The sequence below is a fragment of the Dasypus novemcinctus genome, chromosome 19, assembly GCF_030445035.2.
Source record: "Dasypus novemcinctus isolate mDasNov1 chromosome 19, mDasNov1.1.hap2, whole genome shotgun sequence".
Lineage (NCBI taxonomy): Eukaryota > Metazoa > Chordata > Mammalia > Cingulata > Dasypodidae > Dasypus > Dasypus novemcinctus.
In genome coordinates, this window is record NC_080691.1 from 82,881,867 (window position 1) to 83,156,139 (window position 274,273).

Consider the following 274,273-nt stretch of genomic DNA (forward strand, 5'->3'; position numbering starts at 1 on the left):
GACAGTTCCATTGGCTGGAGCAGTGGACGGGAGCCCAGAGGTGGAAAGCTCCGCAGATGTCCCCCGTGGACCCGGCTTGGTGGAGGTGAGCAGGGAGCGGGGCTGCAAAGGCAGAGTGGAGTCTTGAGGCTAAGGCTTCAAAATCAATCCTGCGGAATGCAGGGATGGCTGGTCTTGCCGTGGGGACAGCTGATGGTGACGTGATGGCCCAGCCAGCTCAGCCCGACTGAGGGGACCAGAGCCTTTCAGCCCGAGACAGGAGGGATTGGAAGCAAAGGGCAGAAAACCCTCCTGCCAACACCGACCAGCGCACCAGGCTACTCTCCACTCACCGGCGGTTCCTGGAGCTGAAGAAGGAATTTCAAGATAAAAGGAAGCCAGCATCCTAAACCTACGTGCTCCTAAGAACAGAGCTTCAGAACGCACAGAACACACTGGTAAATTGGATATATTAGGATTGTATCTTAGTGCAAGGAACAAGGCAGAATATACTTTTCTCCATTTAGTAAAACTCATGGTTTCCTCCACTGTGATGAAATCATTTAGGATTTTAAGTCAGGCAATTGATTTCTCTATGAATATTTATTTCTGGGAAATGGATGTGACTTAACCAATCGGGCTCCCGTCTGCCGTACAGGAGGTCCAGGGTTCATGCCAGGGTTCAGCCGGATCGTGGGTGTGAAGTGGTGTCTGACTGTAGTTTTGATTTGCATTTCTCTAATGGCAAATGGGGTTAAGCATCTTCTCATGTACTTACTGGCACTGGAGTATCTTCTTTGGAGCAATAGTTACTCAAATCCTTGGCCCATTTTTAAATTGGATTGTTTGCCTTTTTGTTGTTGAATTCTTTATATATCTGGATAAACCCTTACCAGATAAGTGGTTTCCAAATATTTTCTCCCAGTCTGTAGGTTGTCTTTTCACTTTTTGATAATGTCCTTTGATTGACATGTTTTTAATTTTGATGCATTCTGTTTTATCTACTGTTGTTGCTCATGATTTTGATGTGAATTTTAAAAATCCATTGCCTATTACAAGTGCCTGAAGGTATTTGTCTATGTTTTCTTTTAAGCATTTTATACTATTAACTCCAATATTTAGGCCTTTGATCCATTTTGAATTAATTTTTGTAAATGGTGAGAGGTAGGGGTCCACAGCCATTCTTTTGCCCCAGCACCATGTGTTGAAGACACTATTTTTCCCCCATTGAAGGGACTTGGCACCCTTTTAATTTTTTATTTTTTTAAAGATTTATTTTATTTCTCTCCCCTTCCCCCCCATTATCTGCTCTCTGTGTCCATTTGCATTATCCTGCAGCACTGGGAATCTGTCTCTTTTTGTTGCGTCATCTTGCTGCGTCAGCTCTCCCTGTGTGTGGCGCCATTCCTGGGCAGGCTGAGCTTTCTTTCGTGCTGGGCAGCTCTCCCTATGGGGTGCACTCCTTGCGTGTGGGGCTCCCCTACGCGGGGGACACCCCTGCGTGTCATGGCAATCCTTGCACGCATCAGCACTGCGCGTCGGCCAGCTCACCACGTGGGGCAGGAGGCCCTGGGTTTGAACCCTGTACCTCCCATGTGGTAGGCGGACGCTCTATCAGATGAGCCACATCCACTTCCTGTAGTAAGTTTTGAAATCAGGATGTGTGAATCCTCCAGTTTTGTTCTTATTTTTCAAAGTTATTTTATCTATTCAAGGCCTGTGTTAGCCAAAGGGGTGCTGATGTAAAATACCAGAAATCTGTTTGCTTTTATAAAGGGTATTTATTTGGGGTAGGAGCTTATAGTTACCAGGCCCTAAAGCAGAAGTTACATCCCTCACCAAAGTCTGTTTCCACGCGTTGGAGCAGGACGGCTGCCAGGGCTCAGGCTTCCTCTTCCTCTCCAGGCTCCGTGGTCCCAGCGTCTTCTAATCTCAGCTGTGGGCTGGGGCAAGTCTTGTCTCTCTGGGCGCGGCTGCTCTGCTCTCTCCACAGGGTCAGCCGTAGGCTCCCTCTCTCCCCAGGGCCTCTGCTGTGTCTACAGAGCCGCCTCTATTCCTCTGTGTTCTTCTTCTGTTTACTTCCTGGGGCTCCAGCATCAAAAACTCCAACTAACTCCTTTGCTGTGTCGTTTTCTCTGTGCGTCCCTGCCCACCAAGGGGGCGGGGACTCAACATCCTGCTGACATGGCCCAAAGTCATAACCATAATGTAATCAAGTAAAAGTGAAACCTCTAGGGAAACGGACTTTGGCCCAGTGGTTAGGGCATCCGTCTACCATATGGGAGGTCCACGGTTCAAACCCCGGGCCTCCTTGACCCGTGTGGAGCTGCCCATGCACAGTGCTGATGCGCGCAAGGAGTGCCGTGCCACGCAGGGTGTCCCCCGCGTGGGGGAGCCCCACGCGCAAGGAGTGCGCCCGTGAGGAAAGCCGCCCAGCGTGAAAAGAAAGTGCAGCCTGCCCAGGAATGGCGCCGCCCACACTTCCCGTGCCGCTGACGACAACAGAAGCGGACAAAGAAACAAGACGCAGCAAAATAGACACCAAGAACAGACAACCAGGGGAGGGGGGGAAATTAAATAAATAAAAATAAATCTTAAAAAAAAAAAAAAAAAAGTGAAACCTCTGAATCCAATACAGTCTAATATGCCCAGAGGGACAGAGGAATTCCCAAACATAATCCAGCCTCTATTTTTGGAATTCATAAAAATATCAAACTGCTACAGGCCCCCTTGCAATTCCATATGAATGTGATGAGCTTTTCCATTTGTGTAAAAAAAAAAAAAGGCTGCTGGAGTTTTGACAGGGATTGCACTGACTTTCTATTTAGGCAGTATTGGCATCTTAACAATAGTCTCCCAATCCATGAACACAGCATGTCTTTCCGTTTATAAAGTCTCTAATTTCTTTCAGCGATGTCTTGTAGTTTTCAGTGGACAAGTCTTTCACCTCCTTGGGTAAATTTATTCCTAGGTATTATATTCTTTCACATGCTATGATAAATGGAATTGCTTTTGGGATTTCCTTTTAAGATTGCGGGTTCCTGGTGTATAGAAACCCATCTGACTTCTGCATGTTTATCTTGTACCCTGCAATTTTGCTGACTTCGTTTATTAGTTCTAGGAGCTTCTTGTGGATTCTTCAGGATTCTCTATGTGAAGGTCACGTCATCTGTGAACAGGGACCATGTGACTTCTTCCTTTCCAGTCTGGATGCCTTTTCTTTCTCTCCCTTGCCTGATGGCTCTGCTAGAACTTCTACTCCGTCACATTTCCCTTGTGCTTGGTTCTTTGAATAATTGTTTAATAGTGATGTTTATTTCTACATATATTTGTAAACTTAGTTTTCTTCTGTTACTGATTTCTAGTTGTATTCCATTGTGGTCTGAGATGTGTTGTGATTGGATTTGTGGCCGAACATAAAGTCTACCCTGGAAAATGTTCCATGTGCACCTGAGAATGTACATTCTGCGTTTGTTGGGTGGGCCCCATTAGGTCTGAATGGTCACAGTGTTGCTCACGTCCTCTGTTTCCTGACTGCTCTTCTGTTTAGATGTTGCCAATTACTCAAAGTGGTGTGTCGAAGTCCCTGTTGTTGTAGATCTATTTTCCCCTTCATTTCTGTCAATTTTTGTTTCATATATTTTGGGGCTCTGTTGTAAGGTGCATATATGTTTATAATCACTATTTTCTTACTATATGTTTATAATTGTTATAACTTCTTGCTGGTGTGGACCTTTTATCAATATATAATATCCCTCTTAGTATCCTGTAATCATTTTTTACTTGATCTATTTTGCTACACAACAATATAGCCACTCTGGCTGATTACTGTTTGCATGGAATATCTTTTTACACCCTTTTATTTTCAACCTCTTGATGTCTTTGTTCCTGTAGTAGTTTGACTTTGTTAATGAATTCCAAAAATAGATATTGGATTATGTTTGTAAACTGGCCTGCTTCTCTGGGCATATTAGATTGTATTAGATTCAGAGATTTCACTTTTACTCAGTTAAATTATGATTAAAGCTTTGATTCAGCTACATCACTAGGACATTGGGGGCGGGGACACAGAGAAAATGACATGGCAGAGGAGAGAGTTTGAGTTTTGATGCTGGAGCCCTGGGACGTAAATATAAAGAGAAGCAGAAAGATGAAGAGAGACAATGCAGAAGCCTGGAAGGAAAACGACTCTGATAGGCTGCAGCTGACACTGTAAAGAGCAGAGCAACAGCAAAAACCCCCAAGTGCAACGGCAAAGACCAAAAAGAATGAAGGTCCAACAATGAGCCCTTGATACTAATGACTATGCTTGTGAGCCTGTGCACCTGAAGTAAGAACAAGGCCTAGAGCTGCAGGGTGCCTAAGAGTTACCTCCTGAGAGCCTCCGTGTTGCTCAAATGTGGCCAGTCTCGAAGCCAAACTCAGCATGTAAATGCGTTGCCTTCCCCCCAGTGTGGGACATGACTCCCGGGGATGAGCCTCCCTGGCGCCGAGGGATTACTACCAAGTACCAGCTGATGATGTAACTAGAAAATGACCTTGAATAAAAGGGTCAACTTGGATCAGCAGAATATCTCAGTCTACATATAATACCAGGAGTTAAAAATGCTTTTTGACCTGAATCAAGGGGGAAATGGAAAGGACAAATGAGTTTATATGGCTATGAGTCTCCAAAAAGAGCCGGGAGGTTATCAGAGGGGTTGCCCTTATGCATACCTCAGTAGAGTCCCAGAGACGGATAAAGTAGATACAACCCAGGGTATTGGTTCTTCTGAGGGCTACAGAGACCCACAGGTTCTATGGTCATGGCAGATGGAGTTCAGTGCCATGTCAGTTGGCCCTTCTTTGGCGTTTGTGTTTCTGTGTGATGGAGCTGGACTCAGATGTGATCTTTTTTCACAAGCCTCTCCTGTTACTTTTACCAGAACTATAGTTAGTGCTGGGGTTTAATATATACCCAGGGGATCTCAATCTCTGGACTGACCATATGATATAGCCAGGCCCTGAGCCTCAACAATCTTCAGCTCCTACACTGATTTATTGGACTTACCCACTCAGCTAACATGGAGTTGAAGGTCAACCACCACACCAGGGAGCCAAGAGTGCCTACAACTGAAAGCAGGAGAATTGCATCCAGCATCCATGTGGAATCGAAGCCCCCTCTTAATATAGATGTGGAGTGAACACAACCATTCCAAGGTCCACAGGATGGAGGAACAGAATATGGATTAGAGTGGACTTACTGATATTCTATTCATGAACTATAATGATTAGTAATCGAAGAAAATGTGGCATTGGTGTGGAGAAAGTGGCCATGGTGGCTTCTGGGTGTGGGGAATGGGAGGAAGAGATGAGATGTGGAGGTGTTTTCGGGACTTGGAGTTGTCCTGGGTGATGCTGCAGGGACAGTTACCAGACATTGTATGTACTCCCATGGCCCACTGAGTGGAACATGGGAGAGTGTGGGCTATGATGTGGACCACTGACCATGAGGTGCAGCGGTGCTCAGAGATGTATTCACCAAATGCAATGAATGTCTCGTGATGATAGACAAGATTGTTGCTATGGGGGGAGGAGTGGGGTAAGGGAGGTGGGGGGTATATGGGGACCTCATATTTTTTTAATGTTAATATTAAAAAAAAAAAAAAAGAAAAGAAAAAAAAAAGAGCAGAGCAGCTGAGCCTGGAAAGAAACGAGCCCTGGGGAGAGAGAGAAGCCTTCTGCTAACCTACAGCTGAGAACAGGAGCTGGGACCACGGAGCCTTAGGAGGAAGAGGAAGGCTGAGCCCTCGCAGATGTTGGCAGCTGCCTTGCTCCAACATGTGGCAACAGACTTAGGCGAGGGAAGTAATTTATGCTTTATGGCCTTGTGACTGTAAGCTTCTACCCCAAATAAAATACCCTTTATAAATGCTGTAGTAGTTTGATGTTTGTGAATTCTAACAACAGATATTGGATTATGTTTGTGTACTAGTCTGGGCATATTAGATTATATTGGATTCAGAGGTTCCACTTTTACTTGATTAAATAATGATTAGGGCTTTAATGGGGCCACATCAGTAGGATGTTATATCCCTGCCCCCTTGGTGGGCAGCGACTCACAGAGAAACTGCACCGCCAAGAAGGGAGGTTGGAGTTTTGAGCTGAAGCCTGGGAATTAAACACACAGGAGAGAGCAGAGCAGCTGAGCCTGGAGAGAAACAAGCCCTGGGGAGAGAGGAGCCCAGGAAGCCTGAACCCTGGCAGGCGTCAGCAGCCATCTTGCTCCAACAGACTTTGGTGAGGGAATTAATTTATACTTTATGGCCTGGTGTCTGTAAGCTCCTACCCCAAATAAATAGCCTTTATAAAAGCCAAGAGATTTCTGGTATTTTGCATCAACACCACTTTGGCTAATACAGTACCTAAATCAAGTCTCTTACAGAAGGCACAAAGATGCATTATTCTTTTTCATTCAATCTTCCGAGTCTCTGCTTTTTAGTAGGGAAGTTTAACCCACAGACATGTAAGGTAGTAACTGAGAAGGACTTCTTCCATTTAGCTATTTGTTTTCTGTCTGAATAGTATGTTTTCTGTTCCTCAGTTATTCCACTTACTGCTTTTTATGGCTTTGAGTTACTGTCTAGTATCCTTTCATTTCAGCCTGAAGGGTTCCTTTAAACATTAATTGTAGGGAAGGTCTTCTGATAATAAACTTTCAGCTCCTCTATAAATGTCGTAATTTTTCCTTCATTGAAAGATCATTTTGCTGGATAGAGAATTCTTGGCTGAGTTTTTTCTTGAAGGACTTTAAATACATCATCCCACTGTTCCTGGCCACCATGGTTCTGATGAGAAATCCACTTTTCATCTTACTGGGGGACCCTGGTACGGGACAAGTCATACTTTCATGTTTCTTCATGTCTTGTAATTTTTGTTGAGAACTCGACATTGTATTGTTATAACTCTGGAAATCGAGTGCTCCAGCCTCTCTGCGATTGCCAGTTGTTTTTTGTTGCCACTGCTGTTATGTGCTGGAGCCATCAACCTTTGACTTTTCCAAACTCTTTTTCTCCCAAATGAGGAAAGGAAAAAAAAAGTCCTGCCTCTTAAAAGAGTCCTCTGGGGCGACGGACTTGGCCCAGTGGTTAGGGCGTCCGCCTATCATATGGGAGGTCTGGGGTTCAAACCCTGGGCCTCCTGACCCGTGTGCAGCTGGCCCATGCGCAGTGCTGATGTGCACAAAGAGTGCCGTGCCACGCAGGGGTGTCCCCACGTAGGGGAGCCCCACGCGCAAGGAGTGCACCCTGTAAGGAGAGCCGCCCAGCACGAAAGAAAGTGCAGCCTGCCCAGGAATGGCGCCGCACACATGGAGAGATGACACAAGATGACACAACAAAAAGAAACACAGATTCCCATGCCACTGACAACAACAGAAGCAGACAAAAATGATGCAGCAAATAGACACACAGAACAGACAACCGTGGAGAGGGAGGGGGAGATAAATAAATAAATAAAAATAAAATATTTTTTTTTAAAAAAGAAGAATTTGGTTAAAAAAAAAAGAGCCCTCTGCCAGTCCTCCCTGAGTCGGGGCTGGACGAGTGGCCACCTTCAGAGCCAGCCTCAGTGGACTGAAGTAGCTGATCAAAAGCGGCAATCAGCCATCAGATGACACACCCCTGGACTTCGGAGGCCTAGGCCCTCGGGGTGCACCCTGGCCCCACCAAGCTGCACACGAGCCGGGGCTGCAGGCCCCACTGCTGCGGGCCCCACTCCGGGGAACAGGCATGGTAGCTGCTGCATGGGTGAGATTCGCTGATATTTGCCCTAATTTACCACCTCTTCCTCCAGCTCCTCCCTGGATGCTGCACTATGTTCCACAAGATGACAAAGTTGCAGAACAGTCGATTCAGACAGTCCCCAGCTCAACAGCCTTTTGGTGGGAGCAGTTCCTGGCACATCCTGCTCTGCCACCTTCCCACACTCTCCCATCATGGTTCACTTTACCATGATTCCAGGATACGCCCCTTTCCCAGTCCCTACCCCTGTCATTCCCACCTCAGACACACCACCCACAGGGAGAGTCTCGTTAGAGTCGGGTTTATTCTTCCTGTATTTTTAAAAAGATTTTATTACCTCCCCACTTGCTGTTGTTTGCCCTTGCTGTGTCTGTTTGCCTTGTTTCTTTAGGAGGCACTGGGAACTGAACCTGGGACCTCTGATGTCAGAGGGAGGTGCCTAATTGCATAAGGCACCTCCATTTTGCTTTGCTGTGTCTCTCATTATATTTTTCTCCTTGTGTCTCTTGTTGAGTCACCTTGTTGTGTTGGCTTGCCATGCCTGCCTGTTGCACCAGCTTGCTGTCTTCTTCTTTAGGAGGCACTGGGAACTGAATCACAGACTTCCCATGTGGTAAGCTGAAGCCCAATTACTTGAGCCACATCCACTTCACTGCTGCATTTCTTTTGCACAAATGAACAGAGGTGTCTTTTGCCTTACAACTCCTTACATGAAGGGTGCCGTTTTATATATATATATATACACACACATATATATACACACACACACATATATATTTTGCTTCATACAATTAATTTTTATGCATAATTTTTTATTTTACACAATTGTACATAGACTTAGTTCTTTTCACAATTGAAATTTCCATGCAGAACTTAGCTTTCAGGAAACGTGAATATAAAATGCATTTTGCTCTTCTACCTAGAGTATTCCAGGAATTTCTCAAGTATTTATAGTTCATCACAAGAAAACTGCAGATTTCTTAAATTGTTACATAAGTTTTATTTCCTATGAAATTATCTCCTTTGAAGATAGTAAATAAGTTTATTCCAGAAATATTGCATCACAAAATGTCACTCCTTAAAGAAATTTTGTTTTTGCGTGAGTGAGAGGTTTCCAGCAATCCACTTGGACTTGCAATATGTTATACAGGCAGACTTTTGCACTTTGCTTTTCTCACAGCTTTATGACGGCGCCCTTGAGAGGCGTGTAGCTCAGGGTGCAGTGGTGCTTAAGCTACCAGCCACTCTCCCCTGAACAGGCACGGACTATTGGTGTCCTGGAACTCAGACCTGGCAGTGTGCGTAAGACACCCACAGACGCGTGATCTCTTCCACTCTCTCCCGTCTTCCTTTTATGACGTCATTTCTGCATGGTCACAACATGGAACATGGGTACAGCAGACCCCCGCCCCCGTGCGCGCCTTTCTTCCAGGGGTACATGTCGGCTGCTTTGTCAGTGCTCTCCATCTAGTGGTTGGACAAAGCCCGTGCTCAGGTAGGTTCCTCAGAAGGGACTGTGTGTGCAAGAAGAATCCTATGAAGCCTTGATATTTGAAGGACACCTTGGCTGAATGTGGAATCATTAGTTCATACTTACTTTTCTGAGTGTTTAAAATGGCTGCTTCCATTTTTGCCTGGCTTCGTATGTCACATTTGAGAAGTTTGGTGCCAGGTTCTTTTGTCTTCATAAACTGTCTTTTGTTTGGTGGATTTTAGCATCATTTTTAATATCGATTTTATTAAAATGTATTCATAAACCATACAAATCCAGGGAAGTGGCCTTGGCCCAGTGGTTAGGGCGTCCGTCTACCACATGGGAGGTCCGCGGTTCAAGCCCCGGGCCTCCTGACCCGTGTGGAGCTGGCCCATGCGCAGTGCTAATGCGCGCAAGGAGTGCCCTGCCATGCAGGTGTGTCCCCGCGTAGGGGAGCCCCATGCACAAGGAGTGCGCCCTGTAAGGAGAGCCGCCCAGCGCAAAAGAAAGTTCAGCCTGCCCAGGAATGGTGCTGCACACACAGAGAGCTGACACAACATGATGACACAACAAAAAAGAAAATCAGATTCCCATGCTGCTGGCAACAACAGAAGTGGACAAAGAACACACAGCAACTAGACACAGAGAACAGACAACTGGGGTGGGGGGAAGGGGAGAGAAATAAATAAATAAACCATACAATCCATCTTAAGTATACAATCAATGGCGGGGAAGGGGAGATAAATAAATAAATAAATAAAATAAAAAATAAACCATACAATCCATCTTAAGTATACAATCAATGGCATTTAGTATAATCACAAAGATGTGCTGTCATCATTTCAACAAATGTTAGAGCATTTCCATTACACCACAAAAAAAACCCTACCCCTTAGTCACCTCTCAATCTTTCTATCTTCTCCTGCATAACTGCTAATCTCTTTGATCTCTATAATTTATTTGTATTTACATTTTGTATAGATGGAGTCAAACAATGTGTGGTAGTTTTTGTCTAGTTTCTTCCACTTAGCATATTTCTTTTTTTTTTTTTTTTTTTTACCATTGATAGAAGGTTAATAATGTATTACTATAGTCTACTGTCCATGGTTTGCTTTGGCTGTATTTTTGCCCAAAATTTATCACCCTGATATTTACATCATGTAACATTTACATTTGTTCAATTAAGAGGAAAAATTCTTACATATGCACTACTAGCCACACTCCTTTTTCACAGAAGTTCACTATGCTATCCAGTTTCATTTTTTAACTTTTCTTCTAGTAATACACATGACCTTGGACTTATCCTTTCTTCCACTATCATAACCATATATTAGCACTGCTAGGTACAAATACTATGATTATGATATGCTTCCACTGTTTGTATTCATTTCCAAACAACATTTTTACCAATTCTGCACAGATTAAACCTTTTTTTTTTTAAAGATTTATTTTTAATTTTATTTCTCCTCACCATGCCCAGTTGTCTGTGTCCACTTGTATTCTTGTCAGCGGCACCGGGAATCTATGTCTCTCTTTGTTGTGGCATCTTGCTGCGTCAGCTTTCCATGTGGGCGGCACCATTCCTGGGCAGGCTGCACTTTCTTTCGTGCTGGGCGGCTCTCCTTACGGGGCGCACTCCTTACGCATGGGGCTCCCCTACACAGGGGACACCCCTGCGTGGCAGAGCACTCCTTGCGCGCATCAGCACTGCACATGGGCCAGCTGCACACGTGTCAAGGAGGCCCGGGGTTTGAACCGCGGGTCTCCCATGTGGTAGGCAGACGCTCTATCAGTTGAGTGAAATCTGCATCCCGTGCAAAGATTAAACCTTAGCTATCCATTCTCTAACTTCACTCCATTTTCTGGTGATTTATATTCTAGCTATTAACTCCATGGGTTTGCTCAATTTGCTCAGCTCATTCTAGTAAAATCATATAATATTTGTCTTTTGTGTCTGGCTTGCTTCACTCAACATAATGTCCTTCATGTATATCCCAGTTGTCATATGCTTCACAACATCATTTCTCCTCACAGCTGAATAATATTCCATCATGAGTGTATACCACTATTTGTTTATCCATTCATCAGTTGATGGACACCTGGGCTGTCTCCATCGTCTGTAATTGTGAATGACGCCGCTGTGAACATGGGTGTGCAGGTGTCTGTTCATGCCCCTGCCTCAGTTCTTCTGGGTTTATGCCTAGAATATCTGCATCTAACTTCCTCAGCAACTGCCAAACAGACTTCCACAGAAGCTCTACCATTCTACGTTCCCAACACTGAAGAAGCACTCCTCTCTCTCCACATCCTCTCGAAAATTTGTAGTTTTCCACTTAAAAAAAATAGTGGCCATTCTATACAGTGTGAATGGTATCTCATTATGATTTGCATTTCCCTTATAGCTAGTGATATTGAATATATATATTTTTTAAGATTTATTTATTCCTCTCCCCTTTCCCCCTGTTGTCTGCTGTGTTCTTTTGCTGTGTGTTTCTTCTGCATCAGCTTGCATTACCCTGCACCACTGGGAAACTGCATCTCTTTTTTGTTGTGTCATCTTGCTGTGTTAGTTCTGTGTGTGCAGCATCACTCCTGGGTGGGCTGTGCTTTTCTCACGTGGGGCTGCTCTTCTTGCGGGGTGCACTCCTTGTGCGTGGGGGACCCCTATGTGGGGACACCCGTGTGGCGCAGCACTCCTTGTGTGCGGCAGCAGCACTGCGCGTGGCCCAGCTCCACACGGGTCAGGAGGCCCTGGGGATGGAACCCTGGACGACCCATGTGGTAGAACGGACACTCTATCAGTTGAGCCACATCCGCTTCCCTGTTGAACCTCTTTTCACGTTTCTTTCCACAATTTGTATTTCTTTACAAAAACGTCTCTGCAAGGCTTTTGCACATTTTAAAATTGGGTTGTTAGTCTTTTTATTGTTGAGTTGTAACAACTTTTTATATATCCTGGATATTAAACTTTTATCAGACATTTCCAAATATTTTCTCCCATTGAGTTGGCTGCCTTATCACCCTTTTGACGAAGTCCTGTGAGATGCAAAAGTGTTTAATTTTGAGGAGGTCTCATTTATCTTTCCCTTTTGTTGTGTGTGCTTTGGGTGTAAGGTCCAAGAGACCACCACCTCCCACAAGACCTTGAAGATGTTTCTTCCTGGCTTTTATATTTAGTTCTTTGATCCATTTTGAGTTGATTCTTGTATATGGAGTGAGATAGGGGTCCTCTTTTGGTTATCGATATCTAGTTCTTTCAGCACCATTTTTTGAAGAGACTATTTTGACCCATTAACATGGACTTCGTAGTTTTGTAAAAAGCCAGTTGACTGTATAGGTGAGGGTTTACTTCTGGACTCTCAATTGTATTCCACTGATCGGTGTGTCCATCTCTATGCCTGTACCGTGCTGTTTCGACCACGGTAGCTTTCTAATGTTTCAAGGTCAGGCAGTGAAGTTCCTCCCAGGTCGTTCTTCTTTTTCAGAACTCTTTCAGCTATTCGGGTGCACTTTCCCTTCCAAATGAATTTTGTAATTGCTTTTCTAATTCTGTAGACTCTTAGAAATTTAATTGGTATTCCATTGAATCTATAAATCACTTTCAGTAAGATTGACATCTTTACGATATTTATTCTTCCAATCCATGAACACGGAATGTCTTCCCGTGTTTATGTCTATTTATTTTAGCATTGTTTTGTAGTTTTCTGCATTTAGATCCTGTACTTCGTTTAAATTAATTCCTAGGTATTGGAGTCTTTTTGTTGCTATTGTAAATGGAATTTTCCTGATTTCCTCCTCAGCTTGTTCAGTACTAGTGTACAAAAACATTACTGATTTCTGCATGTTGATCTTGTATCCTGCCACTTTGCTGAACTCAGCAAAGCTCAGGTAGCTTTCTTGTAGACCTTTCAAAATTTTCTAAATATAGGATCATGTCATCTGCAAATAGATTTACTTCTTTTCCTATTTAGATGCTGTATTAGTCAGTCAAAGGGGTGCTTATGCAAAGTACCACAAGTCTGTTGGCTTTTATAAAGGGTATTTATTTGGGGTAGGAGCTTACAGAGACCAGGCCATGAAGCATGAGTTACTTCCCTCACCAAAGTCTATTTCCACGTATTGGAGCGAGATGGCTGCCAGCGTCTGCGAGGGTTCGGGCTTCGTGGGTTCCTCTGGGCTCAGCTTCTCTGCTTTCTCCACAAGGGCAGCTGTAGACTATGAAGCTCTCTAGACTTTGCCTCTTTTCACAAGGTCACTGTAGACTATCAGGTGAATGGCTCTGTCTCTCTCGCTGGGGTTTCTGCCATGGGGATCCTCCCTTCCTCAGGCTTCTTTTTCCTGGGCTCAGGGTTCCTCTCTTCCCAGGGCTGGCTTCTCTTTCCGATGTGGGCTGACTTCCTGGGGCTCCAGCTTAAGGCTTGAGCATCAAATTGCAACATCAAAATGTTTCCAACATCAAAAACCCTCACCTCTGTCCTTTGCCATGCCCTTTTTTTTTTTTTTTTAATTATTGATTCTGTAAAAATATTACATTAAAAAAAATATATGAGGACCCATTCAACCCCACCACCACCACCCCACCACTCCCCCCGCCCCCCCAGCAACACTCATTCTCATCATCATGACACATCCATTGCATTTGGTAAGTACATCTCTGGGCACCTCTGCACCTCATGGTCAATGATCCACATCATGGCCCATACTCTCCCCCATTCCATCCAGTGGGCCCTGGGAGGATTTACAATGTCCGGTGATTGCCCCTGAAGCACCATCCAGGGCAGCTCCAAGTCCCAAAGACGCCTCCACATCTCGTCTCTTCCTGCCATTCCCCATACCCATTAGCCACCATGTCCACTTTTCCCACTCCAATGCCACCTTTTCTCTGTGGACATTGGATTGGTTGTGTCCATTGCACCTCTATGTCAAGAGGAGGCTCAGATTCCACATGGATACTAGATACAATCCTCCTGCTTTCAGTTGTAGGCACTCTAGGCTCTATGGTGTGGTGGTTGTCCTTCTTCAACTCCATCTTAGCTGAGTGAGATGAGTCCAATAAATCAGATTGTAGGTGCTGGAGTCTGTTGAGGCTCAGGGCCTGGCTATCACATTGTCAGTCCAGAGATTCAGATCCCCTAAATATATCTTAAACCCCAACACCAACTACAACTTCAGTACAGTAGCATGAAAGTCTTATGAAGAGAGATCCCATCTGAGTCCAGATTCATCACACATAAACATCAGCTCCAAAGAAGGGCCATCTGATATGGCAGTGAACCCCATCTGCCATGACCATAGCACGCATGGGTCTCTTTAGCCCTCAAAGGAACCAATACCTGGGGTTGTATCTACTTTATCTGTCTCTCTGACTCTGCTCAGTTGTGCATAAGGGCATTCCTTCTGACAGCCTCCAGACTCTTTTTTAGAGACTCATAGCCATATAAACTCATTTCTCCTTTCCATTTCCCCCTTACATTAGGTCAAACAGCATTTTAAAGTCATGTTATTTTATGTAGACAGGGATATCCTGCTGATCCGCATTGAACCTTCCTTTCCAGGTCCTTTTCCCGTTGCATCATCAGTTGGTAGTTGATGGTGGTCCCTCGGTGCCAGGGAGGTGCCATGCCTTTTATCTGTGAGTCCCACCCACCAAGGGGTGGGGACTCAACGCCCTAATGACATGGCCCAGTCAAAGCCCTAATCATACCTCAATCACACCCAGGTACAGACCAGATCACAAACATAATCCAAAATCTATTTTTGGAATTCATAACCATATCAAACTGCTATAGATACCTTTACTTTTTCTTGTCTAATTGCTCTAGATAGAACTTCTAGTACAATACTGAATAACAAAGGTGACAGTGGGCATCCTTGTCTTGTTCCCAATCTCAGAAGGAAAGCTTTCAACCTTTCCCCATTGAGTACAATGTTGGCTGCAGGTTTTTCATATATGCCTTTTCATCATATTGAGGAATTTTCCTTCTAATCCTATATCTTAAAAGTGTTCATGCTGGATTTTTCTTTCTTTTTTTTTTATTGGGGGGGGGGGGCTTGAGGAGCGCAGCGGCAGTGCCAGCGCCTGGGCCAATGAGCTCCCGCCCCACTGATGCTGGATTTTGTCAAATGCCTTTTCTGTGTCAACTGGGTGGTCGTGTGGTTTCCTTCAATTTGCTAATGTGGTTTATTAGGTTGATTTGTTTTCCTGTGTTGAACCAGGCTTACATACCAGGAATAAATCCCGCTCAGTCCTGATGCAGAAGTCTTTTGACATACTGTTGGATTCAATTTGCAAGTATCTTGCTGAAGTTTTGCATCTATGTTCATTAGAGCGATTGGTCTGTCATCTTCTTATCTTTATCTGGCTTTGGTATTAATGTGATATTGGCTTCATAAAATGTGTTGGGTAATTTTTCCTCTTCAATTTTTTGCAAGAGTTTAAACAGATTGGTACTAATTCTTCTTGAAATGCTTGACAGCATTCACCTCTGAAGCCATCTGGCCCTGGACTTTTCTTTGTTGGAATATTTCTGAAAATTGATTAAATCTCTTTACTTGTGACTGGTTTTTTGAGTTCTTGTATTTCTTGTATAATCAATGTAGGTTGTGCGTTTCTAGAAATTTGTCTATTTCATCTACATTGTCTAATTTGTTAGCATGCAGTTTTTCATGTCCTCTTATGATCCTTTTTATTTCTGTGGCATCATTAGTGGCCCCCTATGCATTCCTGACTTTATTTGCATCTTCTCTGCTTTTTCGTTAGTCTAGCTAAATTGTCAATTTTATTGATCTTCTCAAAGAACCAACTTTTGGTTTTGTTGATTTTCTCTAGTTCTCAATTTTATTTGTTTCTGTTCTACTTTCTTCATGCATTGAGATTTGCTTGTTCTTTTTTTATTAAGTTCCTCCAGGTGTGCTGTTAGGTCTTTATCTCTTTTTGCTTTTCTCATGCAGGCACTTAGTGCTATCCATTTCCATCTCAGCACTATTTTTAGCTGTAGCCCAGAAGTTTTGATAAGTTGTGTTTTCATTTTCGTTCATCTTGACATAATTTCTCTTGCCCTTTCTTCTTTGACCCGCTCGTTGTTTATAAGTGTGCTGTTTAGCCTCCAAATAGTTGTGAATTCCCCCCTTTCCCACCTGTTATTGACTTTCAGCTTCATTCCGTGATGATTAGAGAAGTTACTTTGCTTAACGTCAATCTTCTTATATTTATTGAGATGTTTTGTGACCCAACACGTGGTCTATCTGGAGAAAAGTCCATGAGCACTTGGGAAGAATATATAACCTGACTGTGGGTGCAATGTTCTGTAAATGTCAGGTCTGACTCATTGATGAGGTTTCAGTTCTGTTTCTTTGTTCATCTTCTGTCTGGTTCTATCTATTGATGTGAGTGGCGTGTTGAAGTCTCCAACTATTATTGCAGAGATGTCTATTTCTCCTGTCAGTTTTGCCAGAGGTTGTCTCATGTATTTTGGGGCACCATGGTTAGATGCATAGGTACTGATGACTGTTACTCCTTCCTGGTGGATTGTCCCTTTTATTAGTATATAATAGCCTTGCATCTCATCACTTTGTTGCATTTAAAGTCTGTTTTGTCCAATATCAGTACAACTATGTTACTTTTTGTTGGTTACCCTTTGTGTGAATTATCTTTTTCCAACCTTTCATGTTCAGCCTATTTTCTTGGTTGTAAGGTGAATCAGTTGCAGTCAGCAAATAGAAAGCTCATTTTTTTTTCCTAATCCATTCTATCAGTTTGTATCTTTTGATTGGGGGGTTTAGTCCATTAATAGTCAATGTTATTCTGGTGAAGGCATTACTTCAACCATTTCATCCTTTGGCTTTCATGCCATATCTTGTTTTTGTCGTCTTTTTACCCTTGTGGTTACTCTTTCAGATAGTCTTCACTTCTACACTCATCTCTAAGCCTCTCTCCTGTCTTTTCTGGCTGCAGAATTCCCTTTAGTGCTTCCTGCAGAGCTGGATTGTTTATAAACTCTCTTCGTTTCTGTTGATCTGTGAATGTCTTAAACTCACGTTCCTATCTGAAGGACAGTTTTGCTAGATAAAGAATTCTTGGCTGGCAGGTTTTCTCTTCCAGTATCTTAGTTATAACATTCCACTGCCTTCTTACCTCCATGTTTTTGGATGAGAAAGCCACACAGTCTTACCAGGTGTCCCTTATATGTGATGTTTTGCTTCTCCCTTGCTGCTTTCAGAATTTCCTTTTTTTCCCTCTCTCTCTCCTCTTCCTGCCCCCCCCCCAGTTGTCTGTTTTCTTTGTCCATTCACTGTGTGTTCTTCTGTGTCCGCTTGTATTCTTGTCAGGGGCACCCGGAATCTGTGTCTCTTTTTGTTGCGTCATTGTGTTGTGTCAGCTCTCCGTGTGTGTGGCACCATTCCTGGGCAGACTGCACGTTCTTTCGCGCTGGGCGGCTCTCCTTACGGGGCGCACTCCTTGCACGTGGGGCTCCCCTACACGGGGGACACCCGTGTGGCACGGCACTCCTTGCGTGCATCAGCACTGCACGTGGGCCAGCTCCACACGGGTCAAGGAGGCCGAGGGTTTGAACCGCGGACCTCCCATGTGGTAGACAGACACCCTATCCGTTGGGCCAAATCCGCTTCCCCAGAATTTCCTTTTTATCACTGGGATTTCACGTTCTGAATCGTGTGTGTTTTGGAGGTCTATGCAGATTTATTGGACTACGTTGTGTTACCTGTATATTCATGTCTTTTGTGAGAATTGGGAAATTTTAGGCCATTTTTCGCTCAAATACCCTTTCTGCCCCTTTTCCCTTCTCCTTTCTGGAATTCACATATGATATGGTGCTTTGTGCTATCACTCAACTCCATGGGGCCCTGCCGAATTTTTCCCCTTTTCTCGGTTCTTCTCTTAAATTTCAGTTGTTCTGTCTTCTGGTTTCCGGATTCTTTCTTCTGTGATTTCAGATCTGAGGCTGTATGCCTCTATTGTATTTTTTTTTTTAAGATTTTTTTTTCTCTCCCCTTCCCTGCCCTCCCCCCGAGTTGTCTGCTCTCTGTGTCCATTTGCTGTGTGTTCTTCTCTGTCCACTTGTATTCTTGTCAGTGGCACCAGGAATCTGTCTTTTTGTTGCATCATCTTGCTGTGTCAGCTCTGTGTGTGTGGTACCACTCCTGGGCGGGCTGCACTTTACACGCTGGCAGCTCTCCTTACGGGGCGCACACCTTGTGCATGGGGCTCCCCTACACGGGGGACACCCCTGCATGGCATGCCACTCCTTGCGTGGCACGGCACTCCTTGCATGCATCAGCACTGCACACGGGCCAGCTCACCACATGGTTCAGGAGGCCCTGGGTTTGAATGCCTTATCAGTTGAGCCAAATCCGCTTCCCCCTCTACTATATGTTTTTGTTTTTCTACTGTATTTTCAATCTCACCTACTGTGTCTTTCATTTCCCTAAGCTGTTATTTTTCTGTACAGACTCTCACATTCTCGTGTTCACCCAGGCCTTCTTAACGTCTTTTCTCTCTTTAGCCGTGTTGTTCCTCAACTCAGTGATCTAAGAGGATTGCATGAACCTCACTGATTAGCTGTTTCAAGTGCTGGGTCTATCGGAAGCTTTGCTTTGTTCCTTAGCCTCAGCCACAGCTTCCTTTTTCTTAGCTTGGCTTGTAGTTTTTGCTGTCTAGGCATCTGCTTCTGATGGTGTTTACGCCGGGGTGGTTTCTCTCTCACCTAGGGATTTACTGCTAAGCAGCTGTGTGCTGCGCACTGCTCCCTGACTCTGTTCAGCTTGTCCTAGATATTTAGGATTGTCCATTTAAATGCTCCAACCATGGCTATGGACCAGGTAATGGGGCGCACGCCGGTCTCAGGGGCCTTGGAGAGGTGGGGCAGCAAAGGGATACAAAAGCCTCTTATTTTTTCCTTTCTGCAGGTACTTTTCTGCTCTGCCAGCAGGTGGCACTCTGGCATTTTTTTCCTTTATTTTTTATTAAAGATTTATTTATTTAATTACCCCCCCCCTTTGTCTGTTTTCTGTGTCTATTTGCTGCGTCTTGTTTCTTTGTCCGCTTCTGTTGTCGTCACTGGCACGGGAAGAGTGGGCGGCGCCATTCCTGGGCAGGCTGCTCTTTCTTTTGCACTGGGCAGCTCTCCTTACGGGGTGCACTCCTTGCGCGTGGGGCTCCCCTACGCGGGGGACACCCCTGTGTGGCACAGCACTCCTTGCGCGCATCAGCACTGCGCATGGCCAGCTCCACACGGGTCAAGGAGGCCTGGGGTTTGAAACGCGCACCTCCCATATGGTAGACGGACGCCCTAACCACTGGGCCAAGTCCGCTTCCCTCCTTTATTTTAAATATAGTAAATTTTACTAGGATATATCTTGCAGCTTATTGTTGTGTAATTTTCATGGGTGCTCAGAGGGTACTTAACAATGTACAGATTTAGTTTTCTTTTTTTTGTAAAGTTTTCTAGGATGATGGTTTTAAATACGTTTTCTTTCTTCAAAGACTCATACATGACTATTATCCCTTCTTTGCCTGTTTCCCATTGTATTAGTCAGCCAAAGGGGTGCTGATGCAAATACCAGAAGTGGGTTGGTTTTTATAAAGGGTATTTATTTCGGGTAGGAGCTTAGAGACACCAGGCCATAAAGCATAAGTTACTTCCCTCATCAAAGTCTACCTCCATGTGTTGGAGCAAGACGGCTGCCGAGGTCTGCCAGGGTTCAGGCTTCCTGGGTTCCTTTCCTCTGGTCTTTCTTCTCTCTGGGTTCAGGGTTCCTTTCTTCCTGGGCTGGCTTCTCTTTCTTCTGTGAGCTTACTCCCCAGAGCTCCAGCTTAAGTCTTTAGCATCAATCTCCAACTTCAAAACTCCAACATTAGAAACCCTTGCATCAGAAGCTCCAACTCTGTCCTTTGCCTTTTATCTGTGAGTCTCCACGCCCTAACGACATGGCCCAATCAAAGCCCTAATCATAATCATGGCCAGGTACAGACCAGATCACAAGCATAATCCAATATTTCTTTTTGGAATTCATTAATTACATCAAACTGCTACACCCATTTTCTCTACAATCTTCCTGACCCATTTTACTCTTTTATTTTAGTTCTTGGTTGTTTCTCTGCCTTTGACGTCTGTTTTTAAACGTTCAAGAGTCTTGCGCACGTTGCAGTTTAGTCTTCATTTCTAAAATAATCTCACCTTTGTCTTCATTTCCTTCCTGAATTCAACCATTTTCAGTTCTGTTTTTTGTCCATTTCTGTTGTCAGTTTCTGGTTTTCAGAATCAGGGTGATTTCCCCATCTGCAAATGCCTGTTGCACTGCACCTAACTCTGCATTTACTTTTACTAATTTTATTTACAAACACCCCACACCCAGCCCTCTCCCCTCGGCTCCTCCCCACCACCCTGAGTGCCAGTCCTGCTTTCCATCCGCTCCCTCGAGTCCATGCTGTGGGCATCTGGACCCTGGAGGACTCTGCAGACGTGGGTGGCCCTGACGCGCCCTCGCCTCTCTGGAAAGCTGGGCCCTGTGTGTGGACCGCCCTCGCCTTCTACTCGTCCTGTTGTCTGGGAGGAAGCTCCGGGAGGGGGCAGGCGTGCCGGTGCCCTGGCCTGCAGCCACCGCAGAGCCCACTAACCTGGGGGAACTGGTTCCTTGTACCCAGTGCCTCGCCGGCACCACGGAGCCAACCCTTCCCCTCTTCTGCCTCGTGTAACCTGTGCGCCTTCCTGAGCCCGTGTCGCCGGGCGTGACGCGCTGGTAGCCTGGCGTCTCGTCACCCCCGGAGGTCCAGCTTTTACCAGGTCAAGATGTCTCTGTGTAGAACCAGGCCGACTTTTGGGGTGCACCTGTGACTTGTCCTGCTCTCCCCCGCCCCCAGAAGCCCCCTCCATTTCTTCTGGCTTGTCCGCTACGCTGTCCTGGCTGGCCTGGGCCTCCCGTTGCCGCCCCTTCAGCCTGGGGTCTGCCCCCCACAAGGTGGCCTTGTCCCCGACAGGACCACACGTCACGCTTGGGGTTGGTTTCATTTTCCTTTTATTTTTTTTTAAAAAAGCCCCTAAATTCTATGGCTTCAGGAAGCATCAAAGAAACATAAATGCCGTTCTGTACACTTTGTAAAGCAAGAATCAGACTCACGCAACCGCCACCCGGGGACGGCCCCCGGCCGCTCCCGCCCGCCCAGCAGTCAAGGCTCCCGACTCCCAGCGGGGGCGGCACGCTGAGGTCCGCGGCCCGCGCGCACCCGGGCGGGCTGGGCCGGGGCTTTAAGGCGTTTTGTCCCCTGCTGCTTCGGCCTGGCGGGGCCGAGCCTGGAGACCAGAACCACGTGCCCACGGGCCCGGGCGCAGCAGCACCAGACAGCCCGCGGCACGCTTACCGCGCAGGGCCCGCTGGAAGCAGCGCCGAGGGCCCGGGCTGGCGGCGGCGGGGCAGGCTGTGGGCAGGCCGCCCGCACTTTGGTGCAGCACTTTGGTTGGGGACTGGCTCCCACTGCACCACCCCACCCCTCCCCCGGCGTGGCGGGGGGCCCTCCCGGCCGGGGCCCAGCCCTGCCACCCCTCGAGAAACGGCCTTTGGATCGAGGGAGACAAGCTGGACTTTATGACATGAAGGGGCCTCGGCCACGGGCGGGGCCGGGCGCGGGGGGCCACCGGGCACACTACTCACGTCAGCGGGGGGAGGCGGCCTCTTTTCTTTCCTGTTTCCTTGTTTTAAATAGTTAACGCTCTTGGGGGAGGACTAGACACAGGTGTAGAGATTCCGGCCAAAGTCTTACGTGAAGGAAGGGGCCCCATTGCAGGGCTGGGTCGGCGGCTCTCAGGCCCCAGCGGGCCCCCCAGTCTGCGTCCCAGCATCCAGCCGGGGTCTGGCCCGGGTGGCGGCGGCTGGGCCACGCGTGCCCCTGGACAAGCTCACGCCCCAACGGGCTGCAGCGCTCAGAAGGCTCGGCCTGGCCCAGCATCACTTGTGCCGCTGCAGCGATTTTCTCTTCCTCCTCTTGAAGAAACAGCAGCACCTGGGGAGGCGGTCAGGGACAAGCTCAGGCCCGCGCTCCACCCTCCTCGGCCGCGCCACCTGCCACCCCCACCCCCTGCCGCCCCCGCCTTACTTGGTGTCATCAGCCACCTCCACATCGGCGGGTGCCGTGATGGGGGCGTTGGAATGGCCGGCCGTGGGGTCATCTGCATTCAGCTCCCCGTTGGTCGAGTTCAGTGCCTGGGGGGGGACGGCAGGGCGTCGTCGGGGCCGCCCGCGCCCTCCCGGGGGCTCAGGGCCCGGCCCAGCCCTCACCTGGTTCTTGCCGTGCGGCTGGGGCTTGTCGCGAAGCTGCGGCTGCGAGGGCAGGTCGGAGTGGGCCGTGCCGATGGGTGTCGGCTGCGGGGAAGGCGGGCGTCAGCGCAGTGGAGACCAGGATGCAGCCCCATAGCCCCCGCCAGGACTCTCCGCGGAGGCCCCGCCCAGGCCCCCCGCCCGCCTGCCGGGCGCCCGCGCCCCCGCCCCCGCGCCTACCAGGGGCTTCCCGGCCCAGTCGTACTCGTAGTCGAACACGAAGCCACTGCGCTCAAAGAGGTCGGAGAAGAGCTTGCGCAGGTAGTCGTAGTCGGGCTTCTCGAAGAAGTCCAGCCTCCGGACGTAGCGCAGGTAGGTGGCCATCTCCTCTGCCGAGAGAGCCCGGCAGTGCCTCGCGGGGCCCGGCGCCCGGCCCCCCCCGGGCGGCCCTTACCTGGGAAGTTCTCGCACAGCACCTCGATGGGCGTGGCCCGCTTGGTGTCACCGATCTTCTGGTACCGCTCCTTGAGCGTGTCTGCCTGCGGGGACCGGGCACGCCGCGCTCAGGCCAGCCGTGGGACCCCCGCCCCAGGCCCGCCCGGCCCTGGACCCACCTTCAGCCCCTGCCAGGGGAGGCTGCCGCGCAGGAAGTACATGAACATGTGGCCCAGCGCCTCCAGGTCGTCCCGGCGGCTCTGCTCTGGGGGAGGAGGGCAGAGGGCGCTGATCCCCGCCCCGGGCCGGCCCCCCGCCCGCGCCCGCGCCCACTCACCCTTGCCCAGGTGCGTGTTGATGCTCATGTAGCGGGCAGTGCCCGTCAGGCTCTTGTGCTCGCGGTAGGGGATGTGCTTCCGGGTCTCGGGGTCGATGTACTCCTTGGCCAGCCCAAAGTCGATGATGTGCACCGTGTGCTGCCGCCGGCCGCCCGGCCGCCCCACCAGGAAGTTCTCGGGCTTGACGTCGCGGTAGATGAGGCTCCTGGTGTGCACGTGCTCCATGCGCGTGATGAGCTGGATGGCGATCATCAGCACCGTCTTGAGCGTGAAGGTGCGGTCGCACAGGTCGAACAGGTCCTCCAGGCTGGGCCCCAACAGCTCCAGCACCATGGCGTTGTACTTGCCGCACGGCCCGAAGTAGAAGACCTGCGGCACGCCCTCTGCGGAGACAGCCGCCGCTGCGCGCTGCCCCTGCCCGCCCCGCCCGCGCCCCGCCCCTGCTGCCGCCGCCCCGCCCCTGCCCACCACCCCTCCTGCACCGTCCCTGCCTGCACCCGCCCATGCCACCCCTGCCTACCAGCACCCACACCACCTCACCCCTGCCCACACCCGCCTGCGCCCCCTGTCCACGCCGCCCCCTGCCCACACTGCCCCACCCGCGCCATCCCAGCCCGCCCGCACCCACACCACACTGCCTGGCGGTACCTGCCGTGTTGAGCTGCTTGTAGAAGCGGTACTCCAGGTGCAGCTGAGGAGCCCGGGACTTAATCGGCTCCTGGGGACAAAGGGACAGGAGGAACGAGGGGGGACGCAGGGCGAGGGGGGCCGGCACGTTGCCCCCAGCAGCAGAACCCCGGCAGCGCGGGGCAGGCGGCGGGCGGGCGGAAGGGCAACTCACCAGTTTGATAGCTACGTATTCGTTGGTGTAGAGGTTCTTTCCTGGGGGACAGAGAAGCGCGTCAGGGGCCTCAGGGACCTCAGGGACCCCCAGCCTGCAGGGGCCGAGCCAAGGCCCTGCGGGAGCTGCCCCCGAGGGGCGTCTCCTTGGTCCAGGCAGGTGGGCTGGGGGCTAGGGAGGGACAGCCTTTTGGCCGGGGACACGTCCACCATGCCGACACCCGGGGCCCCGGGGCGCCCTGGTCAGGGACTAAGTCCTGGGCAGGACAAGCTGCTGCTGCCAAGGCGAGAGGCTGCGGGGCCGCCCACAGGGGCAGGTCAGAGGCCCTTGCCGTGACCGTCCTGCTGCACAGTTCTGCCTTCAGGAGCCTTGGGCTCCAGCAGAGGCCGAGGGGGTGGGCACCAGGGAGAGACCAGGGCGAGGCCAGCGCTCACCTGCCAGCCCCTCGCACTCGTCCACACAGGCGCACCCGCGCAGGCTCCCCAACACAAGCACCATGCTGGTCGTCTGCCCCCACGCCTGCCCCTCCCACCCCAACGCCCCCAGGGCCGGGACCTGGGGCTTCTGGGGACGCGGCCCGGCTCGTGGTGCGCTCGCCCCGTCTCAGCAGAGGTTCATCCGCCAGGCCTGGCGGGGAGAGGGTGGGCACCCTGGCCGCGGCCCTCCAGGGCCCTGCAGCTCTCGGCCGGCTCTGCCCGAGGCAGCCGTGGCAGGGGCCACACCCGGGTGCAGGGACCAGGCCGGCGCCCGACACGCATGTGCACAACAGCCTCCGCGTCAGGGCCCGACGCCTCAGGGCCTGGAGCAGACGGACGGGTGGACCTGCGCAGGATGGGCACGTGTCCAAGCTGCCCCCTGCGCCAACCGCGCGCCAGGCATTGCCGCAGCCTGCACAGGACAGCGGGAGGTGGACAGGACGAGGCCGCGGCTTTGCGAGCTGCTCGTGTCCTCCGAGGCCAGCGGGAGGGGCGCCACGCCTCACCACGCCACGCTGGGGGCAGCAGTCGAGCTGCCACGCGGGGGCCTGGGGCTTGCCCCGCAAGCCCGCCTGCTCCCCGCGTGGCTTTAGCCGCGCACGAGGAAGCAGAGCGCAGCCGGACAGAGCGAGCCCGAGGGCTGCAGGCGCAGCGCCCTGGATGGGGGAGGACGGCTTCCAGCCCCTGGGTCCCGGCTCCAGGCCCGTCCTTGCGCCGTCGGACCACGACCCCAGCACCTGGCGCCGCTGTACTGACCTTGGCACTGAGTGGGGAGGTGCTTCGGCAATTACCAGGATGGTAGAAGCGCTTATGAACGGGGAAGGGTACTGTTTGGAGGAATTGTGAGATGCTTAAAGGAAAAGGCCTAGATGGCTTTGAAGAGACTGTTGATGGCAACGTGGATGCTAGAGAGGCTTTCCACGATGCCTGAGAAATGAATGATGGAACTATCATTGTAAACTGGGGGAAAGGTGATCCGGGTTTTAAAGTTGCAGAGAATTTAGCAAGAATAACTCCTGCTTTTGCACAGAAGGCAGAATTTGAAAATGGTGAGCCTGGGCATTTAGCAGTAGAACTTTCTAAAGTCAACCCAGAGAATACGGCTTGGCTTCTGCTTGTAGTTTATAGAAAATGCTAGACAAGAGAGAGATGCTGAATACTGAACTGTTTGGTAAAAGGAAAACAGAGCCTGATTCTGGAATTCCAAGCCTTTGGAAACCAAGCTCCCAGATGAAAGTGCACCACTGGGGGACTTAACTAAACTTGGAACTTATAAATCAGGATAGAAGATGCAGTTATGAAGGAAAGACTTGTGGAAAATCTTACTGTCTGACGGCCTGGACCCCTGCTTCCTGCATGCTAAACCAGCAAGGTTTTTGAGAGAGCTGTGTGAACTAAACTAGTCAGCCTGGAATAAGGAGGACATGGAAAGGAGATTGAAGGAGAAACGGCTTTAAGAGGAAAGCCACGGGAGCTGAGATCTGGAATTAGGCATCACCTTGGGCAAGAGAGGAGCACCCCCGTGTGCACAGAGGGTGCGTTTGCCCAGCACTTGAAGAGGGCGCACGTTCCCACCCGATGTTCTGGGAGAGGTTTGCCGCCCGGAGTACAGAGAGGCTGGAGCACATACCCCAAGGATGAGGGCGGTTAAGGCCAGCACCCCACAGGTCTGAGAGGGGTGGACCTGTCCCCCAAAGCTTAGGGAAGGCCGGGTGGTCAACTAGCTGCTCTGAGAGGGCTGAGCCTTTATGCCAAAGGTTAGGGGGCATGTTGTCTCACGTCACTGTCTAGGGGGGCTAAGACCAAAGCTTGGGTGAGGGGTGGCAGTCACCCCAACACTCTTGGAGGGAGAGGTCTGGAGCTTGGTCGACACCCAGATGCTTGATGAGGGTGGAACCAAGAAAATGGCCATTGGGCAAGCCCGTGGAAAGGGGGGTCCCCATACGGCCCCAAGGAGAAGAAACCAGCACCTTAAGAATGACTCTCAGACGGAAATTGAATGGAGGATGCCCTGCAGGTCTATGAACTGTGGAAGACCTGTGACTCAGTTTCCCTCCCAATTTCTCCTTATTGTAATGAAAAAGTTTATCCTTTGTCTATCCATTTGTATTGGAAGCAGATGAATCGTTTTGTAAGTTTCAGAGGTCTATAGCAGACAGGACTTTGCCCCAAGACAAACTATTTTTCTTTAAATTGTGATATAATTTAGTCTTTGTATTGTTACTGATTTAAGGCTTTTTAAAATATTGTAATAATGACTATTTGGAATTCAGAGGGTGGACTGCAGCAGTTGGATATAATTGATGAATTCCAGAAAGAAACGCTGGATTATGTTTGTAATCTCATCTGCACCTGGCCCCGACTGAGTTATGATTAGGGCGTATTAAAGGCATGGTGAAGAGCAGAGTTGGGGTTTCTGATGTTGGAATTTTGATGTTGGTGTTTGCTGCTGAAGCCTTAAGCTGGAGCCCTGGGAAGTCAGCTCCCAGAAGAAAGAGGAGCCAGCCCCAGGAAGAGAGGAGCCCTGAGCCCAGGAAGAAGCAAGACCCTGGAAGGGAGGAGCCCAGGAAGCCTGAGCCCTCGCAGGCGTCGGCAGCCGTCCTGCTCCAGGTAGACTTTGGTGAGGGAGGGCACTTCTGCTTATGCCTGGTCTCTGTAAGCTCCTGCCCCAAGTAAACACCCTGTATAATGGCAGCCAGTTGCTGGTGTTCTGCACCAGCGCCCCTGCGGCTCACTAACAGCCGCGCTCAGTGCCGAGCCGCCGCGCCCCTCCCCAGCTGCCGGGGCCAGGAGAGCCCGGGAGGCGGCAGCAGAAGGCGAGGCCTCTCCCGGGGCCGGGCCCTCTGGGGTGCTGCCAGCCGCCCTGGGCCCTGGGCCCTCCCGCTGCGTGGCGGTCTCTGCGGGCGTCTCCAGCTGCTCCCCTGCAGCCCCCCCGCTGAAGCCCACCCTTCTTGGGCCTCCACTCACCCCAGTGGCGCCGTGGAGGACTAGACATGCCGGGCGGGGGCAGGCGACCCCAGCCACCTGCACCACGCCCTCCCCCCGGGTGACGGCGCCCACGCCGGCCAAGCCGCACCGCACAAGGAAACCACCCGAGAGGGAAGACGCGGGGCACCGCGGGCACGCTCCAGGGTCTCAAGGGGATGCCTGTGGGGTGCAGAGCTGTGCGTCCCGGGGAACGCGCGCCATCCCCGGGGCGTGCCCCGTGAGCAAGACCGCCGATGAGGCCAAGCCAGCGCATAATGCCGCAAGCCAGCGCCCCGCCCCGCGTGGAGGCCGGGAGGGAACGGAGCTGGACGTCGACAGAACCGGGAAAGAGGGAGACAGGCTGCCAGGTGCACTGTCCCATGACAGGGACGCCGAGGCCCCCAAGACCGCCGCCAGCCGGGAGACACGGACCCGGGGGGAACGAGCCTCCGCCGGCCCGGAGCCAACACGCCCCTGCGAAGCCAGGGCTCCGAGGCTTCGGTCTCAGCAGCTGGGCAAGCAGGCCCCCAAGTGAACGAGCAGGGCGGAAGCGCGGGGAGAAACCGGGCCCGGGGAGCCCAGGTGCCACCTCAGGTAACGAGCTCCATGGCACTGACCGCACTGGACGCTGCGGCAAGAAGGGGGCGCTGAGCTCAGGGCAGGAGGGCAGACCCCCAGAGCGAGGCGGGGCGGGGACGGCGGCGCCTGAGGGCCGTGGGCAGCAAAGCGCTCGACTGTGCACACCCGGGGTCTGGGGACGAGCGTGGGAACACGCAGGGAGGACCCCCGGGGGACAGCAGCCAAGAACTTGAGCCAGACTCGGGGGAAACACCGACTCACGGGCCTGGGGGTCTGGGAGCCCGGGGCAGCCCAAGCACCTCGCCCCACGCCGGTGTGCCCCGTGGAGACCGGAAGCAGGGAAGCCTGGAAATAGCGCGCCACCTCAGGGGACTGCAAGCATCCCCCGGGGACGCCCCCGCGGCCACGCGCTCGAGGCTGGGGGGCCAGGGGCCACGCGGTGCCTCCGACCTGCCCCCCGCGAAGATGCACGCGCAGGGTCTGGCCCGAGAAGGCTCCGGGTGGCCTGGGTCCAGACCAGTGGAGACCGACGGCGGCTGCCGCGCAATGAGGCCACGAGCCACGGACGCCCACGGCGCCAAGGGCAGGAGCCCGCGGACAGGCAGGGCCTGAGGGTCGGGCAAGGCCGCCCTCCCACCCAGGGCAGGTGCGGGGGCACCAGGGTGCACGTGTGCACAAGCGGGCGTGAGCACGGGGGTGTGCGAGCACGAGTGGGGGCGTTGGCACAGGAGGTGAGTGTGCACAAGCGCAGGTTAGCGCAAGAGGGGACGCGGGAGCGCCCATGAGCGTGGGGGGTGTGTGGGGGCCGCAGAGCCCCCACCCAGAGTGCTGCGGGGACAGACGCCCCATGGGCCGCACTCTCCACCCCCCACCGGCTCCCCACAGAGGCAGGGTCGGGGTCCCCCCCATGGTCCCCCGCAGGCAGGGTCAGGGTCCCCCCCACGGCCCCCCACAGAGGTAGGGTCGGGGTCCCCCGTCGGCTCCCCACAGAGGCACGGTCGGGGTCCCCCCCATGGTCCCCCACAGGCAGGGTCAGGGTCCCCCCCACGGCCCCCCACGGAGGTAGGGTCGGGGCTCCCCCCACGGCCCCCCCACAGAGGAGGATCGGGGTCCCCCCCGCCCCCCGCGCCCCGCAGGGCCTCACCGAGGCGGAGCTCCCCGAAGTTCCCGCAGCCGATCTTCTTGCCGACGCGGAAGTTGGGGCCCACCATGAGCACCCCCGAGCTGGGGCCCGCACCGCGGAGGCCGTGGTTGCTGCGCGCCGCGCCGGCCTTGGACATCCTCCGGCCGTCGTCCGCCTCCCCCTTCCCGCCTCTCCTGTCAAAGTCCATCAGTTTGTGGTACCCCGGCCTCTCCACGGTGGCCCTGCTGCCGAGCCGGGCCCGACGCTGCGCGAGGCCGAGGTCGCGGGCGCTCCTGCGCTCAGCACGCCATGCAGCCCGCGGGCCGGGGGCCGCGGCTCCGCCTAGTGCGACGCGGGGGCCGGCCGGGGCCGGGCGGCGCTCCTGCGGGCCTCGGGGCCGTGCGCGGGTGAAGGCATCCTGCTGGCGTCCCGTCCTCAGATCCCGAGGCTGCCTGCTGCGGAGAGAGGCGGGGGTTAGTGGGGCGCGGGGGCTGCGCTGAGCGGGTGGGGGGCCTTGCGGGGCAAGGGGACAAGTTCCAGCTGGGGGACCTGGGCCAGCGGCGAGGGGCAGGCAGGGCCGCAGACCCCAGTGCCGGCCGACACGGGCGTGCACCCCAGCAGGGGCGGGCGGCTGGCTCTCGGCCCGGGGCACCGCCCTCCACCCCCCCCCGTCCCCCACTTCCCCGGAGCACCGTCCACAGGCGCAGACGAGAAGCCCGCCTGCCCCAGCCCCACACCCAGCGTGCCCCAAGCCCACCACTACACGGGGGCCAGGGCTGGGGGCACGCCAGGCAGCCGGGGACCCTGGGAACAGCACCAGCCCACCAGCAGACGGGCCCCTCCGCACTGCCCCCTCAGTGCTGCCCCTCAGTGCTGCCCCCCGTGTTGCCCCTCCACGCTGCCCCTCTGCTGTCCGCCCGTGCTGCTCCTCCATGCTGGCCGCCTGGCGCTGCTGCCCCTGCAATGCCCCCTGGCGCTGCCCCCGTGTTGCTCCTCCACACTACCCACGCCTTGCCCAGGCTGCCCCTCCCACCAGCCAGTCCTCCCAAAGGACCAGCGGAGGGGGTCCTGGAGACCACCCCACGGATGCCCGCCCGCCCCAGCCCAGGGCGCGGGCCCCAGGAGCTGCAGCCAGCATGGCAGGGGAGCAGCCAGGGGTCAAGGGCAAGGGTCAGCCCCAGTCAGCACCCGGGCAGCAGCGCCAGCCCCTGCAAGCCGAGGGCGCCCACCCGCCTCCGCAGCACACACACACTCCACGCTCGCCGCGGGCTGGGGGCGGTCGGCGACGGGGACCCTGAGGGTCGAGCTCCCGTGTGCACCTGCAAGGACGCGGGGCGTGTGGGGCACAGGGCCGAGGGGGCAGCCACACCTGGGAGGACGCGGGGGTCTGGAGGCACAGCAGAGGCCGCACCGGGCAGAGCCGCCTGCCAGGGCCTCGACCAGGTCCCCGCCGCCAGCTCCTGGCTCCAGAGCCTTCCGCCCGCCTGCTCGCCACTCCCTGGGGCCAGGAGCCTGCGTCCCGCCTGGGGCTTCGCTGCTTCCGGAAGTTGCACGTCAAGGGATCACTGAATGCGGGGCGCTGGGGGACACCCCCATGGGGATGCCAGGCCCCGCAGGGCTTGAGGGACGCCATCCTCCAAGGGCCGCAGCTGCTCGCGCTCCTCCCGTCACAGCTCCCAGGGGAGGCCACTGCCGGCCCAGCCTGCACCCGAGGGCCGGTGGACCCAGGGAGCCCAGGAGGCTCGGCTGGCGCCATCACCCGCCACATGCCTGTGTAAGACCACACACTCCTGCCCCGCGGAGCCCGCGCCCCGAGGATCCGCGATGTGCTGACGGCTGTGCCCAGCGCACCCCAGGACAGCGTGTGGGGGGGAGGGGACAGCGTGACGGCGCCGTGGCCGGGGGGCTGAGGGACGAGCAGGGCTGCCCCGCCCCCCGAGCACGGCTCAGGCCCCTGAGGGCCCGGGGGAAGAAGCACCCCAACGCCGGGCCGGAGACACCACAGGGACGGAGGCAGCCCAGCGCTGGCGACGGGGACCACCGGGAGGGCCCTGCTCCAGCACCGGGGCCCGGGGAGTTGCACCCCGGCCGGCAGGGCGGCCTGCGGACTCTGGGGGACCCCAGGGCCACCTGTCCATGCCAGTCTGGTCTGCGGGCGCCCCTGGGTGGGAACTGGCCCCGTGTCTGCCAGGCCAGCTACCTGCCGTGTGCTTTCGGGGCTCCCCCATCTTGGCAGGCCCAGCAGCTCCCCTGGCGGGGCCCAGAACCCCCTTCTCCCTGCCCCCTCCATTGAGTGATGTCACAGTTCCTGCGCCGACATCACTGCAGCAGCCCCAGGGCAGGGCTGGGCATGGGTGGGTGGGCGGAGCCTCCGGAGGCTGCGCTGGGGCTCAGGGTTCCCATGAGGAGCCCTCCCCAGTTACACCACCCCATCAGGGTCTCTATACCCCCAGGAGGCCGCAGCCCCCACGAAGCAGGCAGGCAGGGCACCCCAAGGAGCCTGAGACAGGAGACCCCGCAGTGCTGAAAACAAGCGGCTGTGGCTTGACTGATAGGGTGCCTGCCCACCACATGGGAGGTCCGCGGTTCAAACCCCAGGCCTCCTGACCCGTGTGGAGCTGGCCCATGCGCAGTGCTGATGCGCACAAGGAGTGCCCTGCCATACAGGGGTGTCCCCCGCGTAGGGGAGCCCCACGGGCAAGGGGTGCGCCCCGTAAGGAGAGCCGCCCAGCGCGAAAGAAAGTGCAGCCTGCCCAGGAATGGTGCCGCCCACACAGAGAGCTGACACAGCAAGATGACGCAACAAAAAGAGACAGATTCCTGGTGCCGCTGATAAGGACAGAAGCAGTCACAGGAAAACACACAGCGAATGGACACAGAGAACAGACAACAAGGAAGAAAAGAAAAAAATAATAATAAAGGAAAATTTGAAAATTTGAAAACTTGAAAATCTTTAAAAAATTTTTTAAGAAAAGAAAACAAGGCCGAGGCCCCCGTATCTCGGGGACCAGGAGCAGGGCTGCTGCGGGGCCGTGGCCTCCCCCACCCAGGCAGGGGGTGCGGCCTCCAGAAGCCCCCTTTGGGGCCCCGCACGCTGATGGGTGCCCAGGGTGTCCCCGAACCTCGTCAGGAGGGCGCAGGTTCCAAGGAGGGGCCATGTGGCCGAGGGGTCGCCACAGGAGGGCACGGCAGGCGGACACGGGACGGCGCGGACCGAGGTGTGCACGGCACCGACCACGGGGTCCTGGCGTGGGCCTGCCGCGCGCCGACCCACGGCTGCTCGGCTCCCGGGGCGCGGGCGCTGCATCCACACTCAGAGGGCGTGTGCCAGGACTGTCCTCGGGAGCCAGGGTGACCGCCAGGCGGAAGGGGACACAGGGCCTGGGCCCCCGAGAACCACCACCAGAAAGGGGCGTTTGACTGAGACGACGGGAAAGGGGGACGACGCGGGTGGCGGGGGAGCAGGCGATCGTGACACTGCGGCCGGCCGCGGGGGGTGGGGGTGCGGCAATGGAAGGGGCCATGAGACGGCGGGTGGGACGGCCGCCACCGACCCGGGCACTGGAGGGCTGGGCTGCGGCGCTGCGCCGCGCGGTCCCGGCCGAGCTTGGGCGGCACGGCGCACCCTCGGGTGGGACCCTGAGTGCTGCTGCTCAGGAGGACGCGCCGGCACGGATTTGCTGTGAAATGTGGCCTCAGGACTCCCTGGACAACGGCGGCGGCCGCGGCACCTCAGGGTGGGCTTGCTGCACCTTCTCCCTCCACGCTGCACGCCGGGAGGCTTTGGCAACAAGAGGCCGGAGAGGAAGCAGAAGGCGCCAGAGACCGAGAGGGAGGGACGGAGGGACAGAGGGACAAGGGCCAAGACGGAGGGACACGGGCTGAGGGTCAAGGGAGGGACATGGGGACGGCGAGAGGGAAGGACAGAGGAACGAGGGCCGAGACGGAGGGACACGGGCTGGGGGCGAGAGGGCGTGCGAGCCGCTGCTGACTGCTGCTGCATCGGGCTGAAGGCTCGAGGGCCCAGGACCCTGTGCGAGGACGGCGGGCGCGGGGCCTCCTGGAGGGGCTGGGCAGGCGGAGGGAGGGACGGCCCTGCCATGCTGCCTGGCTGCCGGCGCCTCGGGACGCAGTTCTGCTCAAGCGGGCCACGCCTGGGGACTGCTGTGCTGCACGACGGGGGGGGGGCTGCTCCAGGCGTTGAGGCTGCCAACACCCCGCAGTGCCGGGGCAGCCCCCCCGGGGGGCCCGGCCGCGTGTCCGCTATACTGAAGGGGACCCTGCGTTACGGCATGTTCCCAGACGCCTCCGCGCAGACACGTGGTCCACGGACCACAGCAGGGTGGTTTCCACTTTCTTCTCTGCGCTCCCCTATTTCTAAAATGTGCCCGCGCCAGAGCCCCCGAGGCAGGGACGTACCACATGGTAGGACCATCCCATGCACACGCCTGAGTCCCCAAGGCAGGGACGTACCACAGGACCTCCCCATTCCTGAACCGCCGAGGCAGGGATGTACCACAGGGCGGGGCCACCCCTCACCAGAGCCCCCAGGCAGGGACGTACCACATGGTAGGACCTTCCCATGCACACGTCTGAGCCCCCAAGGCAGGGACGTACCACGGGGTGGGGCCACCCCACGCCCGAGTCCCGAGGCAGACGAGGCGAGCTGAAGAACAGCGGGCCACTGGCCTGCGGGGTCACTGCCGACCCCTGCGCCCTGCACAGAGGGTGCCCGGCTGCAGATGGCCGCTGGGGGCGGAGGGCCCAGTGGGGCTGGCAGGGACCACCACAGCACAGCTCCGCCCACGAGAGCCGCGGCCTTCCCTCCAGGGGGGGCTCACAGGCTGCGCAGTCCTGGGAATCCCCATCGGACAAGCCCCCCGGGGCTGCAGGGCCACAGCTCGTAGTGCCCCCTCCTGCGGGCCGGCTGTCTGTGTTGGCGCTCAGGAACAGCAAGCTGAGAACAGGGAGAGCTCAAGTCCGCCAGGAAAAGCGCAAGCACCAGAATTACCTCGAAAGCGTGTTCTGAGGACTTGGCCCCAGGCGCGGAGAAGCACCAGGCCACGGGGCGGGCTCAGGACGGACCTGGGGCACCTGTGAGGGAAACAGCGGGCTGCCCGGTGCCCGTATGCAGCCACCGCGGGGGCAGGGTGGTCGCCTGTCACCAAGGGCCTCCCACAGCCCGAGGGGACACAGGGGCTCTGGGAACCTCCGCTGACACCTCCAATGTGCCCGGGGGCTCCGAGTCCCCAACGCCGCCTACGGTCTGCCTGGGGGGCTGCCGGACAAGGGGCCGCTCTGGGCAGCACCGCGGCGGGAAGACGGGCAGGTGGGCACGGAGCCACGAGGGCGGGTGCAGAGCGTGGCCGTGCCAGGGCTGGTGGTCGGAGCAGCGCCCGCCGCCCTGCAGCACAGCACCCGGTTGCCGGGGGTGCTGCGGCCTGGGGCCCAGGGGTGCCCGGTCCACAGGGCGGCTGTGCATCCATGGCCCGCGCACTCAGCCAAAGCCACACGGCCCAGAGCTGACCACTGCTGCCGCGAGGGGTCCCAGGAGCACCACACGGCTGGCAGTCCTCAAAGTCAAGTCAGGGGACCAGAGCAAGACGGCCTGAAGAGGTGAGCGGTCAACCAGGGGCTCCTGGCCTCCTGTCCCACGGGCCCCTTCCCAGGACGTCGTGGAGGAGTGTGCGATGCTCAACCAGCGCCGGGCCTAACACCACTGTGCCTCCCAAGTACGGATGACACGGGCGATACCCTGGGGTATGCAATGGCGTTCCTGGAACGCGACAGGAAGACGAACCTACTACAATTTGCTGCGGACACTCATACGTGAAGGGAATGCCAGGTACCAGTCAGAGGTCAGAGAAAATAAAGTTCATCTTTTTCAACTCAAGCTCAGACTTGCTGGAACTTTTGAAACCTATGGACCTGTTAAGAACCCGTTTCAAAAGGAGACACGCTAGCAAAGGAAATCCTGCATGCCAGAGTGGGGATGGCATAATCGTGATGGGAAAGCTAGAAGCCACAAAAAAAACCTGAACGCCTCAACCACGAGAAGAATGAGGCTTAAACGCACGACTAATGGTTCCAATTACAACGAAAAAGTACACTGTTTTTATTTCTTAAAGTTTGAAAATCCCCAAATGGAGAAACGCCACAAACCCCAGGACTGACCAGGCCGGGAGGAGCTTGGTGGGGCCCGCGGGCGCCCGCTGCGCTGCCCTGCAGGGGGCCCCTCCTGCCCGCCCGCCCTCCACGGGTGTTCGCTGCACCTGGCAAGGAAGGCCCCCGCCGCGGCCCAGGACGCGAGGGCGGGCCGCCTCCACCGTGTCCCCTCGGCCGTGGGGGGCCCTGCTGCTCTGGCCACACGACGTGGGCCCATCTGGAGGACAGGCCGAGAGGACCTGGCGGGCCATGCCCTCGGCTGGGAAGGAGGCTCCCGGGCCTCGGCTGGCAGCGGGGCGGGCGTGCTCCGGGTGACGTCGGCTGCGGGACTCGAGCAGGGGCACGCGCAGGCGGGGTCGCTCGGCGCCAGCAAGTTGCCGCTCCCCGACCGAGGCTTCCTACGTGACTTTCCCCTGAACAAGAAGCAGCGGGACAAAACGCAAGGGGGGACAGCACGACCCTCCCCGCCCCGTGACGGGCCAGTGAGGCCCCCGCGGCCCTACCGTGAGCCGCCGTTTTAAAGGCGCTGAGAGTGGAACGGGGCGTTCGACCCCCAGCCACATCGGACTACGTGGCAGCCCCACGGATCTGGAACGTTCCGGCTGGGAGTGCCCCCTGGAGCCCGCCTGGTCCAGCCCTGTCGACACCCCCAGGGGAGCAGGGACGCCCCAGCGCCCCCTTCACTCACGGCGGGCCCCCACTCCAGGGCTCCCCCAGCTCCCCCTGAAGGGGAGGAGAATGTTCCGGAATTAGAGATGACAGTTGTACAGCTGAGTACACGTACGACAGTGAAACTTTACATGGTGTAGTTTACTTTAAAAGTCTTAATGTTTTTTTCAAAGAACTGGGGCAAGGACTGAACCCGGTTCCTTGTATGGCAGAGGCCGGCGTGCACCCAAGCCATGCCAGCTCCCCCGAGGAGATTCACGTGTTGTTTGTTGCTGTTTTCAAGAGGGACCAGAAATCGAACCTGGAGCCTGGTGTGAGAAGCAGGTGCTCAACCACGGAGCGGGGTCCGCGCCTGGAACGCTCGCACGCCCGACACAGGAACCCCAGCCCACCGCCACCCTCCTTGCCATGACACTTGTCACCGATGACGAGGGCGCCGTGCAGTGCTACGCACCCGCAGCCCGTGGCTTGCAGGTGGGGCGCTCTTCCCACAATGCCCCTGCAAGCACCGGGTGCCAGCAGCAGGTGCTGCGCGCGGCTCTCAAGGCCGTTCTCCCGTTTGTACTGCCGCCCCGGGCCACCCTCTCCGTTTCTAAGAAAGTGCACGGGGGTGCAGTTCCTTCTCAAAACAGCTGCTCCTGGAGGACGAGGAGGGGCCCAGCCTCCCAGGACAGCCGCCCCTCGGGGAGCTGGGGGTGCAGGGGAGCCAGGAAAGAGCAGGGAGGAGGGGCCGGGCAGGCGGGGGCGGGGCTTGGGACCCGAGGGCGTGGTTGAGGGGCAGGGGCGGGGCTGGCGGGGGGCGGGGCTTGGGGCCCGAGGGCGTGGTTGAGGGGCAGGGGCGGAGCTGGCGGGGGGGCGGGGGCAGGTGGGGGCGGGGCTTTGGGGCCCGAGGGCGTGGTCGAGGGGCGGGGGCGGGGCTGGCGGGGGCGGGGGCAGGGCTTTGGGGCCCGAGGGCGTGGTCGAGGGGCAGGGGCCGGGCAGGCGGGGGCGGGGCTTGGGGCCCGAGGGCGTGGTCGAGGGGCAGGGGCCGGGCAGGTGGGGGCGGGGCTTGGGGCCCGAGGGCGTGGTTGAGGGGCGGGGGCGGGGCTGGCGGGGGCGGGGCTTGGCGGGGGAGGCTGGAGCCCGGGGGCACCCGCCGGCTGGGAAGGGGGCGCCTCTGTCCCCAGGGCCCAGCAGCCAGGCGGGGGCAGGGCCTCAAGCCTCAGAGGACGGGCTCACCTTGGTGCCGGGGCCCAACGTGGGGCGCCTGGAGCCAGGCGGGGGCTGTGGGGGCGGCAGGCCCGCCGAGGCACTGGGCACAGCCACCCTGGCCCCCGGGCCCTGCAGGGCTGCCCCCTCCCCCGCGGCCACCCCAAAAGCCAGAGGGAGGTGACGAGACCCCGAGGGGCTCCTCCAGCCCTGCCCCTGCCGCGGGGGCACCCTGCAGTGAGGCCTCCTTCCTGAGAGGCCCCTGCCCCAGCGCTCAGACAGGCGGCCTGGGTCCCCGCTCCCCGTCACCTGCCCCAAGCCCCCCTCCAGCCTGGCCGCAGCACCCTGCGAATCACGAGCCTCCGACAACCAGAGTGCCTTAGCACGCGGCGTCCTGTGGAAGCAGCCAGTGCCCGAGGCTCATGTCCCACCACCCTGCATCACCCAGACGTGGGCACCCTCCCTGACCACCGGGCAGCCCCCTGGCCTGCCCTGGCACCTTCCCAGCCTGCACACCCCCTCAACCACAGAGAAGCGCACCCTGCGCACGCCCAGGACCCGGAGACCCACGGCAGCGCCAACCTTCGTGAGGGTATGCGGGGGCTCCGGGCCAGGGAGCACGTGCGGGTCGGGAGCACGCGTGGGTCGGGAGCACGCGTGGGTCGGGAGCACGCGTGGGTCGGGAGCACGCGGGTCGGGAGCATAGGGCCAGGAGCACGCGTGGGTCGGGAGCACGCGGGTCGGGAGCACAGGGCCAGGAGCACGCGTGGGTCGGGAGCACGCGTGGGTCGGGAGCACGCGGGTCGGGAGCACAGGGCCAGGAGCACGCGTGGGTCGGGAGCACGCGGGTCGGGAGCACAGGGCCAGGAGCACGCGTGGGTCGGGAGCACGCGGGTCGGGAGCACAGGGCCAGGAGCACGCGTGGGTCGGGAGCACGCGGGTCGGGAGCACAGGGCCAGGAGCACGCGTGGGTCGGGAGCACGCGTGGGTCGGGAGCACGCGTGGGTCGGGAGCACGCGGGTCGGGAGCATAGGGCCAGGAGCACGCGTGGGTCGGGAGCACGCGGGTCGGGAGCACAGGGCCAGGAGCACGCGTGGGTCGGGAGCACGCGGGTCGGGAGCATAGGGCCAGGAGCACGCGTGGGTCGGGAGCACGCGGGTCGGGAGCACAGGGCCAGGAGCACGCGTGGGTCGGGAGCACGCGGGTCGGGAGCACAGGGCCAGGAGCACGCGTGGGTCGGGAGCACGCGGGTCGGGAGCATAGGGCCAGGAGCACGCGTGGGTCGAGAGCACGCGGGTCGGGAGCACAGGGCCAGGAGCACGCGTGGGTTGGGAGCACACGTGGGTCGGGAGCCCGCGTGGGTCGGGGGCAGGTGGGTCAGGAGCACAGGGCTGGGAGAGCAGTCAGCATCTTGTGAGCAGCGGCGCAGGGCCGGCACCCCTGCGCACGAGCAGACCCCCAGCCGCGTCCAGCCAGCTCGGGGCAGGCCTGGGTGAAGGGCCTCTCCCCGGCTGGCCCCTCCGCCCCAGCGTGACTGCGCTCGAGGGCGGCCTGAGGCCAGGGACCCAGCCCGCGAGGCCTGCAGAGGCGGAGGGCCCACAGCGCGGGCTCTGGCCGGCCTTCTGCCCCCAGCAGCGCTGGGCGACCTCTGGGCGCTCCTGGCCGTCACCACTGGGGGTGCTGGGGCTTAATGAAGCAGAAAGCACTGCTTGCTGCCGGCGGGAGAGCAGCGAGGCCACTGGGCTCCCGGCGTCCTGCTCGACCCACACCTCCTCAGGACAGAACAAGGCTGCGGGGGCGCCGGCCGTTGCCCACCTGCGGAGCTGCACTGCAGTCTGCTCGCACTTCCGGTGCTGCAGTGAGGCCAGTCCCCACTGGCCCTGTCAGGGGAGCCCACCCTGAGCCTCGGGCCGCCTTCAGAAGAGACCACGCCCCAACAGGCCCCTCACTGCACACCCACGCCCACGGCCCTGGCCCGCTCAGGGGGCGCACACCAGGTGCCGCTTCTACTTCCTGTGCCTGCAGAGCTGCCCCCTCAGGTTTAGGAAGAGGATACTGAGGGTCAGAGGTACTCAGGAGCGCCCGTCTCACCGTGCTCAACAGATGCCGCGTACCTGGCAACTCCACTTGTGGACACCTGCCTGCGAGAAAGGGAGGCCCGCAGCCCCCGAGAACACGTCCACACGTCTGCGCAGAATGACTCGGGACAGCTGAAGGGTGGAGACCCCGGTGGCCGCGTGCCCGGGAATGGACAGAGGCGGGGCCGCCCACACGGCGGGAACCATCCCACTGCAAGGAGGACCGACGCCGACACACACTGCGGCGTGGGCGGACCTCACGCGAGAGGCCCGTCACGCGATGCCACTGACACGAAACTCAGAGGACAGGCGGCGGCAGGGCAGGGCAGCGGGGGGTCAGGGGGACCCGGGGAGAGGGGCGGGGGGCGGCTCTGGTGGGTGATGAAGCCATTCTGGGGTCAGGAGGCGGGTGTGTGCGCCACCTCGCCAACGGAGTGGCAACGCCAGGTTGCGTGCCTCGAGAGTAACCGTGGGTACAAGCCGTGGCCTGGTCGACGCTGTCTCCTGAGGCACCAGGACGGGGTGGGAAGCCGGCGCTCACCCGCTGAGCCACACGGCTGAGCCACTCGGCGCCTCGCGGCTGGCTTTCTCGTTTGTTTGCTTGCTCGGTTTGCTTTTTTCGGAGGCACCGGGAACCCAACCCGGGGCCTCCCTCGCGGGGCTGAGCCATGCCCGCGCCAGATCGGGCCCTTCTGAAAAGCGGCAGTCGGCTCGCGTGGGCAGGGCCACACCTCGCATCCTGCTCCACTGACCCCGGGAACAGAGCAGGCCCCCACTGCGTCCAGCGCCACACCCCGCCAGCCAGGCGCCCGGCAGGCCGCGCAGGGCTCCCAGCCCCTGGGCCTCAGCACGGAGCGGCCGGCCTCGGGGTGGATGGCGAGGGCTCTGGTGGAGCACTGGGTGCTTGGTGCTCTGGTGTTGGACGCAGTGCCCCGGCCTGCCGCACGCAGCCGCACTGTTCCACAGCAGTCGGGGCTCACAGCATGCCCTGCACCCCGGGGGTGCCAGGGCCCAGGCGGGCCAGCCCACAGAGGGACGCTCCGGGGTGCGGCCCCATCAGGCCCCCTCGTGCACGTGGGTCCCAGCAGTGCCCAGGGACGATCCCCCCAGGAGCTGCCGATGGGGGCGGGAGCCGGGCCGGGCCGGGACAGGCTGGACTGCGCAGGCAGCGAAGCTCTCGCGCCACAGCCTGGCAGCACAGGCCCCAGAGGACTGGGCCCGGGCAGGGGGCAGGGAGGTGCGGGGATGGGAAGGGCAAGGCCCGCTGCCAGGGCGCCCGCACTGCGGGGCCCAAGCCACCGCTGGAAATGCTCCTGCACGACCTGTGCGACCGAAAGGCGCCCAGGGGCCAGGAGGAGGCAGGCGGGGGCTCCGGACCCTTCAGTGGCACCAGTGGGAAATGGCTGCTAGGGGTGGGGAGGCGGCAGGGGTGGGGGCTGCGCGGGCACCGACAGCCCCGGCTGAGGGGCCCGCACTGACCTTCCCCGACGGGGCTGGGCGACGGCGTTTCCTAAGGGCCGCAGTTCAGTCCCTCGGCTGCGCCACAGGGCGACGTTCACCCCCAGGGTGGGGGGCCAGCCCCACGCGAGGGCCAAAGTCCTCACAGGCGCCGGGGCAGGGCCAGCCAGCAGCCAACAGGAGCGGCGGGGGCAGGGCAGGCAGCCGGGACACAGGGGACGGGGATACAGGGAGACGGGGATACAGGGGGACAGGGACCGGGCGACAGGGACGCGGGAGGACAAGGACACAGAACGGCACAGGGACTGGGGACAGGGACGTGGGGGACAGGCTGGATAATGGGGACATGGGGCAACAGGGACACAGGGCAGGAACTGCGGGAAACAGGGACACGGGGGGACAGGAACATAAGGGGACGGACATGGGGACAGGGACATGACAGGGACACGGGGGACAGGGACACGGGAGGCAGGGCGATGGGGACTGGGGCAGGGACATGAGAGGATGGGGATGTGGGGTGACGGGGTAGGGGAGACGGATGCAGGGGGACAGGGCTGGGGGACAGGGACGCAGTGGAAGCGACACGGGCAGAGACGCGGGGGCTCTGGGGGGTGCGAGGCCTGACGCCCACCCTCTCGGGCGCAGGTGGGGGCAGGAAGCCGCTTGCTGAGGTGAGGCAAGCAGGGGGCTGGCCTGACAGCGGGGACTGGAACAGAGGAGAGGTCAGAGCTGGACACACGCAGCGTCCTGGAGGCAAGCCCAGGGTGACAGGGACAGCTGACCGCAAGGTCCCAGAGAGCCAGGCCTTTCGGACGGTGCCCTCAAGCCAGACCCCTTTCAGCCCACAGACGGCGCCTGGCAGGGGTGGGGGCCCTGGGTCCACGCACACACCCCGCACCCGTGGGCCCACACCCGCCAGTCACAGCACCCCACGGCCCCAGGTGCTTTCTGTGGCCAATGAGAAAGAGCCTCCTGGCCTGCCTGTGGCGCCCCGGGGACTCCCCAGACTCCCACCTCCTGCTCGCTGCCCGAGGAACCCGGCCAGCTCCCGGCACAGGCCGGCAGGGCCGCTTGCTCCCTGGGGAGGCCCGGGGACCCCTGGCCCTGCGCCGCCGGCCGGCTCAGGCCAAGGGCCCAGGAGCTCTGTCCCATGGCCCGGGAGGCCCGCCATGGCTGCAGACCAGACCACCATCCACGGCCAAGGACTTGACTGAGCCAAGCTCCTTACATCACCAGCCCCATGGTCTCAGGTGCCCACCACACGGGGGACGCCACCCAGGCAGAGCCCGGCGGTCAGCACGGGAAGCACCTGCGGGGAGCGGCCCACCAACGAGGGGTGGAGGGGTCAAGGCAGGTCCCCGTCGGTGGGGGCAGCAGATTCCCAGGGGCCTGGGAACCATCTGGAAGCGGCCCACAGCCCCTGCGCCCAGCGCCCCACAACCCGCCTTGCCTGGTCTCGCGCCTGTGGCACGTCCACTCCGGGCGCCACGTCCTCCCCAAGGGATCCTAGCGAGTAGAGGCCGGCCAGTCAGAACAGATCAGAGGATCCCACAGGAGCCCGGTGGGCGAGACCCCATGAGCACGGGTGCCCCAGCAGCCCTCGGCAGGACGTGCTGCCCGCCCTCTGTGCCCAGGGTGGGGGCTGTGGGCAGCAAGGGGCGGAGAAGAGCTGGGCGGGCACAGGTGGCCGAGGCGCAGGGTCCCGCTCCTGGGGCGAGGGCTGCCTCGCGGCACCCGTGTCCTCGCAGCGCGGCTGGCGCTCTCTGAAGGCCCCGCCCCGCACCCGTCCCGCCCGCTCCGTGGTACTGGGCGCCTCGCACACCCGCTCAGCCGCAAGGCGCGGGGGCGGGGCGCAGCGGGCGACAGCGGAAGGGGCGGAGCCGCGGGGCCCGCGGTATACAGGAACAGCGTCGACCCCGCCCAGGTGACAGGCCTTGGCGAGACCGGCGCTTGCGCGTCGGTGCGCCACCCCCTCAGGCTAAGAAGGGGCAGCAACCCGCCCACCCGGGCCTCCCAGGCGCCCGCGAGCCAGCCAGCGAGATGAGCCTGCCAGCGAGATGCGGCTCCAGCAGCCCTGCCCACACCCCAGCCCCGCTGTGCTCACCGGCCCCGCCCACCCACCACCCTGCCTCCTGGAGCTCCCAGGGGAGAGGGAGGCTCGCCAGGCCCTTTGGGGGCTTTAACAGCTCAGGGTAGGCCACCAAGGCTGCCCCCACCCACCGGTTGCCTGACGGGGCCGGGGCCAGGGCCAGGCCATGGAGCCCGGGCAGGGGACAGGACTGCCTGGAACCAACACCGCGGGCAGGCTCACAGCGACTTCCCCGAGGCTCGTGTGCCCCTCCCTGGCGTGAGGGCCCAGCGACACAGGGAGCCCTGTCTGTCTACAACCCCCAAGGGGGGCTGGCTTCCTTAATTAGCGGCCCCCCCAGCCTCCCCAAGCCTGGCACGAGCAGAGACTGTCGACTAAAAAGCCTCACCTACTTGCTCCGACAGTTCAGAAATAATACCTACATAATCAAGGAGTACCGCAAAACCTGAGTTGGCAATTCAAAGGAATCTCTGTGACAGACCTCTGCGGAAGCAGGACTCCCCCAACCCCGTGTGCACCATACCGGGGTAGGAGCCTCTTCTTCCCTGACATGCTCAGGGAGGAGAGGGAAATGGCAGGGAGCCCGCTTCCCATGGGCGAGGCAGGCCCCGGGCAGCACCTGCCACAGGGGCGGGGAACATGGCCAGGTCCAGCTCCCACCCATGCCCCTACCCGCCTGGCCCAGAGCAACCTTTCCAGCTCTGAACCACAGCCACGGGCTCCCAGGGAGTTCTGGAAGCTCAGTCCTGGCCCCAGAGGTGTGCCCCGGGCTGGCCCTCACACCTCCACTCTGTGGAGCCCCAGGCGCCCTGCGGCACCCCCTTTTGGACCTGTGGGCCCTGCTGCCCATTCCCTCTCCCAGCGGCCGGGAGCCTGGGGACAGCCGCTCCAGCCCCCGCACCTCCAGCGCCCAGGTGCGGAGCCAGCTTGGCGGCCCCGCGCAGGCGGAAGCCTTTGTACTCGCCCCTTCGCGCACGCCCAAGGCCCAGGGCCCACAGCCGGCCTGCGGGGTGCCGCCAGCAAAGGGCGCACAGGCCGCCCAGGCGTGCCCCGCGGCAGGGGGCCAGTGGAAACAGAGAGCCCGCCTACCCCACCCCACACCGAGCCCCCTGGGGGCCTCCTGCCTGAGGCCCCGGGAGGGCAGCCACGCGTGCCCCCGGCCTCCAGGCACGAGGCCTCCCCAAGGGAAAGCTGGGGCACGGGTGAGCCGGGAAGGAAACAGCGAGGACGGGCAAGCGCGGCGGGGCCCGCAGACGCGCAGCCCTCCTCCCAGACCGCGCGTTTCCGGCAAACAAAGCCGGTGGCCAGGGCGGAAGGGGGAGGGCGCGGGGAGGGCGTCGGAGTTCCTGAGCGCGCTGCAACAGGTCCGCCCCGCACCGAAGCCCCTCACAGGGCGCCCCCTCCCCACCCAAAGGGAGCAGCGTGTGCGGGCAAGAACCGCGAGGCAGAAGAGGAGGCGCTGGGCCACAGTGCAGGGCAGAGTCTAGACAGGACAGTGGGGGGCAGGAGCTGGGCCTAGAATAATGCGGGTCGGTTGGAGCCAGTGGGGATCAGGGGGATGGGCCTGGAATGGCGGGGTTCCGCTGGGGACAGGGGCCCGGTCTGGAGTGGGGGACCCGCGGGGGCAGGGAAAGGTCTGAAGTAGGGTGCCCGCGGGGTCAGGGACGGGCCTGCAGTGGGGATCCCCTGCGGGGGCAGGGGTCGGATCTGGAGTGGGGGGTCTGCAGGGATCCCATGGGAACAGGGGTCGGGTCTGGGGGGTTCCTGCGGGGGCAGGGACCCGGTCTGGGGGGCGCCCGCGGGGCAGGGACCAAGTCTGGGGGTTCCCGCGGGGGCAGGGACCAGGTCTGGGGGTTCCCGCGGAGCGGGGACCGGGTCTGGGGTTCCCGCGCGGGCAGGGGCCGAGTCTGGGAGTTTCTCGCGGGGCAGGGACCGGGTCTGGGGGGTTCCCGCGGGGGCAGAAGCCGAGTCTGAGCCTCACGCGGGGGCAGGTACCGGGTCTGGGGGGGATCCCACGCGGGCAGGAGCCGGGTCTCGGGGCTCCCGCGGGGGCAGGTCCCGGGTTTGGGGTCCGCGCGGGGGCCCGCGGGCGGGGGCGCGCTCACCTCTCGCTCCGCCGCGGCCGTGGCCCGGCGGCCCTCGGGCTCAGCGGCCCGGGCTCGCCTCAGCAGCGCGGCCCCCGCCGCGGGCCCCGCTCGCGCTCCGGCTCCGGCTCCGGCCTCGGCGCTCGCTCGGCCCCCGCTCTCGCGCCGCCGCCGCCCCGGCGGGCCTCCGCATGTTCGGGGCGCGGGCCGCCGTCTCCCGGCGCCGCCCGGGCTCCCGCAGCGCGTCCCGCAGCGCCGCCGCCGCCACAGGGGCCCGCGCCTTACGCCAGCGTCGGCCAGCGGGGGGCGGTGGCCGTGCGCGGCCCAGTGCGCAGGCGCCGTGCGCGGGGCCGCGGCCGCGACGTCACAGCGCGGGGCGGGGCGCCGGCCGCTTTGCGGCCTCGGGCGGCCCCGCGCGACAGGCGTCGCGTTTTGCGGCCGCGTCTAGGCCGCCGGGGCCCCGGCCGCGGGGTCCCCCGAGGCGCCCGACCGCGGGGGCGCGCGCGGGCGGGGCAGGAGCCGAGCGCGGGCCCTTCCCGTGGGCGGGGCTTGCGCCCACCCCGCCCCCGTTGTTATGGCGACGCGTGGCCGCTCTCCCCGGCGCCACAGGGCCGCCGCTTCTGTGGCGTCACGGTCTCGCCACCTGACGTCAGCGCCGGGCGGCACCGCGGGGCGTGGTCTCGCGTGGGGTGGTCCGTGGGCGCGCGGTGCCGGAAGCGGGGGCCGCCTCGCAGGCCTCCCCGGGATAGGCTCGCGGGCCGGACGATTTGGGCATCTAGGTGTCACGGCCCGAGGGGAGGGCAGGAACGGGGTGTCCCTGGGCCAAGCGGGGTGGGCGGGCTGCTCGGCAGGAGCTCGTGATCGTGGCCGAGGAGGGGGTCCCGGCACAGGCAGTGGCAAAGGTAGCCGGGGGTCCCCACGAGATTCCTGCCGAGTGCACTGCTGGATCTCCCAGCCAAGCGCGGGGCACACAGCTGGCGCTCAATAAATGTCACTTGCAAAGTACGGGCTCACGCACCTTCAGACGGTCCCCATGGCTGGGGTGCGGGCCTGGCGGGGACTGGGAGGGGACGGCGGCTGGAGAAATGCTCCCCGCCTGCCCCCAGCCCGGTGACCTGGGGCCTTTTGAAGTTGGAGGGGACACACCAGCCCAATTAGTATGAGGCTGCCCGGGAGGGGGCATGGCTCAGTCCAGGGGAAGGAGGCGCAGCCCATAAAGGGATGGGTGGACAGAGTGACCTAGGGGCGGACACCCCCTGGGCTGGATGATCCCAGACCCCCCGGCCTAGAAGTGAGATGCAAGAGTACTGCAGAAAGGGAAGGAAAGATAGGATGCCAGCTGTGATTTTGTGTACATGAATGTCGTCGTTTCTTGGAACAGATTATTCCCAAGATATTTGTGTTTTTCAAAACAGGAGTGGCTGCATGTACCGTAATATACAGGATATACTGAATGTACAATAGGAATGTACTTTCAACACACCACTGCTGCTTTCAGAGCTGAGCCGCTACGGATGTGGCAGAACAAGCGATGAGGCATTGTGTACTAGAACTCAGAGACCAGCTCTGAGCTCTTCCTCGTGGTATGAAGCTTGAGATTGTTCTTGATAATTACACTTCAATCTGATTTTACAGGGCATTGGACAGAACTGACGCTGAACAACTCTGTGGAAAGCTGAAAAAAAAATATTTTATATGAATGTGTGTGTCTATATGGGTATTGTGTGTACAAATCAATATATGAACAAATAAATATATGTGTGTATATTTGCATAAATATGAGTGTAATTATATACGCTTATGTATTTTGAAATAAAAAGGAGTGAATAAATAAAAATTAAGAAGTACTGCGAGGAAGATGGCGCATTTCCCGGCACGGCCCAGCACCAAGGCCAGTGGGGCTGCAGGAACCAAGTGCTCAGTTATTGGGAGGCTGAGTGGGAACACGGGCCAAAGCGAGTCCTTGGCCACGTGGGACCTCGGACGTGTTCCGCAGCCAGGTGGCAGAGGCAGGCAGTGCTCCCCAACCCTCCTCCCTCAGGTTCCACTCGGATGTCGCCCAAGCCCGAGCCGCATCCCCCGTTTCTCTTCCTCGCAGCAGCATGCGCCTCTCCTGCCCCCACGGACGCCGGTCAGTTTAATACGCCCTCTTCCCCGGCAGCGTCGGGGCAGGGCCCAGGCATGCCAGCCGGAGGCCGCGTGGCTGTGTGGCTTTCGTAGGGCAGGGTTTTCGTTTTCCCGGGTGGCTCAGGCAAGTGCCATGCAATCGGTCGGCTGGGACAATGGGAATGGTTGTTTTGAGAAGAGAAAGCCCGAATCACGGTGTCATCCAGGTGGCGGTGTCTCCCCGAAACCGGGCATTCTGGAGCCGGGTGCCGGTGCCCCTGGGCCCTGGGCTTCTCTGTCCCATGGCGCCCTCTTCTGGCCTCTCCATGCGCTCCCTGCCCTTTCTTGCCTCCCGTCGCTTTCTCTCAACGTGCCTGAATTCCCTGATGCCTGTAAAGACTCGGGGGATAGGAGGAGACCCCTCCTGACTGCACTGCGCCACACATCATCACCTCGTCCAAGGTCCTCCTTCCAGGGGGGCCACAGCCGCAGGGACGGAGTGGACTTCAGAACATGTTTTCTCTGGGGTCCGTCCAGCCCCAAACCACCACAGCCATCTCCCTCTCCGGTCCGTCCCCCTTCCTCTGTAAATTGGGGGTAACGGTAGCACCCCCTGGCCCGGGATATTGTGGGAGTCCATGAATTAGTGAATGGAAGATTTCCAGCAGAGAACCTTCTGTCTCAAACAAATGTATCTCCCTCGAATCACGGGGGACTTCCAAAAAAGCAGCTGATCTTCCGTGCTTCCTCGCTTCTAGCCCACCTCGAACGCGACTCACGAGGTCCTGGCTGCGCTGGGTCTTAAACACGGGGCCACAGTCTGGGAAAGCTGGGGGCGGGAACAGCCCCTTTGGGGGTCTCAATATAATATAAACAGGGAAGCAGATGTGGCTCAAGCAATTGGGCTCCCGTCTACCATCTAGGAGGTCCAGGGTTTGATGCCCAGGGCCTCCTGGTGAGGGCAAACTGGCCCGTGTGGCGAGCTGGCGCAGCAAGATGACCCAACAAGGAGAGACACAGAGGAGAGACAATAAGAGACACAGCAGATCAGGGAGCTGAGGAGGCACAAGAGAATGATCTCCTCTCTCCCACTCCGGAAGGTCCCAGGAACGGTTCCGGAGCCGCCTAATGAGAAGACAAGTGGACACAGAAGAACACACAGCGAATGGACACAGCAGACAATGGGTGGGGGGAGAAATAAATACAAATAATAAAATCCTTAAAAAACAACGATAATATAAACATTGTAAAGACAATGAGCTGCTCTCCCCCCTTGCCTGGCACCCCAGAAAGGAAAACAATATCCCAACTTCCCAACAAACCTCTGGGACAAGGAGAGGGGCAGGAAGCCCCCCTTTCTGCATTCTCCCTCATGGAGAGACCCCAAGGATCCTGGTTTAAATTAAACTGGCCCCCCCTGCAGCCAGGCTTCTCCCCCGCAGCCAGGTTTCTCCCCCACAGCCAGGCTTCTCCCCCGCAGCCAGGCTTCTCCCCCGCAGCCAGGTTTCTCCCCCACAGCCAGGCTTCTCCCCCACAGCCAGGCTTCTCCCCCGCAGCCAGGCTTCTCCCCCGCAGCCAGGTTTCTTCCCCGCAGCCAGGCTTCTCCCCCGCAGCCAGGCTTCTCCCCCACAGCCAGGCTTCTCCCCCCAGCCATGCTTCTCCCCGAAGCCAGGCTTCTCCCCCACGGGAGGGGACTTTGACTCGTCTATGGAGAACCCGAGGTCGAGAGAGGCCAAGGGTGTCACCCACCCTCTCCGGGATCCGAACTTCCCATGACGTGCGTTCAATGTGGGGGGTGGCGGCAGCACCCCACCCCATCCCACACGCTCCTGATCCACTGTGACCAGCCAGGAGCTGTGAGCCCCGAGGGGAAACTGAGACCAAAAAACACGTTAGGAAGGCCGCGAGGGACCTGGGCAGGTGGCAGCCGCAGAGAAACCGAGCTCCTGGGGGCGCGAGAGCCGCTGGGGCGGATTGTCCACCCGCGTGTCTCCCCCGCGCTCGGACCAGGGCGACGCCCACTGCCACCTCTGAACGGCCCAGTGTGACCAACTGGGAACGGCGCGGCCGCCTGGCTTACGCTGAACTGGTCCCGTGTGGGGTGAGGGGGGGGGGTATGTGGGGAGCTCATATTTTTTAGTGTAACATTAAAAAGAAAAAGACAAAGAAATTTAAAAATAAAATAAATAAATAGAAAGAAAGAAAAGGAAGGGAGGGAGGGAGGGAGGGAGGGAGGGAGGGAGGGAGGGAGAGAAAGAGAGAAAGAGAGAAAGAGAGAGAAAAAAAAAAACTGACCCCGGCGATGAACTTGGGCCATTTTCTTTGTTACTGGAATTTGTCTAGGTTCTTGGCTGTGCTGCAGAAATGAATTTCAAGAGCACGTCAGGTGAGTTAGGCCAGTAATTTATTCAGGGAGGCAGGGACGAGAAATGGGAGAAAATAACAGAGCAGGGGGCCCAGGTAGAGAGGCAGAGGGTGAGAAGGGATAAGGCAGCTGATTTAGACAACAGTTTCCTGCTGTAGGTTATAGGTTATATATTACAAGTTATATACTATAGGTTAGAAATGCCCAGGTTTACTTGCGTGGCCACGTGGCCGAGGAAAAACGGCAAGAGGGCGTGCAGAGGGCAGGACTGGTCCGAGGGCGAGAGGGCGCTCGCGCGCGCCTGCCCGTGGCTTTGTGCACTGTTCCTTATTCTGCGCCTTTGCTAATGGCAGGGGGGCTCCAGCTGTTTGACTGATCACCCCCCACCAATCCCCCAGGAGGGCCCGACAATAAAGTCCTTGGGGGACGTCCGGGGCTTCTCCGACTTCCGGGGGAAGTCTTTGTTTTGGACGGCAGCATCCTGGGGGTGGGGGTCCCCCAGCAGCCCTCTCGGGGTGACTGATGGCCACGTGGACTCTGCCAGGTTCCAGCCCCGTCGATTGATTCCCTATCTCACAAGAGGCTTCAGTTTGCTCAAATATTGCGTAGCGTGACCCACCGTGTAGGTCTGCCAATGCAAACGGGCTGCTTTTTTTTTTTTAAGATTTATTTCTTTCTACCCTCCCCCCCGCCCCCCCCCCCCGTTGTCTGCTCTCTGTGTCCCTTCGCTGTGTGTTCTTCTGTGTCCGCTTGCATTCTCATCAGGCAGCACTGGGGATCTGTGTCTCTTTTTGTTGCGTCATCTTGGTGTGTCGGCTCTCCGTGTGCGTGGCGCCACTCCTGGGTGGGCTGCAGTTTTGTGCGGGGCAGCACTCCTTGCGCGGGGGGCTCCCCTATGCAGGAGACACCCCTGCATGGCACGGCACTCCTTGCGCGCATCAGCACTGCGCACGGCCCAGCTCCACATGGGTCAAGGAGGCCCGGGGTTTGAACCCTGGATCTTCTACATGGTAGGTGGATGCTCTATCCGTTGAGCCACGTCCACTTCCTGGGGCGGCTTTTATAAGGGGATTTGTCAGGGTAAAAGCTTCCCCTTCCAAGGCTGGGAAAATGCCCACATCGAGGCATCATCAGAGACGACTGAACAGGAGGCCGGCGGCGGGCGGTCCTGGGCCGCTGCCCCGTGGCAAGGCGCAACAGTGGCTCTGCCGGCCTGCGCCGTCTCCGGGGTCGCTTTGCCCCTGAGCTCAGCGCTGGGCGATCAGGCGCGGCCGGACTCCTCTCCTCGGCCTGGCCTGGCCCGTGGGCCCAGCCTCTCGGGGCCTCTGTGCCCCGCTGAGCCCGGCCTCCAGCTCTTGGGGCTTCTCTGCCTGCGACTGCGGGCGACCCTCTCGCGTGGCGGCTGACGTTCCCATTCCAGCTTCCAGGTCTCCGTCTACATGAGACCCCGCGCTGGGTCCCGCCTCACCGCCGCGGCCTAATCAGAGGCCCCGAGGGGCCTGAGCACGAGGGACCGAGTCGTGGGCTCCTCACCGGATCTAACACAACCACAGGGTCCCCCCCAGGGGAAAGGGATTCTTTCAGTTATTTCAAAGAGAGCCGCAAAACTTCCCACTGGCCCACCCGCCTTCCCAGGGATGTCCCCCGACGTGGGGATCTCAGGGCTCAAGCCAGGAGCACCCCCGGCAAACCGGGATGGGGGGCGGGGGCTTGCAAGACCGTGGCGCGGAGCCCCTCGTGCACCCCACCCCCTGGGGGCCTGGACAGGATCCTGGGGTGACAGCGCCCCTCGTTGTCTACCCGGGACCTCAGAATGTGGCCTTAGCAGGAAATAGCGTTTCTTTTCTTTTTTTTTCTCCGTCCCCCTCCCCTTGTGGCTTGCTTGCTGTCTGCTCTCTGTGTCCATTCGCTGCGCGCTCTTCTGCGTTTTTGCTTGTCTCTCTTTTTTTGTTGTTGTTGTCGCGTCACCTTGCTGAATCGGCTCTCCTCGGCACTTTGCAGGCCGGGCGGCGCTCTGTGGCGCTTGTGGGCCAGCTGCGTTCTGCAGTGTGCGGGGGAGCCCGCCTTCACAAGGAGGCCCCGGGACGCGAACCCAGGGTCTCCCATATGGTAGACGGCAGTTCAGCTGAGCGAGCCACAGCCGCTTCCCTGAAATAGCGTTTTTGTACATGGGATTCATTCTGGAGCGAGTGGAGATTGTCGTGGGGTAGTGTGGGGGTCTCTAAAGAAGAGAAGAGATGTGGAGTCAGCGTGTGAAGTGGAGGCTTGGGCGGGGGGCTGCCAGCGAGGCAGGGGCTGGGAGAGGCGGCGAGCTCCAGTTAGGGTACATTCCACCACAGGAAGGAAACCGAGGCAGAGCAGCTGCAGCGGACGCAGCTTTGTGTCCACCAGACCCATTTCTTCTTCCTGGCATGTGGCCACATCACGTCTCCAGTGGCCAAGTCACCTCCACCCCAGGTTTCCCGGCCCCCCGGGCTGCCAGGTTTAGCCCGAGGAGAGAAAGCAAAAGCAGCCCGGGCCGTAGCCAGGCTCCCCCTCCCCCCTCCTCTGCCCGCTGGAGGCAGAGGACCTGGACGAGGTCCTCCAGGCTGGAGGGGCCAAGGAAGGAAGTCTCCTCGATCCCCGAGTCACCACGTGGATCACCCACCTTTTTTCCTTTTAAGATGTATTTTGTTATTTATTTCTCCCCCCTCCTTCATTGTTTGTGCTCCCTATCTGCTCTGTGTCTGTTCCTTGTGTGTTTGTCTTCTTTGTTTTTTTAAGGAGCCAAACCCGGGACCTCCCATGTGGGAGGGAGGCACCCAATCGCTTGAGCCACCTCCGCTCCCTGCTTGTTGTGTCTCTCATTGCATTTCCTCGTTGTGTCTCTTCATTGCATCATCTTCTTGCGTCAGCTCGGCATGCCAGCCCATCGCATCAACTCATTGCTCGTCTTCTTTTAGGAGGCACCGGGAACCAAACCCAGGACGTCCAATGTGGTAGGCGGGCACCCAGCAGCTTGAGCCACATCCGCTTCCCAGATGACCCACCCTGAGCAAGAAATAACCTTCTGTCGTGTTTGAGCCATTAAGCTCTTGTGGGTCTCTTTGTTACAGCAGCGGAGCCGATCCTAATGAATACATGGGCTTAATCATTGATTCGTCAGGCATGGCTGCAACCAGCAATGATTCAAACATTGCCTATAATTTGGACTGGCGTTCGCTCTCTCTGTCTGCCTCGGCCTCATTCTTCTACCAAAAACGGCTTCTTTCTTCAGTGGGGGAGAGCGGGGAGTGACGCCTTCATTTAGCAACCCTGAAGAAACACTTCTAACAGCTCAGGAAAGACCTGCATTGCTAGACTTGGGGGACATGGCCCGCTTCTGAGCCAGTGAATGCAGCCGAGGGGTGACTGCCCACGTCTGGTCCCGGGGCGGCCCTGGTGGGCAGGGGGCTGGATTCCCTGAGGCACAACCACAGAAGAACCACAGGGGAAGGGGTTCTTGTCAGCAGAAGAGGTGGAAGACACCGAGCCAATGGAAGCAACAGCTGCCCTTGAACTGAGCCAAACGGCCATGCCCAAGAGGCCACGGCATTCCGTCCGGCTCACAATTACAAAGCGCTTTCCCGCCTGGTGTGGCCCGGCACCCAGGCTTGGCCTGCTGGCCCCAGCACCTAGCCCTCGGAGAGCGCAATGGCCATGGTCAAACAGGAACCCGCCGCTGACAGCACAGGGTGGACTGACTCGTGTCCAGGGCTGCAAATGTGCACGGCCCTGCTATTGCCTGAACATACTCCAGGAACAAGATCGTGGATTTAATCCCCAGGAAATGAAGTTCCCAGGAGTGGTGGCGGCGGGCGGGGGATTTGCCCCTGAGTGGGTCCCTGGATCTCAGCCTCATCTGTGAAATGATGGAATAAGACGCTGCCTGAGCTACCAAATCGGTTTCCTCCTGTGTCATGTGATTGACTGGTGAGGTCTGCCCCTGACACAGGTGGGAGGGAGCAGCAGAACATCACCTACTTATTGATTGGTGATGTCTGTCCTGGGCATAGGAGGGAGGGATTGATTACTTCACTTGATTGGTGATGTCTGCCCCGGGCACGGGTGTCCCTGGTGTCCAGCTCAGCCTGGAGCCAGTGGGGCCCCAGGAGGAGGTGGATGGTACAGGAACCATTTCCCTGTGTCCCATCCTGAGTGAAACTGGGCTGGGATGGTTCCATGGGGTGCAGGGAGGCATGGTGACCCTGCTCGAGGGTCACAGTGAGTGGGAAATCCTGCCAGAGGACAGCACTCCTGAGCAGGCCGCTCTCCAAGAGGCTCCGGCTCTGCTGTCCATGAGGAGGAAGGCGGGTCCTCTGGGGACGTGAGTGTGTGCACTTGTGCACATGCGTCTGCGTGTGATGTGACGTGTGAGTACGTGTAGGAGCTGAGAGGGCCTGGTCTGTTTCTGCATGTGTGCGTGGGTGTCGGTTGTGTGTTGGTGTGTCTGGGTGAGAAGGCATGTTGGTGAATGTGGTGGGTTTGTGCCCATGTGTCTGTGTGCCTGGCACGTGCGTGTATGTGGGTGTAATTTTGTGAGCCCTTGTATGTGAGTGTGTTTGTGTGTTTCTGTGTGTAGCTGTGTCTGTGTCCAATGGGAAGTGTCGAGTGTGGCAAGTGTGACCCTGCAGGTACGTGTACTCATATCTTGGCTGGTGTACCATGAGTGTGTGCGTACGAGTGGGGGGTGTGCGTGTTGGTGAGTGCATGCATGTGTGTCTATGTGTGGCACGTGTTGTGTGACTCCGTGTGGCTGTGTGTTGTGTGTCCGTGTTTGGCTGTGCCTGTGTGTGAACGTCCACGTACTTACCTGCATGGGTGCATGGTGCATCTGTGTCAGGCGTGCCCGGGTCCCACGGGCCGGGTGTGCATCTGTGCTCCTGCGTGTGGTCTGCTCAAGGGGACAGCTGAGACCTGCTGCTCTGCGCGGATCTGGCGCTCGGGGACCGGCCTGCTCCGGGAGGCGGACTGTCTTGAGGGGTGTGTCCGAGGTCAGCGTCCCCAGTGGGCAAACCCAGAGGCACTGCCTCTCCAATCCTCCAGCAGGGCCTGGGGCTGCGAAGGCCAGTTGGGTGGACTAAAGGGGACCAGACCTTCTTCGCCATTCTTCCCATCAAAAGAGCGTCCTCTCCGGAAGCGGACGTGGCTCAAGTGATGGGGCTCCCGCCTACCATATGGGAGGACCCGGGTTTGATCCCTGGGGCCTCCTGGTGAAAAAGGAGAGAAAGCGGGCCTGTGCGGCGAGCCAGCGCTCGTGTGGTGAGCCAGTGCCTGCACAGTGAGCCGAGTGCCCCCACGGCGAGCCGAGCGCCCCCACGAGTGCCCATGTGGTGAGCCAGTGCCCGTGTGGTGAGCTGAGTGCCTGTGTGGTGAGCTGAGTGCCCGCGCAGCAAGCTGAGTGCCCGCGCAGCAAGCCGAGTGCCCGCACAGGGAGCCAGTGCCCGCACAAGCGAGTCTCGCAGCAAGATGATGACGCAACAAAAGAGAAATGAAGGACAGAGTCAAGGTGAAGCACAGCAGAGACCGGGAACTGAGGTGGCACAACTGACAGGGACCCTCTCTCCACATCAGATGTTCCCAGGATCGAATCCCCAAGAATCCTAGAGGAGAAACAAGAGAAGAGAAGACAAAAAGAGAAATAGATACAGAAGATCACGCAGCAAATGAGCAAGCAAAAACAGCAGGAGGGAGGGGAGGGGGGAGGGGAAGAAAAATAAATCTTAAAAAAAAAGCGCATCCCCTCCCGTCCCCTCGCATGGGACCTGTCTCGACAGAGGAGGTGCGGCCGGGCCGCCGTGTGGCTTCTGAGGGGGGCCTGGACAGCTCTGCAGACTGGAGCCCTCCTGCATGGCGCCGAGCCGCCATCTTGTGAGGAAGCACAAGGCTTTCCCTTTCCTGGGCTGCACGAGCAAATCCCGTGAAGTGGGTTGGGTTAAACAATGGGAATTTATTCGCTCACGGTTTTGAGGCCAGGAAAACGTCCAAATCAAGGCGACGCTTTCCTCCCCCAAGACCGTGGTGCTCTGGGGCGGGCTGCCGGCGATCCTTGGCTCCTCTGCCACGTGGCAAGGCACAGCAGCATCTCCCGGCCCCTCCCTGCTCCTCCAGCATCTTGCTTCCCATGGCCTTTTCTCTCTCTTTGTTTGAATTTTATCCTGCTTCTAAACGACTCCAGGAAGAGATCCAATCAAGATGACTCTTAATTCTCTTACTGGAGTCCTTCACAACTATGAGCCAAATAAATTGTGTAATATATCATATGATTCAAAAAAATTTTTTATATGTATGCAGTAAATAAAAAAATAAAATAAGGTGAATTTTTAAAATGCGATGAGGGACGTGGACTTGGCCCAGTGGTTAGGGAGTCCACCTACCACATGGGAGGTCCGCAGTTCAAACCCCGGGCCTCCGACCCGTGTGGAGCTGGCCCATGCGCAGTGCTGATGTGCACAGGGGGTGCTGTGCCACACAGAGGTGTCCCCATGTAGGGGAGCCCCACGTGCAAGGAGTGTGCCCCATAAGGAGAGCCATCCAGCATGAAAGAAAGTACACCCTGCCCAAGAATGGCAATGCACACACAGAGAGCTGACACAACAAGATGACACAACAAAAAGAAACACAGATTCCCATGCCACCGACAACAGAAGCGGACAAAGAAGATGACACAGCAAATAGACACAGAGAACAGACAACCAGGGTTGGGAGCGCTAGGAGAGATAAATAAATCAATCAATAAATCTTTAAAAAAAAAAAAGAAACACAGATTCCCATGTTTTTGACAACAACAGAAGTGGACACAGAAGAACACACAGCAAATAGACACAGAGAACAGACAACTGGGGCAGGAGGGGGCTGGAGAAGGGGAGAGAAATTTTAAAAATAAAAATAAAAAAATAATAAAATGTAATGAAATTCAGGACAGAGAAAAAAGCCATGGAATCTGGAAGAGATAGGAGAGGCCACCACAGTCATTGCCACATGACAGAGGAGCCAAGGATCACCAGCAGCCAGCCCGAACTCCACAGACTTCAGAGAGAAAACATTTCCTTGATGATGCCTCGATTCGGATTTTTTTTCTAACCTCAGAACCGTGAGCCAGTAAATTCCCATTGCTTAAGCCCAAAACAAACAAAAAAAGACCTGCCGTGGTCGAGGAGGGCCACAGCTTAACTGAAGTCACCCATCTAAGGGTCTCCTTGCAGGGGACTCACACCCACGGGGATGGCTGAGGTGTCAGAACCTGTCTCTGGGGTCCATCCAGCTCCAAACCACTGCACCACCGCAAGGAGAGGCCAGCCTGCGAGAAGGAGACCCGGAGCCTGAGGTGGCACCACTATGCCGGCTGCCCCATCCGTCCCACCAGCCTTTCAGCTCCTTAGGGGGAGGGACTGGCCACCTTTAAAAGGCCAGCACTTGGGGAGGGCACATAGCTCAGTGGTTGAGCACCTGCTTCCCACGTGCAAGGCCCTGGGTTCGATCTCTGGTACCTCCTAAAAACAAGCAAACAAATGAAAACCCAACTCTCATTGGGAAGTGGCTGTAGCTTGGTGGTTGAGGGCCTGCTTCCCATGAACGAGGTCCTGGGTTCAATCCCCGGTACCACCGCAAAAAAAAAAAAAAGCCAGCACCCACTCTCAGCTGTATGAGGGGCCATCTCAGACACTCTTGCCTGGTCACAACAACGCTGGCCCCACGGGGAGAAGCAGCCTCCCCAACCCTGAGAGCGCAGGAGAGAGAAGTACATCTCCCAAAGCCGGGCGGGGTCCTCGGGCGATGGTCCCCCTGTCCCCCTCTCCCCCACGCTCGTACCTGGGGACTGACAGGTGGCAGCGGGCGAGGCCTCCAGGACCCGGGGAAGTGGTCTCTGCTGAGCTCCACGTGCCCCCACAAAGCTCCCCCTGCACCCCCATCTGCCCTCCCCTCTCCCTAGAAATCTAAGTTTGGCCCTTGCCCCGCCTGCTTTGGGAGGGTGATGGGTGGCCTTTGAGCCTTTCGATGGCTCGCCCACCCCTGAGCCTCTTCTTCAAGACACCCTCTCCCTCTCCAGCTCCACCCGCTCTCCCCTTCCCAGCCCAGCCTTTCCACTCCACCCATGCTTTTGTCTGGCTTCTCTGGACCGAACTTACTCACCCGTCGAAGCTCAGGCTGAAGGCCACTTCTTCCGGGAGGCCTCCCTGATACGTCGGGCATCTATCTTATGTCTTCTGGGAGGTGTGGCCACAACGCGTGTCTATGGTGCCTGCCCCACCAGCCTTTCAGCTCCTTGATGCCAGGGACCGAGTCCCTTCTAAATGCCATCTAAAGCCCTGCCACCTTTCTAGAAGATAATCTACCCATAGCTATTGTACTAGTCAGCTACCGCTGTGTAACAAATCACCCTGGGTGCAGCAGCTTCAAACAGCGTGTGTTTGTCATCTCACCGTTTCTGCAGTTCAGGAGTCTGGACACGGCTGAGCCGGGCTGTCTGCTCAGGGCCCCACAAGACAGCAATCAAGGAGTCGACTGCTGCGTTCTCATCCGGAGGCTCGGCCGGGGAAGAGCCCCTAAGCTCACTTGGCTCGTTGGTCAAGGGCACATTCTCTTGTGGCTGTACACCTCATGGCTGCTGGCCTCTTCAAGGTCAGCAGGACAGGGAGTTAGTAGCTAGGGGAAACGTGTGTGTACAACATATAGCATATATATATATATTTTTTTACATACGCAGCATATACAGAAAGTCTATTTCTATGCGCATAATTGGAGGAGTGATGCCCCGTCACCTTTGCAATATGACGCCCTCTGTTTGGAGCACAACGCTCTAGTGACATCATCCCCTTGGCCATGTTCGACTGACCAGAAGCAAGTCAGAGTTCTCGCTCACATCCCGGGGAGGGGAGCATCCCGAGGCACGGCCACCAGGGAGCCGCAGGGCTCTTGACCCTGAAACGTGCCTTGGGATGCACCAGTGTGAGAAAGGGTTAAGTTTAATTCACCAGGGGAAGCCAGCCGGCTTGGAGGAGGGAGGGTGCGGGAGCCAGCCGCTGTGGCAAGCCAGGAATTTGAAAAGTGACACCGAAATGAGGGGGACCAAGGGTGAGTGCTGGGGGCGGGGCTAGAGTGGGGGAGAGCCAATGGTGAGTGCTGGGGGCGGGGCTAGAGCTGGGAGAGCCATTGGTGAGTGCTGGGGGCGGGGCTAGAGTGGGGGAGAGCCAATGGTGAGTGCTGGGGGCGGGGCTAGAGTGGGGGAGAGCCAATGGTGAGTGCTGGGGGCGGGGCTAGAGTGGGGGAGAGCCAATGGTGAGTGCTGGGGGCGGGGCTAGAGTGGGGGAGAGCCAATGGTGAGTGCTGGGGGCGGGGCTAGAGTGGGGGAGAGCCGGTGGCGAGTGCCGGGGGGTGGGCCAGGAGTGAAAGCGGTGCCAAATTAGAAAAGTGCGCTGGGAAGTAGGAAACTCGGGAGCAGGGACTCAGAGCAGGAACCGGGAGAGTCAGCTAGATCTCTGGATAGGCTGTCACCCCTGAAGGACCCAATCAGGGGGGCACAGGGGAGGGACCCGCTGTCAGGTTTAGGGTATAAATGTCAGTGTTCCTTGCTGTTTGGCGCCCTGGCCATTTCATCCAGGTCCAGCGCCCGTTCCTGCAGGACGGTTAATAAAATGCTTTTCTCCTCTACAATGGGGTGAGCTATTGTTTTGTGACAGGTGCAGCGTTCTTTCTAACACGGGCGAAACTTTGTGGAGACCTTCACGCAGGAATCGTCACTGCGGCCTGGTCCGTGGCGGCAAAGAGACTGGAAACAGGCCGACGGCGGGCGGCAGCTCGTCCAGCACGCCAGGGGAGCCTTCTAGAAAGCCACCCGGTGGGGCAAGAGAGCTGGGCACGGCGGAGTCCAGCCGGCCCGGATGAGCCGCTGGCCCGGCGCACCGCGTGGGGCACGGTCCCCTCGGCCAGGTGGTTAGGAGTGCAGGAGCCAGGCTCTCCTGGGTGGCCAGCCCCCGCCAGGCGACTTCTTTCGGGGGGAAGGCCGGGGGTGGCGTGGGAGGGGAGGGGCAACTCACCACGCCTCGGTTTCCTCGCCTGTCGCCGGGGCTGGGGGGGCCAGGCGAGGTTTGGGGGCTCCGTCACCCCTAACGCCCCACGTTGGGAAACTCATCTGGGAATCCCACTTGGCAAAGTTCTTGGAATTGGGACATCACGCCTGCTGGGCGCTCCACCCCCAAAACGCAGGGGTGCGTGGGGGGAGCCGTTTCCAGGGGGCCACGGAGGCGGACCTTCTGTGGGAGCCGCAGCTGCTCCCCCCCGGGGTGCCCTGGAAAGCACGGGCTTCCCTTGCAAGGGTAAACGGGGTCGGGGGTACCACGGGGATTAGTGAGGGGGGCCAATGCAGCAGAGTGGGGTGCTGCCACCCCAGCGAGGTTGCGGCGGGGACAGGACACCCGGCGGGGGGGGTCTCAGCAGGGAGAGGACCAGGGACCCAATGGCCCAAGCGCCCTCCCCTCACCCCACCCCCTCTCCTGGAGAACCCCGTGGGCAGAACCTGCTGGAAGCCGGGGAGCTGGGGAGTCAGAAGCAGCCCGGCTGCCAGGACACACCTCGGTGGAGAGGGATGGAGAGAGGACCTGGGGGCCAAAGAGACGAAACCAGGGGGCCTGGGAGCCTGGTACCTCCTGCCTCGATTTTCTGTAAACCTCCAACTGCTCTTTAAAAAACCATCTATGAAGACGTTGAAATAAATGAATAAAAATTCTCCGTCTATCAAGACGTTGAAGTAAAAGAATAAAGACGACCCAGCGGGGAAGCAGACGCGGCTCAGTGGGTAGAGCGTCCGCCTACCATATGGAGGGCCCAGGGTTCAAACCCAGGGCCTCCTGACCCGTGTGGAGCTGGCCCATGCGCAGTGCTGATGCGCACAAGGAGTGCCCTGCCACGCAGGGGTGTCCCCCGCATAGGGGAGCCCCATGCACAAGGAGTGCGCCCCGCAAGGAGTGCACCCCGTAAGGAGAGCCACCCTGCGCAAAAAAAACGCAGCCTGCCCAGGAGTGGCGCCGCACACACAGAGAGCTGCCACAGCAAGATGACGCAGCAAAAAGAAACACAGATTCCTGGTACTGCTGATAAGGATAGAAGCGGTCACAGAAGAACACACAGTGAATGGACAGAGAGAGCAAACAATGGGAAGGGGAGAGAAATAAATAAAAATAAATGAATGTTTTAGAAAGGAAGATCCAGCGTAGACCTGCCCTAATAGGCAGCCCCTCGTCCTGGCCTGGGGTGAACAGCGTCCGCCCAGCCCCAGGTCCGCTGGCCCGCAGGAGGGGGCCTCCTGGGAAATGGGGCCTCCGTGGACGGCGGCAGCCAGGTTCAGAGGTGGTCGTGCTGGAAGGACCCTGAGTCCAGTTGCCGAATCCTTTCCAGAAGGCCGGGGATGACCGAGGCAGGGGGACGATCGCCCACCAGCGGCGGGGGACCACCGACGCTGGCCGAGGCAGGGCGCCTTCCCGGGGCTGGGCCCCCCGGGAGAAAGCGCTGCCCTCAGGGCGCCTCGTGTGGATTTTCTGCCTCAAAACCGTGAGCAAATGAACTCCTGGTGTTTAAGCCGAACCGCCGGGTGCATTGGCTGGCGCGGCCCGGGGAACGAGAGCGCCCCCTTCCGTGCACGGTCCCCGGGGCGCCCACGGGCTGCGGCCCCTCGGCGAGGCGCCCGGCCTGCTGGTCAGTGGAGGACACAGCCCAGTGGCCAGCAGAGGGACACGGCCCCAGGCCCGGTGGCCGACAGAGGGACGCGGCCTGGTGGCCAGTGGAGGACATGGCCCAAGGGTCAGCGGAGGGACACGACCCGGTGGCCAGCAGAGGGACAAACACAGGATGCTCAGGCCCAAGCACGGTGGCCGTGGGTGAGCTGCTGGGGCAAGGCCGGGCCCGGTCAGGGTTTGGGGTGGGCTCCCGGAGATGGGGAGGTCTGGAAAATCGCCAGAGCTGCCCTTGAGGCAGGACTGCCCAGTGGTTAGGGGCTTAGCTCCATGGTCAGCTCAGCCCCTCTATGTTTAGCCTCCCTGCCTTGGTTTCCCCATCTGTACAAAGGGGTGCTGTCGTGGTGTCCACCATAATCCGCTCATTCCATGAGCTTAAATAGAGGGCTTCTGCGACGATGAGGCTCAGGAGTCATCTTGTCCATGTAATGGTGCCCAGGTGTCTGGTCAAGCAAGCACTGGCCTCATTGTTACTGTGGGGGCACTTCATGGACTTAAATCGTGTGTCAGTTGATTGCATCTACGGCTAACGCATCTACAGTCAACAGTGGAGACCGCCTTCAGCAACCAGAGACGTCTCATCCAATCGGCGGAAGGCCTGGAAAGGGGAAGTGACGTACCGCCTAAAAAGAAAAAAGAAGTTCAAATATAACTCTTGCAGAGTGCGTGTAGCTCAGTGGTTGAGCGCCTGCTTCTCACGTACGAGGTCCTGAGTTCGATTCCCAGTGCTTCTCAAAAAGAAGGAGAAGGGACGGTTTCGGCCCCGGAAGAGAGAATTTCCGTCCCCACCTCAGTCAGCTTCTCGGAACCCTTCGTCGGACCCCAGCTGGCAGCCCGCCCCACGGCCGGTGGGCTGGGGCATCCCCCGTCGCATGACGGTTTATGAAATCTTATTGTATTTGCAGACACCGCCTGCCGGCTGTCCCCCAGGGAGCCTTGGCTGATTCAGCTGCCGCTGCGCTGAGCCCTTTCCCGGGTGCCCGGAGGGCCTCGGGTGACTGGGGGGGACCGAGGAGCCGCCACCGGGGCCGAGAGGAGGCCTTGGGCTGGGCTGGGGGTGTGGGGCGGGTGGAGGCGCTCAGCGCCGAGCTGGAGGCACAGGGAGCCACAGCGGGCTTTGCAGGGCAGGGCCCGCGCGCTGGGTGGAGCCGAGCGCACCCCCAGGTGGCCGAGCAGAGACCGGAATCGGAAGCGGGGAGGATGGAGGGACCCAGAGGGCCACGGGGAGGGAACGCTGGGGCCTCAGCCGGGGCGGGGAGGGCAGGGGGCGGATTTCCTGGGGACTTGTAAGCCTGCAGGAAGGGTCTTTTCAAAAAAATATTTATTTTATTTATTTCTCCCCTGTCCCCCGTTGTCTCTCTCTGTGTTCATTTGCTGTGTGTTCTTCTGTATCCGCTTGTATTCTTGAATCTGTATCTTTTTGTCGCGTCATCTTGCTGTGTCAGCTCTCCGTGTGTGCGGCGCCATTCCTGGGCAGGCTGCACTTGCTTTCGCGCTGGGTGGCTCTCCTTACGGGGCGCACTCCTTGCACGTGGGGCTCCCCTACACGGGGGACACCCCTGCGTGGCAGGGCACTCCTTGCGCGCATCAGCACTGCGCGTGGGCCAGCTGCACACGGGTCAAGGAGGCCTGCGGTTTGAACCCTGGACCCTCCATATGGTAGGTGGACGCTCTATCAGTTGAGCCACATCCGCTTCCCCCGCAAAGGGTCTTAAACCTTCCCCGTCCCTGCGGTGTGGGCCCACTGTAAGGACCTTTGACGGGCAACTTCAGTTATGTGCAGTCCAACCCACTCAGGATGGGTCTCAGTCCCCTTACTGGAGCCCTTTATAAGAGAATGAAATGCAGGGGAGCGAGTGAAGCTCAGCGGTCGAGCACTGCACCTCATGCCCAAGGTTAGGGTTCAATCCCCAGTGCCTCATAAATACAAAAAAAAATTTTTTTTAAAAGATGGGAAGCAGATGTGGCTCAAGTGATTGAGCTCCCGCCTACCACACGGGAGGTCCCAGGTTCGGTTCCTGATGCCTCCGAAAGAAGACGAGCAAGACAGCGAGCTGATGCGACAGGCTGGCACGGTGAGCTGACACAAGAGACACAAGAAGTAAAACATAGTGAGAGACACAACAAAGCAGGGAGCAGAGGTTTCCAGTGCCTCCTGAAGAAGATGAGGACAGTGAGCTGGCGTGATGGGCAAGTGCAGTAAGCTGATGTGACAAGATGACGCAACAAGAGACACAAGAAGAAAAACATAATGAGAGAACAACAAAGCAGGGAACAGAGGTGGCTCAAGCATTAGGTGCCTCCCTTCCATGACAGAAGTCTGGGGTTTGGTGTCTGGAGCCTCCTAAGGAAACAAGGAAGACAAACAGACACAGCAAGTCCAAACAACGAGGGGGTGGGGAGGAATAAGTAAAATCAATATTAAAAAAAAAAAAAGAAATGCAGAGAGAGAGAGAGACAGAGGGAGCAGCCAGAAGCCAGCAGAGCCCAGGGGAGAAGCAAGAGGCTGGGAGAGGGTGCCACGTGGCAGAAAAGCCCAGAACCAGGGAGTGCCGGCAGCCGACCCCGGAATGCCGCCGTCCTCAGGGAGAAAGCACCGCCTCGATGACGCCCAGGTCTTGGAACCCTTCTCACCTCCAGACGGTGAGCCAGTGCCTCCCACGGCTTCAGCCAGCCCTCTGCGTGGCATTTGCTTGGGCAGCCAAGGAAACGAAAACAGTAAAAGCAAAAATGCCGTTGAAGTTATTTGGCCGTGCGTCCTTGCTGCCTTAACCAGGTCGTGCAGACTCCGGGGCTTAAAGCGACAGGACTTGAATCGCTCGGGCTCTGGAGACTGGAAGTCCGCACTCGGAGTGCAGGCAGGCCACGCGCCCTCGAGCTCGAGGGAAGGCGCTTTCCCTGGTGTTTGCCAGCCGTCCTCGGCGTCCCTCGGCTTGTGGACGCGTCCCTCCAGTCTGCGCCTCCGACATCGTCACATGGCGGTCGCCGCCTGTCCCTCTTCTCCTCTTTTATGAGGACACCAGTCCCACCGGTTTGGCCTCATCCGTTTGTTTCATTTTGTTCTTTTCCGGACCATAACCTCGATGTATTCACTTTTGGGAACAATAAGAGAGAAAAGTCCCATCTAACAGGTATAAAAAGATCGACCAGACTATTTACACCATAAATGTTGAAGAAAACTGACAACGGAACGTGCCCGTGGTCAAGCAGCCAACACGATCGGTTGACATTGACGTCTTGGGGCATTTTCGTTTAGAACATAAAAGCAGAGGGACACAGATGTGGCTCCAGTGATTGGGCTTCCGTCCACCCTGTGGGAGGACCCAGGTTTGGTCCCTGGGGCCTCCCGGTAAAGGAGTGCCCGTGCAGCGAGCCAGTGCCCGCATGGCGAGCCAGTGCCCGTGGTGAGCCAGTGCCCGCGTGGCGAGCCAGAGCCCGTGGTGAGCCAGTGCTCGTGAGGCGAGCCAGAGCCCGTGGTGAGCCAGTGCTCGTGAGGCGAGCCAGAGCCCGTGGTGAGCCAGTGCCCGTGGCGAGCCAGTGCCCGTGGCGAGCCAGTGCCCGCGGGGCGAGCCAGTGCCCGTGCGGCGAGCCAGTGCCTGTGGTGAGCCAGTGCCCGTGCGGCGAGCCAGTGCCCGTGCGGCGAGCCAGTGCCCGCAGCGAGCCAGTGCCCGCGGGGCGAGCCAGTGCCCGTGCGGCGAGCCAGTGCCTGTGGTGAGCCAGTGCCCCCGTGCAGCGAGCCAGTGCCTGTGCGGCGAGCCAGTGCCCGTGCGGCGAGCCAGTGCCTGTGCGGCGAGCCAGTGCCCGTGCGGCGAGCCACGCAGCAAGATGAGGATGCAACAAAAGAGAAACAAAGGGGAGAGTCAAAGCAAGACGCAACAGAAACCAGAAACTGAGGAGGCACAGGTGACAGGGAACCTCTCTCCCCATCAGAGGTCCCCAGGATCGAATCTTGGTGAATCCTAGAGGAGAAAGATGAGAAGAAAAGACAAAAAGAGAAATAGACACAGAAGATCACACAACAAATGGACATGGACAGAAAAGAGCAGAGCAAGGGGGAGGGGGAGGAAAAAAAGGAGCAGATTGACAAGTAAGCCCAATGAAGTGTCTATTTGTTTTGAAATTAAGAATTTGAATGGAACCTACATTTATAGCTCACGCAGCACTAGTTCTCTGTTGACATTTTGAAATCAGATTGAGGCAAACGTTAGAAGGGGCTGCACTGGGCAATGTCTAATCACTCACTGATGACGGGTCGTTTGCAAAAATGAACTATAGGTACAATCAAAAGGCCACACGTAGAAAAAGTTTCTATTTTTACTTTATTTTTTTAAAAAGATTTTAAATTTATTTCTCTCCCCATCCCCCCCCCCTTGTCTGCTCTGTGTCCATTCACTGTGTGTTCTTCTGTGTCTGCTTGTATTCTTGTCAGCGGCACCCAGAATCCGTGTCTCTCTTCTTGTGGTGTCATCTCGTTGTGCCAGCTCTCCGTGTGTGCGGCGCCACTCCTGGGCAGGCTGCACTTTCTTTCGCGCTGGGCGGCTCTCCTTACGGGGCGCACTCCTTGCGCGTGGGGCTCCCCTACGTGGGGGACACCCCTGCGTGGCATGGCACTCCTTGCGCGCATCAGCACTGCGCATGGGCCAGCTCCACACGGGTCAGGAGGCCCGGGGTTTGAACCCTGGACCCTCCATATGGTAGGTGGACGCCCTATCAGTTGAGCCACGTCCGCGTCCCTCATTCAACTTCTAGGAGAACCAGGCCCAGGCCTGGCTTTACCAATGAAGACGAAGAAGATGCCATGGGGTCATTTCGTACGAGGATGACGGGCAGGCTCAGTTCACAGCAGTATCTCCGACCCCATGTCACTCTTGGAGGGTCGTTTCCCACGACCTGGGAGGTGGGGGAATACAACCTGAGAAATTTAAACTTGAAGTGCTAATTTAACGTCACTGCTCCTCAGGGGGCTTGAGGCAGCGCTCCCGAGTCAGCCTCCACTGCGCCTCGGCTCCTCGGCTAAGGGAGAAGTGTTTCACCCGAGAGGCCCCGAGAGAAGGCTCCGCCTGTCGCGCCTCCAAACGTGAGCCCCCGCGTCGCTGTCGTGGGGGCCAGCCCACCGTGTGACGCTGGTCACAGCAGCCCCCGCAGGCTGCGACAGTCCTAAGGAAAATGTAAGAATGTCAGGGGGTCCCGGGACCCAAATGCGGTGTCCTCTGACGCTGTCTTACCGGAAAACAAAAATACAACGAGCAGTCCTTACCGGACCCAGCTCGGCCTCTAGAGCCGGCTTGCAAGTGAGAGAAGACACAGGGACAGGAGTGGCGGCTCGCGACATCCCGGGGGCAGCCACGGCCAGGCTGTGGGGAGCTCTGGGAGGGACTGGGTGTCTTCAACGAAATAACCGCCAGGAGGAGAGCGGCAGAGGAGGCCAGAGATGGAGACGAAGCAGCGCCAGGCAGTCGGCCGAGCCGGAGCACGAAGAGACCGACTCGGAAAACACTCTCATCGCCGGGGTGTGGATGTATCTCAATAAAACTACTTAGGAAATACACAGCTGTGCCACGAGAGCCGCGAACGGCAGCTCCGGGCAGCAGGGGACGAGGCCGAGAGGTGAAGCGCTCTCTCGTTGGTCTGGTTTTTATTATTATTGAAATAGTGAATGTGCTCGAATGATGATTGAAGCGGTGAATGCACAACTACGTGGCCATACCAAATGCCGATCGTACGCTGTGGAGGAATTGTATGCTTTATTAACATGTATCAATAAAGTTTGATTTGTTTAAAAAACAAGAAAGGGAAGCAGACTTGGCCCAGTGGTTAGGGCGTCCGCCTACCACATGGGAGGTCCGCGGTTCAGACCCCGGGCCTTCTTGACCCGCGTGGAGCTGGCCCATGCGCAGTGCTGATGCGCGCAAGGAGTGCCCTGCCATGCAGGGGTGTCCCCGCGTAGGGGAGCCCCACACGCAAGGAGTGCGCCCCGTAAGGAGAGCCGCCCAGCGCGAAAGAAAGCGCAGCCTGCCCAGGAATGGCGCCGCCCACACGGAGAGCTGATGCAGCAAGATGATGCAACAAAAAAAACAGATTCCCGGTGCCACTGATAAGGATAGAAGCAGTCACAGAAGAACACAGAGCAGACAACTGGGGGGGAGGAGGAGAGAAATAAATAAAAATAAATCTTAAAAAAATAATAATGAAATTTAGGAGCGAGCTGGGAAAACGTGTGCGCTGGGCATGAACTATAGATATTTGGTGCTGTTGAATTACTGCTTCGAGGGGTGACGGTGAGGGTGGCTTTTCGTAACATCTGTGGTGGGTGAAGTGATGACTGACCCCCCAAAGATATGTCCACCTGGAACCTGAGATAGGAATCTGATCTTTTTTTTTTAAGATTTATTTCTCCCCACCCCGTTGTTTTGTGCTTGTTGTGTGCTCGTCTTCTTTTTTAGGAGGCACCGGAAACCAAATCTGGGACCTCCCATGTGGGAAGTAGCTGGCCAGTCACTCGGGCCACCTCCGCTCTCTGCTTGTTATGTCTCACATTGTGCTTCCTCGTTGCGTCATCGTCATCACATCACCTTGTGTCAGCTTGCCACACCAGCTCGTCTTCTTTAGGAGGCACCGGAAACTGAACCTGGGACCTCCTGTGTGGGAGGTGGGTGCCCAGTGCCTTGAGCCACATCTGCTTCCAAGAAATACGGTCTTAAGACGAGGTCGTGCTGGGGGCGCCTGGGGGGGACGCCGCATCCAACAACAAGTGGCCTTGGAAGAGACAGAAGAGGGACAGGACGGCAGGAGGCTGACCGGAGGACGCGGCCAGGAAGGTGCCTCTGCTGCTCGCCTGGTGGGCCAGGCTTTGGGCCCCCAGGGCGGGGGGGAGACGTTGCTCGAAGCCCCACCCACCGCCCCCATGGGAACTCATTTGTCACCGAAGCCCAGATGGTGACTTCTCTTTCAGAGGTACCCGTGGAGCCGACCCCAAATGCTGGATCTCCTTCCGGGTCACCAGGAGAGGAGGGACAGGTGAGCTGGGTGGGGGGCGGATGGGCGGGGGTCCCCTGCCTCCCCCTGGCCACTGGCTGCCTGAGCGTCTCCGTTCAGAAGGAAAAGGTATCTCTGGCTGCCGGGTGGAGCAGGAATGATGTCAGGGCGCCGGGGGCACTGAGAGGCTGAGGTGCTGAGTGTGGGGGGGCGCTGGGGGGGGGCGCCTCGAGGTGGCCGGGTGCGGGCGGGGACCCGCTGGACGGCGGGTAGCTCCCTTCTGCCCCGGCCCCCGCCAGGGGAAGGGCGAGGGCTGGCCTCCGGGAGGGGCAGGTGGATGGAGAGCGGGTGCCGGGCTCAAGCCCCCCGCCCCGCCCCAGCACCCCGGGGGACTCTGGCTCAGGGTGGCGGCGGCAGCGCCCGCGCTCAGCTCCCTGGCGCAGGAATGCGGGTGCGGGGCCACCCCTGCTGGCCCCATGCAGTCCTGAGCGGGAAGGGGTTTTCTTGCCGCAGGGCCCCGGGGCGCCCTGTGCCCGGTCCCCCTCGTCCTCGGGGGTTTCTCTTGTCACCAGGGTCGGTGCTTTCCTTCCTCAGCCCTGCCCGTGCTGGCCTTGGATATTTTTCTAATTCTCATTTGGATATTTTTCTAATTCTCATTGAAGCTCTTGGTTTCCACCCAGAAAATTTTTCCAGGTCAAAATTTGTGGTCGTCCATATCCGGGGCCATCCCCCCAGGGAGACGCTGGGTGGAGTCTGGGGACGGTGGTGGTCGTCACGACGGGGAGGGGGTGCCCTGGCCTCGAGGGGTGGAGCCCAGGGGCGCTTCTCAGCCCCCGGTACCCAGGCCGCCCGCGCCCCACGTGGCTGCGCCCACCGGGTGACGCCCGAGCCGCAGCCTCCCAGGCAGCGGGGGTCCTCGGCCGCGCCCCGCCCCCACAGGGCGCCTGCCGTGGCACGCCTTCCGGATGGTTCCACGGGCGAGGGGCTCCCGTCCCTCCTGGGTGCTCTCCCCATCCCCCACCCCTCGCCCCAGCTCACACCGTGCCCCGCAGACCCTCCAGGGTGGCTCCAGGGCCCCCACCCCGAGCCCTCCCCTCTCCGGCCTCCCCCAACCTCCTGCACCTGGGGCCCCAGCAGGGGGACCCCAGAAGGTGGCCCGCGGGCACAGACCTGGCGAGGCGGCGGCGCGTGGAAATGGGGGCACCACCGGCGGTCTCCCTGGAGAAGGCGTCCTGGGGGCACGCAGACACCCGCGGGGGCAGGGGACCACATGACTTGGGGGGCAGCCCCAGGAGCGCGCGCCTGGACCTCGGGCTCGGCCTCTGGAGCCGGGGCAGCCGGTCCCGGTGCCTCCAGACCCTCGTGGGCTTGCTCGTCACCGCAGCTCAGGACGGCGCGACCCCCCAGCCTCACGGGGGGGAGGGCGCGGGTGTGTCATGCGGGACGGGGGAGTCCGGCGCACTGCCGTTAGGGCCACGCGGCCGGCGCCTGAGGGGGTCACAACCGGGACCGCGACTTCGGGGGCCACAGTCCCCAAGTGGAGGGAGAAAGCGCGGCCGTGAGGTCGCGGCTGCTGCGCGCGCATTGCCAGGGCGGCGGCGACCCAGCGCCAGGGGCGCAGCGCTGAGTCCTCGCGGGGCCGCCCGGGGCGCTCACCTGCAGACACATGCACTCACCTAGGCACGCAGCCGTGCGCACACCCAGGTGTAGACACAGCAAATAAGCGCACACCCACCCACACGTACGAACTCACACACACCTGCACACTCCCCTGCACTTGCACTCGCCACACACCTGCGGGCCCACCGCTCAGGCTGACATGCACACAGCCCTCGCACATGGACACCTCCACCGCACGCTCACGCACCTGCGCAGACGTGCACACGCCCCCAGCGAGCCACCGCGTGCTCTGGTGCAGAAACGGGGTGTTTATTAATATTGCGGGGCATGTCATGTAGGAATCCGGCTGGGCGGCGTCCTGCTCTGGCCGGTCCCCGTCCCCAGCCTTCCCGAGGACAGCAGGACGCGGCCGCCCAGTGCGGGGAGCGTGGGCCTCCCCGGGCAGGGCCAGGGCCGGGGATCAGCGTCAAGGACGTCCAGAAGACCCGCGCCGCTGCCCCGGGCCAGGGCCCCTCGGGCACCAGGACGCCGCCAGAGCCCGCCAGAGCCCACCGGGAGCAGGATTCCAGGCAGGGCTAACGTCGCCACGACTCGCTGCCGGGATGGGAGGCCTTGGCGTGGTGTTAGGGGCTGCGGGCGGCAGGAAGGCCCTGGCCACGCGCTCGGGGCCTCGGCCCAGCTGGGGAGGAAGCGGAGCCTGCCACCCGCGCCCAGTGGGCTGCGCGCATCCCTAAGGCACAGACGTGGCACCCCACGCCCCCCACCACCACCGGCCCCCAACGCTGCCTCCCCCTCCCGCAGCGGGGTGGTCACAAGCACCGCGTTTAAGCTGCAGGCCCAGAGGCGCCACACTCCCTCCTGCCGCCCGGGGGTCCTGGGGAGGGACCACTGCCCCCCGGTCCAAGCCGGCGCCCCCCAGAACCTCGGCCTGGGCGGGGAGGATAATCCAGCACCCACCCTGCCCGCCTCATTCTCGACTTCCCGGGGGACAGGGGGTGGGGGGCTGTCGTGAGGTGAAGGGGCAGGAGACACGGGCCCTGCCTCTCGCTGGCCCAGGGCCGCGCACAGCCACTCCTGGGTGCGGGCGCGGGGCAGGCTGTGGAAGGGCCCACGGGGGCCAGGTCCTTTAGCCGCAGGGACCCCTGCGAGGGGTGGGTGTCTGCGGGGAGGGGCCGGGCAGGGAAGGCGCGGGCTGGCACAGGGAGGCCCGGCCATGCGGGCATGAGGGTCCCCTGCGGGGAGCGGGGCTGGAGGCTCCGGGGCCACTTGAGTGTGAGATGAGTACAGCCGCCGGCCCCCACCCCGAGCCCCTCCGCCATCCCAGCGGGGGAGAGCAGCGCCGCCAGCAGGGCCCGCCACAGAGGCTGCGGGCCTCAGGGACGGAGGGCGGCGCCTCCCTCTATGGCCACTGGCCGCCGCCTGCAGGGTAGTGGGGCACCGTGGGGTACTCAGGTAGGCTGTTCCCCGAGAAGTTGTTGTACTGCGCCTCCCGCGACGGCGGGTTCCGCCACGCGCCCGTGGTCCACTCCGTCTGTGCCTTCTGGAAGCTTCCGCCGCCCCCCCGGTAGATCCTGTGCACCTGCAGCCAGAGAGGGGGCAAAGGCCGTGGACGGAGAGGTCAGCATGTGTGGGAGGACGGGCGCGCTTCTAAGGGGACGCTCGCTGTTCTTGAGCTAACCACGGAGGCAGTCAGGAGCCGGCAGGACGTTCTGGAAACGGAGCGCGCCGAGCCAGGGAGCCCCGGCCGCGACACCGCCGCCCAGGGCGTGCGCAGTGCCCGTATCTGCGCATCCACACTCAGCCAAGGGTCTCTCTCTCGTGTAAAGGGGGCTGTGGGGCGGGGCCGCGGGGAATGCTGGGCCGTCCCAGCGGCTCCTCTGACCCTGGCACCGCTCTAAGCGCAGTTTATTGCCTGCCCCCAAGAGAGAAGGGGCCGCGCTGCCCGCACACAGGCCGGGCCCGGCTTGGGACTGCGCGCGTGAGTCTTCTCCCCCGACCGGCCCGGCCCGCAAGGACGGGGCGGCCCCCCTGCACGCGACCACCGCAGCCCGAGCGCGCCGTGAGACACATGGTGTGATGACCCTGAGGCCGGCGCAGCGCAGAGCCCGCGGCCACAGAGCCTGCCGGACGTCAGGGGCCGAGGGTGTCTCCAGGCGTCCCCTCAGCAGGCGGAGCCTGTCCCGCCGCCCCACACCTCCGCCCTCACCCCGGGAAGGCCGGCCCATCCCGCTTCTAGGCGCCGCGCAAGGCTGGCGGACGGGAGAACGGGGCTCGGTTTAAACCCAGGTTCTGGTCACGCGGGGAGCGCTCCACCCGCGGCTGGCACGGTCTTCCTGCGCCTCGGGTCGCGCGCCTCCTGCTCTTGGGGGGCGGGGGGGTCTCTCGCTCCCTCTGCCTTGGTGCTGGGGGAACGCGCTCCGTTCGGAGGCTTTTCGTCCTGTCCTTTCAGCCTGTCCCCTGCCTCGTCCCTCGAGGCCACTGGCCGCCGTGCAGAGGCTCCTGACACCGCCGCATCAGCCACGTACGGTTCCCTCCAGGGGCTGCTCTGGACCCCGCCGGGGTCGCCCACGGCGCCTAGGAGGTCCGCGGTCTCTTCATCGTCCCCTCCCTTCCTCAAGTGGTGCGCGCAGCCACGCGGGCGGGGCCTGGACTCGGCGCCCACTTCTCTCCCCAGGTGCTGAGGGGACGTGGGAAGCCAGCGCAGACACAGGTGCGCCCTAAAAACCAGAGCTTGCGCAGGCGGCTGGGAGCGCAGCAAGCCGCACTCGTCTTGGAGGTACCGGGGCTGGGGGTCGAACCCGGGACCTCGTGTGGGAAGCAGGCGCTCAACCCTGAGCCACGTCGGCTCCCAGGTTGGTTTTCCATTTGCTTGTTGTTTTTGGGGGGCACCGGGAACTGGACTGGGGACCTCCGGTGGGGGAAGCCGGCACTCAACCGCTTGGCCCAAGTCTGCTCCCCAAGCTTGGCTTCACTGCTGGTGACGGCATGACCCCGTCCCTAGGAGGCCCACAGGGGCCCAAGAACGGGGCAGATGAACCCAGAGGCAGCCCCAGAGCCCCCCCGGACCCCTGAAGCCGAGAGGCGCCCCGCCTGGCCCTGAGTGACCCTCCCGTGGTTCTTGTGGGGAGGCCGTGAAAACGCGGGTCACTGTCGCAGCTTCAGGACTCAAGCACCCGAGGACCTGCCCCAGCCGGCTCTGGCCTGCGGGGCTCCCCGTAAAGCCCCCACTGTGTGTGTGGAGGGCCGAGACGGCCGTTTCCTGGAGGACCAGTGTCAACGCTGCGCCAGAGCCGGCGGCTCGCGAGACTCGGTGTCTTCCCGCCAGGCTGGCCATGGTCGCCGACGGGCGCCGCGTCTGCAGCTGGGAAGGCTGCAAGTCCGGTCCTCATTATCCACCGGATCCGCATCTGCCACTTGCCGATGTACTAATGCTTGTTCGTAGCCCTCCTGCGGCGCCGTCTCGGCAGTCCACAGGGCGGCGGAGAATCAGAGGCACCGACGTTGGGTTCCCAGCTGAGGTCGGGCCGGCCGACGCTCCGCTGTCTTGCCTCAGCTCTCACACCGTCTGCTATGCCCTTTCCGTGGTTTACGCAGCGCCACGGTTTTTCGCATTTTGTGCTTTCTTCAGGCGCAGCACTGAAGGGCCGCGGAGCGTTCCTAAGTGCAGGAAGACTGCCGGGGGCCGAGCTGTGCCCGGGCCTCGTGACTGACAGTACACGCGGAAGAGAGTGTCTTTAGACGGGAACGCGAGAACGTTGTTTCCACGCGCTGTTCGGTGAGGAGAACCTGGGGCCAGAGGCCGGCAGGAGCCCAGCCCTGAACCTGCCCTGGGCCAGCGGCCCAGCCTTCGCCACGGCACTGCTGGAGGAGACGTGGCGATGCAGCCACCACGGCAAACGGGAACCCCTGCACGTGGGGCAGCACGGCCTGCGGGAACTTCCACAACGGTGCTGTCCAACGCGGGAGCCTCCAGCCACGAATGGCAGCTGAGCCCAGGGGGGAGGCCGGAGGAGGAGGGGGCTGGAGGAGGGGGAGGAGGGGGCTAGAGGGGGGGGAGGAGGGGGGGAGAGGGGAGGGGGCTGGAGGAGGGGAGGGAAATGGAGGAGGAGGGGGAGGGGGAGGGAAATGGAGGAGGAGGGGGAGGGGAGGGGAGGGAAATGGAGGAGGAGGGGGAGGGGAGGGGAGGGAAATGGAGGAGGAGGGGGAGGGGAGGGGAGGGAAATGGAGGAGGAGGGGAGGGGAGGGGAGGGAAATGGAGGAGGAGGGGAGGCTGCTGGATGCAGGGGCGGCTGAGTGTGAGGGACCCCAAGTCCCTCGCTGTACTACTCTCTTCCCGGCATCAGTGTGGACGCGGGCAGCGGCTGGCACGGCGTGCTGGATGGCACACACCTAAGCACACGCCCAGGTCCTCCAGGCCGGCACGCTCGTGGCCCCTCAAGGTCCGCCACCTCCCCAGGCCCTCCCGGGGGCTGTGCAGCTCACCTGGCGCCACCGAAGCACGAGGGCCACCAGCGGCTCCTCCCCAGCAGGACCCCCCTCCCCTCCCGGGCACTTGTCCTCCTATTCCTGGGCCGAGAGAACCAGGGAAGGGGCACACCGCAGATAGACCCTGTGGAGGGGGCTGGGGGACGGGGAGAGGACCCCACCTGCGTGGCTCCTGAGGCCATAACGACCTGGGGGGGCCACGGAAGCAACCTGGGCTTTCCAGGAGCCGGAGGACTCACCTTCATGATCACGATGGCCATCATGGCGGCTGACATGGAGAACATGATGGCCGGGAGCAGCATGATCACAGCGGCCCCCACACTAGTCTGGAAGAATCCGATCGCTGCCAGCCAGCCACTGCAAGGGGGCGGGGGAGAGCACAGGCGTCATCCTTCACACAGAAAGACCACCAACAAACCAACAAGAAGCCTTCACACGTAAAGAGTGCCAACAAACCAACAAGAAAAAGAAACCTTCCTATGTAAAGAGTTCCAATAACCCAACAAGAAAAAGAAACCTTCACACGTAAAGCACTGCAACAAACCAACAAGAAAAACAAGACTTCATGTGTAAAGAGCTCTAACAAACCAAGAGAAAAAGTCAAACAGCTAACAGAAAAACAATTTGTACAAGGGCTACCAAAAGGTAAATGACCGTGCTAACTTCATTCTCCAACTCCCCAACGAAGATGTGTAAGTTAGAACAAGGTTTTTTTTTCCTACCATCGTACCAGCAACCTGCAAGTGGGTGAGGGGATGGAGAAGTGAGTACTACACTGTTGGGGGGAGCCTTTCTGGAGGGCAACAGGGCATTCTCTATAAAAGAAAACAATTTCATGTTTAAGCCTTTTACCTTGCACTTCTAAGATTTTATTTTATGACAACGGTCAGATAGGATAAGGAAATTAAAATAAAGTTAAATTAGCCTAAATACCCACTGGTTGGTAATAACACAAATATAAATTATGCTGCATCATTAAAGAGAATTAGAGGAAAGAAGGGAAGTTGCACGTTGCTAGGTACAGCAGCCTCCTGCGAAACCTGCTACGTCGTTAGCCCACGTGTTAGAGTGCGCCCATCCTGGTAGCCGCACGCGCTTGGCTCTGGAGGCAGGAAACAAGTCAATTTAAATGCTCTTCATGAATGGGTAACGAAACCACAAGGCTTAAGGCTGAGAAACCGTGAAGGCGGCAGTGTGAACTGTCTCCCTGCCGAGGCAGCTCCCCGGCCTGCGGCCTCCCTGGGAGACATCGTGAGAACGTGGGCACACCCGTGCCATCCTCCTGCCAGGGATCCCGGCCTCGCGGGAGGAGTGAAGCGTCCCCTCTGCTTCCAATTCCTGGGAGAGGATAGAGTCGTCGGGACCGCATCTTCTTCCCGTTGGCGCCTCCACAGGGAAGGCCCCAGGGCCCGGGGCTGCCTGCCACGGGCGGCGCTGCGCTGACTCAGCTGGTGGATGGCCAGAGGCCCGCGAGGACGGGGGCTCTGGGAGCTGGGGTACGGCACGGACGGTCCGCTTTGTCCGGGTTATCAGACCTGTGGGCACAGGGCGGCCCTTGCCTCCCGCTCAGCCTTTCCAGGGCGGCAGCTCAGCTGCCGTCCGCATCCCCTCTCCTCTCCTTGGTTGCCGGGTTGGTCAAGTGGGTGTACGCACGGAAGCTACACACCTGGTCGCCGAGCTGGCACCCCTGTGCTCACGTGTAGACCACGCGCTTGTTCCTGGGCTGGCGCCGTGTTCACGTGTAGACTGCCTGCTCATTCCCGGCTGGCGCCCGTGCATTCCCATGTAGACCGTGCGCTCGTTCCCAGCTGGCGCTGTGTTCACTGTAGACCGTGCGCTCGTTCCCGGCTGGCACCCACGTGCTCACGTGTAGACCGCGTGCTCGTTCCCGGCTGGCACCCACGTGCTCACGTGTAGACCGCATGCTCGTTCCCGGCTGGCACCCGCGTGCTCCCGTCTAGACTGCGTGCTCGTTCCCGGCTGGCACCCGCGTGCTCCCGTCTAGACCGTGTGCTCATTCCCGGCTGGCACCCACGTGCTCCCGTCTAGACCGTGTGCTCGTTCCCGGCTGGCACCCACGTGCTCCCGTCTAGACCGTGCACTCGTTCCCGGCTGGCACCCGCGTGCTCACGTGTAGACCACGTGCTCGTTCCCGGCTGGCACCCGCGTGCTCCCGTCTAGACCGTGTGCTCGTTCCCGGCTGGCACCCACGTGCTCCCGTCTAGACCGTGTGCTCGTTCCCGGCTGGCACCCGCGTGCTCACGTGTAGACCGCGTGCTCGTTCCCGGCTGGCACCCGCGTGCTCCCGTCTAGACCGCGTGCTCGTTCCCGGCTGGCACCCGCGTGCTCCCGTCTAGACCGTGTGCTCGTTCCTGGCTGGCACCCGCGTGCTTCCGTCTAGACCGTGTGCTCGTTCCCGGCTGGCACCTGCGTGCTCACGTGTAGACCGCATGCTCGTTCCCGGCTGGCACCCGCGTGCTCCCGTCTAGACCGCGTGCTCGTTCCCGGCTGGCACCCGCGTGCTCCCGTCTAGACCGCGTGCTTGTTCCCGGCTGGCACCCGTGTGCTCCTGTCTAGACCGCGTGCTTGTTCCCGGCTGGCACCCGTGTGCTCCCGTCTAGACCGCGTGCTCGTTCCTGGCTGGTGCCCATGCGCTCCCGTCTAGACTGTGTGCTCATTCCCAGCTGGCACCGGCACGCTCCTGTAGACTGCATGTTCGTTCCCGGCTGGCGCCCGCGTGCTCCCGTATAGACCATGCTCTTGGCTGTGTGCCCTCCCCTCTCCCCCTCCCCTCTCCTAACAAGCGGGAGTCTTCTTCACACGCTGCTCAGCAGTCCGCCCAGGTCATGGGGTCTCACCAGGGGCCCCCATCACGTCGTGCTGTGCCGGCGGCCTCCCCAGGACTCCCTGCCGTTCCGTTCATCTGTTCCTCTTCCTTTTAAATGTTTCACTTGCCGTCATTTCAGATTCACAGGAGACAGAGAGAGTACACTAGGGTCCCCACGTGCCTCTCACCCAGCTCCCGTCCGGGGTCGCAGGCGCCCGGGCTCCACTCTGTCACCCGGCCTGCTGGGGGCCTCCCCGGGTAGTTTCCGTCTTCCATGGTGGAAAGCGCTGCTGGCGCTCGGGGCCCTGACGGCGGCCCTGGCTGTGCCTATTCCACAGTTGAGAGGCAGGAGCGTTGGGTCAGAACTTGGGCCATCCCAGGGCGCCGCCCACCGGCTCCGCCCACGCTCGCTCTCGCGTTCCCCGAGCCACGGCCACTCACAGCTCTGGTGAACAAGGGACCCGTGGTCTCCCCACTTGCCCACAGGATGTGACGGCCAAGCGGCCCTCCTTCTGCACAAAGGCCATCAGCGTGTCCCTCCAGGAGCCGCCCGCTCACGCCCTCAGGCCTGCACCACCCGGGGGCTCTGACAATGGTCCAGGTTCCTCCAAGGGCGGCACCGCGAAGCCGCACCAGGAGGGGACCATGACGTCCGCGAGGGGGCTCTGGATTCCCGGCTTGCAACAGGCGGGCCCCTGGGAGCTGGCCAGCAGCCCCAGCCCCTCGCCGCACGTGGCGGCATCTCCCCTCCCCTGCAACTCCCGTGGTGTCCCTCCCTGAGGGGGCCCAGGGACGTGGACCAGAGCCATACAGGTGGCGTCTTAGAGACGGTGTCCACGAGGAGCCACATCTGCCCGAGCACAGACAGGAACAAGCGCACGACCCAGCAGGCGCCACGCCCTGCCTCCCTCCATGGGGCACAGGGGAATACAGGGGGGTCCAGGGGACATGGAGGGGTGCAGAAAGGCGCAGAGGGGCACAGGGGGACACGGGGGCACAGAAGGGCCGCACACTGCCCCAAACCTTTTCCCGGCTGCGGCTGGGACAGGGAGGCCACCGAGGAGGGGCCCTGGGCAGAGCTGGCTGCCTGGGAGAGCAGCGGCTCTTGGAAAAAGGTCTGAAGGTCCGGGCAGGTCTGAGGCCGGGCTGGCACCGCGGGGCAGACCTCCCCAGGGCCTAGAACTGAGCGCTCTGGGAGGCCTGCACCAGGGGCCGCCACCTGGAAGCCTGACATGCACTGCGGCCTCCCCGGCGACCCCGAGGGCACCAGTGGCCACGTCGTCCAGGGCCCTCCTCACACCCTGCTGGCCGCCATGAGGCTCGGGCTTGGGTCCAAGCCGGGGCCACACGCTGGTGGGCGGGACCTCGGGTGGACGAGCCAGCCGCCTCCTGACTGCACCGAGGCCAGCACGGGGCGTACATGGGGAAGGCCCAGGAGGGGCGGCCGAGGTGCCCAGGGACCCCGCAGGGTGCACGCAGCACAGCACAGCACAGCCGCGGACATATCCCACCTGGAACCTGCCTGAGGGAGTGAATGCCCCCGAGCACTGGACGTGCTCTCGGCAGGACGAGCGGGAAGGGCCTCGGCCGGGGGCGGCGCAGCGGCCACAGATGAACGAGTGAGAAGGACCTCGGGGACGGTGCAGTGGAGCAGGTGAACGAGCAGGAGGGGCCTCGGCTGGGGGCGGCGCTGCAGCCGCAGGTGAATGAACGAAAAGAGCCATCCAGGCATGGACCACACCCAGCGCGGGAAGGACGGCGCTCTGGCCCCGCTGCCACCGGGCTGAGCCTAGACGACTGAACGCAGAGGGATGGCTGCTTCAGGGCCCCACGTGGGGCAGAGCCATGGGCAAGGGCAGGGAATGACGGCCACGGGCATGGGGCTTCTTTCCTGGGGGAGAACATTCCGGCACTCAGTGTGGTGATGGCCTCACGACTGAGGACATGGTAAAAGCCTCTGAGCCACGCCGGTAGACCCGCGGTATGAGAGTCGTAGCTCGGCAAAGTTGTGGCTTTAAAAGCCCAGCGGCAAACCCAGCCTGTGGCCTGCTTCTTCAGCGAGTAGACCAGAAGGACCAGGGGCTGCAGAGACATGGCTGCGCATTGCAGGGGCTCTGCAGTCCTGCCACAAAGGGTGCAGGTGCAGGTGCCGGCATGGCAGAGGTGCAGGAGCACGGGCTCAGCTGCGACGTCCACATGGCGGGGGGCACCCTACAGGGCGCTGGCGCAGGCAGGCGGACATGCTGCACGACCTCTGTCCCTCGTCTGTTGGCCTCAGGTTGCTCTCCTGTAGAAACGCTCCTGCAGCTTCTGAAAAGGAGGGAACTGGAGACACATGGGCAGTGCCGGCACCTGGGGACTCGGTACCACCGAGGCATCGTCACCGCCTTTCAGGTGCAGCGAGCACGTTCCTTGAAGGTTCTTCTTATCCATACAGAAACGTCTGCAGATGAGCACGGGGTGCTGGGGCGCGTAGACATGCAGCATGGGGAGGCGGCGTGAGCTGCCTTGCGGTGGGCGCTTGTGGTCGTGTCTGCACTCCATCCAGGTAAAAGCCTGAAGTTTCCCACCGTGAAAAGCTCTACAACCCTGACTGTGACGCCTTTGGTGGCTCCCTCCTTCCCACTTGTGGGACCCAGGTGCCCAGGGCCCGGGCGGCACCCCCTGGGGGCTTGCTGCAGGACTGCTGGCCGGTGCAGTCAGGGAGGGGGAGCCCTGGCGCCTGCCGAGCCCGAGGACACCATGGGGGTGTGGGGTCTCCTCCGCAGGACGCAGAGGCCCCAGCCAGAAGGGGCTGCTGCCCCTGACCGGGAGCGACATGCTGGGGCGTCCCTGGTGCCAAATCCCCCGCTGGGGGGTCTGCTCAGCCTTGGCCCGAAGCTGTGCCGCGGGAAATGGCTGGGGGCCCACAAGCGGAGATGCCGTGACCTGTGCAGTCAGCTCCACCACCAGCACCGTCACCACCGTCCCTTAATCCTAGGAGATAGGCCAGCAGCCCTCTCTGTGCTGCCCTGCTCTGCACCCCACAGAGGAGGCAGGGGGCCCCAGAAGGCCCCTGGCTGCTTGTCGGGGCCTAGGGGGGTACCCGGCTAAGGTGGGAGTGGGCGGAAGCGCTCCAGGCTGAGAAGGCCTCACGCCTCCCCCCACCCCACTGTGCGGACGATGGTTCGTGCCGACTCTTCACCCGCCGTCTCCCAGTCCTGTGGTTTTGGTCTAAGCAGGCCGGAGCTGCCGCAGCGGGGAGGGGTCAGGGAGCGGCTGCCAAACGGGTCTGGGTCTCCTTCTGGGTCAGGCAAACGCCTTGGAACTAGATGGCTGTGACGGCCGCAAGCGCTGGAATGTGCCAAACGCAGGCACATCAGGCATTCTGTGCTCGGCCTGGGGGTGGGCCAAGAGGCGCTTTGCCCCCGTGGCCCAGGATACTGACCCGCTCGCTTAAAATAAAAAGTCCCACCTTGTGGGACGAGTTTCACCTCCACAAACAGCCAACCACGCAGCAGCCCTTCCGGGGGCCCCTCTGGAAGGTGGGTGCGGGCAGCTTCCCTCGTGGCAGGCCAGTGAACAATCCCCAGACTCTTCCCGCAGGGCACGGAGCGGGGCCTCATCTTCCACCTCCTCGGCAGCCCGGCCCCGACCCCAGCCCACCCCGGCCGAGTGGCTCCACTCCAGCTCCTGCAGCCAGCACCAGCAGAGGGGCCCCGGGTACCTAAAACCTGCATGGGGATGCCCCACCCCATGGCCTGGAACCTGCTCGGGCTGGCGACAGCCAGAAGCAAACTTCCGTCCTCTGTGACCTTTATGCACCAGGGGTCACTTGTCACGGCACCTGGCCTGCTAGCTAACTGATGCATGTCTTTCACTCCGATGGGATGTTACAATCACGAGCCACTTGTTATGGCACCTGGCCTACTAGCTCACTAATGTGTATCTTTCATTCTGACAATGTTACGCATTGGGGGCCACTTGTCACAGCACCAGGCCTGTTGGCTAACTCACGTCTTTGACTGTGACTCTAAAGTTAGGGCATTATACATCGGGGGCCACTTGTCACAGCACCGGCCTGCTAGCTGACTAACACATCTCTTCCATTCCAACTCTACATTTAGAGCATTATATATCAGGGGCCCCTCGTCACGGCACCTGGCCCGCTAACTAACACACATCTTTCACTCCAGCTATATTTAGGGCTTTACACACTGGGGGCCACTTGTCATAGCACCTGGCCAGCGGATGACTAACATGTCTTTCCAATTCTGTATTTAGGGAGTTACGCACCATGGGCCACTTGTCACGGCACCGGCCCACAAGCTGACTAATGCACATCTTTCACTCTGACTCTATGGTTAGGCGTTACGTTTGTGACGTTTACCCACAAAGGGCCCCAGTGGGCCTTGGCTTACCACGCGCCCCATCCCGAGAAGCCGATTGCCTGGATGACGGTCAAGACGAACTGAGCACCAAAGATGAAGAAAAACGCCATGAAGTTAAAGGAGCTGTCGGCCCTGAAAGAGGAGAGAAGGTTGTTACTGCCGCCCCGTTCTCCCGCAGTGGCCCCAGGGGAGGCCGCGAGGCCCAGGGACGGGCTGCCACTGCGGGTGCGCCCCTGTGGGAAGTGCTGCACACGGGCTCCAAAAGGCTGACTGCAAAGGGCCCAACAGGCGCTCCTTTAACCTGACACCATCACCTAGCAGTCGACAGCGGGAAGGAACCTAAGAGACGCCCGCCGTCCAGCTGGGCAATCTGCGTTCACGGGCAGCTACGGGTTAAAACGGGAAATGGGCACAGCGTGGACTTCAAGGTGGACCCCATCCTCCACGCGGCCCTCAGGACGGGGACAGCTGCAGGGACTGCCCGCCAGGGGCGAGGAGGGGCGGGAGGAGCTGGAGGTTTCCGGGGCTGCGGGGGCACGACCGGCTCTTCCCAAAGCCTGGCCACGTTCCTGCTCCCAGACAAGCTGACAAACGTCGGTCGCCTCTGGGCCCTGCAAATAGGAGGGGGTTTCGGGGTCTTCCCCCCGAAGAGAGCCTGGGGGCCCTTCCCACCTCTCCTGAGAGTCTGGGATTCGGGGACCACCCAGGAGTGAACCCGGCCCACGAGCAGGGGTGGGGGGCGAGGTGGGCCTCTGGGCCCCTCACAGCAGGCTGGGGAGCTCCGCGCAGCCCCCGCCCAAAGCCAGGAAAGCAGCCAGAACGATGGGCCCTCAGCCGGCCTCTGAGACGCCAGCCCACCTGCGCCTGCTCAGGTGCCCACGCCCTGCTCTCTAAGGCGATGCCTGGCTAAGCGCGCGGGTGGTCCAGGTAACAGAGGCCTTGGCGTCTGCCTGGAAGGGTCCGTCCAGCAGGACCCCCCCGGGCCCCCAAATGAACCAAACTTCCTGTGCAAGGAGAGGGGTCCCCATGTCACGGGTGAGAACAGGCCGCACATGCAGGGCAGTGTAGGTGGGCTTTTCCTGGGAAGGGCGGGGGAGGGGTGCTGTCAGCTTGGGGGCCAGACGGGGGCCACCGTGACTGTGCGGCTCTGCCTGTGTGCCGATAAAACTTTATTTACAAACACGATGGCAGGTGGATGTGAAACGCTGCTGCCCCCGCAGGAACACCCTGGAGGCTCCTCAATCGAAACTGCCAAGGGCCCGGCAACCCCAGCCCAGAGAAGGATGCCCGGCCCGGCAGGAGCGCGTGGAGCGTGCCCGTGGCGGCAGGCAGGGCGACCCTGAGCCCGGCCCGGCGGGAGCGCGTGGAGCGTGCCCGTGGCGGCAGGCAGGGCGACCCTGAGTGTGCAGCCACACGGTGGAACATTACTCGGCCGTGAGGACGGGCGCCAGCGTGCACTGCCGCAGCACAGCGGGCCCCGAAACACACTGCCGGGTGAAGGCACGAGGCACAGGCTGCCTCCTCAGTGCGACGCCTGGAGGGGCGCGTCCCGAGCCCGTAAGTGGATGTGGGGACGCCGAGGGTGGGGTGGGAGATGGGGCGACTGCCAGGGCGTGGGGCTTCTCTCTGGGGTGCTGGAAGGTTCCGGAATTTGATAGTGGTGACGGCTGCCCGACTCGGAATACAGTGAAAACCGCTGATAGGCTTTCGACAGGTACATCGTGAACTAGATCTCGACAAAGCCGCGGCTGAGAGACAAAACAAAGCAGGTGACAGTGGGGTTCGACCCGTGGGGCCACAGTCTCCTGAGGCCCGGCGTGAACTGTCGTCCACACTGGACAAGAGGAGGGCACGGCCACTGACTGTCAGGCGAGGCCACAGCGCCGGTCGGGGCGAGCGAGGGGCGGTGATGGAAATCCCGCATGCTGGGACGCAGTTTGCTGTCCTCGAATTTGGGTGGACTCAGCTCTGGCCCCCAGGGGAGCACAGGTCTGGCACACGCGGCCACAGCTCAACCTCGGGGTTCTGCCCCCATGGGGGGTCTGCAGCCGCCCGTACCCCAGAAAGACACATCCTCAGGCCTCAGCCCCTCCTGGGTGTGCGCCCGCGGGAGGAGGACCACCAGACGGCGAGCGCAGCTAAGGTGGGCCCGGCCCTATCAGGGGGGGCTCGAGCCCATGCTGGCCCTTCCCAGGAGGAGGAGCTTCAGAGAGGGAGGGGGGAAGGCACACCAGCGAGACCCCGGAGGGGCCTGCAGCACCGCCGCGTGCCTGGCTGTGCGCAGAGGAGCCCGGGTGCCGGGACCCTGCCATCGCCTGGCGAGGCCTCTCGAGCTGGACGTGTCCAGCCTCCAAACCGCGCGCAACGAATCCCTGACGTTTGACCCTGGCTGCTTTGCCGTACTTGGTTTGCGCAGCCTAGGAAATGATCCCCTACTGGAAGGCCCTGTGCCCCTCACTGGAAGGCCCTACGGGGGGCGGTACCCCTCACCAGAAGGCCCTGTGCACCACGCCCCCTTGCCCGAAGGCCCCGTGCCCCGCCCCTCACCGGAAGGCCTTGTACGCTGGCCGGAACCAGCACACGTAGCTGCAGGGCGAGAAGAGCAGCAGCCAGACGAAGGCCAGGCCGAAGTTGGCTCCGGAGCCGCCGCCGATCCACCAGGCCAGGCAGGCGATGAGGTTCACCCCGAGGGTGGCGCAGTAAACTGGGGGGAGGCGGGGGGAGGCGGCGGGCTGGGCGGGGCTGGCAGGAACCGCCCTGCTGTCACCCCGCTTCCTCCCAGGGGAGCCCCACGCCCGCGCTCGTCCCGGGACGCTGGGCGTGCCTCCCGGGCCGGGCCGGGCGCTTACACATCCAGAGCCGGTAGATCCTCTTCACCAGGACCTGGTGCTCGATGGGGATCTCGTCGGAGAAGTTCTGGTAGAAGCAGGGCTTGAGGGGGATGAAGCGCGGCAGCGGGGGGAAGTTGTTCTCCTTCTCTGCGGGGACAGAAAGCCCGGCTGTGACGCCGGCCCTGTCCCGGGCCTGCCTCGGTGGGCGCAGAAGGCCGCGGGGCGGGAGGTGGGCCAGGCCTCCGGGGCTGCGGGGCGACTTCAGGACGTGGCGTGGTGAGGGCGGAGCGGGCTGGCGCCTGGGCACGGCTGGGGAGTGGAAAACAGTGCAGCCGGCCCTGGAATCGCCACCCCGCCTGGCGACGCCACCCCCGGGGCAGGTGCCTGCACCCGGGCCGATGGCAGCGCCGTCCACCAGCAGATGGAAGAGAAGCGGGACGGGCTCCCTGGGGATGGAGGAGCGCTAGCGGCTCTGTGAAGGAACAGCCTGTGACGCACCAGGACGCGGGCAGCCCGGCGGAGTCGCCGCGAGCACGTCGGGCACAGAACTGGAATCCATCCTGGCTGACGGGGAACCAGAACCAGCGAACTCGGAGCTGGGGCGCGCCCTTCAGGGGACGGGCCCACGCTCCAGGGGCACGGAAGGGCCGTGATGGGCGGGGCGATGCCACAGTACATAGGTGTCAGCACGCCACTGGATCCCGCACTCGAAAGGCATCAAAATACGAAATGCTCCGTGGTACGTACGTTACCCCAATAAACACTTCACAACTTTTAAAGAGTGTTTTAAACTTTCATAAACACCCCGAGTCGCAGGTTCCGCAGCTCCGACGAGCTCCCGGCTGCCCCAAGGCCGCGCTTTGAGAGTGGAGGCTCGAAGGCCCGGCTTTTTCTCACCAAAGGGGTGGGCTGCGCCGGGCTGGCCGCAGGCTTTGAACCCAGAGCCCCTCCCGGCGGCACCCTCCAAACCTCAGGCCCCCAGCTCCCCCGGGCCCCTCACCAGCCTCCTGAGGAACCTTCTAGACACGCACAGAACCACGCCTCTTCCCTGCGCAGTCGGGCGCCCTCCCTCGCCGGCTTGTTGGCCTCCGAGCTGCGGCGTGGTTCGGGCTGCCCTGGGGTCCCAGCCCACTCCCACAGCCCGTCCCGAGACCCTGCCCGCCCCGCGGCCCTGGACGGCAAGTACAGACCCCAGCTGCCCACTTGCTGCTGTGGGCACCAGGAGAGTTCTCCTTGCTGTGTCTCAGTCTCCCTGCTGAGTCTCAATCTCTACTGGGGGGGCCTGGGGAGAAGTGGGACCGAGGGTGGAGGCACCGCCTCGCCCGCAGTGCACACAGCAGGCCCCGTAGTGATCGGCCCCGGCCCCCCGCCTCTCGCCACCAAGTCACATCTCTGCGCCAGCCCACGGGGCAAATGAGCCAGGGGACTTCACACTGTATCTCGGGCCCAAAACCGTGCCAACAAAAACCAAAAACAGCAGCCAAAAATGAGTACACGGAGGCAGTAACAGAGAGAGCACCGAACCAAGGGAAAGGTGGCTTAGAAGCAATAGGACCTCGTGTTGCGGCCACTCCCCCCACCCCCAGCTCGGCGCGGAGCAGAGCAGCCCGTGTCCCCAGGGCCCCGGGACCCTGTTCCAGAGGGGACAGCGAGACCCTGGCGTGCGTCCTGGCAGCGGGAGCCCGGCGCCCCCGCCTGTGGTGGCCGAGGGGCTCGATCAGAACTCGCCTGCGTGGGGAAGGCGCTCGCCGAGCCGCCTCGGGACGCTGGGGGGAGCAGGCGGGGCTGCCGGGTCCTGCCTGGGACGCGATGAGACTGTTTTCCAGGGAGGAGGGGCCTGGGCCCTGGGACTCCCACTCCACAGGCGCCTGCCCGAGGAGAGCCATGCGCAGGCAGGACGGGGCGGCCTTCGCTCCGCCCGGAGCCGTCCTCTAAGGTCGCCGTGCCGAGAAGCCCACGCAGGGCCCGGCGCGGGCCGCCCCGCGGGCTGGAAAGGGCTGTCGTCAGACCAAGAAAGAGGAGGCCGTGGGCAGGCGAAGGAGAGAAAGCTCCAGAAGCCGCCCCCAGGGGCCTCAGAACCAAGAGCATGCGAGAGGAGGGACGCGAGAAGGACCCAGCTGAGACCAGCGGGGGGGCCGGCCCCGGGAGCCGGCAGAGGAACCAGAGAACACCGGGACGGCACCGCGGGCACCACGCGGCCTGCGGAGGAAGAAGGACGAAGACGAGCGAACGAGCCTGAGGGCCCAGGGCCGCCACCCGGCGCATCGAGGACGCGGGGGAGACCGGGGGGCAGAGAGAATACTAGAGAAGCAGCGGCTGGAAACCCCCAGATGACAAAAGACACGAGCACAACATGCCCGACGCTCAGCGGCTCCCAACAGGATAAACCCGGGTGGAGCCGCACCGCCCCGGGTTAGGAGCGAGCTGTCGGAGGTAGAGAGGGAATTCTGAGAGCCGCGAGAAGCCGCGCGGCCCCGCAAGGGGCCTCGGTAAGACGAGCCGCGCTTCCTGCTTCCTGCGGGAAAGCCCGGGGGCAGGAAAGCAGGGGGAGGCATCTTTAAGGTGCCGGCGCCCCAAACTGCCCCCGAATCCTGTATCAGGCGACGCAGGCTTCTGTGTCCGGGAAAACGCTTCCAAAGGCGAGGGGGGGCGGAGGTGGTCCCGGCAGAACAGAGCCGGGGCTCGGCGCCGGCCCAGCCCCACGGAGCGCTCGGGGCAGTGCGGCGGGTCTTAAGGAAAGGAGGCCGGACGGCAGAGCGAGGGCGAAGAGGAAGCAGGGCCGGCGGCGAGGCCGGGGCGCGGGCACCGCAGAGGCCGGCGCGCTGCGCTTTTGCTGTGAAAGCCCACTTTTCACTTCCTACGGCTCTAAAAGGCAGGTGCACAGAAAGACGAACCAGGGGGGTGGGGCCGTGGCGTGTGAACACGTGACCTGTGACAAGAGCTCCGTGAAGGCGACGGAGGCCAGAGGGACCCTGAGTGCACGAGGTGCAGTCGGGTCAGAGCAGCGGGGACTGTGACAGCTCCAGGAGCTTAACCTTAGGCACGTGGTGACGAGGACAGCACCGCGGGACGTGCGCTCAGGCCCGGCAAGCAGCGCAGAGCTGGTGGGCGGGCGGGGGCTGCTGCGGGGCGGGTGGAGGGGCTCGGGGAGACAGGGTGGTGAGGGCGCCGTGGCAGTGACGAGTCCCCCGAACGGAGCCCGCGGAGGGGCCGAGATGGGAAAGTCCCACTGCCCGTTGGTCCCACACTGACAGTGTACGAGGAAGAGCAGCTGAAGGATGAGCTAAGGCACACGGCCCCGACGGGATCTAAGGGGGATCTAAGGGGGACAGGCTCAAAGGGACGCGGGAGAAGCTGGAAGAGGAGCGTGGCTCGCGTCGGGGCTACAGGGACGCTGCTGGGACACGGAAGAGGCTGAGGAGCGAAGTGGCTCGAGTCGGGGCTAGAGCGCTTGCACCTGACGATTGCACCTCAGGCACCTGCAGAAGAGAACGTCCTTGTGGTGAAAAGCGCAGGGAAGTGGGGCGTGTGCCAGGAGGAGGTACACAACCCGCACGCGAGGGTGCAGGGAAAGGACTGAAAGGAATAGATAACAGACAAGCGAATGGAGAGAACGAATACGATCATGTAGCAAAACGCTAAAGCCCGTGGACCTGGGTATCAGGGTGGGAGGAGCTCCCTGGGGGCTTGTGTTACTTCGTTATCTGCCCCGTGGGTCTTGAAAGCAGACGTGTAGTGTGTGTTCCTCCTGAACCGGACAACGAGAGTGGGACTAAATCCACCCGAGTGGGAAGATGCAGGCAGAGAGGTCTGCCTGCGCTGGGGTGGGGGGACCGTGGAGGGGCTCTAGGGTCCTTTGTGGGGCGGTGAGAACATCCTGGAACCGGGTGGAGGCGGTGGTCACGCAATGGGGTGAAGGCACAAAGTGCCCCTGCGCTGTGCACTTGAAGGCGACCACAAATCCACTGCCCGGGAGATCAACGTGGCAGCAGCCGTGGACGCTGCCGCTCCCCGAGCCCCGAGGGGCGTCCCCAACACTCACCGGACATCGCTGCAGACGACCAGCGCAGGGCGGGGTGCGCAGCCCTCCTGGAAAAGAAGACACGGCCGTCAGGTGCCTGCCGCCCCCAAAGCCCGCCTGGCGCCTGCGAGCCGCCACCTCCCCTCCAGCTCGGCTGGGGCTGCCCTGTCGGGAGGGGGGTCAGGCTGCGCCGCCAGCCCCACATCCCACGCCAGGCTGTGAAACGTGAGGAGAGATGAGAAGCAGGGGTGCAGACGGAGCTCCCCATCGTCGCCCTATCGCCTCACCGCATGGGCCCTAACCCGCATGGAGGCGCCCCTCACCTCCCCCCACCACACAAACCCTTCTCGCATGGAGCCCCGCCCCCTGCCTCCCCGCACCCGCCCCAGCCCACACGGAGACCCCCCACCTCCGCCCCGCCCCCTGCCTCCCCGCACCCGCCCAGGCCCCGCACGGAGGCCCCCCACCTCCCCGCACCCGCCCAGCACGGAGCCCCCCCACCTCCGCCCCGCCCCCGCCCCGCATGGAGCCCCCCCACCTCCCCGCACCCACCCAGCACGGACCACACCCCCCCCGGCCCGCACGGAGGACCCCCACCTCCTTGCACCCACCCAGCACAGAGCCCTGCCCCCCTGCCTCCACGCACCTGCCCCGGCCTGCACGGAGGCCCCCCCACCTCCCCGCACCCGCCCAGCACGGAAACCCGACCCCTGCCTCCCTGCACCCGCCCCAGCCCGCACGGAGACCCCCCCACCTCCGCCCCGCCCCCGCCCCGCATGGAGCCCCCCCACCTCCCCGCCCCCTGCCTCACCCTGCCCGCCACGGCCCGCACGGAGGCCCCCCCACTTCCCAGCACCTGCCCTGGCCCGCACGGAGGCCCCCTCTTCCCCACTCCCCCCTGCCCCCTACCTCCCCGCACGCGCCCTGGCCCGCCTGGAGCCCGCAGGGCTGAACGCACCACCTCGTGGACCACGTTGAGGAGCCGGCAGCACACCGGCCCCCAGGCCCGCCATGGGAGCTGCTTCTAGAAGGAGCCCCACAGCCCACCACAGCCCCCTCTCACGCTGAGCGGGTCAGCCATGTCCCAGGGACGCGGCGGCGGCAGGCCTGCTCCTGGTGGCCCAGCGCAGACGCCCCGCCCCTGCCTGACCCCGGCCCCTGCCCAGCCTGCAGGGCGCTGCCTCTGGGCGAGCCCCCGACCACCGCCTCAGAAGGACCACCGCCTCAGAAGGACCACCGCCTCAGAAGGGCCACTGCCTCAGAAGGACCACCGCCTCAGAAGGACCACCGCCTCAGAAGGACCACCACCTCAGAAGGGCCGCGCCTGCACACACAGCGAGGGGACCCTGGGCCATGCACACCGCCGGCTCCACCACCAGGCCCACCTCAGCCGGGTCCCCGGGCCGCCCCCCGCCCCACGGGTTCTCAGCCTGATGCCTCCTGTCCCTGCCGCGCCCGCACGCCGGTCCACGGACGTCTGCTGGACCAACGGCCCACCCGGCCCTCACAGTGCTCATGGCTCTGGTCCTCACTGCTCCCGGGGACCCCAGGATGGCCCGAGGTGCTGTCGGACCCACAGCCTCCAGGTTGACCCCAAGGCGTCGGGCCACGCCCAGGCCACGCCCACCCGGAGCCCAGGCCTGCCGAGCCCAGGCCTGCGAAGCCCAGCTCAGGGCTCCCCACCGGAGCCTCGACGCCACGGCGACGCGCTGCTAACAGACACCACGAGGTTTGCCCATCATGTTTATTCCCTGCGTCAGGGCCGCGTCCTGATACCAACACGTGGCCGGCACGTCCCGCTACAGCCCAGTCCAGGTAGACGCAGCCTCGGGGAGGGTTCACGGCCCCACTGGCGGCCAGGCCAGGAGGCAGCGGGCACTACATGTTGCGGTCCAGCGAGCACTACATATCGGGGTCCAGTGGGCGGCCAGGCCCAGGCGTGGGTGGTGTGGGCGCTACGTGTCAGGGTCCAGCGGGTGGCCAGGCCCAGGCATGGGTGGTGTGGGCGCTACATGTCAGGGTCCAGCAGGCGGCCAGGCCAGGCGGCAGTAGGTGCTACGTGTCGGGGTCCAGCGGGCGGCCAGGCCCGGGCGTGGGTGGTGTGGGCGCTATGCGTCAGGGTCCAGCGGGCGGCCAGGCCCGGGCGTGGGTGGTGTGGGCGCTACGTGTCGGGGTCCAGCGGGCGGCCAGGCCCGGGCGTGGGTGGTGTGGGCGCTATGCATCAAGGTCCAGGGGGCGGCCAGGCCCGGGCGGTGTGGGCACTACGTGTCGGGGTCCAGCGGGCGGCCAGGCCCAGGCATGGGTGGTGTGGGCGCTACGCGTCAGGGTCCAGCAGGCGGCCAGGCCAGGCGGCAGTAGGTGCTACGTGTCAGGGTCCAGCAGGCGGCACTGCGCCTCCAGCACGCCGCGGAACACCTGGAAGCGGTGGTTGAGGTCAGGCCGGGCATGCAGGCGCAGGCGGGAGCCCAGGGCGCCATCAGGCGAGGGTGCGCCGTAGAAGACCCTGCGGATGCGGGCGTGCACGAGGGCCATGGCGCACATGGCGCAGGGCTCGCGGGTGACATATAGGTCATAGCCAGTGCAGACGTAGGGGGCATCGTCGTCCTCGCTGGCCTCTGGCCTCCGTGCGGTGCCGGGGCGGGCGGCGGCTGGGGTGGCGGTGCAGGCGGGGTGGGGCTGCAGGTCGTGGGCGCCACGGCCCTGCCCACGGGCCACCAGGTCGATGCACACCATGGTGGCGTGCAGCAGGGGGCTGGCCGGCCCGCGGCAGTCGTGGCCCGTGGCCAGCACGCAGTCCGTGGTCGGGTCCACCACCACGGCACCCACGGCCCGCAGCCCCTGCGCGGCCGCCTGCTGTGCCACCCGCACAGCCCGCGCCATGTGGCCCTGCATGGCGGCCCGCTCCTGCGGCGAGAAGAGCCGGCCCTCGAGGGCCCGTGCCACCAGTGGGTCCTCGTGGAAGGACGTGGGCCAGTGGGCGCGCGCCGCCTCGAACTGGGCCCTGGTCAGTGGGGGCCGGGCAGGCACAGGCACCAGGAAGGGCGGGCCCAGGCCGCGGGAGTCCACGGCGGGTGGCGGGAGCAGCTCGGTGAGCGGGCGCGGGCGCGGCGCGGGGCCCGCCAGGCACAGCAGCAGCTCAAGGGCGTGCGGGCGGCCGGCGGGGCTCGGGCGCACCCTCTTGAGGTGCGGCTGGGCGCGCAACGGGTGCGCGGCCGCCACCTCCCTGAGCAGGCGCGAGGCCTGGCCTTTGTCGAGGACAGGCGCGGCGTAGGCCAGCACCAGCTCCACGTCCCGGCTCTGCTGCTCCGACAGGACGGGCGTGGCTTGCCACGGCGGCTCGCGCTCGGGGCTCTGGGCCTTCTCGTCCCTGCGTGGCTCCGCAGCACCCAGGGCGGGGTCCATCCTCAGCCGGACTGTGGGAGACAGAGACGGGGCGTCACTGTCGGCACGGGAGTCCATCCCACGAGGCCCAGGGACTTCGGAGGCTGTGAGGGCTGAGCCAGGGCGCGTCCGAGGCCTCCGTCCCGCTCCGCTCAGGCCATGACCTGTTGTCCCACAGACGCGAGGCGGCCACTCGAGTCCTGTATCAGGCATGATCACTGCCTCCAGCCTGCAGCTCAGCAGCTTCTAGCACGTCACAGGCTCGGGCGACCCTGACGGTTCCAAGTGCCAGAAGGTTCTCTGGCTCCCTTCCCCTCCCCGGCCCCTCTTTCCTGTCTAGGAGCTCCTCATCTGGCCGTCTCGTGTGGGCGAGTGCTTCTGCGTCTGGGCGCAGCGCGTCTTCCAGGCCCCCCGCGTAGGACTGCGTATCCGTTCCTTGTTACGGAAAACGGCTACTCCACGGACGGACAGACAGCCGGGCCGGCAGGGGCCCGGGGCCCGCACCCGGAAGGGCCAGAGGACGGGCACCCGACCCACAGCCCTGGTCAACCTCAGGGAAGAAACGAGACTTCAGACAGGAAAAGTTCAACAAGACACGGCAGGAGCCCGCCGGCCACCAGCCTGGGCTGCGGAGCCTGCGCGGCCCCGGGCCGAGAGCACACGGAGTGCGGGGCCTCAGGCCGCGCTGCGGCGCCCTCGCTGTCCCCAAGGCCTCTGCTCAAGACAGCGAGGGTCACCTTCAAACCCACAGGGACGTGGAAGGCGGAGGACGCAGCTCCGGAACGTTCCTTTCCACTTACAGGTAGGATGAGCCGGTCCCCGCTCCCAAGCGGGGGACGGTGCCGGCGCGTGGGGCCCGGCTGGGGGGACTCCAGCCAGTGGCCGGGGCCCCGCGCCCTGCCCCGCATAGCGGGGCGGCAGCCCACGGCCCTCCGAGTGGACGACGCAGACCTGGGGGGGGAGATGTGTGAGGCCGGCAGGGGGACAGGCAGGGTGGGGCAGTGGGGGCCGCAGTGCTGCAGCCGGCGCCTGAGGGAGCGCGGGGCCCTGCCTGGTCCAGCCCCCGACGTGGACACGGCCCCGCTGAGCACCCCCACACCAGGTCCCGGCGGACGGGCCACGTGGCTGCTGCCAGCCACAGGCGGGTCCCAGCGGGGCCGCCCCGCAGAGGCCACCTGAGGGGGAGCGCTGGCTGGGGGGCAGGAGGCGGGCGGCGCTGTGCGGGAACGCATCCTGACGCCCACCGCGCCTGGGGCTGCGGGCTGAGTCCCGCCCGGACAGGCAGAGGCACCTCGAGGGGCAGGCAGCCGGGACCCTGGAGTCCAGGCGGGCGCCATCGACGCCCAGCACCACAGGGCCTCTGCCTCTCCACGCCCCTGGGGCCGCATCGCCCTCTCTGCCAAGTCCTCCTGCACCCCCAGCCCAGCACCAGGCCAGCGGAGGCCACGGGGCGGCGAGGCCAGGTGAGGGATCAGGTGGGGGTCAGGTAAAGTGTCAGGTGGGGGGTCAGGCAAAGGGCCAGGTGGGGGTCAGGTGAGGGGTCAGCTGGGGGGTCAGGTGAGGGGTCAGCTGGGGGGTCAGGTGAGGGGTCAGCTGGGGGGTCAGGTGAGGAGTCACGTAAGGTGCCAAGTGGGGGGTCAGGCAGGGACCAGGGGCAACCAGGTGGAGGTCAGGTGGGGGTCAGGTGGGGGTCAGGTGTGAGGTGGAGGTAAGGTAAGCGCCAGGTGGGGCCAGGTGGAGGCCAGGGGGGCCAGGGGGGCCCAGGAGGGGCTGGGAGAACAGTCTCCTCGCCGAGTCACCTGCCCCCGCCACAGGGCCCTTGCTGGAGAGACCTAAGGGCCCTGCCTCTGGTTCCAGGGTTGTCACCAGAGACCCTGGAGGACATGGGCCTCCAGAGCGGGGCCGGGCCTTGGTGGCGGGTGGGCTACCTGCAAGGGCCCCCCCCGAGGCCGCCCCCTCACAGCGCGCAGGCATGATGGGATGGCCAGGGCTGGGTACTCGGCCTTGGCCCTGCTGCCCGCTGCCCTGGGGAGCAGGACGCCAGCCAGGCTTGGAGGGTGCCCCGGGGAGGGGCCGCGCCAGCCTGCAGGCAGCCGGCTCTAGAGAAGGAGACCCCTGGCCCTGCTCCCCGCCGCCCCCCACCCTCGCTGGCCGCCCCGCTGCCCCTCAGGGCTCTGGACGTGGGGCTGCCCCGAGATGCCGGGTCCAGGTCTCCACCAGCTGCCTCGTTCTCACTCGCTGCGGGGGGGCTCCGCGGGGAGAGGCCTCCAGAAGCTTCCGCCCACCTCCCTGCACTTGGCCCACGCGCCCGTGCCCTCTGCTGACCGTGCTCGGGCCCCTGCTGTGGTGGACACGGCCACGAGGGCGACTGCGTGCCGAGCCCCGGAAGCCGCCAGTGAATGCCCGAGCCGGGGGCGGCCTGGGGATCCCAGGCCTAGAGAGGTCATGACCCCTGCCCACAGCCAGGCCTGGACCAGGGGGGAGGGGGCTTGGCTGAAGCCCCTGCGGACGGTGCAGCGCCACTGCCGCCAGGGAGAGGCAGAGGGCCTGGCTCAGCACAGGCCCTGCGCGCCCCTGAGCTGCCTGCAGGAACGACGCTGCCCTCCACCACGCCACACTGCCCAGCCGGCCTCGGCCCCGCAGGACTTCGGGCTGACCCCGCCTCAGCCAGGCCCACTAACCTCAGCAGCGGAGAGTAGAGCAGAAGAAGGAAACAAGGACCCAGGCCACGGCAGCCCTAGCGGCCGAGGGCCAGCAGCTGCCCATGTCCCCAGGAAATGCCTGCTGGCCTGGCGTCCCGCCCAGCCTGACCCCGGGGGGACTCGCCAGAGCCCGAGGGGCCAGGACGGGCCTCTGAGAAGAGGTCTGGCGGCAGCCCCGTTTTGCCCACTCCCCTCACGGCTTCCAGGCAAGAAACAGGAAAGCTTTACGGTGGACACCCGGGACCCCAGAGGCGTGGCGGGGCGCCGCACGGGGCAGGCGCCACAGCCTATCGGCATGCGCAGGGTCCCCACCCGTCAGGGGCCCAAGGCTTGCGACAGTCTAGGAGCTGAGCATCACCTGAAAGCCTCCCCGAGGCCAAAAGCAGGGGCCGACGGCACCGGGGAGGCTGGGCCACCCGCTCGTGTAACCAGGCTGCCCTGGAGGCAGGCGCGCCCGTGCGTAGGCAGAGACGCGGGGTCCACGGCCTCGGCGAGCCCCGCCTGGGCCTCCGCGCCAGCATGCGCGGACCCTGCTGAAGAGCAGCTCAGACGCGAGCCAGCCGCCCTGCAGCCAGGCGCGTCCGCTCCCGAAGCCGCTTCTGTGCTCGGGGAGGATGGCGTGAGGTCACGGCACCGTGGAAGCAGGGTGTAGGGGACCCCAGGCTCCCCACAGCCCCGTCGGACAGCGGCCTGCAGAGGGCCCCGTGCTGGTGAGAGAACAGGCGGCCTGGGCTGCAGGCCACAGTCCCGCCAGGAGCTGCCCGTCCGGGGCGGCAGTCGAGGGCCGGCTCGCGCCCACCCTGCTGCACCCAGCCCTCCCGTTACCGAGACCCCCGGAGCTCGGGCAGTGCTGAGCGCGGCAAGCCCGGAGCCGTTTCTGAAGCCACCTGCTGAGGAGAGCGCATGGGTGAGGCGCGGCACGGGCAGGCTCGCGCTCAGCGGCTCCTCAGACACTGTGGTACCCAAGGACGTGGGTCACCCGCCGAGAGTCCCCCCGAGCCCGGGCAGACAGAGGCCGGCTCCTGGTTTCCCTCTGCCCAGTCCACATCGGGGACCCACGGGGGCAGAGGGCAGGTGCGGCAGATGGGCCGAGGTGGCCCAGGGCGCTGCCGGGGGGACGGGCCGGGGTGGCCCGGGACCCTGCTGGACGCTCTAGCCGCCAGCTCCTGCACTCACCCCCTTTCCCCGCCCACAGGACTGCTGTGTCCACAGCAGTCTGTTGCGCTGACGCCATGACGCTCAGGCCCTGTCCGGGCGCTGCAGGGTGGGCCAACGCCCTCATCCCCTGGCCCGGTTCCCTGGCGCCCTTGTGCCCGTGAAGCCCGGGGCGTGCGGGCACTTCCTTGGGCCACAGCCGGGCACGTCCTCGCCCTCGGCCTCCTGAGGCCGTGGAGAGCACGGTCACTGCGCTGCCCACCACCCTGGCGACGCGCAGCCAGACAGCCCCGCCCTCAGGTTGTCCAGCCACCTCAGTCACCATGCTCCTCCTCACCGCGCAGGTTCTGAGCTCCGACCTTGGCCGTCGCCGCGCAGGCCGCCCCCACCGCCGCTGCTCGAAGGCGGTGACTGGCTTGTGACCAGCGGAATTCGGCAAGGCCGACGGGGTGCGGCCTCCAGTGCCGTCACGCTGGACGACAATCCCGTCGCCCCAGCAGACTCCCCGCCGGCTTGAGGAGGCAGACGGCGCCGCGGCGAGCTGACCGTGGGGGCCGCGGCCGGGCGCTGAGGGCGGCCTCCACCCAGGAAGCCAGGGGCCCTCGTCCACACACCTGTGCGACCCGGAAGGCGCCGCGGGCCCCAGGTGAGCCTCGGCGGGAGCCAGCCCCGGCCAGCGCGTCCCGCAGCCCGGGCGCCCTCGACGCAGACCGCCCGGCTGGTCCAGCCCGAGCCCTGAGCACACCACGGGGGCCGCATGACGCCAGGTGTGCAGCGATCTGTCACACGACTCGTGTCACACGCCACTGATACGGCGGGGGGGGCGGGCCGAGTCGGAATGGGTGGGGGATGGGGGGGTGAGGGGGGGGGCTACGCCTAGGCCGGAGGGTCCGCGTGGGGCCAGGGCGCACATGGCCGCGGGGGCTGGAGCCCACCCAGGGCTTGACCCCAGCCAACAGACCTCATGCCACATTCCAGAGCCCCACACCTGCCCCAGCCACTGCGAGCCCCGAGACGCCGCGGCGGCAGAGGCTGGATGGAGACGGACCCCGGGCTTCTGGCCCATTCCCTCGCAACAGGGTCCGGGCCCACGGGGTCTCCACGAGCCAGGTCGCGTCCCGGGCCCGGGGGGCTGGCGGAGGAGAAGGCGGGCCCCGCGCTCTCGTCCAGCAGGGGGCTGGGTGGTACGCACAAGAGGACAGCTGAGGGCAGAGGTGGAGGGGGGCGCATCTCCCCTGGAAGCTGCGCGCACTCTGCCCGTTTCTGCGCCAGCCGGGTGCTCCCTCCTGGCACGGGTGGTACGTGGGCAGCATAGCAAAGCCGCAGGGGAGGGGAGGCGGGAGGAGCGAGCCTGCCGCGGCCCTGGCTGCGGACCTCTCGTTCTAAGCAAAAAAACCCTACACCACAAAAATTACACCCTTCTGCTCCGTCGGGAACGGCCCACGGCCTCGCGGCTTGGCTGCAGGCCACACCAACGGCGCACACACACTGACCCTGGAGACTGCGCACACGCACAGGAAACGGGAACGGGCATTAGCAGGCGTCTAGGATCAGCCACGTGTTGAAATAATACTCTGGATATTTTCGTTAAACAAAACAGGTTACCTTCACCTCTTTCTCTGAACTGTTTTCTTATTCTTAACATGACCTCCAAGACACTTTCCGGCAACGTACGTGACTCCTGTCCTGTGTCGATGGCACAGCGCTGCCTTAAGCGGGAAAGAGGGAAACGCCGGGTAACGGCAGGGTGAAGCCGGGCGGTCTCCGCTGCCGCCCCCCCACTGGTGCCTCGAATGCACGGTCCATGCCGACCGCCGGTCACGTCACGGCCACGGGCCCTGGCTCTCCTGACGTGCCAGCTCACCCCTCGGCGGCCAGGGCGCACCGACGCACAGCACTCGGCCGTGTGCCCCCCACGGACACACATCCTAAGCTAGTGACGCAAGCCTGGCAGATGGACGGCAGCTGTGAGAAGAGGCTGCACGTGGAGGCAGCGCCCTGCGCCCCCGAAGGCGCTCAGTGCCTCTGCGGAGGGGCCGTGGTGGCTGCACCCCCGGCTCCTCCTCTCGCTCACACCACACCAGGGTCCGTACTGGCCGCGTGGCCTGCCCCGGCCACAAAAGCACCCACTGTGCCCAGGGCCAGAGACGGACACAGGCTCGCTTGTCCCTTGAGAGCACGACCTCTGATCAAAATCAAAACAAGGGACAAAAGCAGCAGGCTCCGCTCAGACCCTGCTGGCCGGGGCGGCTGGCTCCTTCGGAGGACGGTGAAAAACTCGGGGGTCGGCGCCCCCCGGCCAGCCGTCCACCCCAGGCTCCTGCCGCGAGGACCGAGCGCACATCTGTGCAGGATCTCGCCCGCAGCACGACTCAGAGCCGCCCCGACCGGGAGGCGGCCTGGGTGGCCTGGGCAGACGAACGGAGAGACCAGGTGGCCCACCACAGAGAAGGGTCTTCGGCCACAGCACAGGAGGCCCTGGTCCGCCCACCAGTGGATGGTCACGCTGCGCGAGACGCCAGAGGCCCCGGGGTGTGCGGCTCCACGTGCGTGAGGCATCCAGCAAGCAGAGCCAGAGGCCAGGGAGAGGGAAACCCGCCGGGGAGAGGCCCGGGGCGTCTTGGGGAGACAAGAACGTTCTGGAATTAGCGGTCATGCGTGCGCACCTCTGCACATGCTAAAAGCCGCTGGGATGTATGCTTTCAACAGGTGGCTCTGCAGGAGGGAACTGTGTCTCAGTAGAGCGGTTATAAAAACCACCGCCGCGGGGGCGGGGGAAGGCGCGGTGGCACCAGATGGGCCGCCGACGCCATCCTCAGCACTTCCAGGAACCAGCCTGCTTCCTCCCCCAGTGACCCGGGCTGGGGGAGCGGCTGGTCCCGTCCCCATCCCCCCAAGCCTCCAAGGGCTTGCCCACGGCCACTGCAGGCCTGGGTCGGCAACCCAAGAGGCCCTCGCCTCTCTCCAAGATACTGACAAACAAAAAGATTCTCTGGGGAAACGGACTTTGGCCCAGTGGTTAGGGCGTCCGTCTACCATATGGGAGGTCCGCGGTTCAAACCCCGGGCCTCCTTGACCCGTGTGGAGCTGGCCATGCGCCAGTGCTGATGCGAGCAAGGAGTGCCGTGCCACGCAAGGGTGTCCCCCGCGTGAGAGCCCCACGCGCAAGGAGTGCGCCCGTGAGAAAAGCCCCCAGCTTGAAAAGAAAGAGCAGCCTGCCGAGGAATGGCACTGCTCACACTTCCCGTGCCGCTGACGACAACAGAAGCGGACAAAGAAACAAGACGCAGCAAATAGACACCAAGAACAGACAACCAGGGGAGGGGGGGAAATTAAATAAATAAATAAATCTTTAAAAAAAAAAAAAAAAAAGATTCTCTGCAAGACAGTGGCCCCACAGAGTCCTGGGGGCAGACGCTGAGTGGGCCACCCAGCCCCCTGGGACAGCGCCTGTGGCACCACGTGGGGCCACCCGCGGCCAGAGTGAGGGCTGGCAGGTGGCATCTGCTCCAGGGGCTGCTGGGGGTAGGAGGGAGCCTCCACCCGGGCCAAGGCCTCTGGGCTGCGCCTGAGGGCTCTCCTCGCCCTCAAAGCCCCACGTGGACTCCCAGTCGTCCTCACGCCCTCCGCAGGCCTCGGTACCGCCCTGACCCGCTGCTGGGCCTGCCCTGAGTGCGGGCCCCGGGCCGAGGGGTGGCCAATGCCTCCCCGGCAATGGCAGGCTTGCCAGGCAGGGAAGGCCCACGGGGGCGGCAGCTTGCCCCACCACCGCAGCCCCAGGGGCTCTGGTGACCGAGGGGCAGGTCCCCTGACGCCCCTCTCCTCGGCGTGCCTTGGCCCCTGGCCCTCCAGCGCCTGTCCAGGAGACAAGCACAGGCTGCAGCCCCTTGGGGTGAATGCCGCAGTGAGTCCAGAGGATGCTGGGAAGTGTCTACTCGGCCAGCTGGGGCCCAGGCAGTGGGAAACAGCCTCGGCAAACCCTGGGCCCTGGAGCCTTATCTTATCCCACAGATAGGAACTCGGGCCAAAGGAGTCAGAGAGGGAATCTGGGCGTGCCGGCGGAACTCACGCCATCTCCACCCCACCCTCGAGTTCTTACCCAGCTGGCACTTCCTGGCCCCTGAGCCCCGGTCATGGGAATTCAGACCCTGCCCCTCACAGCTGGCAGGAGCAGAGGAGAAAAGGAGCGAGGGGCCCTGCGATGGCTTGCACCGCAGCGCCGCTCATAAGCCACCCGAGAGCTCCACGGGTAGCATGGGGCATGACCGTGCAGGGCCAAGTCCATCCAGGAGGGCTCCTCGGAGGCAGTGACCCACAAAGGGCCTGAAGGTAGGCAGGGCAGCGAAGGGAACCCCTGGCAGAAGGAAAACCACAGCAGATGGGGGCAAGGCGCGAGACTCAGCGCCCGACCACAGTCTGGGCAGACGCTTGTTCCGAATACAGCTTCCCGAAACAAAACAAACACACGACAACAAAAACAAGCAAGGCAGAAAACAATAAAGAGAAGCAGATTTGGCACAACTGGTAGAGTGTCTGCCTACCATATGGGAGGGGCCAGGGTTCAAACCCAGGGGCCTCCTGACCCATCTGATGAGCTGGCCCACGAGCAGTGCTGATGCGCGCAAGGAGTGCCGTGCCACGCAGGGGTGTCCCCCGTGTAGGGGAGCCCCACGTGGGTGGAGTGCGCCCCGTAAGGAGAGCCGGCCAGCGTGAAAGTGCAGCCTGCCCAGGAATGGCGCTGCACACACGGAGAGCTGACACAGCAAGATGACGCAACAAAGAGAGACACAGACGCCCAGTGCCGCTGACAAGAATACAAGCGGGCACAGAAGAATACACAGCGAATGGACAGAAAGAGCAGACAGCGGGGGAGAAGGAGAGAGAAAAAAAAAAAGGAAACAACAGGAAACAAAATTAAAAATAATTTTTAAAAAGTGACAGTTCCCAGAAACGAAACTGGAATTTTTACTTTCCTGAGCTCCCCAAGCGGGCAGGGTGGCCAAAATAAACCATAAGACGGGGTGTTCAATACGCATTTCAGATCCACAAACGACTTCCTAGGATAAGTATATCCCACGCAGAATTTGGGATATACTTATACCGGAAAATTTTTTTAAAATCCGTGGTTTATCCAAAACGCAGATGGCTTTGGGGGTCCTGCGGGTTTATTTGCTGCATCGGGCCACCCTGCAGGCCTTACTTCAGTGCGTGGAGGTTTGAGACCGTCGGACACTTGGAGAGAGCGAAAACCCGGGCCGGTCGATGTACACTTTTGGAAAACTCCCCGCTCCCCGCAGACGTTAGGGGTTCCCAGCGTTCGTTACTACCAGCACGTGCGACACGGCTGGGCACCTTCGCCCAGAGACAGACTCGAGGGACGTGGAGGACGCGGAGGCCAGAGGCCCCGAGGCAGGGGACTGGCTGCGAAGACCCGAGAGGGGGCGCACCGGAAGCAGCTGCGGAGCACGGGGCCTCACGCCCCGGACCGAGGGGCGCGCGCACGCGCAGAAAGGTGTCGGGCGCAGGGAGCGGGGTCCCGCGGTTCGCCCCGCCCGGCGCGCACGCGCGCCACCGCCCCGCGCCCCCCGCACGCGCCCGCCGGAGACGCTCGTTCCTCCGGCCCGGTCGCCCCCTCGCTCCCCGCCCGGCCGCCGGCCGCTCCTCCCACAGCAGCCTGGGCCCGAAGACCCCCGAGACCCCGGGGCCGCGCGCTCACCTGAGGGAGACAGGAGCGAGAGCTGCGCTTCGCCAAGTCCTAGCAACCGGCCCGCCCGCCTCGCCTCCGTCGCCGCCGGGCGCCGCGGCGCATGACGGGAGCGTAGTTCCAGCGTCGGGGGCGGTGCGAGGCGAAGGCGCGTCCGGGACTACAATCCCCAGGAGGCCACGCGCGAGGCCGCCTCGCCCCGCCCCTCTCCGGGGCGTGCTTTACGTGACCGGCCGCAGCGCGGCGCTGGGCGAGCGCGGAGTCGCGGGTTCGAGACCCAGCGCGTAGCCGCGGCACCGGAGGCGGAGAGGAGGGACACGACGCCCGCCTGCAGCCACTCCACGGGCCGTCTCTGAGCCCCAGTTTCCCCACCTGTTCAGCAGGGGGAATGGGACCTCTTGATTGTCCTGGACAATGAGCATGATGATTTCACAAGCAAGCCAGTTAGTGAAGCCCAGAGAAGCGGGTTGAATCCAGAGGTTCTCGCGTGGGGCGACTGTGCCGCGCCCTCCGGGACGCTGGGCGAGGTCTGGGGACATTTGCGGTTGTCACGACTGGGGAGGGGGAGCTGTCGGCCTCGAGGCAGTGGCGCCCAGGAGGCTGCTCGCACCCCACGATGCCCAGGACAGCTGGCTCTAGACCCGGAGTCGCAGCACAAAGCTTCAGCCACGTGGCTCTTTCCGGGGAAATCCGAAGAGGCGCCCGCGACCGAGGCCCTGCGCTCTCAGGTCCCCGAGTGAGCGTTAGCTCATCTGATCCTCGCGGGAGCCGCGGGGGTGGGTGCTGATTCCATTGGAAACAGGATCGTGGAGATTGAACACCCTACCTAAGAGCGACTCTGCCCCCGGCGGGCACTGGGCCATGTCTGGGGACGTGGGTGGTTGTCACGATGGGGAAGGGTGCACTGGCATTGGGTGGGGGCACCCAGGGAGGCTGCTCGACACCCCACAGTGCCCAGGACGCCCCCACCGCAGAGAAGAACGGGGGCCTGAATGTCAGCAGCTCGAGGTGCTCAGAATGCCTTCCCTAGGGTGGGAGAGTGGAGGGGAGCCCCCTCCCCCTGATCCCCAACCCGGCCCCCTGCACCCCAAGAGCCAATTTCCCCTCTCTTACTCTCAGAAGCATCCCCTGGTCTCCCAATTTTTTTTTTTTTTGGAGTGAAGCGCTCTCCAGGAAACATTTTGCTTTCCCTTTGCCACTACCTTTTTTTCTTTACTAAATAAAATCTCAGGCTGACATTCGCTTACGTTTTCCTACTTACCTTAACTACCCGTTTCTCCACTGCTGATGTCCCGCTGGAGCTAGCCAAGAACCCGTTTTGCTGATTATTTTTTAAAAAAACAACAACCCAACACTACCTTCAGTTGGCAAGCCTTTAAAAAAAAACACACAAAAAACTCCTTTTCTTGCATCTAAAAAGGAATGAATCTCTTCAACGTATTTTCCTGCATATTTTAAGTGTTCTCAAAATACAAAAAGACACACGGGTGGGCATGTCAATGACTCATCCGCCGTGGAAAGCAGTTTGGTGGCGCCTCAAGAAGTTAAACATAGAAAGGACTACCATGTGACCCGGCAATTCCACTGCTGGGTCCATACCCGAGAGAATTGAAAGGAGGAACTGCACGCGCGTGTTCACCGCGGCATCACTCGCAGCTGCCAAGGGCTGGAGACGATCCAGATGTCCACGAGCAGATGAAGGGCTAACAAAATGTCGTCCGTCCGTGCGATGGAATGAGTACTGAGCCACGAAAAGCACTGCAGTGCGGACGTGTGAATTTCGAAGACACGCTAAGTGAAAGAAGCCAGTCACAAAAGCCAAAGAGTATATGGTTCCATTTATAGGAAAATTCCAGGATAGGCTAAGCCGCAGAGAAAGACGGGAGCTCAGCAGTTGCCCAGGCACCAGGGGCTTTAGGAGGGTTAACTGAGAATGGGTTTTCTTTGGGAGCGACAAAAACATTTTGTAACTGGACAGAGGTCGTGATTATGAATACCACTGCAGGGTAGGAAGAAAAAAAAACTACCCTTGTGTCCCTGCATCCTGCTGCAGGGAAGGGTCTTCCAAAATGGTCCCTCAGCAGCCCGGGGCTCCCCCACCCGTGTGTCGCAGGAGACGCCTTGCCCAGGTGACCTGGTTGTCAGGCTGTCCGTGCAGACAGCCTCCTAGCAGATGCATCCCCGCGTCCACACACAGAACTCCGCTTTGGGGAGGCAAATCAAAGGTGACTCACAGAATCTTTCTAACAGAAGTCACCCAGGGGGTCCAGGAGGGGGGAGACCGTGGTGCCGTGAGCAGAGTCCAGGAGTCGGCCCACTTACCTGCCCTCCCTGTGGCCCTGGGGGAGGGTGGAGCCTCTGTGGGCCTCAGTTTCCTCATTTGGATCGGGGGTCACATCCCCAGCTCACCAAGATGCTGAGAGGGGGAGAAATGGCCGGCCCGGAACGGCCCAGGAATTTGCTTGGTGGCTGGGAGAGAGGAGGGGACAAGACTGGAGGTGGGGGGCCTGCTGGGGGCTGGGCGGTGGTCCTGGGGCAGCAGAAGGTGGGCGAGCCACCTGTTCTGAGGTCTCCAGGACTCCGGCTAGGGTTGACGTTCCCTTAGCGAAGCCCCGCTAGAGCAGGAACCCTGCGGTGCTCCCGGCCCCTGTTCTTCTGGATGTGGCACCCCAACTTTTCTCAGGAAAACTCCCCTCCCCCACTCTTAGGCGTGTGGTTCCAGGGATCCCATTGCCACCGCAGCTCCACCAATCAGAACACTCCCCAGCCCCTCGGCCACAGTGATTGGTTCAGGGATAGACATGTGACCCAAGCCAGGCCAATCAGAGTCTGCCCTGGAACTTTGGCTGAATTGTCAAAAAGAGTCCTTATGAGGTAAAAGTCTGAGTTCCCAGGAGTCATCTTTGCTACCCGAGGGTGCAGCTTGTCTGAGAAGGAAGCCAAAACAGAGGAGAGCAAAAGAAAAAATAAAAATAATAAACAATAATTTTTTTTTTAAAAAGGAGAGCAGAGCACAGAGAGAGGGACTGCACCTGGACAACACTGAGCCCGTGAATCCAGCCTGGCTGGAACCAGGTGACCCCATGACTTCTCTGTTATTTTTCCAGCCTAAGCCAATTCAAGTCGTGATTTCCATCCCTCATAAACCCCAGGGCCTTGTCTTCTCGAGCTGACACGGCTCCCCGTCGAGCACCTCGCATCTGCAGCGAGAACCACCACGCGTAGAACAGATGATTAGCTCCAGCACCCAGAGGCTGCAGAGACCACCTGTGGAGTCCCCGCCCCTTCCCCTCCTAAGTTCACGGGCAGCGGAAAGCCCCCCGGAGTCAGGCAGAAGGCAGCTCAGACACCGAGAGGCACGGGGGCCCCCTGTCAGGCGCAGCCACCGCCGTGGGCCCGCCGGTCACCCCACCGCCCTCCCTCCGTCTCCACGGGGCCAACTTCGGAGACTTTTTTCGTTTTTTTTCCAGCTCACCATCCTGTTGACTTTCCGAGGCTGCCGCAGGCACTGTACGGGCCCCAGGTATTTCCCACATCAGCAGGGAGCCAGACCCGGCTCTTCCTGGAAGTTGTGCAGAGGGACTTCCTTCAGCAGTCCAGGGGGGCGAGTCAAGTCCCCGAGACTCGCAAGGAGGGGAAAGCGCCGGTCTCCCATCAGTCCCACCCCCTAACGAAGCTCAAAGGAAAAATCTGGGCGTCGAAGCTAGGAGGAACTGCTCCCCGAATTGTTTTATTTTTTTGGAGATACTGGGGACTGAACCCAGGATCTCGTGCCTGGGAAGCAGGCGTTCAACCACTGAGCTACCCCCGCTCCACTTTTTTTTCTCTCTCTACATTCTCGATGAATCAAAATGACCAAATACAAGACAACACGGAGGATAAGGCAAAACAGAGTGTCATAACTTCACAGCAAAAGCGGCGGAAGGCGAGGTGGAAGGGAGCCTCTGGGAATTCGTTCAGAACCAGCCTCCTGACGGACTCTTCGTGGCGCTGCAGACCTATCCTCACGGAGTTCCAAGAACCTGGAAACCAGGATGCACCGGTGAGCTACCATGTCTCTGTGACAGAAGCCACGTCCACTAATACGAACTTTCAGAATTGGATACAAAGGACCACGGTGGCCAGTGAAAGACATAAGTAAAACTGAAAAAGTTTTGGAAAAATTTGTCTTTACAAGAAAAGAAGGGAAGCAGATGTGACTCAAGGGATAGAGCTTCCTCCTACCATATGGGAGGACCCGGTTCGATTCCTGGGGTCTCCTGGTGAAAAAGAAGAAAAGAAAACATGCCTGCACGGCGGGCCGGTGCCCGTGTGGTGAGCTAGTGTGCCCACCGGTGATCCAGTGCCCGTACAGGTGAGTCACGCATAAGATGATGACCCATCAAGAGACGAAGGGGAGAGTCAAGGTGAAGCGCAGCAGAGACCAGGAACTGAGGCGGAGCAATTGACAGGAGCCTCTCTCCCCATCAGAGGTCCCCAGGATCGAATCCTGGTGAATCCTAGAGGAGAAAGATGAGACGAGAAGACAAAAAGAGAAACAGATACAGAAGATCACACAGTGAATGGACACAGACAGCAAAAATAGCAGGGCAGGGGAGGGGACGGGGGAGGGAGGGGGGAAGGGGGGAATAAAATAAATATTTTTTTTAAAAAAGAAAAGAAAAATGGGGAGGAGGGGAGGGACCCACCGTCCCCCAGTAGTTCTTGGTGCTTTGATACAGTTCTCTGACTGCTCGACATGCCAACACACTCACTGTCAAACAGCCACCAGCTCTCCGTCCCTTCCCCCAGCAAGGAGGGAAAAAACAAACTCAGGAGTCCCAAAGCCCTAAAACCCAACCTCTTTGCTCAGAGCCCTTTACCTCTTGGTTTGCAAACTGTCGTAACAGACAAGGTATTCAGTTGACCCAGGTGGCACAGGCTGAGCCTCCTGGTGACAAGTAACCCTGGTTAGTGGTGACAGCCCGCTCCAGTGGGCCCAGGCCCTGCTCTGCATGCTTTGTACCATCTCATTTAATCGCCACAACAACCTCCCAGGGCAGTCGTACTCTTATCCACTTAAAGACGTGGGAACCTTCTCCTGACCGCCCTCCGCTTTTTCATAGTGCCCCCCACTGCTGCGATGGAACATTTCTTCTGGGGGGTTATGGGCCCCAGGGCTGGGTCCGGTCGGTCCGGGTCTCCCGTGGAGTCCCCCCAAGGCCAAGAGCAGGACCCCGCCCCATCAGGGAGCATCCCACGCACGTCTGGGAAAATTTCCAAGTCACTAGAAATGCACCCCAGCGTGGGAGAGGGGACCCTCTGATTCTGTCCAAAGCCCAGGCCACGGGGGGGCTGGGGTGCGGGTGGGGGCGCCGAGCTGGGGCAGCCCCTCCGGGCGCGCCCCTTTATTTCGGGGTCTGCAGAGCGCGTGCTGTTTCCCGGAGCTTCCTTTGGGCTCTGGCAAGTCCACTCTGCGCCGTGTCCCCCTCGCCTAACCCAGAGCGGGCCGCTGTCGCCACCTACCGGCCGAAGGCGGCGTGGTCCGGCTAACCGCGGCAGCTGCGGTGCCTTGACACCCCCCCCCCAAGCCCCGCACCCCTGGACACCCACGCCCCTTCCCCCTGGGGCCTCCGGGTCGGAGAGAGGCAGCACCCCAAAGTCACCCTGCAAAGGAGGGACGGGGGGCTCGGCACTGGGTCTCCAAGAGTTTTGCCCCAAAGCACCAGCATCAGGGGGAAATCTGGAAAAAAATTTCAGATTCCTGGGCCGCACCCCAGGCCTCCGGAGTGAGAAGCTCGGGGTGCGCTGCGCCATCTGTGCTTCAGCGACCTGCAGGGGCCTCCGCCCAGACCCCCTTCCCACACGCAGACGCCAAGGGCTTTCCCTGCCAGCCGCATTTTGCGCTGGTGCAGCTCATTTGTTACGCGCCATGGGAGGCTGTTACAGGGACCTGCCCTGGACCTCGTGGGAACACTGGGCCTTCTGCACGAGCTTCCTGTAGACGTACAACCACTGTGCTAAATAAAAACGTAAACTACGACATAAACTGTAATCCATGCAGTGCAGCAGCGCTCCAAAGTGTGCTCCTCAAATGCAATGACTGCCACAGTGATGAAAGAAGCAATGTGGGAGGAGTGTGGGGGGGTGGGGTCTATGAGAACCTCTTATCCATAAACATATATATTTTTTGTTTTTTGGGTTTTTAAAATATATTTATTTATTTATTTATTTCTCTCCCCTCCACCCCGATTATCTGTTCTCTGGTCCATTTGCTGCATCTTCTTTGTCCGCTTCTATTGTTGTCAGCAGCACGGGAATCTGTTTCTTTTTGTTGCGTCATCTTGTTGTGTCAGCTCTCCCTGTGTGTGGCGCCATTCCTGGGCAGGCTGCGCTTTCTTTCACACTGGGCGGCTCTCCTTATGGGGCGCACTCTTGCGCGTGGGGCTCCCCTACGCGGGGGACACCCCTGCGTGGCAGGGTACTCCTTGTGCGCATCAGCACTGCACATGGGCCAGCTCCACACGGGTTCAGGAGGCCCGGGGTTTGAACCGTGGACCTCCCATGTGGTAGAGGGACACCCTAACCCTGGGCCAAGCCCGCTTCCTATATATGTATTTTTTTAAAGATTTATTTTTTTTAATTTCTCTCCCCCTTCCCCCTCCCCCCCCCAGTTGTCTGCTCTCTGTGTCCGCTGTGCGTTCTTCTGTGTCTGCTTGTATTCTTGTCAGCGGCACCAGGAATCTCTTTTTGTTCCGTCATCTTGCTGCATAGCTCTCTGTGTGTGTGGTGCCACTCCTGGGCGGGCTGTGCTTTTCTCGCGTGGGGCAGCTCTCCTTATAGGGTGCACTCTTTGTATGTGGGGCTCCCCTATGCAGGGGACAGCCCTGTGTGGCAGGGCACTCCTTGTGCATGGTAGCACTGCGCATGGGCCAGCTCACCACCTGGGTCAGGAGGCCCTGGGGTTTGAACCCTGGACCTCCCAAACGGTAGGCCGACGCTGTATTTGTTGAGCCACATTCACTTCCCTGTTATATATTTTAATATAACATTGTGTGCGATCTATGTATCTTTAAAAAAAAAGACAATAAATTAAAAAAATAATAAAAAAGAGTCCTTTAAAAAAAAAGTCATAGAAAGAAATCACCAGCTGGGGGTGGGCGTTTGCAGAAGCAGTGGTTTTTCCCCCCAGGGGACATTTGGCCTCGTGTGTTTGTCACAGCTGGGGCTGGGGAGGGGGGGCTCCTGGCTGCAGGGGAGGGGGGAAAGCCCAGGGAGGCGGTTCCACACCCTACAGCGCCCAGGGCGCCCCCACCCCAGAGAACGACCCCCCAGAGTGCTGAAGTGGAGCGACCCTGTGTCATTTAGGAAGAATTGTGTTTGGTCCCAGCGACTCCGCAGCTTCTGGGGGCCCCCTCCTCTCGCCCCACCTCCGTTTGGGTGCTCGGATGTGTGCAGCCTCCAGGGACGTCAGCAGGTCCGAGGATCACGGGATTTGCGTCTCTTGGGGGGCGGGCAGTGGACTCCCCTAACTCAGAGGGGCTCAATTGAGGCGATTCTGCCCGAAGAGGACAACACACGATGTCTCACGACTGGGGAGGGGGCTGCTGCTGGCGTTGAATGGGCGGGGCCCGGGGCTCCGCACCGCGCAGTGCCCAGGAGCCTCAGTTTCCCCACCCGAGAGTGATGCCAACACCAACTCGCCTGGAGTGGTTGCAAAGGCAGGGTCGAGCCGTGGCCGAGGACGGGCCCGTTCCTTGGCCTGTAGCCGCAGACCCCTCCCCTTAAACCGGGGGCCCCTGCCCGGCTGGGGGCGCTCCACTCAGGGAAACGGGGGGCCTTCTACGGGGAAAGGCCGTGCCCCCGCGACAGGGGCTGGGGTGGCTCTTCGGCCCCCCCTGCCCCCTCTCGGGTCCTCCAGGTCCCCCCAACCCCCTCGGGTCTCCCCGTTCCACACCTCCCGGGGCTGCGGGCGCCACATCCCGCCCCTGCCCTGGAGGAGCGCTTTCTATTGGCCCTGGGGCAGCGGAGCCGAGGCCCGATTGGCCGCCTGCGAGAGTGATTGACAAGTTGGGAGCCGGGCGGGGAGGGGGAGAAGGCGGGAGCCCACGCGGCGGCCCCGGACTCTGCGGGACCCGGCCCGCCCCCCAGGGACTCCCCCTGCCTACAATTTGGGGTGAAGTGTAGGGGGCGTGGCGCTGAGCTTCCCACCCCTCCCTTCCTTAGACGGGGAAACTGAGTCTCAGTTTCCCATCTTTATTTTAAATGTTGATATTTCATCCACCGTCGATTTTATGCAATCACTTTGACCTTTGGTATATTGCAATAAAGTAGCATTTACCTCGATGACTTTTTTGGCCACTCCTTTAAACTTTGCCCCAAAGGGAATGCCTCACTTTCCTCACCCTAGAGAGGGACAGGGCAAGAGAGCTCAGTGGGTACCTGGCAGCTCCTTTGGGCCTCGGGCTCCTGGCATCTCCGTTACCCCAACTCTGATTCTCAGGGGCTGGAGCCCTGCTGCTTTGGCCCCTCTTTTTTTTTTTAGGGAATTGAACCCCGGACCTTGTATATGCAAAGCAGGCGCTCAACCGCTGAGCTACATCCACCCCCCTAGTCCTTCACGTTTTCACCAACAGGTTAGTTAAGTCGGCCCACCGGTATTGTGGTAAGGGCTTTGTTGAAAGCTAATCCACGCACCACACGACTCGCCCTCCTGACGTGTCCGTGACAATGATTTTGGTACTACCACAGGTTTGAGCACCCACCACCACTCTCTAATTCTGGAACATTTCCATTACTATTGCCCTGTCCCACAGTCCTTGGCAATCACTCATCTCCTCTGTCTCGTGAATTTGCTTCTTCTGGAAACCACACACTCCGTGGCCTTTTCTGTGCCTGGCTTCTTCCACTGAGCACAATGTTCTCAAGGCTGACCCATGTTGTGGCACATATCAGAACCCCATTCCTTCTTCCGGCATTCAGTGAATGACTTGGGCTGATGCTGACAGCAGCTTTATTCAGAATAGCCCCAAACTGGAAAAACCCCAGGTAGCCACCGACAGGAGAATGCATCCTGAAAATGAGGTGCATTTATGCGATGGAATACTACACAGCCATGAGAAGGGATGGAGGATTGCACGTGAGGCAACATGGCTGAATCTCACGGGTGCAAGAATAAACCAGCACGAAAGAAAACGCCCAGAACGGCTCCATTTATGTAAAGTACAAAAACAGGCGAAATGAATCAACGGTGGTAGATAGCAAACAGGGCTCACCTCGGGGTGGGTGGGACTGGCGCAGGGCAGGAGAGGCATATGGGGCGCTGGAAATGGGTGAAGGTTCCCGGGCTTGTGTATACGTATTTATGTGTGTGTAATTACAGAATTACGCAAGGAAGATCTGTGCACATTACAGTGCAAGTTACCCCTTAAATAAAAAAAAAAAGAGCTCCAAGAGTGGACCCCCCATTCCTCTCTTTACCACTAAGCCCTATTCTTGGGGGGTGGCGGGGTACAGTGGTCCCTGGTCCAGCTGTGCCAAGGCAAGGGGAGGCGCTGGGTCCTGGAGACAGAGGGTCCTCGGGCAAGTCCCCCCGTCCCTCTCCCTCCCTGCCCCCCGCTCTCCTCAGCTGGGGGAGGGGCGCTATTCTAAAACACCCCACTTCCTTCCTCCTCTTCTCAGGAACCCACTTCCTGACTGGGTCCCGCTCTCTCTCCCCTTGGGGTGTGGCGTAAGACAGATTTGCCCTTTGGGGCGGCCCTCCCCAGGGTCCTGAGACCCTCGACCTACCCTTCCCCCACCCAGGCAGGCCCACGTAGTTAGCGGGACCCAGGGCAGACTGGAAACCTGAACCCCTCGTGGAAAATGACGGGGGTCTCAGGACGGCCACGCAAGAGCAGCCGGTCCAGCATCCCGCAGAGCCAGCCTGCCCCAAGCGTGCGGCGCGCTCCCCCAGCGCTGGGGGCTTCGTACACAGTTACTTTTAATAGCAAGTCCTTTTTCTTTCTTTTTTTTTGTCAATGGACTTTTTCTTAGAGCAGTTTTAGGTTTACAGAAAAATGGACCCGAAAGCACACGGAGTTGCCATATGCCACCCCCCTCCCCAGCCAGTTTCCCTATTATTAGCATCTCGCAGTAGCCTGGAGCGCTTGCTGCGACTGAGGAGCCAAATGCTGACACGTTATTATTCCCTGAAATCCATACATTCTCTTAAGGCTCACTCCTTCCTTGCTGTGGGGTTTTATGGATTTTGACAGTTTCACTGCCCTAAAAATCCCCTGGGCTCCGTCTGTTCATCTTTCCCCTCTCCCAACCCCTGGCAACCCCAGATCTTTTTTTTGGAGGGGGGGGTGTGTGTCTTTTATTTATTTATTTATTTATTTATTTTTAGGCTATACCGGGGATTGAATGTGAGACCTCCTCTGTGGGAGGCAGGCGATCTACCACTGAGCCACACCCCTTCCCAGTGTTATTTTTATTTATTTATTTATTTTTAAAGATACTTAGATTATACAAATATCAACTAATAAATACAGAGGATTCCCACATGCCCCGCTCCCCACACCTCCCACATTTTCCCACATTAACAACATCCTTCATTAGGGTGATACATTCATTGCAATTGATGGACACGTTTTGAGGCATGGCCACTAAGTGTGGATTAAAGGTTACATTGTAGTTTACACTCTCTCCCACCCAATTCTGTAGGTTATGGCAAGATTTATAATGGTCTGTATCTGTTGTTGCAATGGCACCTCCAGTGGCCACTGCCTCCACATCAGTGATATAATTTCTTCCATTGCTGGAGTCACAGTAAGTCTATAGTAGAATACCAGTGAGTCTACTTTAGTTCATAGTTCATTCCCCAATCCTGAGGGTTCTGGGATGGTGATGCCCACTCCACATCTAATTGAGAGGGGAGTGTGATCCATTAGGGCCGATGGATGAGATTCTCTTGCTTGCAGTTGTGGATTCTGTCGGTAGCTTGTTATGGTGGTTGTCCATCATCACCTCCTTGTTAATTGTTCTGAGTGAGACCAATGAACTGGCGAGTAGGTGTTGCAATTCCATTGAGAGTCAGGGCCCAGCTGGCACATGGGCAGTCCAAAGATTTAAGTCTCTTGGATGTACAAGTACCAACTTCAGTACTAATTACAGGTTCAAATAGAAGGACAGAAGAGCCATGTGTAGGAAAACCACAACTGATTCCAACTCTGTCACTCTGGGGAGCATAATTTCCAAAGTAGGTGGCAGGGTGCCAAACTCCTGAGCCACCTGCCCTGTCTGCAGTGTCTGGATGTCTCCAGAGCCCTCAGGAGCTGTAGTATTTACTTTGGCAGTCAATGAGATCCTGCTGAGACATGCATCAGGGATGACCTCCTGACTCACTCTAAAGTCTCTTAGCCATATAAACTTATTTTTCTCTACCTTTTCCCCCTTTTGGCCAATGTCTTTTTTCCAGTTGCATTGGTAGCTGATGCTTGGTAGTTATCCCTCAGTGCCAGGGAGGCTCATCCCTGGGAGTCATGTCCCATGCTGAGGGCAAGTTATGGCATTTATATGCTGAGTTTGGTTTAGAGAGAGGCCACATTGAGCAGCAAGGGCGGTCCCAGGAGGCAGCATTTAGGCACACTGCAACATTAGGCTAAGTTTCAATTTCAAGAGGAATGGTTCAAAAGCATAGTCATCAATATCATGGACCATCCACCTTCACTATTTCCTGCCCCTGTACATCCATTAGAGAATGTGGCAGAGCACCCCTGGATGGGAATTTGGTATTCCTTTGGTTTTTGTGTGAATCTCCTCCCACCATGACAATGCCCCGTGAACATTTGAACAGATTTGTGTGCCTTATAGGTATGCCCAGGTGAGCTTCCTCCCATTTCCCATGTTTTATTTTTATAATTGATTTATTTCTTTTTAAATGTGGTAAAATATCACAGACTGTAAAGCCGATTTAACCTTATAAGTGGATGATTCTTTGACCTTCAGCCTATTGACAAGACTGTGGAACTTTCACTTCCGTCTATTTCACCCTCCCAAAGCACACCTGCTGCCCATTTAGCAGCAACCCACCCTCCCGCCATGGCCTGGTAACCACTATCCTGCTTTCTGTCGTGATGAATTTCCTTATTCTAAGGATTTCATGTAAGAGTAATCACGCAATGTTTTCCTTTTCGTGTCTGACTTCTTTCACTTGGTGGCTTCAAGGGCTATCCATGTTGTCGTGGGTTTCAGAACTTCATTCCTTTTCACGGCTCAATAATATTCCATGGCACAGATGGACCCCATTCTGTCTCTCCACTTATCTGTTGATGTACGAAAGGGTGGCTTCCCCCTTTTGGCTACTGTGAAGAATTCCTTGGTGAACATTGGTGTTAGGTGTCTGTTCAAGCCCCTGCTTTAAATTCTTTTGGGTATCGAACTAGGAGTGGAATTGTCAGGTTCTATGGTAATTCTATGTTTAACTTCCTTTTTTTTTCAAAGATTTATTTGATTTATTTATTTCTCCCCCCCTTCATTGTTTGCACTCACTTCTTGCTCTCTGTGTCCGTTCATTGCATGCTCTCTGTGTCTGCTCGTCTTCTTTTTTTAGGAGGCACCAGGAACCAAACCTGGGATGTTCCATGTAGGAGTGAGGTGCCGAATAGCTTGAGCCACCTGCATTCCCTGCTTGTTGTGTCTCTCATTGTGTCTCCTCGTTGCATCATCTTGCTGCATCAGTTCGCTGCACCAGCCCATCATGTCAAGTCACTTTCTTGCTCGTCTTCTTTAGGAGGCACCCGGAACCGAACCCAGGACCTCCTGTGTGGTAGGCGGGTGCCCAACTGCTTGAGCTACTCCTTTCTGGTTGTGGCGTCATCTGCTGGTTGCAGCATCTGCTCATGGCAGTGCCTGGCCCATTTTTAAAATTGGGTTGTTTGTCTTTTTGTTGTTGAGTTGTGGAGTTCTTCATACATACTGGATATTAAATCTTTATCAAATATGTGGTGTTAAACTAATTACAGCCTTGCCTGGCTAGTTTCAGTAATACACAGATTCTTGAATGCTTTCTCTTTCCCTCCCCCTTTATACTGTTACTGGCTCAGATGACGTCTTTATAAGTTGTAGGCCCAATAGCATAGATTTTGTTTTGTTTCATTTTGTTTTTTTATTGTCTTTTTTCAAAGATAACTAGATCGCATAAACTGTTACACTGAAAAACATAAGAGGTTATAGTATAGATTTAAAATGTCATTTTAGGGAAGTGGATGTGGCTCAATGGATAGAGCATCCACCTACCACATGGGAGGTCCAGGGTTCAAACCCAGGGCCTCCTGACCCATGTGCTGACCTGGCCCATGTGCAGTGCTGAGGCACACAAGGAGTGCCGTGCCACGCGGGGGAGCCCCACATGCAAGGATTGTGCCCCGTAAGGAGAGCTGCCCCATGTGAAAAAGCGCAGCCTGCCCAGGAGTGGCGCCGCACACATGGAGAGCTGACGCAGCAAGAGGATGCAACAAAAAGAGACACAGATTCCTGGTGCCCCTGACAAGAATGCAAGCAGACACAGAAGAACACACAACAAATGGACACAGAGAGCAGACAACTGGGGGGGTGGAGAGAGAAAAAAAATCTTAAAAAAAATAAGAACATAAAATGTCATTTTACACGTTTGCCTGTTAAGTCGTATTTGAGGGAGGGGAAGCAGTTACAAACCTCCTCCCCTGCCCACTGCTCTCCTCTCGCCACATGAACCCCAAAACAGAAACCACCTACAGGGGGGCCCGGGCCGGCGGGCTGTGGGCCAGCCTCGAGAGACGCTCTCTGGGTGAGAGAGGGAGGGCTCCCCTGCCAGGCCGAGGCAGAAAAAAGGAAGCCCGTGCAGCGTTTGGGAAAAGACACTACTTATATTAAAAAGAAAAAAGACCAGGCGGCGCCGCTCCGTCTCCCCCTGCCCGCCGGCAGAAGCCGTTGGCACCATCCCAGGGGCCCGGGGCTGCCCACGGGGATGGCACCCCGGCAGGGGGAAGTCGACAGAAACGTGTCGTCTCTCCGTTCTGGCGGCCGGGAACCCCAACTCCAGGCGTGGCCGGGCCCCCTGCCCCGGGGGCTGCTCTGAGGAGCCCCCTCCAGCCTCCCCCGGCTTCTGCGGGGCCGGCCTTGGCCGTGGGCAGCCGTGGGCCTCTGCCGTGCCGGGGCCGCCTGCCCTTTGACTGCGTGTTTCTACAAGGACACCCCGTCCTACGGGAGCAGGCACCCACCCCGCTCCAGCAAGACCTCTTCTCACCCAATCCCATCGCAAGGCCCTGGCTCCAGCGTCACGTCTGCGGGGCGGGAACCCGAGTCAGACCCCCGGCGCCAGGCTGGGCCTGCCTGCTTCCCGGGAAAGGATTGGGAGAGAAACTGTTGGTGCGCAGCCTTCAGAGTCTCTAACCGCAGGAATGTATTTCCTAGTTTAAAAAAAATAAAGTAGAACTATTTTAAAAAGCCAAACGAGGGGCGCCAACGTGGCTCAATGGATAGAGCGTCCGCCTACCACATGGGAGGTCCAGGGTTCAAACCCCGGGCCTCCTTGACCCGTGTGGAGCTGGCCCATGTGCAGTGTTGATGCGCGCAAGGAGTGCCCTGCCACGCAGGGGTGTCCCCCGCATAGGGGAGCCCCACGCGGAATGAGTGCACCCCGTAAGGAGAGCCACCTGGTGTGAAAGAAGCACAGCCCGCCCAGGAGCGGCCCTGTGCACACGAAAGCTGATGCAGCAAGATGACACAACAAAAAAGAAGAAGATTCCTAGTGCTGCCTGATAATGCAAGCGGACACAGAAGAACACACAGCAAACTGACACAGAGAGCAGACAACGGGGGGGACGGGGAGAGAAATAAATAAAATAAAATAAATCTTTACAAGAAAAAAAAAGCCGAACGAACCAGCCCTTGCCCTGGGTCCCGTTGCTGAGGCTGTGTCGTAGTTTATCGAGGGGTGGACGTAATCTCCTACTGCCAGACTTTGGGGATGTTTTTCTGGTTTCCACTCTTATAAATAACACGAAAATGGACATCTGTGGGCAGACTTGCTGCCTGTAGTTGGGATTATTTACTTAGATTCTTAGAAGGAGAATTTGTTCCATTCTTCCTTTCCCCCCCTCCTTCCTTCCACCAACATTGATTGAGCACCTACTGAGTGCCAAGCCCTGAGGTGGGCCCTGAGAGCACAGCAGGGTCAGGAACAGACACAGATCCCTGCCCTCTGAACCTTAAGTCGAGACCAGCTCGTCCAGAACTTTCCACAACAATGGAAAGGTTGTACTCTGTGCCACCCAATGTGGGGTCTCCCGGCCCCATGTGGCTCTTGAACACTTGAAACGGGGCCATGGTGATGCAAAGACCGAATTCTTAATTTTATTTTACGTTTAGCTAATTTGCATTTAAGTAGTCACTCGGGGCTAGTGGCTACTGTATTGGAAAGCAGAGGTCTGACATTCAAGGCTCAAGAGCGGGATCAGGGAAGCAGGTGCTCAAGCGATTGGGCTCCTGCCTACCACAGGGGAAATCCATGGTTCGGTTCGCGGTGCCTCCTAAAGAAGACAGCGAGCTGACGTGATGGGCAGGTGTGGCGAGAAGACACAACAAGATAACGCAACAAGAGACACAAGAAGAGAAACCTAATGAGAGACATGAGAAAGCAGGGGGCAAGGGTTCCTGGTGCCCCCGAAAGAGGACGAAAAGGACAATGAGCTGGCGTCACAAGATGATGCAACAAGAGACACAAGAAGAAACACATGCATCTGACAGCCCTGGAGCAGTTACGTCTGCTGCTAAGGTTTCCACGATAGACGCAAGAAAAAGAAGTCCTCGGGCTTTCTGTCTGATTGTGGCAGCCAAGACTGAATGGGGGAAGACAGGAAATCCTAAACACGGGAGAGGGGAAATAATCTTTGCTGCTCAGAAATGAACTTAAGAACCCATGTAGCCTCTTACTCCACGAGGAGTCTGAGGTTTGGATTCACGTGAGAAGTGAAGGACAACGATATTGCCCACATGCCTTCCGGTGAAGCTGTAACAACTTTGAAAGTTTGGAAAAAGGAAACGGGATTAAAAGCAAGCCGGTGGCTCTTCCTTTGAAAAAACAAAAACAAAGACTCAGTATTTAGTAATCAGAACTTGAAGGGCTCTAAATCTGAAAATTCAACCCTCAACCTCCTGGGATCTTTGACGATCACAGCAAATGATTTACTGGCAGTGGGATTCCTTCTCCACCTATATAAAACAGTGTTCAGTTGCTCACCCTGTGGTCATTGTTTTACGTATTTGGTAAACATTTTGGTATTTAATGGTTTTTTTTTAAGATTTATTTTTTATTTATTTCTCTCCCCTTCCCCCCCACTGTCTGCTCTCATGTCCATTCACTGTGTTCTTCTGTGTCTGCTTGGATTCTTGTCAGCAGCACCAGGAATCTGTGTTTCTTTTTTGTTGCGTCATCTTGCTGCGTCAGCTCTCCGTGTGTGTGGTGCCATTCCTGGGCAGGCTGCACTTTCTCTCACGCTGGGCGGCTCTCCTTACGGGGCACACTCCTTGCGCGTGGGGCTCCCCTACGCGAGGACACCCCTGCGTGGCAGGGCACTCCTTGAGCGCATCAGCACTGCACGTGGGCCAGCTGCACACGGGTCAAGGAGGCCCGGGGTTTGAACCCTGGACCTCCCATGTGGTAGGTGGACGCCCTAACCACTGGGCCAAGTCTGCTTCCCTGTGTTTAATGTTTTGATGCCACTTTCCAAGTGAGGACAATTCATTGATTTGCCAAAGGCTTAAAGCATTAGAAAATGATAGAGCTTGTAGTGTGATTTCAAACCTGAGATTGAAATCAAAACATCAGAGATTGCGAATGATGCATGTGGATTTTCTTTTTGGGGGGATGGGGTGAGGGGGTGGGTGATACTTTAAAAAACACGCAAATCGAATAGTTGCTGTCACTTAAAATTTCTCAGGTTTCACCTACCTTTGGTTTTGGAGCTTCTCTTGGAAAAGCAGATCTTGAAGTAGAAGGCCCTTGTTTCCAGCACTTGCTGGACTGGCAATGGGGCGTCAGCTGCCTTCCTTTGATGGAGAGTGGGCTTCGTATTCCACAGGTCCTACCTTAGCTGCTCTGAAGTGTTTATTTTACTGTCTCTTCTCGGGGACCTAGCCTACTTCACTCACTTTAGTTAACAGGGCTGTGTATTTGATTGCATTTGATCCTTGCTTTATATTAAATTATTTGGAAGCTTTTAAAAAAAGAAGAAAAATACAATGAGAGACACAACAAAGCAGGGAAGGGAGGTGGCTCGTGCAATTAGGCGCCTCCCTCCCACATCAGGGGCCCCGGGTTCAGTTCCCGGTGCCTCCTAAAGACACAAGGAAGACGAACAGTCACAGCAAGTGCAAACAATGATGGGGTGGGGAGGAATAAATGAATAAAAGAATCTTTTTTTAAAAAGGAGTGGAATTGTTTTGCTCTTTAAACTTTTTTTTCAGATTTTAAAAATTTTTTATTTATTTCTCTCCCCTTCCCCCCACCCCCCCCGTTGTCTGCTCTCTCTGTCCATTCGATGTGTGTTCTTCTGTGATTGCTTCTATTCTTATCAGCAGCACCAGGAATCTGTGTTTCTTTTTGTTGTGTCATCTCTTTTTTTATTTCTCTCCCCTTCCCCACCCCAGTTGTCTGCTCTCTGTGTCCATTTGCTTCAGGTTCTTCTTTGTCCGCCTCTGTTGTTGTCAGCGGCACGGGAATCTGTGTTTCTTTTTGTTGCGTCATCTTGCTGTGTCAGCTTTCCGTGTGTGCGGCGCCGTTCCTGGGCAGGCTGCACTTTCTTTCGCGCTGGGTGGCTTTCCTTACTGGGCGCACTCCTTGCGCGTGGGGCTCCCCTATGCGGGGGACACCCCTGCGTGGCAGGGCACTCCTTGCGCGCATCAGCACTGCACATGGCCAGCTCCACACGGGTCAAGGAGGCCTGGGATTTCAACCGCGGACCTCCCATGTGGTAGGTGGACACCCTAACCACTGGGCCAAGTCCGCTTCCCTTCAAACTTTTTATTTTGAAATAATTTCACTTACAGGACAGTTGCAAAAATAATACAAACCCCATATAGAGAACTCCGACACCCCCCCATCTGCCCAGATACCCAGGTCTACCAATTTTAACATTTTGCCCCATTTGCCATATCATTCTATCTGTCTGTCTGTCTCTCTGTCTATCCATCCATCCATCCATCTGTCCATCCATCTGTCCATTTCTCTATTTATCATTCCATCTACCTACCTTTGCATCACCTGTCTATTCTATCCATATATCTTTTGAACACTGGGCAGCAGGTTGCACACATCATGCTCCGTGTACACAGAATACTTCCCTGTGCATTTCCCAAGAACAAAATACTCATTTCTGTAACCACCTTCAGTGCAGTTATCAGGCTCGAGGACTGTAGCACTGATATGAAGCTCAGTCTATGTCCCAGTGTTTTCCTATGGCCCAATAGTGCTGCTCTGGACCTTTTCTCCTCCATGCTTACATCTTGTCCAGGACCGTGTACTGCATTCTTTGTCTCTTTAGTTGCTCAAGAGAAGTGCATTTGCAAGACTGGGAATCCCTGTGACCTGTTTACCTTCTAGGCAGGTTGAGAGTCTCACGGTAACAGAGAAGGGAAAACATGGTGTCCAGTGGCCTGAGGTTCCTGCTATGTTACTTCGAAAGCTTGTGAAGCTTCCTCCACCCTCACAAAAGTCACCCCTGTGGTGGGGAATTACCTCCATCCGGGCTTTCATTCATTTGTTCATCAAAGAGTAGGGGGTGTTGTGATACGGTGGGGTCAAGAGAGACTCAGCAAGCCCTGGAGAGATGCAATAAATGAGAACAAAAACCCAATAAAGGAAAGCGGGTGTGGCTCAACCAGTTAGGCACCCGCCTACCACATGGTGGTCCCGGGTTCAGGGCCGGGGCCTCCTAAAAGAGATGAGCAGATGCCTCCCCTGCCGCAACAAGCAGGTTCCACAAGCCAGCAGATGCCGCAGCCCGCGGGGAGCGGGTGTGGCTCGGGCCACTGGGCCCTTGCCTCTCATGGGGGGGTCCTGGGTTCGGTTCCTGGTGCCTCCTGGGGAAGGCGAGCAGACAATGAGCAGACAGACAAGAGAACCATCTGGGAGAGGGGGGCATAAATAAAGAAAAAGTAAAGTAAAATAAATAGGTTTAAAAAAATCCAATGAAAGATGAGAGCATGGTAAGTGATATAGTAGCAATAGGATGATGGGACCGATGGTGGGTTGTGGGCTTGTAGGGCGACCAGTCTGGGGGCTCCTTTGAAGAGGTGATCTTCCAACAGGGGCCTGAGGACCAGGAGGAGCCTGCGGGATGGGCGTGCCGGGAAAAAGACACAGCCGTGCAAAGGCCCTGGGTTGGGGGGCACCCTCACAAGGCCAGCGTGTCTGGGGTGGAGTGAGTGGGCCGGGGAGGAGGGGTGGGCAGGGGGGGAGGGGAAGCGCTGGGACTGGGGAGTCCAATCACACAGGGCCTTGGGGTAGCAGAAAGACGCGCCTGTCATTCTGAGACATTCCAAAGTTGACAGCAGGGCCTTTCTCTTTTCTGAGGCCCGTGGGTGGGATTCGCGAGGGGACAGGGCGGAGCGCACGTGTGCGGGAGCTCAGCGTCCCCCCCACCTCCTGGGCGTGCTGGTGCAGGGTGGAGCTGGGCTTCCCTGCTGGGGGGAAGCTGGGACGGGCCTCTTCCCAGAGAAGAGGCACAAGGAAACCGGAAGGAGTCCCCCTGGCTTTGACCGCTGCCCCTCAGTTTTGACCTTCAGCGGGCCCTCAAGAGAACTGCAGCCGGGGCGTGGGGGGACGGTGTCCCCTGGCAGCTCCCGCCCACCCAGCCGGTTGTGACTGAGGCTGGGGCAGGGAGGCCAGAGCTGGAGCTTCGCAGACACCCTGCGAAACCGGAAAACGGGCAGGAAACCGCCCTCTTGGTGGCAGCCCCGAGCCGGTTGCTCTGTCCTGACCTCAAGAGCTGGGGCCCCGGGGGAGAGGCTGCCAGGCAGGTGAGCCTCGGGTTGATCTCCAAAGAGCGAGGAGAGCGGGCTGGGGCTGCGGAGGGGAGGGAGGGGAATTCGAGCGGGCCGTCCAGACCTGGACGAGACACGCGGGCGAGGACGGCCTCGACCTAACACTGCAGCCGTCCCCTCCTCAGGGCCAGCGCTAGCCACCCCCTCAAAGGGGTCCCCCAGCCGCGGCTCGCCATACCCCATTTCCTTCCCCATCCTCAGCCTTATCCCATCTCACATCTCTTTCCCCTTCTTGGGTAACGACCTGGGCAGGTCTAGTGTGAGGCGAGTGAGGCACCGGTGTCGGGGACAAAGAGTTGAGGGATGCCAAAAACACTCAGACTCCGAGGGAGAGTGATTTAATGAAATGGCTTTAAAAAAGGAAAACTAATTGAAAAGAACCCATGAAGAACAACGTGGCAACGCTTTCAAAGAAGGCACTCGCACGGCCCTGCGTCACTCACCCTAGCCTAGGCCCTGGTTCCAATAAAACTTTATTTACAAAAGCAGGGGGCCAGCGCGCAGGCCTCCCTTTGCCAATTTAGTTTTGAATAGGGCATTAAAATATCCTTTTCCCTGCTGACGTTGTGAGTTTTGCCCACTCGCCTCGACCCGGACCTAGTAAAAGTGAGAAAAAGAAAGAATGAATGAATCTTCCACTGCAGAAAGAGGCCCGAACCCTGGCGCTCGGGCCCCGCCCCTTCGCCGCTCGGCCCCGCCCCTCGGCGCGCCGGCCCCGCCCCCCGCCGCTCGGCCCCGCCCCCGCGCTGCCGCCCGTCGCCTCCGGCCCACGCTCGCGCCTGCGCGTCATTTCCGGGGCGGCGGCGGGAGCGACGCTCACTTCCGCCCGCGGGGGAGCGGCGGCGCAGGAGGTCGGGCAGGGGCGCGGAGGGACCGACGGACGCACGGGCGGGCGGCCGGGCGCCATGGAGCGCGGCCCCGGGGCCGAGGGGCGCGGGCCGGGGCGGTGAGTGCCGGGCGGGGGCGGGCGCGGCGGCGCGCGGCGGCCTCGGAGCTGCCCGCGGCCGTTTGGGGAGCCGGGCAGGCCCGCGAGGCCCGGGCAGCCCCTCGGGTTCCCCGCCGGGTCCGGGGCTGGGACCCGGGCAAGCTCCTGTCCCCCACCCAGCCGGACGCTCTGTGGGGGGCGAGCGCCCACTCTCCCGAGACGCAGAGGCCGCACTGCCCGAGCTGCGGGCTCCGCTCCCCGCGCCAACCTGCCTCCAGGCCGGACATCGGCCGCCGCCGTCCTGTCCCCCGCCGCCGAGCCTGCTCCCCGAACGTCCCCGGCGCCTCTGCCTCTTCTAGGCCCGGCTCGGCCCCCTGGGCGAGCTCCTCTCCGGGGCGCAGGCAGGGAACCGGCCCCAGCCCCTCACCCACGGCGGCGTCCCGGCTCAGGCCTCCTCTGTGCCTTCTGGTTTACCCCGGGATGGAGTCCAAAGTCTGCAGCAGGGCTCATAGGGCACGGCCCGGCCTGGCTTCCTGCGGGACCTTTCCGCTCACCACTTCTTCCTCCCAGGCCCGGCTCGCGCCACCCGCGGCTCCTGGGACGCTCTGTCACCTCTGGGGTTTTGCACATGCCCTTCCTGCCTTCCCATCCCCTGCCAGCTGGCTGCTTCCTCTGCACCCTTCAGAGTGCACCTGCTTCCGGGCCGCTCTCCCCACGTTGGCCCCGGCCTTGGGGCATCTCAGAGTATTGAAATTGCCTGGTTACTTGTCGGTCCTCCACATCACACCACCGGCCCTGCCCAGAAGGGTGCCCCGTATGTGCTTGTGAGCCTCTGCATGCCAGACTGTGTGCCTGTCTCACTGATGCCCCATAAATGATGCTTCGGGGGTGCCCGAGGAGATGCCCTTCTACGGGAGAAGTCCCCCTTTTCCCTGGTGATCCCAGCAGACCCTGGATGTTCTTCCCCTGTGGCTCTGCTTTCCCCCCCTTACCACGCGTCACGCGTCCACTCACTCAGTAAACACTTATTAAGCAAAAACAGATATGGGCCCTGCCCTTGTGGAGTTTGTAGTTGGTGGTGGGAGTATGGCTAAACGTGTCAACGTAAGCTGTGGCGAGGGCTGTGAAGACGGGGGTCCTGGAACCACAAGAGGAGGGGGTGGGGGGGGGTCCTAGCCCAGCGGCGTAGTGTGGAGGGCCAAAGACGACGCCCCCGAGGTCTGGGCCTGGGAAGGAAGGTCTGATGGGTGGGTTGGACAGGGCCAGGGACCAGCTGGCAAGAGGGGACACCGGGGTCCCGCCCAGAGGAGCAGCGTGGGCTCAGGCTCCGGCTCCGAGGAGGGTCAGTGTGGCCGGACTGCAGAGGGAGGGAGAGTGTGGGCCAAAACGAGCGAGGCCCGGGCGCGTGTCCCAAGTGGGAGGCCAGCTCTCGGCAGCGGTGCAGGCGAAGATGATGGCGCCTGCAGGGGAGAGCGGGGCCGTGGGGACCGGACCTGGGTGGAAGGAGGTGTCGGTCTCCGCCTGGGCACCTGGCTTGGGTTTTGTCTGCCTGAGGAGCCCCTTCGTTCCCGTCCTCCCAGGGGCCTCCACCTGCCCCCTGCGCTCTCGGCCAGGCCTCGTTCTCAAAACCAGCCCCCGTTTGTGCCACCCGGCCCCAGCGCGGCTCCACCTCGGATGCTGGCGCCCGTAGGAACATGTCAGAGGCTGGAGGCCAGGGTTCCCCCAGCTAGGCGGTGCTTTCTCTTGGCGCGTCCCGCACACTGCGGGACACTGAGCACCATCCCTGGCCGCCCCTCTCGATGCCAGGAGCACCCCCTCCCGTCGTGACAACCCAAGATGTGCGCAGACATGGCCTGGTATCCCCCGGAGCCAGACTTGCCTCTGTTGGAGATCCCTGGCTAAGCGGGTAGCCCCTCTGGAAGAACCCTTGGACCTCAGATCAGCCTCTCTGGGATCTGGGGACTTAGTGATGCTGTCCAGGTCCCCACCGTGGCGTTCCCAGCTCTCCCACCGCCTCCCGGGCCGCGGCCGGGTCACAGGTGTGGAGGGAGTCTCTGGGACTGCGCTGTGGCGGGCCATGGCCCGGGTGTGCGGCCCGCGGGCAGGTGTGTGTCCCTGTGGCCGGTGCCTGGCTCTGCGCTCCCCTCCAGCCCGGCGGTTTCCACCCCGTGGCCCACAGCCAAGGCTGCCCCAGCGTGCCTGCCTGCCACTGCTGCAGCTGAGCTGCGTGGCTCCCTGCGGCGTTCTGGGCTGCAGGGAAAGGCGTGGGAAGGGCAGTGCATCCCCCTCCCCCGGCTCCTCCCGCCTTCCGTCACCGCGGGCTCACCGCTGGCTCTGCACGCTCGCAGTTGCGTTAGCGCGGCTGGTTCCGACTCCCCACGACAGGGTGGGAGAACGTTTGGGTTTCCATCCGGAGTGGCCCCTTACCCTCCCCCGCCAGCCCATCATCTCACTCCCCTGTGAGTGTCCATCTGGGGAAACAGGCCCAGAGTGGAGCACCCTGCCTGGGCCCCAGAACCCCCAAGCGGCATTGCTGGAGAAGGAGCCCTGGCCGGCCAGGCCCTCCTGGCCCCAGCACGCGGCAGTCGCGGGCGCCACGGGGGCCCGAGCCCTGGGACGTATCCTGCCTTTGTTTCCAGCCCTTTGTTTGCTGGTTTCCTCTGCGGGACCCGCTCGGGCGTCCTCAGCAGCAGCCAGTCCCCTCGGGCACACCCAGCCGCCTGGGGGGCTGAGCGCGGCCCCTTCTGCCTGCTTTTGGGTCCTTTCAGTCAGCCATCTGCCTTTGGCACAGCCGCCTCCGTGTCACCCAGAGGTGGCAGGCGAGGCCTGGAAGGCCTGCGTGGGGTGGGGGTTCGGGAGAGGTCGCCGCCCGTGGGCCGACGTGCGAAGGCTGGAGCCTGCGTGCTCGGGCAGGAGTCCCCTCTGAGTTCCACAAAGACCGCCGTGGCGCTGCTTCCTCTCCCGGGAGGTGGATGAGCACGGAGAGCCTGTCCAGGCCGGGGTGGTGTCCTGGAAAGGGTGCCATGCCTCGGTTTCCCTGCAGGGCCCCCCGCTGCACGACATGGAGATGCGAGGCTGTGAGGCTCCCAAGGGCTCGGCTTGGACCGCGGTGGGGCCGGGCCGCGGCCTCCTAACGGGGCTCCCGTCTGCGGAGGTGGCCGGGTCGCATCCCGGAGCACCCACACCTCCCTTGCTGAGTGAGGCCCGGCCTGGGGCCCACCGCCCGCCATGAACGGCCTGTCGGTGAGCGAGCTGTGCTGCCTCTTCTGCTGCCCGCCCTGCCCCGGCCGCATCGCCGCCAAGCTGGCCTTCCTGCCGCCTGAGCCCACCTACTCGCTGGTGCCTGAGCCCGAGCCGGGGCCCGGTGGGGCTGGGGCCGCCCCCTCGGGGCCCCTGCGCGCCTCGGCGGGTGGCCCCGGGCGCTGGAAGCTGCACCTGACGGAGCGCGCCGACTTCCAGTACAGCCAGCGGGAGCTCGACGCCATCGAGGCCTTCCTGACCAAGAGCAGCCGTGGCAACCGCGTCGCCTGCATGTACGTGCGCTGCGTGCCCGGCGCCAGGTGAGTCTTGTGGCGCTGCCCGGAGGGGGCCCCAGGGATGGAAACTGAGGCCAGGGAGGTGGCCGTTCGGGAGACCCTTTGCCCAGGAAAGCTCCCCCCAGAACTGGGGCCCAACGGCGCCTCGGCACTGCCTGGTGGGCTGGCTGAGCCCTGTTCCCCGGGGGCCCCGCGCAGTGCCCACGCCTGCCCCTCCCAGGCTCTTGGGGCGGGGGGCAGAGGGGGCCGCCTTGGCCCCTGTGGGGGGGGGCAAGCTCTGACTCGGCAGTGGGGCTTGGGAAGGACGGGTGTCAGCGGGACCAGCATCGGCCCCTGCCCAGCCGGGCGTGCAGGCCCGCCCCCGGGCTCGCCCATGTTGGCAGGAGCCGGTGCGGGCCGGACACTGCACACCGGGCGGGCAGCGGGGTTGTTCTTCAACGGGGACCAACTGCCCAGCCCATGGGATGGTTGTGCCACTCTGGGGGGCCATCGAAGCTGCTCGCCCCCAGGAACGGTCCGGAGCGCTGGTGGGTGAGCCCACGGCGGGGGGCTAAGAACGAGACCGACAGGCCCAGTGGCCCCTGGCACAGCTGGCCGCCTCGGCCCCCTGGCCCGCCCCCGCCCCCAGGTACACGGTCCTCTTCTCGCACGGCAACGCGGTGGACCTGGGCCAGATGAGCAGCTTCTACGTCGGCCTGGGCACCCGCATCAGCTGCAACATCTTCTCCTACGACTACTCGGGCTACGGCGTGAGCTCGGGCCGGCCCTCGGAGAAGAACCTCTATGCCGACATCGACGCCGCCTGGCAGGCGCTGCGCACCAGGTGGGCCCCGCCTCGGGCCTGGGGGTGGGAGGGCAGGGGGTCTGTCCACAGCTCGGCGCCCCGGGCGGGAGCGCAGCCCCACGGACTCGAGCCCCCAGCCGTGCCCGACCTTGCCCTCTGCCGTCACCCTGGTCCTGGCCGCCCCCGCCCCATGCCCAGGCACCGGCTCCTTGCGTGTGCACCCTTCACCTTGTAGCGCCCAGGCCTGTGCCCAGCACGGCTCACGCCAGCCGGACCTGCCCACCCGCTGCGCCCCCGGCTGCCCACCCCAGGCCCAGCCGACCAGTTCGAGCTGCTCTGGCCGGGGCCAGGGGTACTGGCGGAGTCCGCGGGCCAGGGGGGTGGCCCGCGGCTGTAGTGACCACCAGGGAACACGCCCTGTGCCTCCTGGCGCCCGTCTGCTTCCTGTAGCCCCTCCTCCAGCCCCAGGTGCAGGGGGACGTTGGCCACCCCGCTGCAGGGCGAGGGCTCCAGCCTCCATCCGCCAGTCCTGCCACCCCTGCTGTCCTTCAGGAAAGGGGCTGCGTTTGGGACACGTCTTGTTGGCCCTTGTGGAGGCATCCGGTGGCAGTGGGGGGCTCCTGCCTGGGCTGGGCTGGGACCACATGGAGAGCCGGCGGGGGGTGGGCACTCGGAGTGGCATCCAGGGAGGTTTTGGCAGGGCTGCTGAGAGCTCCAGTCAGTCCAGAGACGGACCCTGTGCAGGAGGCCCCCGGGGGGTGAGCCCAGAGCGGCCGGGCCCTGTCCCCCTGGGAGGTGGGCTGCCCCCTGGGGGACAGCTTGGTGGAGCAGCGGGGTGTCAGGAGCCAGAACAGCTGATCCCCAGGGGCCAAGGTCCGTGGTTACTGCTCCTGGCCTTGTCCCCAGCTCCTGAGAGGGGCAGCCCAGAGGAGACAGGCCGCCTCGCCCTGTGCAGGCAGGAAGGGGAGCCCTGCGGGGCTGCAGGACCCCCAGGGGACCTGGACGGACCTTCTAACCATGAGGCCGGCAGCCTTGAGGCCGGTGCTAGGCGTGGGCGCGGGCTCACACTTCCTGGCGCCCCACCCCGGGACTGGCCTCCCCGTCCTTGCGGGCCTGGCCAGGTGCACGCCCCTGAGATACCTTTGGTCTCACCTGGAAAGGGAGGGTCAAGCCTGGTGAGCCGCCCCGGGCCTGGGGGTCGGGCCGCAGGTGACCCCGCCCCGCCCCGCCCCCAGGTACGGCATCAGCCCGGACAGCATCATCCTGTACGGGCAGAGCATCGGCACGGTGCCCACCGTGGACCTGGCCGCGCGCTACGAATGCGCCGCCGTGGTGCTGCACTCCCCGCTGACCTCGGGCATGCGCGTGGCCTTCCCCGACACCAAGAAGACCTACTGCTTTGACGCGTTCCCCAAGTGAGCGGGGCCGGGGGGCGGGGGCGGGGGGCGGGGGCGGGGCGGGGCCCCGGGTGGATGGCACCCTCACCCGCCGCCCGGCCCACAGCATCGAGAAGGTGTCCCGGATCACGTCGCCCGTGCTCATCATCCACGGCACGGAGGACGAGGTGATCGACTTCTCGCACGGGCTGGCGCTCTACGAGCGCTGCCCCAAGGCGGTGGAGCCGCTGTGGGTGGAGGGCGCGGGCCACAACGACATCGAGCTGTACAGCCAGTACCTGGAGCGCCTGCGCCGCTTCATCTCCCAGGAGCTGCCGAGCCAGCGCGCCTAGCCCGCGCCACGCGCACCCAGCAATAAGGACTCACCCCGGGCCTGGGGCCGCGGACGATGTGCCCAAGGCGGAGACCGCAGAGCCCTGCTCTCCTTTCCTTTTGGAAACAAAAAGAAGAGACAACGGGAAACCAATTAAAGATTTAAAATTTGGGGGTGGTGCTCCGTTTCCTGGCGCAAGCGCGCTGTCCCCGGGGCTCTGCGAGCTGGAAGAGGGGGCCCGGGCTCCCAGGGCTTTGCCCCTGAAGCCCCGGGAAAGGTCAGGCCTCCTCTGGTTTTTTCAATTGGAAAGGCTGAGTAACTCTCCCCGGGGAATGGGGCGCGTGGGCCCTGGCTGTTGACTGAGTGGGCGGGGTGTGTGGGGGGGTGGTGGTGGAATTCGAACCCAGGACCTGCTGTCTGCTTTGTGGCCCGCGCGGCCCAGCTCGTCTCCAAGGCAACCCCGGGTCACCTGACCTCGTTCCTGGCCCCGACCGTCTCGGTGGGGCTAGAGAGGGCGCCCCAGGCGGGGTGTAGCCACTTCCTGTGCGAACGGCGAAGCTGAGGCCAGGGGGCGCAGGGGTAGGTGCGTGGGCCCCTTGGAGTCCCCCCGGGAAAGCGTGGGACGGCCCCCGCAGCGCGCCGGGCCCTCCTTCCACTCCTGGGGGCATGTCCCCGCACAGATGGCGACGGCGAGTCCGAGCCACGAGCAGCTGCTCGCCCGTGCCGCGCCGCCCCGCATGTGGGGCCAAGGCCGCCCTCGCCATACCCCCATCCCGGCCGCTCGGGGTCTGTGGCTCCCTTAAGAGGGGGCGTGGCCGCGCGGATCACGCGCCCGGGGTCGTGGGGCGGAAGCGGAAGTGACGTGTGCGTGCTCGTGGAGGCCGTGGCGGGGTGAGCGAGGAGGGGCCCGAGGCCGCGGGTAAGTGGCGGCGGCTGGGCCGCGGGGCCCGCGCGTGTCCGCCTGGCCCCGGGCGGCTCTGCGCCTCCGCTCGCGGGCCTCGGTCTCCCGTCTGACGTGCGGGGGCGCGGGGGGCGCGCGGGGTGGGGCCGCGCCTGGCTCCGCGCAGCTCCGGGTGGCTTGCGGCCGGGGCGGAGGGCCTGGGCGGGCCGGGCGCACGGGGCGGCGGCCCTCCTGTTTCCCATCGCCGGGGCCAGCCCGGGCGACCACCGGCCAGAGACGTCCCCGCGGCCGGCCCTTCATGCCGGCGAGGGGCCTGGCCCCGGGCCCGCCGCCCCTCCGCCGCACCCCAGTCCTCGCGCTGGGAGCCTGGGGTCGCTCTGGATGACGCGGGCCACTTAGCACGTCGTCCCAGCGGGAGATGCTGGCCGTGTCGCCACCAGAGGGGCCCGCCGTGGGCCTGCTCTCCTCTGCTTTCTCCTGGTGGCTGCTCCTAGCACTCTCCGTGGCCCCGGGCCCCCTGCGCCCCTCTGGTGCCCCCTGCTCTGTGCCCCCACCGACCCCTGGCACTCGGTTTGTCGTAGAGCGCGTTGTCACCTCTGGAGCTCGGCGCAATGTAAGTTCCCTGAAGCTGTCCTCCGCAGCAAGCTCAAAGGAACGCTTCAGTGTGGAACAGAAACCTTTCCAGACACGCAGAGAGAAGTTCCCAGAGAGGGCACTGGGTGAAACCTCGGTGTCCTTCCCACTTCTGACCTCCGAGGCCCGCTTTCCCTCCCGGGAAGCCTGTTCCTTACTTGTCAACAAGGAAGCCCACGCGTCTACACTGACACGCGTTTCTACAAAAGCTTTCTCACTTTGTGCGTGGCTTTTTCACTTAAGGTAGTTTGGAGACCATCCTCTGCTTTCAGACGGATCCGAGCATTCTTTTTAACGGGTACACAGTCTTTAATGAGAGCTGTAATTTATTTATCCTGTCTCCTGGGGGTAGAAATGTAGGTTGTTTCCTGTCCTTTGTAACAACAAGCAGTGCTGGCTTGACTCTCCTTTTACCACCGTCTTTGTTCACAGGTAGGATATTTCTGTAGGCTCACGTCCTGCAGCTTTCCTTGTAGCTTCAAGTGCGTCTTGGATAAGTATAATCGAGCCTCTTAATGTTTTGTCATATTTCTGTCACGGATTGTTGCCACCATTGGTGATGGTGATTTTGAAACTGGAACACGTTTATTGTAACTGTGTGTGTGTTTAAGAGCCATTTGTATTTCATGTTTCTCTGCCCGTTTTTCATTGGGTTGTTGGCGTTATTGTTTTCCAGGGCCTCTTCATCTTCTCATATTAAAGACATTAGCCCTCTGTTTTATAAAAGTGTTTTTCCTAGTTTGCCATTTGTCATTGACTTTGTTTTGTTTTGACCAGGCAGATATTTAAAATTGTTACTAGTTGTTATTAGGTTATTTAGTTTATGGCTTCTGAATTTTGTATCATGCTCAAAAATACCCTCTCCTTTCCAGGATTATAAAGCTGTGTGTGTGTGTGTGTATGTTTTAGTCAAAGTTGTCTAATTTTAGGAAGACTTTTGGTGAGGAGTAAGGTAGGAACCAAACTGTTTCTCACCCAAAGTGTTTGCCCCCAACGCTATTCCCAAAAAGGCCCTTCTCTCCCCAAGTGAAGGAAAGGGGGAGACGCTCTTGCCCCACACGCCGAGTTCTTGTGTGTATCGGGGTCAACTTCCAGTTTACCAGGATGCCACTGCCTTAATTATTTAGGACCCTCATTATTCTTGAAGGTTTATTTTTCACCCAAACACCAGGTGAGTGTATCTGGTTCCCCCCACTTTGATCTTTTCTAAAAAAAATTAGAATTGCTTAGTTGACAGATTAAGTTGAGGGGAAATTGTCGTCCTAAAACGAGCAGTTGCTGACTTGAACTCACAGCACACGATTCTAGTTCCGCAAGACACACTAGAAAAGGAAGGGGCTCTCCTTGGCCCCAGGACACGGGGAGTCACGGTACACGATGGGAGGGCCGCACAGAGACCGCGGCCGGGAGAAGCCGGGAACCTTCCGGACGCCCCCTCCCCCTCCCCTGCTGCTGGCACGGCCCGGCCCGGCTGCCCGGGAGAGGGGCCAACTTTCAGTTCTCCATTTTGTGACTTGTCCAGGACACAGTGGTGCTCACCCGGCCGGTGTTCTCCTGCCACCAGCAGGGCAGGGCGCCCCTGGCGGCCTCTTCCCTCCTGCCGGACCCTCTCCCCGGCCCCCCGCAGACACGGGATCCCCCGGGCGGGTCCCAGGTGCTCTGGGTTCCTGGCCCATGGCCAGGTCCCAAGGACTGGCCACGGGGGTGGCTGCAGGGGTGGCGGGCAGGCCAGCCTCCCCGGGGATCGTGGTCCCTGCACTGCTCACCCCCACAGCTTCTCTGCAGGGACCCCAGCCCATCTGGGCCGACTGACCTCTCGGGGGCCCCGGCACCGGGGTCCAGGCGAGCCTTGCTTGCCCCCTTGCTCTGGCCGCTCCAGGTCGCCGCGTCAGCCCATTAAACAGCTGGCAGGACCTCAGCTTTCCCCATCTGTGGACAGCAGGGACCCCTGAGGGTCCCGGGGGGGGGGGCGATGGCCACACTCGCTCATCCCGTCCCTCCCCCACCCAGGTGGACGATCTGGACCCCCAGCCTCCTACCCACCCGCTGGCTCGCCTGGCCCCTGGCGCCCTGGTCTGGGGGGGGGGGGGGCTGTCTGCGGTGGGGCCTGGGGCTCTGGTCCCCCCTCAACGTCTTGCAGCTTCCACTGCCCGGAAGCCCCATGATCTTAACTGGTGGACCCCTGATCCCCGGGGTCTCACCGAGCTGGTGGCTCAGTTAAAATGTCTGGCGACGCGGCCTGCCCTGCACCGCCAGGCACCAGGCTCAGTCCCCCGCGGGCCGCCCAGAAAGGACGCTGCCCAGGAGCACCTGGAGGCCAGCGCCGCCCCTGCCACCCCCCGGACGCCCGTCAGGAGAGGAGCTCAAAGGGTTTCCTCTCGAACAAATGCAGCGAACCCAGAGCGGCCGAGGGCCCGCAGCAGGTGGCCTGAGGCCAGGCCGCTGTCCTCCTCCCTGAGGCAGAGCGCCGCGGCCCGCGTGCGGAGGAGCTCCAGGGGCCTGGCAGGCCCTGCCGCCCCGGCCTCCCGGAGAAGGGAGCTGGCCGCGGACGCAGCAGCACAGGTCCCCGGGGCTGCGACCCCCAGGAGGCCTCCGCAGGACGGCGCCCCGATGTGCGTCCCGGGCGCTGGAAGTGCAGGCCCCAAGTGAAGGGCCCCGCCGCAGCCACCCCCCCCACGGCCCAGCCACGCTCGCGGCCCTCATTCTCACCGGGCCCCAAATGCCCGTTCCCCGTCGCAGGCGGCGGTCAGGGCGGAAGCCAACAGGCCGCGTCCAGGAGCCCGCACGGTGGGCCCTGCACGCCGTCCCCAGAGCGCCACGTTTGTAGCAGGAGGAAGCGAGACGGCAGGACGCAGTGGGAGTAAACGCGAGTCCCCCGAGCCCCGCAGCCCACCGGGCCACCCAGGCCGGAGGGTTCCAGCTCCCTCGCCAGCGCTGCTGCCTGGGCTCGGCGACCGCGTTCGGGCCCTTCCCTTTCTACACTTTCACCCTTGCCCGCGGCGCAGCACTGCGCAGCCTCACGCTCGCCTGGCAGGGCACCTTTTCTGGGTACCTGTCTAGAAATGGAATTACTGGGTACAGCGCACTGAAAGTTTTGATGGCTGTCGCCAAAGTGACAGGATGTGGGGGACCCTGCGCAGGCCCCGGCCTTCCACGCTGGCCGCTAACCTTGCGCTTCCGTCGCTATCGTCGCTATCGTCGCTATCGTGAAATGGCGCCTGTGTCCACTCCCGGCTTCTGTGAAAAGCTGTTGTTTTGGAATAACTTGAGATTGCCCTGAAAGGCACAGCGATTGTGGAGTTCCCGCCGCCCCCTCCCCCAGCTCCTGCAGCCCCGGGGCATCTCCACCAGCTGAACCCCGCCTCTACCAGGGCATCTCCGTTTAGCCGCCAAGCCCTCTTTCTGCGCAGCACCCGTGGGTCCCCACACAGCATTGGTCCCCTTGTCCCCTGGGCCTCCCTGGGCCGTGGCCTCCACCGTTGTGAGCACGCCTGCCGGGGGTCCTGGGGAAGGGGCCCCGGCTCCGTGACTGGGCGGGGTGACGGGCTTGGGGGCGGCTGAACGAGGTGGGAGGCCCTTCTGCTCCTGTGGGGGGGGGGCCCTGACCCAGTGCAAGGCCCCTGTGGTGCCGACCTTGACTGTGGGCCGAGGCGTCCACCTGCCAGGTTCCCCAGGATAAACTCGCCATCTCCCCCGTCCTTGCTCTGTGTTTCGGGAGCAAGACCCTGAGTCCAGCACGCTCCGGTAGTGGGGTAGGGGCAACCTGAAAATCAATTTTCATGCAGAGGAATATAAGAAAGAAGGGAAAAGAACAAGAACTCCATGGCGCTGCACGACACAAACAGCGCAACCTGAGGAGGAGAAAAAGGCAGAGGGGCACCGCTGGGGCGCGTGTGGACACTCAAAGAAAACGCACGTGGGCCAAAATCCAAAAGAGAAGAAAAACATTAAAATAAAAACAAGTGAACATTAAAGGAAATGATATTCTGGTACTCTAGTTTTTGGAAAACGTTAAAGATATTTCAAAAACATGGATAGGCAAGTATACCTTAGCACCTAAATTTCATGAGACTTTAATAGAGTTCCAGAATTTTCTACAAAAGATTGTCTAAATTGATAGGTGCTACAAATATACATTTCACATTAGATTTCAAAGGATGGAAAATAACTCATAAATAATTTCAATTAATTACATGGAGAAATGATACTATTTTGGATAGATTGGTATAAATAAAATAATGTTAAAATCAAAATGAAAGCGAGGCCTCTCCATCTTAAGAAAGACCACAAAACTGCCCCGCATGTACCCTGGCAGCCGCCTTGTGCTACTTCCTCGCTGATGACCCCAAACCGCCTTAGGCACCTTGCCGGTGGGTGCACGGTCCTCGGGAAACCTACCCTGGGAAACCTACCCTGCGGGTGGTCTCCCTGCCTGAGCTGACACTCCCCCGGCCTGGGAGAGCTTCCCCTGAGCCTCTGGGGTGCTGTGGGACGGGCAGGGTGGCTCCCCATTTACCAGTGGGGAAGCAGCTTTCAGGGCAGTAGAGACCCGGCCGCGGTGAGCGGGCGCCTCCGTCGCGCCTCTGGCCCTCTCCCGATCTGAACGCCTTCCCCTAAGCCCGGGCGGCAGCCGAGGGACGTGGCCATGCCAGCACAGGCCCCGTGTCCCTGCCCAAGCCCACAGCCTCCAGAGGGCCCTGTCCCCGGAACACTGTGGCCTCCACCAGGGCCACGGCCCACACCCTCTTTATGGCCGGGCTAGGGTGGATGCCCCAGGCTCGCCGGGGAGGATGCGGGGTCCCGCAGCCTGTGGGGCACAGCGGGGCCAGGCCAGCCTCAGACACCTGGGCTGTGCGGGGAGCGGCGCCACCTCCCCTGGGCTCACAGGTGCACCCCTGGGTGGGGGTCTGCCTGCTCTCGGGGGTCTGCCCACACGGCCCACCCTCCTAGGCCTTCGAGGCGCAGGGGGCCCAGCCTGAGGCCTGGATGGAAGCCCCCGTGGGGGGCGGCTGTCAGAGCGGTTTGGGAGACCACCGCCTGAGCAGGGCGGGGCAGGAGGCAAGGGGCAGGCCTCGTCCTGTCAAGTGGAGCCTGCGACCGCGTCCCTCTGACTCTGCAGAGTCCTTGGCGGGGCCCGCTTGAACCCCCATCCTCTGTCCAGCCGCGTGGGCAGACCACTGCCGCGCCCCCCGAGGGGCTACACCGCCAGTCCCCTGAGGGAGGCTCCTCCACGTGGACAGTGGCCCACGGCCTCCAGCCCGGGGGCACAGGGGGCCCGAACTAGGGGTTTCAGTCCGAGCCAGCCGAGGTCAGCGCGCCCGGGGGCGGGGGGGCAGGAAAGACCCGGGGGCGGGGCGGGGCTCGGAATCGGCAGAGGTGACCCCAGAAACTGGGCCCCGAGGACGCCGCGGGCTCCGCAGCCCCGTCCGCGTGCCGGGCCAAGGAAGGGGCGCTGGCGTGGTCGCCGGGGACGGGCTGGGGGGGCCCGGTCATCCGCGGCCCTGCCGCTCTGAAACTACTGGGGCTGGGAGCCGCCGGCGGGGTCCCCCGGGCCGGCCTTACTCCCCCTGCGCGTGCCCCCGAGGCGCGGCCGGGGGCTGGTGGCTCGACGCCGGGTGCCTGCGGGGCCGGAGCCGCCGGCATGGTCGCAGTGGCCCTTCCCCGGCGGCCCAGCCCGCTCCTGGCCCCGACCCTTCGTCTGCCCCGGTGGGTGGCGCACGAGCGGCCCCGGAACAGGAGGGAGGAGGGCTGGCTCCCACCCGCCGCCGGGCGCCCCGCCCCTCGCGCGCGGCCCGGGGACAGCCGGCCGGGAGCCCCGCGAAGGGGCCGAGGGTGCGGGGAGCGCGCGGCCGAGGCGGGGCCGGAGGTCGAGGGAGGAACGGGGGGGAAGGGGCGCGCACGTGGCCGGGGGGCGGGGCCGGCCGCTTCCGCACCCCCACCCCGGCCACGTGGGGAGCAGGCCCTTCCCCCTCCGGCGGGCGGGGGCGCGCGCCCGTGGCGCGCTCCAGGGCCGGGGCGAGGGCGTCCGCGGAAGGGGCGGGCTCCCGCCGGCCGCGCGCCCGGGCCCGGGGAGGGCACGCCCGCGAGGAGGCGGGGTGCGCGGCCGGGAAGGAGGGGGCGCGCCGCGAGGCCCGGGGACCCCGCCGGCCGGGGCTCCGCCGGGGTAGGGGTGCCGACTCCCCGGGCCCCGGCCCCGCCTCCGGCGGGCGCGCACCGGGCGGGCGGCGGGGGGGCGCGCCGCCGGGGGGCGGGGCCGCGGCGCCCCGAGGGGGGCGTCCTCCGGGCGGGGCGGGCGGCGGCCGCCCCCGCGGGCTCCGGTGCGTCAGGGCGCGTCAGGCGGGGCGGGGCGGGCCGAGCGCGGGCGGCGGCGGCGGCGCGCGCGGGCCTCCTCCTCCTCCTCCTGCCGCCTCCGCCTCCCGCACTCGCAGCAGCGCCGCCGGCCGGACGGGCGCCCCTCCGCGCGCTGCTCCCGCTCCGCCGCGCCCTCCCGGCATGTCGGCGGCCGTGGCCTGCGTGGACTACTTCGCCGCCGACGTGCTCATGGCCATCTCCTCGGGGGCCGTGGTGCACCGCGGGCGGCCCGGCCCCGAGGGCGCGGGCCCCCGCCGGCGGCCTGGAGGTGCGCGCGGCGCGCCGCGAGGCCGCCCCTCCCGGGCCCCCGCCCCCCCGCCGCCCCCGGCCCGGGCCCCGGCGCCGCCGCCGCGCCCCACCTGCTGGCCGCCAGCATCCTGGCCGACCTGCGCGGCGGGCCCGGCGCCGCCGCGGGGGCCACCTCGCCCGCCTCCCCCTCCTCGGCCGCCTCGTCCCCGTCCTCGGGCCGCGCCCCCGGCGCCGCGCCCGCCGCCGCCAAGAGCCATCGCTGCCCGTTCCCGGGCTGCGCCAAAGCCTATTACAAGTCCTCGCACCTCAAGTCGCACCTGCGGACGCACACAGGTGAGGCGCCGTGGGCCGCGCCCCCCTCCCCCGCCCCGGGACCCTGGTCGTGCGTGGCGGCCCGCGAGGCCGGGAGGCCGGCGGGCGGGAGGCGGGGAGGGGGGCGCGCCCGAGCCGCCGGCGCGCCGGCCCGGAGGGCGGGGCCTCGGTGGGTGGGGTGCGCGCCGGGGGCGTGGTGGCCACGCGGTCTGGCGCGCGCGGGAGGGCGGGAGGGGTAGTGGGCGCGCGCCGGGGTCCCGGCTCGCGGTCGGGGTCCCCGGGGTGGGGGCGCGGCCGCCGGGCCTCTTCTCTCTCCTCTGCCTTCTTTTTCGGGGGGTGGGCGCGGTGGGAGGCGCCTCCGGGGCCCTTCCCGTGCCTCAGTTTCTTATCTGCAGAGATGGAGGGGCTGCGTCGCTGGTTCGGGTTGGCCGCGCGGGTTCGTCCCGGAGGGCGGGGAGCGCCTGGCGGGGGGCCAGGGCGGGGTTGTGGGGCGCCTTTTCTTGCCGCTCCTGCGTTACAGCAGGGCGGAGGGCGGAGGTGGCACTGCCCGCCGGGGGCGCGGTCCGCGGGGGGGGGGAGTTTTGCTGGCGACTCGAGGGTGCCCCCGAGGGTCCTGGCCCTCACCGCGTTTCCGCAGCGAGCTTGTTCTGCCACCTGGTGAGCGAGCCCGGGCGATGCTTTGGGCGGGGTGACCCGTTCCCTCGGCCACCCCGTGGGTCACCCCTCGTCACCCGCCCTGCTCTGGGCCGGCTTTTGGCTCCTGAGGCCACTTTCGCCTTCTCTCTTGAGTGCGCGCTCTCCGCCCCCCACACTCCCTGCACCCCATCCCGTCTGGCCGCCCCTCTCCCTGCCCCCTCCCGCCGCGGGCCACGCTGGAGGTGCTGGTCCCTGCAGGGAGCAGGGTGGGGTGTGGGGACAGCCCGTGGCTGCGCTGGGGTCTCAGGTCTTGGCCCTGCAGGACCAGCGGGTGGCCCACTCTCTTGAGGAGGATTTAGGTTGGTGTCTGAGTGGCTTCCAGGGTAGGACAGGACCAGGTTGGGTGCAGCCCAGCCCAGGCTCCTCAGGTGGGGGCAGCTGCCCCTCCCTGGGACTCTGTCCACCTCTGGGCACAGCTGGGGCACCAGGACCAAACTTGGGGTTTTCCAGCTCCCAAGGTCCCCAGCTGAGAAACCTCTTCTCTCTGCAGCAGCGAGGTTTTTCTAGTGGGCGTCCACGGAGGTGGGGAGACCCTGTTTGGGGTCAGAAAGGGAAGGGCCTCGCCAGGAGGCCTGCTGTGTTCCGGGGTGCTCTGGCTTGCCCCGGATGAACCTGCTCTTTGGTCCTTGGATGGTTCCCAGATGAACCTGCTCTTTGGTCCTGAAAAACAGAGGGGTGCTGCAGGAGCTCATGGGGAGAGGCACCCCAGCTTTCCCCCTCCTTGCTCAGTGCCCCAGACCCCAGTAACTGGTGGGTCCTCAAGAGTCTTCCCGACCCCCAGCTTACAAGTTTGGTTATTCCAGCTCCCACCCCACTTCCCGGGTTGGGTAAGGGGGGAGGCCCACCTTGGGCCCCAAGGGATGCACCCCCAGGCCCGGCCCCCCCCACCCCGAGCCGCCACGGCCAGCGGAGAGGGGGGATCTGCCAGGGAGGCCACCCCCACAGCGTTGTGAGCAACCAGGGCCCAGGAGGCCTCCCCGACTTGGGGAATCCAGCACCCCCTCCCGCAGTCCCCTCACATTGGGCCCTGGACAAATCGGCTGCCCTTCGAGGGTGTGCGTCCCGGGCTTGACTCGGTTTCCAACCTGTCTTGGACCCCAGTGCGCTCCACAGCTGTTTATTTGTCATCTCCCTCTTATCTCGGGCCCCCACGTCCACCAACGCTTGTTTAAAGGGGGGGCGGGGCGGGGAGGGGGGTGGTCTGCGGTGCATCCGGGACTGCGGCCCCGGGATTCTGCAATTTGAGCGCTTTGAGCCAGTTGGTTGTCCCTGGGCGGACAAGCCCGGGGACACGGGGCAAGGAGCCGTAATTAGGCACCTGCTGTCTGCAGAGCCATCACCTGGGGCCACTGGGAGAGCTGCCCCGCCCTCCTGGGTGACAAGCACCCAGCCCTGCCCTGGCCCCACTTTAAAGATGTCCGAATTGAGGCACCAGCAGGGGTAGGGGGCAGGGGGAGACCCGTGTGGAGTGAGGTTCTCACCCCACCGTCCCATTCCTGGTAGGGGGCCAGCAGAGCAGGGGGACTGATGGGATTTTCTCAGGGCCCCGGGCTGCGGGCGTCCACACCCTGCCCCTGCCACCCCCTCGTCCAGCCTAAAGCCCCTTGCCCTGCGCACCCCTCCGTGGGGCGGGAAGGGCTTGGGAAGCTGCGGGAGATGTTGACGTGGTTGCCGTGGATACCGAGTGAGTGTGAGAGGGCGGGAGGGGCGGGGAGTGGGGCCGTCTCTGGCAGCCTCGCCCAAACTGCACCCACCCCATTCCCCGCACACAGCCCACCTCCACCCTCGGGGGGTCTCGGAGCTCCTCCCGGTGCTCCCCCTAGGCTGGGGGCTTCCGGTGCATTGTGGGGTGTCGAGCAGTGTTCCCAGTCTCCCCCACTGGATGCCCATAGCACCCCATATCCCCAGTTGTGACAGCCCACTGCTAAGTGTCCTCCTCCCACGTGGGGGACAGAATCCCCCCCTGCCGTGAGACGCCCCCTGGGCTTGCCTGAGAAGTACCAGTTAAGCACCTATTATGTACTGGGAGCGCTTGGGAACATGCTGTCCCCCGTCCCCTGAGACTGGGGGGCAAAAGCAGTGACAGTGCTAGAGGCTTCCATGAGGAAGGGGCTTCTGGGCAGAGGAGCGAGGCAGGGCAGGGAGGGGCGTGTCCCCAGTGAGGGGCTGGTGGCGGGCCAGGTGGGGAGGGGAGCAGTTGAAGGTGAAGGCTGCGCTTAATCTCCAGGGCAGGCTTGGGAAAATCTGTTTAGGGCGGAGGGATTACGGGGTCCCTCCCTGGCGATAGAAAGAGAGAGATCCACACCGAAGCCCCTGGATGGCGGGTGCGGGTGGCTGGCCGGAGCCACCCCCATCGTTCCATTCGGAGGAGTACAGCCGGGGGGGTGGGTGAGGGGGGTCATGGAGCACTTTGTGAAGAGGACCTCAGGGGAAGCAGATGGGGAAACCGAGGCCGAGAGGGGGAAGCAACTGAGCCTCTCCCGCAGCCCAGACAGAAGCCGTTAGGTCTGAGCGGGTCAGGGTGGTACAGGGTGGCTGCGCTTATCTGGGGGTGGGGTGGGGCAGGGGGCATAGCCAGGCCCAGGGAGGAGGCGGGGGAGGGGACGGCATGAGCTCTGGCCAGTTCCCAGGGCCTCCCCTTGTAGTGGGGTACGGGGAGCAGCTGCAGGTGACTAAGGAAGTGGGGGTGGGTGTTGGTCCCCCAACTTTGTGGGGGGGGCGATAACCTCTTCCCCAGCCCCACCCACCCAGGCTCCCTGATAAAGGTGGCCCAGAGGGGCCCCAGGAGCTGGAGAATGATACCAGCCGGAGGAGCCGGCCGCCCGCGGGGGAGGGCCAGGGACCGTCCCCACCCTGGGCGCCCTCCAGAACCTGCAGTGTGCCTGCTGCAAGGGCTTCTGGGAGGTGCGCTCCCCCCCACCCCAGCGGAAGATGCCATTCCAGGTGGGAGTGGCGAGCCGGGTGGGAGCCGAGAAGGGTGCGCGGCCCACCTGAGCTTGCTCATCCCGGAAGCCGGGGCCTCTTGAGTCTCCTTCCACAGACGTGTGACATGCACTTACCGTGTGCCAGGCCTGGCGATAGACGGAAGCGTTTTTGGAAGCAGAGATGAGGGGCACAAGGAAAGAAAAGCCGATTAAGGGGCGGCCTTTGTTGGGGAGGGGGCCCACCAGGGGGGTCAGGGGCGCGGCTGAGCAGATAGCGAGTGGGCAGAAGTGGGGGGCAGACGGTGCTACCTACCGCACCTTGCTGAAGGAGGCGGTGATGGGATTCGCTGGCAGGCCGGGTGTGGGGAGGTAAGGGGTGAAAGGGGGCCCGGGGGACTTCAGCCTAGGCTTTCGGGAAGCGGGGAGGAGGTGTGTGTGGGGGGGCGGATGTGGCCGTGGCATGTGAGCCCACAGGGGCTGGTGAGAGTGACCCCCGTCTGCCAGGCTGCTCTCCCTGCCTTTGCCCAGCCATGGAGGCCCGGCGGGGGGGGGGGGGGGGAGCGCCCTCAATTTACAGCCCTCTGCTGTGTTCTGAACTTGACTTTAGGTTTTGTGAGTCACCTGCTGCGGTGGGTGGACGCCCCCTATCCTCTCCCCCTGCCCCCCCAAAGCAGCCTCCTTACCTGTACCCCTCCCTCCCTAGCCCCCCTGGTCCACAGGCCTCCCTTTTTCTGCTTGGAACCCGCAGGCCCCGGCTGTCCCAGCTCCACCCGGCCCTGCCTGAGTCCGAGGGTCAAGTCCATGGCGGCCCCGCCCACACGTGCCCTTCCTCTCTCCCCCTCCCCAGCGCCGGTTTCTTGCCTGGCAGCCCAGAGCCAGGTGGCAGCACCTGGGGCCCCCGCCGCCACCGCGCCGCCCCCCTCTGTGTCCCCAAATGTTCTGCCCGCGCTCCCCCACCCCTCGGCGAGGGGATGGCGAGGGGGGGCGGCCGCGCCCGGCTTTGTGCCGGCGATGGCCAGCGGCTCTGGGGAGCAGCCTCCGAGCCCCGGTGCCCTCCACCCACGTGTGCGCACGTGCGCTCGCGGCAGCCGCGCGCGGGGCCCGGCGGGGAGAGCGAGCACGTGAGCCCAGCGGGCCGGGGCTGCGGAGGGCCCGGTCGCCGAGCTCTGCGCGGCAGCTGCGCTCCCCGCGGCTGCGCGGCGCCCGCCCGCCCCTGGCACCGCTGCTGGCACCGCCGCCCGCCTTTCACCCCGCGCGCTGCGGAGGGGAGCCGGGGGAGCGCGGGGAGGCAGGCGGGGGGCCGGCGCCGGCGCCCTCAAAGGGGAAGTGAGCCGGCGGCGGAGAGCCCGCGCCCCCTTCCCGCCGGCCTCCACCCGCCCGCGCCCCGCAAGATGGCGACGGCGCCGCCCGCCCCCTCGGAGGGCGGCGCCCCGGGCTCTGCTCCCACGCGCAGCCCGGTCCTCCGGTCAGAGCGCCCTACAGGCCGGGGCCCCGGGAGAGGCTGTGGTCAAGTGTCCGGGCAGGGCTCCCTTCAGCCTTAGGGGCCCCTGGCTCCCGCGGCTCCCCTCCCCCAGCGGCTGCGGACCCCGCCTTCTGGGCCATCTAGGGGCGGACGCGGGATGTGGACGGGGCAGGGCCAGGGGTCTCGGGGACCCTTGCTCTCTCCCCAGCTGCATGAGGGTGGCTTCCCCCTGGGGAGATGGGTCCAGCACCCCTTCCCAGCGGCCTGGGGGCACAGCCTTCCAGGCCAGCCTGTCCCCAACCGCCCCCGCCGTGGCGGGAAACCGCCCAATGAGACACCTGGGGGGGGCGACTTCCTGCTCCTCCCGGGTGATGGCCGGAGCTGCCCCAGCCCAGGGCAGGACCATCTCGGGAGTCGCCAGGTGCCCCTCAGGGGGTCGTGGCTGTCCCCTCCGGCCAGCGGTAGCCCGGGTAGGTCAGGGCCGTCACGGCCCTGCTAGTGGGAATTGCCCTGGATTCTCTCCCCCCAGCTCCGCGTCTCCTCTGTAGCCAGGGGCCCTGCTTTGGTGTCCCTTCCCTGACCCCATCCGTAGGACCCCCTTCTGCCCGCAGTTCTTTCTCGACCCCACCGGTCAGCGTGTTTGTTCCGGAGGCGGACGGGCAGGATCGGACCTGCCCCTCCTCCGTGTGTCACCCGCGAGGTGGCCGCCCTCCCGGCCAGCAGACCCCGCCGTGGCTCCCACAAGACGCCGTGGCTCCCACAATATCGGGCCCATTTTCGGGACCACGGGCGGGACGTGCCCGAGCTCCTTCTGGTGCCTCAGGAGGCCTTGCAGCTGCCGGCCCACCCTTTCCCAATCCCGGGAGAGCGCGGGAGGCGCGCGCCCCCTTGGCCCCGGGCGTGGCGGGGGAAGGCGGGAGCCGGGTCCCCTAAGGCGCTGACTCGGAGCCGCCAGTGGTGGCTCGGCTGTCACCCTTTAGATTGGGATTGGGCGGCACCATTCCTGATCCGGGACCCCCGGCGGGGAGGGGTGGGGGCGGGAGGCGTCTGCGGAGGAAGCCAGAGGGAGGCTGCCCGCGCCTCTCCTGCGCCATCTGCTCCCCGGGGGTGGGGCAAATCCAACCAAGGGGTGGGGAGGTGGCCTCGCGGGTCCCGCCCCTTCCCGGGAGGCCCCACCCCCGCGCCGGGCGGCGCCCTTCCCCTCTCGGAGGGCGCCGGCTGGGGCGAGCACCTGGGAGGCTCCGGAAGGGCCCTCAGCGGGGTGCGCAAGGACGCGTGACCCGTTTACGTAACCAGCGGCTGCACCAGGAAAGCCCAGCGCTCCTGCGCGGGCCCTTGCGTGCTGGAAATAAGCTGGCGACTGAGGGGTGCGGAGGGTCTGTCTGGGGTGATGGAAGGGTTTTTTGGTCATGGGTGGGGGCGGTGGGGGCGCAGCATGGCGCGTGTGGAAGTGGCTAAAATGGGGGAATTTTGCGTTGTGTGTGCCACCTCGATAAATAAAATATGCCTAGAAGCCCTTCCAGCTCGCCACACTGGCGCGAGGTGACGGGGCGACCCCGGGGTGGGCCCCGGGGCCTTTGGGCTTCATCTGTTCGTTGTACTTCTTGTTCTTTATTAGAGAAGTTGTGGCTTTCTGTGTTGTCTTTTGGGTCACCCAGCGGGGAAGTGTACAGGCCGAGCCGCGGTGGTTGTCCACCTCGCGACCCCACCCCAGCCCGGACTCTTGGAGAGCCGGGAGCGCCGACTGACCGCTGTCCTGTTTTCTGCCCCGTCCAGGTGAACGCCCCTTCGCCTGCGACTGGCCCGGCTGCGACAAGAAGTTCGCGCGCTCCGACGAGCTGGCGCGCCACCACCGGACGCACACGGGCGAGAAGCGCTTCCCCTGCCCGCTCTGCACCAAGCGCTTCACGCGCAGCGACCACCTGACCAAGCACGCGCGCCGTCACCCCGGCTTCCACCCGGACCTGCTGCGCCGCCCGGGCACGCGCAGCGCCTCCCCCAGCGACTCGCGGCCCTGCAGCCGCGCGCCCAGCCCCGCCCCCAGCCCCGCCCCCAGCCCCGCCCCCGCCGGCCTGTAGGGGCGCGGGCGACCCCCGCTCCCGCAGCCTGGCCGAGGACGTGGCCCCCGGGGACCCCTGGGAGAGCAAGGTCGGGGCCTGGACTGATGGGGGTCGGCCTCGGACGTGGCCCCGGGCGGGGGGCCAGGCCAGAGCCACGGGTTCGCGTCCCTAGAGCCCCAACTTTTTGTACCCGCGGGGGAACCCCAGCGGGTGGCCGGCTGGCCCTCCCTTCCCTCACCTTCCGCTTTTCCCCAGGGGGCGCCCCCCTACCCAGTTTGGACTCAGCCCCCAGGCCCGCTCTTTGAGAGCTGGGGAGGAAATGTGTAAAGAGCCATAGATGAAAGGGAGCAACTGGGGGGGCCCCCCACCTGCCCCCATCCCACCGAAAGCCATTGGAGACGTTCAGGGAAACGGGGTGCGGCCCGGCCGCCCCCTACTCGGGTACTCAATCTCAGGTGTCCCCGCGGGAGGGGCCGCCCGGCAGGCCCAGACTGGGGAGGGTGGGCTCAGGGTTTCTTGGGGGGCCCGGGGGGGGGGGGGGGGGAGGGGGAGAACCCGGGCCGCTTCCAAAGAGCGCGCGGGGCGAGTGGCGGCTTTATTTATTTTTCTCTGTCTCTGCCCGCGTCCCCTCCCCTCCCGTGTCTGCATGTGAGAGACTGAGCGGGTTAGGGTCCCCAGCCTCGGCCTTCCAGCGTCTTGTGACAATCAGTTCCCTTGGGCGCCCTCAGGCGGCGCGCGCCTCCCTCCCCGCCCGGCAGGTGGCGGCCTGGAGCCCTGCGTGGGCTCGGCCGGGGCGTTCCAGCTTGCGCCACCCCTGGTGCCCGGACGGTGGCCCTTGACCGGCCCCGTGTGCTCGGAACAGGACGGCTTGCCCACCCCTGGCGTCCAGGGAAAGCTCGTATTTTTGGACCGGGTAGAATATTTTTTCAGGCGCCCATCCCTTGTTCTGGGCCCCCAAGGGTGGTCCCTTGTCCTCAGGGGGTGAGAGTGTGTGTGTGTGTGGGGGGGTGGGAGGTTGTCTCGGGGTTACTAGTCTTCCGGCTGTGGCTTGGGTTGGATTTTTTTGGATGGACGCACCCTGTCCTGGACCGGAAGGGCCCGGGCTCTCCCCACCCCCACCACTCTGCTTTCAGGCCCCCCCACTTGCCCTTGAGCTTCCCTGTCTCCGGCTGAAGACGGGGACAGGTGCCCCGCCACCCCTTAGGGTCCCTGGAGTGCGGCCCCTGGGGAGGGGGGAGGGCACGGGGGGAGCCCTTTGCAGCTGGACTCAGCTCTTCCCTGGCCCCCACCTGGCCCCTGGCCTCCCGGATGTGTCCTTCTGGGACTGGCACCTCTTCGGGTCCTCAAACCCCCATCTCTGGGCCACCATGAACTTGGACCTGCCTGGGTCTGTGGGGCTGGGGGTCAGGGCTGTGTGTCCGTGGGCAGGGCTGGGGTTCCTGGCCCCCCCCTCCCCCTCCCCAGGAGCAGGTGGCTTTGGGACCTGGCTCCAGCCATCTAGCAGTGGTCTCAAGGGGGGTGGCATGGGAGGGCTCCCAAGGGACGTGTACTTTCCGTGGGTGGGCTCCTCCTCTCCCCTCCCCCTGGGCCAGGCCTCACCCTTGTATTTAAATTAAACGTCCTCTTTTCTAAACCACCCTAAAGGCATCGGAACAGCGGCTCTTTATTTTGTTTTCCAGAAGGTGGGCGCCCTGTGTCCCGCCCCCCAGCACCCACCCCCCCCCCCCGGGACCGCTGAGCGTCAATGGTGGGCTTCGCCAGCCCCCCTTCCCCTGGCCCTCCGTGCACACGACTCTCGGCTGCAGTGCGCGCTGCCGCCCGGTGTCACCCACGCCTGGCGCAGCTGCGGCCCGCCCTCCCTTCCCGCCGGTTACCCGGCAACCGAGGCGCGGTGACACAGCTCCCGGGGCGTCTGCCGCCCACCCCTCTCCAGGGCTGGAGGGGGCCAGCGGAACTCGCGGCCCAAAGGGCTCCTCCCAGGAGGGTCCCCAGACCGCCACCTGTGCCCCGCTCAGGCTCCTATACCCATTAGGCCGGAGGCTCATGTATGGAGCACCTGCTGTATGCCAGCTCCAGGCAGAGCTCCTTTGGGGCGGGCAGGGGCTACTGAGTGCGTGGGGTAGGACGGGCCCGAGCTTGAGAAACTGGCGGGTGCTTTAAACTGCCCCTCCAGGTTCCAGAGGTCCCCAGAGCCCCCAAGGCTGGTGGGGCTTGGGTGGGGGAAGGGCAGGCATCCCCCACATAAACATACCTGCTCCAGGCAGGGGTTTCACCTGATTCCCACCCCAGGGAAGAGGGGGCCTGGTGGCCACGCCTGGTTCGCACTTGCCGGCTCCCCACCGCCAAGGTCGCCCCAATGGGGCTCCCCCCTTTCCCTGAGGACAGCGACCCTCCAGCTTCCCATTGGGCTTTTAATACTTCACGTGCCCTGGAAACTACTGGACTAAGCCCTCGGGGCCTCCACTGCAGGGGTCCGGAAAGGCACCCCCAGCCTACCTCCTGGGAGCCCCTATCCTGACGCAGCCTCTGGGACCCCGACCCCTCCGGTGCCCTGGGCCTGGGCTCAGGCCATCTCCAGCTGCTCTGTCCCCACGAGGCCCCGGGGCCCCCACCCAGGCCCTGCCCCCACCACCCCCACCTGGGCCTAGCCCTGAGCTCCCCCGCAGCCTGCCCCTTACACATCTCTGCCATCCTTCCAAGTACCAGGTCCCAATCCCTCCCAAACCTCTCCCCACCTGCACGGCCGCCACCCCGGCTGCGCCCCTTCGGCCTCACTGGACCAGCGCTGTGGCCTCTGCCCAGGCCCCCGGCTCCCACCCTCGCCTCCCAGAGGCTGTTCTCCCCACGCCAGCCAGGGGGCCGCTGGGAGCCCCTGAGTCAGGGCCCTGCCCTCCTCTGCCCACAACCCTCCAGGGCTCCCACTTTCCTGGGGGTGAAAACCCATGTCCTCGCAGCCCCCAGGTCGGCCCTCCTCTTCCCCCGCCTCCCTGCTCTCCCCCTCGCTCCCCCTGCCACAGTCTACCCTGCCCTTCCTCAGACACATCCAGCACGATGTCACCTGCGGCCTTCGCATGTGCGTAAGGTCTAGTGCAGAGCCTGGTATATAGAAGGTGCTCAATAATTGCTGAACAAAGGAGTGGGCGGGAACAAGACTTCCCTGCAGATTTGAGGATTGGGTTGCTAGCCAGACTACAGGCCGGAGGAAGGAAACATTTATTGAGAGCCACCTGCATCCCAGGGCGGAGGATGAGTTTCCGCGCGTGAACAGAGGAACGCATGCGCGGGTTTCTTCGGGTTCGGGGAACAACGCCCGCGGGACCCGCCTCGTCCAGTAGAGGGCGCTTTAGGGCACTATGCTAATTAATGCAAATAACCATAGCCTGGGCCTGAGGGGCTATTTTGGATCAGGCGCGCCGTGGACAGCCTCGGCGCCGCAGGTGCCCGGTGCTCAAGATGGAACTGGTGTTGTCGCGGAGGGCCGGGGGACAGCATCGGCGAGCCTACCGGAAGCAGCAGGCAGGGCAGTTCGCGCCCTCCATACCTCCTCCCGCGGCCGCTTCTCTCGGCCCATGGGTCCGCGACCCACCTTCGTTCCGCGGGAGCGGGCTTTTCTAATCAGGCGCGCTGCGGGCAGCCCCTCCCGGGGGCCCTTGCGCCGGCGTCCCGGGGGCCTCCGGGGACCTCGGAGCAAGATGGCGGCGGCGGGGTCCGTGAGGCGCGGGCGGCGGCGACCGCGGCGCCAGTGAGGGGCCCGGGGCCCCGGGCGGCTCCGGGCCGAAGCCCCGCCGCGGTACGGACCATGCTGCGCTCCACTGGCTTCTTCCGGGCCATCGATTGCCCCTATTGGGCTGGGGCGCCCGGGGGGCCCTGCCGGCGTCCCTATTGCCACTTCCGGCACCGCGGGGCCCGGGTCCCCGGCTCGCCCGGCGGCGGCGGAGCGGCGTCCCCCGCAGCAGGTAATGGCCGCCTGCCCGCCCCGGGCTTGGCTCCCCGGCCCGGGTCTGCACTCCACCAGTGGAGCCTCCCTGCCCCACCCCCGTTCCTGCCCCGAACCCCCTCCCCGTACGCTCGCGGGCGATGGGCCCCCCAACCGCGATCGGGACCACCCATCCCGGGACCCTGGGAAAGCCACTGGACCCCTGTGAGCATCAGTTTCCACGAGTGTAATATGTAAACAATGAGAGAACCTATTCCCTCTGGGGGTATCGTGTGGGTGGGGCACGATATCGCTGGCAGAGCGCCGAGGCCTGGCACAGAGGAGGGGTCGCCTCGGGAAACGAATGTGGCTGACACTAGTTGGCAGGCCCGGGACTGCTTCCTCTGCTCTCATTAGCGCTCCTCCATAGGGAATCCTCTCCTGCCGCTCCCTCAGCCTCATGTGCTTTTTGGCAGCCCTTGTTTATTTCTTTGCAACTCTTCCCCCCGGCGCCGCCTCTGGCACTGGCCACCATCACTTCCACTAGTTGAACCAGGAGGGTCTTAGGAGCACGTGCTTGCTTCTGTTGTTGAGCTATTTGTCAGACGCGACCAGGCAAGGAGTCACTCAAGCCTCACCTGATTGAGGGGGTCGGCACATAGGTTTCCAAGGAAAGCTCTGCTTTTGTTTGGGCAGAGAACATTAACCAGCAGCAGATCACATCTTAATTTTGAGAGGATTTGGGTTGGAGGGAAAGACAGACATCACAAAGCAATGCTCGGAGGGAGGGTTAAGTGCAGTGTCATTCCTTCCGCGAGAAATTCAGGCTCCCCCTGGCGACCTCTGTGCCCCAGGGGTGCCTCACCTTTCATTGGGCCCTTATTGCCCAGATTTCCTCATTCAGCCTGGCCTCAACTATCCTGCCTCACTTTCCCCATAAAACGATTCCCCGTTCAAAACCCTTTTTCTTCAAAAGAGGGGCGTTTCGGATGAGATTAAATAATAGGCCTTTTTCTCATTTTGCCAGGCAGGAAATAAAGGACTTTCTCAAATTTCCCCACAGATTTGGACCACTGCTTGCATCCAGCCGGACGCGAGCATTCCTCGTCTCGCTGCACTCCAGTGCCCGGCATCTTTGCTGTGCTTGGTGTGGGCTTGGCTGCTAAGGAGCCCCTCAGCGAGGAGGGAGGACGCCCACCCAGCAGAGGCCTGGGAGCCTGCAGCCAGAGGACCCGGGAGTTGGTGGGGAAAGGGATGTGCATGGGAGGCTTCCTGGAGGCAGTGATATTCAACGTGCTTTGGTGGTTCGTTTGCATCCAGCTAGATGTGGTTTCTTGGCTTTGCTTATTGTTTCCTTGTTTGTGGGCATGCATATGAAGCTCTGCAAAGAGCCCCCTGAATTCAGGTGAGGACAGAACCCCTCCCTGACACTGACGCTCTGACTTCCCACCTTCTGAGCCCTGGGACATTGGTCTCTTTCCTGGCCTTGTTCCTCTCACCCCAAGGCAGTTATTTGTTTTCTTTCCGTGTTACAGATGGCCAGTTAATCCCCCAAATGATTTTTTGGGGGGCCCATCTGGTGATGTAGTCTTGTCTGCCCCGCTTTCCCCTGGGGGGGAATGCAGCTGCCTCCCCTTATCCCAGAGTGTCTGCCTTTTCCTGGTGAAACTAAGCAGACCTCTTCCCATCCCTAGCGAGGTCACGAGGCCTCTGGCTGCTTACCAGTAGACCGCCTTCTCTGCATAGACCCCTTGCTCAGCCTCTTTCTTGCTTCTCTGAGTCGCTGTTTCCTCCTCTGTGACGTGCTGGCTGGGCCACCATCCGACAGGGTGCTGGGAAGCTGGTGGCCTGGGGAGTCTGCGCACAAGGTCTGTGTCTGCCGCCGGCCTCTTCTTCCTCCCCAGCTTCCCACTGCTCCCAGTTTTGATGAGCCCCATTTCCCATCCGACTTGACGGGGCTGCGGTGATCCAACCCTCGTCCTGAGGTGGGCCTGAGCCCTGGGCCTCGCGGGCTGCCCAGGCCCTCTTCCCAGCCCGGGCAGTGGTTCTCCTCAAGCTTTGGAAGGACAGGGAAAGCGCGACCTTTCCCCCAGCTTTGCGCTCACCCAACCCAGGTCAATTCCTTCTGATTTCTATCTCATGCTCTGAGCCCTGTGAGAACCTCCTTTGTGCAAACAGTGAGGAAATGGGTGTTCCTTGGCAGCTTGGGATTCTGGGATGGATGAGACGGTGGCCTCTGGACACGAGGAAAGACAGGGCCGTGGGCCTCTGAGTGAGTGGTGCAGAGTCAGGTGGAATGCCGAGAGCCAACGCCGAGCCTCTGCCAGGGCAGCCTCGACGCTGAGCTTGCAGTGAAGTCTTCGGGGCATCCCTCCCCGTGACCGTGAACCAGTGCAGCTGGTGAGGCAGGCTGACCGCCCCCCACAGACCCCTGCAGGCCGCGGCCCGTGCACTGGGGGAAAGCAGAGGCGAGCAGAAAACACCTTCTGGGGGGAAGACTGCCTTTGGTGAGGGCTTGGAGGGGGGCGGGGTAGAGGTCTCAGCCAGCTCTTCCAGAGCCGAGCAGAACAGCGGGAGGGCTGGTGGGCCAGGTCAGTGGCAGCGCTGAGCAGCTGGGCCGAGGGCTCTGGGCTGTGGCCCCCCGAGCGTCGCTCTGCCTGCGGCTGCATTGGAGCCAGTTGCATGTGGCCAAGGCGGGTTGCAGGGACTGGCCTGGCAGCCCTCACGAGGACCCTGTGTGCACCGGCCCTTGGGTGGGGGCAACCTGGCTTTGAGCTGCGTCTTCTGTGCCAGGCCCTGTCCAAGGAGTACCCCGTGGACCGAACGCTCTTCCAGGCCCAGCCTTGAGTGGGGCCCGTTCCTGCCCTCGACGGCCCTGCGGTCTGGTATGGGGTAGAGGCTGGAGGCTGTGTCGTTCTAGGGGGCCCTGAGGAGCAGGGTCTAGAGCAGGAGATCCTTGGGGTGGAGGTTTCAGTCGAGCAGCAGGATTTTCTATATGTTTGACCACATGGTTCTTTCTAGAAAGAATAGGATTTGATTGGGTGAAGAGAAGAGGGAGTGGTGTCCCCGGCCAGGGGAACCGGCGAGCAAGGACAGGTGCTCTGGCAAAGGTGGCCTGGGATTGCCGTTGAGCAGCCGGGTGGGGTGCTAAGAGGCCCTGTGAAGCCGCCGGCAGGTGGGCTAGAGCGCCCTGTGCGGGCGCTGCAGGCCTCCCTCGGAGTGGCCTTGGCGCCGTCCAGCAGCACCACGGCCCGTGCAGCTCCAGGGAGCTCACCTCTGGGCTCGGCCACGGTGGCCTCCAGCGGCCACAGCAGATCCTGGGCGGACTCTGATCCTCACACAAAGTAGGAATCACTGTCCCCATTTTACACGTGACGACGCCGAGGCCCTGAGAGGGGAAGCCCCTCGCCCGTGTCTGCGTGGTCAGAAAGCGGGGTGGGCGGGAGTGCCCCTGCCCAGCACCCCCTGCCGAGCGCCTGCAGCTCCGTGCTCCAGACATGTGGGTGCCCCCGTGTCTGATGCTCAACTCCCCACCCCGGTGAGACCAGGCAAGACCTGGTCAGGCTCTGGAACCTTCCGAGGATGGGCCCGAAGGCAGGCGGGGCTCCTGGCAGCGGGTCGGAGTGGGGGCCCTCCCTTTCTGTTCTGGAATCCTGTGGGCATGCAGGGAGGGAGGCGGAGACCGAGCGCCTCAGAGCTCCTGGCGGCCGATGGGCTGAGCTGAGCAGCAGTCGCAGCCCCAGGGCCCACCCATGCTCAGGGCCTCCTCCCGTCCCAGGGGGAGGATGCCTGGGACGATGCCGGTCCACTAAAGCACAGGCCTCCGCGGAGGTGTGCACGCCCTGGGCGGGGCCTTTCCTCAGGCCAGGCCAGCGAGGCCCCCGCTCAGGCCCGGCGTGGGCGCCGTGAATCTTGTTGGCCCAGCGGTCGGCACAGCTGGCGTCAGGGCGGGGCCCTTGGCTGTGGAGGGGCCGCCCTGTGTCCATCTGCCCCCCTTGAGACCAACAGCATGCCCCCTCCCCAGTCGTGACAGCCACAGATGTCCCCAGACGCCGTCAGGCGTCCCCTGGGGAGCAGAGAACTGCCACGCTACTGGTGCACGCCAAACAAAGAGCCGGTGGTGCTGAGAACAGCGCACGCACACGCACACATGCACGCAGTATGTCCACAGCATGAGGCTTGGCAGCTGAGACCTCCAAGTGGCCGCACGCCGGGGGCCCTGGAGCGGGGGTGAACCGCAGAATCCAGTTTCGTCTCCGCAGCACGACCACTTTACAGAAGGACGGGACTCGGGCACTTTGCTCTGAAGTTGGAGAAGAAACGGCCCACTGATGGGGTGTGGCTCGAGGCAAATTTTAAAACACTTTTCCTTCGGCCCCGGTATTTTGAAGGCAAACGTTACGCCTAGTTCAGAAAAAATATGCTTTGAAAAGTACAGCACCTCCTGAGCGGAGGCCGTGGGGCGGGCTGCAGTTCCTGCGCGGCTCCAGGCGCCCGATAACCCCTGCCTGTCCCCGTCCCGGCGACAGCTTTGAGAAGATGGGCGCCTGGACAGCGCACTGCCCCTCTCCTCTCATCTCCTGCCCTGGACCCCGCGCAGCAGTCCCCCTTCCGGCGGGGGCTCCCCGCTGCCGCAGAGCCCAGCTCCCCAGCCTGTGGGGCCCAGCGCACGTGGCACAGGGTCGTGCTCCTGGCGGGACCGGGAAGTGGTGCTGACGTGGAAGAGCAGTGGGGCCTCGGGGGCCAGGGGTCCCCCAGGGGCCATGCTGCCCCCCAGGGGCACCGGGCACCAGCCGCATCTCAGGACATCTGTGGTTGTCACGACTGGAGGGGGCGCTGCTGGCGGCAGCTGGGGGACCCAGGGGGGCTGCTCTGCCCCCTCCAGTGCCCGGGACAGGCCCCCCAGATGAGGCTGCCCGGCGCCGGGTGTGCTGCAGGGACCTGGTCTGTGGGTGCCGTTTAGGGCGGGAGGGGGGAGCTGGCTGAGGCCCGCGCACCCCCCATCTGCAGGGGAGACGGAGGTCTGTGGGCTTGGGAGGTGGAGCGCAGAGGTGGGGCCTGCGGGGGTTGGCCGGGGGTGGGGGGTGGTGGGCTGCCCGCCAGGAGGGCCCAGGGGGCTCTTGTCCCATCCTCACCTGTCTTTGGCCTCGCTGGCCCCCAGGGTGGGTGTTCCCCCTTGGCTGTGTCCTGTGGGGAAGGACCAGCCTGAGGAGGAGGCAGCGCTGGCCCCGGGGGGCCCCGGCGAGTCTGGGGCTGCGGTAAGCGCCCTCAGCTGCTGGCGTTTCTCTGCAGGACACAGTCGTGGGCCGAGTGTCAGGTGTCACCCACAGTCAGCGTCGGCCCTCGCCGGGCCCCGTAGCGCACGTGCCCTCCCAGGTCCCTGCAGAGCGGAGCGGAGGTGTGCAGCCTCGGCTGGCTCCCCTCCGAGCTGCTTGTGCCCCCTAAGCAGACCCATGGGTGGTCTCCTCCAGACCCCGGAGAGGAAGAGGCGCTGGGGCGGCGGGCCGCGAGTGGGGAGCCCAGGCCCGGGAGTGGCGGAGGAGGGCAGGTGCGCAGCCCTCCCCGGGGGCTTCCTCGCACTGCCAGCCCTCGGGGCTGCGCTGGTGCGAGGCCAGGACCGCAGCCAGGGCGTCCTCAGGGCACTGAGCGACCTCGGCCTGGGGTGCTGGGGGCGCCTCGGCCACCTGGCTGGCGGGGCGTCCAGGGACGCCCCCTGGGACCAGGGGAGCGCTCGTGGCCAGGAGGGGACTCAGGACAGGGGACCCCCCAGGATGGTCTTGCGCCTTGTGTGTTGGGGAGGGGGCGCCAGGCAGGGGTGGCTCCTCGCTGTCTGGTGGCTGCCTGGGTCCCACAACTGGGGTCCACCAGCCAGGGGAGGGCGTGTCCTGGCGCGGTGGCACGGCGCTGTCCCTCCGAGTCCTGGCAGCCAGATCCAGCATGGCCTCCGATGTCTCACGTCACGGCCTTGTCCAGAGGGTCCTCTGCCTGCTCCTCCCCTACAAGCGTTCAGGTCGAGAGCTGAAGGAGGGGGGCACCGCTGCAAGGGAGAGCATGGGGGAGGGCCCCACCCGCAGGGACAGCGGCCAGTCCGTGTCCCGAGGGACTCAGTCGTGGGGAAGGGGCTGTGGGAGCGCTGCCTGGAGATGGGGCCAGTCCACGGTGAGAGCAGGCCCTGGTTCCCTGCGCGGCCGCACCACGCCAGCCACGTCTGCAGCGCTGCTCCTTGGCCCGTGGGCTTTCTTAGGAGCCCCGCGGCCCCCACTCCGCCCACTCCCCACCATGTTCGCGGCTGTGGTGGGCTACATGCCTCCGCCTCTCCGTCGCTGCCCCCTCTGCCACCCCTGGGAGGGAGAGCGAGGCCCCCCGAAGCCTGGCAGCTCCTGGGGTTGGAAGCCAGGGGACTGGAGGGGGTGCGCGTTTAGTGAAAATGCTCCAACCTGCCTCGTTGGGGAAGTCCCCGCAGGGTGCCCGGCAGGGATGGGGCGTCGGGGCCCCCTGGCACTCACCCCGCGCCCCCTGCCTGGGCATTCTGGCGCTGCTCCCCACACTTCTGGCCGCACTCCCCTCGGACTTCGTTTTGCATCTGCTCTCAGAGGCCCCTGCCCCGGGTAGACCCAGCCCCTCACGCGTCACCCCCTCCCCACAGCGCCCCCCGCCCCCCCTTGCCTGGACAGCCACAGGCTGCGTCCGAATGGCCGCGGGGCTGGCAGTGGGGCCAAGGGCCTGTGTCTCGGTGGCCCCTTGGCTGGGGCCTGGGGAGGCAGGGGCTGGCAGGTCCCACCTGGAGAAGCCCCAGCTGCCCCTGGCCTCCCCTCCCCTGCCCCCCCCACGCTCCGCCCATGCCCACCTCTGGGAAGGCATGCCCTCGACTGCTTGGTCAACCTTCGGGGCTTTGGGCCACCCCCGGGCGATCCCCCCAACTGTTCTTTGGGGTGACCCTGGCTGGTCAGGAGAGCAGGGGTGGGCAGGGTGGGAAGGCCATGGCACGTGCCCGGGGCCTCCCCATCGGTGGGAGAGGAGGGGACCGGGTGTGCAGTGGCTGGGGTCAGGGGAGCTTGCTGGGGTCGTCTCCCCTGTGGTGGCGGGTGCATGGCCAGGGCTGTGGCGGGGGTCCTGCATGGGAACTCGGGAAAGCCGGCAGGGTCCATACTCGACGCTGGGGACCCCAGGGCCAATGCTGGACAGGCAGGGCTAGACCAGGTCCAGGGTTCCTGGGGGGAGCCGAAAAGGGTGTGGGGGGAGCAGAGCAGAGGGCAGGGGTGCCATGGGAGCCTTGTGGAGGTCTGGACAGGGGCCTCTGGGGGCTGGGACGGGGCGCCTGCGGGGGTCGGGACTGGGCGCCTGCGGGGGTTGGGACGGAGCGCCTGCGGGGGTCGGGACGGGGCGCCCGTGGGGGTCGGAACAGGGCGCCCCTGGGGGTCGGGACGGGGCGCCTCTGGGGTCGGGACGGGGCGCCTGCGGGGGTCGGGACGGGGTGCCCCTGGGGTCGGGACGGGGTGCCTCTGGGGCGTCCGTCCTGCTGACCGCATTGGGGTGTGGGGCGCTGCGGGGCCGGCCTACAGGCCTTTCTTCCCCCCAGCCTGGACCTGGCTGGGCCAAGAGGGCGTCACAGCGCCGCTGTTCTCTGACAGCCGTGCCCTGTGGCGGACGCGGGGCCTGAGAGAGCCCAGGAGAGCAGAGGACAAGCAGATGGCAGGTGAAAAGAGGCGCAGGCAGAGCTGCGGAAGCCCTGCGGAGCCCGCGAACGTCAGGCCCACGGCCCGGAGCCTGCGTGGCACAGCCCCGTTTAGCCCTGTGCCTCGCTGCTGGCGCCCTCGTTCGACGCCCTCCTCGGCACTGGTTGACGGCTTGTCGGTATCTCGATCCCTCCTGGAAGCCGACGGGCCATGGTGGACACGGGCACCCTCTCCCTGTGCCGCCCAGCAGGGCTGGCAGCGGGTCACGTGTTGGTGACGTCGCGGAGGCTGCTGGGCGCTCCCGCCCGTGCCTGTTTGCCTCACGTGGCGGGGTGACTTGGAGACCACCCCGGGCTTGTCCGGCCCCTCTCGACCCCCAGTTGACAGCACCTTTAGGTCACCTCCCTTGTCTTTGTTGTTTTGAAAACACAGCTGCCGTTCTGTGGGTGTGCCAGGACCACGGCGGCGGGCTCCCACCTCTGGGTGGGAGGGCCTGGGGGCCATCCTTAGACCCCCGAGTCTCAGGGAGACTCGAAGTGAAATCATGCAAAACCACTGCCTGGAAACACACCGCCGCTCACGGCACCCTCCGGGCGCTGCCGTGGGAGCAGGCCGGCCCCGTGCCCGCGCCCTTCTGGTCGGTGCGCCCCCTGCATTTGCTGCCAGCCGCGTCTCTGCTGTCGCACTTTCTCCCCGAGGTAGCGGGCGTCCTCTGCCCGTAGTAGGAACACAGAACACGGGGCTTTCTGCCACATGAGTGGCCGGCGTGTATTTCCACCCTTTTTTAAAAGATTTTTTTAAATTCCACCCCCCCCCCCCAGTTGTCTGCTCTCTGTGTCCATTCGCTGTGTGTTCTTCTGTGTCCACTTATATTCTTGTCAGCGGCACTGGGAATCTGTGTCTCTCTTTGTTGCGTCATCTTGGCTGTGTCAGCTCTCCGTGTGTGCGGTGCCATTCCTGGGCAGGCTGCACTTTGTTTCATGTGGGGCGGCTCTCCTTACGGGGCGCACTCCTTGCGCGTGGGGCTCTCCTACGTGGGGGACACCCCTGCATGGCACGGCACTCCTTGCGCGCATCAGCACTGCGCGTGGGCCAGCTCACCATACGGGTCAGGAGCCCGGGGTTTGAACCATGGACCTCCCACGTAGTAGGCGGACGTTCTATCTGTTGAGCCAAATCGTTTTCCCACAACGTGTCTTTTTTTTCACTTAGTTTACAGTGAATGTTTCTGTGTAAAAGTTGATGCTCTTAGAGTGTGCACCAAGCCCTTATCACTGCGGTGACAGGTCACCACAAACCTGGTGGCTTCCAGCAGCGTCCTCCCGCTCGCTGATGTCCCTGGAGGCCCCACAACGGGTTGAGGCGCTGGCAGGGCTGGCCCCTTCCTGGGGCTCCGGGGACAGTTCCTTCCTGCCTCCTGCATCCAGAGGCGCCCATGGCCCCAGGCACCTTCCCTCTGACCCTGACCCTCAGCCCCTTCCTCTAAGGGCCCCCTGCAGCCCAGGAGCGTCCCCCCATCTCCAGGCCCTCCACCTCGCCTGTCTGCACAGTTCCTGCACCGGCGGAAGGACGCCTTCACGGGTTTCAGCACGTGGTTGTGGTCGTCTTTGGAGAGTGGGGGGCACATTGTCCAGCCTGTCACGGGGCATCCTACCTGTTGATGTTCTTTTCTGTGGGGGATGTAGGAGTTCCTTCCGTAGGACTCCCAATAAGCCGCCGAAAAACCCCAGGGCAGGACATTGAACGTGGCTTACATGTATTTTGTTTTTATTGTTTACCTACATTTAGGAGGTACCAGGGGTTGAATCCGTTACTTCATACGTGGGAGGCAGGTGCTCAGCCACTCCTGCTCCCCTTATGTTGTTTCTTAATTGGACAGAGGTCTGGAAGTTCCGGGGCCAGGTATGGCCGTCATTGTCACCAGGACCCTGTCACGCACCTTCCCTGGCCGGGCAGCCTGGGGAGAGGGGGGCACCCGTAGTGTGCAGTCTTCCCAGAGCCTGGCCCAGAGGATGTGCTCCAGAACATTCCAGCGCCCAGCAGGGCCTCGTGGGGTCCACCGGGGCCCAGGCGAGGGTTCGGCGTGCAGTCCGTTCTGGGACCCGGGGCCGTCCCCTGCGGTGGCTGGCCGTGCCGACGGACGGCGTCCCATCTGTCTTCCAGGGCTCGGCTATGACCCCTACAACCCCGAGCTGCCCAAGCCCCCTGCGCAGAGGGAGAATGGCGTCCTGGGCCGCGGGGACGAGGCCCGCGCGGACACCCTGGAGCTGGAGCTGGTCAACCAGGCCATCGAGGCCGTGCGCAGCGAGGTGGAGCTCGAGCAGAGGCGCTACCGGGAGCTGCTGCAGACCGCCAGGGAGTACAGTGCCGGCGAGGCCGCCCTGGAGGAGGCCGCCTTCCCGCTGGCCCTGGAGCCCGCCCCCGGGGGCTGCGGCGGCCCCCACGCCCAGGCCCCCGCCTACCAGCCCACCCCGCTGGCCCCCCCGGCCGTGCCGGGCAGCAAGTACTCGCTGGCGTCTCCTGACAGGAGCCAGGGCAAGGCTGCCGGGGGTGGCGGCCTGGAGTATGTCCCCAAGGCCGTGACCCAGCCCCGGAGGTACGGCCGCCCCGCGCCCAGCAGCAAGTACGTGGTGGACAACTCCAAGCCGTCCACGGACCTGGAGTACGACCCGCTGTCCAACTTCTCAGCCAGGCTGCTCGGCCACACCAGCCCCAGGGACGAGCGCGCCCCCAAGAGGCCCAGGGCCCCCCGCAGCAGCGAGCCCTGCACGCCGGCCCTCAAGAAGCACTGCGACCCCTTTGGCGGCTACGACGCCCAGTTCTCAGACTCCGAGGACGATGCTGCAGCTCCGGGCGATGGACCTGCCACCGCCAGCCCCCCGAAATCCCAGGCGGGCCCTGAGAGCCAGGCGCCCAGGAAGCCTCCCTCCGCGGAGGGCGCCGAGGAGGGCAGCCTGCGGGAGACAAAGGAGATGGCCGTCCAGTGTGACGTGGGGGACCTCAGGCAGCCCCCGGCAGGTGTGAACGGGGGGCCCCCCGCAAAGCCCGTCTCCCCAGCCAGGGCCCCGCAGGAGCAGCCGGGCGGCGAGCAGAGGCTGGGCGGCCCCAAGGAGGGCCGGTCCAAGAAGCAGCAGCGTGGGGAGCCACCGCCCCCTGGCTCCAAGGCCGCCATCCGCAAGAAAGGCAAGGGCCGCGACAGGGACCGTGGGAGGCCAGGCAAGAAGCCCTGCACGGACCAGAGGGGCCCGAGGGCCGGCAGCCCCCAGCACGCGCCTGGGAGGCCGGAGCGGACCAAGCACAGGCCACCTGCAGCCATTCCGGGGGCCGGCTCCGGGAGCAGGGGGCCAGGCCAGCGGCCGAGCCCCATGGGCGGGGCCCCGGGGCCCCAGGAGTCCCAGCCGCCGGTGGCCGGCCCGGCCCCCGTCGGCCAGCCGGGCAGGACGGGGGGCAGGGCCTCCCTGCCCGGGAAGCTGGCCGAGCGGAAGGCCCGCTCCCTGGACGAGGGCGGTGCCCAGGATGCCCCCAAGCTGAAGAGGCGGGCGCTGAGCCACGCTGACCTCTTCGGGGACGAGAGCGAGGACGAGGGCCCGGGGCCCGGGGCGCGGGGCCGGCCGCCCGCCCTCCCCAGCCTGAGCTCCGACTCGGACTCAGACTCCAGCCTCAGCCTCCCCGGGGAGCAGGGCCCGCCCTCACGCCCCAAGGCCGCGCCCCCAGGCCCCACGCCCCCCTCCCCCTCTCCCTCCTCCTCCTCCTCGGAGGCAGGGGACGTGGACTACGCGGCCCTGGAGAAGGAGGTGGACTTCGACTCGGACCCCATGGAGGAGTGCCTGCGCATCTTCAACGAGTCCACGAGCGTGAAGACGGAGCATAAGGGCCGGCTGGCTCGCCAGGTGAGGCCCCCGCCAGGCGAGGCCCCCCGCCAGGTGAAGCCCCCATCCAGGTGAGCCTGCCCCCCCCCGCCAGGTGGGGCCCCCCCCGCCCTCCTGCCTGCTTGGGCCTCGGCTCGTAAATTCAGGGACCCTTGGCAGCCACCTGCCACCACCACCCCAGTCGCAAAAGAGGGCGAGTGTGCAGCCCACCCAGCGTCCAGAGGGACAGGCTGCCCCCCCCCCGCCCCCTCCTCCGGGCCCTTCATCCACTGTCGTCACCTGCGGACCCTTCAGCCTCCCGAGGCGCCAGGTCCGTTCCCGCCTTCCTGTGCATGCCCGCCGGGGCCTGCCCCTGGCCAGATGCGTTGCCCACTTCAGGGGCCGGGGCAGGGGGAGGGGTCCTCGGCGGCGCCCCAGAGGAGAGCACCCGTCTCAAGATGGCCGTGCGCGTGCGTTTCAGCCGCCCCAGGAAGAGAAGAGCGAGGAGCCCGGGCGCTCGGGCCTGACCACGCTGTTTCCAGGGCAGAAGAGGAGAATTGCTCACCTGGCCACGCAGCGCAAGGAGGTGAGGGCTGGCGACGTTTCCTGGGTGGGGGCCCAGCCTGCCAGGCAGCTCCTGCCTGGACACCGCCTGCCCTGGGAGAGCCCAGCTCAGGCTCCCATCTCAGTTGCTCCCAGTCGTGGGCGCGGGGATGGGACCCGGGCCAGGGAGCCGCGGCCAGAGAGCAGCGGGCGGCCTGGGTCCCAGCCCCTCCAAGCCTCGGCTCCCTAATGAGGAGGGAGACGACAGGTCAGGGCCCCTGTGGGGGCAGCCAGCAACGCACAGAGCAAGTTGGGTCAGCCTGGAGTGGCCGCGCCGCTTGCCTCTTCGGGGACACCAGTCTGGACAGCAGACCAGGCAGGGCAGGGCCACGGCGCCGGGGCCACAGGCAGGCGTCCCAGTGTCCCTGCGCCCGGCTGGCCCCCGGAAGGCGTCTCCAGAGATGCCCGCGTCGTGGCCCAGTGCGGTGTGGGGTCCTCCGGGCCCTGGGCGGCCTCCCAGTGGGGCTCGGGGCTGCAGCTCTGCCCCACAGCCTCTGCCCACCCAGGCGGAGCTCCCGGGGAGAGGCCCGGCGCCCCCAGCCCGGCCGCTGACCGCCCAGGAAGTGTGCTACCGACGGGCCCAGCAGGTGCAGGAGACCCTCTGCAGGCTCCAGGCCGCCCAGCGGCCGCCTGAGAAGCCCACCCCCGCCTCCCGCCCTGTCCTCGTCCCCGCCGCTGGCAAGAAGAGGAGGATCGCCCACGTCCCCAGCCCCCGCGTGGCTTCCGGTGAGCCCCAGGCCTGCCCGTCCTCGGCCTCGGTTTGCCTGTCTGCGCACTGTCGGGGCTGTGGGAGGCCCCCTCCCCCCAGGCCCTGCCCCGGCCGCGTCCCCGGGGGTCCTCCGCACCCGGCTCGAGGTGCTGGGGGACGGGGTGGCCTAGCGAGGGGGCGTGGCTGGGCCCTGTCGATGGACAGTCGGGGTGGGTGGGCGCTCCCCCTGGGGGGTTGGGCTGCTTCCCTGAAGCACGGGGAGGACCGCGAGGCAGGGGCTGAGGAGTCCCCGGGACGCGGTGCGTGGCCAGGCCCGGACTCTGCCCCCGGGACTCCACGAAGGTCCTGCAGACTGGGCTCAAGGAGCCCGGCAGTTGGAGGCCCCCGGGGACCCCACCCAGGGCACCCCGAGCCCGGCGCGCTGACCTGCCAGGAGGGGCCCCGCAGGCCCTGGGTGTGGTCTGGGGGCCTGGCGCCGAGCGGAGTCCATTCTGAGGCGCGCGGCGCCCCCTCGGCCAGGACCTTCCACGCACGTGCAGCTCCTCCAGGGGCCTGCCGTCACCCCAGGCTGGCAACAGGGACTGGGGGGCAAGGCCCGGCCGAAGTTTTCCTTCCCAGCACGCCCCGGGGGTCGGGAAAGGCCGGCGTCTGCGGGGCCTCAGCTGGCACCCCATGCCCGGCCCTGCGTCCCTTCCACTTCCTGGGCAGGTGTGTCATGGGGCCCGCTGGGGCGGGGGCAGCCAGGCCCCCTGAGCCAGGGCCCAGCGCCCCCAGCTCTGCCCTTTGGTATCTGCGTCGGCACGTCCCCGTTGTCACGCAGAGCTCCAGGTTCTGAGCTGTCTGGGGCCTCTGGTGGCCAGGTGCTGCGCAGCCCCCACCCCACCCACAGCCGGCCCTGTCCAGGCTGCCACTGTGACCTCAGCGGGGGAGTGGCAGGGCCCAGGTCACAATGGCGGGCCGGGGCACCCAGACCAGGCCCTCTGCGGAAGCCAGGGCCCTTCTCCCTGCCGCCGATGCCGCGCAGCCAGGGGCCGGAACATGTGGCAGAGGCTCGCCGCGCCCCGCCCCGCGCACCCGCCCGCCCCGTGGGCGCACGCCGCCGTCCGCCCCCCCCCTCGATGGCCCTGCCGGGGACCAGCTAGAGCCTGATGCCGCTCCGCTGCCCCCGGCCCGGCCCCCGCCCCGCCGCCCTCGGCGCCGACATGCACGTCCTGCTGGCGCTCGGCGACCGCGGCTGCCTGGTGCTGCGCAGCTCGGTGATGGGCCTGCTGTCGTGCGCTCACGCCCCCCGCGCCCCCGCAGCCCCCACGGGCGCCAAGAGGGCCCTCGCCGCCAGCAGCAGCCAGCCCCCGCGCAGCGCCGAGCCCGGCGGCCAGCCACTGAAGACCCGCACGCTGGCAGGAATGGCCTCCAAGACCACTACCACCGCCGCCCCCAGGCGCGTCGCTCACAGCCCGTCTCTACAGGTGCCGCGCGGGCTCGCCCCGGGGCGCCCCGGGCTCCACGGCGCCCCCTCACGCCCTCCGCCTCCCCGCCCCGCAGAGTCTAAAGAAGCCCATTATCCCGAAAGAGTTTGGGGCCAAAGTCCCCACCGTCATTCGCCAGCGGTACCTCAACCTGTTTATCGACGAGTGTCTCAAGTTCTGCTCCTCCAACCAGGAGGCCGTCGAGAAGGTGCCCCCCCCACGCCCCCCGCCTCCTTGGGGCCCCGGGGTCGCGTCGGGTCCTGCGGCCCCTGGGGGCTCCCCTGACCGGCAGGCCTGGTGCGTGCGTCCCCTCCCAGGCGCTGACCGAGGAGAAGGTGGCCTATGACCGCAGCCCCAGCAAGAACATCTACCTGAGCGTGGCGGTCAACACCCTCAAGAAGCTGCGCGGGCTGGGCCCCGGCTCGGCGCCCGGCCTCCACAGTGAGTCGCCGCGGCCTGGGTGGGGGGTGCAGGGCACAAGGCCCCCTTCCCCCGGAGGCCGACGGGCCTGCCCGGGGGCAGAGGGGGCCGTCCCGGAAGGGGGCGGCGGCCCGGGACGCCTGAGCAGCTGGACGGACGCGGCCGCCTTCCCTCCCCTCCTTCAGAAGCCGGCAGCCGGAGGGTCGTGTCCCACGAGGTGGTGCTGGGGGGCAGGCTGGCCGCCAAGACCAGCTTCTCCCTCAGCCGCCCGAGCAGCCCGCGGGTGGACGACCTGCGAGGTGAGCCCGGCTGCGGCCAGCCCAGGTGCGGGGCGTCCGTGGGCCCCGGGCCGTGAGGGGCCGCCCCCCACGCCAGCCCGGGGGAGGAGGCGCGGCGGCGGTGGGCGCAGGGCCTGACCGCGCCTCCCGCCGCAGGCGCCGCCCTGTACAGCCGCCTCAGGGAGTACCTGCTGACGGAGGAGCAGCTCAAGGAGAACGGCTACCCCTTCCCGCACCCCGAGCGCCCGGGGGGCGCCGTGCTCTTCACCACCGAGGAGAAGAGGCCCAAGGACCGTGAGTCACCTCACGCCGCCCGCTGGGCCCGGGTGCGAGGGCCGGGGCAGGTTCCGGAGCGGCGGGCGGGTGCGGGACCCGCGGGCGGCCAGCCTGACCCTCGCCCGCCCCCCCAGCCTCCTGCAGGATCTGCTGCCGCTGCGGCGCCGAGTACCTCGTGTCCCCCTCCGGCCGCTGCACCCGCGACGAGGAGTGCTGCTACCACTGGGGGCGGCTGCGCCGGAACCGAGGCGAGGCCCTGCCCCTCCCCCGGGCCCCTTCTCGTTCGTGTTCCCACTGGCCCTCCGTGTTATAAAACGATACAAGGTGTCCCCGCAGGGCGTCCGGGCGACGTAAGAGGAAGGGAAGGCCGCGTGTCCCTGACGGCCTGGCCCGGCCCCCCTGCGCCCGGCCCCCAGGGCCTTGCACACGGGGACAGGCGCCTGCCCGGCCGCAGCGTGCGGTCTTCTGTCGTAACCAGCAGGGCGGGCACGGCCGGGCCGCTCCCCGTCGTCCCGTGGCCGGGCTCAGTGCCACCAAGCTGCTGTGTCTCGGTGGCAGCTCAGCCAGGGTTCCTGTCCTGACCCTCAGGCCCGAGCCGGGCCTCGTGCCCGCTCCCAACGGGGCCGCAGCGCCCCACCCGGCAGCCCAGATGGTCAGCAGAAGCCGCGGGGCGCTGGCGGGGCGCGGCGGCGCGGCCCCTGACCGCGGTGTCCTGTTGCAGTGGCCGGAGGCTGGGAGACTCAGTACACGTGCTGCTCGGCTGCCATCGGCTCCGGCGGCTGCCAGGTCGCCAAGGTGGGCGGCCCCTGCCAGGGCCCCGTCCTGCTCTTGCTGCCTCCCGCCCCGGAGCCCTCTCCCCCAGGCCCCCAGCTGGCGCTGAGCTTGGCTGGCCCCTGACCCCCCTCGCATGGGACTAACTGCGTCCTGCCTTGCGGGGGGTCCCGACATGAGCGAGGGGGTCTGCAGGGCGTCCCCACTCCTTCCCCCACGCTGTGGCGTTTGTCCTGTGAAGGCAACGCTGGGCATTTGTCTTTGGCCCTGGATCCCACGTGGACTGGTTGGGGAAACAGGCAGAGGGGGTGCAGGCCCAGGGCCCCGGCTGTGGGTAGGGCGGGCGGAGCAGGGCCCAGTCAGAGCTGTGGGGTGGCCCGGCTCGGCGAGGGAAGCCCGCGGCTGCAGTCCTCGGTCGCCCGGCGCCCGCCCCCTCACCCGCTCCTCCCGCCCTCAGCAACACGTGCAGGACGGCCGCAAGGACAACCTCGAGGGCTTCGTGAGGACCTTCGAGAAGGAGCTCTCCAAGGACGCCTGCCCCGGAGTCTATGCCCTCGACTGTGAGATGGTGCGTCCTCGGGCGCCGGCCTGACGCCGGGGCGGGTGGACCGCCCGGGAGCCCTGCGGGGAGGGCACGGCCTGGCTCCCCGCTGCCCGGGGCCCGTTCCAGGAACCGCAGGACGCGGGCGCGGGGGCTGGAGCTGGGAGGCCGCGGGGCACACCCCTCCCCTGGCACAGTGGGACGCGCCCCCCCTTGTGGCCCGTGCCCCCCCAACCCCTGCTCTGCACCCCCGCAGTCCTACACCACCTACGGCCTGGAGCTGACGCGCGTCACCGTGGTGGACACCGACATGCACGTCGTCTACGACACCTTCGTCAAGCCCGACAACGAGGTGGTCGACTACAACACCAGGTGCGCAGCCGGGCCCTGCCTGCCCTCGCCCTGACCGCCAGCTGGGGCCCCCGGCCTCCCCTCCCCCCCCTCCGGCGCCCAAGGCTGGGGACCTGGAGCCCGCCCCGCCTCGCCCCCAGGTTCTCCGGCGTGACCGAGGCGGACCTCGCGGACACGAGCATCACGCTGCGCGACGTGCAGGCCGTCCTGCTGAGCATGCTCAGCGCGGACTCCATCCTCATCGGGCACAGCCTGGAGAGCGACCTGCTGGCCCTCAAGGTGCGCGGAGGCCGGGGAGCCTGGGCCTCGAGGCGGGGCCCGCTGGCCCGACCCTGGCACCACCTGACGCATCCCGCCCGCAGGTCCTCCACCGCACCGTGGTGGACACTGCTGTGGTCTTCCCGCACCGCCTCGGCCTCCCCTACAAGCGCTCCCTGCGGAACCTCATGGCCGACTACCTCAGGCAGATCATCCAGGACAGCGGTGCGGAGCGCGGGGCGCGGGGCAGGGCGGGGCTGGGGGATGTGGGCGCGGGCGGGGGCAGCGTAAGGCTGGGGGACGTGGGCGCAGGCGGGGGCAGCGTGGGGCTGGGGGACGTGGGCGCGGGCAGGGGCAGCGTGGGGCTGGGGGACGTGGGCGCGGGCGGGGCGGGACTGGCGGACGTGGGTGCGGGCGGGGGCGGCGTGGGGCTGGGGGACGTGGGCGCGGGCGGGGGCGGCGTGGGGCTGCGGGACGTGGGCGCGGGCGGCGTGGGGCTGCGGGACGTGGGCGCGGGCGGGGGCAGCGTGGGGCTGGGGGGCGTGGGCGCGGGCGGGGGCGGCGTGGGGCTGCGGGACGTGGGCGCGGGCGGGGGCGGCGTGGGGCTGGGGGACGTGGGCGCGGGCGGGGGCGGCGTGGGGCTGCGGGACGTGGGCGCGGGCGGGGGGCGGCGTGGGGCTGGGGGATCTGGGCAGAGGGCAGCGTGGGGCACGGGGACGTGGGCGCGGGCGGGGACGGTGTGGGGCTGGGGGACGTGGGCAGAGGGCAGCGTGGGGCAGGGGGACGTGGGCGCAGGCGAGGGCAGCGTGGGGCTGGGGGACGTGGGCAGAGGGCAGTGTGGGGCAGGGGGATGTGGGCGTGGGTGCGGGCTGCAGGGCAGTGCAGGGCTGGGGCACAGGCGGGGGCAGGGCGCGGCTGGGGGACGCGGGCGTGGGCAGTGCAGGGCAGCGGGCTCGGGCCGCAGGGCAGTGCGGGAGGGGACTGGGGCCACGGCGCCGGCCCTAACCCGCACCCCCCGCAGTGGACGGGCACAGCTCCAGCGAGGACGCCAGCGCCTGCATGCGCCTGATGGTCTGGAAGATCCGCGAAGACGCCAAGACGCAGCGATGACCCCCGCCCGCCCCACCCCACACAGTGCAATAAACCTTGAGAGTTACCTGTGCGGCCGCGGAGGCGCGGGAGGAGGAGCGCGGGAGAGGAGCGGGAGGAGCGGGTGCCCGCGGGACACGCCCTCCCCGCCGGGTCCCGCCGGCCCCGCCCCTTCCTTTTGAAGGGGGGGCAGGCAGGGGCTGGGTTCTTTTTATGTTGTATTGTTATTTTTATTACTTTTAATTTAAACCTGACGACTTGCCTAGTTTTCCCTCACCCGGAGGGACCCGACCCCGACCCGGTGCTGCCGGCCCTCCTGGGGGGCGGGGGGAGCGGCTGGCCCGCGCCCCAAGGCGCCCACTGCGGGCTCTGGCCTCGGGCCGCCGGCCGGGGGGGCTGGGGCTCAGCCCGGGGGTCCTCGCCCCAACCTGCCTAACCCCGGGTCCTCCAGGCCCGGGCAGGCCCCACCGCGACGACACCGTCTTCCCCTGTAAAGGCCCGCCCCGCGCCCTGGGACTGAATAAACGTTTGTATGGATTTTTGCCCTTGTGCGTCGTGGTGGTTTGGGGGCTGCGGCCCGGGCTGAGCACCATAGGCGGGGCAGGAGGTCTCAGGAGAGCACCCCCAGCGGCAGGTGGCCCCCCTCCCCAGCTTCCAGTGTGCATGGCCAGGCTGGGGGCGGCTAGGTTTGGGGACCCCCACTGGGATGGGGCCAAGGCTGCCCCAGGAGTCCTGCGAAGAGGGCAGGGGTGTATGTCGGGGAGGCGCAGGGGCCCGGGCTGTGTCGTTCCCTCACTTAGAATGACAGGAGCTGAGCCCCGGCCTGTGGCGTGTCCCCAACAGCACTGGGGACCCAGAACACCGGGGTGGGGTCCTCACTCTTTACTTAAAATGACAGAAGCCAAGTCCACCTCGGAACCGGAGCTGGTGACGGACCCTCAGCCCCAGGGCTGGAGGGGGGGCAGGATGCTGGAGCACAAGGGTGAGGACAAGGGCTGCCTGGGGTGCAGGGCGCGGGGAGGGGGGTGCGGGCACCCCGGCCGGGGCGTGCCTGCAGGGTGTGAGAACATTAAAAACAGCTCGGCTCGACTGCACGAGGTGGCGACGGCCGATGAATGGGTAAGCTGGTGTAGGCACACCGTGGAATGTGCAGCAGCGCCAAGAAATGAAGTGAAGCAGATGAGAATGCGAGGACATTAGGTTGAGTGAAGCAAGCCAGACACGGAAAGACAGCGCTGCAGGGGTGTCCTGTTGTGAGCTAAGTGCGCTGTGTAAACACAGGGCGTTAGCTTGAATACAGATCACCAGAAAAGAGAACGAAGGAGAGTGGGGAGCTGAGGTTTGATAAGTGCAGAATCGTTAAACAGTTGCTGTAAATCTTTGGAAATGACTAGAAAAGGTGACAGCGCATCATAGTGTGTGTAACTAGCAGAGCTGTTACGTGGGTCTGATGGTGGTTGAAAGGGAAAGTCTAGGGTCCCGTATGTTACTAGAAGGAAAGCTGAACCAACACGGGATTGTGTAGCCTCGTGAAACCTGGTGTGAAACGGGGGTTTGGGTGCTACCGCGTTTGTAAGACTTCCTGAAACTGAACAAATATATGTTAATGTTACAAGATGTTAATATCAGACCAAAAAACCCCACATTATGGTAAGTGAAAGAAATGAGACACAAAGACTACATTTTGTATGATTCCTTGTATATAAATTGTAAGTATAAATCAGTTGGTAAAGATGGAATTAGATGGGTAGGTGTGTAGGGCTGGGGCAGGACGGGGACGGCGAGGTGACTGCTAAGGGGTGTGGGCTCTTCCTTCTGGAGCAATGCAATTGTTCTAAGATCTGTGCGGCGATGCCCGGCGCTGGTTTTAGAAAACCCTCTGTCCACTTTGGACGGATTGTATGGTGTGTGAAAGGAGCTCAATAAAACTGCTTAAGAAGAGAAAAGAAAGCAGCTTGGCATCTCTCCTGTGCCCGCCCCGAGTCTGCCCTCCCTTTGCCCTCCCATCCTAGGAGGGCCCTGACTCTTCCACAGACCCCCACGTCTCTCCCCCTCTCCGGCCCCACCCACCCAGGCTGGCCACGCCCACGGGTCCCTCTAGCGCCCTACAGCGGCCCCGCCCCAAGGGGCCTAATTGGCCCTCCCCCAGCCCGAGCCCCGCCCCTTGCCCTGGTGCCTCCTAGGGCCCCAACCTGGCCCCGCCCTCTGCTAGGCCCCGCCCTGATGTCCCGTCTCCGGCCAGGCTCCGCCCCCTTCCCCCGCCCCTTCCCGAGGCGCTGCCTGGCTCCCGGCCTCACCACAAAGTCCCGCTGCCTGGCACCAAGGCCCCGCCCTCCGCCTGCCCTGGTCCCGCCCCCAAGGCCCCAGTCCAGCCCCGCCCGCGGCCCCACCCTCCTCAAGGCCCGCCCCGCCCTCTGCCAGGTCCCCGCCCCTCTCTGAGGCCCCGCCCCATCCCGCCTCCTGGCTTGGCCCCACCCCCAAGGCCACAGGCCGGTCCCGCCCCCTGCCCTGCCCTCCCCTAGGCCCCGCCCCGAGTCCCGCGCCGCCCGTTTCGGCCCGTTGCGCCGGGCTAACAGCTGCCCCGCACCCGCCGCCCTGGACAGCCCCTGCCCGTCCCGGGCAGCCCGGCCCGCGCAGGTGAGCAGCGGACTCCCGCTGCTGGGCGTCCTCGGGCGCCCGCGCACCCTCTCTGGGCTCGCGAGGGTCGGGGGTCCGGGCCCGGGGCCTGAGAGCCGGTGTCTTCTGGGCCGGGGTCTCCGCAGACCGGGAAGGCGCGGGGGCCGCGCTCCATGTCCGAGCCCAGCGGGGCAGCCGGGAAGGATGCGACCTGCGGGGAGTGGGGCGCGCTGGTTACGCAGGGGGACCCGGGCCCCAGAGGCACCCCGCCGCCAGCCTCACTGTCCTGCACCTGCGGGAACGGGCGCCGGCCCCGCCCGGGCTCCCAGGAGCGCCAGGGCCAGGGCCACCCCCAGGCCCTGGGGACGCGGATGACTCCTCCGCCAGCAGCCCCTGCCCCGCGGGCTTTGGGGAGGGGCGGGCCAGCCTGGCGGGGACGGAGGCGCGCGGGAGAGCGCTGGAGCTGAAATGGGGGACGGTCCAGGCGGTCAGGGTGCCCGGCGGAGGCGCGTCGCCCGGCTTACAGGGCCAGGGACCTCCGAGCCGCGGCCGGAAGGGTGAGGAGGCGCTGAGCAGGGGTGGGGGGCAGCGCGAGGGCACCCCGGGATGCTGGAGGCCGGGCGGCGGTTGGGGTCACTCGGGGTGTGTGCCCGGGGCCCCTGCAGCCTCCGTCCCCTCCAGCACGGCTGACGCCCCCACGTCCCTCAGGGCCGGCCGGCCGGGTCCTGCCCCGGGCAGTCCTGAGCTCAGGCCTCGTGCACACGACTCACCAAACACCACCACGCCGGGGCCCCGTTTAGCCGGTCGACAAACGTTCGCGTGCCTAAAACCAGATGCCGGGCCCCGGGCTGGGCCTTGGGTGCCGGGGTGCGGGGGAGGGGGGCAGGACTGACCAGGGAGGAGGGGGGGTGGGCGTCCCCGCCGGAGGCCATGGGGGCCTTGACCGTGGATGGCCCACGGGTGCAGGGTTAGGGGCCCGGGGGATTGAGGGGTTGCCCCCGCGAGGACGGGTGGACGCCGGGCTGGGGCAGGCTTGGGGATCGGCTCGGGCCCACTGGCCCTGAAGGTGTCTGGGAAGGGACACCCCCTTGGGGGGAGGGATGGGTGGGCCCCAGAGTCTCGGATCCGGGGCCCCAGGGGTGACCCGCGGCCCCTCTCGCCCGCCAGTGCCATCAGCATGGACAGCCTCAACTACCGGGAAGATCTCGAAGAAGAGGAGAAGAACTCAGGTGCTGGGCCCAGGGCCCAGGCGGAGGGCCTGGGGGGAGGCGGAGGGGCATTGCAAGGGTCGTGGCAGAAGTGGGGGGACCGGGGAGATCCCCCTCCCCAAGCCTGCGGGGACAGGCCTGCTTTGTGGGATGCTGGTGTGGTTCGAGAGTCCCAAACCCTGTCACTGAACGCTTGACTCGGGATTCGTGCAGGGGCTTTGCCAGGCCCTCGGTCTCCTCCTCCTCCCCTCCTGTTTGTTTACCGACTCCGACATCCCTGGCCTCGAGCCGGGTATCCCCAGCGCCCACGTCCCCGGGGGGCCCATTAGTCTGCCCCCCAGGGCGTCATTAGAGGGTGTTTGTCTTGGGCCCGGTGTGACGCTCGCCCTCCCTCCAGCGTTCACCTGGGAGGTGAAGGCCAACAGCCGCCCCTACCACTGGCAGTTCCAGGAGAAGGCGTTCCTGTGTTTCCAGAAGCACAAGTACAAGGTGCGTGCGCCCCCGGCCCGGGCTCGGCCCCCGCTTCCAGAGCCTCCCGGGCCTCCCCGACCGCGTGGGTGAGCCCCGCCCCCACAGGGCCGTCGGCACCCACCTCTGGCGGGGGCCCCCTCGTGGTTTCATTTCTTTGCGCCTTCCAGTCCTGCCTGCACTCGTAGTTCCGGCCCCTGGCCCCGCAGTCCCTGCCCTCCCTGAGACACTGCTTCCGGGTGTGCGTGAAGCTCAAACACCCCACCTTAGAGAGCAGTCTGCCTGGGCCCTACAAAAACCCTCCAGATGTGGCATGCTTGCGAAAATACTGGGCCCACTGTTTGGTGCCTCTTTGCACTAAGTAGATGCTCATTTAATGCCGGCTCGAGGCTCTTGCTCAGCAAATGCCGACTCAAGGCTTTGCATTGAGTAGGTGCTTAGTTGATGCTGGCTTGAGAACTACATTCAGCAGACACTCATTAAATGCTAGCCCAAACTTTGCATTCAATTATCGCTGGCTCATATTCAGTGGGCACTCAATAAATGCTATGCCAAAGCCGTGCCTTCAGTAGGTGCTCAATCAGTGTTGGCCTGAGAACTGCATTCAGTGGGTGCTCAGTAAATGGTGGCTCAGAACCTTGCGTTCAGTAGATGCTCAATTAATGCTGGCTCAAGATCTTATATTCAGTAGATGCTCAATTAATGCCAGCTCAAGACCTTATATTCAGTAGATGCTCAATTAATGCTGGCCGAAGGCTTTGTCTCCAGAGGCCACTCAATAAATGCTGGCTCAAAGCCTTGTATTCAGTAGATCCAAAGCCCTGTATTCAGGAGAGGCTCAATTAATGCTGGCTCAACACATTGCACTCAGCAGCTACTTACTTAATGCCGACGACTCGTCCGTCCAATGATAACCGTGGCCCCTCACGCCTGCAGCGCCGGGAGGGCGTGGGGCGAGGCCGGCGGGGGGCGGGGAGCGGGAGGGCAGGGGCCCTGGGCCCGCGCCGTGACCGCGCGCCGCTCTCCTTCCAGAGCAACGCCATCCGCACGGCCAAGTACAGCGTCCTCTCCTTCCTGCCGCTAAACCTGTACGAGCAGTTCCACCACACCTCCAACCTCTACTTCCTCCTCATCATCATCCTGCAGGTGGGGCGGGGTGGGGGGCGGCCCCGGGGTCCGCGGGGGCAGCAGCTCGGGGCCGAGAGCCCACGCCCCCCCCCAGCCCCCCTGCCCGCTCTTGGCCTCGTCCCGGAGGGGCGACATGCCGCCACCTCCGGGAAGCCCTCCCGAGCCACCCTGTCGGCATCCCTCTGCAGGGCCGGGGCGATTTGTCTGTGTGGTTGGTGGGTTTATAGCAGGCCCCCGTGGGCCGTAAGTGCCCCCTGCTCACTGCCGGGTCCCCACTGCCCAGCCCAGGGCCTGGTAAACAGGAGGTGCTCCATGTATGCTGAATGCTGAAGGCTACCCGCATGAGCCCTCAGGTCCAAGGAGGGCGCCCATCTCCTGGCCCGGCAGCCACCCCCTGGCCGGGCTGAGGGTGGGAAGGCACGGCCCCTCCCAGGGCTGCCCACGGCCTGGGCCACTCGCCTGGCCACAGAAGGCGCCCCTCCTGGGCCCCGGGGGGTCCGGGCCAGGGCGGGTGGGCACTGTTCCCAGAGCACCCCCACCACCACCCAGCGTCTCACTTCTGCCCTGGGTAAGGTGGGGCGCTCTGCTTTCCCCCATCAAGTCAATGAACACATATTGAGCACCAACTGTGCGCACAGGCTGGGGACCCGGCCGTGACCCTGACAGCTGCAGCCTGTCTTCAGGTCAGGCTTCTGAGGACGGTGACCGCCGATAAGTCCGGGCGGCCCCTTGAAGGAGGTGGCAGGGCGCGGGCACCAACGATGGAAGAGGAGTTGACTGGGGAGCTGAGGCGTGGGCGGGCGGCGCCGGGAAGGAGAGGGTCCAGAGGGGGCCGACCCGAGGCTCATGGGGGGCAGGGGGCCCGGACCCAGCCAAGGTGGCCGGCGGGCGGCTCGCAGCGGCTGCGATGCCAAGCCGGGAGGCCGGGGCGGCCCCGCGGGAGGGCAGGGCGCGGCGGGCAGGGGAGGGGGTCCCGCCAGGCTGGCCCGCTTGACCTGCCCGTCTGCGTCAGACCATCCCCGAGATCTCCACGCTGCCCTGGTTCACCCTCTTCGCCCCGCTCGTCTGCCTGCTGGGCATCCGCGCCTCCCGCGACCTGGTGGACGACATCGTAAGTGGGGCCGGCTCTGCTGGCCAGTGTCCTGGCGGCCGTATCGTTTTCCAGCTGTGTGGGTGTCTCCTTTAAGTTCTTTTATTTTGAAATAATTTCAAATTTGCATGACAGTTGCAAAAAATAATACACACCCATGCGGGGGAGCTCCAACACCCCCCCATCCCAGCCAGCCAGATCCCCTAAATTTAGCACTGGGCCACCTTTGCTGCCTCATTCTATCTGTCTATCTGTCTGTCTGTCATCTAGCCAGCCAGCCATTATCTATCGTCCATCTGTCCATCATCATCTATCATCCATCCATCCATCCATCCATCTATCCATTAGCTATCATCTATCTATTCATCTATCATTCTATCATCCATCCACCCATTATCATCTATCCGTCCATCATCATCTATCATCTATCCATCAATCCATCATCCATATATTATCATCTATCCATCCATCTATCCATTAGCTATCATCTCTCTATCCATCTATTATCTATCATCTATCCATCCATTCTTCTATTGTCTATCATCTACCATCCATCCATCCATTATAATCTATCATCTATCTATCATCTATCTACCCATCCATTCATCTATTATATATCTATGCATCCATCATCATCTATCATCTATCATCCATCCATCTATCATCCATATATTATCATCATCCATCCATCCATCCATTATCATCTATCCATCCATCATCATCTATCATCTGTCCATCAATCCATCATCCATATATTATCATCTATTATCTATCCATCCATCCATCCTTCTATTGTCTATCATCTACCATCCATCCATCCATCCATTATAATCTATCATCTATCCACCCATCCATTCATCTATTATATATCTATCCATCCATCATCATCTATCATCTATCCATCTATCCATTATCTATCATCTATCCATACCGCCATCAATCCATTATGTCATCTATCCATCCATCATCCATATATTATCATCTATCTATTCATTCATCATCTATATATTATCATTTATCATCCATCCATCCATCCATCATCCTCTCTCTATCATCAATCTATCCACCCATCCATTATCATATGTCTATCCATCCGTCCATCCATCATCCTCTATCATCATCTATCCATCCCTCCATCAATCCACCCATTATCTATCATCCATCCATCATCCATATATTATCATCTATCATCTATCCATCCATCCATCCCTCTGTTATCACCTATTTAATCTATCTATCTATCTATCATCTCCCTGCCTACCTCACACGTATCCTCTGAACACCTGCGTGTGGTCGCCACGTCATTGCTCCCTGAATACGTTCTACTTCCCTGTGTATCTCCTAAGAACAAGGATAGTCACTTGCGTAACCACCTGAAGAAATCGAAAGATTTCACATTAAATGAAACTGACAGCCTTTATTCCAATTTCTTCATATGTCCCAATGACGTCCTTTTGAGCCTTTTCTTGAAGTTCCACCCATGTAACCGTCACTGTTTTTCTCGTTGGCCTTTTTAAAAAACAATGACGGAAACACACATATAGAACAGAAACTTCCCCAGCAACCCCTCCCCGACCCCTCGGGGGCTGAGCCCGCTCACCTGGGGGAAAGCCCACCCATCCAGCTGCCCGCAGGGCTTCAGTGGCCCTTTGAATCTGGCACCCACGACAGGTGGTTGCCAGACAGCCCCACTCAACCAGGGAGAGGGGGTCACCCAACCTGTCGGCCAAATTGCTCTGGTGGTCCCCGCGCCGTGGCAGGGTCTGCCTTCCTTCTGCCAACAGCCATCGGCCCTGCCCCCCCAGCCTCAGGGGTCCCTCGGGCAGCTCCTTGGGGTGGGGTTTGCTGACAATTTCTGCACGTCCCTGTGAGCAGGACAGTGGCCCCCAGCCGGGCAGCCACCTGGGCGGGGCCTGGGGCAACTGGTGGGCGTGGCAACCCCTGACACCCCCCATCTCGGTCCAGAGGCGGCACCGGAGTGACAAAGCCATCAACAACAGGCCCTGCCAGATCCTGTGGGGGAGGAGGTGAGGCGGGGTCCAGGCAGGACGAGGAGACCCCAGTTCCGCCCCGGCCAGGACGGCGGGAGGGGCGTGCCAGGCAGAGGGTCCCAAGTCCAGGAGTCCTGATCCAGTCTGACGGGGGACCCAGGCCAGCGCTTATTAGGCACCTGCTGTCTTCCAGACCTAGACTCGGCCCCGTGATGGGGGCAAAGAGGCCAAGGGCCAGCTCGTTTACCTTTGCAGGGCTCAGGGCTCAGCTGAGGGGGAGGCCCGGGGCGGTCTGGAAGGGTCCTGGGCCCAGGACCCAGCACGTAGCCGTGAGGAGGGAGCTGCCAGTGGGCCGCTCACAGTGGGGTGCTGGCTCCGAGGGAAGGCTGAGCAGGAGCAGTGGCCTGCGGGCAGGGACTCTGGAGCAAAGCACCTCTAGGGGTATCAGGGAGCACCCTTCCAAGTTCCAGCGCCATCATCACACTGAAGGATGGGTGGTGGATGCGTGGAAGGATGTATGTGTGTACGTGTGGGTGGGTGGGTGGATGGATGGATGGAAAGATGGAAGAAAGGATGGATGGAAGGGTGGATGGATGGATGGAAGAATGTATGTATGTATGGATGGAAGAGTGGAAGGGGGATGGAAGGGTGGATGGATGGAAGGATGGAAGGCAAGAAGGAAGGAAGGAAGAAAGGAAGGAAAGATGGAAAGCTGGTTGGCTGGCTGGCTGGTTGGATAGATGTAAGGAAGAGTGGATGGATGGATGGATGGAAGGAAGGAAAAGAGGGATGGATGGATGGGTGGAAGGATGGATGTATGGCTAGATGTAAGAAAGAGTTGATGGATGGAAAGATGAATCAATTGATAGACAATGGATGGAAGGAAGAAAGGGAAGGATGGGTGGATGGCAAAGTGTGGATGGGTGGATGGATGGAAAGAAGGGTCATGGATGGATGGGTGGAAGGATGGATATATGAATTGAAAAAAGGAAGGAAGGAAGGGTGGATGGATGAATGAACAGAAAAATGGAAGGGTGGATGGATGAATGAACAGAAAAATGGAAGGGTGGATGGATGAAAGGAAGGATGGATGGATGAATAGATGTAAAGAAGAGTTGATGGAGGGAAGGGTGGATGGATAGATGGATGGATGGAAAGATGATGGATGGAAAGACAATGGATTGAAGGAAGGAAGAAAGGGAAGGATGGGTGGATGGATGGAAAGAAGGGTGGACGAATGGAAGTGTGGAGGGGTGGATGGATGGAAGGGAGGGTGGGTGGAAGGAAGGAAGGGAAGAAGGAAGGAAGGAGGGAAGGGATGGGGAGGGCGTCGGGGTCCCTTAGCTGGGACCGGAAGTGCCCCCCCCCTCACCGACCACCTCCCTTCTTGCAGCTTCCTGTGGAAGAAGTGGAGGGACCTGTGCGTGGGGGACGTGGTCTGTCTCCGCAAGGACAGCATTGTCCCGGTGAGATGGGTCCCGGGAGCGTGGGCTTCTCCGGCCCTCGGCCCCAGAACTCCCTTGGCCTGGCCCCACCAGCCCCCAGCGCAATCCTCGAGCTCTCCCCAGGCGGGGGGCTGCCTTCCCTCCTGACCTTGGGCCCCCGCTTGTCAGGAGGTTGCTCCGGGGTCGCCCTTGGGCCCCCCACCCCCACCCTGCAACGGGGTGCTTGTCCCCCCCCCCAGGCCGACCTGCTCCTGCTGGCCAGCTCAGAGCCCAGCAGCCTGTGCTACGTGGAGACGGCCGACATCGACGGGTGAGGAGCCGCGTCTGCCCTGGGGGCCTGGGGGGACCCCATCCCCACTGGCCGGAGTCCCCCCTGGGGGCGTTTCTGGGGGGCCGAGTGGCTTTTCAAGCCCCCTGGAGCAAGAAGAATGAACCAGAGGCCGGGAGACCCGCTGTGCGCCACGCCGCGCGGCCGCGACGGGGAGGCCGAGGCTCGCCCGAGCCCTGGGGGGTCTGGCCCGCGCCTCGTGCCTGTCGGAAACGGGAGGGCGATTCTGGAGGTGGGGGCTGGGACTCCTTTCTGGGGTGTTGTCTGCCACGCCCCACCCTTCGTGTTGCCAGGGAGACAAACTTGAAGTTCAGACAGGCCCCTACCATCACCCACCACGAGCTGACCAATATCAAGAAGATGGCGCGTTTCCAAGGTGAGAGGCCCGCGGAGCCCGCCCTGTCCGCGCGTCCAGCCGCCTCGGCAAAGTGGGAGCCGGAACCCCCACCTCAGAGGGTTTGGGTGACGGTGATGGGGGGTGAGGGGTGGTGGGGAGGCGTCGGGCCGTGCCTAGCACCCAGAAAGCTCCTCTTCCCTCGTTGGTGCCCCGCGCCCTGTCACGTCCTCCAAGGGGCTGCCGTGACTTAACAACAGTCGCGCTCATCAGACGTCTGACCTGAAGACAGACTGCATCTGTCAGTCACAGCTGAGTCCCCAGCACTGTGCACACAGTCGGTGCTCAATACACGTTCCTTGAATTGATGAGGGCAAGCAGAGTGCTCAGTCATTGCTTGCTCTGTCATTCCTTCACTGCCTCCCGGGGTCAGCATCGCTTTTTGTGTTTTCCGTTTTGTTTTTTTAGGAGGTACTGGGAATCGAACCCAGGACCTTATACATGGGAAGCAGGTGCTCAACCACCAAACTACAGGAAAGCTTTTAGCAGGCCCGCTTATCTCAGGCCTGTATTGGGTCCTCCAAACTGGCCTAACAGTTGGGATGTTTTTTGTTAGGGTTGTTGTAAAACGTGCTGCAATAATTCAAAATTATTGTTAAAACGGTGCAATATTAACACAAACATTTTTGTTGATTTGTCCGAAAAATCAGCCTGGGTAAATGGGTTAACAATTCGGGTGGTGGGAAAGACCCAGAAGGAAGAGAGAAGCACTGCCTGACCCCTGCCCCTTGCAGTTTCTTTTTTTTTTTCTTTTTTAAGATTTATTTTTATTTATTTCTCTCCCCTTCCCCACCCCCATCGACTGCTCTCTGGGTCCATTCTCTGTGTGTTCTTCTGCATCTGCTTGCATTATGAAGCGGCACTGGGAAATTGCTTCTCTTTTTTGTTGCATCGTCTTGCTGCGTCCGTTCTCCATGTGTGCGGCACCACTCCTGGGTGGGCTGCACTTTTTTCAGGCGGGGCGGCTCTCCTTGCGGGGTGCACACCTTGCGCATGGGGCTCCCCTACGTGGGGGCACCTCGGCACGGCACGGCACTCCTTGCGCGCATCAGCATTGCACGTGGGCCAGTTTACCACATGGGTCAGGAGGCCCTGGGAATTGAACCCAGGACCCTCCATATGGTAGACGGACACCCTATCAGTTGAGCCACATCCACTTCCCCTCGTAGTTTCTTGTTTTCCACCTGGACACGTTTCTCTCATTGGATACGGTTACTCTTCATTGTGGCCCAGCAAGGAGATAAGTGTTTTCCTGTCTTAATGCAAAGACAAGTTGCTCTAATTGCTCCGAAGGCCCGAGGGCTAGCTGGGGTAGAAGGCCACCACTGTCCTGGTGGCCCCAGACTCAGCGGATGGGCCTCTGTTTGTCCCCATGGGGGAGAGGCTGAGAGGCGCAGTGTATTAGTCAGCCAGAGGGGTGCTGGTGCAAAGTCCCAGAACTCTGTTGGCTGTTATGAGGGGTCTTTATTTGGTGCAGAAGTTCATAGTCACAAGGTCCTAAAGAGTCCAACTCACGGTACCATAAGAAATACTTTCTCACCCAAAGTCATTGGCCATGTGTTGAAGCAAGATGGCGGGCGACGTCTGCGAGGGTTCAGCCTTCCTCTTCCTCTTAGCCCCTGTGGTCCCAGCTTCTTCCGATCTCAGATGCAGGCTGGCACAGGGCTCGTCTCTCTCCCTGGATCTTGTTTCTTCTGGGCTCAGCTGCTCTGTTCTCTTCTCAAGGTCAGCTGTAGACTCCCGGGTCTGTCTTCCAGGGTCACGTCTAAGGAAGCACTTTCTTTCCCTGCCTACCTGTTTTTATTTGTCTACTTCCATGTGAGAGTCTGTTTTATCAGCTCCCCCAGGGGGCTGCAGCTCAACACTTGCATCGCATTCCAATGACTGGTTGAATCCGAGCCCTAATCTTAACATAATTTAATCAGATGTCTCAGCTGAATCTAATACAAGCAAAAGGCTATCCCACCCAGAGGAACAGACCAGTTTACAAACCTAACCAATGTCCCTTTTTGGAATTCATAAATCATCTCAAACTGCCCCAGCCAAACCCAGTGCTTTCTGCTGAGGGGCTGTACCTGGAGCCCTGCAGACCCCGGAACGCAGGGTGGGGGTCTCTCTGGGCCCAGGTCCAGTCATCCCAATGTTCCTACAAGGCATGGCCCCAGTTTTCAGAGGAGGACACTGAGGTTCAGAGAGGCTCCCCATGCCCCACCCCCTGGCCCAGACATCTTTGGCTCCTACAGTCAGGATTAAATTAGGCCCCCAGGCCCTGTGAAGGAATTGGGGAAGGGGGAGGCAAGGACCCCCCCCCCCGGAGACCTGTGGCCCCTCAGCCCTCTCATTTCTGGAGTCCCAGTCTGTTTCCTCCCACAAGAGCGAGGCTGACGATATCCCATCACAGGGATGGGAACTGTGATGGTGATTGGGGTGAAGGTGGAGACGCCGATAGTGACCCCCCCACCTTCTGGAAGGTTCTTCACCGTGACCCTTCATCTGTCTCCTGTGGGTTCCTGGTGTCTAATGATTCTTCTGTGTGTGATCATTGCCTCCCTTTCTCTCTGCCTTATGCATTTATGGAGCACCTACTGTGTACCAAGTGCTGGGCTGGGCCTGGGGTCACAGCGTGTGCTAGTCAAGCCCAGTGCCTACTCTTACAGGGCTTGCAGACGTTAATGACATTGCCACATGAATCAATGTCTAGCTATGTCCAGGGTCAGAACACAAGGGAGGGAGCTAGAGGATGGGGGCCGAGAGACTCGACTGCTTGGAGGCTCGGTGAGGACTTTCCTGGAGAGGTGTGAGCCGGGGAAAGCCTTCCCGGAAGGGCCAATGGCACGTGCAAAGGGCCTGAGGTCAGAGGGGCTAGCTTTGGGGACCTCAAGAGAAGCCTGCATGGTGGGGTTGGGGCAAGTCGGGGGCAGTGGGGAGCCCCTCAGGGTGGCCAGAGCCAGAGAGTTCCCCCCTCAAGTTGGAGAAGGGTGACAGGGAGTATGGAAAAGGGCCCAAGTTCAGCCGTGCTCCCAGGCCTCTGACCGCCTGGCCACCCACAGGCAAGGTCGTGTGTGAGGAGCCCAACAGTCGGATGCACCACTTCGTGGGGTGCCTGGAGTGGGAGGGCAAGAAGTACCCCCTGGACAGCGGCAACATCCTCCTCCGTGGCTGCAAGATCCGCAACACGGACACCTGCTATGGACTGGTCATCTATGCCGGTACGGCCTGAGGTGCAGGGATGGGTAAGAGCCAGGAGCAGGTGGCGAGAAGCCACGGAGCCAGGCCCGGCTGCCGTGGGTCTGCTGCACGACGTGCGGCTCCCAGCGCAGCTCCTCTGTGCTCTGAGTTCTGAAATGTAAAAAGGGACGTGTAGAGCCAGCACCCTTGTTGTGGTTGGGAAATGGGGTGCTTGCATGGAGATCACAGCTGGATGGACAGATGGGCGGGTGGGCAGGTAGATGGATGGAAGGATGGATGGAAGGAAGGAAGGATGAGTGGAAGGAAGGAAGGATGGAAGAATGAATGGAAGGAAGGATGGATGGATGGAAGGGTGGAAGGAAGGAAAGATGGATGGAAAGAAGGATGATGGAAGGAAGGAAGGAAGGGTGGAAGGAAGGAAAGATGGATGGAAGGAAGGATGGAAGGAAGGAAGGATGGATGGAAGGATGGGTAGATGGGCAGGTGGATGGATGGAAGGAAAGAATGGAAGGAAGGAAGGGAGAATGGGTGGAAGGATGGAAGGATGGAAGGAAGGAAAGATGGGTGGAAGAAAGGATGGGTGGAAAGATGGATGGATGGATGGAAGATAGGAAGGAAGGAATGATGAAAGGAAGGAAGGAAGAAAGGATTAAATGATGGATAGATAGATGAAAAGATGGATGAATGTAAGGGAGGATGGATGTGTGGATGGCTGGAAGGAAGGATGGGTGGAAGGATGGATGGATAAAAGGAAGGATGGTTGGAAGGAAGGATGGAAGAATGGATGGAAGGATAGATGGAAAGAAGGAAGGATGGATGGATGGAAGGAAGTATGGATGTATAGAAGGAAGGATGGGGGAAACGGACTTTGGCCCAGTGGTTAGGGCGTCCGTCTACCACATGGGAGGTCCGCGGTTCAAACCCCGGGCCTCCTTGACCCGTGTGGAGCTGGCCATGCGCAGTGCTGATGCGCGCAAGGAGTGCCGTGCCACGCAGGGGTGTCCCCCGCGTAGGGAAGCCCCACGCGCAAGGAGTGCGCCTGTGAGGAAAGCCGCCCAGCGTGAAAAGAAAGAGCAGCCTGCCCAGGAATGGTGCCACCCACACTTCCCGTGCCGCTGACGACAACAGAAGCGGACAAAGAAACAAGATGCAGCAAATAGACACCAAGAACAGACAACCAGGAGAGGGGGGGAAATTAAATAAATAAATAAATCTTTAAAAAAAAAAAAAAAAAAAAAAAAGAAGGAAGGATGGATGGGAGAATGGGTAGATGGGCAGGTGGATGGATGGATGAAAGAAGGAAAGATAGATGGAAGGATGGAAGAATGGAAGAAAGGATGGATGGACGAATAGAAGGAAGGAAAGATGGATGGAAGGAAGGATGGATGGAAGGATAGGCAGATGGGCAGGTGGATGGATGGATGAAAGAAGGAAAGATAGATGGAAGGATGGAAGAATGGAAGAAAGGATGGATGGACGAATAGAAGGAAGGAAAGATGGATGGAAGGAAGGATGGATGGAAGGATAGGCAGATGGACAGGTAGATGGATGATGGAAAGAAAGAAGGAAGGAAGGAAGGGTGGAAGGAAGGAAAGATGGATGGAAGGAAGGATGGATAAAAGGAAGGAAGAATGGATGTATAGAAGGAAGGATGGGTGGATGGGCAGGTAGATGGATGGATGGAAGGAAAGAAGAATGGAAGGAAGGAAGAATGGGTGGCAGGTTGAAAGGATGGAAGGAAGGAAAGATGGATGGAAGGATGGATGGAAGGAAGGAAGGAAAGGTGGAAGGAAGGAAAGATGGATGGAAGAAAGGATGGATGGAAGGATGGATAGATGGAAGACAGGAAGGAAGGAAGGATGAAAGGAAGGAAGGATTAAATGATGGATAGATGGGTGAAATGATGGATGGATGGGTAGATGGATAAATAGAAATGATGGATGGAAGGAAGAACAGATGTGTAGATGGGTGGAAGGAAGGATGGATGAGCAGAAAGATGGCTGTATGGATAAACAGGTGAATGGATGGACAGATGGAAGGATGAGCTGTCAGACAGACTGACAGATGAACAGATGGGTGGAGAATGGATGGGTAGACAGACAGATGGCTGGCTTCCACGAGCATGAAGACTTAGGGGTGTGCCCGTCCTGTGCACGCTCCCCGCCCCCACCTGCCTGCCCTCTACGTGCACGTGCGGAAATCCCTCTCCCGGGGACTCCCCAGAAGGCTGAACAGCACCCACAAAGAAACAAGAGAAAGGAAAGAAAATCCGAAGACAGAGCAGGCACCCCAAGCTCCCGGGCCTCGCAGGGGAAGGCAGCTTGCACCCGGGCCATGCCAGGTGTCCCTGGCGCGGCCACTGAGTCCATCCGACGCCCCCTGCCCTGCAGGTTTCGACACAAAGATCATGAAGAACTGTGGCAAGATCCATCTCAAGAGAACGAAGCTAGACTACATGATGAACAAGCTGATCGTCATAGTGAGCCGCCCAGGGGTGCAGGGAGGGCCAGGACAAGCCCCCAGCCCCACCCCCCAACCCCCTCCCACGGCAAAACGTCTGCCCTGATCCTACAGGCGGGACTTCGGGGCAGAGAACCTTTTCTTTAGAATAACAATTTGTAACAATTGCGCACTAACGAGTTGCAATGTCGCTCTTTCCCAAACTGATGCAAAATAATAAATTGCTCACGGGCTCTTCACCGAAATGCACCCATCCTGAGCTTTCTGCCCCAGTGACTTAGTCATTTAAAATGTATGGATGGGGAGCCGATGTGGCTCAGGGGCTGAGCGCCGGCTTCCCACATACAAGGTCCTGGGTTCAAGCCCCAGCCCCGGTACATCAAACAAAACAAGACAAAAAATATATATATACATATAAGAAAATGATAGGAGCCGCAAAGGTAGGCTCGGACTCTGCTCCTGGGACCCCAGCGCCCCCTCCTCTGCGCCCCCCGCCGTGCCCGTCCCTTTCCGCCCGGGGGTTGCGCGGGCGCCGCGTGCCACCCCGCCTCGCGCCCGCCCGCAGGTCTTCCTGGCGCTGGTGGCCATCTCCCTGGGGCTGACGCTGGGCTTCAGGTTCATGGTGCAGGAATTCAAGGACACGCACTTCTACGTCTCGGCCAAGTTCTCCCGCGCGCTGGCCACCGAGTCCTTCTTCACCTTCTGGGGCTTCCTCATCCTGCTCAGCGTCATGGTCCCCATGGCCATGTTTGTCCTGTGAGTCCCGGTGCCCCCCCCCTGGGTCCAGGTGGGGCCCGAGGGGGGTGCTGGTGTGGGGGGGCGCTGGGCCGCAGCCGCCGCCTGACGCCCGCCCCCCGCAGCGCGGAGTTCATCTACATGGGCAACAGCGCCTTCATCGGCTGGGACCTGCAGATGTACCACGAGCCGCAGGACCTGCCGGCCAAGGCGCGCAGCACCAGCCTCAACGACGAGCTGGGCCAGGTGGAGTACGTCTTCTCGGACAAGACGGGCACGCTCACGCAGAACATCATGACTTTCAAGACGTGCTGCATCGACGGCTTGGTCTACGGTGAGGCCCCGCCCCTGGAGCCCCGCCCCCAGAGAGCCCCGCCCCCAGGCCCCGCCCATAAGGCGTCCTGTCCCCAGGGAACCCCGCCCAAATGGGAGCTTCCACAGGAGACCCCCCCCTGCCCCCCGGCCCTGCCCCGGGACCCCACCCACACCAAAACACCCGCCCTTGGAGCCCCACCCACAGAGGGCCCCGCCCATAGGGACCCCCTCCCACAAAGAGCCCCCCACCCCTGGAGCCCTGCCCATAAGGTGTCCTGTCCCCGGGGAACCCCGCCCAAATGGGAGCGTCCCACAGGAGACTCCTCCGGCCTTGCCCCGGGGCCCCACCCACAAAGAACCCTACCCCGGAGCCCCGCCCACAAGGTGTCCTGTCCCCAGGGAGTCCCGCCCACAAAGAACCCCACCCAGGAGCCCCGCCCATGGAGAGCCCCGCCCCTGGAGCCCCGCCCACAGAGAGCCCCGCCCTGGGACCCTACCCCGGAGCCCCGCCCACAAGGTGTCCTGTCCCCAGGGAGTCCCGCCCACAAAGAACCCCACCCAGGAGCCCCGCCCATGGAGAGCCCCGCCCCTGGGAGCCCCGCCCATAAGGCCTCCTGTCCCCAGGGAGCCCCACCCAAATGGGAGCTTCTCACAGGAGACCCCCCCGCCCTGCCCAGGGAGCCCCACCAAAAGGAGTCCTGTCCCTGGGTAGCCCCGCCCAGATGGGAGATTCCCACAGGAGACCCCCACCCCACCGTGGGAGCCCCGCCCCCACTGGGTGCCCCAGCCAGCCAAAAACTCCCCAGGGAACACACTCATCAGATGCAGGGAGATGGGCCACGTGGGCCTTGGGAGGGAGGGGGGGTCCCTTCTGAGCGAGCAGAAACATGGGCCCCCCAGACCTGAGCAAGGATGGCCCGGCACCCAGCAGCCCCACCCCACTGCAGGGCCACGGGGGCCACAGCCTATGCGCTGCACCCCTCACCCAGCCTCCCCACCGAAATGGCAGCCACGGACCCATGGCCAGATTGCCTGGCCTAGCTGGAGGGTCTGCAAACTTTTCCCGCAAGGGCCCGTGAGGGTCTTCAGCCCCACGGGATGGCAGGGCCTCTGTCCCCGTCTCAAGGCTGCCATTGTAGGCAGGGAGGCCGGAGCCACTGCGGGCATGGATGGGCATGGCCGTGGGCCCAGGACGCGTTACCTACGGGTGCCGAGATGCGAACGCCGTAGAATTCCCATGTCCTGACATTTTTGATTGAAACAAAAACTTTTCCCCAACCTTTAGAAAAATGTTCCACAGCAGTCTTAGCTCCCCAGCTGTGCAAAAACTGGCCATGAGGCAGGGACTCTGGACCAATCCTGGTCTAGTTTACAGCTCAGCTAGGAGCTTTCAGAGACCCAAGAGGCAAATAGTGGGTGCAGTGGGCACAGCCACTGGCACGAGAAGCTATGCAGGTTCCACCTTTCAGAATGAGCCCATGTCTATTGGTAAATGCCACCTAATGGCTCAGCGAGAGAGTCAACAGGGAGTAGTGGGGTCTGCGGCAAGCGGGAGAGCTAGAGTGCATACCAAAAGGAGCGGCTGCCCAAGGGAATCATCCCTTGATGTGGTCCAGATGTTGCCAGAAGAATGATAAGCTTGAATTTGTATGTGAAATCTTCCAATTATTAGAAGTAGGCAACCAAGTCCAAGTTTTAAAGGCACCGATAGAGCGGCTCGGGGCTGCCCTTTGGCGACACCTGCAACACGGGACCACATCTTTCTCCCCTTGGTCCATCAGGCCTGGTTGGTCCTGGGAAGTGTGAGACTGGGGGGGAGGGCAGGGGGCGTGGGACTCCGAGCAGGCCTGGAGAACTGAGGCCTGAAGCAGGGTATCTCCCCAGGTCCAGACAATGACGACACCATCGGCAAGGTGAGCCCTGCGCCCCTGAGGCGGGGGAGATGGGCAGCGACCCCCCAGAGCCTACCGGTCCCGCTCCCCACCCTGTGCAGGTGAATCCCTACCTCTGGAACGAGTTCTCGGACGGGAAGCTGCTGTTTCACAACGCGCAGCTCCTGCAGGCTGTGCGGGACAACAAGAACCACATGGTGCAGGAATTCTGGCGCCTGCTGGCCCTCTGCCACACCGTGATGGTGCAGGAGGAGGACAGTGAGTGAGCCAGCCCATCCTCTCCTCCGCCTTCGACGTGGTCCAGGCCCCCGGTGCCCACGGTCGTCTCCTGGCCTGAGCGTGGGCCAGCCCATCCCCAGGGTTGCTTCCACTGGCCTTGGAGGTTGGCCAGGCCCTTGTCCAAGCCCCGCCTCCTCTTCTTGAACTTGATGTTGGCCAGGCTCATGGCCCAAGCCCCGCCTCCTCCTCCTGAGCTAGAGGTTGGCCAGGCTCATGGATCAAGCCCCGCCTCCTCCTCTTGAATTAGAGGTTGGCCAGGTCCTTGCCCAAGCCCCGCCTCCTCCTCTTGAACTAGAGGTTGGCCAGGCTCATGGCCCAAGCCCCGCCTCCTCTCCTGAGCTAGAGGTTGGCCAGGCTCATGGATCAAGCCCCGCCTCCTCCTCTTGAACTAGAGGTTGGCCAGGTCCTTGCCCAAGCCCCGCCTCCTCTTCTTGAACTTGAGGTTATTTAGGCTCATGGCCCAAGCCCTGCCTCCTCTTCATGACCTAGAGTTTGAACCCCACCTCCTCCTTCTGAACTTGATGTTGGCCAGGCTCATGACCCAAGCCCTACCTCCTCCTCTTGAACTAGAGGTTGGCCAGGCCCTTGCCTAAGCCTCACCTCCTCCTCCTGAGCTAGAGGTTGGCCAGGCCCTTGCCCAGGCCCCACCTCCTCCTCTTGAACTTGAGGTTGGCCAGGCCTGGAGCCAATACTGTTTAAGGCTGGCGTTTGGAGGGAGGATGTACTGAAGACCTAAAGGATGTCCAGGCTCCCCTCCCTCCCCGAGCCCAGTGTCTGTCCTGAAAGGCAGGGAGGGATCACAGAGACCTGGGCCCCAGCACCCACCTCCTATTCAGCTTGGAGATTGGGCTTTGTGGCTCGACCCGTTTCTGCGTCTATGCTGTGGGGGTGTAAATGGGACCCACCTCAGATGGGTGGGGGGTTCCCAAGAGGTGAGCCCAGGAGGGTCCGGCGGATGGCAAAGGCACCGCTCCCTCCCGGCCCCCAGACCAGCTGCTGTACGAGGCGGCATCCCCAGACGAGGAGGCGCTGGTCACAGCCGCCCGCAACTTCGGCTACGTGTTCCTGGCTCGCACCCAGGACACCATCACGGTGGTGGAGCTGGGGCAGGAGCGGGTCTACCAGGTGCTGGCCATGATGGACTTCAACAGCGTGCGCAAGCGCATGTCTGTGCTGGGTGAGCCCCCCGGCCCGGGCCCTGTGGCCCCCGCCCCACCTCTTCCGGGGGCGGGGGGCAGCTGGGGGTGGAGAGAGGAGCTCTGTGGGCAGCCAGGCCTCTGCCCTGCAGTCCGCACCCCCGAGGGCTCCATCTGCCTCTACACCAAGGGCGCGGACACCGTCATATTCGAGCGCCTGCGCGAGAAAGGCGCCGTGGAGATGGCCACGGAGGAGGCCTTGGCCGTGAGTCTCTGGGCCGGACGGGGGGCAAACAGCTTCAGACTGAAACCCTGAGCAGCCAGGCGAGGTTGGGCAGGCTGTGCACTGCCCAAAAGTGTCCGCCCACCGCCCAGGGGCCGGGAGGGGCTGAGCTCCAAGCCATGCCTGCCAGGGGATAGGGACTCTCTTTCTCCTTTACACACGAACAGCCCCACTCTCACCTGCTACCCAACCAGGTCCCCAGTTTCCAGCTTGCAATTTGTACCAGGCTCAAAGTGATGCCTCAGGGCCTTTGCACGGGCTTGGAGTGCCTTCCCCTATTAGTCCTTTCAAGATCTTTTGGTTCTCAAGACTCTCTCAACTGCCTCCACCTCCAGGGAGCCTTCCCTGCCCTGTCCCCTTTGCCTGGATAGGGGGTCAGTATCACCTCCTACACTCTCCCAGACCCCAGCCCCTCCCCTCTGACTCTGTCACCGAGCCTGACCCCAGCCTGGGGTCCCTGAGGGCTTTGCCAGCAGAGAGCACCTACCAGGGGCAGCCAGGCGTCTGTCCTCTATCCCTGGGGAGGGCAAGGTCAGAATAATGGTCCAAAGTCAACCTGAGAGTGCGGCCAGCTGGCTTGGATCAACCACCCCCAGGGGACGGATAGGTAAACTGAGGCAGCGCCACGGCCTGTCTGCAGCTCCTGCTGTCCAGGGACCTGCCTCCTGGGTGCTCCGGGCCAGCCCCCACCCCACCTCCTCCCTTGTTGGGCCCGTCCCGGGGTGGGGAGCGCAGGGGAGAGGGAATTGCAGGTTGGAGCTGACCCACGAAGGGAGAAGCCCTGGGGCAGGGGGCTGGCGGAGGCAGCTGGTGACGCCCCCGGCCGGGCCTCAGGCCTTCGCCGAGCAGACCCTGCGGACGCTGTGCCTGGCCTACAAGGAGGTGGACGAAGCCACGTTCGAGCAGTGGAGCCAGCGGCACCACGAGGCCAGCATCCTGCTGCAGAACCGCGCGCAGGCCCTGCACCAGGTGTACGAGGAGATGGAGCAGAACCTCAAAGTGGGTGGCCACATGGGGCCCCCCCTGCCAGCAGGGTGGCCGGTCCCAGCTCAGCCTCTCCCCCGACCCCCACTGCAACCCGCTCCCCCTCCCCGCCAGCTCCTGGGAGCCACAGCCATTGAGGACAGACTCCAGGACGGGGTCCCTGACACCATCAAGTGCCTCAAGAAGGGGAACATCAAAGTGTGGGTGCTGACGGGAGACAAGCAAGGTGGGTCCTGGGGAGGCTCGGGACACGGGGAGAAGGAGGAGGCATGGGAGGGTGCTCGGACAGCCGGCCTGGGCTCCCACCGCCCACCGGCGCCGTTTTGAGTGGCTTAAGCATTGTCCTCGGTGGCAGAGAAACAGGACAGATGGCAGTCACAGCCGCGGCTCTCCATGTGAACCTCTCTGTGGGTGTGATGCTGGGCGCCGGGTGGGAACGTCACCCTTCCCCTGTGAGATGACGGGGCAGAGGGGGCCTCAGGAAACACAGACCACCCGAAGGAGGCCGCCCTGCAAGTTAGGGGCAAAGCGGGGCTTGGAACCCCAGACCCTGTGTCCCCCAAGCCTTATCATCATCCACCACAGCGCAATCCCCTTCTGCAGATGCTAGGCACCCCACCCTGGGGCATCTTGGGGGCAGGTGGAGGGTACCTGCAGGGCCACAGCAAAATTACCGAATAAAAATGCTCTTTTACGGCCGGGTTGGTAATCCAGGCTGGATTCTACTCCCTTTTTTGCTGCTGATTTTTGTGGGAATCATGGGCCCTGGGCCCACGGTGCTGGATGAGCAGCAGCTCTGGATGTCGGAGACCTCCCTGAGGGTCCCCTGGACCAACCCCAGACCCAGCTGGGGAAAAGGGTCCCGGGTTTGCCTCGAGTTGCAACCAAAGTCCCAGGGCGGTCTCTCATTGGCCAGCCAGGGCCTCGTGCCCGTCTCTCAACCAATGGCCGAGGCCGGGGGGGGCGGGGCGTGCTGCGTCATTGGCTGGGCCTGGGCGCACAGGAGGGTTGGGGGCGGGTGGGTGTGGCCTGAGGCGGTGTGGGGGGGTGCTCACGGTGGGGGGCCCGGGGCTGAGCAGGGCTGCTTTGCAGAGACGGCGGTCAACATTGGCTTTGCCTGCCAGCTGCTGTCGGAGGACATGCTCATTCTGGAGGAGAAGGAGATCGTGTGAGCGGGGCGGGCGGGGGGCAGGGGGCTGGGGCCCCACCATCCCGGCCCGGTCCCCAGGGTCCACAGCGTGCTCTTGGCCTCTGCCTGGCCAGAGTCTGCCTCGGAGCGCTCTCTCTCCCCGCCCCGTGGCAGAGGGGGAGACCGGGGCACGGGGGCAGGGGCGAGGCCAGCGCCCTCGGGGCAGCTGACGCCTGCCCGGCCCCGCAGCCGGATGCTGGAGACCTACTGGGAGACCAACAACAACCTGACGGACCGGAAGGGCCGCCTGCCGTCCAGGGTCCTGCCGCAGATCAAGATGGCCATGGTCATCAACGGGGACTTCCTGGTCAGTGTGGACACGGGGCGGGCGCAGGGGCACCCGGGGGCGGCTGGAAGGAAAGCCGAGGCTGGGGGGCCTCGGGGCCCTCACCAAGAAGTCGGGCTCAGCTGGGGTGAGGGGTCGGGTCGGGCATCTGGGAGGCCCGAGAGGAGGCTGGGTGGAGGCCAGAGGCGGGGAGGCCCGGGAGGAGGCCAAAAGGAGGCCGGGGGGCCCAGGAGGAGGCTGGGTGGAGGCCAGAGGCAGGGAGGCCCGGGAGGAGACAGGGAGGAGCTGGAGTCTGGGAGACCCGGGAGGAGGCCAAGAGGAGGCCACGAGGCCTGAGAGGAAGCTGGATGGAAGCCAGAGGCAGGGAGGCCTGGGAGGAGGCCAAGAGGAGGTGGGGAGGCCCAGGCCCAGGAGGAGGCTAGGTGGAGGCCAGAGGTGGGGAGGCCCGAGAGGAGGCTGGGAGGAGGCTGGGAGGCCTGGGAGGAGGCTAGAGTCTGGGAGACCTGGGAGGAGGCCAAGAGGAGGTGGGGAGGCCCGGGAGGAGGCTGGGTGGAGGCCAGAGGCTGGGAGGCTCAGGAGGAGGCTGGGTGGAGGCCTGAGGCTGGGAGGCCTGGGAGAAGGCCAAGAGGAGGCCGGGAGGCCTGGGGGGAGGCTGGGAGGCCTGGGAGGAGGCTGGGAGGAGGCCAAGAGGAGACTGTGAGGCCCAAGAGGAGGCCGGGAGGCCCAGGAGGAGGCTGGGAGGAGGCCAGAGGTGGGAGGAGGTCTGGCTGGGCCTCTGTGGGGCAGGCTTGGGGAGCGCGAATGGTGGGGGCAGGCAGGCTGAGCCATCCCACCCCGCCGGCCAGGACCACCTGGTGCTGTCCCAGCGCGGGGAGCCACCCGCCCTGGCCCGCCACGTGCGCATGGACGAGGACGCCTGGGTGGAGCCCGGCCAGTCGGCGGGCCAGTCACTGGGGCCCAGGCCCCTGCTGCAGCAGCTGTCCCGCGCGTGGCACACCCTGGAGGGCCAGGTGAGGGGCACGCGGCTGGCCCGGGGCAGCTCCCGCGAGAGCTCGGCGGCGCGGTGGGAGCGGGCCTTCGTGGACCTGGCCTGCAGGTGCCAGGCGGTCATCTGCTGCCGAGTGACGCCCAAGCAGAAGGCTCTGATCGTGTCGCTCGTCAAGAAGCACCAGCGCGCCGTGACGCTGGCCATCGGGGACGGCGCCAACGACGTCAACATGATCAAGAGTGAGCGCGGCGGGGGGGCCGGGGGCAGCAGGGGCCGCGCGGGGGGGGGGGTGGGTGCCAACGGGCTGCACCTGCCCCGCAGGCGCGGACATCGGCGTGGGGCTGGCGGGCCAGGAGGGCATGCAGGCCGTGCAGAACAGCGACTACGTGCTGGCGCAGTTCGCCTTCCTGCGGCGCCTGCTGCTGGTGCACGGCCGCTGGTCCTACATGCGCGTCTGCAAGTTCCTGCGCTACTTCTTCTACAAGACCCTGGCCTGCATGTCGGTGCAGATCTGGTTCGCCTTCTACAGCGGCTTCACGGCCCAGGTGCGCTGCCCGGCCGCGGGGAGGGCGCGGGGGAGCGCGGCCGGGCCGGGCATGGCCGGCCTTCTATGGGGATGCACGCTCAGAGGTATAGAGTCCGGAGCAAAGAAGGGGATGGCTCCTGCCTGGCTCCAGAGCCAGCGTTTTCAGGCATATCTGGCCAATCGGAGCTCAGGAGTGGGCGTGAGCGGATGCAGAGGTACGTCCTGCTAGAGGACACTGGAGGGAAGCGGGAGATCAAATCCCGGAGGAGCTGAAGGCAGTGGGCCGGGTCCCCGTCTTAAGACTCAGCAGGGTCACGGTGAAGACGGGGGTGCTCTCTCGGCAGAGGCCTCGGGTGCTGCCTGCCCCGGGGGGGAGGAAAGCGCCTGGAAGCAGACGGCTTTAAGAGGGCGTGAGCTCTCGGTCCCTAACACACGGGCATGTGACAGGGCGCTTTCAGTCACCCTCAACAAATACCTGTTTCCTTGTTTGTTATTTTATTTTGCACTTCTTAAATGCCCCCTCCTCCCTGCCCGAGATGATTCTCTCGTCTGTCAGCTCGTTGTGTCTGCTCATCTTCCTTAGGAGACACCGGGAACTGAACCCAGGACCTCCCACAAGGGAGGCGAGTGCCCAGCTGCCTGAGCCACATTCACTCGCAGCTCGTTGCAGCTCGGTGTGGCTCGGTGTGGCTCGTTGCAGCGCGTCGCTTTAGGAGGCACCAGGAACCGAACCCGGGACCTCTCACGTGGGAGGCAGGCGTCCAGCTGCTTGGGCCACATCTGCTCCCTTGTTTATTTTAACCTTCTGCCTTTTAACTTTCCATTTCAGAGAAATTTCAGAATTTAAAAAGTTGTAACAATAGTTCAAAGAGCTCCCGTGTCCACCCCAACCCCAGCCCCACCCTGCTTTCCCGACAGTCAAAACCAGGCAATTAACTTTGATACCCTCCTCTTTTTTTTCTCTCTTTTCATTTATCCAGTTTTGCCTGGTGTCCCGTTAATGCCCCTTTTTCTGGCCCAGGGTCCAGCCAGGATGCCACGTTGCATTTAATTGTTGAGTCTCCTTGGGCTCTTGGTGCTTTGGGGAGCTCGAGCATCTCTGTCCCTCCGCAGCGGCGTTGACCTTGACCGCTGACCAAGGCGGCGCCTGCCAGCGCCCTCCACTGCAGATTTACAGCTTGCCCCTTCAGAATGACTCTTTCCCTTTGGCAGGGAAATAATCTGAGATTCAGCAGATAACCTGATTCTCATCAGACTGATTTGAGCATCCATTGGTGATTTCTTCTCCCCTACTCCCAGCATTTTAAACTGTGACTTTTTTTTTTTTACTTTATTTTTAGGAGGTACCGGGAGTTGAACTCAGGACCTTGTACATGGGAAGCAGGCGCTCAACCACTTGAGCTACTTCTGCTCACTTTTTAACTTCTAATTTTGAAATAAGTTTAGACTTACAGAAAAGTTACCAAGAGCTCCCGAACACCCTTCACCCAGCTTTCCCTAATGCTAACACCATGCATAAACCAAGGACGATGATCAAAAGCGGAGTGAGAAGTGGCACAACACTTAGCCTTCCCTGGCTAACTGCGGATCTTCTCTGGAAAGAGCTGTCCCTTCACGCTATTATTTAGTCAGTCATTGATTTCTACCCATATGGACTCATGGGCATTTATTTTATTCTATGGGCTACATTTTGTTGCTCAAATCATCTCAGATTTGGCCATCAGGATCCCCTTGAAGCAGCCCCTATGTCTTTTTTATTTTAATTTTAAAAATTTGTGCTCCTGTAATATATATACAACCTGAAATCTCTCCTTTCAAGCAAGTTCACATGGGATTCAGTGCTGTTAAGTACATACAGAATGTTGCACTCCTGTCACCACCAACCATCACCGCAGTTGTCCCATCGACCCCAATAGAAACTCCGACTAACCCAAAACTTAGCTCCCCGTTCCTCAGCCGCACCCCAGCCCCTGGCAGCCCGTACTCCGGAGTCTGACTCGATGGAGTTTAGCTTATTCTGATTCCTTCATGCCATTTTTGCCCTTCTGTGCCTGGCTTCTTTCACTCAACATAATGTCTTCAAGATTTATCCGTGCTGTCACCTGTATCAGAACTTCATTCCTTTTTTACGGTGGAATAATATTCCATCTTAATGGATAGCGCACATTTTGTCTATCCACTCCACGGCTGATGAACACTTGAGCTGCTTCCATCTTTCAGCAATTGTGAATAATTGTGCTGCGAGCGTCAGTGTGCAAATATCTGTCCCAGTCCCTGCTTTCAGCTCTTCTGACTTGCACCTGCTGTTCTCTGAACACCTCCTTACCTCCTGCACCACAAGAGATTCCAGGCTCATCAGTACGTTCCCTGCCCCGGCCCTGGAATCAGCTGCTTCTTTGGGCAGCCCCAGTTTCTTTTATTGGAGAATGGGCATTAGACACCCAAGAGCTGGGCTCCGGGTGTGCTCGTGGCTGCTGGGGTGTCCTAGCTCTTGGAGCAGAAAGAGCCAGGAAATGGGCGCATATTAATGCACGTGTGCAGACCCTGCCACGTCTGTCTGTCCTTATGCACAGTAGAAACTTCAGGTTATCTGACTCCAGTCCCGCACCACCAGAATTATTTTAGTTTTTCCCATTTAGTTATTTGCAAGAAACCTTGTTCTTGGTATCCACACCTTTGCTCATGTGGTACAATCTTAGCATGCACCAAAAGTGATTTCAGAGTTGGAATACATGCATACATGCACATATATTTATATTTATATATTTTTAATTGGCCTGGATCCATCATGGATCAAGAAATGAGTTGAGAAAAAAAAAAAAAAAGGGAAACACACACACACACAAAGAGAAGAAGGGCATTGAACCAGTTGTCCCTATGACCCAAGGAGCACCCTCGACTCATTTTCCCTCCCGTGACTCTCTACTGAAGCCACCCAATTAAAACACAAACTCGGCACGTTTCTGCTCTGAAAGAGTTAGGCCCTGAAAGGCACAGCTCCTTGCTTTTTCTCTACCCCCTTTCTCTTCCAGCCCACAGCAAACCCCCATTTGGCCCAAACCTGCCCTTAGCCCCAGCCTTGATTAGAATGCGACTTTCTAGCTCACCGGGAATCCTCGGCTAGCTTGGGGGCATCTCAGGTAAAGATGAGTTTCTGTTGCTAGTCATCTGGCATCCGATGGCTGAGCTCACCGTCCCCCTCTTTGCCCCCAGCCCCTGTATGAGGCCTGGTTCCTGGCGCTGTTCAACCTGCTGTACGCCACCCTCCCTGTGCTCTACATTGGGCTCTTTGAGCAGGTGAGCATGTCGAGGCCTCGCCCCTCCTCCCTGGGGGCGGGGCTGGGAGACCACCAGTCACCGCCAGGGGCCAAGAGCCGTCCTGCCCAGCACCCCTCTGCGGGCACCCCCTTCGCCCCACAGCCCACTGCCCACCTGCATGGAGGGGAGAGGAGGGGAGTGAAAGAGACGGCTCTCCTTCCCATGCCCCACTCCCACGCCCACGTCTGTGCCGCCCAGCGCAGGGGCCAGAGGCGCCCCCACGCCCACCCCGTCCGCCTCCACCCATGGCCGGAGCAGAACCTGGCATCTCCAGTGCATTTGCATTTAAGCAGCCACGCGTGGCAAGGGGCTGCCATATCGGATGGGGAGGTGGGGGCCAGCGTGGCCCGAGGTGGGGGCCTCTCCCGAGACCCCGCGGCTCCCCTTTCTCCGCCTCGGCCCCCCCCCCACCCCAGGACGTGAGTGCGGAGAAGAGCCTGGAGCTGCCGGAGCTCTACGTGGCAGGGCAGAAGGACGAGCTCTTCAACTACGGGGTCTTCTTCCAAGCCATCGTCCACGGCACGGCCACCTCCCTCGTCAACTTCTTCGCGAGCCTGTGGATCAGCCGCGACACGGCGGGGCCCCACAGCTTCAGCGACCACCAGTCCTTTGCTGTCGTCGTGGCCTTGTCCAGCCTGCTGTCCGTCACCGTGGAGGTAGGTGGCTGCCCCGCCCCCACCAGCGGGCCACAGGGGCTCCGGGGCCCTCCCTGCCTCCCATGGCTTGGGCTCGGTGTCCTGGCCCCGGAGCCCCACTGTGGGTGTCTCCCCGCCCCCCCCCAGGTCATCCTGATCATCCAGTACTGGACGATCCTGACAGTGCTGTCCATCGCCTTCAGCCTCATCTTCTACATCTGCATGACCAGCGCCACCCAGAGTTGGTGGCTCTTCCAAACTTCCCCCAAAACCTTCTCGTTTCTGTGTAAGCCCCAGGCAGGGGACGGGGCAGGGGGGCTCAGGAGTCTGAGGCCCCCTCGTGACGCTGGCCACGCTGTGACCGCTGGTGGGTGGGCAGGTTGGTGGCCCCCCGGGCTCCTGACACTGTCCCTGTGGGTTCAGCATCTGGAGGTGCAGACGGGTGCCTTTCTGGACTGTTCCACAAAGGGCCGCCCGACGAGCCAGTGGTGTGCCCGAGGGGAGAGAAGGCGGGGCGTTGGAAATAGGGGGCCCCCCGAGCAGGCTCCGGCCGTGACCCTGCCGCCGTCCCCAGATGCCGACCGCAACGTGCTGACCGAGCCCTCCGTCCTGCTGGTGATCCTGCTGAACGTGAGCATCAACACTCTGCCCGTCCTGGCCCTGCGAGTCATCCGCCAGCTCACCAAGAAGCAACGGGTGGTCAAGGTGAGGGCGTGGGCAGGGGTCCCCACTGCCTGCTCCCGGGGCCCCATCCGCAGGCCCCTCGGAGGGGCCCGGCTGACAACTCTCGAGGCCCAGCACGGAAACAGGTGCCTGGGAGCACTCCAGAGGCTGGGCTGCGTTCAAATGCCGGCCCCGCGCTCGGGGACCGAGGCGACAGAAGTGGCTCTGAAATGCCACGGAAATGTGGACGGTCAGCGTTCCTGCAGAAGTGACTGGGACGGTGAGAGTCCTGGGACACGGCCATGAACCCACAGCTTGTTTCCAGCTTGAGGCTGAACACACAGCTGGCGAGGTCTCATGGAAGCTCTGATTGGCTGGTCAGGGCTTAAGTCCCAGGGAAGAGCTCTGATTGGCTAGACTGGAGTTAAGTCCCAGGGAGGAGCTCTGATTGGCTAGACTGGAGTTAAGTCCCAGGGAGGAGCTCTGATTGGCTAGACTGGAGTTAAGTCCCAGGGAGGAGCTCTGATTGGCTAGACTGGAGTTAAGTCCCAGGGAGGAGCTCTGATTGGCTAGACTGGAGTTAAGTCCCAGGGAGGAGCTCTGATTGGCTAGACTGGAGTTAAGTCCCAGGGAGGAGCTCTGATTGGCTAGACTGGAGTTAAGTCCCAGGGAGGAGCTCTGATTGGCTAGACTGGAGGTAAGTCCCAGGGAGGAGCTCTGATTGGCTAGACTGGAGTTAAGTCCCAGGGAGGAGCTCTGATTGGCTAGACTGGAGGTAAGTCCCAGGGAGGAGCTCTGATTGGCTAGACTGGAGTTAAGTCCCAGGGAGGAGCTCTGATTGGCTAGACTGGAGTTAAGTCCCAGGGAGGAGCTCTGATTGGCTAGACTGGAGTTAAGTCCCAGGGAGGAGCTCTGATTGGCTAGACTGGAGTTAAGTCCCAGGGAGGAGCTCTGATTGGCTAGACTGGAGTTAAGTCCCAGGGAGGAGCTCTGATTGGCTAGACTGGAGTTAAGTCCCAGGGAGGAGCTCTGATTGGCTAGACTGGAGTTAAGTCCCAGGGAGGAGCTCTGATTGGCTAGACTGGAGGTAAGTCCCAGGGAGGAGCTCTGATTGGCTAGACTGGAGTTAAGTCCCAGGGAGGAGCTCTGATTGGCTAGACTGGAGTTAAGTCCCAGGGAGGAGCTCTGATTGGCTAGACTGGAGTTAAGTCCCAGGGAGGAGCTCTGATTGGCTAGACTGGAGTTAAGTCCCAGGGAGGAGCTCTGATTGGCTAGACTGGAGTTAAGTCCCAGGGAGGAGCTCTGATTGGCTAGACTGGAGTTAAGTCCCAGGGAGGAGCTCTGATTGGCTAGACTGGAGTTAAGTCCCAGGGAGGAGCTCTGATTGGCTAGACTGGAGTTAAGTCCCAGGGAGGAGCTCTGATTGGCTAGACTGGAGGTAAGTCCCAGGGAAGGATTCAGGTTGCCTTAGCCTGGGTAGGGAAGAGTCTGGCCGGTTAATGGTGGCCAAGGGCTCTGAAGGGCCCCCACTGGGGGGCAAATGACCCCCAAACAGAGTTCTGGAGCCTGATGACCCCTTCTCTCCTCCTTGCTCTGCAGAAGGAGGAGGTCTCAAGCGAGGAAGGTGTCACCGTGGAGCCCATGCCCCACTTACAGCGCGAGGCCCGCGCCCGGCGCTCCAGCTACGCCTTCTCCCACCGCGAAGGCTACGCCAACCTCATCACTCAGGGCACAATTCTGAGAAAGCCACAGGGGGCCACCAGTGAAATGCTGGCTGACGCCTCTACATCTGACGAAGAGGTCCCCGTGGCCCTCCACGTCCCATCCCGGCATTCCCGAAGGATGTCGTCGTTCCTGGGGAGGAAGAGACACCACCCCCTGAACAAGGTGTACTCCAGAGACACGCCCCAGCCCACTCCCCCGGGAAGCGTATCCTTGACTGAGGCTGAGCAAAACCCTTTGGATTTGGAAAACCAATCCTGTCACCCTGAGAAGGCGCCCACTGCTACGAGCCTCCCCTTCGAGCCTTCCCAGGAGAGCTTGCCAGCAATGCAGGAGGAGCCTGAGCAGAGGCCACCTTCTCCAAAGAGGTCACCCAAAGTAAGCCAGACATCATTGCCTCTGAGCCCTGCTTCCCCTCTGGAGAATGAAACAGAGTCCCAGGAGGAGAGGATATCACTTTGGAGGTCCTGGACCACATCCTGGAATTACTGGGTACACAACTGGCAAAAGGAGTCTCTCTCCGAGGACAAGACACAGCCGTCATCAGTGGAGTCTCCACCAGTGGAAGAATCACCCACGAATGGGCAGCCATCACCTGTGGGGCAGCCATTAGCACCCACTGAGGACCAATTCCCACCTGAGCAGAAGGAGCAGCCACCCTCACCTCCAGAAGAGCAGTCATCACCTCAGGCTAGGAAAAGTCAGTGAGCGAGGAGGAGACCTTCCCCCGAAGACAAGGACTCCACATCCTTTCCTTTTTCTAATAAACCAGTGTCTGCCTAACCCCAGGGCTTCTTCAGGCTCACTCTTTTCCTCCATTTTTTTTTGTGATGCTCCATGAAACCCTGCTTTTTAAAGATAAAAGTACTGAACTCTAGTGGCCAGATGGGGAAATTGCAGGGAAAGCTCCCCCCACCCACTTCAGTCTGAGGTAGCTATAATCGATTCTGCTTAACAGCTTTGACTCCCCCACTGCCTGCCTGCTGGCCCCTCTCAGGGAATTTTGTAAGCTGCAGTCTCCTGTCCCATCAGGCCGTCCTGACTTCTTCCCCTCAAAGAAACCATTGTACACCTTAGACCCCAGAATGTAACTGGCTAGTCTGTCTCAGACGCAGGTCCTGGCAAGATCTGCATCTTGGGTCTTGTTTGACTCAAAGGCACTGAGCTTTCCTCTGCAGTTCTTAACCACGTGGGTAGAGAGGAAGAGTGCGGAGTTCAGAGTAGAGAGGGGTGGGGTGGGGCAAGGGGGGCCCATTTTTCTCTCTGTCTCCTTCCTCCCTCCCCATCTTTGTAGTGGGCAACCCCCTTCTTCCCCCCTCCGTGCCCACCCCCATTTGGCCAACACACACGCCCAGGTGAGTGACCAGAAAATAATTTATTGAAGAAAAACAAAACAACAAACCCAACACAGCAATGGTTAACAATGATGATGATCTTTTACTTTTTAAAGTTTTAAGCCTTTCGCCTGAGGGTGGGGGCCGAGAGGGTGTCTCATTCCCTCTAGCATTGGGTGGGGAAGGGGGGCCTTTGGATGACCGGATTCGTGTCTCCCGGGAAGCAGCCCTAGATTCTGGTCTCCCCTAAATACTCAGAGCTGTGCAGCCTCCTGCACCCACCCCAACCCCTCATCCCCAGCTGACATTATCCCCCCAAAGACCGGCACTTGGGGGTCTCTGATGGGGCCACATGGAGGTGTTCCCAGGCTTCTAATTGGCTGGATTTGGCCAAACCACATTGGGCAGGAGAGGGCAAAATGGGCGCAAGTCCCGGCTGGCGCTGGGGCAGGAGGGAAGGTCTCAGAGGACCCACGACCCTTGCCTTCATTTCACATTGGTTGAGCCCTCACCCCAGGCCCAGCTCCCACACCAGGGCTGTCTGTCCTCCTGGATGTCAGGGACCCAGTTTGACCGCTCAGGGCCCTCCCCTTCCCCACCTGAGGCCAATCACTGCATCCTTTGGGCCTCCAAGGAAAGGAAGCACAAGGAGTCCCAAGCCAGACTTTCCACTTCTCCAGCTCCAGGGGCCTCTGGGGGGGCAGTGTGTGGTTTCGAGACCTGGCCCGCTGACAAAAGTCGGGGGTTCACAGAGCCCCATTTCATGATTTCTGGGGCCCCTCTCTAGGTCTCCAAAGTAGGCTGGCAGGGAGTTCCCCATAGATGTGCACCCCACCACCACCCAGGCCAGACAGAAAGGCAGGAGACCGAGGAGGCTGAGGGCCTCTGGGTGGGGCGTGGGGCTGTGCTGGTGGCCCCTGGGGCCTCAGGAGGGCACACCCCAGCCCCCCACCACCTGGGACGACAAGACTCAAATTGGCTGATTGATTGTCTCTCTCCTCTGAACAAGACACTTGGGAATTCATGCTAAAGTAAAACCGACCTAGGGAGGGGCCCGAGGAAGTGAGGACACGCACGTGTGTTCAAGAACGAGATGGGCAGGGGGCATCTAGGTGCCCGAGGGCGGAGGAGACGCTGGGCCCCGGGGGCTCACCGCCGGCCTCCTGCCTTCTACCTCGGGCTGCCTGGACCCAGTTCCCTAGAAATGGGGGGCGGGGGGCGGGGAAACAGGGGCAGCGCAAAGAACCACCAAACAGCACCGACTCGGCATGGAACACAAAGATGCCACATGGACTCCCCGGGCCACCGCCTGGCGGCCCCCTCCCCACCCCACCCCGCTCACTTATTACATCAACTTCGAGAAAGAGTACATTAGCCATGCATCAAATCAAATTCCATTTCCTCTTTTTTTTTTTCATTTTTCCTCCTTTTTTTTTTTCTTCTTAAATTACATTTGAACACAGAACACGGAGAATAATAAATACTCTTATAAGACATGACTCGAAAAACGAGAAACGGAACACGCCAGAGAACAGAAAGGCATACCTCTTTCTCTCTCCCTCTCTTTCCTAAAGGACTCGTTTAAATAAATCTCTCGCTCGCCGCCACTCTCGCGCGCTCACGCTCCCTCCGCCTTCCGCCTCCTGCCACCCGGCTCTCTTGCCGGGACACTCAACATGGCTCCCGCTGAACCCGCCAAAGAAACGACATGCCATCGTCTGCAAAATTATAATTTAACGGTATAAAGCTTCAAGTCACATATTCCAAAAACTAGCTAAGGAAATTTTCTTTTTTTTTTTTTTATCACATAAACTATACATTAAATATTTTGAGGTATTTCAGAGAAAATTGTCAAAGGCTCGAAGGAATTGTGCTGGAGGCATTTTTCCCCCCTGGTGGACGGTGGTTTTTTTTGGTTTGTGACAGCCAGCGGGGCGCGGGGTACCGGGGGCCAGCAGGTGGCGGCCAGGTGGGGCACTGGGGGCCCAGGGGGCAGGGAGAAGAGTTTGGGGTGAGATCTGGATGAGCTCAGGGACAGGAAGCTCCTGGAGCTGGTGTGTGTGTGTGTGTGTGTGTGTGTGCGCGCGCGTGTTGGGTGCTTAAACAAAAACCACGGGGCCCCAGGAGCGCCTCTGGTCTGGCTCAGGGCTGGGACCCCACCTGGCCACAGAGTCCCAGCACCAGAATGACACCAGCCAAACTTCCCAGCAGGCCTCGCGCGGCCCTGGCCTTTAGCCCTCGGGTCTGGAGGGCCTGGGGAGGGCTTGGGGCACGCCGGAAGCCCGGTCCCCCGGTCCCCCGCCAGCCAGGGCTCTGGCCCGTGGGCGGGACCCTGAGATTCAATTTTCTCCGAGGGGGAGGGCAGGGGCCCAGGGCTCTACTTCGTGGGCCCCTTCCTCCTTCAAAAAAAAATTTTTTTTTAAATGATCCTCTACCCGGCAAGGCGGTCAAGACTGATATAGGAATGTTGGGCAGTAAGCCGTTTTCCTTTGCCCTAAGAGCTCGTCTCCTCTCCCTTCTCTTTCACAAAAACTGAAACGTTTTCGTAGGCCCTGAAAGTGCCCTGGGCCTGCGGGACCGTGAACGTGTCACCCTGCCAGGAGCCAGGCAGCACTGCGCTGGGGATGGAGAGGGCGGGGCGGCGTGTGTGTGTGTGTGTGTGTGTGTGTGTGTGTGTGTGTGTGAGTGTGTGTGTGCGCGCATCTGGAAGGAGAGCTTTCTTGCTGATTGGGAACGGGGGACGCTTTTAACCTTTCAGATTCTGCCCCGACACCTCAAGTTTCCAGAAGCATCCCTCAGATCGGGGTGCTTAGAAAGCTGGGGGAGTAGTGAGTCGATAAGGACAAGCGGCCGCTCCACACACATCTTTGGTTCAAGAAAAAGGCACTCATCGAGCTCACTATCCTTTCTCCTCTCTCTTTCCTCTCTCTCTCTCCTTCTGGTGGGGGGGGCTGGCGCCTGGAGGGGGTCCCGGAGCAGGGGCCCCCCAGCTGCCCTGTCCGAAGCGAGGGTACTCTGGCTTCCAGCACAAGTCCTCGGGGGAAATCTTTGGTATCAGGCGTGATTTTTCCAATCACAGACATGAGCGTTTGCGTGAGGTAGGCTTTACCTGGGGAAGGGGGATCTCGCTAGAAATGTCTTTTGCATTCTCAAGGGGAGAGGGTGGGGGGACCCCTCCCCGGGAGGCAGCACAGGGGGCGGGTTGGGGGCAGGGCCTCTCAGCCCCCAGGGCCCACGCCCCGGGAAGGGGGTTCCAGCTGCCAGCCAGGGAAGTCACCCAGGCGAGCAGGGGAGGGGGCGCGTGCTCGCCACTCCCACCCTTCTCCCTGGTCTTTTTTTTTTTTTTTTTTTGGCAAAAATGGAGCAAGCAGATTCCACTTTCTTCAGCGTCTTCGTTTTTCCTTCTCGTAACAACCACGAGGTTCACCCGCGTTGCCCCCCATCAGGCCCAGTTCAGCAACCCCATGAGGGCGGGGGGTGGTGGTGGGGGTGGATTCCAGAGGGTTCCAAGCAGATAGAGGCTCCGTGGCACCAGCGCCCAGGGGCCTGGGCTGGGCCACGGCGCGGTCCCTGGGCTGGTTTTCCCGCGGAATCTGGAAGTTTTCTTCTGTTTCCTGGCTTGTGTCTCTCCCTGCATGTCATCATCAAGGTGTCTAAAGGTAAAGTGAACTACAAGTGAACTCAACAGAGGGACGGACAGGGACGGGGAGGCGTCTGCAATTTACCCGCATGTTTGAGCTCGCCGTCCCCTCCGGCCTGGGATGGGGGTGGGAGAGGGTGCTCGCCTGTGGGTGCTGGGTGGCGGCCGCTGCCGGCCCCTCTCCAGACTTTAAGGCAGGCAATTCTTGGCACGAGGAGCCCTGGCCGCTGGGAGGGGGCAGCGCAGTTCTGGGCTGGGTCTTGGGGTGGGGAGAGGGGTTGGCGCTGTAAGGATCCAGCTTGACCGAGGTTTTGGCGACTTCAGAAGGGGCTTCGTTTTGGGAGGAGGGGTCTGGCAAAGGAGGGGGTATTTATTCTTAAAATCCCCTTTTTAAATACCCGGTTTATAATTCTAGAATGTGCTTCTTGACCCGCTTTAGGGGACACACAGTGAGCCCTGGCTCTCCTCAAGAGGACCCCTGGGCGTCCTGAATTGAGAGGGGACTGGGGAAAGGACCCCCTTTCTGTCACCCCCTCCCCTCTGCGGGGGTGGAGGGCTCCCTTTGGCCTGGAGGAGACTGGGAGGAGCGGGGGGGGGGGGGGACCCTTTTTTGTGCACTTGGGCTGGGGGCTGTGCCACGTCCCCTCCCTGGGCGTGGGGGGGCGGGTCTCCGAGCCAGGGGGGCGGGGCGAAGGGGGCGGGCTGCGTCGCGGCAGGGAGGGCGCGGGGCGCCGGCCGGGGGCGCCTCAGGCCTTGGAGAAGGTGGCGGCGGCGGCGCCGGCGGGGCCCCCGGGGGCCGCGCCGGGCTCCTCGGCCCAGCGGTTCATGCAGCGGCGCCGCGCGTTCATGAAGAAATTGCTCACGGTGTTGAGCTCGAGGCCCAGCTGCTGCGAGATGGTGACCTGCATCTCCTTCGACGGCCGCTTGTTCTCCTTGAAGATGGCGATCAGCGTGCGCCGCTGCAGGTCGGTGAACACCAGGCGCTGCTTCTTGGGCTGCAGCGCGCGCTCCTTCTGCTGCTCCTGCTCCTTGCGCTTGCAGGCTGCGGGCGAGCGGCGGGCGGCGCGCGCGGGCGAGCGGGAGGCAGCGCCACCGCGCGGGGGGAACGGGAAAGGCAGGCAGGGGGCACAGCCCGAGACACAGATGGAGAAGCACGGCAGGGGGAGGGAGGACAGAGCCCAAAGCAGAGAGACGAGGCAGTTCCGGGGCCATGGATAGAGTGAGACACGGAAAGACGGACGGAGAGACAGATGGAGAAGAGAAAAACACAGAAATGTCGAGGGAAGGGGGACAGAGAGAACCAGGAGGGAGCAAAAAGGTGGAAAAAACAACCAGCGAATGGACGGGGAGGGAGGGCAGAAGGTCGGGGGTGGGGGGGGATAAAGAAGGGGACAGAGAGTGAGCACCTTCGCAGGCCTGGTCAGCACCCCCTCCCGCCCCCTTTCTCCATGACGTCATCCAGGTTGGCCCCGCCCCTCGCCGTAGCCTCAGCCCTCCCCTGCAGGTGGAGAACGACACCTGGCCTCCCCCAAGCACCCCAGGAACTCTCTGGAGCTGGGAAGACCTGAGGAGGGGGCCTTGGAGGAGGAGATGAAGGTGGGGGCGCACCCCTCCTTCTCCTGGGGAGCAGGCAGCCCTTCCCCTCGGACCACCCAGCGGGGAGCAGCGCTAAAGGCTGCAGGACGCTGCCGCACGGCCAGCAGGTGCTTGCCAAGGACAAAACGGCCACAGCTTGGGGGGTGGGGGGTGGGGCAGGACTGAAGGCTGGGGTTCAAAGGGAACCCCCTCCCCTCGATGCAGTGGGGGACAGTGGATGGAAATGGTGGGCTTCAGTGGCCACGGTTGGCCACTTTGTCCCGGGAGCTGGGAGGAGGTCTGGGCCATCAGAGAGAATTCTAGAGAATTCTACTGGACTCTCACTTTCTCTCCCAGCCCCCAGCCAGGGGTGATGGAGATTCTGCCCCATCCAGCCTCCTCCTGAGCCCCCTGCCCCAAATACCCTGCCACCCCACATGCGCCCGTGGTTTGCGCTGCCCCAGCAGGCCCCCTCTGCCAGCCCCTCCTCTGTGCCAGCCCTGGCAGCCTGCTGAGGTCGCACACCGAGCTTGCTCTTTTGGTCCCAGAACAGTCCGGACCAGAGAGAATGCCAGATCAATGTTCACACACATCTGCAAAGTAAATGAACACTCTACGCTGCGACCCCTGCTCGGGGGCAGTCGGTGGACACATGCAGTGTGTGAGCTGACGCCATCCCACTCCCGCTGCCTCCCTCTGGCCAGGGCCACGCAGAGCTTCTAAGCGACAGCTGCAGGTTGTATGCTTGAGTAAGAGTGATGGTCGAGGGTCCCCAGATATTTTAGGAGTGCCTCTTTTAATAGAGAAGAGGGGAGCAAATGTGGTTCAAGCGGTTGAGGGGCTGCTTCCCACATGGGAGGTCCCGGGTTCAATCCCAGGGCCTCTTAAAAAAAAAAACAAAAAAAAAACCACAACAAGCAAAACAAGTAAACAAAAGAAAACCAACTCAGCGTTCAGTGGTTGAGCACCTGAGTCCAGGGCTCAGTCCCCAGCCCCAGTACCTGGAAAAAAAAAAAATGAGAGAGAGAACAAAAGAGAAAAATGGTGGAGGGAGGGGAGGCAGATGAACTCAGAAGATACAGGCAAAGCAAAAAGTAGAAGAAAAGCTCCCAAACGATAATTCACATTCTCAGAGTAGAAAGAGAAGGATATTGCATCCATGAAACAAGAACAGGATACTGTAAGAAAAAAAAAGGACAATTAATAGAATTTAAATATATCTGAATAATTTCTAATTTAAATGTACAATATCAGGACTAAAGCAATTCAATGTAAGGCTTGGAAGATAAAGTTAAGCAAATATCCCAGAAAACAGAACAAAGTAGAAGCCAAGATGGAAAACTAGAGAAAGATGACAATAATTAAGCAGATCTGACAGCTGACCAAGAGGTGATTCAAAAAGAGGAGGGAAGTGGACGTGGCTCTACTGATAGCGCATCCACCTACTATACGGAGGATCCAGGGTTTAAACCCAGGGCCTCCTGACCCGTGTGGAGCTGGCCCACATGCAGCGTTGCCATGTGCAACGAGTGCTGTGCCACGCAGGGACGCCCCCGTGTAGGGGTGCCCCGTGCACAAGGACTGTGACCTGCAAGGACAGGCGCCCCGTGTGAAAAAAGCGCAGATCGTCCAGGAGTGATGCAGCAGATGATGCAACGAAAAGAGACTCAATTTCCCAGTGCTGCCATATAATGCAAGCAGACACAGAAGAACACACCGTGAATGGACACAGAGAGCAGACAATGGGGGGAAGGGGAGAGAAATAAATAAAATAAATCTTTAAAAAAAAAGAGGAAATGAGAAGTAGAGTTTATTAAAAAAAAAAAAAAGAACAATTTAAAAATCCAGGGTTGGGGAAGCGGATGTGGCTCAAGTGATAAGGCCTCCGCCTACCATATGGGAGGACCCGGGTTCCATCCCTGGGATCTCCTGGTGAAAAAGAAGAGAAAGTGCCTGCGCAGCGTGCCCGTGCCCACGCGGTGAGCCAAGTGCCTGCGCGAATGCCTGCAGGGTAACCCAGTGTCCGTGCAAGTGAGTCACGCAGCAAGATGATGATGCAACAAAAAGAGAGACGAAGGGGAGAGTCCAAGTGACGCGCAGCAGAGACCAGGAACTGAGGTGGCGCAATTGACAGGGGACCTCTCTCCACATCGGAAGTCCCCAGGATCGAATCCCTCTGAATCCTAGAGGAGAAAGATAAGAAGAGAAGACCAAAAAAGAGAAATACATACATAAGATCACACAGCGAATGGACACAGACAGCAAAAGCAGCAGGGTGGGGGCGGGAGAGGAGGGAAGGGAAATAAATCTTAAAAAAAAAGTCTAGGGTTGAAGAGCATGAGTGTCCAGTTTTAAAGAACCCATCAAGGGCTGTTTACTGAATGGGAGCAGACGCTCCCCAAAGCATGTCCTTGTGAAATTTCAGAACACCAGAAATAAGGAGAAAATCCTAAAAGCTTCCGGAATGGAAAGCCAGGTGTCCTACGAAGGATCTAGCATCAGAGGGACTCTGAGTTGCTCAAAAATGAGAAGACAGGGGAGGGGTACCTTCAAAATTCCGAAGGAAAATTATATTCCACTAGAATTGTATACCCAACCAAACACCAAGCATGAAAGTAAAACAAAGATGCAGCCAGGCATTCAAGATCTCCAAAAGTTGACTGCTCATGCACCCTTTCTCAGAAAACTACTGGGGATGTACACCATCCAAATGAGGAAATGAAAAAAAAAAAAAGTGAAATCCAGGAACTGTGATCCAACCTAGGAGACAGGAAAAATGGGATTCTCCAAACGATGAGGAGGAAACAGCTCTGAAGAACTGGGGGGATGTACCAAGGATCTGGAGGGCAGCCCGTAAGTTTTGGGGAGGAGGAGGTTTCCAGAGATGTGTGTTGGCTTTGCATCTTGTTGCAGTGCGTGGGGAGAGTTTGTGATTGGCAACTATCAACTCCTAGAAAAACAAACAGTTGTACAAGAAAAGAAATGCCATGCTAGTACTCTATGCGGCTCAGCTGTGGGTGCTATTCACTGAACATAACACACGAATAGTAAATATTGATTTCTGCCAAAGACTGTATTTGCAACTATACTGAGAAGCTGACAGAGGAGAACAGCAGGACGGGCAGGTGAGAGCTAAGTATCCTCCTTCCATTGTAGCCAAAAGATGAGAGCTAAAGTGTATTTTTAAAAATACTGGTATAAGCACATTGTTTAGAAATCCAGGGGTAAATATGAAGAGAAAAGCTAGAAGGACTGACAGCGATTGCCCCTGGGGAGGGGGCGATGGGCTGGTGTGCCATGAGGGCTTTTTCATTATAAATTATAGTGCTATTTGGCTTTTTAAACTGGGTACTTGCAGCCAACAAATAGATAAATGGTTAGAGAAGACAAAATGCAGCTTTACAGAGAAAGAAATACAAATAGCTGTTTCAGTAACACATTTGAAAATATATTTGACCTCACTCATAATACGAAAAATAGAACTGAAACTACACTGTAAGAAAAAAAAACACTGTACAGAGACTGTAGACTGGAGTTAATAGTAAAATTATAGTATTCTTTCAACAGTTTTAACTAACGAACCACACTAATGCAAGGTGTTAATAATATAATAGAGGGTGTCTACGGGAACTCTGTATTTTCTGCATGATTTTTCTGCAAATTTACAACTTCTCTAATTAAAAAAAAATCAGGAGCAAGGGAAGCTTTTGGGGAAAAAAACTACATAGAGGTAATTTCTCACCCCTCGGATCAGCAAAAATGTAAAGGTTTGATAACACCCTTGGAACGGTGAGGCTGCAGGGAGCCAGGCGCTCTCACCTCCCACTGGCTGGAGGTCAAAATGGCACACCCCTCTGCGGGGGAGCCTGGCAAGATCAGGCAAAATTGCATGCACATTTTCCCTTTGACCCAGCGACCCCTCTTCTGGAACTTACCCCACAGATAATCCGATATACATAGAAAATAATGTATGGGCAAGATTGCACTGCAGTCCAGTTAGCAACAAAGACTGGAAACAATGCAAGTGCCCATGAAAAGTATGAAGTGTGGAATATTATACAGCCAGGTAAAAGGACATGGGGTCTGCCCACCTGGGTCAGAGCAGGATGCAAGGAAAACCCTATTGGGTTGGCTTGGTGTTTTGTCAGGGAGTGTGGGGAGAATTTGTGATTGGCAGCTATCAACTCCTGGAAAAACAGTTGTACAAGAAAGGAAATGCAATCCTAGTACTCTAGGTGGCTCTGCTACAGCTGGCTCCACTGTGGACAATCTTCACTGAACCCGATAATGTTAATCCTGATTATTGATGTAAACAGAAGGTGTATTTGCAACTATATGGAGAAGCTGGTGGGCTGAGGTGGGCCTGGATATGGATGTGGAAAGACAGTGAAGCAAAATGCCAGGGTTAGGCAGCCAATGTGCACAAAGGCAGATGGACAGAGAGAGCAAGAAAATACGCTCATTTTTTATCCACTTAAAGAAACACCTCGAGGGGGGAGCAGATGTGGCTCAAGCAGTTGAGTGCCCGCCTCCTACACGGAAGGTCCCTTCGGTTCCCGGTGCCTCCTAAAGAAAAAAACAGACGGCGAGCAGACAGTGAGCAAAAAACATGAGCACAGAGGAGCGGATGTAGCTTAGGCCGTTTGGCATTCGCCCCCCTTTTGGGAGGCCCCAGGTTTGGGTCCTGGTGCCTCCTGGAGACAGTGAGCAAAACAATGAGCAGATGGATGAGAGAACCATGGGGGGGGAGGGGATAAATTAAAATAAATAAGAATAATAAAGGAAAAGGTAAATAAATCTTAAAACAGCAACAACAACGAGCAGGCAATGAGTGAAAAGCATTAAGCAGACGAGTAGTTACCAAGCAAACCGAGTAGTTACCAAGCAAACCGACAAGGGGTCATCTTAGGAAAAAACCCCAAAACATTGTGGGGAGCCCGTGTGGCTCAGTGGTTGAGCCCCAGATTTCCATATATGAGGTCCGGGGTTCAATCCTTGCCCCAGTACTTCCAAAAAAGAAAGGAAGGAAGGAAGACTGGAAAGACGTTCAAGGAACCGCCTGGGCCTGTGTGCTGGGTTGAACTACTTCTTCCCACAGGGTCTGCTCAAGTCCCGCCCCCCGCCCCGCCCCCGCCCCCGCCCCCGTCTGGAGCCCCATTTGGAAATAGGGTCTTTGCAGAGAAAACGGAGCTGAGCTGAGGCCGCCTGGAGCAGGGTCCAACATCCAGTGAGCCCTGTCCTGAGAAGAGGAAGGAGAGGGGCGCTCCCACCGGCACCCCGAGACCCAGGGAAGCAAAGGAAGCGGGCAGCCCCCGCCAAGCAAGGCGCAGGCGCGCCCGGGCCTGGACTCCAAACTCCTGGGCTCTGGCGCCGTGAGGCCGGAAGTTTCCGTGCCTTAGGGGCCCAGTTTGTGATTATTTGTCGCCACTGGTTACCGCAGCCGCGTGATTGGGGGCAGCCCCCCTTGTTGGACACCTGGGCACCCGCCGGCCGTGGTGGGGGTCTCCCTTCTCCCCAGAGGGAATCTGAGGCCCCGGCAGCGCCCCCTGCCCAGCCCGGGAAGTCGCCCACGCGCTCGTTCACTCTGATTCAGGCGGGAAGGCGCACGTTTATGCCCGGAAGAGGCAATTTCTGCCCAGAAAGCCGGAAGGGCCGCCCGGGCCGAGAGGCGCCCGGACGCTCTCGCTTCGGGTCCTTACGGTTCAATTCGGATAGTTTAGATCGGGGGAATGTCAGAAGGTGAGGTCGTTCTCCTCGCTGATTCAGAGACGGCAAGCCACTAGCCCGAGGTCGCCCAGCGGGTCCCGGCAGGGATGGGGGCGGAAGGGGCGCTCCCCTCGCGCCTCCCCCTCCTCCCATCGAGGGCCGCCCCCTCGCTAGCGGGGGCCCCAGAGGCCCGGCGCGGGGAGGGCCCGGGCGCAGCAGAGTCGGGGGGAAAACGTCGCGTTTTGTCGATCGCAGCAAAAAGAGGCGCCGCGCCCGCTCCCGCCGCGCGATCTCATCACGGCCGCGCGCGGCCCGCATCGATCCGCGCCCCCTCCCCCGGGGCCCCCCCGGGCGCCCCGCACCGCCCCCCCACCTCTCCCGCAGGGCTGAGGGCCGGGGTCTTCTCGTATCCGCGCCGCAGCCGCCAACGCGGGGTCGTGCTTACGCGCCCCCTTCACAGACGAGAAGGTCGAGGCCCAGAGAGGCCCAGAGAGACCCAGAGCGGGGAGGGGGGCGCGCGAGGACCCCCGGGCGTACGCCCGCTCGGCGGGGTCGCCTCCACCCTCCGCGGGGACCGCCGCCCGCGCGCCGCGCCGCCCACCCTGCGCCGCCCACCCTGCGCCGCCCACCCTGCGCCGCCCGCTCCGCTCACGCCCCCCTTCCACCCCCACCACCTCGAGCTCCTCCACCCCCATCACCTGCATAGTTCCACCCCCTCCCCTCCCCCCTGCATCTGCTCCATCACCACCACCCTCCCAGCCTCCCCCCACCTCCCCCACCGCCAGTCCCGCTCCCCCCACCATCGCTCCCCCTGCATCGCCTCCGCCGCCCGCCCCCTCCGCCCCACCACGACCGCCGCCTACCGTCGCCTCTGCCGCCCCGGCTTCCACCACCCAAACAGCACCCCCCTCTTCACCACCTCCCCCTCCCTCTGCTTTCCTAGCCCCCCCCCCCGTTTCCTTCACCTCCCCGTCACCTCCTCCAGCTCCCCATCGGCACCGCGGAGCCCCCTCCCGGAGGCACCCACCCGGCCGTGCCCTGGGCAGGGAGGCGGGGGCCCAGGGCCAGGGGAGGGGGCTCGGACCCCCCCACACCCACCGCTGGGGAGACTGCTGGGGGGGTCCCAGAGCGGCCCCCGGCCTCTGTCACCTGGGACCCTGGGGCCAGAGCAATGCCCCCGTCAAACAGCGCCCAGGGCGGGTCAGCAGCCTGTGCCCCCCCCCCCCCCGCTCCCGCCCTGCCCCTCCCACCAGGCCCCTCTCTGCTCCTATCTCGCACCCGTGCCCCTCGCTCAGCTCGCTGCTCTCCAGCCGCAGTGGCCCCTCCCAGGCACGGCCCTGCCCCAGGGCCTTTGCACTGCGCTGAAGGCTGTTTCCCCACGCGTCTTCCCAGCCCCCTGTATCTCCTCCGCAGTCCCCCCAATTTAACGCTGGCTTCCTTCCTCTCCCGCCCCCTCTGCTTTTATTTTTTCGCACCCTGACTTGACTTACCCAACCCACCCAGCGAGTGAAGGTCCCGATTTTTATGACAGGGGTGGAAGCTGGCTCCTGGGGTCCCCCAGGGGGGAAACCAGAGAAGACCCTGGGGGCACTACGACCGCGGCCCTTTCCGCGGCGCCGGGCTTCCCAGCCCCCGCGGCGGCCCCCCAGCCTCCCCGCCCTCCCCAGCGCCAGCAGGGCCGGGGTTTGGCTCCCTGGGCTCGGAGGCGCCGGGGGGCTGCGGACCCCGCAAGGCGAGGCGCAGGGCGACGAGGCCGCCCCGTCTCCTGCAGTTCCCCCGGCGTCCGGCAGAGGGCAGCCGACCCCTCCCCAGCCGGGCGGGTCCGGGGGGGAGGGGGAAGGCGGCTGGGCAGGGGGTCTTTGGGAGCGGGAGGGGAATTGGGGGGGGGGGTTCCTCCAATTCAGCGCTTCACTTTGGGACCCCTGGGACTGGCCCCAACAGCTCCTTCTCTCCCTCCTGCCTCCTGCCTTTCTAGAGAATTCCTGGGTTCTGCACATCCCCCTCCCCAAACCAGGACCCCTCCAGCGCCGCGTCCCGCCCACCAGTTGACCGCGGGCCCTCAGGCGCTCTGAGCCTCAGTTTCCTGAACTGCTCGTTGAACTTGACCGTGGCCCTGCTGGCTGAGCTGTGGGAGGGGGTTAGCAGGAAAATTCCAGGAATCCAAGGTGGGGCAGGGTCCTGGACGGGGCTCTGCTCCGGACCCACCTTGGTGGGAGGCCCTGAAATTGCTCCTGCTCGCAGGGCAGGGCCCCAGCGGCCAGAGAGGAGTGGGGGGAGAACCCGAAGGCAGGAGAGGGGAGCTGTCCCAGCCCAGAACTCCTACCCATCCTTCAAAGCCCAGCAGCCACATCTCCTCCCCTTCCCTCTACTCCCCGGGGAGCCCCGGGTCCCTCCCACCTGCCGCCCCTCCCCCTGGGGCAGCCCTGAGCCCCTGTGGCTGGGGGGTACCTGCAGGGGCAGCTCTGCAACAGGCCTTGAGACCCAGGAATGGGTCCACAGGAGGCTGCTGTTTGTTGATTGACTAACAGGCCCGTTGTGGGGCAGAAGGCGTCCCCAGCAGGAAGCGCCCTGTCAGCGGCCCTCAGCAAGTCCGGGAGGCCAGCGGGTCAGCCTGGGGTCTTCCCGTTAGCCCCCAGCGCCCTTGGCACGTGACATCTGGAGACCCGCCCCTCCTGCCCCTGCCGCTCCCCTCCTCCCCCTCCCTCTTCCTCCTCCCCCCTCACTCCTCCCCCTCCCCTCCCAGCCCCCCATTTCCTCCCCCAGAGGCCCACCCCGCGGCGTGGCCTGGGTGCGCGACTGAGGGTAAGTGGGGTGCCCGCGGGGGACCCCCTGGCTGAGCCCCGGCTGACCCTGCGGGCGTCCCACACCCTTCCCAGGGCAGGGCTGTGCGCCAGCGGCCGTGGGCGGGCATGAGCCTTGGGTGCACGCGTCAGGAAGGGGGGCCACCCGGGACCGTCGCGAGGCCATAAGCAAGACGGGTGGCCACGCGTGGGCAGCGGCCTGGGGCCGTGGGCGGGCGATGGGGGGGCCATCTGCGTCTGGCACGGCACGGGTGCGTGGAGGGGACACGGGCAGGGCGGGGCTGTGGCGGGTGAGGGGCGTGGGCGGGGACGGGCAGGATCCCCGCCGCAATTGAGCGTGGGGGGAGTGGGGGTCCCCGGCTGCCCGCCTTGCCCGGGCTGCGCACCCGCCACCCCGCCACTCCCGGCGCGCGGGGACGCGGTCCTGGCGTCACGGGCCCCCTGGGCGCTTGGAGACGCCCCTGTCGTCCCTCCCTGGACGGGGTGGGCGAGCCGCGAGGGAAGGCCCTTCCTTCATTCCGCCACCGTGTGCCAGCGAGGGGGACGCTGTGCTGGGGACAGCATGAGCGAGACGGACGCAGCCCAGGCCTGGGGGACACAGTCTGATGGGGGAGGCAGAAGTGACGCTGATCATCGCCCCGGGAGCTGGGCAGCGGGGATGCCACCTGGCTTCTCCCCTCGGCAGGTCCCCGGGGGACGCCCTGGGCAGTGGGCGTGGGACTGGAGTCCGGGCGCCGGGCACGGCCAGGAGGGCCAGGGCTGGGGGCCCCCGTGCCCGTCTGCCTGCCCTTGGCGGAGCCGCTCCTGCCCGCCCCCCGCGGGCCTGTCCCCCAAGCCCCCCCAAAGGGCAGCTGGAGAGGGAGCTGGGCTGGGACGAGCCCGGTGTCCCCGCGCCGCCCGGCTCTGGGGGTGGGGGGCACCGGCGCCCCCTGCCCGCCCGCCCTCGCCTGCGGCCCCACCCGGCCTTCCCTGATGGGATTTTAATAGCCGCGGTTTCCAATCAGCCCTGCGCCTTCCAGAGACTTATCACGGAAACGCGGTTTCCGCAGCCACCCTCCATCTGGAGGTGGCTCACGGGGGGGGGCAGCTCTCCCGCTTGGGCCAGCGACACCCCGTCCGGGTCCCCTCCGCGCAGGTTCAGACCCGAAGGCAAACACACGCCCCGCGCCGCGGCGGCACCTGGGAATGGATTGGATAAAGATGAGACACGGGGCGGGCGCCGAGGGAGGGGCTTCCGGGCCCCCGGCCCTGAACGCGGCAGGGGCTGACCCCCCCCCCCCCCCCCCCCCCGCTTCTGGGCAAGCACCCGCAGACACGCCCGCGCGGGCGCCAAGTGACCCGCGCCCAGGCCCCAGGCCCCGCAGCCGTGGGCACCAACGCCAAGGACGCGAAAGAGCCTAAACGCGCGCCGGGTGGGGAGGGGGCGGCACGGCGCGGAACGCCAGGCGGCTGGAAAGGAGGCCCTCGGCGCGCTCTCGGCCGCCGCGCAGGGGCTCGGGCAGGCGCTGGCACGACAGGAAGCGAACCCGCGCCAGCCGGAGGCTCTCGGTCTCGTTGGGAGAAACAAAAAAAGGAAAATGAAAAGAATTCCCGCTGGGACTCGCCGGGTCAAGAGTAGCCTCTCTCTGGAAGGAGAAATAGACCTTGTGATTCCTGACAGAGGGGGCAGGTGGGCTGCATCTGAACCTGAAATGGAGCCAACGTGTGTCACTCACCGAAAAAGCAAGATACGGAATATTATTCGGCCAGAAAAAGGAGTGACGCCGTGCCCCACCTATAACCTAGAACACGGGGCTCGGCGAGAGGAGCCAGGCGCGCCCGGACGGACGAATCACCCCACTCACTTGCAGGAACTATCTGGAAGAGGCAAATTCGCAGAGGCAGAAAGCACTTCGCTCCTCTCTGGGGGGGCTGGAGGGGGGCCCGAGGAGTTGTTAAAGCTTAATGGGTGCAGAGTTTTGGTCCAGCGTGAGGGCGACGTTATGGAAACAGTGGTGACAGCAGCTCGGTGAGTGCAATTAATGCCATTGAACTGTACACTTAGGAATGATTAAAATGGCCAGAGTGCGTAATTTTTTAAGAACTGGAGAGAAAAAAAAAACCCAGAAGGAGATGGAGGAGGAGGGAGACGGCTTTGGCTGAGCTCCTACCGCACGCTCCATCTTTTCCCTACTGAAACGGGGCGCACATGGACTGGGGCGGCCCGTCTCCCTCGGCATCTGGGGAAACGGAGGCGCAAGGTCACTGCTGCCGCCCGGCGCAGGCGCGGGTTCCACCCGCCTTTCCCCGCGTGCCATCCGCATCCGCCCCGCGGAGGACCGGAGAGCCCGAGCCTGCGACCCCGGCCTCCCCACGCGCGCAGCCAAGCGTTCCACGGGGCCGCCGGGCGCTCGGCGGGGAAGGCCGGGAGTCCAAAGGCGGCCCCCTGGGTGGGGATGCGGGGGGGGGGGGCGCGGCGACCCCCGCGGGCGCCCTTTGGGCTGCTGCCAGGCCCGCCTTGGAGACCCTGAGGCAGCGGGTGTGGATGGCGCGGGGACCGGGACCCCGCGCGCCCACGTCCCGCCAGGCTGCGCAGGGCATGTGCGTGCCGGCTGCTCGCGAGCCTCCTGGAGCGTGGCACCCGCGCGGGCCGACACGCGGGGCGCGGCCCCGGCTGGGCTCTCCGCTCCCCCGGCACGGCCGCGCGCACTCACCGGGGAAGAGAAGCCGAGGCGCAGATTACCTCCAACCCGCCTGTGAGCGCGCGAGGGCGCTTGGAGACGCGCGCACTCCCGCCGTCCCGGCGCCCGGGTCGCCCCCTCAGCACCGCCCCAGGCACCGTGGGCGGGCGCGAGCCTCTCCCAACGCCCCAGCTACCCGCAAGTAGGATCGCGCCGCGGCTGCGGGACGGAGGAGGGAGCCTGCGGGCCCCGCTGGGGGCGCGCGGTCGAGCCGCAGCCCCCCAGGTCTGGGAAGGCGGCGCCGCTGCTCCTCGGCGAGCGGGAGGCCTTGCCCCGCGCCTGCTCCAGCCCGCGCGCCGCGGGCCGCAGGGTGCGTTTTCTAGCACCCACGGGGGCGTCTAGTTGACCTCTCCGTGGTCTACACTGCAGTCCCAGCGCGTCCGCGTGGACGTCTCTCCCAGTGTCCCTGTTTCCACCTGCCGTGAATCTGGCTTTGAGCAGGTGACTCGGGAGGTCTGCGCGGGTCCCCCACGACCCCCCACATCTACCCACCCCGCAAGACTCCAGCTGGAGGAGGGTCCCCTTCCTAGCCCCCACCCGCAGCTCTCCACCGATCTGGCTGAGGGGAAACTGAGGCTGCAGGTGTCCCGGGGCTGGCCAAGGTCACGTGGGTGGGTCTCCCGGGCCGCCAGGGGCACGCGCCCAGCCCCTCCCCCGTTACCCACGGCTCAGGGTTCCTATTTAATTAAAATCTAGGTGCAGGCAGTGTGGGCTCCCTGGTGACACGGGGGCTGCAGGGGACCCGTCCTCAGAGCCCCCCTCCCACCCACTAGCCATCCGTGCGGGAGCAGAGAGAGCGAGGACCCCGATGGCTGGGCCCGGAGCCCCCAGAGGGGCTTCTCAGGGATGCAGGGGTCCCCAAGGGGGTCCCATAAAGAGGTCCCTCCGGCCGCAGGGACCGAGGGCAGAGGGGATGGGAGACTGGGAGGAAGAGACTGACGACCCGGGTGGCTGGTTTAGACTAGGGTGGGCATGGCTGATAGGGGAGGCGCCGAGGAATTGGGGGCGCCTGGGGGAGAACGGGCCGGCCTTGGTCACTTCCTGGGTAGCTGGGCCTCCCCAGCCCACTGCCTGCGCTCAGCTGTGAAGACGGGTGACCGCGGCCGACCCTCCGCGCCCTTGGGGCAGGGGCAGCTGGACCTCTGGGAGGGGGAGCGGGGGGAGCTGGGACCTGGCCACCCTCCCTGGACCCCCAGGTAGGGGCTCACGCGTGCTCAGGATGCTGTCACCCCGGGGCGGCGGCGGCCCGACAGGATGCGGTTCTGCACCCAAGGGTCACCCAAGCTCTCCTGACCTGGGCAGGGCCGTGACCTTCGCCCCCTCCCGCCTGCTGCCGCGGCCGAGCCCCCCCCTCCTCCCCCCCCCCCGCCTGCGGGCTCTGGTCCCCGCGGGGTCACCTGCTTGGAAGGCCCCGCATCCCTGCAAGAGGTCGGGGTGCCTGGAGAGCTTCCGGGCCACGGGCCTAAAACCACCTGGAGGGGGCCGGGGCGCCCCCACCTGCCACTGGCCCCCGGGCAGCGAGGCGCCACCCGCGGGAACCTGCGCCACTCGCGGCTGCGGGCCCTCCCTGCTCGTCCTCGGCGGGTGCCTCTGTGCAGTGGGGGCGTCACTGTATCTGCCCGCAGAGGTCCTTCTGGATTATTCCATCTCTCACTCCCGGTGTGTGGGCTGGAGGGAGGGGACCCCAGCCTGCACCTCTCCTCTCCCGCTGGGGCTGGAGGTGGGGGGGCTGGCTTGGGGGCTCCGGGGTACAGTTGCCTCCACCCCGCACATCCCCAGGGAGACCTCGGCCCCCCCCACCTCTCCAGCACCCCCTTCCCGCTCTCCGTGGAGGCGAAGCATCCCATCCGCTCCCGGGCCTTCCCTGCCTCAGTTTCCCCCACTCGGTCCCCTGCCCCCACCCGGGGCGTCTGCTTTGCGCAGGGGGAGGAGGAGGCGCCAACGGCCTCCATCTTCCAGTTTATTAAATATACATATACGGACGTTTTTTTTTTCCTGATCAGTTACAAAAAAGTCTTTTCCTCCGGAGTTGCAATTTAAACAATATCTGAGGCCGGCCGAGCTATCGACCCGGCGGCGGTGATGAATTAGAGACGGTAATTCGAATTCATCGACCGCCCCCGCCCCGCCCCTCCCCCAGCCCCTCTCCCGTAATTACTGTTTGAGACGAGCCGGGGAGGGCCCCGCAAGGACCGCTCGGCGGCTGTCCCTCTCGGAGGACCCGGGGTGCAGGGGGTGGGGGGCTGCGGGACCGGCCGTGCCTGGCCTCGCGGGACCCGGAGTCCGGCAATGCCAGCCCCGGAACCCCACCCCAGCCCCGCAAACACGTGTTACAGATGGGTAAACTGAGGCAGGCAGCGCCGGCAGGCACAAGGGCGGTGGGGCCAGGAACCCGGACCTTGAGCGCCCGGATTTGTCCTCTGCTTTGGGGAAACAAAGGAAGCCCCACTCTGCGGGGGGTTGGGGAAGGAGGAGGGAGCTGCGCCGGCAGGAGCTGTGAGCAGGAAGCGCCCCTCGTTGCGTCTTCCCAGCCGGTCTCTTTGTCTCTCTCCCTCTTTTTGTCTTTTTCCCGTTTCTCTTTGGATTTCCCTCACCCTCCGCCTCTCTCCCTGCCCCTCTCTCTGTGTCTCTCAAGTTCTCTATTTCCTCTCTCTTTCTGTCCCTCCCTGACCGTGTGTCCTGGCCCAGGAACCAGGCCGGGTGCTCGGTGGGTGGCTCAGGGCCGGCCCAAGCGCCTGGGGGACGCGCCCGGGACGCGGTCGCTTTGGGTGGTGCGAGGAGACGGTCTTCCCTGGAGCAGGTCGGCGGCCCTGCGAGGAGATGCACCCGCCCGCCCGCCGCAGCGATTTGCCGCCACTTAACCGCTTTTCATTTGCGCAGCGACCGGAACCAAAGGCCTCATCCGCGCCTAATTACCCCGCAGCCCCGGCCCGTCACCTCTGACATCCGAGGCAGTGCGCGTAGACGCTGCCCGGAGCGCTCCGGGGCGTCCCAGCGCGCCAGCCCGGCGGGGCAGGGCTTCCAGGCGCGGGCAGCGCGGGGCAGGCCAGGGTCTCGCGCCTGTCACCCGACTCCCACGGGCCCGGAGTCCTCCCCGCGCTTCGTGAGGCCGCGACTGTTCCCAATCCCCTCTCTCAAAAGGGGAAACTGAGGCTCAGACTGGCAAGCGTGCCGGTCACAGCCACAGAGGGCGGGGAGTGGTCACGCCGGGAGGCCACCACGGCCTGGCCTTCCTCATCTGTGATCGTCCCATGGCAGGAGGGGATGCGCGGAGGCCGGGCCGTGCGGGGGGGATCAAGAGATTCCAGAGGCACAGTGGGGGGGGGGGGCGCTCCTGCTGCGCTCCTCTCCTCGGGGCTGTCGTCCTGCGACGCCCTTTTGTGTAGCCCCCCGGAAACGTGAGATTCCAACCCCGCTGATGGGACAAGCGAGACGGAGTGAGGAAAACGGAGAGCGGCGCGTGTCATGAGAGTACACACGGGCGGGCTCCACGTTTCCAAAACACAGGCGGCCAGTGCCCTGCCAGACAGGCCAGTGCCGGATTCGCTGAGGGTCTCGGGAGCCAGGCAGTGTGTGACAGGACAGGGCAGGGGCGCCTGCTGGGAACTAAGTGACAGCGTTCCCCAGGAGCCTGTCCTTGCCCACGGCGTGGGGAGCAGGACAGAGCCGCTTCTACCCGTCACAACAAGCTCTCTCCGCACCTGTCACCTGCCACCGACGATGGGGCATTCGTTTTCCGATGGCCGGAGTGGAGAAGCTGAGAAGGTCAGAGGAGGCCCCTGCTGCGGGCCGCTACTCTGCAGAAGGGGGAAACTGAGGCCTGCCCATGGGTGCAGCCTGTCCCGCCGCGCCAGGCCAGGGGAGGGAGCGGTTCAGTCACAGGGGGGCAGCAGGGGGCCCCTCCCCAGTATCCCAGGTACCCCCTCTTTCCCTCCTGCCCCGCTACGCAGGCCGGCGGGCCCCAGCCCAGCCCCTCCCCACCGCCCTGCCCGCGGGGCGCCTCCTGGCGCCTCCCGTCCCACCCGGCTCCACTCGCCCCTCTGCGCTGAGACGCCACGATCCGGCTCCCGCTGCAGCCATTGTCCCCGCGGCCGGGGCGCGCGGCCCCCTCCCCATCGTGGCCGGGGGCGCGGGAAGGGGACCCCACCCAGGCCAGGCTCTCCTGCGCCCCCCCACTCACCCACCCGGACTCCCAGGAGGTGGGCCTGGGCGCTGTCAGGGCGCTGGGAGGTGGGGGGGCGGGCTCCCCTGGGGCCAGCGGGGCATCTGCGAGAGGGAGAGAGAGGGGAAGAGAGAGGGAAGGAGAAAGGAGGAGAACCGGGGGAGAAAACAGAGAGCGAGAGGAAAAGAAACAGATCCCACTTGGCCCGGGCACGAGAGAGGTGGTGGGGGAAAAAGACAAGAGGGAAATCTGGGGGGGGGGGCGAAGGCGCGGGGCGGACAGGGGCCCCGCGTGGGAAGACCTCCGGGCCGCGCGCGCCCACGGTCCCGGGCCGCCCCTCCCCCTCTCCCTGACCTTTGCCAGCGGCCGGAGCTGGGGGGGAGCGGGCTATCGATCGCGGGGGGCCGAGCTACAAAGAAGCGCGCGGGGCCGGGGCCTGAGCGCGGGCACGGCGCGGGCGCGGGGGGGCACCGGCCCGGCGCTCCACGACTGGGGGCGGTGGAGGCGCCGCCGCCCCTCTCCAAAGGCCCTCTGCGTGGAGCGGTGTAGCAACCCTCTCCCGGGACCCCGCAGACCCCTCCGTCATCGCGCGCGCGCACACAACGAGCTGCCCCGGGGCGGCGCGGCGGCGCGGCCGGGCCCCTTCCAGCCGCTCCCGGGGGGCCGGGGCAGCCAGAGCAGGTCCGGGAGCGGCCGGGGCGGCCGCCGTGGGGGCGCGATGGCACAGCCCGCCTTCTCCCCGTGGGCGACGGTACCGGCAGCGGCGGGGGCGCAGGTCGCGCTCTAGTGTCCCGCATGGGCACCGGGGGTTGGCCCGGCTGTGTGGGGGGGCGGGTCCCGGGACGCCCGCCGCCACCGCGCTCGGCGCTGGGGAGCCCCGGGCTGGGCCGCGCGCGGCGCGCTCCTACCTGCGAGGCGAAGCGCCGACATGCGCTGGAACTCGGGCTCCTGCAGCCACTTCCACATCCTGCGGAAGGTCTCGCGGCCCGACTTGAGCTTGCTCCAGGGCTTGGGGTTGCGCAGCAGGTCGGAGAGGGTGCCCTGCGAGCGGCACAGGATGCGCTGCGCGAAGATGGCCCTGCGGGATGCTGTAGCGCTTCAGCTCGGCCGTGATGCGCTGCGCCACCTCCTTGGTGTTGATCTCCTCGGCCGCCGCGCCCGCGCCGGGGCCGCCGCCGCCCGCGCCCGCCCCGCCGCCGCCCGCGTGCGGCCCGTGCGCCCCGGCCGCCGCCAGCCCGCCCAGCGGCGCCAGCAGCCCCGCGGCGCCCCCGCCGCCCGCCGCCCGCCGCCGCCGCCCGGCAGGCCCGCGGGCCAGCGCGTCCTCGGCGCGCCCCAGCAGCGCGGCGTGCGGGCTCGAAGGCGGCGGGCGGCAGCAGCTTGTCCCCGGCCAGGTGGCCGGGCGCGCCGTAGGCGGCCAGCGGCGGGGGCGGCGGCGGCGGCGGCGGCGGCTGCGGGGCGCCGTGCAGCGCCGGCGGCAGCGCGCTGGGCAGCGGCGACAGCGGCGACCCCATGGCGGGCAGCTCCTTGCCGTAGGGCGCGTAGGAGGTGGCCCACGTGAGGCGAGCGCGGCGCGCTCGTCGCGCATGAGGGTGAAGCTGCCGCTCACGCTGGCCGCCAGGCGCTGCGGCGGGGGCGGCGGGGGCGGCGCGGCGGCCGGGTGCGGGTGCTGTGTGCGGGTGGGCCGCCGTGCGCCCCGGCCACGGCCGCGGCCGCCGCGTGCTGGTGGAACTTGTCGGCCACGGCGGCGAGCGGGCGGCAGGTGCTGCAGGGGCGTGAGCGTCGTGTAGGTGCCGCCCAGGCCGGGCGCCTCGCAGGCCATGCCCCATGGCCGGGTGCAGGGGGCCCGCCAGCTCCCCGCGGAAGTCGGCGCCGCCGCCCGCGCCCCCGCCGCCCGCGCCCCCGCCGCCGCGCCGCCGCCGCCGCCGTCCAGCAGGCTGGCCATGCCGGCCACCAGGCCCGGGCGCCCGGGCGCCACCAGGCCGCGGTGCTGCGCCGCCGCCGAGCGCGCGTGGCCCGGGCTCAGCAGCTCGCCCGCGGGCGCGTGGGCCACGCCGTGCAGGCCCCCCAGGCTCTCGAGGCTCAGCTCCATGCTCGGCCGCCCGCCCGCCCGCTCCCCGGCGCCGGCCCCGCGCGCTCAGGCCCGCCGCATGGCCCCCGCCCGCTCCCCGCTGGCTGCGCGGCGCACGGCGCGGCCCGGCTGCGAGCGCGGCCACCAGGATGTGGCGGGGAGGCGGCCGCCTGCGCCCGGGCCCCGGCCTGACGTCAGCGCCCCCGCCCACCGCCCCCGCGCCGCCTCCCGCCGCCGCGCTCTGCTCCCGCCCCGGCCCCGGAGCGCCCGGCTGGCCCCGCGGCCGCCAGACTCGGGGGGGGGGGGGCTCCTGCCGCCCACCCGGCCCTCCTTGGGCGGGGACGGCGGGGCGCGGGCCCCAGGACGGTGTGCCCGCAGCCGCAGCCGCGACCTCCCTGCTGGCCATCTCCAGGGCGGGCGCGGGAGGGTGGCTGGCCCAGTCACAGATCCCGGAGAGGTGGGTCCCCTCCGCCGCCTCCGGCCCCTCACAGACTTCTGCGTGGAGAGGGCACTGGGGGAGCTCGAGTGGGTCAGGGCCTACGTTAGCCCCAGGGGTCCCAATCCAAGGTGGACCTCAGTTTCCCCGGTTGTACCACAGAAAGTCTGGCCTCAGGGCGCCCAAGACCCCTCCCACCCATCTCTCCCCTCCAGCCCCAGTGCAAAAGAAGCTCGGGAAGACCCGCAGAGAGCCCCTGCACCCCTCCAGCCCAGGCAGGCCCCCGCCTGTGTCCCCAGAAGCCCCCCCCCCTGCAAACTCCTCCCTGCCTTGAGGCTGCTTCTTGGGGAGGGGGCAGGGGGCTCCTTCTCCCCTCCACCTGGAGACAGGTGAGGCCCAGGGATTCCCAGGAAGTGGCACAAATGGGGGGCTTCCCACAGTCAGAGAGCCCCCTCGTGACAAGGTCCCTCCAGCCAAGTAAGATACAGAAATGGGGGGGGGGGTGTCCGAGTGGCCAGATCCCAGAGGGGCCCTCCCCTGGGCCCAGAGCCTCAGCGGGACCCCCAAGCTCAGCCCCCTCCCCTCCTGCCCAGATCCACCCGCCCAGCAGGTAGCCTCGCCATTTTCCAGGGACGGGAGTCTCCCAGCCGAGCAGGGAGGGGACGCCCACACAAGGTGCCAATCCCCTGCCCCCAAGCCATCTGGGCAGCCCCCGCCCCATCTTGACTCGGGGTGCCATCCCAGACGGGGCGAGGCGCCTCCCAGCGCGCCCCAGCTCAGGGCCCCAGGGCAGCTTCCCCGACCGCTCAGCGGCAGGGAGGGAACCTGTCCAGGAGTGGAGGGCATGGGGGGCCCGGAGGACCCCAATCCCCAGCTTTGGGGGCCAGATAGAAAGGCCCGACCCAAGTCCTGGGATGGGGTAGGGCCACGGGGACTCCTGTGGGCACTCGGTACTTCGCAGTCAGCACGTACGAAGCACCTACTGTTTACCAGGTGCAGCCCCGGAGCGGGAGCGTCACACCCCCCATTTTCCATCAGCCTCAAGCCAAGAGTGGGGGTTCAGGGCTGCCCCTCCTTCGCCGGTTCTGCTGAGCGCTAGCCCCCACCCCCAGCCCCCGGGCTCGGCCGCTCGCGCCCCCCTCTGTGTGTTTTGCAAGGTTTGGCGGGTGCTCCGTTACACCCGTCCTCCAGGTGGGAAGCAGGCGAGGGCGCGCCGTGTCCGGGGACCTCGGGGCCCCTCTCCCCAGGGCAGATTCTGAGTTTGGGGGGGGGAGCAGGGTGCTGGCTGCGCCGGTCCCCGAATGCCACCCTCCAACAATCACAGATCATTAAAAATAATCATGGGATCTAAAAATCAATCACCGGTCATAAAACGAGAGCATCCTGGGCTCCAGAAAACAGAGCGGGCGGGGCCGGGCGCCCAGGACGGGGGCCTCTGGGGGCAGGAAATACCCCCCCCCCCGCAGATGCCACCCGGGTCCCCGGGGGGGCCAGGCCCGAGCCAGCGCTGGCTTCCTTCTTCATCTGTCTCTTCCAGCCCCGTGATCATTTTCAGGCTGGTAACGCGCGTGGCTTTGGTGATGGGGGAAAGCGTCCATTCTGAAGGGAAGGAGGTGGGGGGAAGGGGCCCGGCCCGCCCTCCCCCCGCTGCCTCTGGACGCCTCAAGGTGACTCCAGAGCTCGGAAGGGGCCACCGCGCCCCGCCTGACCCCCCTGCGCCAGGTGCCCCCTCCACCCCCCCAGGCCGGCTGGAACTTGGATTCCCCCAGGGACGGGGACCTCGCTTCCTGCTCCGATTGGGAGACGGGCCCACAGAGGGGGAGCGTGGCCCCTTGGGGCCCCCCAGCCTTCTTCTCCCACCAGCGGCCTTTTAGTAATTAGTAGAGTGGAGCCGGCCACGGGGGCGCGCCGCCGGCCCGATCGATCTTGGGTCATTAGGTAAATGGCGGAATGAAGAAGGGCGAGCTGGAGCGGGGCAGGGCGCCCCATCCCCGCCCCCCGCCAGGACCTTGACCACGACCCCCCCGAGCCCTGGAGCCTTGATATCCCCTCTTGGAAAACGCGTTTGGCCTGCGCCTGCACCTCGGGGGATGTGGGCCCGCGCTGGGCCGCCCAGGGCCCGGGGCTTGCCCTCTCTGTGCTGAGCCAGGGCCAAGAGCGTGGCCTCCATGTCCCACTGGCTGCTGGGCCTCCAGGGCTCCTTGGCGCCCAGGATCCCCGGGCAAGGCCTCCCTGCCCGGGCCACACCACCGACTCCCGCTGCAGCCAGCTGGGGTGACGCCGCCTTCCTCAGTGGCTCCGCCCTCCCCTCTTCTTGCAAACACCACGTTTCCTGTTGTTCTCAGCTCCCCCATTGCTACTAAAAATATTGGGGGGCTAGACAGGCAAAGTTTCCCCTTCCCCGCCTCCCCCAGGTCCCTCCACGGGGGGCAGCCAATTGGCTACTGGATTGGTCTCCCACGGAAATGTTCATCTCCTGTCGCTGCCCCAGCCCCCGTTTTCTGGGAGGGGGAGTTTAATCAATGGTGAACCTTAAAGATCCCCTCCAGTCCGGCCGGATCCTCAGACCCCAGCGCTGGGCCCTCTCTCCCAGCCCCCCAAACGCTCAGGCGCCCCAATCCCGGCCTGCACCCTTCGTTCAGGCGAGGCCGGGGGACTTTATTCCAAATTGTTTGGGGCTCGAGGGGAGCTTTTCCCCCGCGGGGGGCTCAGGGACTCAGGCGGGGGTCCCGGGCCGGGCGCATGCTCGGTGGGAGTCGGTTCCACCCACGGCGCGTGGGGCGCGGGATGTTCCCCGGCGACCGCCACGAAGTTAGGGCATCGCCCTGGCTGGCCGGGGCGGGCCCGGCCCTCTGGGGGCGCGGCGGGCGCGCGGGTGACAGCTGCGCGCCATCGATCCCGCGCCCGCTTGGGCCCGGGCGCCCCCCGCCGCGCGCGGCTCCATCGAATCCCCGTCGCTCTCGGGCCGCGCCGCCCGCCGCGCTCTCGGCAAACACGGCGCTGGTTTGCGCGGCGGCCCCCGGGGCGCCAGGGGGGAGCGCGGCCCCGGGACCCCGCGCCCCCGGGCTCCTTCCCGCAGCCGCGCGGCCTGCGCCGGCCCCGCAGTTCTGAGAAGCTCCGCGGAGGAGGGAGCTCCTCCCCCCACGACTCAGGGGAGGGGGGGCCCCAGGGGCTGGGGCGCACGGGCCGCGCGGGGCCTCGGTCCCGCCGCCCGGCTCGGGCCTCAGTTTCCCCATCTGGAGAGTGACTCGGAGGAGCTGGGGAGGGGGGAAGGGAAGGTCGGGGCCGGCGCCCGAGGTCTGTCCCTCCCCTCCTCCCCTCCGCCTGCTTTCGGGGCGCCGAGACTGGAGGAACGGGAAGGCCAGCGGTGGGGCCCCGTCTGAGGCGCAGCCAGACTGGCCTGGGGTCACGAACGCCCACCCCGCCGCCGCCGGGACCCCTCCTCTCTCGCTCTCCACTCCCTGCGCCAAAGAGGGAAGCCGGCGTCCGCCTTGCGGGGAAACTGAGGCCAGGCCCGGCTGGGCTGCAGCCTCTGCGGCAGGGGGCCTGGGGGAGCGGTGGGGGGGCTCGGAGGACGCCCCCCACCCCGCACACCCACTCCCGCTGCCCGGGCGGGGCCGCAGCCGCTGGAGGCCGCGCTCTCCCCGGGCGCAACGAAACCCGCGTCGGGCGCGGCGCTCGCCAGGGGCCCCAGCCGCCGCCCGCGCCTCGGGGTTCCCGCGCCCGCCGCGGCTGAGCGGGGTCCCCCGGCCGCCCGCGCGCCCCGACCCCCGGCCACAGCGCGCGCGAGCGCCTTCCGCGCCCTTCCCCGCGGGGAGGCCCCTCGGACAGCTACGAATGTAAAGAGAGGAGATGAGCTCGCCGAGCCCACTCGCAGAGGCGGGGGCTGCCCGGATCCCCCGAGGCCGCAGCGGGGGTGCCGGGGTCCCCCCCCACCCACTAGGCAGTGCCCCAGCAAGCCCGCGGCGGGGGTCCACAAGGGACCCAAACCTGGACCCCAAAAGTCCCGGCCCTGGGCGCCCGCGGCAGGGACAAGCCTGGGCGAGCCCCCCCCAACCCAGCGGCGGCCGGGGTGGAGCCCCCAGGCCCCCTTCCCAGACCCGGGGACGGTCCCAGGAGCCCCCGCCCTGGGCCCCCGCCGCATCCGGCTGGGTGGCCTCGCCCGCGTGGGCAGGGCGGCCCATTAACGCGCCATTTGTCTGGACACACCCGCGCCCTTTCGCCGAGCCTGGAAGCGGGAAAGGGGGGCCAGCGTCCCCTGCGGGGAGAGGGGGCCGGGGCAGCTTTCCCGGGGACGCGGAGGGACTGACGTCGCCTCGGCCCGCAAAAGCCCCCTGTGGGCACGGGGACTGGGCCGTTCCCCCACATTTAACCAAGTTCCCCACTCCCGAAAAGCCAGGGGTCCTTCCGGAGCTTCCAAGCGTGAGGACAAAGACCCCCCACCCACCCCGAGGTCAGGGCTCAGGGTGGGGAGCCTTCCTGGAGGCAGGCGATGTGTGAGGCTGGGTTTTGTAGGATGTGTAGGAGTTCGGGCCAGGTAGGTAAGGGCAAGGGGTGAAAAGACTTCTCATCTGGTCGGGGGGGGGGGGGGGGGGCCTCAGGGCCTGCGCTGAGGATGTCTTTGTTTCGGGGCTCCAGGAGATAAAGGTGGGAGCGAGGGGATCAAAGGCAGGCCGGGAGGGGCTGGGCGTTCTCTCCCTGGGGAGGGTCCCCGGTGGCCCCTGGAGTCCCCCACTGAAGGGCAGCGTCGCCGCCGTGAGTGGGACCCGAGCCCCCCCACCCCGCGCTGGGGGGCCGGGTGGGGGAGGGGCCTTGTTTGCTCCTGGGCGGCAGGTGAGTCACCCTGTCCAGGAAGGAAACAGCCCTTCTCCTTTGTTCAGTCCTCCCTCCCTGCCGGGGAGGGGGCGGGGGTCTCGGCACCCCACGGAGCCCTGTCCCTTCCCCCCCGCCACCTCGTCCCCTGGCACCTGCTCTGCCGCAGTGACGCCGATGATCCCACTGCCCAGATGAGGAGACTGAGGTTCCCGGAGGCTCCGGAGGTGAGTGGCTCCCAGGCCCGTGGGGTCCCGCGCAGGTTTGCTGTGTGGACGCAGGCGGAGAAGGGGGTCCCGGGCGCAGACGGAGGCGGCTCAGAGTCCCCCGCACAGGGAGACCCTGCCCTGCGGGAAGACCGGGGCCCCCGAGGCGGGAAGGAAGGGGCCGGCAGCGCTCGAGGCCCCCCAGCCCCTGGGCTGGCGCCAGGGGGGGCTCACTGCCCCGGTGGGGGTGCTTGGGGGGGTGGTTCAGCCAGGGCCCGGAGGGGAGGGTGCAGCGCTGTGGGGCCAGGGAGAGGCGGCCGCCGGGTAGAGCTGCCACGTGCCTCTCCGCCTCAGTTTCCCCCCGCTGGGAAGGAAAATGGGATTTGATGCTCTTTAAGGAGATGGCAGTCAGCTCGGAGCCCCCCTGCCTCCCTCCGTGCCCTCCCCTCCCTCCCTCCCTCCTCCTCTTCATTCCCTCCCCTCCCCCCAATCTCCTCCCCCTCCCCTCCCTCCCCCCCTTCCCTCCTTCCTCATTCCTGCCCTCCCCTCCTTCTCTCCTCCCCCCTTTGCCCCTCCCTCTTCCTTTCTCTTTTCCTGCTCTCCCCCTCCCCTCCCCCTCCCCTCCCTCCCCCTCCTACAGCCCCTCCCCCTCGCTCTCCACCTTCTCCCTCCCTCCCCTCCTCCAGCTCCCGTCCCCCTTCCCTCCCTCCCCCCTCCTCTTCACCTTCCTGCTCCTCCAGCCCCCTCCCCTCTCCCCCCCTCCCCCGTGCTAACAGCTGTAACCGCTGTCCCCCACTTCCCTAACAAGCCCGCTGCGCCCCGGCAGCCTCGCTCTGTAATTGCCTGGATGATAATCCGGCCCTCAGCTGCAGGAGCCGCCGCTTCCTCTCCTCCTCCTCGTTTTTCCCTCTTTTCCTCTTCTTTTTAGCCATTTCTGTTACCGCCAAGCTCCCCTCGTGTCCTGCGGGAGGTACGGGCGGGGGTCACCCCTCCGCCTGCGCAGCCACGAGTGTGTCCCTCCTGCATGGCCTTGGGGGGCTGGGGGCCCTACAGCCCCTCGGTCATCTGGTCAACCCCGTGCCTGGTGTACAGAGGAGGAAACTGAGGCAGGCTCGAGGCTCTCGCCGCCCCCCAGCTGCCTCGACCGTCAGAGGCCTCTGGATCCCAGGAGCAGCACTCGGGGGGGAGCAGCGTCTTGGGGCGTGCCTGTGGCCCGCGCACGTCACAGATGGGGAGACCGAGCCCCGAGCGGGGGGCTGCGGTGTGCAGGGGCGGGCTGGGGTCAGGCTCCGTGTCCGGGGCTTGGCCCCCCGGGGCAGAGGGCAAGCTCCAGCCCAAGTCCTGGCTCCCCCTCGCCCGAGTCGCCGCCCCTTGCCGGGCCTCAGTCTCCCCATCCGTGGAATGGGGGGGGCTCCCCAGGAGACGCTGACCCCTGCCCGCCACCAGGTGCCCACCGAACTCTCGGCAGCCCCCAAACTGAGCAGGGGGGAGGGGGCGGGCGAGGCCGAGGACGGCGGAGCGGGAGCTGGGGGGGCGCGCCCAGCCCCCCTCCCGGCCGGCTGGCCACCGGGGATTGATCCGCGCATCGATCGATCGGGGAGCGGAGCGGGAGCCTGCGGGCCGGAGGAGCGGGAGGGAGGCGGGAGGGCCCTCCTTCCTCCCCCCCGCCTCCCTCCTCCCGCTTCCCCCGGTGCTCCAGGTCCCCAGGCAGGGAAACTGAGGCTGCAGCCCGACCAGGGCCCGGGTTCCCTGAGCCCCCCATTGGCCTCTGTGCACCCCCGGCCTGTGTTTCTGTTTCTGGGGCTTTTTCCTGGCACCCCCTCCATGGGGGAGAAATGAGGGAACTGGGAAATGGGGTGAGCGGGGGGTACCTGAGCAGAGTGAGGGTCACCCAGGGAGGGGGCTGCGCCAGAGCCATAGAGAGTCATGAGAACGGCAGACTCAGGCCCCCATCCTGCAGGCCCCCCCCCGCCTTCCTCCACAGCTTTGGGACGGGGGCCTCAAGGGGTGGGGGTTGGGGACAGGGCACCCCGGGTCTCCGAGTCCAGGTGGCCCCCCCACCCAGTGATGGACCGCTGGGGGCGCGCTCGGTGCTTCCTGCCTCGGTTTCCCCCATCTGGGAAATGGGATGGCATTGCCTTGTCGTGAGGGAACTGCTAGCCGAGAGCGGGGCCCAGGGCCGAGCGCACAGTAGGTGCCGTGGCTCCGAGGCCGCCCTGGGCTGGGAATTGGGGAGCGGTGGGCGTCTGTTGCCTGCCTGGCCTGGGAGTCCCCAGTAGGCGCAGAGAGGACCCTGGGTGCCCCCGTGTCCCCGGCAGCCCAGCGCGGGCGCAGAGTAGGGCCACATGCAGGGGGGCACGTGCCAGCGCTTCCGAACCCTGCGCCCAGGGGCCTGCCGTGTTCGTGGTGGCTGCTCGGGGCTCCTGCAGTTTCCTTTGGGGGGCGGGCTGAGGGGTGGGCGGAGCGAGGGGGTCCCGGGCGCACCCACTTCACCCCGCGGGCCCCCGCTGCCCCCCGGGGACCGGTTCCCCGAAGCGGCACTTTCAGTGCGGCCCACAGACCAGTGCGCCTGAAAGCGAGGACGGATGCCACGGAAAGCCCTGCGCCGCCCCCCCCCACCACTCAGCCTCGGGCGCGGCGGCCGGGCTGGCTGATTTCATCTGCTAACCGGGGGTCGCCAGGTGCCCCCCCGAGCGGGTCTCTGTGGAAGGCGGAGAGCGCCCGCGGTTTCCAAGGTCTGGGATGAAACCAGGGTGGGCTCAGCCGGCGCCCTGAGCTGCGCCGTCACTGCTTCTCTGTTCAGGGCGGGATTGAGGGGCTCGCGGGAGAACCCCTAGAACGGGGCCCAAAGGCCGAGCACAGTGGGAGCGACTGTCACCATCAGCCGGTTTGGGGCCCCCCGAAAGAATTGGGGGTGGAGGGGATTGCAAAGAGGCCAGGCAGGCAGAGAAAATACATTCTAAAGGAGGTCGAGGAAAGGCGGCGCAGGGAGAGAGGTCAATCGGCAAAAACCGGCCTCGGGTGGCTTTGCTGGTTGGGCCACGATTTTGGCTCTGAGCTCCCAGCAGGCAGTGCCCAAAAGGGAAAGTCTTGTGAGTATGTACTTGGCTGTGGCCTTGCGCACTTTGATGGCCATTTGGAGGCAGGGACATGGCCCAAGCGCGTGTCTGGAAACTCTGAGACGGCCCACCGGTCCTCAGCCTCAGCTTGTACTTGAGCAAGACCCGCGACTCGCTTATGGCCATTAGAATACAGCAGAGGCGACGGGATGTCACTTCCCTGCTTACATCATGTTATGTCGGACGCTGTCCCAGCGCACTGGAGTCAGCGATTGTCCTGCTGGCCTGGACGGAGTGAGCTGCCACCTCGCTGCAGGGTCCTCGGAGGGCAGCCTCTAGGACTGGCAGCAGCCCCCGTGTAACAGCAAGTAAAAGGGGGTTCAATCCCTATCACCCCAAAGAACTGAATTCCGCCAGCACCTCCCTGAGCCTAGAAAGGAACGCAGCCTGGCCGACACCTCCGCCGTGGCCTCGTGAGACCCCAGCAAGGGACCCGCTCGGCCCAGCCTGGACCCCCGACCCCACGGAAACCGTGAGATCATGAGCGCTGGTTGTCTTAAGCCACTAAACTGGAGATATTTGTTACGCAGCACCTTGCTCTCTGCGTTTTGACCTGCCACCAGCTTGGTAAAGGCCTCCTGCTCCTTCATCCATCCTCCACATGCAATTATTGAGCACGCACCAGCACTCACGCTTATTGAGCACCTGCTGTGTACCGGGCCCTCCAGTAAGCACTTGACCTGGGTTGACTCAGTTTCTCCCTCGCCGCCCCTAGGAAATCAGGATCAGGATTTTCCAGGCGGGGAAACTGAGGCTTGGAGTGAGTCCGGGCCCCTGCCCCCTTGCCTGCCCCTTGAGACCTGGACTTGACCCCGTCTTCCATCTCACTAACCTACTGGTTCTCCCCTCAGTGTGAGGCCGTGGACCAGCGGAACGGGCACGACCCGGGAACTCATCAAAATGCAGGTTCTCAGGCCACGCACCAGACCTGCTCTAGCTGTGGGGGCCAGGCCACCGCGTTTTAACGAGCCCCAGGATCCTGATGCACGGTCAAGCCTCCTGGGCCTGCAGACTCTGCTGTGTTGAGCCTCTGAGCCTTTGCACAGGCTGTTCCCTCCAGGGAACGGGCATGCTACCCGCCGGCCCCCCCTCCTCTTTGGGGCTCAGCGGGCGTCACCACCCCAGACCCCCAGACTCAGCCGGCCCCGCCCCCGTGTTCCCCTCTCACCTCGTCGTGCTGCTCTTAGGATTTGCGACGCTATGTATTTTTTCCCCACCGTTTTTTTTGCTTCCTCCTTTCCCACTGGCCTGTGAGCTCCGAGGAAGAGGCGGGGGGCCGAGTGGGTCCCAGCCGTGGGCTCGGCTCCTCGTGGGGGGGGGACCGGGTGCGTGGGGGAGCGGGTGGAGGCACCGGCGCCCCTGCCCGCCGGGCTTCTGCGGGCCAGGAAAAGAAAGGAAGCGAAATTTCAAACAAGTCGGCGCTGGCGCTCCGCCGCCGGCAGCTCCCCTGCCACGCGCATCGACCCACGGCGCAGCGGCTTTGTGGCGGCCGGGGGGGCTGCGCCCACCGCTCGGCGGTGCCCCCCAGCCCTCCCCATCCCCGCAGCCGGGCAGGGTCTGCCGGAGAGGGTGGGCGGGGGGGCGCCTCGGCACCACGAGGACAGAGAAGCCCTCTCCGCACACAAAAGCCTGGCGCGCACATTAAGCACATTATCAATATTTTGCCCGGAAAAAATACAAAAAGCATTTTCCTCGCTGAAAAATTAATAACCCAGAGCTGGTTTGATGTCTGGTGATGGGGGGTGGGCTGAGGCGTCACTCCCCCCGCCCTCCCGTGGGTACCTGGGGCCTCCCAAGCAGGCCACCCCCCCCCAGCCTGACCCACCTGCCTCCACCTGCCGCTGCCCCTGGCGGAGGCCCCAGCTGGCCCTTGACCTGACAGCGCCCCCTCCAGCCTGGCTAGGGCTCCAGGCCTGCCCCATCTGCCCCCACCCTCCCCTCGGAGGGGGGCACTCAGGGGCCAGCCCCTCCCAACTCTCCCCAAAGGGGCCCTCTCCTACTCCCTGCCTTCGCTTTTGCTCTCCTCCCGCCCCTTGCCCTGTTCTTCCTAGGAAACTCCTATTCTACCTGCAGAGCCCAACTCTGATGCCCCTCCTCAAACACCTCCCTCTCCCCTTTCACGTCTCTGCCTTGCCTGCCCCCCGAGGCGCACCCCTTAGCCCCAGTCCTCACCAACGTGCGCCGTGGATCAGTGTTTGGAAGACGAGGGGGCCTGGGCTTTGCGGGCAGCCCCCCGCCCCCGGCCCAACAGGCCCTTCGGTCTGGCTGGGACCAGGATGGCGCCACCCACCTCCTTCTCTGGTCCTACCCTCCCCACCCTTTTTCTTTGTGTGAAACAAGAGGTTTGGCTCCGGCTTTAAAGGTCGGGACCCTCTGCGTCCTCATTCACTCCCCACATGCCGCCCAGACCCCCGTGCGCGGCCCTGGAGGCGTTCTGGGTGCTGAGAGTAATCGCCGGCCGGGGCCCGGGAACTCAGTTGACGCACAGCGGGGCCACCTGCCGCCCCCCACCTCCCCCGACCCCGTCCTGAGGCCGGGGCGGCCTTGCCCGTCTGACCGGGGACACTGAGGCACAGGGAGGCCCCGGGGCGCCTCGAGGCCCGACGGGGAGGGCGATGGCTCTACGTGGGGACGTCTGGCCCCGGCTCTGGCCGATGGGCCCCCCCACGCCCCCTCCCCCTGCAGCTCCAGAGAGGAGCCGGAGCTGGAGGGTCCCCCGTCCCAGGCATGGGGCACCCTCCCTTTTGCCTCCATCGCACCCTGGGGGGCTTTCTCCAGCCCCCCCACCTGCTGTACCCGCTCACCCGGTTCCACTCAGAGCCCGTGCCCGGCTCTGCCTCCCCCCTCGGCGGGGCAAATGGGCAGGCGCAGGCTCTGCTGGGGTGACCCCCTTAGTCCCAGGCCCCCCCCCGGCGGTGCAGCTCGAGCCATCTGGGAGGGCTTCCCGGGGAGGTGGCGTGTTGGCACCTGCACAAGCAGGAGGTGAGGAGGCTCGCCCCTCCCCCCGAGTCGCAGCCCAGCTGAACTTGAAAGACTGGGGGTTCCCCTCCGCGGGGGGGGGGGAGGCCCGGGCTCTTAGGGGAGGGGATCAGACGCGGCGCTGCAGGCTGGGGGAGGGAGAGGCGCTGACGGGGGGGCTGTTTTATCGAGGTGCCCGCGACGGCTCTTCAAGGCCGGCCCTTCGGCAGATATCGAGGATCGTTGTCGATGCCGCCAGCGGTAAGTGGAGGGAAAAAATCACTTAATGGGCTCCTCGAGCCGCGCTGGGTGGGAGGGTGCCCCGGTGAGAAAAGAAGGTGGCGCTCGGCTTAGAGGGGCCTCCGCCCCCCCCGGCTCGGGGCGCGCGGGGCGGCTCGGCGCCGGCTGCTAATAGCCCCTCAAGTGGCCGCGTCGCCCGGGGCCCGCCGCCCGCAGCCTCCGTCTCTTTCAATCTTCCGAGCCGCGGCGCCTACGTGCGGCCCCTGCTTTGCCGGCCGCGGCCACGGGCCAGGGCTGCGGCGGGCGCGGGGGGCTGGCGGGGGCACCCCTCGGTCCGCGGTGGCCACTTTTGAGCCGGCACCCAGGCGGTGGGCACAGGCTGCAGAGCACAGGTGGAAGGGCAGAGGGCCTGTGGGGCATGGAGGCCTTCCCGGAGGAGGCGGCGTCTGCGCTGAATTCTGAAGACGGCACAGGAGCCCACAGAGTGAACTGGGGACAGGACGTGCAAAGGCTGGGCCACCAGGGGTTAAGAGGGGCCGACGAGAGGGGAGAGGGGCTCGACTTGGGGGGGCAGTGGCCTGGTGAGATGCCCACTATCAATTTTCCTGCAGGAAATAAGATGATGAATCAATGGGCCAGCCTGTTGTTGAGTAGGTAATACACCATGGAGGCTCAGGAGCAAACCAGCCCGACCCTGGGAGCCATCGAGAAGTTGAGCGCCCGCCTCCCACAGGGGAGGTCCCGGGTTCGGTTCCTGGTGCTTCCTGAAAAAAAAAAAAAACAACCAACAAGCAAAACAAATGACAAAACCAACAGGGGAGGCCATGTGGCTCCGAGGTCGAGCGCCAGCTTCCCACATACACAGTCCTAGTTTTAATCTCTGACCCCAGTATCTTAAAAAACAACAAGAACAAAAAAGCACTATGCAGTGAACAGTAAACTCCCCCCTCACCCCTGCCTGCCGCCCCCCAGAGGCCACCTGCTGCCTTCCCCAGAGCAGCCATTACCTGTCCCCAGGGCCGCCTTCAGATTGTAAAGACTAGAAGCATTTTTTTTAGCAAATTTTTTTATTGTCTATTTTTTTTAAAGATATGTAGATCACACAAAATGTTACAATAAAAACTGTAAGAGGTTCCCACACACCCCACTCCCCACACACCCCCACTCCCACATCCACCACCTCCTCCGTCACTGTGGCACATTCACTGCATTTGGGAACACATCTTGGCGCACTGCTGCACCACACGGATTATAGTTTACAGGGTGGTCTACACTCTCCCCCAGTGCATTCAGTGGGCTATGGCAGGATATACAATGTCCAGCATCTGTCCCTGCGGCAGCATTCAGGACAACTCCAAGTCCCGAAAATGCCCCCACTTCACGTCTCTTCTTCCCTCTCCCTGCCCTCAGCGGCTCCCGTGGCCGCTGTCTCCGCATCAATGACAATTTTTTCCATTGCTAGAGGCACAGTAGTTCTATGGTAGAACACCAGCAAGTCCACTCCAGTCCACGCTCTGTTCCTCCATCCTGTGGGCCCGGGACGGCGATGTCCCCTCCACCTCTGTATCGAGGGGGCTTAGGTCCCACGTGGCTGGTGGATGTGCCTCTCCTGCCTGCAGCCGTGGACTCTCCGGGTCCCTGGGTGGCGCTGACCGTGCTCACCCCCCCTGTGGCTGAGCTGGTGAGTCCCACGACCCCGAGAGCGGGAGCTGCCGCCCTGCTGGGGCTCGGGCCCGGCTGGCACGTGGCCAGTCAGAGATCCAGGTCTCCTGAGCATAGACCAACCCCAGCTCCAGCCGCAGGTCCAGTAAAAGTGACAGAAGAGGCACGCATAGAGAGGTCACGTCTGAGTCCAGCTCCATCGCACTCAGGAGCACAGACTCCAAAGTGGGGCCCGCTGACACGGCACCGAACTCTGAGCCATCTGTCGTGTGCAGGGAAGGGGTAAGACGGGGACAGAGGGACACTACTGGGGGGGGGGGGGGTTGCAGGCTTGAGGGGGGCCAGGGTTGGGAGGATGGGTCAGACGGTCCGTGGAAGTGGGGGGAGGCCTTGCGGGGTGCAGGTGAACATGGGAGATGGTAATTTTTTAACCCAAATGTGAGCGTGGTATGCTCACCGCTCAGCCCTTCGCCAAGAGACTTCGCTTTGGGGGACAGTTTTAGGTTTACAGAAAGTACACAGAGAGTCCCCGCACGTCCCCGACCCAGCCTCCCTGCTCTTATCACCTGTCCTCGCGCGGTCACGGTCTGAGAAGCAGTTTTGGTGCGTTTGTAGTTCCCACGAGGACCCGCTCGGGTGTGTGCGGTTCTGCGGGTTTCCACGCACGAGGGCCTCCTGCAGCCCACATTTCCATTTCCGCCTCAGCCGGGGGTCCCACTGTCCAAGTGCCCAGGGCCGCCCCGGCCCCCGCTTCCCCGCAGCTCCCGTCCTCGGCTGTCCCTCTCGCTCGTCTTTCCCCGAATGTCGCCTGGCTGGAGCCACGCGCTCTGCGGCCTTGCCCCCGGCCTCTGCGGCGGGGCCAGCTCCTCGAGTCGTCGCGCCGCCCCAGAGCCCTCCTCTTCATATTGCGGGGTAATTCCGCACCGCGTGGCCGGGCCGCGGCGCGCTGAGCCGTCCTGCGTGGAAGCTGCCGCGGGCCCTCGTGCGCGGGTTCTGTGCGCGTGTGGACGCCCGCTTTCAACCCAGCGGGCGCTCGCCTTTCCGTGGAAGCCGGTGACGTGTTTTCGCATTGCTCCCCGGGGCGTCTCCGGCTGCGCAGCCGGGTGGTCCCCGGAGGCAGGGCTGGTTTGTGGTTTACTCAACGAGCGTCCTCTCCTTGGAACTTGGAATTGCTTCCGTTTTTTTTCTGGACCCAGTGTCCTGCTGGGAACACAACCTGTCCCTGCATTTTAGCACATCCCGGAGCTAAATCCTAGCCTTGGGATCCCTGGGGCTAAGGTAAGTGACTGGATGTTCCCTGAGCACCTACTGTGCGCCAGGCCCGGGTGGAAGGGGCTTGGGACCTGGGGCGGGAAGACGCAGTCCAGTTCCTCCCCTGGCCGAGCTCACGCTGGAAATTTACATTTTCCATCGCATTATACCTGCCCTCGTGACCTTCCGGAACGGCTGGCTTGAACGGGCACCCTTATCGAGAGTGCACAGTTGTGAGCGCGTGCACGCCCGTGGGGGGCCCTGCGGCCATTCCTTTGGGCCCCCCTCTCCCCTGGGCCGACGAGGCTCACGTGGACACGGCGCCACGCCCCCGGGGGGGGGCGTGGGTCATGGCGCTGGTGCCGGGGGCCGGGGGTCTCCAAGCAGTTCTCGCGGGAAGCCCCGAGAGGGGAGGAGCGAGCGGGGAGGGGGGACAAGTGTGCCCGGGGCTGGGGACAGCCAGAGGGAAGGCGGGGGGGGGGGGGGCAGGGGCCCTGCACACAGCCTCGCACGCTCACACACGTGCACACACGCTCATACTCAGGCTCACACGCGCCTCCCCTCACACACTCCTGAACGCCCAGGTGCTCACGCCCACACGAACACACGCACGCCCTCAGGTGTGCCTGCTCACACGCCAAACACGCTCGTGTGCACTCCCGCACGTCCTTGACTCAGACATTAGCCCACGCACACACACACACCCCTGCCCCATGCTAAGAAACGCCCACCCGGACCAGCCGCCCGCCCCCTCACTCCCCGCCGCCATGCACGCGCGCACACCCCTTTACACGCTCACACGTGCACGTGCGCACACCCCTTTACACGCTCACATGTGCACGCACGCCGAGGTGCAGCCGCGTGCACGCACGGCCGCCATTCTTGCCCACACACCCACTTGCACACACGCGCTCACCTACCTCGCCGCACGCTCGTGCACACACGCACGCCCTTGTGGGGGAGCATTTCACCACCGTCCACTAAAAACGCAGGCGGCCACTTTCAAAATCCCCCCCCAGCCCCCCTCTGGTAGAATCCGGCTCCCCCCTGCAAACCCACCTCCGCCCCCCGCCCCCTCCCCACTCCATAACCAGGTTAAAGTAAAAATTGAATTTCAGCATTCGCTTTCAAAAATAAGCCGCGCTCGATGCTGCCGTCCTCAGCTGGTAAGAATTGGGAACGCAAAGCTGCAGAGGGAGGTCAGAGAAGCGTCAGACGGCGCATTACGCGGAAAATAAAATAAAATAAATGCACACACGGGGGCGGGCACGGGGGCGGCTCCGTGAGGCTGTCTGCCAGGGGCGCAGGGCCGGGCCGGCGGGACGAAGGCCGGGGCTGCGTGCGGGGGCTGGCTGCGGCCGGGTCTGTCCTTTCCGCTGCCTTTAAGGCGATTATAGAAACGCGTTGTGTCCTCTGTAAAGTGAGGCCGACTCTGTGTGTCCAGGATTAATTGAGCTCATTGGCATAAAATCTCATCGCACTGGGCCAGGCCCAATGTGCATTTTAAAACCATCGCGTGTGCTAGACTACAAAAATAGTGATAATTCACTCGTATAGTGCCATCAAATAGTTCCGTCTTCCTTTTCAGCCCCAAAGAAGGAACAAATATCCTTGGCGCCACGCGGAGACGCCGTGCGTTTGGTAAAATGTCTTTACTCAGACAAGAAGGCTTCCCTGGACGAAATCTGGTTATTCACGTTAGTAAACCCGGTTCGTTGTGGGACAGCTTTGGGGCTTTGCTTTGTCCTGAACCGGACGGGCTCGGGCGCCCTCCCCAACTTCACACTAACCGGGGGCCTTCCCGAAGTCTGCAGCCCTGGGGTGCGGTCCCTGCGAAAGGCGGGTGTCCTGGGAGGCGGTCTCCCAGCAGGCCTCAGCCCTTGGATTTCACCCTTAAATGTCAATTTAAAGAATTGTGCCCCCTTATCGGTTGTGGGGCGCAGATGGGGCCTTCCGTGCACACCTTCCAACAGAAGAGCGTGCGGGGCCCGGTGAGGACTGGGCAAACGGTTTGGCTTTTTTTTGGGGGGGGGGTGTTGTCAGCCTGGGGGGCAGCGGGAATCCTCAGCGCCTTCCGGGGCCCAGTCCCCCTCCATCCTGTGTGCCCCCCGCGAGCCCCTTCGCCCCTGGGTCCCGGTAGAGTGGGGACCGACCAGCCCGGGGCTGCAGCCTGCGGACCCCCGCCCCCCCCGACAGGAGCGCCCCCCGCCCCGCCACCCGTCGCCCCCTCCCGCGGGAAGCCTTGCGCGCCCGAGATAAGCGCCGGGTCAATAGACTTTCCTGCGCCCCGCGCGGGGCCGCTCCGTCCTCGGGGCCCCCCCGGCCCCGGCCCCCTCCCCCCCGCAGGGAAAGGTCAGAGGCGGGAGGCGCCATCGACCCGCGCCCGCAGCCAGGCCCCGGGCCCCGCCGCGGCCGCGCTGCCCAGCTGACCGCGCGCGGTCCAGCGCCGGGCGCGCCGCCGGCCAATGGGGAGCCGCGGAGCCGGCGTTGCCGGGCAACGCGCGCCGGGAGGAGGGGCGGGGCCGGCGTTGCCGGGCAACGCGCGCCGGGAGGAGGGGCGGGGCCGGCGCGGCGATGGATCCGGGCGGCCGAGGCGGCGCGGGTCGATGGCGGCGCCCAGTGCGCACGCGCGGCGGGGCGGCCGCGGGGCCCTGCAGCCGGTGGACATCGATCGCCGCGGCCCGAGGCGCTTAATAAGCTCCGAGAAGGGCTGGAGGGAGGGGCCCGGGGCCCCCCCCGCTCCACCCCCTCCTCCCGTAATAATAACAACAATAGCGAGGGCGGGGAGCTTTGACCCAGCGCCTCCATGCCGCCCCGAGCCGGGTTCCAATCCCGGTCCCACCACCCCATGCCACAGCTGGATGAGCCTGGACCTGCGCCCCTGGAAACGGAGGGTTCAGGGGGGTGTCCCGCGGGAAGCGCTTCATTTCTCAGTCGGCGCCAGGGAATTTTTATTCCCATTTGGGGATGCCGAGGCCCAGAGAGGGACACCCCTGGCTCGGAGACACACAGCTGGAGCGTGCTCCTCTCTTCTGCCTCGGATCCACCTTCTCCATATTATTTGTTGAGCGTTTACCGAGGGCTACAAACCAGGCTGAGCTCTTTGGACGTATTCAAGCGCGGGTGCGTCAACCTCCCCGTGAATCTGGGATCGCATCCCCCGTTTTGCAAAAGAGGAGGCCGGGGAAAGCGGGCCGGGGTTTCCCGCGCGAATGAGGCCCTCCACCTCCGTTCCGCGAGCTGCGCTGCACCCCGCTTCTCTTTTGCTCTCTGCCTTTTCGCGTCTCACTTCTCCAGGCTTTCCCCTCCTCTTCGCCTCCTCCGTCTTCTTCTCCTCAGTGCCCTGACTTCAAAGCCCAGAGATTTTTCAGGGGTTGCCAGAAAAGAAAAGGTGCTGGGACCTTGGGTCACGCGCCGCTCAGCCTCAGGCGGGTGTGGGGTGAGAACGGGGAGGAGGGGACTGGCCCAGCGCACATGGGGGAGCAGACAGGGGGTCTGCGAGGCCCCCCGGGACCCGACACCCCAGAGCCCCTGCTTCCCCCCAGAGGCCCGCCGCCCCTGCCCCGCCCGCTCTGGGCCTGTGACCTGCACTGCCACCACTTGCCACTCTCTGCAAACTCAGGGCGGCAGCCCATGTTTAAGGGCCCCCGGGGGGGGGCGAGGAGTACGAAGGCCCCAGCGGGCTTCTCAGCACCCGGCACCCCACAGTGTGTCCCCGGCATTTTCCCATCCTTCCCTTGCTTTTTTCCCAGGTCAGGTGGACAAGGAGGGACAAGGGGCAGTGAGGGTCCCAGGAAATCGCTTGGCACCATTGGCTGCGGTCCAGGAGCCCCGGGAAGGTGCCCGGAGAGCGGCCCGGAGCTCTCAACCCCGTAGATGTGGGTCTTACCAGAAAGCCCCCATGACCTCCAGTTGGCACGCGACCTGTGTCTTTGATTTGTCACCTGAGCATCTGTCCACACCATTAAAACGTCTCCTTTATCCCCTTTAATAGCAGCCCAACATCTCCACCCCCCCCCCCCAAAAAAAAAAGACTTCCACTCTCTGGGATGTTCATTTAGTCCATTTGCTTTCATTTTTCATTCCTTTCTCATTGCCACCATTTATAATCCCCCGCGGCTGGGCAGCCAGGCTAGTTGCCTCATGTTTTGCTCTTTTGCGACTGGCAGCACCGAGCAGGGTAAGGCTAGCAGGTGGAAAACCCCTTGGGAGTGAGAATGTGCATGATAAAGAGAACCCCGTCTTTTAGCCCTCTGCATGGGCGGCCAGCATCTTGGAAACACAGGCACCCAGTTGCTGGAGTTGGCTTGTTCCAGCCTCGCTGCCTTCTTTTTTTTCCCTCTCTTTACGCCATGTACCCACCGAGCAAAAACTCCCCCTGGTAACCTCAAATCCACTTTCCGTCTCAGTGAAGTGGCTACTTCCCGATATTTCATATGTGACACCATGCAATATTTGTATGTACCTTGCTCGTTTCGCAACCTGGTTGCCTTCTGACCTCACTGAGCTCTGTAAGGTGGATCCGGGGACCCTGAATTGGCCCCCCGTGAGGTCCAACACCCCATCCCACCCTCCTGGAGCGGGGATGCCAGGAGGGGGTCCTGGAGAGAGCTGGACCTGGGGCTGGACACACCCGAATTTGAATTCCTGTGTGACGCTGGGCAGGTGGCTTGACCTGTCTGGTCTCGTGAGCCTGGTTGATTAAACCAGACTGTGCCCAGCACCTGCCACTTAGTAGAGAGGCCAAGATGTCCAAGAAATTACGCGGCCAGCGGGGGCCCCGTGCCCTGCGGCTTGGAGGCAGGGGGCAGCCGGGGAGGGGCACGGAGAGGGTGCCTGAGCCCCCTGCCCGCTGGCGCCCCGCCTCCCGGGTGACGGGTGGGGCTGGGCTTGGTTGGAAGCCTCTCGGCCGGGGCTCCCCCTCCACATGCGTTCGGGGTCCCCGAGCCCCCACATGGACCGCGGGGCAGCCCCGCTGAGCGGAGGACGTGCGGCCGCGACGGCTGCTGTCGTGGTTGTGGGATTTTTTTTTCCCTCAAATTGTCGGGGCTGCCGGGCCCTGGGAGGCCCCCGCCCCGTCCGCCGGCTCGGCCCAGCCCAGGGCGGCCTCGGCCCTCCGGCACATTCGAATGCTGGGCTTACTTCTCCTCTATCCGGGGCCCTCGCAGAAACACCTTTTCTTCAATTATTAATCATTGAGGTGTGAGACACACACGCAGGAATCATATTAGCTCCCTGACCTTTGGGGAGAGGGCTGGGGGGGCCGGGGGCAGCCCCTCCGCTCCAGCCCCTGCTCCGGCAGAGGTCAGTGGGGGGCCTGGGAGGGCTGCGACTCAGGGAGAGGTGAGGAGCCCCCCAGAACAACCCAGAAAGGCAAGCCCAGGTGAACGGCTTTCTCTCCTCTTGTCTCTCTTCTCTTTCTCCCTTTTGGGAATGGAGGGGTCTTTCTAGGGGTGGGGGGGGGCTGGGTTCAAAGGCAAGAGGGAGCTGAGGGAGTAGGCCCCCCCCAGCTGGGCCTCAGTTTCCCCAGATGTTGGAAGAAGCTTCTGGCTTTGTGTTTGCCAGGCCCCACTTCTGACCTCTGCTCCAAACGACTCATGCTTGTCTTTTCCACCTCTTCGTTGTTCCTCAAAACTCAAAGCTGGTCCCTCTACAGACTCATCTTGGGAAGCAAGCCCTGTGGAGAGCCAGAACAGATCCAGCCCAAAGAAGGGCCCTGGGGGTGGGGGTCTCCTCCACTGGGGGGAATGCAGGCGGGGTCTTGGGCGATGGGGAGGGGTTTACCGGGAACAGAACACCTGGCAGGTGGAACTGGGACGACTAAGCCCGGGAGGTTTGAGGGCAGGTGCAGGCCCAGCCGGGCTGGCCGACAGTGTGGCAGGTGGGTGGCTAGACTCGAAGTGGGACCGGTCAGGGGATGGGTAGCCAAGGCGCCAGACGGGCCTCCAGGAGCCGTGGGAGGGGTTAGGGCATGGGCGAGGAGAGCTCAGCTCTGGACTTGAAAGGTCCAGGGGAGGCAGCCCGGGGACAGAGGGAGAGGCTCGAGGCCGTGGTGGGCTGTGGGCTGTGGCGGAGGGGGTGCCGCAGCGGAGGCGAAGGCTTTGGGGGAAGACACGAATCGGCTACGTCACTCCATCCTCCAAATCCTCCCAGGGCTCCCCGTTACCTCCAGGATAAAACCCGACGCTGCGCCGGGCCTGTTGGTCCGGCCGCTGCCCCCACTCTGGCCTCGCCCTCCCCGCTCCCCCTGCCTCGCCGGTCCCTGCAGGTCCTGCGCTCCATCCAGCCTCTGCGCCTTCGCAGTGCCCTTCCCTCTGCCTGGAAACCTGTCCCCCAGCAGAGAAGGAAAGAGCAAGCACCCAAGACGTGGGAGCAAAAGCAGAACACGGGGGCGCCAAGGACGCCAGGACCCCCCCAGCAGGGCATGGGCCGAGGTGCCTGGCCAAGTTCAAAGCACCCCAAACACACGTTCCCTGCTCAGTCGGCCTTGCCGGCTAATATAACGTTCTGGCGCTGTGACCCCCATTTTATAGGTAAGGCAACCAGAGGCACAGAGAAGTTAAGAAGCTTGCTCAAGCACACACAGCAGTGCAGGGGGCCAGCCGAATTGGCTGCCTTGGTTCCATCCTGCCCCAAACGCTGGCAAGGACTTTGGGTTCGCTGGGAGGGTACTGGGCGCGTTTTGGGGGGGCGCAGAGGAGGGGGCGCTGTTCCAGCCGCCTGCACAAGCAGAATGGGGGCACGCGCCCCCCAGGCGCGGGGGCTGGGCTCCCGGGGTGGGTGGGGGCCGCGGGCTGCCGGCCGGAGCGCGGCGGCGGGGGAGAGGCGGGGGTCCGCGGGGCCCCGCTGCGGCGGCAGCCCCGATCGGCAGAGAGCAATCGATGGCGTATCGAGCACTTTTCAAGCTTTGGCGATTTTTGTGGATTCAGTGTAAACGGCGCCCCCTCCCATCGACCTCGCGCCGAGGAGCCCCCCTCCCTCCCGCCGTGGCGCTGACAGCTCCTGCGCCCTGGCACCCCGCACACAGCCGCCCCCTCTCCTGCCGGGACCCGGGGGAGGGGGCCAGAAGGTCGGAGCGGAGGCGGGCGTGGCGCGGGGCGGGGGGCCCAGAGCGGCTCGGGGGAGCCGGGAGCCATGGAAGGTTGTGGGCAGGGAATGCGGTCATCGGCCCCGTGGAGAGCCGGGCGGGCGGAGGCTGGGACTCGGGGCGTCCTACCGTCCAAGCAGCCCCTTGTGCGGGGTCCTGCCCTCACCCCAGGCCTCAGCCCGCGCCAGCTGCCCTGGGGGACGCTCTGCCATAGGGCGCCTTCTCTGCAAAGAATCTCATGAGCCGCAGTTTCTTGTCCATTCCCAGCGGCGCCCGCACGGGGACAGGAAATGCTGGGACGGGGAGGTCTGGAGAGCTCCAGTGCTGCACAGGCGACCTGTGCAGGGCAGTCCCACGGACGCCCCCTCGCCCGCCCCCTCACCAACTTGCCCACACTATTCATCCACCCACCCAACCCGATGTCAGCTCACTCAACCCACCCGCCCATCCGCCTTTTCAGCACGACACCCATCCATGTACTCACCCATCCAACAACTCGGCCACCCATCCGTCCCTCCATCCCTCCATCCACTCGCCCAACCATTGATTCAACCATCCATCCTCCTACCCATCCATCCGTTTATCTATCCTTCTAGCCATCCATCCATCCGTCCACCCATCCATCCACCAACCCATTTACCCATCCACCCAGCCAGCCAGCTCTGCTTTCACTAACCTGCACATTGACCCAACATCTTGTCCGTCCATCCATCCATCAACCCACATATCTACACATTACCCCACCCCTCACGCACTCATTCACTCATCTATGCAGTCACTTACTCATGTCACCAGCCAGCCACCCAGACATCCCCCTGCCTACCAGGCATTCACCTGCCCGTCCACCGGCCCACCCACCCATCCCCCTACCATTGCTCCACCCATTCTTTGACATACTCATCCATCCATTTGTCCATCCACCCATCCATCATCCACCCATCTATTACAGGGTGAGTTGTGTCCCCCAAAAAGGCATGTTCAAGTCTAATCCTGGGACCCATGCCTGTAACTCTCTTAGGAAGTGGGATTTTTTGAAGATGTGGTTAGTCAAGATGAGGCCAATTGATCAGGGTGCGCTCTGATAGAATAGGACTGGTGTCCTCAGATGGGGAGACTTGGACACGGACAGACAGACACGGCAGAGGCAGGGGTCGCGTGGCAGGGGAGGCAGGGCCTGGAGCGCTGCAGCTGAGGGCCGAGCTGGACCGGGCAGGGAAGGCGGCTCTCCCGTCGGTGACGGAGGGAGCGCGGCCTCGAGCACGTCTCGATTTCGGGATCACCGGGCCGTGTGTTTCTGCTGTTTCAAGCCGCCCCATTTGGGGTGCTCTGTGAGCCCCAGGGGCCCGAGAACATGCCCGGCCGCCCCGACACCTGTTTGTGCGTTCGCCCCTCCGTCCAGCATCTGCGGTGGGCGTCCTGGGGAGACAGGCGAGCTCGACCTGGAGTTCCCAGACACCCATGCCTGTCCCCGGGAACAGCTGGGCGAGGAGCAGGTACGGGACCCCCTCGCCCAAGAGGCGCAGTGTTCTACAGCCGAGCCCCCTGCACCGAGGCCCACCCAGCCGGGCCGGGCCCGGAAATCCCTGTGCCTCCTGGGGCGGCGGCGGCCACGCCCCTGCCGCCGATCCGCAGGACCCGGCCACGCTTCGGGCTCACGGTGCCACCTCGCTGCCGCCCCCCCAGGAGTTTCAGCCCTCACCCAGGAAACCATCACACCTGGTGCCGGGCTTTGGGAGAGAAGAGCGTGTCATCTGGAGAGACAACGAGCAGGCGCGCCAACACGCAAAGAAAGAGAATAATCTGCTGGGCAGATTCCGCAGCCAGACAGACCTGCCTGCTCGTGGCTGGACCGGGGGGGGGGGGGGGGGGACGCAGGGATGCCCGCCCCCCACCCCCAGGCTCTCAGAGGCTGAGCCGGGGGTCCCCTAGTGTCCCCGGCCTGGGGAGGCAGCAGGGGAAGGAGGCGGCCGTGGGCTGTGGGATGGTGGCGGCGAGAAGCCGCCATGTCACAGCCGAGGAAGGAGACGGCGGGTCCGAAATCCCGCCTCATAATTAATAAATGAAGAATATGGCTGTTAATCGATGGAGCTGTGAAGAGAAGATCGATTCCGACCTCGCGCTATTTTTGTGTGTGTGCCGCTTAGATTTTTACACCTCATTTAGAACAAGGCTTCCCCGGGGAACTCTTAAAACCGGCAGATATTTGCGAGACGCCAGTGGGGGCAAGGGGGAGATGAGGGGGCTGGGCGGCGAGAAGTGGGGGGCCCGGGGGCCCGGGGCGCGGACTGGGGAGGGCGAGAAGGAATATGATTTATCATCGGAGTTGCCGGATCACTACGGCCCTCCTGCGGCTCCCATTTGAATATTTGATTAAGGATCGATTATCGGGGGTGTTGGGAAAGGTCATTGGCTGGAGGCCAGGGGGCTAGTTTAGGGGCAGGAGAATAAATCCCGTTATTATTATTTTTTTTATCATGCAAACAATGCGCGCCTATCGTGGCAAAATGGTAGGAAAATCAAAATAATCGGCCACGACAACCAAAAATATCCGTCTTGCCGTCCCCAGGAGAAACCCTTTTGCAACGTCTCGCATGCAAGCATGTTCATATGTGTAAAACAGTTTGACATAAATATTAAAGAAGTTCACACAATACCTTCATGCATCATCTGTAACCCGCGCTAAAAGATTTAGCAGTTTTTTCTGATTAAAAAAGTAATACATCGCCTGGGTCAGAAATAATTTAACAATGCTGAAAAGTGTAATGAAAGAAAAAGAAAAAGAAAATCATTGATAATTTCATTTCTTAGAACTGCAATGGCCCTCCTCTCTCAATGAATATTTTATTTTGGAATAATTTTAGATTTACAGAGAAGGTGCAGACAGCGTAGAGATTTCCCACGTACCCTCACCCGGCTGGCTGGAAAGCCGGCGTCCTGACCCACTTTTGCTCCATGGACCCTGTCGCCCGCCAGGTGAAAATCACAGACCCCTCTCTAAGTCCACACCACGCTGTGTATGATTTAATAAATACCTCACACCCGCACCAGCACGGCCCCACAAGAATAATGTTGTTCGTTTGTTTTTTTTCTCAATTTCAATTCAAGCTCACAGACCCCTGGTTAAGAACCCGTGTTCTAAAGTTAATATCTGGCACCTCCAACATATGTTTCTCATAGTGAAGAAATGAACATGAGTAGAAAATTACATCTTATGGATTTTTTTGGGTTTCACCAGTTTTTTCACTGATGTCCTTTTTTTTTTTTTTTTTTTAAAGATTTATTTATTTATTTAATTCCCCCCCCTCCCCTGGTTGTCTGTTCTCGGTGTCTATTTGCTGCGTCTTGTTTCTTTGTCCGCTTCTGTTGTCGTCAGCGGCACGGGAAGTGTGGGCGGCGCCATTCCTGGGCAGGCTGCTCTTTCTTTTCGCGCTGGGCGGCTTTCCTCACGGGCGCACTCCTTGCGCGTGGGGCTCCTCCACGCGGGGGACACCCTTGCGTGGCAGGGCACTCCTTGCGCGCATCAGCACTGCGCATGGCCAGCTCCACACGGGTCAAGGAGGCCCGGGGTTTGAACCGCGGACCTCCCGTGTGGTAGACGGACGCCCTAACCACTGGGCCAAGTCCGTTTCCCTGTCCTTTTTTCTTTTCCAGGAGCATATCAGGATACCACATCGCATTTGGGCCATTCTTATTTTGAGCCACAACAGTCCAGGCTTTTAAAAATTATTATTAGAGAAGTTGTAGGTTTACGGAAAAATCATGCAGAAAATACAGAGTTCCCATCCCTGCCTCCCTTTTTAACACCTTGCATTTAGGATGTTTTCTAAATTTACCAGAATTAAAACTTTAAAACAGCTAGGGGGCTGGACAACCCAGAGAATTCTAATGTAAACCACGGACTACAATTAACAGTGCAATTACAATAATATTCTTTCATCAATTGTTAACAAATGCCCAGGTTTTTTTTTTCATGCAGATATATTTGGGAATGTTTTATAAATATTGAAAAGCTGTTTTGTGATGTCCTTTTCTCTTTCCACCTAACGTTACGTTGTGAGCATTTTTATGCTCCAGTAGGGATACATCTTTTTCACAATTTTTGACAGCGACATGTGTCTCCCCGAGTCCATTCCACCAACCGTGGATCATTTCAGCGCTCGCGGTTTTCTCCCGTTAGGAACGATACTGAATTGAACATCCTATACTAAACCTTTGCACCCTTCTTTGAAACAAAATTCCTTGAAATAGAATTATCCGGGTAAAGGACATGCTCTTGAAAAGAAAGCTTTTGATACTCACTGTCAAATCACCTGACTGAGAAGGCTGCCCGATTTCAATGCCAGCTGTGAGCATTTTATTATTTTTTTTAGTTTTGTGGATCTGATAGGTAGAAAACAGCTTCTCATTCGTAGCAGCTTATCTCGTTTTGGCTCTTTGCAATTGCTTTTGTGAACTGCTTGTTCTGAGTTTTTGCCGCATTTCATTGGGGTGCCTTTTTTTTTTTTCCTTCACATTTTACAAGACCTTTTTACATTTTGAGGATCTATTAACTCTGCCATACACATTGCAAAGGTTTGGCCTTTTCTTTCGAGTTTTGCTAAAAATTTTCATGTCGACCCATTTCCAGGCTTTGTCCTCTCTCAGCCTAGAGGAGATGAATTTGACCCTGACTTGTCCTTCAAACACATTTGCGCTTTCGCTACGTGTCTCTAAAACTTTATTCCACCTGGGATTTGTTTATCATCTTCTTACTGTCTTTTGCACCCAGAAGTGCCTCCAGGGAGAATTAAGCTCATATTTATTCGGTGCCTCCTGGATTCCAGGGCCGTTTTGAGGGAGTTTCAGTCGCTCACCCAATCCTCCCAGGAGCCAGGGGGTGTGGGCATTATAATCGAAATTTACAGATGTGGAAACTGAGGCACAGAGCGAGCAACTCGTTCAAGGTCACTCAGCTGGCAAGGGGTCAAGCCTGGCTTTGGCCGCTGCGTCTTGCTGCCGTGGGCTCCTGGGCCCCAGATGACCAGAGCTCCCAGGTTGGTGGCGGGGAGGGGACAGCCTTCCGGTCCTTTTCTACTTGTCCACACGCTCTGGGGACGAGTGTGGCTCTAACACAAACAGGAGCTCCACTTCTCCCCTCGCCCCTTGGCAAGGGGACCGGGCAGCTTTCCCTGTGTGTTTACACAGGCAACCTCGTGCTTTTTAACGGCTCTGTAATATTCCACTGTGCACGGATGCTCTGTGGAGGCTATAAGCATTCTTGTGCTGGTAGACCCTCTGCTGGGTAAATTCCTCTCCCCTTCTCACCCCAAATCTCCCCTGCTGTTTACCGCCTTGCCATGTGTCCTGGGAACGGGCCCCCGAGGCTTCCCTGCTCCCAGGTTTCCAGCTGGCGTTGGCTAATTGGGAGCTCTCCTGGAGCCTGGGGACAGAAAGAGAACTTCTAGGTCTGCTCTTCTACTACACCCCTCCAGCCTCATGGCTCCCAGCTGCTCCTCTCCTGCGGGGACTGCAACATCTCCTGTCGGTTTTAAAGTTACCCACTCCTTTCAAAACAAGCCCCCACTTCTGAATGTGAGTGCACCAGCTGCTGAAACTCGGATTGACACAGCATGTAACAGTCACTAAGTGCTACAGCACAGCTGCATAACAAACACCCACAAAACCTTGGTGGCACGCTGCAGAAAGTGCGCAACTCTCCGACGGCTGGGGTGGTTGACAGGCGAGCCCTGCTGATTTTAGCCCTTGCTGGCTGGTTGTTGGTTGGCCCCCAATGAGCCACGCACTTGTACGGTCTCCTCACCTTGAGTGTGGGAGTTATCTGAGACACACTTCTAACAAACGGAACATGGCAAAGGTGAGGGGAGTTTGCAGATGTCATCAAAATCCCTACTCAGGTGAGTTTGAGTTAGCCAAAAGGAATTCTATGTTGGGTGGGCCTGGCCCAATCAGGTGATCCCTGATTAAAAGACAGCCTAGAGAAGCAGAGGTGGCTCAAGCAGTTGGGTGCCCACCTACCACACAGGAGGTCCCAGATTCAGTTCCCAATGCCTCCTACAAAGGACAAGCAGGACAGCAAGCTGATGCAACAGGCTGGCACAGCAAGCTGATGCAAGAAGATGATGCAATGAAGAGACACAATGAGGAAACAACAATGAGGGACACAATAAGCAGGAAGCAGAGGTGATTCAAGCGATTGGGCATCTTCCTCCCACACGGGAGGTGCCAGGTTCTGTTCCCGGTGCCTCCTAAAAAGAAGACGAGCACACAACGAATAGGCACAGAGAGCAATAACCACAAACAACAAGGGGATGAATAAATAAATTAAATAAATCTTAAAAAAGGAAAAAAACATCCTAGACCTTTCTTAAATCAGAGACGTCAACCAGTGGAGACCCTCTCTCTAGGTTGCCAGCTTTGAAGACACACACTGCCTGGATTCTACAGCTTCAGTGAACTGAATTCTGCCAGCAACCCCGAGAGCTTGGAAGAATCCATGGCGAGGGCTACAACCTTTGACTGCAGCCTTGTGAGACCTCAAATGGAATGCTTGGAATTCTGACCTGGAAACTGCAAGATACATAAACAGGAGTTGTTTTGAGCTGCTACAATTGTGGTGATTTGTTACACAGCATAGCTAGCTGATACATGTGGGCATGGCGATGGCATGTGACGTGGGTCCTTACAGCTCATTTCAGGTCTGCCTGCACTGTAACTGCTAACCTCCCATGGGCCACAGCGAGTCCCATGAAACAACCCAGGCATCCATGAACCGAGGACTGGATGAACACACAGTGGTGTAGTCACACGATGCACTGTCACACAGCTGTAGGAAGAAGGAAGCTGCGGGGCACGTGACGGCATGGATGAAGCTGGAGGACATGTCGGCGAAGCCAGCCAGGCACAAAAGGACCAACATTGCATGGTTCTGTTACTGTGAACCAAATACACAGTGTAACATATTGTCTGATTAAAAAAATGTATATGGGGAAACGGACTTTGGCCCAGTGGTTAGGGCGTCCGTCTACCATATGGGAGGTCCGCGGTTCAAACCCCGGGCCTCCTTGACCTGTATGGAGCTGGCCCATGCGCAGTGCTGATGCGCGCAAGGAGTGCCTTGCCACGCAAGGGTGTCCCCCGCGTGGGGGAGCCCCACGCACAAGGAGTGCGCCCCGTAAGGAGAGCCGCCCAGTGTGAAAAGAAAGAGCAGCCTGCCCAGGAATGGTGCCACCCACACTTCCCGTGCCGCTGACGACAATAGAAGCGGACAAAGAAACAAGACACAACAAATAGACACCAAGAACAGACAACCAGGAGAGGGGGGGAAATTAAATAAATAAATAAATCTTTAAAAAAAAAAAAAATGTATATGTATCCAGTATATCTAATTGAGAAATGCATGTTTTAATTCAACTGTGTTTTCCTTTTAGCTTTTAATTGTTTATATTTTCAATGATTAAATGTACAAAATAAAGTTAAAAACAAAAGTGAGCCCCGGGGTCGAGCCCGGGAGGGGCCCTTTGCCCTCCCCCGCCACTGCAGGGTCACTGCAGAGCAAGGAGAGAAGATCTGGGGCCGCTTCGGTCATCAATCTACCACCCTGAGGTCCTGATCGATACAGGCATCTCGATTATTTCCAATTACTAAAAATAAGTCCAAGAACGCTGCGGCGAACCCCGCGCGAGCATCTGACAAGCGCACCCCATACAGCTTTTCCGTCCCGAGGGGTGGGTGTTCCCCGGGTGCTCGGCACAATGGACGGCGGACACCCGGCACCCGCAGGCCTGGCCCCCGCCCCCTCCTCCTCGCGCCGCCCTGATTTCCACCCGCTTCCGGCTCCCCTGACGTCTGGTCTCCGCTGCCTGACCCGGCCAGGTGCCCGCCCCGATGCCATCCGCTGTCATCCAAACAGCGCCTTCAGGGACGCGGATGCGGCTCAAGTGCTAGGGCCTCCGCCCACCAAACGGGAGGAGCTGGCGCCCGTCCCTGGGGCCTCCTGGTGGCTGCCTGGCGGCGGGCCAGGGCCCTCGTGGCGAGCCAGTGCCCTCGAGGGCCCGCGTGGTGAGCGCAAGTGGCCTGTGCCCCGCGAGGGAGTCACGCAGCAGGATGAGGACGCGTCAAAAGAGAGACAAGCTGGAAGCAGACTTGGCCCAGTGGTTAGGGCGTCCGTCTACCACATGGGAGGCCCCCGGTTCAAACCCCGGGCCTCCTTGACCCGTGTGGAGCTGGCCCATGCGCAGTGCTGATGCGCGCAAGGAGTGCCGTGCCACGCAGGAGTGTCCCCCGCGTAGGGGAGCCCCACGCGCAAGGAGTGCGCCCCGTAAGGAGAGCCGCCCAGCGTGAAAAGAAAGTGCAGCCTGCCCAGGAATGGCGCCGCACACACGGAGAGCTGACACAGCAAGATGACACAACAAAAAGAAACACAGATTCCCCGTGCTGCTGACAACAAAAGAAGCGGACAAAGAAGATGCAGCAAATAGACACAGAGAACAGACACATGGGGTGGGGGGGGAGAGAAAAGAAAAAAAATCTTTAGAAATAAATAACTAAATAAATAGCGTCTTCAAAGGCCCCGTCGGAGTGAATGGCCCATCTGCAGGGGAAAGTCCTGTTGGCAGGGGGCTCACGCCCTGGCGGGGAGCGTGACTTGCTCCCCACGCATCCCTGGACGTTTTGTGTCTGAAGCGTGCGGCACCTGACAGTTGAGCTCTGGCCAGCCTCCTCCTAGCCACGGAGATGGGGAAGCCGAGAAGGAAACCTCCTAACCTCAGCGCATCCCCCACCCTGGAGCCAGCCGACCGGGCGTCGTGCCTCTCGCCCTCCGGGTAGCTCCCTGGCTGCGCCCGGACGACAGGTGCCTGAGGCTTTAGTGGGTGGGCCTGGCCTGCCTATTTCATCGTTGCCTCATCTTTGGTGGGTTTGGCATCGGGGTCTGCTGCTGCAGTGGGGGGAATGGTGCACCCCCCCAAAAAAGTCATGTCTACCCGGAAGCTCAGAAAGACACCCTATTTGGAAATAGGGTCTTTTTTTTTGTTTTTTAAAGATTTAATTCTATTTATTTTTCTCCCCTTCCCCCCGAGTTGTCTGCTCTCTGTGTCCATTCACTGTGTGTTCTTCTGTGTCCGCTTGCATTCTTGTCAGCGACACTGGGAATCTGTGTTTCTCTTTGTTGCGTCATCTTGCTGTGCCATGTATGCAACGCCACTCGTGGGTGGGCTGTGCTTCTTCGTGCGGGGCGGCTCTCCTTACGGGGCGCACTCCTTGCGCGTGGGGCTCCCCTGTGCAGGGGACACCCCTGCGTGGCAGGGCACTCCTTGCGCGCATCAGCACTGCGCATGGGCCAGCTCCACACGGGTCAAGGAGGCCCGGGGTTTGAACCGCGGACCTCCCATGTGGTAGACGGACGCCCTAACCACTGGGCCACGTCCGCTTCCCTGGAATAGGGTCTTTGCAGAAGCCAGCAGTAAAGAGGTCACCTGGACTGGGGGAGCCCTAAACCCGACGGCCGACGCGCTTGAAGGCCCAGGGGAGGGGCCCGGGGGACGATGGAGGAGCGGCCCCTCGAGGGCTGCGGCCACCAGCCAGGGGGAGCCGGGGGCGGCCAGGCGCCCAGGCGAGGAGGCGCAGCCCCGCTGCCCCCCGGGTCCAGGCCCCCGGCTCCGGGGCCGAGGCCGTCCGCGTGCACTGCCTGCCCCCGCCTCCGTGGCGCTTCCCTCCAGACGGCCCAGGAGACAGACCCAGCCGATGCGTGTCGTTTCCCGGAGCAAGTGCCGGCTTCGTGTCCTCGAGGGAAGAAACGCACGGCCCCCCCCCGGCTCTGGGGTCTGCTCGGGGCAGAGCTGCTGCGTGGCTGCCCTTCCACATTCCGCTGCCTTTTGGGTCAGTCGTGCTTGTTTATGTTTTCCTAGAAAATCGTCCTGGTGTTCAAGGTAATTAGCACAGAAGTCTGCAACACTTCATCTTTACGCATCTGAATGCCCTCTCTATTTATGGTTTCACGGCTTCTCTTTATTCCTAATTTTCTTTTGGTGTGTCTCCCCCCCCCCCCATCCCGCCTCTTTCTCTGTTTCTTGATTATGCGAGCGGGTTTATCCATCTTAGAGTGTTTTATTTATTTTTTTCCAAATCAGCAGCCGGGGGATTTATTTATTAATGCTGCCGTTTTCCTCTTTTCCAAGCCATTAATTGTGACTTTTATCTTTATTAAGTAGTTCCTCTGCTTTCATTAGTTTTGTTTTGGGGGTGTTGTTCTCCCTTTCTTGAGCCGCTGACTTTATTTATATCTCTATTTTTTTTCTTTAGCTAAGCACGTATGCCCGGCTACACCCTGTGTGTTTTGGTGAGTGCTTGTCCCATTATGATTATTTCTAAAATACTCTGAAATGCCTTTGACCCAAGAATTAATTCTTTTGAATACTTCATTTCCAGTTTTATTTCATTACGGTCAACAAATACAACCAATACACTTTCCACTTTAATATATTTATTGGGGATTTCTTTTGATATGCTATAATATTTGCTCGCTTAAAAAAAGATCATTCTGATGTTAAACAGAAAGTCTGTCCTCTGTCTGAGAGCGTTTGACCTGCCTGTTCACTCAATCTCACTATTGAAATTACAACGCTCCAGATCAGCCCATTTTTTTTCGGTTCATTTCTTTTGACAAACACTAAAATGTTTGGGGACACCAATGCTACGGCTCTCCTCCCCCTCCCTGCCTTCTGGAATAGCGTCTCAAACTAGCAGTCCACATCACGGATTCGATTTCCTTTTGTCTTGATTCTGATCCACGCCACATCTGACAATATTTGCATTTTTCTACATCATTTGTTCCTCCACACTGTCTCCTTAGCTCTAACAGCCTTCTTTTCGTCTTGCATTTAGCATTCCATCTTCCATCTCTTTCCGACACAACCATGTCTTCTTCCATTTTCTTGAGCGTGGCCAGCACAGTTTTCTTCAGTTTCCTGGAGCACATCTCTCCGCAACACCAGCTCTTGCAAGTTATGCCAAAACGAATCTCCTTTCTAGGGAGTGGAATTGTTTCACAGCCCTCATGTTCTTCGCTCTTCTTTCTAATTATCCTTAAATGAGGGCCGGTCTAAGCTGACGAACGCTGAATCTCTTGACTGCTGGGCAATGCCTCCTGGAACAGAGGAACATAAACTCTGCGAGCGGGAGAATAAATTGATTTGACCACTTTGGAAAACCACCTACTACGGCTAAACATTTATCCCACGGCTCCGCTCCTCTCCGGGGTATATGCCAAGGGAGACTGGGGCTCATGTCCACAAAAGCGCCTTGTACAGGAAGGCTCGCGGCTGATTTAGGTTATGCTAGCCCCAAACTGGAAACAGCCCAAATGCCCATCCATAGTCAGATGGATAAATAAACTGGTACACTCATCAGAGAGAAGATCACAGAAAAATAGCAAAGTGCAAACCATCCGATACATCCAACGATAAGATGACGTTCTCTCAGACACCTTGTTAAACAAAAGTAGCCACACTCGAAAGAACACGCGGGGTGGCCTTCGATGAGCGGGACTCTCCAAGGACAAGGCGACCCTTGCAGATGACTGCGTGGCTGCCCCTGGGGTGCAGATGGCGGGGTGCCAGGCGAGGAGCCCCTGCAGAGACGGGAACCTCCCCGATCTTGATTTGGGGGCTGGCGACAAAGGCGCCTCTGCGCGTAAAATCGTACCTAGCCATGAAAAGCTCGGCACTCTCTGTTGAGTATAAACTGAGCCTTGCCGGGATGTCGTTCAGCCCCCCGATGGGGAAAGAAGGGGAAAATGGGGTGCTAGGAACATGCAAAGAGGATCTCGGTGCCCGGGTGGTTTCCTCCAGGCTTGCAGGTGAGCTCCTGTACGCGACCTGCAGTTTACCCCAGCAAGTTAGAACGTGCCTTCAGGTGCGGCTGTATCCAGCTCCCGACCCAGGGTTAGGGACGGCCTCGTGTCGAGCGGGGACGCCCACGCTCGAATCCGGAGCCTGTGGCTACGTCCCTGTGCGTGGCGGAAGGGGCTTTACGGTGGGATTACGCCCAGGATCCTTAGTTGTAGGGATTAGCTGGCCTTATCTGGGTGGGTCTGATGTCATCACTTTAAAAGTAGCAGGGAGGGAGCAGCTGTGGCTCAAACGATTGGGCTCCCGTCTACCGTATGGGAGGTCCAGGGTTCAAGTCCAGGGACGGCCTGGTGAAGGCGAGCTGGCCCACACAGAGGGCTGGCACAGCAAGAGGACGCAGCAAAAAGAGACACAGAGGAGAGACAATAAGAGACACAGCAGACCCGGGAGCTGAGGTGGCGCAAGAGAGTGAGCGCCTCTCCCCAACTCTGGAAGGTCCCAGGATCAGTTCCCAGAGCTGCCTAAAGAGAAGACAAGCAGACACAGAAGAACACACAGCAAATGGACACGGAGAGCAGACAGAAAGGGCAAAACAACGAGGAGGGGGGAGAAATAAATAAACAAATCTTTAAAAGTAGCAGGGAAGGGAGCAGATATGGCTGAAACGATTGGGCGCCTGCCTCCCACATGGGAAGTTCCAGATTCAGTTGCTGGTGCCTCCTAAAGAAGACGAGCAGATGGATAGGGGAGCCATGGGGGGCAGGAGGGGGGAGGGGAGGGGAGGGGGGAAAGGGGGAGGGTAGGGGAGGCTGGAGGGAAGATAAAATTTTAAAAAATAATTTTTTAAAAGCAGTAGGGGAAGCGAACTTGGCCCAGTGGATGGGGCGTCCACCTACCACATGGGAGGTCCGCGGTTCAAACCCCGGGCCTCCTTGACCCGTGTGGAGCTGGCCCATGCGCAGTGCTGATGCGCACAAGGAGTGCCGTGCCATGCAGGGGTGTCCCCGCGTAGGGGAGCCCCACGCGCAAGGAGTGCACCCATAAGGAGAGCCGCCCAGCGCGAAAGAAAGTGCAGCCTGCCCAGGAATGGCGCCGCACACACGGAGAGCTGACACAGCAAAATGACGCAACAAAAAGAAACACAGATTCCCGTGCCACTGACAACAACAGAAGCGGACAAAGAAGACGCAGCAAATAGACACAGAGAACAGACAACCGGGGGTGGGGAGTAGGGAAGGGGAGAGAAATAAGTAAAATAAATCTTAAAAAAAAAAAGCGGTATGGAGAGGCACGAGTCACTGTCAGCGGGGCGTGATGTGAGAAGGAGGCCACTGTCCCTCGGGGTTCTGAAGACGGAGGAAAGGGCCACGAGCTGAGGTCTCCCCAAGGCGGAAGAGGTAAGAGAACGGACCTACCCGGAGGCCGCAGGAAGGAGGCCAGCCCTGCCGTCCCCCGGACGTGAGCCTGGCGGGACCGTGCCGCGCAGAGCCATCGGGTAATAAATCAGCGTCTTACACCATTTAGTTCCTGGTCATTTGTTACAGCAGCAAAACAAAGCACATACGCTCTCAGCTCAGGAAAGCTTGTCAGCAGCCAGGCAGGCAGGGGGAGCTTGCGGCGCCGCGAGCTTCTGCCGGGCTGTGCCCACCGCCCCCGCCCGCAGCGTTCTCCCCCGCCCGCCGCCTCAGCCCCGTTTATTCACGGCGCGGCGGCTTCAGGTCCAGCTGGATCCGGTTCCCGGCGCTGCCGTGGCGCAGGACTACAACCTGGGCATTCCCACACGGCCGCAGCCAGCAGCCCAGATCCAGGTCCCCGCAGGGCCACCTGCCCGTGGCCTCCACCCGCTTCCGGCCGCCCTTGGCGCTCCTTGGCTCGCAGACGCGTCCTTCCGGAATCTTCCTCTGTCGTCGCCCGGACTGTCTCCACGTATTCTCCTCCTATTAGTGCAAACAACTGCATCTGCAAAGGCCTTTTTGCCAAACAAGGTCCCATTCTGAGGGTCCAGGTGGTCACAAAATCTGGGGGGACAGTATTCGATGCGGAACACCAGCTATGGGGTCTCCCTGCCACTGACAGGCGAGGAAACCGAGGCAGAGAGCGTGTGGGCTGAAGTGGGCCCCTCTCCCTGTTTTGCGAAGATGGGGAAGTCCGGTATCGGTGCATGCGCTGGGCCAGGGGCTCCGGACAGACGGGGGTCCTGCCTCCCCAGGGTCTCGGAGGCCGGGCAGGAGTGTGACCTTGCCTCCCGGGCGGCGGGGAGAAGGGGGAGCGGGGGCCGCGGGGGCGCGGGCGGGCTGCAGCCTGCGCCTCCGCGGCCGATCAGCACTCTCCAGCAGATCCATGGGGATCGATGCAAAATTAATTAGAGTAATCAACTCGGCCACTGCACGGAGATCGCACTGGGGGTTTCGGTCACTAATTGGTGGACGATGACAGTGTGTCCCCGGTGTCTTTTAAGGCACTGGCACTCCCCCCACCGCGTACATTAATTACCTTTTTTTTTTCATCTTGCACCCCATACGTGGCTCCTGGGGCTGCACCACACTGGATGGGGGGTGCTGGGTGGTGTGGGGGACACGGCATAGAGGACTCTGGGCCCCTGGTGTCCCCTCGCCCAGGCGAGCCTGTGTGTGAGACGAAGACCCGGAGGGCAGCAGACAGCCGCCTCCAGGGCTGTCACAGCAGCACCCGGGAGCAGAACCGGCCATGCAGGTCGGAGGATGCTGCAGTGGGCTCGCTATGGCAATTGTCCAGCTGCATGTCCGTCCATCCATCCATCTGTATGGCTAGCCACCTGCCCAGCCATCATCCACCCACCTATCCACACACCCTTCCATCCACCCATCCATCCACCCATCCATGCATCCTTCCATCCATCCATTCATTCATCCACCCACCCATCCATCCACCCATCCATCCACCCATATATCGTCCATTCATCCAACTATTCACCCATCTTTCCACCATCCATCCACCCATCCATCTGTTCATCCACCCATCCATCTGTTCATCCACCCATCCATCTGTTCATCCATCCACCTGACCATCTACTTTGATACTGCTGTTTGCATTTATTTATGTACCTAGCCAGCCTAAGTGTCCACTTGTCCACCATGGCTTCACTCGGTCACTCATGAATCCCTCTACCACGCAGATATCCATCCATTCCACCTTCTCCCCACCCCACCACGAGCTAACATTTAACTGACTGTTGACTCTGTGCTGGGTCCTGCCCCAGGCCCCTCATGCATTTTCTTGTGTCCACCCCCCACCCACCTGTCCATCCTGAGGGCGTCCATCCCTCTGTGTTCCTTTCCAGGTGCCCGTCAACACTCACCAGGGCCCTCCGTGCCAGGCACGGGGAAGGGGAGTGATTCTCACTCATGCTCTGACCCTGCTGGGGCACAGGTGGGAGGGGCCCCTCTGCTGAGAGGGCTAGGTGAGGGGGGCTCAGGGGCCTGGACTCAGGGCTGGAGACTGATAGGTGGGAGCGGGGCAGGGGCAGGGGTGGAGACTCAGGCCAGATCAAGGGGTCGTCGGCAGTGGGCTGGGAGGGGGCTCAGCTCTCGGGGACGATGGAAGCACCAACCGTTTTCTTTAATATCACAGGCAAGTTTATTCTATTAAGTGCAGCCACTCACATAGAACACAGTGCAAAGACCCCCGTCACCAGACCCCTCCTCGTGACACCTGTTACCTGTCTCGAGTCTCCTTCCAGAACAGGCTGGGCTTCTTCTAGCACGTGCGTCTGCTGGAACCTCCCGTGTGGAAGGCGGGAGCTCAACTGCTTGAGCCACATCCGCTCCTGGGTCCTCTCTTTTTGTGGTAACATGCCAAGTTTCCCAATTTAACATTTTCAAGTGTACAACTCGGAGGCATTAACTGCAGTCACAATGTCGTGCTCCGTCACCACCATCGGTTACCAAAACTTCCTGTCACCCCGTACGGAAGCTCTGTCCCTGTGAAGCAGTGACTCCCCCCTCGCCGTCCCCCAGCCCCGGATAACCCCTAACCCTGTTTCTGTCTCGAGGTTGCCTCGTCTGGATATTTCCTGTAAGTGGACTCACGAGATAGTTGTCTTTTTGTGTCTGAGTTCCTTCCAAGGTCCATCTGTGTTACAGCACGCATCAGAGCTCCATTCCGTATTTTTTACTGACTGCTCTTCCAGGACATTGTGTTTATCCATTCATCTGCTGAGGGACACGCATTTGTCCACCTCTGGGTGACAGTGAACAGTCCTGCTATGTGCACTGGTGTACACGTGTCCAATGCGTCCCTAATTTGCTTTGGGGTACATACCTAGGAGCGGAATTGCCAGGTCATACAGCAATTCTATGTCTAAGTTTTTAAGGACCTGTCAAACTGCTTTGCAAGGTGCGTCCCACCGTGGCCGCGCCATTTTACATTCCCAGCAACAATGCACGAGGGCTCCTATTTCTCCACTTCCTCACCAACGCTTCCTGTTGTCCGTTTTTTTTTTGTTTGTTTGTTTTTTAAAGATTTATTTATTTAATTCCCCCCCTCCCCCAGTTGTCTGTTCTCTGTGTCTATTTGCTGTGTCTTGTTTCTTTGTCCGCTTCTGTTGTCGTCAGCGGCACGGGCAGTGTGGGCGGCGCCATTCCTGGGCAGGCTGCTCTTTCTTTCGTGCAGGGCGGCTCTCCTTACGGGGCGCACTCCTTGCGCGTGGGGCTCCCATACGCAGGGGTGGGGCTCCTCTACGTGGGAACACCCCTGCGTGGCAGGCACTCCTTGCGCGCATCAGCGCTGTGCATGGCCAGCTCCACACGGGTCAAGGAGGCCCGGGGCTTGAACCGCGGACCTCCCATATGGTAGACGGACGCCCTAACCACTGGGCCAAGTCCGTTTCCCTGTTGTCCGTTTTTTAAACGACAGCATCTGACTGGGCGTGACGTAGACACCCCCTTCTCTGCGCCCCGAGATTTTCATTTAATTCAGCATGGGGCTCAGTCCACCTGAGTACACTTAGACCTGACACACTCTCTCAATGTCTGTGTAGTTTTTCACCGTTGGATAAACCCTAATGACCTTTACCAGCCTCCTTTGGGTGGACATTTAGGTTTTCTTCCCATTCTTCATGACCACAAACTTTGGAGCAATGGGAAAAACACACAGAGGAAGTTCCCACTAGAGAAGGCAAGACTGACACTGACGTGGAAAAATACAACTTCAAGAATTAGGATGCCTGGGAAGCAGACGTGGCCCAGTGGTTAGGGCGTCCGTCTACCACATGGGAGGTCCGCGGTTCAAACCCCGGGCCTCCTTGACCCGTGTGGAGCTGGCCCATGTGCAGTACTGATGCGCGCAAGGAGTGCCCTGCCACGCAGGGGTGTCCCCCGCACAGGGGAGCCCCACGCGCAAGGAGTGCACCCGTAAGGAGAGCCGCCCAGCGCGAAAGAAAGTGCAGCCTGCCCAGGAATGGCGCCGCCCACACTTCCCGTGGCGCTGACGACAACAGAAGCGGACAAAGAAACAAGACGCCACAAACAGACACAGACAACTGGGGGAGGGGGTAGAATTTAAATAAATAAATCTTAAAAAAAAAAAAAAAAGAATTAGGATGCCTGCATACCAGCAGGGCAGAATTCTTCCTGCAAAACAGTACCCAGCAGCAGTGACAGGACTCATCAAACTACGTACCTGAGGTCAGCACACTTCACTGTGTTAATTTTAATTTTTAATTTTTATGAATATTGGTCTTTCTGTGGTTAAAATGATTCCTAGGTATTTGAGGCTTTTTGTAGCTCGTGCAAATTGGAAATTTTTCCTGATTTCCTCCTCATTGTTCAGTACTAGTGTACAGAAACATTACTGATTTTTGCATGTTGATCTTGGATCCCGCCACTTTGTGGAACTTGTTTATTAACTTTGTCATAGTCATTTCAGAATTTTCTAAGTATAGGATCATGTCATCCATGAACAGTGAGAATTTTACTTCCTCTTTTCCTCTTTGGACGCCTTTTATTTTTTCTTGTCTAATTGCTCTAGCTAGAACTTCTAGTTCAATGTTGAATAACTGTGGTGACAGTGTACCATGATTTTTAAAAGGTTAAAAAAAATACCAACTCCTAGGGTTTGTATACATGTAGATAAGTGATGTACCACCAAAGGGTGTGTATTTTGTAAAACCGTTTTGGAGGTGATTTGATCCAATATATCAAAAGCCTTGATATTTTCTCAAGGTCTCTGCCAAGCAATTCAGTTTTTTGTATTTTAAGATTTATTTTATTTATTTCTTCCCCCATTCATTTGTGTTCACTGTCTGTTCTCTGTGTCTGTTCATTGCGTGCTCTCTGTGTCTGCTTGTCTTCTTTTTAGGAGGTACCAGAAACCAAACCTGGGACTCTCATGTGGGAGGGAGGCACCCAAATGCTTGAGCCACCTCCACTCCCTGCTGGTTGTGTCTCTCATTGTGTTTCCTCATTGTGTCATCTCATTGCATCATTTTGTTGTGTCTTGGGTTAGCTTGCTGTCTTATCTTCTTTTATTTAAAGATTTACTTATTTATTTTCCCCCTCGCCCCTCCCCTGCCCTTGCCCCGCTATTTTTGCTGTCTGTGTCCATTCACTGTGTGATCTTCTGTATCTGTTTCTCTTTTTGTCTTCTCGTCTTTCTCCTCTAGGATTCACCGGGATTTGATCCTGGGGACCTCTGATGTGGAGAGCGGTTCCCTGTCAATTGCGCCACCTCGGTTCCTGGTCTCTGCTGCGCTTCACCTTGTCTCTCTTTTGCTGCATCATCATCTTGCTGCGTGACTCACTTGCATGGGCTCTCGGCTCGCCACACGGGCACTTGCGCAGGCCCTCAGCTCACCACGCGGGCACTCAGCTCGCCTCACAGGCACCCGCCTGGGCACTCGGCTCACCGTGTAGGCACGTGGCTCATCGTGTGGGCACTCGGCTCACCACGTGGGCACTGGCCCGCTGCACAGGCACAGTTTCTCTTCTTTTTTCACCAGGGGGACTCAGGGATCGAACCCGGGTCCTCCCGTGTGGTGGGTGGAGGCCTTAGCACTTGAGCCACATCTGCTGCTTCCCTTGCTCGTCTTCTTTAGAAGGCACCGAGAACCGAATCTGGGAACCTCCCCTGTGGTAGGCAGGTGCCCAACTGCTTGAGCCCCATTCACTTCCCAAGCAATTTCGTTTTGGTGGGTTTGCCCTGCAGAAAAACCCCTGGGTCTGTGCAAGTGTTCCTGTTTGAAGATGCTCGTTGCTGGGCTGGTCCTACTAGGAATAAATTGCAAACACCCTGTGAGTCCAGTTGAAGCTCTGATATACCTAGCCCTCAGTATTTAAGCGATGCTGCAGGGCATTCACTTACTTGGAAGCGAGTTCACTGTGTACTTTTGGAAATCGCCATGGCGGAGTGTCGAGGATGAATCCATGTGTGCAAAGAAAAGAGTTCCAGGAGCAGGAAAAAGTCGTGGAAGGGCCACGTACGCAGGAGTTTCAGAGCAGTGATTGCGAAAGAGCGCGAGAGAAGACGATTTTGCTTTGCTTTGCTTTTATCCATATTTCCTAAAATGTCTACAAAGGGGGTACATTACCTGAGAAAAACAAGGTTAAACTTATTTAAATATATAAAAATCTATTGGGGAAGCGGATTTGGCTCAACGGATAGAGCATCCTCCTACGACATGGGAGGTCCAGGGTTCAAACCCCGGGCCTCCTTGACCCGTGTGGAGCTGGCCATGCGCAGTGCTGACGCGCGCAAGGAGTACCCTGCCACGCAGGGGTGTCCCCCGTAAGGAGAGCCGCCCTGCCCAAAAAAAGCACAGCCTGCCCAGGAGTGGCACCGCCCACATGGAGAGCTGACACAGCAAGATGACGCAACAAAAAGAGACACTGGTGCCACTGACAAGAATACAAGCAGACACAGAAGAACACGCAGTGAATGCACACAGAGAGCAGACAATTGGAGGAGGGGGAATAAGGGGAGAGAAATAAATAAAAAACAAATCTTTAAAACAAAACCAAAAAGCCTATCACAGCCCGGCTTTCTTATTTAAAGTCACACGTCTTGGCTTTTCTGGCTGAAACGGGCTGAGCGGGAGGATGGGTCTCCGGGCACGCAGCCGCGCGGGGTCTGTAGAACTAAAGTGCCGCTGAGTGGGGGTGCCGACGCCCCCTCGTCTCCTTGGTCTCCCTCCCCGGCAGCCGCCTCGTCCAGCCGCTCCCCGCCCCGCAGCGCCTGCACGCCCCTGTCCCCGTCCCCCTCAGCTTGCAGCCCGGACACAAGGACTGGAGCTCTGCTCGGTTGATTCGCAGCCCGCGAGGCCCCTGGGACGAGCGCGCCTTCTCCTTTGAAGGAACGCGCTTACACTTTCCCTCTGGGACCCTGGGGCTTCGGATTTGGGGGCCCAGAGACCCGCCCTCGCTCTGGGCCTCTCGCCCACCCCCGTGCCCCGTTCCCCGTTCCACCCCCCCCACCACCACTTCGGGCCTCTCCGAGCTGCCTTGGCCTCCGAGGCTTCCGGTTCTTTCCCACGTGGCTGGGTCCCTTCTCCCCTGCGATGGGCATGGCGGCAGCGCCCGCCCCCGACGTGGCACAGCGAGGAGGCCGGGCCCGACGGCGAGGGCACGAGGGAGCCAGCGCGGCTCCCGGCAGGAGGGCAGCGCCAGCCGCTGGCATTGCGGCCCCTCTCGCAGCTGCGGCGGGAAGCGTGGGCGGTGGGGGGCACGGGGAGCCCTCCCCACTGGCTCTGATGCATCGACCCCTGAGCTGGCCTGCAGGCCGCGGGGCCCTGGGGCCGGGAGAGCCCCTCGAGGGCTTACTTCTCTAGTTCCCTCTCCACGTAGGGATCGGCGGACGGGGCAGCCTCTCTGCTCACGCCCGAGGCTGGTCACTGAGCTTCTGCCTTCCCACCTCAGCTCTCCGTGGGGCGGTGACCCGGCCCTCCCCGGCGGGTCCCCGGTCAGGCCTCGGCCGGACCCGACACGAGCCGCCTGTGGGACCCGGGCAAGCGGCGGGCTGCGTCCCCGGCTCCAGACGCGGCGCCTGCCGCCTGCGTGGGGCGCGGTTTCCCCCTCGGGACGTCGGGGTGACGACAGCCCAGCTCAGGAGTGTCCTCGGCCCCCGGGATTACGCTGTCTTTGGAGGGGAGGCCAGAGGCAGGGAGAGCGCCGGCGAGAGCGCCGCGTGTCTGTCTTTCTGGAGCTCTGTCTGGCCCTCCGGCCCCTCCCGCGGGAGGCTGGTCGGCAGGGGCAGTGGCTTGGCCACGCCGCCCGGTTGGGAAGTGGGGGGTGGGCACCCTGAGGCCTGCAGGCGGGTGCGCCTGGGTGCCCTCCACTCTGGCTCTCCTGGAACCAGGGGGGCTGAGGGTCCCATCGCCCCGGCTCCTGCCTGCCGGGTGGCCTTTCCCTCCTGGACTTGCATCAGGGCCACGGAAGGCGAGGCCACGGGGACACGCAGCAGGCACACCTGCCGGCCACACGGGTACACGTGGGGACACAGAGCCAGAGGCGGGGCCTCGCGGGGGCGCGCCGCGCGCACACGCACACACCCGCACGGGAGCGCGCACACGCACACACCCGCACGGGAGCGCGCCCCCGCGCCCGCGCCCGGCCTGCGCGCTGCCGGCTTCCATCCCCGCCCGCCGCCGCCAGCGCGCCCAGGGCGCTTCGGGCCGCCGCGGGGGCCGCCGCCGGGGTCGCGGGAGCCCGCGAGGCCAGGGCTGGACCCTCCCCGGGAGGCCGCCCCGGCCCTGCTGTGCCGCGGCCTGGGCCTCTTTGGGCCCCTCGGGGACGCAGCCGGGGTCGCCCCCCACCCTGCGCCCCCCGCCCCGCCCCCCTCCTGTGGTCTCCTGGGGACGCGGGAAGGAGGGTCCCGGGGGTGAGGGGGCGCCACCTGTCCTGGCGGGGCTGCCGAGAGGCTTTGTCACCAGAGGACGTTTGAAATTCTGATCCACAAAATCGGGTGCTGTCCCTGTCGCACTGCGGGGGGCGGAGGGTGGGCTCCTCCCGCGTGCTGCCCCCCACCCCCATCCCGCCCCAGCGGGCCGCCCTGTCCCCACCGCAGCGCCCTGGAGCCCTCCAGGCTCTCCCCGGGTGGCTGAGCACGATGCACCCTCCCGAAAGGGCGGGACCCACTCACAGGGAAACCTGATTTCTGTTTATCGGGAGCTCAGACCCGCCGGGGCCCGCGTGTTTCCACCATCGCATCCTCGTGCGGCGGGGGCGCCCCTGTTCCCTCCCCCCAATCCTGCGTCTGTCCTGTGGCATCCTCGATACACCCTTTTACAGATGGGGAAACTGAGGCAGGGCAGGGCCGCATGCCCCAGGGGGCAGCGGAGACAGGACTTGACTCCCTGTGCTGGGCAGTGTGGGATGGGGGCCTGAGGGGCCTCGAGGACCCCCCCAAGTCTACAAGGGGTGTGGGTGGGGGCAGAGCTGGGCAAGCCTAGCCCCTCCCACGTGGCCAAGGCCAAGGGAGGGGGCAGTTTCAGGGTGGGGAATGGGGTGGGGATGCGATCCGGGCGGGCTGCCTGGAGGAGGGGGCACAGGAGCCGGGGGCGGGAAGGCCTTGGGGCTGACCGGGGTGGGATGGAGTCCCCGACAAGGGGACCGGCTGGAGCACAGGACAGGGGGCCTGATGGCTGCTGGGCCCCCCACTAGGTTTTGCCCCCAGGCCTCCCTCCCTCTCCCTGCCCGGGGGTCTGGATTTCCACCCAGCGCCAACCATGCGCCCTGGAGCAGGGCCAGTCAGGGCACCCGCCCCGGGTGTCCAGTCAGAGCCAGGCGTGGGCCTCCGGCTGCCAAGTGGGGGCAAGGGATTGTGCCTCCCTTTTAACCTCTTCTCTCCCTCCTTCCCTTCCTCCCTCTTTCTCTCTCTCTCTCCCTCTCCCCCCACCTCGCCCCTTCTCTTCAGCTGGACCGCAGGTCGGGAAGAGGCTGCTGGCCACCGTCATGGGTCCCGGGGAGGAGCTGTGCTGCTTGATCGAGCCTCACCTGCAGCTGTCCTGTTTTTGGACGTTTGCCTCTTATGTCCTCTCGGGTTGGTGCCCTGTGAGGTTTGAGTCTGGTTTCCCGTTTCTCGCACCCACAAGCTACGGGGTGCCCCGCCCGTCCCGGGGAGCTGGAGTGCTTTCCTAAAACTCGTGCCCATGGTACAGCGAGCAGCTGTGGCTCCAAGGGGCTGAGGACACAGCCCGAGCCTCGCTCAGAGGGAGCCGCGACCGGGAGCAGGGACTCCCAGCCCAGTGCTCTTTCCACCGCCGCCCTGCCTCACCCACCCCCGACACCCAAAAAAGCCTGCCCGGGGGGGCACAGACCAGAATTCCCGCAGCCTCTGCCCGGCCCAAACGGGGCTTTCCGTGGAATGTTCTGCAGGCAGAGAAGCCGGGACCAGGGCCGGGGGTGGAGGCTAGGGGTCCCGGGGAGGAGAGGCTGAGCCCGCCCCCCCCCCGGGCTGGGGGCTCCCCTTCGGGGCCCTGGGGACTGGACCTGAGGTCCTACTTCAGGAAGAGGGGGAGAGAGAGACCCCAAAACACACCGTGGGGTGGAGGCGAAGAAGGTGAGACAAAGAGAAGGACAGAGAGGAGGACAGCAAGAGGGACCGCCACAGAGCCGGCCGTGTGGTGCAGAGGTGCTCGCAGCGCCTGCCCCCCGCGCCCCTGCCCACCTGCCCAGCTAGCGGTCTGCGAGCGGCCGCCGCGGGCCCTTCTTGTACTGTTATCGTTATTTGTCCGGAGCAGCCGCTGGGTTGCGGGGCCCCTTCCAGAGACCTCTGGGCAGGCAGCAAGATGGGGGTAGCAGGGGGCTGGGGTCCCATGTCCTCCCTGCCCCGGCCCGCTGGGCTGCCTTGGACGGGCGTCGCAGCCTCTCTGATCACACCCGAGGCAGGTCACTGAGTTCCCGCCTTCCCACCTCAGCTGTCCAGGTGGGGCGGTGACCCGGCCCTTCCCGGCAGGTCCCAGGTCAGGCCTCACGAGCCGGTCGTGGGACCCGGGCAAGCGGCGGGCTGCGTCCCCGTCTCCAGACGCGGCGCCTGCCGCCTGCGTGGGAGTGCAGTTTCCCCCTCGGGACGTCGGGGTGACGATGGCCCAGCTCAGGAGTGTCCTCGGCCCCCGGGATTACGCGGTCGTTGGAGGGGAGGTCGTGGCGGTAATAAGCCGGAATAAGAGCTGTAAAAACCGCAGAGCTGGAGGTCGCGGGCTGCAGCCCGACGGGAGCCGCGCCCGGAGCCGGCGCGGTTGAAATCGCCTCGGTCCATCGGTGGCAGCGAAGGGACCCGGGCGGCGAGGGGTGTCCGAGCCGCATGGGGCGCCCGTGGGGGGTCTGTGCTTCCCGCGGGACGTTTCTGTGGACCTACAGCTTCCCCAGCAAAAAATAAAACCCTTTTCCCAAAGAAAAACCTAGACCCGATGCAAAGAGCGAAGTGGCCAGGAAACACCGGACTTCAGGTCATAACGATGTGTCGGTCGCAGCCCATCGCTGTCACCCAGGCGCAGGGTGCTGGTGCCCGGGAAAGCTGCGTGCGTGCGGGAGGGGGAGAGAAGAGAGGAAGAGGGAGAAACCTGCCCGATTTTTCTGCAGACCTACAACTGCTCTGAAGAAATAAAGCCTGTGAAAAACATAAACTTTAAAATAATGAACTAGAAAGAAAGGCACGGGGTGGCCGGGCAGGCGGGGACGGTCAGCTGCGTCGTAGAGACGGGGACACCGAGCCGGGCAGACCCAGGCCTCCGGCTCCGAGTTGCAGGTGACCTGGGGTATCCCCTCAACCCGTGGCCCCCCAGAATCTCTCCCCCTTCGCCCTGGGCCGGTGGCCTCCACGCCGCCGGAGTCCCCGTCTCCGGGAGCTCGCGGTGGCCTCGGGCTTCGGCGGCTCCCCCAGAGGCCGGACCCGATTCCTGGTGGAGAAGGAGGGGGGCGCGAGCACCCCGCCGGCCCCCAGCACCTCCCCCAGCGCCACCCACCCCGGCAGGAGGGGGCGCTGCTGGCCCCGGGGGCGCCCGTCCGAGGCCGGGGCGGGGACGCACGGGGCCGCCGTCCCCGGAGCTGACCCAGCGGGCGAGCGGCCACCTGCGCGCGGGCCGCGCCCACCCAGGGGCCCCGGCTCGGGACCCAGGGGGCCGGGGGCTCCGTGCCCGTGGCTCTTCCGCGCTTGGGCCGCCCTGGAGCCCGGGGCCACCCCAGCCACCCGCCAGGGCTCCCCGAGCCGTCCGCCCGGGGCCCACGTCCCCTCCGCCGTCGCGTAAAAGCCAGCGGGCCCGGCGGGGGCCCCCCGCGGGACGGCGGCCCGGGGCTGGCGGGCGGTGGCCCCCGGTGGCTGTCCGGGCGCGCCCCCCCCCTGCCGGCCCCCGGTCCCCCCCCCAGCCCTGCGCTGCGCGGAGCCTCTTCCCCGATCGATTTTATGCAGGTTCGCCCGCGTTTCCGCCACCGCTTTATGCCCCTGTTTAAAAATTCTTAATTAAGCAGGTTTTTTCTGTTTACACTTGAACTAATTACACGTTTAAAACCAACAATAAAACATTAGGCCCCGGCTATTAAGGGCCTCCGTGGAGGCGGCGGCGCGGCCCCTCGGGGCAATCCAGGAACTGGCCCCTTCCCCGGGAGATAGGGGCGCCCGGCGGCGGGCGGGTACCCGGCTCCGCTCAAGAGGGTCGCCCGGCCCCCCCGCCCCCCCGGACGCCGGGTGGGGGCTGCGGGCGCCCGGGCAGGGCCCGGCTTCCTCACGCTCCCCCGCGGCGCCCGGCCCGGCCAGCGGCCCCGCGCCCGCCTTCCCGGGCAGCCCCGGGGCACGGGGGCCTGTGCCAGGGAGGGCGCGGGCGCCAGGCGCGGGGCGGCCGTCCGGAGGGTCCCCGGCCGCGCTCCCGGGGGCGGAGGCCGCGGGCAGCGCCTAGGCGTGGGGGGCCGCGGGGGGCAGCCAAGGGCCTGGTGGGCCGGGGCCGGGGCGTGGCGGGGAAGGCGCGCCTGCCCCCCTGCTGGGCGGCCCAACCCCGGGCCCACCTGCCCCCGGCCCCACCCGCACGGGCGCCTCGCCGGGGGGCGTAAGGAGACCCCAGGTGCCCCGCGCGCACCCAGCGCCGTGTTTCCTCGCCGTGGCCCGCGCTGCGCCGGCCTGGGCCCAGGTGGGCTCCGCCGCGCCCCGGGGGCCGGCCCCGCAGCCGCTGCCCTTGGCGTTCCCGGGACCCGCCAGGCTGGAGGGCACCTGCGGGGCGCTGGCCAGCGGGCGGGAAGGGCCTCTCGGGGCGCAGCCGGGGGGCGGCCTGGGGCACATGGGCGACCCCCGGGGGCTCCGGGCCTGACTCCCGCCCCCCCCCCCGCCGTGTCCCAGGCCCCCCCAGGGCCCTCCTTCCCAAATCCCACCAGAGAGGCCGCTTCCCCGCTCGTCCTCCCACCACCTGGAGCCCCCACCTCTCCGGAACACGCCCCCTCCGCTGCGTCCTCACAGCCCGCCCCGACACCCGGGGTTGGTCCCTCGGGGCGAGGCCTCGGCCGGCTTTTTCCGTCAAGGGCCAGGGAGTCGGTACCTCTGGCTTGGCGGGCCAGGCGGTCTCGCGCGCAGGTACGTGGCGCTGCGGGGGCAGAACAGGCCGCCTGAACGGCCGTGGGCGCGTGCCAATAAAACTTTATTTGCAAAAGTAGGGGACAGGCCAGATCCTCGGGCCCTGACCCGCCTCCAGCCCTGAGCCCAGGGAGCGCTTTCCCGCAGCCCCGGCACATACTTCTCTGCTCTAAGTACATTCTTCAGCTCCCCGTTGCCTGAGGACAAAGGTTCCCTCTCCCAGCCTGGCACGGGTACGCTTCAAGGATTTGGAACCGTTTTCATAGCCCGGTTCTCTCTACTAGGTGCTGCTGCTCCTGCCCTCTCCTTTACCACCAGGCAAACTCCTATTCATCCCTCAGAGCCCCAGCTTCCACGACCCCTCCTCTGTGAATTCTCATCTGGGCCGTAAGCATAGCTTTCGGCCACCTTTGGCTTCCCCGTCCTTGGGTCCCTCGCTGTGCTCCAGACCTGACCGCCTGGGTCTGGGAATACCTGTGGACAGCCCTGTCTTCCCCCAGCCGGGGGCCCTGGGGGCCTGGGTCCGGGTCAGCTTGGAGAGTGGACCTTCGCAAGCAGAGCGAAAGAGAAACAAGCCGAGGAGCAGGCAAATCAACAGGAACCCGAGCAGCCGGGAGACGCCACCGCCTGTGTCCCCTGCGATGGAAAAGCCATGGACCCAGGATGGCCAGCGGCCCGGCCCGGGGCAGCACTGTCTTCGGGGAGGAAGCTTTGCCCCGGGGACGCTGCGATTTTAGACTCCACCTGGCCTGGAAACCAGGAGCCAACAAATTCCCACTGGTCAAGCAAAGCCATTGCCAGGCAAGAAACCAAGACACCAGTGGCCCCTCCTCCCGGCCATAGTGATTGGTCCAGGAATGGGCGTGTTACCCGTGCCGGCCAATCAGAGTCTTCCCTGGGATTTTTCAGGGGGGCTGCGAGAAAGACTTTTTTCCTCTCTTTTTGGGAAGCCAGGAGGCTGTGGGCTCGCAGGGTGTGTGTGTGTGATTTCACTTTGGGAGGAGCGCAGCCTGTGACGACGAAGCTGGCCTCTCCTGTGATCAGATGAGTGACAAATAGAGCTCTTGTGCTGGCCAGCACATCGTGGGAATTTAATAAACATAACAAAGAAATACCTGCCTCCCCCAGCCACTCCCACCTCCCACCACTTCATTTCTCCCCGTGTCCCATGTCAGCCTCTTGCGTACCTTATACTCGTTTGTTTCTTTTCTGTCTCCCCTAAACGTCTGATCCATGAAAGCTGGGTTTCTGTCTGTCCCCAGCCGCCTCCGGCGCCCTGAATTCAGTTAGGTAATTCACAGGTCTCACTGAGAAATGAGAACGCGGCGCCCCTTGTCTGAAAAGCAGGAGACGTGTTGTTCAAAGGTGCTAAAATGCAAAGCTTGTTCCTTCTTCCGTACTGTCTCTCTCGGCTTGTCATGCTTTTCTAATTGGCTATTTTGTGTCTAAAGTAAAGACAAATTAAAAAATTGTCAGTGCTTAGCATGAACTCCTACCACACACCTTTACTGTGCAATGCCAGTTTTACATGAAAATATCAGACCATTTACCTCGTACACAGAAGCAACGATCACACTGTCTGTATTTCGTAGCTTGGGGGTGTGTGCGTGTTTTGTTCTTATCTGGACTGTGCAAAACTGACCTGCCTGTTTTTAACTTTTTCTAATGGTGTAATAGATAGACAACTCGAAATTTCCCGTCTTAACCACTCTCGAGCGTACAATCCAGTGGTCACGTTGTGCTCCCGTCACCACCACCCGTTACGCCGACGTTTCCGTCACCTTGAGAGAAACTCCGCGCCCGCGAGGCACTAACTCCCCTTCCCACCGCAGCCCTGGTGGCCTGTGCCTATGTCCCATCTCCATGCAGGTGCTTATTCTAGACGCTTCATATACGTGACAGCGTACAATATCTGTCCTTCAGGGTGTGGCTTCTCTTGGCACCATGTTTCCAAGTCCGCCCGTGTTGGCACGTGTATCAGACATCATTCTTTTATTTTTTTTAAAGATTTATTTTATTTCTTTCTCTCCCCTTCCCTCCCTTGTCTGCTCTCTCTGTCCATCCCCTGTGTGTTCTTCTGTGTCTGCTTGCATTCTTGTCACGTGGCACCGGAAGCTGTGCTGCATTTTTGTTGTTGTTGCGTCATCTTGTTGTGTCCGCTCTCCCTGTGTGTGGCGCCATTCCTGGGCAGGCTGCACTTTCTTTCGCGCTGGGCGGCTCTCCTTACAGGTGCACTCCTTGCACGTGGGGCTCCCCTACGCGGGGACACCCCTGCGTGGCAGGGCACTCCTTGCGCGCATCAGCACTGCGCATGGCCAGCTCCACACGGGTCAAGGAGGCCCGGGGTTTGAACCCTGGACCTCCCATGTGGTAGGCGGACGCCCTATCAGTGGAGCCACACCCGCTTCCCAGCATCATTCGTTTTTGCGGCTGGACAAAACCCGACTCTTTCTCTCCACTCACCTGTCGATGGCGGCTTGGGTGGCTCCCACCTGTTGGGGATTGTGGAGAAAGCGGCGCCGGACACGCATCACAGAGGTCTGCCCCGGTCCCCGCTTTCAACTCCAGAGCCAGCTGCCCGCACGTTTCCTGGGCCTCGCTGACCTTCACGCCTCCTGGTCCCCCCAAGAACTCTGTGCCCGCAGGACAGGGACCGCCGCCAGAAACGGGGCGGTGAGGCGTGGCGGCAGATGCACTCCCACGCGGTCACCGCGCCGTGGGACGTCCCTTACCAAATGCAAGTTCAGAGATGGAGGGAGGGAGAATTTCCAGCTGGGGACAGCCGAGCCCCGGCCCCAGGGGGTGGCCGCCCTAAGCAGGTGCCCTGGGTGACCTCGTGCGCTGGCCGGCCCTGCCGGCGAGGTCTGGTACACAGCAGGTGCTCAATGAATGCATATCGGTTCCGTTGATGGTTGGAGGGAAAGCTGGGGGTCAGCTCGCCTCGGGGGGGCTCTCCCTGCTCCGGGCAGCCTCCGGGGCGCCCAAGTGGGAGGTAGCTGCGGGGGGACCTCTGTGGAAGGCTGCCCAGTGGCCCCCCAGGGCGACCCGCGCTGACCTCCAGAACCCAGGGCTTCGTACCCCGACACGGCAGGCGAGGGGCGCGAAGGGCCTGGAGGCGGGGGCCGGCCGGGATGGTGGGGGGTCCTGCCCGCGTCAGAGAGGAGCGAGGGGCTCTGAAGCTGGAGGAGGGGCCCCGAGTGCAGGGGCGGGGGCGCCTCCGGAGCTGGGAGGGGCAGGGCCAGGGGTCTCCCCGGGAGCCCACGGCCCCCGCCCACCCCTCGCCTGAGCCCCGGCAGCCCGTGCTGGACGCCTGGACCCAAGACGGGGAGCGGGGGCGTCGGCGCTGCTTCCCGCCACCAAGCGCGGGGGCATTCGCTTGGGGGCCGGGGGCCGCGGGCACCCCCGCCTGCCCCCCACGAGGGCCAGAGGACGCTGTTTGCCTCGGCCTGACCCGGTGCGCCCTCGGAATGATGGGTCTGCTGCTGCGTGCGAAGATGGAAACCCCTGACCTCATCTGTCCATCTGTCAGGTGGGGAAACTGAGGCAAAGAGGGCCCATCGCCCCTGATGACCTCCCGTCCGCTCCTTGGCTTCATGCATTTTCTTTGGGTGGAAAGCTCTCCCCTGGAGTACGGGGGTCAAACTCAAGGGCTGCAACGGTGCAGCCACCTGGAAAGCAGCCTGGCAGGTCCTCAAAGTCTACACACAGAACTAGCGGGAAGCGGGTGTGGCTCAAGCAGTTGGGCGCCCGCCTATCACACGGGAGGTCCCGGTTCGGTTTCCAGTGCCTCCTAAAAAGAAGACAAGCAAGACAGCAAGCTGACGTGACGGGCTGGTGCGGTGAGCTGATGTAACAAGATGAAGCAACGAGATGACACAATGAGGAGACCAAAGAGGAAACACAATGAGAGACCCAACAAGAAGGGAATGGAGGCGGCTCAAGCGATTGGGCGCTTCCCTCCCACATGGGAGGTCCCGAGTTTGGTTCCTGGTGCCTCCTAAAAAGAAGATGAGCAGACGCAGAGAGCAGACAGGAAGCACGAACAACGAGGGGGGGCGGATTAAGTAAAATAAATCTTAAAAAAAAAAATAAAAGTTTTTAAAAAGGGATGAGCACATGGTCCAATTCCACTCCTAGGGGTCGACCCAGAAGTGGAAACAGGCGTTCCAACGACCTTGGACGCGACCTTCATCATGCATCATCCTCAGCAGCCCACAGGTGGCTGTGACCCCAGGCTGTTGACAGGTGGGTAGGGAAGCAAAACGGGGTCCCCCAGGCAGTGGAGCATTACTCGGCCATAGAAAAGGGGCGACAGTGGGGGATCCTTGGAACACGCTGAGTGGAAGCAGACAGACGCACAAGGACAAATGTCGGATTCCACTTACAGGAAGCGTCCAGAGCAGGCAAATCCTCAGACACGAGAGGAGAACAGGAGCTGCCAGGGCTGGGGAGGGGCTGCTAGTGGGCCCCGGGTCTCCCCAGGGTGACAAGAATGTTCCAGGACTAGCGGGGACAATTACATGTGAACATCCTAAAAGTCAATTTTATTATTTTATTTTATTTTTTTCAGGAGGTACCGGGGATTGAACCCAGAACCTCATGCGTGGGGAGCAGGTGATCAACCCTCGAGCTACACCCACTCCCTGGAAAGTTTAATTCTTGTTCTTTCCCCTTCCCTTCCCCCCCGCCGCCCTGCTGTGTCTGCTGTCTGTGTCCATTCGCTGTGGGATCGTCTGTATCTGTTTCTCTTTTTGTCTTCTCGTCTTTCTCCTCTAGGGTTCAC

At 62.1% G+C, this 274,273-nt stretch overlaps 8 protein-coding genes, 2 long non-coding RNA genes and 1 other non-coding gene across 21 annotated transcripts; 5 read left to right on the forward strand and 6 right to left on the reverse strand.

The window, feature by feature from the left end:
• Positions 1 to 21,250: 21,250 nt before the first annotated feature.
• Positions 21,251 to 45,246, reverse strand: CSNK1G2 (casein kinase 1 gamma 2). Of its 6 annotated transcripts, none has more exons than XM_004476030.4 (11): positions 40,842 to 41,272; positions 29,284 to 29,717; positions 24,118 to 24,158; positions 23,925 to 23,994; positions 23,276 to 23,659; positions 23,118 to 23,203; positions 22,958 to 23,042; positions 22,744 to 22,892; positions 22,525 to 22,608; positions 22,343 to 22,449; positions 21,251 to 22,249 (listed from the first exon to the last, which is right to left on the reverse strand). In XM_004476030.4, the coding sequence occupies exons 1-11, from the start codon at positions 41,255 to 41,257 to the stop codon at positions 22,195 to 22,197; spliced, it is 1,911 nt and encodes a 636-aa protein (XP_004476087.2). In that variant the 5' UTR covers positions 41,258 to 41,272; the 3' UTR covers positions 21,251 to 22,194. The 6 variants fall into 6 exon arrangements, 5 of the variants coding, with proteins under 5 accessions (XP_004476087.2, XP_058138133.1, XP_071066112.1 ...); XR_011646575.1 differs by having other exon boundaries at positions 22,208 to 22,249; positions 22,769 to 22,892; XM_058282150.1 differs by lacking the exon at positions 40,842 to 41,272 and adding an exon at positions 45,015 to 45,246 and having other exon boundaries at positions 22,343 to 22,608.
• A 20,265-nt stretch (positions 45,247 to 65,511) lies between these two features.
• Positions 65,512 to 68,815, reverse strand: LOC131274655 (uncharacterized). The gene is made up of 2 exons (XR_009181961.2): positions 66,469 to 68,815; positions 65,512 to 66,368 (listed from the first exon to the last, which is right to left on the reverse strand). It is a non-coding gene; the product is annotated as an uncharacterized lncRNA (long non-coding RNA).
• A 1,279-nt stretch (positions 68,816 to 70,094) lies between these two features.
• On the reverse strand, positions 70,095 to 101,392 carry SCAMP4 (secretory carrier membrane protein 4). Of its 5 annotated transcripts, none has more exons than XM_012527183.4 (7): positions 101,295 to 101,392; positions 88,362 to 88,408; positions 84,338 to 84,466; positions 84,036 to 84,192; positions 81,519 to 81,620; positions 74,531 to 74,648; positions 70,095 to 71,385 (listed from the first exon to the last, which is right to left on the reverse strand). In XM_012527183.4, the coding sequence occupies exons 2-7, from the start codon at positions 88,366 to 88,368 to the stop codon at positions 71,206 to 71,208; spliced, it is 693 nt and encodes a 230-aa protein (XP_012382637.1). In that variant the 5' UTR covers positions 88,369 to 88,408; positions 101,295 to 101,392; the 3' UTR covers positions 70,095 to 71,205. The 5 variants fall into 5 exon arrangements, with proteins under 5 accessions (XP_012382637.1, XP_012382635.1, XP_012382636.1 ...); XM_012527181.4 differs by having other exon boundaries at positions 84,338 to 84,487; positions 101,295 to 101,381; XM_012527182.4 differs by lacking the exon at positions 101,295 to 101,392 and adding an exon at positions 100,779 to 101,001 and having other exon boundaries at positions 84,338 to 84,487.
• Positions 90,077 to 91,846, reverse strand: ADAT3 (adenosine deaminase tRNA specific 3). The gene has a single exon (XM_004463554.5). The coding sequence runs from the start codon at positions 91,797 to 91,799 to the stop codon at positions 90,702 to 90,704; it is 1,098 nt and encodes a 365-aa protein (XP_004463611.3). The 5' UTR covers positions 91,800 to 91,846; the 3' UTR covers positions 90,077 to 90,701.
• Positions 101,393 to 117,019: 15,627 nt separating the features above from the next.
• On the forward strand, positions 117,020 to 117,144 carry LOC111765405 (small nucleolar RNA SNORA31). Its single transcript, XR_002797762.1, has one exon. It is a non-coding gene; the product is annotated as a small nucleolar RNA SNORA31 (small nucleolar RNA).
• A 4,518-nt stretch (positions 117,145 to 121,662) lies between these two features.
• On the reverse strand, positions 121,663 to 125,287 carry LOC139437000 (uncharacterized). Its single transcript, XR_011646573.1, has 2 exons — positions 122,522 to 125,287; positions 121,663 to 121,925 (listed from the first exon to the last, which is right to left on the reverse strand). It is a non-coding gene; the product is annotated as an uncharacterized lncRNA (long non-coding RNA).
• On the forward strand, positions 122,136 to 128,454 carry ABHD17A (abhydrolase domain containing 17A, depalmitoylase). Its single transcript, XM_058282152.2, has 5 exons — positions 122,136 to 122,274; positions 125,297 to 125,813; positions 126,418 to 126,612; positions 127,809 to 127,988; positions 128,077 to 128,454. Exons 2-5 carry the CDS (start codon positions 125,482 to 125,484, stop codon positions 128,300 to 128,302), a joined length of 933 nt encoding a protein of 310 aa, XP_058138135.1. The 5' UTR covers positions 122,136 to 122,274; positions 125,297 to 125,481; the 3' UTR covers positions 128,303 to 128,454.
• Positions 128,455 to 136,239: 7,785 nt separating this feature from the next.
• KLF16 (KLF transcription factor 16) lies at positions 136,240 to 145,507 on the forward strand. The gene is given in 4 exon segments (XM_058282153.1): positions 136,240 to 136,417; positions 136,419 to 136,483; positions 136,485 to 136,750; positions 143,588 to 145,507. Coding segments are annotated over 4 exon segments (741 nt in total). The 5' UTR covers positions 136,240 to 136,309; the 3' UTR covers positions 143,890 to 145,507.
• Positions 145,508 to 147,554: 2,047 nt separating this feature from the next.
• On the forward strand, positions 147,555 to 166,615 carry REXO1 (RNA exonuclease 1 homolog). Of its 2 annotated transcripts, XM_058282155.2 has the most exons (16): positions 147,555 to 147,827; positions 157,627 to 159,353; positions 159,793 to 159,897; positions 160,421 to 160,640; positions 161,926 to 162,089; positions 162,166 to 162,297; positions 162,407 to 162,530; positions 162,695 to 162,808; positions 162,944 to 163,081; positions 163,198 to 163,311; positions 163,785 to 163,858; positions 164,292 to 164,402; positions 164,632 to 164,747; positions 164,867 to 165,005; positions 165,089 to 165,209; positions 166,006 to 166,615. In XM_058282155.2, the coding sequence occupies exons 1-16, from the start codon at positions 147,671 to 147,673 to the stop codon at positions 166,092 to 166,094; spliced, it is 3,645 nt and encodes a 1,214-aa protein (XP_058138138.1). In that variant the 5' UTR covers positions 147,555 to 147,670; the 3' UTR covers positions 166,095 to 166,615. The 2 variants fall into 2 exon arrangements, with proteins under 2 accessions (XP_058138138.1, XP_058138139.1); XM_058282156.2 differs by lacking the exons at positions 164,867 to 165,005; positions 165,089 to 165,209; positions 166,006 to 166,615 and having other exon boundaries at positions 147,567 to 147,827; positions 162,695 to 162,833.
• Positions 166,616 to 168,592: 1,977 nt separating this feature from the next.
• Positions 168,593 to 198,124, forward strand: ATP8B3 (ATPase phospholipid transporting 8B3). Its single transcript, XM_058282157.2, has 28 exons — positions 168,593 to 168,710; positions 169,857 to 169,918; positions 170,295 to 170,386; positions 171,398 to 171,511; positions 172,506 to 172,604; positions 174,549 to 174,610; positions 175,968 to 176,040; positions 176,259 to 176,329; positions 176,641 to 176,723; positions 179,792 to 179,950; positions 182,321 to 182,409; positions 182,956 to 183,146; positions 183,251 to 183,459; positions 185,325 to 185,353; positions 185,434 to 185,590; positions 186,600 to 186,788; positions 186,900 to 187,012; positions 187,865 to 188,029; positions 188,129 to 188,240; positions 189,107 to 189,182; positions 189,393 to 189,510; positions 190,335 to 190,716; positions 190,799 to 191,022; positions 194,217 to 194,300; positions 194,738 to 194,977; positions 195,104 to 195,242; positions 195,531 to 195,661; positions 197,219 to 198,124. The coding sequence occupies exons 2-28, from the start codon at positions 169,867 to 169,869 to the stop codon at positions 198,047 to 198,049; spliced, it is 4,284 nt and encodes a 1,427-aa protein (XP_058138140.1). The 5' UTR covers positions 168,593 to 168,710; positions 169,857 to 169,866; the 3' UTR covers positions 198,050 to 198,124.
• Positions 198,125 to 203,061: 4,937 nt separating this feature from the next.
• ONECUT3 (one cut homeobox 3) lies at positions 203,062 to 221,368 on the reverse strand. The gene is given in 9 exon segments (XM_058282160.1): positions 203,062 to 203,357; positions 220,188 to 220,356; positions 220,358 to 220,630; positions 220,632 to 220,826; positions 220,829 to 220,947; positions 220,950 to 221,031; positions 221,033 to 221,101; positions 221,103 to 221,186; positions 221,189 to 221,368. Coding segments are annotated over 9 exon segments (1,467 nt in total).
• Between the last annotated feature and the right edge of the window lie 52,905 nt (positions 221,369 to 274,273).

Excerpts from the sequence above, each read along its gene's own strand:
- ADAT3 (XM_004463554.5), bottom strand. The coding sequence starts at position 91,799 with ATGGACTCCCGTGCCGACAGTGACGCCCCGTCTCTGTCTCCCACAGTC.
- ATP8B3 (XM_058282157.2), top strand. The coding sequence starts at position 169,867 with ATGGACAGCCTCAACTACCGGGAAGATCTCGAAGAAGAGGAGAAGAAC. Across the intron at positions 189,183-189,392 it reads CTGGAGGAGAAGGAGATCGT|CCGGATGCTGGAGACCTACT; the intron begins GTGAGCGGGGCG and ends CCGGCCCCGCAG. Across the intron at positions 189,511-190,334 it reads TCATCAACGGGGACTTCCTG|GACCACCTGGTGCTGTCCCA; the intron begins GTCAGTGTGGAC and ends CCCGCCGGCCAG.
- REXO1 (XM_058282155.2), top strand. The coding sequence starts at position 147,671 with ATGCTGCGCTCCACTGGCTTCTTCCGGGCCATCGATTGCCCCTATTGG. Across the intron at positions 160,641-161,925 it reads CAGCCCCCGCGTGGCTTCCG|CCCCCACGGGCGCCAAGAGG; the intron begins GTGAGCCCCAGG and ends GCGCCCCCGCAG. Across the intron at positions 162,809-162,943 it reads GCGGGTGGACGACCTGCGAG|GCGCCGCCCTGTACAGCCGC; the intron begins GTGAGCCCGGCT and ends CTCCCGCCGCAG.
- CSNK1G2 (XM_058282148.1), bottom strand. The coding sequence starts at position 41,257 with ATGTCCCTGTCCCCATGTCCGTCCCCTTATGTTCCTGTCCCCCCGTGT. Across the intron at positions 29,718-40,841 it reads GCCCAGCCCCGTCGGGGAAG|CAGGCAGCCTCGGGATCTGA; the intron begins GTCAGTGCGGGC and ends CTCTCTCCGCAG. Across the intron at positions 23,995-24,117 it reads AATACGTAGCTATCAAACTG|GAGCCGATTAAGTCCCGGGC; the intron begins GTGAGTTGCCCT and ends CTTTGTCCCCAG.
- ABHD17A (XM_058282152.2), top strand. The coding sequence starts at position 125,482 with ATGAACGGCCTGTCGGTGAGCGAGCTGTGCTGCCTCTTCTGCTGCCCG. Across the intron at positions 126,613-127,808 it reads TGGCAGGCGCTGCGCACCAG|GTACGGCATCAGCCCGGACA; the intron begins GTGGGCCCCGCC and ends CCCCGCCCCCAG. Across the intron at positions 127,989-128,076 it reads TGCTTTGACGCGTTCCCCAA|CATCGAGAAGGTGTCCCGGA; the intron begins GTGAGCGGGGCC and ends CCCGGCCCACAG.
- SCAMP4 (XM_012527181.4), bottom strand. Across the intron at positions 84,193-84,337 it reads GATCTACCGGCTCTGGATGT|TTTACTGCGCCACCCTCGGG; the intron begins GTAAGCGCCCGG and ends GCCTCCCCCCAG. Across the intron at positions 74,649-81,518 it reads TTCTCGGGATGGGGCGCGTG|TGGCTGGCTGGCAGCGATCG; the intron begins GTAAGCCAAGGC and ends GCCCCCTTGCAG.